General features: G+C 43.8%; 7 protein-coding genes, 1 long non-coding RNA gene and 3 other non-coding genes across 16 annotated transcripts; 3 read left to right on the top strand and 8 right to left on the bottom strand.

Annotated features, from left to right (window-relative positions):
- Nucleotides 1-2,906: 2,906 nt before the first annotated feature.
- RFC4 (replication factor C subunit 4) lies at nt 2,907-15,015 on the top strand. Its single transcript, XM_040074094.2, has 10 exons — nt 2,907-3,111; nt 3,693-3,771; nt 8,141-8,220; nt 9,364-9,483; nt 10,314-10,457; nt 10,749-10,869; nt 11,312-11,437; nt 13,013-13,093; nt 14,000-14,116; nt 14,807-15,015. The coding sequence occupies exons 1-10, from the start codon at nt 2,987-2,989 to the stop codon at nt 14,900-14,902; spliced, it is 1,089 nt and encodes a 362-aa protein (XP_039930028.1). The 5' UTR covers nt 2,907-2,986; the 3' UTR covers nt 14,903-15,015.
- An 858-nt stretch (nt 15,016-15,873) lies between these two features.
- Nucleotides 15,874-22,632, bottom strand: EIF4A2 (eukaryotic translation initiation factor 4A2). The gene is made up of 11 exons (XM_040073717.2): nt 22,517-22,632; nt 21,611-21,656; nt 21,385-21,517; nt 20,988-21,127; nt 19,931-20,099; nt 19,637-19,746; nt 19,372-19,515; nt 18,830-18,967; nt 18,453-18,542; nt 18,133-18,212; nt 15,874-16,684 (listed from the first exon to the last, which is right to left on the bottom strand). Exons 1-11 carry the CDS (start codon nt 22,543-22,545, stop codon nt 16,540-16,542), a joined length of 1,224 nt encoding a protein of 407 aa, XP_039929651.1. The 5' UTR covers nt 22,546-22,632; the 3' UTR covers nt 15,874-16,539.
- LOC120757525 (small nucleolar RNA SNORA63) lies at nt 18,621-18,748 on the bottom strand. Its single transcript, XR_005702568.1, has one exon. It is a non-coding gene; the product is annotated as a small nucleolar RNA SNORA63 (small nucleolar RNA).
- On the bottom strand, nt 19,142-19,322 carry LOC120757533 (small nucleolar RNA SNORA81). The gene has a single exon (XR_005702576.1). It is a non-coding gene; the product is annotated as a small nucleolar RNA SNORA81 (small nucleolar RNA).
- On the bottom strand, nt 21,205-21,275 carry LOC120757535 (small nucleolar RNA SNORD2). Its single transcript, XR_005702578.1, has one exon. It is a non-coding gene; the product is annotated as a small nucleolar RNA SNORD2 (small nucleolar RNA).
- An 8,847-nt stretch (nt 22,633-31,479) lies between the features above and the next one.
- Nucleotides 31,480-197,073, top strand: SENP5 (SUMO specific peptidase 5). 6 transcript variants are annotated; one of them, XM_040074419.2, is made up of 11 exons: nt 31,480-31,593; nt 150,884-151,022; nt 163,156-164,728; nt 167,793-167,898; nt 168,046-168,193; nt 168,748-168,795; nt 170,701-170,778; nt 174,074-174,211; nt 175,882-175,965; nt 177,358-177,408; nt 177,499-181,336. In XM_040074419.2, the coding sequence occupies exons 3-11, from the start codon at nt 163,777-163,779 to the stop codon at nt 177,607-177,609; spliced, it is 1,716 nt and encodes a 571-aa protein (XP_039930353.1). In that variant the 5' UTR covers nt 31,480-31,593; nt 150,884-151,022; nt 163,156-163,776; the 3' UTR covers nt 177,610-181,336. The 6 variants fall into 6 exon arrangements, with proteins under 6 accessions (XP_039930353.1, XP_039930354.1, XP_039930348.1 ...); XM_040074420.2 differs by lacking the exon at nt 31,480-31,593 and adding an exon at nt 81,600-81,653; XM_040074414.2 differs by lacking the exons at nt 31,480-31,593; nt 150,884-151,022 and adding an exon at nt 157,301-157,355.
- KNG1 (kininogen 1) lies at nt 38,359-55,120 on the bottom strand. The gene is made up of 11 exons (XM_040074422.2): nt 54,754-55,120; nt 51,759-51,869; nt 50,740-50,824; nt 48,330-48,502; nt 46,531-46,638; nt 44,356-44,437; nt 43,688-43,854; nt 42,161-42,268; nt 41,115-41,204; nt 39,492-39,648; nt 38,359-39,149 (listed from the first exon to the last, which is right to left on the bottom strand). The coding sequence occupies exons 1-11, from the start codon at nt 54,946-54,948 to the stop codon at nt 38,962-38,964; spliced, it is 1,464 nt and encodes a 487-aa protein (XP_039930356.1). The 5' UTR covers nt 54,949-55,120; the 3' UTR covers nt 38,359-38,961.
- On the bottom strand, nt 58,029-67,997 carry HRG (histidine rich glycoprotein). The gene is made up of 7 exons (XM_040074421.1): nt 67,812-67,997; nt 64,750-64,857; nt 63,683-63,770; nt 63,014-63,180; nt 61,241-61,357; nt 59,631-59,717; nt 58,029-59,000 (listed from the first exon to the last, which is right to left on the bottom strand). The coding sequence occupies exons 1-7, from the start codon at nt 67,995-67,997 to the stop codon at nt 58,029-58,031; spliced, it is 1,725 nt and encodes a 574-aa protein (XP_039930355.1).
- On the bottom strand, nt 74,205-85,372 carry FETUB (fetuin B). Its single transcript, XM_040074423.2, has 7 exons — nt 85,151-85,372; nt 80,713-80,823; nt 79,337-79,424; nt 78,631-78,797; nt 77,681-77,794; nt 76,716-76,802; nt 74,205-76,233 (listed from the first exon to the last, which is right to left on the bottom strand). Exons 1-7 carry the CDS (start codon nt 85,370-85,372, stop codon nt 75,817-75,819), a joined length of 1,206 nt encoding a protein of 401 aa, XP_039930357.1. The 3' UTR covers nt 74,205-75,816.
- Nucleotides 89,200-95,736, bottom strand: AHSG (alpha 2-HS glycoprotein). The gene is made up of 7 exons (XM_040074424.1): nt 95,533-95,736; nt 94,071-94,181; nt 92,843-92,927; nt 91,851-92,014; nt 91,453-91,566; nt 90,590-90,670; nt 89,200-89,751 (listed from the first exon to the last, which is right to left on the bottom strand). Exons 1-7 carry the CDS (start codon nt 95,734-95,736, stop codon nt 89,476-89,478), a joined length of 1,035 nt encoding a protein of 344 aa, XP_039930358.1. The 3' UTR covers nt 89,200-89,475.
- A 21,263-nt stretch (nt 197,074-218,336) lies between the features above and the next one.
- LOC120757320 (uncharacterized) lies at nt 218,337-225,207 on the top strand. The gene is made up of 3 exons (XR_005702461.2): nt 218,337-218,506; nt 219,112-219,263; nt 223,910-225,207. It is a non-coding gene; the product is annotated as an uncharacterized LOC120757320 (long non-coding RNA).
- Nucleotides 225,208-232,523: the final 7,316 nt, after the last annotated feature.

Here is a 232,523-nt window from a genome sequence, read left to right as displayed (position 1 = left end):
ATTCATTTCTTTCAACTCTTTCCTCTTTTAAAACAAAACCTGGATTTTAGACAAAGCTGTTGAACAGAAGTGATTCTGTAATTTTTAGGCCCAGCTTACTTTTATGAACTCTATGTAGTTTATTTTAAGGAAGCCTCCTGTCCACTTTCAGCATCATAAAAATCCCTGAGCTGATCTCCTAGGAAGCTTTCATGTCAACTGACTGGAGGTCAAGATTGATGGAGGCATGGGGAGGTCTCCAGGGCAGCAGGCAGAGTAAGTTATAAAGACAAATGTCCTCCCTCTAATCAATTCTCCTGCCCTGCTACTGTCACTAGCCCCTGACACATTGGTTTTCTGTCAGATGAGCTCTTGAACCCTCATTCTGTGGCTGTATGTCTGCAAATGGCTCATATAAGACTGGTGTCCTGGTTTCAGCTGGGATAGAGTCAGTTTTTCTTCTTAGAAGCTGGTACAATGCTGTGTTTTGGATTCAGTGTGAGAATAATGCTGATATAAAACTGATGTTTTGGTTGTAGTCAGGTAGTGCTTACCCTAAGTCAATGACTTTACAGTGTCCTGCTAGTGAGGAGGGGCACAAAAATCTGGGCAGGAGCATGGCTGGGACAGCTGACCTGAACTGGCCAGAGGGATATTCTATGCTATAGAATGTCTTGTCCAGTGTATAAACAGGGGAACTTGGCCAGGAGGGGCTGATCACTGCTCAGGGATGGAGGCACCAGTCAGCTTTGTGTGAATCGCTTGTCTGGGGTTTTATTTCTCACTCTTTCCTTTACATTACAATTATTGCTGCTATTTTTCTTGTTATCTTCAGTATTATTATTGTTATTGTTGTTATATTTTGTTTTGTTTCAATTATTAAAATGTTCTTATCTCAACCCACAAATTTTACTTTTCTTTCTGATTTTCCTCCCCATCTCATCAGAAGGACAGGAGAAGTATGTGAGGACTGCATGGATTTAGTTACTGGCTGGGGTTAAACCACAGCAACTGGGAAGGGTCCCCATTTAGGTCAGCTCGAGAAGCACTGACTAGGCTGGTGTAAAACACAATCTTTCCCAGGGAAAATGCTAGACAGAAGCAAATGAGAGGACATGGTAACTGAGTTTGACCTATTGAACCTTAAGATGGTGAGTGAATGCAATTCAACAGAATAGAGGAAGCATAATTTTCAGTCCTTATACATCTGAGGGAGAGAGAGAGAAAACAGGGAGCAAGAGAGAGGAGTTTGGGCTTCCATTATTCCTTTCTGGAATTTTAATTTTTTCTTAAGGTAATGAAACTAAAAGTTGTGTTATGAAGTTCAGTTAATGTCACAGAAGGAAAATTCCGCTGCTGAATTGAACCTCAGGCTCATCCAGAGTTGATAAAACGCTGAAATGCAAGGTACATTTGTGGTGGCCCCATTAAGGAAAGTGGATTGAATAGAGACCAACAAATAGAACAAAGCTTCAAAAAGACAGTAAAGCTTTGCACTATTGTAGAAAGAAACTGATTTCTGAAACCATTTGTTACCATGACTTGGAAGCAGCAAATATAATCACAGTGGGGAAAAAAAAATCATTGCATTTTCATCTAGAACAAAACAACTTCAGAAATTATATGTGTGGGCATTTCTTGCTAAGACTACAATCTGGATTTCAGTTTTCAATAGAAGAATGCCAGATGAGAGGAAATAACTTATCTAAAATTGCCCAGACAAGAATTACAGGTTTGACTCACTGAGAGTTATGTATTTTCAGCCTACATTTTTTCCTACATCTCCTTTTCCAAAGGCTGTTCTTCTGTTGCCATAGAGACCATTTCCAGTCTCTTTTCACTTCCAGAGTCTATTCTGGGGCATCTCTACTGCACCTTCCCAGGCCACTCTGTCTGCGTCTTGTGCCCAGGAGCAGCCAAGGGAAAACAGCAAAACAGAACATCTGCAGCCACACAATATCCAGCTGCTGGTAGCAAAAATACTTCCATTTCTTTTTACCCATAAAGCTGGTGTGTAATTGGAAGGATAAGCTACAGCCACCCAGCACATGGAAATGTGGGCGTTCATCACGACTGCCACATCTACCAGGATGTCTTTTCGTCATTTAAAGGAATCTGTCACATCAATCACACTCCTGAATTTACTTCCTCCCTGGCTTAACTGTGATGGATGTCATTAGAAATAATGGGAAAAACAAAGGATTCACTTTCGCTTCACTCCGGCACCAGTAACTCTTGAGCCTGCACACCTGGGGGAGCTGCTCGCACGGTAGCAGTGAGGGCCGGAGCAGGTTTGAGCACGGACGTCCATAAAGGTGCAAATGTTTGCCCCTGGACAGGCCCTGGCCAGCCTCGGGCTCTCCTGGGTTTCATTTCACTTCACTCGGGGGCGCTTCCAGAGACACCTCAGGGGAAGGGAGCAGACCCTGCCTGAGGACACTACGCAGCGAGGTCCCTCCTCCGCTTGCTCTCGTGCAGAGCCTGTTCTTCTGGGGGATATTTTTGTTCTTTATTTCACGTTCGGAGAGGCTCAGTTGTGAGGGCGCTCAGTTGCGTGGAGGGGGCAGTTGTGAGGGGGCGCACTTGTGAGGGGCTGCGCGCGGGGCTGCGCGCGGGGCTGCGCGCGGGGCTGCGCGCGGGGCTGCGCGCGGGGCTGCGCGCGGGGCTGCGCGCGGGGCTGCGCGCGGGGCTGCGCGCGGGGCTGCGCGCGGGGCTGCGCGCGGGGCTGCGCGCGCGGCCGCCCGGAGGAGCCGCCCGCTTCGCGCCCTCGGCACGCGCCGCCGAGCTCAGCCCCGCCCCTTCAGGCACCGAAGAGCGCGCTGCGTGACGTCAGCGCCCGCCCACTCCCCGGCGGCGCAGCACTCTGTGATTGGCTGTCGGCGGGCGGAAGCGGCTCCGCCCTCGAGCGCGGGCGGGTTGGCGGGAAGCGCCGGCGGGGCCTGAGGGGGCCTGGGGCTGAGGGGACCGTGAGGAGGCCTGGCACGGCTCGGCACGGCTCGGCACAGCCATGCAGGCCTTCCTCAAGGGCCCAGCCTCTATCAGCACCAAGCCCGTCGCTGCCAGGGAAAAGAGCGCGGCCGGGAGCAGCGGGGAGGGCAAGAGGACCAAACCCATCCCCTGGGTGGAGAAATAGTAAGGGGTGGTCTGGGGTTGTCGGGGCGCTGGCCATGAGTGGGGAAGTTGGCTGGGGGGGGATATAGAGAGGTAGTTGGTGCATAGCAAAAGTGGGTCGCAGGTGTGGACGTCCCCACCAGGGAGAACAGCTTAACTTTCCTTGTTATGGGGGAGCTCCAGGACTGTGAGGTACTGTAAGTGCCCTTTGTGGCCCGTACTGAGCAGAAAATCTTGGTTATGTCAAGCAGTGTTGTTTCATCGCTGTGTTTTGGTTCATGAATGCATTAATGCTTTGGTTTTAGGAGAAGCCTTTATCACAAAGTGGTAAAATATTGCAGTTCTGCCTTTAAAAACATCTCAGACAGGTGTTTACAACAGAAAAGGACACACAGCTTCCTGAGGAATTAGATCACTTCAGTAATACAGACTTGAGGCATCAGACTTCCTGTTGTGATTCTGATTTCAACCGTAATTCTTCAGTACCCGATGTACCTTCAGTACCGGTTTCCCCCAGAAGGGGAAATGTTGTTTTTCTCAATTTCAGCTTACCTATGAAACTTTGTTAGCTAATAAGTTTTATTTAATGTCTTTTTATTTAGTCGCCCCAAAAACGTGGATGAAGTCGCCTTCCAGGACGAAGTTGTAGCTGTGCTGAAGAAGTCCCTGGAAGGTGCTGATGTGAGTGTAATGGCAACATCTACCTAATCAGTATCTTTAGATAGACACTTGAGTCAGTGGTAACAAAATTTTTCTCTTTTCCAACTCAGCAATGATCATTTTTACAGTGGTACTTCATGGACAGGCTAAATGACTTTCACGTGGTGTATCCTGTGTGATATATCCTGCTGTGATATATGTGTAAAGCTTCTTATATTTCTGGTCCTCTAAACACTGTAGAATTATCAGTTCCATAATGCTGTTTGGAATTTTTCTGGAAAAGCTCAAATGATAAACTTCTTGTTAATAGTTTCAAACCTGGAAAAACTTGTGTTGTCTCCACACTAATACTCCGCCAGTACTTATGTCATTCATGTTTAAGACATGAGGAGAAAATTTTTCTTTCATAAACAAGTCTGAATTGCCAGTCACTCCTAAACATTTCTAGTGATCTCTCAGTGCTTCTGTGAAACTGCTAAACACTAAAAATTTTGGCTAATAAGAGAAATTTAGTTTATAAGTGCCAGGTTTACAGCTTGGATAGTGATTCCCAAACTTTTTGGGCTAAAGCTTCCAAGTAAGTCTCTTAAAAAGCTAAGTATGGCAGTTGCAGGGTTGGCTTGTGTGACCTACGAGTGTAGATGAGGAGAGCATTTGTAGTTGTGTTTGTTTACTCTTCCATTTGCTTTTGGATAAAAATTTAGTAAATATTTGCTATGTTTGATGGTTATTTCTTCTAAAGGAGCTGATGTGGAGGTGAAGGGGCTGAAGGGAGAAGTAAAGTACATAGCCAAGAGATAGCTCTGCTTTTTTCCAAATCTGAGCAACTCCTTTTGTACATTCTGAGACTTTTTTACCTCCTCATCTAGGACAATCCCACTTGTGCTTCAAAAGCTGTCTGTTTTCATGGGCTGCAGCTTTGGTTTGCTCTGCTGTGATATGAATCTGTTTCTGAAAACAGGAATTTAATCAAAGCTTGCCAAAGCAGACATACCTTATCTGTTTGAATGTATGAAGCCAGAATCCAGCTGGTACAACACAACTGTGAAAGATTTGCACTTCTTTAGTTCCTTTCTCCATGTTCAGTTTGCTTTGAGAATGCTCTTGTAATGTGACCTTGTCAGGTAATGTTGCACCCCAGAAATCTGTGTTTCAACAGCAATGCTGCTGGATTACAGTATTTATAGAGTTGAGGTAATTAGGAAGGAACTGTTAACAGCAAAGGAGAAATGAGCTGCTGCCACCTATTCTGTCTGGACATATCAGTTGTGTAACATTGCTTAGGTGATGGGTTGGGAAGTTCTATTTTGAGCAACAGTTATTTAAAACCCTACAGCTTGTGGATCAGCAGTTTCTTGGATTCTAAGCCTAGTGCATTTGTGTTGACTTTTGGCCTCCTGAGTTGAAAAGACAAATTATAATTCCTGCTTATGGTTAGAGGTTCTGTATTTTGCAATAGCTACCCAAAATCAGCAAGGCATTTGAGAACAAAATCATGCAAGTAATTTAAAATATTTGGGTTTTTAATAAAATTTGGACATTTTTATTAGTTTCTTGAAAAGACTCTGTCAAAAAGGCAAAAGTGTCATTGACTAGTACTTACGTCAGTAAGTACACATTACTGCAGAGGTTCTTACTGACTTTGGAGATCTGATGAGATCAAAGAAACAGCTGTGACAGTGCTGTGGGTTTGAGTAATGTGCTTTATTTAAACAATAGTGTTGGAAATGGAGAGTCAGTCCTCTGGATTGGCCTGTGTTTGTGGGCCTTGATTTGGGAGCTGCTAAATGGAGCAGGACTTGTAACAAACACCCTGTAACTAACACAGGACCTGTAACTCCCTATAGCCGATATACCTCCATCTCTAAGAGCACACCTCATCCTGTTAGAAACTGGGGACAGCAGAGTTCAAGGGGGTTTGAACTGGAGAAGTGGATTTCTGTCTGCCAGGAGTGTTGTTTTGTTATTTTTTGGCAAAGAAACTGAAAATAGTCATGGTATTCTTTAGTTTTACTTTGCTTCATGATACCTTAATAATTGAAAAGAGAGTGTAGAATTATCATTGCAATTTGCATCTTCACTTGCACTGAAACTTATGGAAAGGCATCTGAGATTTGCACTATATGAGGAAGCTTTCCCATGTGCAGAGTGATGCCTGCAGGTATCCCGCTTACTCCTGGCAAGCGTGGAAAAATGGATAACCAGATCAGGTTGCAGTTTATTTAAAAATACTGCCACAGTTACATAAAGGATTAGGTTGTGCTTGCTGAAAAGTGGTGTAAGTACTTCAATGAGAAACCAGCGTAAATGAGATTGAAACAGAAACAGTGATAAAGTTGGGCTGTAATGGAATTAGGAAACACCTTCTAATTTAAACTTTTTTACCTGCTTATGCTTTTTTTGAGGACAATAGTGTGTGAATTAGCACAGAGGCATGAAATTATGAATCCCCTCACAAGCATCTACCCTTGCAATGTGCCAGCCTAACACAGAGATTGATGAATTTTCACCTGTCATTCAGTACACTTTTCATCTCTCTGGAGCTGTCATAAAAGATAGGGGGGGATAATACTAATGTGGTATCTAAACTTGAAAAGGTGTTTGTTAATAGGGGATGCTGTTTGCTTATTAGCAATCAGGGAAACAAGCAACAATTGATTGGCAGAAAGAGCAGGCAAAACTTGAAATTCATGTATTTACTAGAAATTGATTGAAAACTGAAATTCTTCTCTCTAGTTTTAGGATACATACACAGTTGAGTCTGTGCTCTGTGTCTTGTCTTAGTTGTTAAAACGGGATATTTGTCACCAAAGTGATTGTCTGTATTTCATTTTCTGATTATGGGTTGTGTACTCCTGCATTTTTCTCTGCTCTTTGGTTTGGTTTTGCTGTTCCCATTCTGTCTGCATTACATGCTATATTCAGCATAGAATTCTCTAGTCTAATTTTAGTTGACTCTTTAAAAATAGAGTGCTTATTAAGGGCTAGAAATCAAGCCAGACTGAGAGGTTTGTCTTTTTGCTATTGGTTGGAGACAACTTTTGGATTCTTAGTTTAAGAATGTAGAAGTGGAACATCCCCTATTGTCAAAGACGGCAGTTTTAAAGGGATAATTTATAAAAGTGATTGCTTGCAATATTATATAGAAAACTATCATTCCTGCATCTGCTGGAAAGCTTCTTGATTTCAGCCAAAATTCAGTCATGACTTATACAAATATTGTTTATGCCAGCTTTGTTCTTTGTGTTACTCAGGTGTATTTATGGAGATCAGTCATATTCCCTCTCAGCTTTTGCTTTGCTGAGCTAACTAAATCAAAGTCACTTCTCATAAGATAGGCTTTTCCCTCCTTTAATCACCTTTCCCAGTTTGGATTTATCATCCTTGTCTAAGGATGACCTGAACCGTGTGCAGCTCATTACCTGTTAGTATTAATAATTTACATCTGTATTTAAAGTGCAGTTAGGATCACCATGTTACACAGGTTTGTACTGCTCCTCTGAAGACAAAACAAAACCAGCTTATGTTTTACTTCATCTAATGAATTTCAGATATCTAGCAGATACTTAGATATGTTTTCAAATTGAGATGTGTTTTTGCTTTGTGCTGCTAAATGTCATCCTGAAATCATTGCTGCAGTCTTTGCTGTGCTGCTTTGATCTTCCTGTGTCAGCCTATCTCCTTAATGCAGTTGTATTTTTCATGCTGAGGTAATTAATTAAATTATTTTAAAGAACAGTTACCCTAATTTCTTTGAGAAATGCCAGTGGTCTCCTCTGAAAACTCCTTGGATGGGTGCAGGAATTTGCCAGGGCTGTGCAGTGCAGTGAGCTGCTGGCACTGTCCCCATGGTCGCTGTTGGGCTGTGTCCGCGCTGCCCTCGCTGCAGTGCAGCGTTCCTGAGCTGCCCTGTGCTCACTGCACTGCAGCTGGTGGCAGCACAGCACCCTCAGCGTGGCTGGACAAGGCAGGCTGGGGAGCTGAGAAGGAAAAGGATGGTTTCATCTGCACTGCTGGTATTACCCAGGCTGTTTAAGGCCATTCCTGGATAAATTTGGGTGTCACTGCAATCAGAGCAGTAAGCTCTTTAGGCTTTAGTGACCTCAGACATGCCCTGGAGTGTATATATAAAAATAAATACAGATTGGAGTATCAGTTTGGATAGAACATGAGATGGTGCCACCAAATAATGCTTTTTCATGCTGTGTTATAAACAGCAGCTGTTTGTCCTCCTTTAGAGACCTAGAAGTAAAAGACTTGCCATTATCTACTGTGAGAAATAGACAGTTTCTTTTCTGTTAGGACTGAGATTGTCAGTTGGTTTTCCTGTGAGTGGATTTTTTTTTTTTTTTAATTTGCTTTTCTTACAAATGATGCCTTGCTGTTTCAGCTTCCCAATCTGTTGTTCTATGGCCCACCTGGAACTGGAAAGACTTCCACTATTTTAGCAGCTGCTAGAGAACTGTTTGGGTAAGCTGGAATCAAGTTGCTTCAGTGTAATCAACTGTCACATCTCCTAATCATGTGATGAAGTGCCTCTGGTCTGCTCTTAGGTAGTTCCCAGCACTTTTTCAGGAATATCTTCATATTTAATTCTGCTCTAACATAAGATTTCTTTCTCATTTGTCCTGTCACAAGTCACTGATTCCTGTAACCAGTACAGACTTCATATTGGCAGCCATGTAACCCCCTAACAAAGAGTATGGAAAGAGTATGGCTTGCATATGCCTTACTGAACTTTGCAAAGGAGTTGCATTTATTGTGGTTTATTTAGTAAGTTGTTAGCTACACTTAGATCTCAAAGTGCTTCATAAAATATCTGAGTTGTAATCTCTCTGTTATGCACCATTGAATTGCGTATGGAAATTAGTATTGGGACTCAGATAAAAATCAGCATGTATGCATTCATTAACTCACTTGTAACGCTTGGGAGTTTTTGAGTAGTGAACTCCGTGATCTATAAGCAAAAAGTGGATGAGAAGGTGGTTTGATGTAATGATCAAATGTAATGCTGAATTTAATACCTCTCCCCATCCCGTTTGTCACTTTTAATTTTTGACTCACTGTTTTTTGGAGAGAAACATTTATGCCTTAGTAGAAGGAAGACGGCTCCACATTGTGAGTCCATTTTAATTCCCAGGGTTTAAAATCCAGTGTATTAACTGTTGGTTTGGTTTTTTAAACAGAGTATAGTACTACAGGTAAATACTGCATGTCTTATAATTTCTGGATATTTCATTCTGATTGTACTGCTAGTGACTGTATTGTGGCTTTTTACTTATTTCACATTGCACACGGGATATAAGTAAAAAGGCATTAATACAGTGCTCTGAACATATGAAGCTGACTTCCTACATTTTTTTTTTCCTGTTTAACTGATGTAATTTTATACTTCATTGTTTTCTGTAGCCTGGGAGGAGATTCTAAAAATAGCTAATGGAAATTCATACTTAACACTTTATGATCTCAACTGAACTGTCTTTTAACCATGTTATTTAGTAATGCTGATAAAAATATTCCCTGCCATTCAAAACAGCCAGAAGGGTTGTTGTTATATTTTATAACATCATTATGAGGGTTAGCAGCTAATGTGTTCTAATGAAAATTTTGCAGGCCCGATTTATTCCGGCAAAGAGTCCTTGAGTTAAATGCTTCTGATGAGCGTGGGATACAAGTGATTCGGGAAAAAGTGAAGGCTTTTGCTCAGCTAACGGCATCTGGAAGCCGTTCAGAGTAAGTGCTGGATCAAACCCTTCCTGCTTAGGACAAAGCATGTGGTTGTTTTTGTTTCTAATATAAATGATGGGTCAGCAGTGCCCAGGAGTTGGCAACACAGGGTGCTTTGGCTGAGCTTTTCATGGAATTTCACATTGGGGGTTTGAATACCCAGGAGGATTTTTACTGTTGCTGTTAGCATTGGAGGCAGACAGTGAAAATTCCACAAGGTCAAGGCTTCTGGGTTTGGGCACATGTTGTCTGACTACCGTAGAAAAATTTAATTGGGTAAATTCTGCCAGAAGTTACTTCCCTAGTCCTTCTAATCTGCAGGAATTTCTACGACACGGGTGTTGGTTTCTAAAAGGATTCTGGTGTTAGGTGATGGGAAGCCAAGTGCAGGTCAAGCCACGTGTATGAACTGTGGAAAGTAGCAGGAAGAAACTGCATGCCAAGACAACCTGGCAAAAAATAGTACTGTGTACTAAAATGAGTCTGCTGAGTATTCTTGGGAGTTTAGGGAATCAGGAGGCCTGTAAAAAGAAGAGCTACATGAGGTGTTAAAGGAAGCTTACAGTAAGAGTATGTATTTTAGAGAATTTTGCAGTATTCTTTCTATGGGAACTCAGTCCCCACCTTTATTGCAAATATTAGTCTTTAATCTAAAAATAATTTTTAGAAATTGAACCTCTGAATCAGTTTTATTTGTCAAGGATACATGCTAAGTAAAATATTACTTGCTATTTGCAGTGATTTTTCTGATTATGTTTTGAATTGGTTGTTTTGTTTTTTTTTCCCTTGTTCTGTACATTTCATGTCTGCTGAATAACAGATTTCTAATTTTTCAGTGGTAAAATGTGTCCTCCTTTTAAAATTGTGATCCTGGATGAAGCAGACTCTATGACTTCAGCAGCCCAGGCAGCCTTAAGACGCACAATGGAAAAAGAATCTAAAACAACACGTTTCTGTCTTATCTGTAACTACATCAGCAGGTACAACTGGAATTTGTTGCTTATTTGGATTTGCTGTCTGGTCTGTAGTATCTTTTTTATTTTTTGCCTGCTTAAAAGTTGGTATCTAATTTTCATAGTTTTCAGTTAATAGAGATGTCACTATGTGCATGCAAGCCTGAAACAATACTTAGATTTCACTTTTAATTTTCACAGTGTTGCAGGTTTAGGGTTTTTTAAACCTTAAGGTATTTTAATCCATTTCTGCTTTTGTTAGCTTTGTCTGTGAGAACTTGACCCATGCATTCATTCACTTTCCTTCCTTTCTTTCAGAATAATTGAACCTTTAACATCTCGATGCTCCAAATTCCGCTTCAAGCCTTTGTCTGACAGTATCCAGCAGCAGAGGTTGTTGGATGTTTCTGAGAAGGAGCATGTGAAAATCAGTAATGAGGTAACTTGTGGTTGCCATGTAATTTTACTGTTTAATCCAGTGCATAATTGCATGGCAGTGAAAGAGGCCAAGTCAGCATACTTTGAAAGAGGCTGCTCAGTTGTATGAAATAAAATACATAAACTTGTTGATTATCCTTCCATAGATGAGAAGAATTTTAAGTCGTCCTAAAACCAGAGAAGTGTCCACCAGAGAAAACTGAAGCCAAACTGTAGGGCTTTTTGTTCTCTGCTGAGTGTACTGGCGTTAAACTGTGCTTCTTTCTCCAACTGCCAGCACACATTTGTGTTAGGAGAGAGGTTGTTCTGTAGCTTGTGTGTTGTGCTTGGCTCTGACAATCTGCTTTATGTACTACTTGGTGTTTTAAAGTAACTACTGAAAAAGTGTATTAGATTTTAATTAACGGTGAACATTTAACTTAGCATTTGCTGTTGTTTTTCAGGCAGTATCGTACCTGGTCAAAGTGTCAGAAGGGGACTTAAGAAAAGCAATTACCTTTCTTCAAAGTGCCACTCGCCTAATGGGTGGGAAAGAGATCACAGAGAAGATAATCACTGAAATTGCTGGGGTAAGCTGTGCCTTGCAGTTTCTCCTGAAATTACTCTGTAAAGCATTTTTCTTACCTCTATCTGCCATTGCTAAATGTTTGTTTAAAAATGAGTTTTATACTCACTAGTATTGCAGCATGGTAATGATATACTCTCTACCAGAATTTTAAAGACTGCCTGATTCTGTACACTTACTACATAGCAGGTTTCTAGGAATTTCTTCTGTAAATCATGGAAAACTGTTAAACCATCTTGTAATTCAAACTGAAGTTGCAATAATCTGCCCATAAATGCAGACTGTGGGGGTTTTTTTGTGGGATAGTAGATTAGAACGTTTTTTGGTGCTTTTCTATATGTGTGTGTGTGTATAAGTATAGATCATTGCAATATTGGTTTGGAAGCACCACAGGAAAATAACTTTGAGTAGCGGCTCGTTTTCAGCTTAATGTTCACAGTGACAGTGAAAAGGATCTGTGGATCCTGCTTTTTAATGAACCAGCAGTGGTTTGTTCTAGAATGACATGGGTAATACTGAGAGGCACAGGAGAAACTTGAGAGAAAATGCATTTAATAAAACTTGAGTGAAGGTGTTCCTATAGCAACAAAACTCCCCTGAAGAAGGAAACACGAGATGAATTGAGGAGCTGAAAAATAAATGGGCTTTAATGATGGACACACTTCTCATGAGGGTGCTGCCGTCGTAGCTAACTGTAGGGGTTGGGAGTTTCTCACTTTGATGAAACCAGAGGTAATTGCTGCTGTGCAGAGTTTTACAGAACAATTTTAAACAATTATCACGGTGAAGTTACTGTTCAGTTTTGTGTATCTGTAAACGAGCTGGTATCTGAATAGATACCTGAAACCTGGCAGAAATTGACTGTAATGATAGGAAAGAGAGGCATGACATTCCGTTATTGAATGAATAATGCTTGTTTAAAGCAAAAGAACCCACCTTTGCATCTTCATAAAAACTTGGAGTTCTTGGTCATTCACAACTTCTGTGACCCTGGAGTGACCTTAGTAGAAAAGCTTCATAAAGGAGCTTTGAAACCAGGCTGTCCAGGCACTCAACTGACAGGAATGACAGTGAGTGAAAGGGGAAAGGGGCAGCTCTTCCCTTCAGAGAGTGACATAATGGCATCTGTCATATTTTTTCCTTCTGATTTATTGTCTGATCTTGTTGCATTGGGCCTTTTATGGATGCTGTTGGTGTGTTGCTGGAAATAAAACCTATCTGCTGTGTTGTTTAGGTGTAGAAAGGGGCAGAAAGCTTTGGCTGATCTAACTGTTGAAGAATGTCCTCCTCTTAGTCAGTGTCCTGAATAAGCAGTTGGATTTAGGAAGGTGACTTTGACAGTCTATTGTCATGATAATAGTTTTTGTTTTAACATCACCACTATAGAACAAATACCACAGCCTAGTTCTCTTTTTTAATATTTATTTAATCTCTCTCATATACTTGATAGAAGTGGATGGGTGTGTAGAGAAATGAAATCCTGAAATGGCCTCTGCCATTAACAGTTTGTTACTGTAAGCATCAACACCAATTTTAAGTTTACAAAGTTGAAATTAAGAAATGGTGCTTCTTGTTACAGGTCATCCCTAAAGAAACAATTGATGAACTGCTATTGGGCTGCCAGAGTGGTTCCTTTGAGAAACTGGAAGCCCTAGCAAAGGTAGAGTTCTCTTAGTGCTTACTCTGGGTATTTCTCTCAGTCAAGGCCCTGTGAATCCTTTGTTCCCAGGCTACGGCTGAAGAACATTTGGTCTCAGTTTGGATGCGCGTTTGGGAAGTGTCTTTCACCAGTCAGGACTCGCAGTCTTTCCCTTCTGAGGCAGAGCTGTCAAAGTTTTAAATAAATTTCCCTACCACTGTAACTTGGGCCTTCTCCTGGGTTAAACTGATGGCACGTGGATCTGTTCAGCTGAACAGAAAAATAAGATTGCAGCAACGCTGTTTCTATTTTCATAAACTTCTCTTTCCCTAAATGACTTCCTGACCATCGTTCTTAATACTTGACGTTTTTGTAACTGAGCACTACTGATTTTTTAAAAAGCTGTCTTTAGTTTAGTTGCCGTGGGTTTTATTTTATTAAAAAAGCTTTGGTTTTACAGATCTCTCAATTCCTGAGACTAGCTATGACCAGATGAAGAAAATAAACCCTAAGTAGGTGGCCCTTTAAAATGTGAAGGCTGTGGAAGTGCCATCTGATGCTGTGAATGCCAGGCCCTCCTAATTTTAGAATAGGATTGGACAGGTTCAGTGGAGGTTGTTAAATGTTTTAAATGTCCCTTAAAACTTCCAAGATGTAAATTGTCAGAAGCTGGAAGAATGTTTGGAGAGAACTACTGCTCTGTGCTTGCCTTGCTCATGCAGCCTCCTGTCTGAGGTGCTCACGCTGGGTCTGTTGGGCAGGATGTAGGGCAGGGCTGGGCACAGGCTACTGAATCGTCCTCTAAATTGTTCCATACTATATTGCAGTGCAGTCTCTCAGTTGAGACAGAATTTTTCAAGATTGTCTTTCCAGTTTGTGTTTTTTTCTGCTGCTGAGTTACTTCCATTTTCCTCTCTCCCTGTGCAGAATCTCATCAATGAGGGGTTTGCTGTTGCTCAGCTTGTAAACCAGCTGCATGACACCATTGTGGAGAGCGAAGATTACAGCGACAAGCAGAAATCTGCCATAGCTGAGAAGCTTGCAGTAAGTCCAGCTTGAGTTAAAAAAAAAAAAAAAAAAAATCAAAGCACATTAATCTCTACATTGGTTTTTGTTTGCACAGTCTCTCCCAAGAAGTATGTGGTGATTTTTTTGTTCTGAATGTTTCTTGGTAGAAGGCAAACTTTTGTCCTGAGAAATTTCATGGGAAGGAATTGATATCTAGTTAAGTGAATTATTATCCATATTATGTTGTTCTAGTGGATTCGATCAAGAGGTTTGTGGGTTTGGTTGTTTTGGGGTTAATGTAACATGGGAGGGAAAATGCAAGGTTTTTTTTGTTCTGGTGCGTAAAATATGCCTTTCCAAAAAAGAGAAGATTCATTATCTTGCTCCATTTTTGATGAAGAAGGAAAGCCAGCTGTGGTGTTTTGCTGAAGTCACTGCAGCCAGGCAGCTGCTGTGGGTGCCCTGCAGTGATGCTCCTGGCAGGGGCTTGCAGGGCCAGTGCCCCACCCCTTTGTGCATGCAACTTTCCTGTGGTGGCCTCCTGGAGGAGATGAGATGGAGGCTGGAGAGCTCATGGTTCCAGTCCAGTTGCAGGGGGATGTAGAGAAATATGTGCTGATCAAGAAAACAGCTGGCAAACTTCTTGTTCACCACTGTACCCCAAGACACAGCTGCCTTGAGCATCACAGTTTCTAGAGGGTTTTCCCTTCTCTGTTCCCTCTGCAGGAAGTGGATAAATGCCTGGCAGATGGTGCTGATGAATTCTTGCAGCTGATGAGCCTCTGTGCCCTTGTGATGCAGCAGCTCACACAGAACATCTGACTCCGCCAGCAGCCCTTTGTTCCAGGCGTGGCTGGGCCTCTCAGAGCAGGGACCTGTGTACTTTTGTACTGGTTTTTTGGTTTTTTTTTTTTTTTTTTTTTGCAATAAAAGGACTGCACTGCAGTTGGAAAAGCTGAGGCTGGAATATTTTGTTCAATTTTTTTACCCTGGGTAAAGAGCAGTGGTACACAATGCTCCCAGTGTGCAGCTCATTGTTGCGTACTTACACATGGATAGAAATGTGTCCAAAGTGAGCAGATCCATGCTAAAGCCTTCAGCAGCTGCAGAGAAGGGATGTTATTCCTTGTGGCCTCTAGTGGCTCGGAATGGACTGACTTGGCAAAATGATCACATTGCTATAGAGCACAGCTTCAGGCTGAGCCCAGCTCCTACAGCACAGCCCACACCTCCACCATCTTGTATCTGATCCTTCAGGGTTAAACACAGCAAAAATCATTTTACTAGTAAACATACCACACCTTTTATCCCATTCATGCTCTCCAAGAAAGAAATGATCAGCAAAGGGTAGATGTTCTGAAGATGTCACTTATTAGTTCCTGTCACCTCACTCCATTCTTGCTCATGAGCCTTTTTAAAGCTGTGATGAGCATCTTTGGGACATACACCCTTTCCAGAGACACCATTTTGAGCACCTGTCCCTCCTTCCTGGATGCTTTGGGGATGCAGTGCAGAGCTATTTCCCAAAGCCAGTTATTAAGTGAGCCATTTCATACTCTGATGCTTCAGTGTTAAGGACACAGGTGCAGCACACCAGAGCTTTGTCACCCAGGGCCACACTGGCACTTGAAGCTCATCCTGTTCTGGAGCCCAGAACCACCCCTGCAATCCATGACAAGGTACAGGAGGAGCTGTGGGCACGAGGCTGCAGCACTTGCCACCTTCAGCTCCAGGCCTGAGACAGAGCAGGTTGCTGTCACCCTCCCCTCAACCCAAGAAGCAACTATTTACAATTTAAGTGAATATAGAAGTATTTTATTGAACATTCAAACTTCATTAAGACATGTGCAATATGGCAAATTTTACTGGGTTTAACCCTAACTAAGACAATAGTATGATTGCTTGCTTGCTGGGGCTTAGCAACAGGGTCCAGATCACACTTACCACTAATTAAATACTTTATTGAATAAATACATATGAAACAAAAATGCATTTTAATGCTCTTATAAAAGTTTAGATTTTGAAAGGCCTTTCCAATTTAATCTGAGGTGTAAGTACATACAATAAAGGAAGGTAGGCTAGTTTAACATAATTGGCTGACTTTATACAGCACTTATATCTTTTAGTCCATAAGTAAATTATTAAACGATAAAGAACATCTAATACAACCACTTCTATGGAACTAGGAAATAAATTTCTAATAAAGAAAAAATTTACAGACCCCATGACTTTCCACCCAACCCCAACAGTCTAACCCTAAAGTGGACAAAGCCAATGGCTTTCCCCACAAGAGCTCACGACAGAAAGTCGCTTCTCTTATCAAAAATCTGTATTTCTGATCCGTAATGAGCATTGAGACAAGATTCAATATATCCCCGAAGAAAGAAGCACAATGCGCGTTGTGAATCGCCTATTCAGCAACAGCGAGCACTGGATTCACAACCACCTCATCCCGGGGATTAAATGAGATCAGCCACATTCATCGGCATCTCCTCCACTGTAGTATTGTAGAAAGTCTCAATGTCTCGCAGGATCCTCTTGTCCTCTTCAGTGACAAAATTGATAGCCACACCTTTTCTGCCAAAGCGACCACCCCGGCCAATTCTGCACAAAAAGAAAACACATTTACACCCAAGTTAACCTCGCCCATCTGCTTTACATGTCTGCAAGATCCACTCTTGACCGCTGCTCTGATCTGCCACTGGCCAGTCTATGCTGCCTTAAGAGGCCCAGCTGCCACTCCAGTCACATCTGGTCAGGAAAAGCCAGCAGCTGGTGCCAGCAGCACAGCAGGTCCATTCCGTGGCAGGCAGCAGGGAACACACGGTTACTCTTTGGCTGCAAAGTAAGATCTTCATTTGATGCTTGGTGCTGTGTTTTGAAGTCCTGGGTCAGTCTCTCTCCCCTCTGTTCAACTATGCACCCACCCCCTCATGCATCCATTCCCAAGCACAGAGCACACGCTCTTCTTTAACAATCAGACTGTGACTAAGTTAATCCAATTTCATCCAGTAACATGGAACAGCACACTCAATTTCAGAATTTTAGTTCAACCTAACTGTTTCCAGTGGGAAAACTTAGGGTTTTGTTGGTTTTCTTTAGAGACAAAATTCAAGTCCAACATTTTTGTTTAAGCTCACATCAGTCACTTGACACATCAGTGAACGTGGTAGTTACACCCACCATGAGCTGCACCTTCCTACTGACTGCACAGTAGAGCACCTTGCCAGCAAGAGCTAAATACACAGAAAGGGCTCACAATACTTAGGGGATAATCATGACAAAATAAATAAATAAATACCAACTCGCTCTTTATTCAAACTGTGCCGCTTACGAATCCGCGTCCTAAATTACGTCAACGTCGTTTCTGAGCACCATCTTGTGTCATCAACTGCTGCTATCGACTCCTGTATTTTTTTACATCAAGTAACAAAGCACAGTTTACTTAATTTAGGGACAGTCACTAGAAGCAGTTAACTAAACCTAGGGAAACAAACTCAAATTGCTACCAGAAGACACACACCACAGAGAAGAATCCCACTAAGAAGCCACCAAGAGCAATCATGGCACACACAACACAGACACAGCTGAACCTCCACAGCCCTACAAGCTAGGAGTAAGTAAGGTCTGTCTTATCACCGAGCAGCAACAAGCCCGCTCCAGCTGACCTTGCTCTCAAGATGCTGCACCAGTAACAGTGCCACACTCTTCTGTCACAGCCTACGTGACAAAAGGCAGTTCGGTTGCTGGCATCTTCCCCACAACTCCAAGGTTCATCAGTCACCACTGAACCTGTTACGAATCTAAGTTTTCCCACTGCTTCAAGTGTTCAAAAGTTCTGCTCCTCCCTTATTTCAGAACCACTGCTGTGCAAGGCAGGGCTTTTTTAAAGCCAATCCACAAGTGGTTTTACTCCCTACTAGCTCGGAGAAGTTTATGCACGGATGCTAACACCTCTGGGTAGGTGGAGTACAGGATCAGGCGAAGAGGGTGTGTGCCAATGCCCACATCCAGCACAGCACAGGGACTGCCTGGGGGCAGAGCCAACTGACCTGTGAATGTAATTCTCACGATTGGTCGGCAGGTCATAATTGATAACCAGGGACACTTGCTGCACATCAATGCCACGAGCCTGCAAAGCAACACCAGGTCTTTAATGCAAGTCAGGGGCTATTTTCAAATTTGTCTACCTTGAGCTTTTGTCAACCACATCATTAGTTATGAACTACAACTGTGTAGTCCACAGTGGAGCGTGGTCTTTGCTGTTCCAAAAAGCTCCCAACAGTTCAGGTTACAAAAACCATCACTGAAATTATGAAGCTTTTGGGACAAGGCTGTAACAGGAACACGCCCAATGGAAGACAATGCTCACCAGCAAGTCAGTAGTGATCAGGACACGGCTGGATCCCGATCTAAACTCTCTCATGATAACATCCCGTTCCTTCTGGTCCATGTCACCATGCTGGAAGAATTAAAACAAAAAGCTGCATTAGTACAGTTCCAATGCAACAAACCAGAACATTCTTTAGAGAACAAAGGCATGTATGAAACCCAGCGTCCCTACCTGCTGTGGGAACGAAGCAGGTAGGGATAGAAAGGAAACATTTTACTTTAAGCAGGGGGAACGATAATACAGCACTGCACAGCTATATTATAACTTTCCTGCTTTTCGCTGATATCCCCTCATCACCACTGCTTTTCCGGTAAATACACGGCATTTCAGAAGTGATTGGAAATAGCAGTTCTTACCAGAGCTGAGACTGTGAAGTCCCTGGCATGCATTTTCTCCGTAAGCCAGTCTACTTTTCTCCTTGTATTCAGGAAAATAACAGCCTGTGTAATGGTCAGTGTCTCATACAGATCACAGAGAGTATCCAGTTTCCATTCCTAAGCAAAAAAAAAGATCATCAGGAAATATATACTGAGCCATCTGTCATGATGTAACACAAACTTTAAACAAGGAAAAGAACTCAAATACAACAACTCATTAAGCATGCTCGGGCACACAATTACATTCAGTATAACCTGGAATCTAAACTAAGTAAGCCAAGTTTTTGCATCAATTGTTGCACCAAATCTTCAGACACAGGACACTGGACATTAAGAAAGAGGTCCACCCTAGTCCTTTTTGATCTAGTGCATAGTTTTTCTTCTTCTTGTATTTACTCTACTAGCATTATTGCAGAAACTAAAGCTGAGCTTTCGTTTCCACAATTTTAGCACAGCGCTTTAACAAGAAGGGGTAAAACAACCTAACTCCTCCAGCCAGAGCAAGTGTAACCAATACCAACCTCTCTCTCAACATTAATGTAGAACTGCTTGATACCCTCCAGAGTCAGTTCTTCCTTCTTCACCAAAATACGGATGGGATCTCTCATGAACTTTTTGGTCACTTCCAACACATCCATGGGCATTGTAGCTGACAGCAACACAACCTAAAATATATTACTCTATGTTAGCACATACACCATAAAACAATTTTCATTTGCACAATTCAGTTCTCAGCCACACTATAACCAAATCTGCACATATTTTACCATGTAAAAGCTTTTTTACCTGGATGTTTGTGCTAAGTTTTTGAAAGATCTCATAAATTTGATCCTTAAATCCACGGCTCAACATTTCATCGGCTTCATCCAGAACAAACATTTTGATCCATTTTGGTGCTATTGGAAAAGGAGAAGCATTTTATGAAGTTTCAGAAATACAGTCCTTTAGAAATACTGTGTTTCTGCACTGTTAAGCCTTCCAGCACAACTGTCTATATTGACAAGAAATATAAAGCTCTTAGTGGGTATGAGGCTCTCATTGAACATTGATTAGCAAATGCACAGTGAGACTCATACTTACAAAGATAGCGCCTGTTTAACATATCAAACACACGCCCTGGAGTTCCCACCACGATGTGTGGAGCCTCAGCCTGCAGTTTCTGCATTTCATTGCGCACATTTGTACCACCAATACAAGCGTGGCATGTTGCTCCCATGTAGTCTCCAAGGGCCAGGATTACCTTCTGAATCTAAAATAGAACCTTCCATTAGTAGTCTGTGGGACAATAAAGCTTAAGCCTCATTATCGCTGCAGCTTTTATGGACTTTGGAAGCCAAGATACCAAAGAGGGACTATGGAGCTCTTGGAACTGAGAGCTGCTAAAAAGACTTTACTCAACTTCACATGAGTTGCTACCTAGAAACCACAATGCAGAGGAACAGTTAAGTTACATTCCCCTTTAGAGCAGAACAAAGGTGTAACGTTTTCATCAAAGGCCCTCATTTCAATGATTTTTCTGTTTTGTCTAACTTAGCATGTTTAGCTTTACCTTGAAGAACTGCCACCTAACACTGGCATTTCAGTATAGTCCAGTTGAAAATGAGTTTTCTACTTTAGAGTCAGTTTAACCCTGAACTTTAAGACCCCACATTACTTAGCGTAACAGAATACCCAGCCTTGAAAGAGACATGCAATTATGTTGTCAGGAAAACATACAAAGATACAACACCATTTAACTAACCAAACGTGCACTGCAGTTTTCACGTTGCACAACTGCATTTAAGTTTAAACAGCTTCCAAGCAAGTAAATTTTTTGTCTCCACTCAGAACACTGTGCTTTAGTAATTGTGTTTTGCTGGTGAAGATGCTCCCTCCACTTCACACACAGCACAGCAGCTGCCTCCTGTACCTCTGCCCCAGCACAGCCTCCATGTGCTTCCACTCAGCTGTTCAAGGAGGCAGAGAACTTGTGGGACAGAAGCCAGTCTGTGGCCCCCATTACTTCAAACAAAAAGGGTTCTGAATGGATTATCAATTACAGCCCCTTAAGCAGTCTGGTAATGTTGTCTCACAGTTGTGAAACCTGAAACCTATGCAACACACAGTTTTTTGGTTTTTTAAACTACACTATCAATACCTGTTGAGCCAGTTCTCTGGTAGGGGCCAATACTAGTGCCTGGGACTCCTTGAGATCAATCTCCAACTGCTGCAGGATGGAAATAGCAAATGTGGCTGTCTTGCCAGTACCTGACTGAGCTTGAGCAATCACATCATACCCTAAAAAAAGTAGGATACACATTTACTGCTCCCACACGGGTCAATCATGTTAAGTTTTACTTAATTCCCCTTCAAGTAAGTGATCAGTACGAAAGAGTTCTCTCCATTTCAGGTCAGTCCCGAAAGATGGTGTACCATCATATCACTTGTTAAACAAAGATTAAAAATAGTTATTACTACCACTAATGAAACAATATACGCATTTTACAATGCTCTCCTAATTATCAGATGTTGGTATCAATGAATCTACTGCATACCTTTGATGCATGGAATAATAGCTCTCTGCTGAATAGCTGAAGGCTTCTCAAAACCATAAGCGTAAATGCCCCTTAGAAGGGATTCTTTTAAATTCATATCATCGAAATTGTCAACAATCTCATTCCAATTGCTCTGTAATAAGGGAAGAATAAAAAAAAAAATAAATAAATCCAACACGCCTGTCCCCCAGTGACAAAATCCTCAGGTCAGTTTGTAAGTGCTCACCTCGATGACACCATCGGGCTCCATTCCCTCTGGGCCGCCATGGTCTCTGCCATGAAAGAGAACACGCTGTTAGCACAAGCGCCACCACCACGCAGAATCGAACCAAGCCCTCGGCTGAGAAAGCGGCGGGACCCGTGACGGATCATTCCAGCAGTGCCCTGAGCTTCTGCCGATGGAAAAACTCCCACTCCTCTTCCTCAGCGGCCTGGGCGCCAGTGCAGCCCGTGCCCAGCTCCCGTGCCCGACGCCGCGGGAATAGGCGCACCGAGCGCGCGCTCCCGCGGCGGCGCGCGGGAGGGGGGGCGGGCGCGCTCCCGGCGCTGCAGCGGATCCCCCCCCGCCCCGCCCCGCCGTGGAACTCTCGCGAGAGCTCCACCCCTGGGATTGCGCAAACCGGGCGCTGCGGGCGGACGGCGCCGGGCGATCTCGGGGAGCGGCGGGGGGGGGCCTCCCCCTCCCCCCACAAAAAACCAGAATGGTCTCGCCCTCAGCCCGGCCCGAAAACCCGGGCCGAACCAATGACGCGAGGGAGAACAGAGTGTAAAGGAAAAAAAAGCCACAATAGGGCACTGGAACATTAAAATTACAACACAGCTGCAAACGATTTAATTTCGAAAAAGTCCTTTTCAAGGCTGGCTGGATCGCTAAGAAAGCCAGTAACGAAATCCGAGCCCCGAGGCCCGGAGCTAAACCGTTGCTGAACCGCGAGCAAGGGGAGCGCAGGGACCGAAACGTCTAGAACGGGAGGGGCCAGAGCGCAGGGCTGATTGACTACGGCACCCTGCCTCCCCTAGGGCGCTCCGGCTCCCACCCCTCCACCTCTTTCGACACTTCCTCTCTCCCCGGCTGCCCCCGTATAACCCACGAAGCCCCTGAACGAGGAAAGACCCGAGGCCCTCGCCATACCTGCTGTAATCCGCGGAGCCCCCTGACATGTTCCGAACACCAGCTCTGTCCTCAACTGAAAAGGCAAGCCCTCCGCGGCGCCCGCCTTATATACCCGCCCTGCTGCCGGACTCGTTGCGCTTTGCTCTGCGCATGGATATATGCTTATGCCACACGCAAAAAAGCACGAATCCCTCCGGATTAAGCCCTCTGTCCCAAGAGATTCCCGTCACGCGGCTTTTTGAGTTAATCAGAAGGTTTTGTATGAACCTCTGGGGTCTACGAGGTTACGTGGAACATGGAACTACTTTTTTTTGTCGGATCGCGGAAGGATATTGCACCATTGAGTGCGTCACAGCGCCCCACTCCTTCCTCCCTCTGCCTCCCCTTCCCCCCCGCGCGCACGGGGTTTCCCGTCCGGTCCCTGCTGCAGCGCGGGGCGGGCGGGGGCAATGGCGGCGCCGGCTGGGCCGGGCTGAGGGGATAGCCACCGGCCCTGCGGCTGGGGCGGCGTAGCGACCCCTCTTCTTTGCCCCACAGCGTTGGTTGTTTTTAAAGCCCCGGAGTCGGGGGGGTGACAGGAGAGAGAAAGAGGCTTTCTCGGGCGGGGGCCGATGGCCGCGCATCCGCCCCATCCGCACACAGAAATGGCTCCCGCCTCCTCCCTGACAGGCGAAACACACCCCGAGCTCTTCCCCTGCGCCCCCGGAGCTGGGGCGGCGTTGTTCATGAGGGGGCAGCGCTGGGAGCTCACGGAGAGGCCCTGAGGCGGGGTGGGGCATATGGAGGCGCCTCTGAGGGCTCCCCGGCCCCTCGGCCCCGGGCTCACACCCAGGGCAGGCCGGCGGGCCCGTGGCTGAATCCCGCAAACTTGTCCCGAGGCGCTTAGGGTGGATCATTCCTGAAGGGGATACAGGAGTATTTGTAGGGGACAGGTTAGGTGGTCCTCGGTTGCTGCCGAAAGCACAGTGCTGAGATGTGCTGCAGTTCGCAGTACAGCGATGTCCACGAAAAAACCTGTCAAGAATGATTTAAAGGTTAGTGCAGCCCAAAATAGGCACTAAAAAAACTGTAAGTGTGCAAACCAATTTCATGATTATGCCCAACGCTTTCATACTGTGGTTAAAAAAAAATAATCATTTTAATGCTCTCTTCAGGTTTCACAATAATCTATTCATCAGTATTTCTTATGGAGGCAAGTAATATCAATTACAAGCAATAATTTTGTGCCAACTTTCTATGGTTTATGTGTATCACTTTGCCATCTGTTTCCATAGTGATGATATATGAAGAAAGGGAGGCATTGCTTGAAAAACTCAACCCTTTTCTTGTCTATAATATTGTAAATTGTCTAGAACCATCTAGAATGTCCATAAAGAGAACCTCTCAAAGACTATACACCTTAAATCTTCCTATGGTAGCATTTGCTGGGGCAATATTATCTGTAGAAATAGTACAACCTACCACTATCCCAGCAAAATTATATAAATGCAGCTCCACTGTCAGCCCATCCTAATGCTTTCAGGTTCTTTCTCCCCACCTCTACTGGGTAGAAAATATTGAGGGTATTTCTTGTGTTTACAGCTCGGATAGACACGCAACAATAGCCAGGGCCTTTTAAATGAATGATGCCAGTTTGTGTGGACTATTAACCTCTGGTTGAAAAACAAACAGGACGGACTGAAGAAAGAATGTGAACCCAGGTTTAGGCTGGCATGGTTAGATTTCCCACTGCATTAAAAGTGATTTGAGTCTAAATGGAGAAATTACACTACTGAATATTCGTTAAGGATCTTGAATATTTATTAAGAAAGCTGTTGAATTTGATTTGGTGAATATTTTTATTCAAGTACTACATTTAAGTCTTAGTACATTTGCAAATCTGAAAGGAAAAGATTTCCAGACGTGGGAATTTCGGGAAGGTAAGCCATCATTCTTCACAGACCTGAAATGGCATCTCAGAAACAAGAGAAACAATCTGTATTGTTTCTTTTCCAATAAAGAAATCAGTGTCATTTCAAATTACCCGTGTATTCAAATCAGATTCGGCAACAGTTTTCCAGTAACAAGGCTTTTCTGGCTTTCTTTAAGGAGAAATTGTTCTCATTGCTCTAGCTTGCTGCAAATCTTGTTTTACTCTGCTTGGCCAAACTTCATTCTGTTAAAAAAACACAAGAAACCATAGGAAAAAAAATTTAATGAATATCTTCAATCAAGGTGGACAAATTTTAAAATCTATATTGTTATTTACTGTCTAAAATAATGGGGAGTCTCTTGACTAGTTGTCAAGATTTTTTGGTAACTACAGAGCCAAACAGGTCCCCCCAAGCTCCTGATCACTGGCCTTTATTGAGGAGCTTAAAATTTCTCTGTCCCTGAAGATGTTGTTCATTTCTGATTCACCTGATGCTTAAATATGAAGAAAAGCCTGTGAGCAGACTGGTATCTGCTGTCATGTGGTCGTGGCAGAGTTTGGCAGAGTTTGAATTATTTGGTCACGTTATTTGCTCGGGTTTGTGGTTGTTTTATTGCAGTGACACTCCTCGGTCCAGTGGCCCCTCGGCAGATGCTCTGTTTGCCTCAAGTGTTGTACAACTGGAACAGTGAAATTATGATTTAAGAAACAAATCATCAGTTCCCATGTGAAAGGCATCTCTTCATAGGGATGTTGCACGTTAAGGTGTATGAGGAAAGGAACCAACTGCTTCCTCCTGTGGAAGCCATTGACTTCTTTCACCAAATGAAAAGATGAAAACATTTTGTTTCATAAACTTCAAGCAAATGGCTGGAAACACAGAATCAGTCTTCTCTTTTTGTGAAACAAGATATCCAGGCTTCTTGAACTAGCAGTGACCCCTGACCATACTAGAGGAAAAAAATCCTACATTTTATACCCTTTAAAACCCATGTGCAATGTTTGAGAAATCTCTCTTTGGTTTCAGTAGAACAAACAGCCTTTTCATGTGATTTCATATCTACTTTGTGTAGTTTTGGCTCAGTGCTAGCCACACTCTGCTTGGAATTATTTGTGTTCTGAACAGGAAGCATCAAATTGAGAGGTACCAAAAGGTCAGATTTTGTCACTGACAAAAATCTTGTGCTGGCACTGGGATTTCTTGTGGTCCCCTGGCTTTAAATCTGATTAAGTTTTTCTAGAGCAGCCTCAACTGAAAACTTGCTCCCCAAGGACCATTTTCATGTTATCATCAGGCAGAAGATACCAAGAAGACACTAAATTATTTGTCTGTGCTACTTAAGATAGGATCCACAGCCACATATATATGTGCACCTAATATACTTCTGTAGATGTTTCCCAAAAAGACAATCCCAGGGAATCATGAGCTCTTTAGTGAGAGTGAACATAATAATACATTTATTAACAGGAGTAACAGATGGACTAGCTCGTTTAGCAGCTGGGTTTCCAGTGATTATTCATGCAGACTGAAGTAAGGAATGACGTATCTGAAGAAAGCAGTAGGAGCTGACACCTCCTGCAACTGAGCACCAGTTGAGCAATCCCTGCTCACCAATATTCTGGTAAAGATGATGGTACAGTTTGCATTAGGAAATCTCAGAAATCTCCTTTTAATAATCTCATGGCATGATTTGAATTTGCCATGAAACTGCCAGGTACTTCACAGGAAACCTGCAAGATCCCAGAGTTCTTTCCCTGTATTTGCTAGTCTGGTGGCACAGTTCAGACTATGTATTATTTGATTGCCATGTCTGGCAGGGCGAGAAAGGTGATGGTAAATAGACATGTGCTCACTGTAGGTCATGTTAAAGGATCAAGATGATTTGTTAGGGTGTTGTTAGTAAGAAGTAATATTTTCAGTTCATCAGTCCCAAAGGATCCTGAAAGCATGCTTCCTCAGATGTAGGAGTGGATAAGAAAGGTTCTGGAAAACATCCAGGGGAGAAAGAAAGTCCAGATTCCTGGAGTCCCGTGTTTGTTTTTTAAATGCAGTCAGGGTGTCATTAATGCTAGCAAGCATTTTTGGTCACTCCATTAAAATTACAACCTAAAAACACTGAACAATAAGAATTTATAAGATACAGTGTTTTTAATGGATTGAGAATGCTCGCTTTGTATTCTGTAGTACCTCAGTGTAATCTGAAATGCACATTATGATGACTTCAGTACATTGGGTTGTTAGGCTTGCTTTGTCATCTTTTTTTTAAAGTTATTTTACAACTTTGTTATGTTTTGGCAGATATTTCTAGTCTTTGTAACTGTAATCAGATTTGTGTTGTGAAATCTCAGTGATGTCCCTGTTGAGTGAATTGAAAGTACATCCAGAATTTCCTCTCGCTGTCCAAGTTCTGTCTCACTGAATAGGTGTGCACTAGGCCTATAAAAACTGTGTTCAAAGGTGCTTAAATTACTGAGGTGCCAAGCACTATGGAAAGCCAGTGGGATTTAAACTGCTTTGGTTGATTTAATTGTCCCACATGCTCAGTCTGTTCAAGATATTCAGGCTTGTGCAGAGGATGTGGGGTGGATGGGGCCTTTTGCTGGCCAGCTGATTCACTTGTCTGAAATGTATGCGGGGTAGTTTGTGGCTTGTGCTTCCTAATTGCTTGGAGCACACGTCTCCAAGGAGTGCTCCTGCTTCAGTTCTGAAAAATTTTGTTTCTTAGCTTAACTTCTCTCATTCCCAGTTAGATTTTTGCCTTGATTATAATATTTTTTTTACTATTTAAGACTAATTTACTTGTTTCATTTTGTTTTAAGAAACAGCAAAGTTGCGTGAATTTAATCTTTCAGGTTATTCATCCATTAATTCATCTCCTCTTAGAGTTTGAAATTCAGACTCACAGTGACCCTCCTGCCTTCAGAGGTTTGGAGTTATTTGTTTCTTATTTCTTACTCTGGAATAATGAAGTTCTTGCTTAATTTTTAAGAAAGATGGTGTTTCTTTTATAGTGTGGGACAGTTCTTGTAAACTGCTGCTGAAAAGGAAGCAGCAGAAGTGCTCTGGGTCCTCAGAGGAACCTTGGTTTCTCAGCCCTCTCCCAGGGGGTCAAAAAATCTAAAGAACTAAGGGAAGTTAATTACTACTTATTTTTATAGTATAGTTTCAGTCAAAACTTTAAATTTGTGAAAAATTTCCCTTTTGTTTTGGTGAGCATTTGGTTGGTCTTCTAATAAAAAACCAGGGTTAATTCTACAAAGTCAGTATTTAATTTCTTAGGGGAAGTATGTAAATTAGTTCATCATTTAAATGAGTGTAACATAAGAAAACTGTCATATGGGATCACTTATGGTGGTCTTGTAATTTTAGTAACAATTCTGGTAATAAGAAGAATGTTGGCACAATAAATTCTTAACCCAAATACTTGAAACAGAAATATGCTTTTCTGTCTATGTTTTTTGTAGTCATCCAGTCCTCTGCATGCTATAAAACTCAATAATTACAGTTTTATGTCTGGAATGTTCTTCTTGATTGAGCACTTAGATTCTTTGTTTCCAAGTTTTCAAGGTTTGTGGTCAAGCCCAGGACATGAGATCAGCTTAGCTCTGTTCCTCCGTTGTGTTGAGGACTCTGAGTGTGACCACAGACTGGATTTTTAGGACTAAAATTGAGCAGATGATATCTATTAGACTTGCCATTGACTTTTATTGGGATGAGAGCTCTTTTTACACTTCAGTTTTCTTCTCTGTAACGTGGGGGTGATATTATTTGCCTCAGAGGTTGTGTGAACAAATCCTTGAAGAATGTGGGGATCAGTAATGGAAGGAGGCCTAGAAACCTTTGATAGAAGTTGCAGGCTACTTTCAGGGTAGAGTTTGTTCTTTATATTACAGGAGTAAATAAAGCTGAGAGATGAACCAGGTAGCAGATGAAAACATCCTGACACAGTGGTGGTTACATTTATTTTTTAAGGCATGAAATACTGTATGTCATATATTTCTGTGAGACAATCTGCAAAGAACATTTTTTCCAGTTTTGAGAGGAAGGTAAATATAAGCCTGTGCATTATTTTGAAGAAAACTATTTTCCTTCTGCTATCGGTTAACCATCTCTGCACATTATTTATTCTCATTATTATACAAATTTGCAATCCACTGACATTGCTTGAGTTTTTTAATTGCTGATTTCAGTTGGGTAAGTTTTGGAACAGCTATGACAGGCGGATAGATCTGTGTCAGTATTTAGTTTGAGTACCTTTCCTTATTGGTAAAAACCTTGAGTGTTATGTGCTTAGTAGGAGGAAGTAATGCATGGGAACCAAACCCAAGAAGAAAACACCAAAAAGGCCAAGCAGGTCTTTGACTTTTGCAGAGGTAAATTCACAGGACCCATTTGGGATTAAAAAAAAAACAAACACTAATCTCTAATGTATGCTGTAGATATGTGTACCTTGATAGATGCCCTGTGTCCTGACTGGTGACAGCAACGAGCCATGTGACTCCACATGTCCCCATCCCAATCACACTTTTGGACGTCAGAACAAACACGCTGTGCTTTCCAGAGTGTGTGTGCAGCGCTGTGACTTATGAGGGCCTGTCTCAAATCAGTGACAACAAAATGCCTGGTGTTATCAGCTGATACAGCATTGCCCGGAGAGCTTTGCTTTGAGTGGATCACAGGCTGTACTACACTCTGTATTTATTGTCAGAATATTTCAAATGTGTGCGTCCCTAAGCAGTAAGACATCACAGAAATAATTTCATTTTTCTGTAACAGAAGTTCTTTCTGTCCATATCCAGCACTGCATGTTAACTGCATTCTCGTTTCTTCTCTGTCAGAGTATTTTAACCTTCACAACAGTGTTTTGCAGTTTATAGAACTTGATATAACATGTAAAAGTTAACAATGAAGCTAAATACTTTGTCATTAATAAAATGAGTTATGTGATCAGAAGTATTGGCCTCAAGGTAAATCTTAATTTCTACAAACTGAGTTTCCTGATGAGCTTTACTTTTCATAGGAAAATTGAGACTGTTTATTTCTTTGGGGGACTCTAGCTCAGATTCTCTAAGTTTTGTTTGTGTCACTGATAACTGGCACACTGTGAAACTATAGATTAGTAGTTTCAGCTTTGTGTCTTTCTTTCATCTTTTCATCTCTTTGTAAAATGGAAATGATTATCTCCCTTTGAAGAATCTCTTCAATTGTAACCTGACTAAAGCTGTGACTGATTGCTTTGTGAGCTGTGCTTCAGCCTGCAAAGCAACCAGCACAGAGTGGGGAAAAGTTAAAAAAAAAAAATTAAAAATTAATCAAGATCAACATTAATCATGTTATTTGTTTGTTTTCTTAATCCTTCTGAGATTTTTTTTGGTTGAAAAATATAACTATTCCAAGGCTTTTCTCTTTTAACAGTGTTAGAGATGCATGTTCTTGTGGCTGAGTGCTGAATTGTGTGCCCATGAAGCTGAAGTGCCAAGTGAGCTGCTAAATGTAACTGCTCTGGGTTTTGGGGTTTCTCTTCAGCACTAGGAAGCCTCTGTGGGCCAGTCCTTAGCCCCAGCTGTTTGTGCTTCAGCCCATCTCAGAACGCTGTTCTATATTCTTTTGTATGCCAGCTAGATATTGCCAGATGAGACAAAAATGAACCTGTGAGGTGCTGGGTTAGGAAGGAATTCAATGTTTTCCTCTCAGGTTGTGCCCAGGAACAGCTGCCCCCGTTTTCCACGTTTTCCAGCAAGCGTGGACATGGAACGCTGCAAGCACAGACAGGATGCAGGCAATCCCTTTACTTTAGCCAGGAGTAACTGTGGTGTTGCTCGTGCCAGTTGAGGACATGCACTTTAACACATCGTGTCACAGCAATTGGCAGTGGCCAGAAACCTTTGTTCTTTACACAGCAGGAGAGAGAAATGCGAGTTCATGCTGAATTGCAGGAATATATTGATTCATTTATTGTGTGCATGTGATAAAAGTGATTAGATTATAAATTACTGGCAATGTTTTGCAGTATATAGAGATAATGTATGTGCCTCTCTTCAAAGTATTTTTATCTTGTGCTTTAATTTAAGAGCTTCTGATAATAATTGTTTCTGAGTCTTAAGTAGTTGAGGTTTTTGCTAGCATATTCAGCATTTATTTGTAGCTCATTGTTCTGATTAATTTAAAAGTAATAAAGTAAGAAATCAGGACAATCCTAATTTCAAAGCAGGCAGATACTTTAGTACTCAGTAACTACCCAATTACTGGTAGTTTTTCTTTCGTTTTTGTTTGTTTGGTTGGTTGGTTTTGTTTTTCCTCTAAGGCCTGTGTTACCATTTCTAAATGTATTCTGATATATACTTTTCCAGGGGTTAGAAGACTACAAGATTTTGCATGTCATTATTGCCTTTATTTCAGTGGGATTTTAACAAACAAAGCACTGATTTAATTTATGTACTAATAACAAATAAAGACTCAGTCAAACAATGACAAATTCTTAGAGGATTTTATTTGGATGTAATACGGTGTATATCTTAAGCTCAGAATTCTCTTTTTTCACCTTTCTGTCCAAGAAAGCTGAGTTATCACAAAGATGATTTTACAGTTAATTATCCAAAAGGAATTCTCTGATTTCCTTTAGTATTATTCATTTGCATTGCTAATATTCATCTCTCCTGGGAATGCAACTTTGTACCCCCAGGAACGCACTTTTTTTCTGAAACAATTGTGGACTTGTGTTTACTAATTTACATCACATCAGAATTGTCTTTGCTGATTTCCTGGGCTAACAGGCTGTGTATCTTTATGCAGAAAGAAGGAGAATGAAGTGAGAACTGTAAAGGACTGCTGCCTCAGAGCTGCTGTTGCCATAGAGCTGCTAACGAGAAAAAACTGCAGCATGGATTTCTTGTGCTGAAGGTAAGATGAGGGCACAGCAAAGACTGTAGGAGGGGGAGGGGAGGCGAGGCAGAGGGAGGGAGAGGAAGAAGAAAGTCTGCGTCCTTGCTGTCTAAAAAAGGAAATTCAGTGTCAGTGTTCATGAGCAGAACTGCTGGTGCAGAAGAACAAAGCTATCTCAGTTGTTTAGGGTAGCAGGAGTGATGAGAAAGCAAGCACACTCCCATGCTTTCAGGAGGAAATGCTGCAAAGAAAGGAGGGAGAAGAGTGACTTTTTCCTTTAGGAAACGCTGCTGCTTCAAGGTAGCTGCTTTCTGATATTACTTTGGCATTAACGTTACTACCCTGGGTAAAGACAGCCATGAAAAAACTCAGCAGGGATATAAACAAGAAGAAAAAATGGTGGTAAAAAATTCAGCATAATCTTGAGCTGATGAATGCAGCTTGTATATATTAAAATGTCTCAGTTACATTCAGCTCCATAGTGCTGTGAAACCTTTCAAAATGCAAGTGAAATTATGTTTTTTGTGGTAAGATTGTTGTGATAACTTGACGTGCTATCAACTTTTTATCAATGGTCTTTTGTTGTCTGTTATCAAAGTAGATGTCTTTTGAGTGGAAATGTATAATAAATAAATAAAAATGAATATTAGATATTCAAGCATACTGACTACAGAACCAACATCAGACATGCTTTCTGTGGGATCTCTTTAACGGGGTGAGTTTTTTAGTTTAAGACTTCAACATCATTGGAGTTTTTTAGTTTAAGACTTCAACATCATTGCAGAATTACCTGCAACGCACTCATGCAAAAGCTGCTGCTTCTGTTCCTACATCTATCATGTTACATATTTTTGCTATCCTTCACCTGCTCCTTCTCCCAGTCATTCGGATGTTTCTGAGGCAGCTGAACCCATGTGCCCCTGCACAGCAAACCCAGCACACCTGCCATGTTTGCACGGTGGGGCCTTGAGGAGAATAAAACAAACTGTGGAGGCAGCGATAACGCTGTCTTAGCTATGTTGATACTCCTGTGTTGATATTGCTTAACCATCTCTTTGCTGTGATACTGAGTGTGCTTGGATAGATCAGCCCTTTCTCACAATTCCTTGTTTTGCACTTTATCACCGTTTATCAAATAGTGTTTGACTGTTCTCCTGGAGTCTGTTTACAGTTTGGGTCAGAGTGAATTTTTTTTCTATAACAGCCTGATAGTAAGACTGAGTAATTCAGGCTGGAAATGTTAGGGATTCAGGTTTTTTATTTTTAGTATTACCATTTCTCACTGTGAAATTGTTATGCTTTGAGTGTATAGAGTTTAGCTCATACATTTTCCAGTCATGAATGAATGGCACTGGGTGAGATCTATCAATCATGAATACATAAGTTTCCATTTCCAAAGTTTGTCATGTGGAATTGGATGTTCAAATGTATTTTTACTAGCCAGACTCATTTTTCATTCAGACTAATTTTGTCGAACTTGTAAGCTACAGAAAGTTCTTCTGCATTCTTAAGAACCATTCTTTTGATTTACTTTGTTCCCCAGTGCACTCAGGGTTGGTAACATCCTGTTAAAATTTGTGGGGGTTCTCTGAGCCAGTGCACATGAAGTTAAAGTCTTAATCCATGACTGAGGCATCCCCTGGCAGTACAAGTGACGGTGATTTAATTCAGTGTCAGCGAGGGGTTTAGTCTCCTCTGAACAACTGATAGTGCCTTGCTGAGTGAATAATTGTGGTAGGACTGATTTCCACAGAGCATTAGGTGCTGCATTTCAGAAGAGATCACTGAACTTCTGAGTCAAACCAGTTTGGGTTCTTCAGAGACATGAGGTGATTATTCAAACAAGTATGACTGTATAATAAACACTGCTTTGTAGAATAAGTGCTAAGCAAGGAGTGGAGGGGCCCTATCCAGGCAAAAAATTTAGTTGCCTTATATAAATATTTAGTAGATGTTTAGTGTTGCAGTGTAAGATCAATGTGGTAGTTTTTCATTGGCAAAGAGGTGGGCAGAAGCACAATGTTGCTAAATGACAAGCTATTCTCATAAATTTCCCAATAGTATGAGTATTTATTGCTTCCAGCTGATGGATTGATGGTGGCTAGTATGTGTTTACAGTGAAAAAAAGCAGAGCTACAGTAGTGCTGATACAGAAATGTCTTGAGTGCACTCACATTATAACCTTCATATTGCTGCTGTTCTATGCCAAACTGTCAGCTACGACCCACAGATCTATCCACTTGAGTCAAAGTTGCAGAGGCGTCTTGGTTGTCTTATGATAGATAAGGAATTTAATGAAACTGAGCAAGACAGAGGAATTGTTTGTAAATCTACTAATCTCTCCACACGTTTGTACTGAACTCTGAAGAAAGAGGTGGTCTTTTAGTTTGTGCTTGGTTTGCCTGCTTCTTCCACCTGGCTTATATTGTAGGAGTGATCAAGAGAAAAAGCAAGTATGGCAAACATTGCCCAGAACACTCTAATCTCTGTATTTAGGCCAGGGGAAAAAAACTGTTAAACCACTAGTGCTGCTGTGGTCAGTGCCAGGACTTGCACCAATTCCCAAAAGACTGTAAAATGTAAAAGCTACTTTGATGGCTAATGCTGCCCATAATTACCTTTTTGAGGTGTTGCACTGCTCAATTTCCATCTCAACCACTCCGAGTAATATCAGCTTTCCACACGATGGGCTTTGGCTGAGTGGTCCAAGGCCTGATTTTTGAAATGCTGGGTACCCATAATGCTATTTAAGGTTAATGAGAGCACAGACTTCTCAGTAAAATGTAAAATCAGGCTTCTGCACTCAAACAGGAGATTTTTGTTTAGCAGTCACAAGACTGCTTAAATGATCAGTCAGAATTCTGGATTCCTTCTGGAACTGATTTTTTTTTCTTTTGTAGAGCCTGAGTTATGTGCCATTATACCCCTTTGTTTTTATTAAATTTGTGAGCATTACTACTCTTTCAGTCAGTATACAGCTAGTAGAACAACTGGCACATAAAAGGAAGAGAATTCGGTTATAGTAGATTTACTTCTTCATAATGTTTTTTGGCATTAGTCTTTTTTTTTATTGGATTAAATGGCAAGAAATTAATTTCTGCTGACATGTTTAAGGGTTAGCATAAGAAATAAAACAATGTTTCTTTACATGTGTCTGGTGGATTTTTCAAGGCCCTGACTATAGTGTTTTGGGCATGTAAGTCAAAGTCTTTCTTTAAACATGCAATAGCTCCTGTTGATATTCTGTTGATAAGCATTATGTTTCCCAGCTTGAAATCAATAATGGTCAATTCTTGTCTAGCCCTACAGTTTGAGTTTTCTTATAGTCATCTAAGTTTCAGTTAAAAATACATCCCTGTTCATTCTCTGCTTTAGTCAGATTTGTTTTGTTCACTTGTTTTTCACTCAGACTGTGGTATTTCTTTTGTTTCAAGCCCAGTGGTCTGTTGGATCCTGTGATAAGTGCATCCAGTGGAAGGTGGAGAGGCATCCACCAAATTCACACAGGGCCTCTCATAAATATATTGTATCTTTGCATTTTTAAAACGAATCTACTCCTTTGTCATTACTCTGGATTCTGCAAAGAATTCTGATTTGCCATGCCTCAGTTTGAGTAAGATAAGTATTTGAATGCCTGATGTTCAATCCACAGATCAGCACTATCAGTAGTCATGGCAGAAGAGAAGAGAATCACTATGAGGTTTCTAATCCCTGTTACTCCTTTTTGAAGGTTATGGTTGGGTTTTCAATGGGTAGCAGATTGAAACCATTGCAGGAGCTGCAGTATTAAAAGTATTCATTGTAGCAAGATGCCTTACCCAGCTAGAGAAATGTTCAGTCTTTACTCCTTAATGTACCCTTCCTCTTATTTTAGGATGCAGTAGAAACATTGTGTTATTAATTACATTTCTCAAATGAACTTCCACATAAAGCTTAATTAAACTGGGAGCTGCATTACACTAATGTGGTCTTATAAACACAGCAAAATTAGGAGTTGTGGGTGAGTAGCTGGTTACGGAATTGAAACTATCTATCCCCATTGTTATTTTTAAAGAATAATTGAGGAATTTGTACACTGGATTTAGTACAGCTCTGTCTACATGACAATGGCCATGTAGTAGTGTCATTTCTAATTCTGTAGCCTCTTATGTTCATTTATCCTCAGAGCTGTTATTCCTAAATTGCAGGCAATTATCTTGCTGGCTGTGAGATCTGAGAAAACAAGGAAAGAAATGGGTTTTTACATCCTATCAAATAGCAGTGTTCATCGTTAATGCTCCACATGTTCTGATGTCAGGTGTTTGCGCAGCTCTCTCCTGTGGCTTACACTGTTTGAACATAGCACTAGAGGATGATTGGAACTGCTGAGTGTGATGAAAAGGTCGTGTCTGAATTATGGCAAAAATCCAATAATCCATCCGTAGCAAAGCTGAGGAATTTTTCATATGGTCAGTTAAAATAGATATGTTGTCCCATTGTCACAGATGGAATGAACAAGGGAGGGAGCACCTTAAATTCAGACAGCTGCAGAATGGCCGTCATGTGGCTGTGGAGGTCAGCAGTATGAATAAACAGGGGGTTAATTCAGACATATTTTCATACCCCAGACTCCTAGTTCCGATTATCTGTATCAGTAAGAATGCATTTTTTCTGCTGCGGGAGTAGCCCTTATTTCTCATATTCATGAAATTACATCTAGCATGTTATTTATACACTTTGTTTAGAGTAACTGGCAAGCATCGCAGCTCTCTTGCTAGAGCTTAATATTTAAAACAGATTACACAGATGCGGAGTTTTTAGCTACAGCGTTACTCACCCAGAAGAAACGCTGAGTGTTAAGCCTACTAAACCATTCCTGGCAATGACAAACCTGACAGAATTTGGTGATCATAAACCCTGTGACAAAAAAATGGGCCATCTGCTGGCCAAGGGGGAAAGTTCCCATTAGGCGCTGCCGGCCCTGCGTAGAGCGCTCCAAGCGCGATTCCGGCAGGAGGAGAAGCTGGGAGTTTTGCAGGGCAGCTGAGCTGGAACAGGCCTGGCCAGGAGTTTTCTCACAGCAGATTCTTCCATCCGAAACTGCTGTTTTGTGATAATTGAAACTTTCTGTGGGAGCACGTCAATGAGAAATGGAAATGTTCCATTCTAAAAATATCCAAACAATCTGTTTCAGAATTTTTAGACGTGGGACACTGATTTTTGTTCCGGAATGATTTTTTTAAAAGTAACTACTTCTGTAAATTATATAAACAAATTGAAATTGTCATCTTATTGTTAAACAATAATGAAACCTCACATCATCACTGTAGCATGTGGTAAACGACCACTCAGTCCTGTGTCTCACTGCTCGTGGTTGTGTATGTGTGCTCTGTGGGAAGAATACATCAAAAGTGTGGCTGTCTTTTCATTCAGACAGGGAAACTGGAAATGAGAAGAAAACTTTTTTTCTTTCATATTTGCATCTTTATGTCTTTAATGTAATTTTGCATTAATTACTTAAATTGCTACTGTAATTTAAAGAAGTGTTTTGAGCTTATACTCCTGCTAGTAAATCAGTATACAGAAAGAGTTTCCAGTTACAGCCAAAATCATACCGATCAAATATTCAGAAGAAAAGAAACAGAGAACTAAAGATAACTCTCAAGGCGTTCATTTGCGTAGCTTTGTAAGTTTAGTTTTGTCAAAACAAGAAGATAGCCTTTGCATATTATGCTGCAAGGAAAGGAATTAATTGAAAAGGCTGGATTTGATTAGTGATGGATCCAGGGGTTATTATTATTGTATCTTTCTTTAAAATAGAGCTCCAGCTAATTTGTATGACTGCTGAATTATTATTTTTAGGAAGAAAGGAAGTATAATTGTTCTGATAGCATCAGTCATGACAGATATCTGTCTGTCTGTCTCTATCCATCCCTATATGGCAGCCAATAGGGATGTGTAAAAAAAGTTCAGATGCGCACAACCATACTGAATTTATACTCACAGACACTGTTTCTAATTTTAGGTTTCCTTACTTTTTCAATACATTCTAATGAATTTTCTAATGCAATTAGAAAAAAAGGTACCAGGCATTGAAAACGGGAGGTGTGCCTACACTGTCAGGAAATGCTTAGATTCAGACAGTAGGAGTTCTGTTCTGTGATGTGTTGGGGAGTCTCCTGCCACAATCAGAGATCCCTCTCTTGCTTTTTATTCTTGTTCTTGCCTCCCTTCTTGAGTTCTTGTCTTTTATAGCTCTTTGATGATTCACCTTCACCCACTTTTCCATCCCATTCACTCCATTGCAATTTTTGCCACTAATTTGCTGTTTTCTTTTGTTCTTCTCACCCCAACTGTATCACGCCACCCTGCCTCTGTTTTTTCCCCACTTCTGTCTCTCCTGACCTTTCTTGGTAGCTATCTCCTCTTTGCAGATCATCCTTTGCCTCTTATGCCAAGACCTCCTGATCCTGTTCCCGTCTCTTTTGCATTCTTAGAGTAGACTTCCCCTGTCCAGTTCCTCCTCACCAGGGAGGTGATGGCTGTAGAAGCCCAGCACACAAGAGGATGTATTCCCAGCTGTTGAGTATAAAGTCTTGATGCCACAGAAATCTTAGCAGCTGGGATGAGCAGAACTGCTGCTGTGGTAGAGAGCACTTCCACTGTGGTTTCAAGTAATGTGATCTTTTACAATGAAATCAGTAAAGTGTTACCATTTGTAGGACATCACCCTGTCAATAACCGTTTACTGGGTTGGATGGAGTTGCATTTCAAACTGATGAACTGATCTGGCATTAAAATATTTATATATTTATTGCTGTGAGGTTTTTGTTTGTTTGTTTTCAGCTGAATAAGTTATTGCATCCATACAGAAGGAAAACATATTTTATTTTGCAAGAAATATTTGGTGCTTTTTAGCTAATGCATTGCACCAAAAACTCAATCTTTGGAAGATACCCAGAATAGAAAAATCAGTCCAGTCTCAAAATTATGCACAACCTAGTAATAGAGGAAGGCATACAAATTTTAGGTGTCCCAAGGGTTTGTAATTTTGTCATCTGATCTGTAGTATTTGTGCATCTCTACTGAATGAAAATCTGCCAAACAATGTGCTTCTCTAGTTAACATAATATAAGAAATAAACCTGCTTTATTTAGGATTCTCTCAGCTGTCCCTGTTATCTCATCCAACAGAACAACTGCTAGTGATAGACTGGTAGCAATATTGATTTGTTTAAAGAAACTAACAGGTAAAAAGGCTACTTTGTTTTATTTTGTTCTTTAAATGATCCACTCCAGTAAATTAGAGAAAAATTATTTCACATATCTAAGAGAGACTCCCTTGTTCTATACTATCTTCTGTTTTACCCATATTTGGTTGAGATTCTTCATGTAATCAGCAAAATTCTTTCTGCCATTGTTTTGAATATAATACAGTAAGATTTGACAGTGATTCAGTTTGTGCTTATAGAAATTTGAGGCAGATGAGTTACACTGATTTACATATTTGCAAATATATGCAAATACACAGTATTGCCATATGGTCTTAGGTCCCCAGAAGTGCTGGTGACCTACTTGAAAATTTCAGTTAACAGAATATGAGCTTTTACCTCTTTGTGTTTTATACATTTCAAAAGGCATTTCTTATTTTCTATGTAACATTTCTGAAAAGGATCCTACAATGTTTGAATTACACTAATGCATCTGAGAGATCAAATTCTTCCTTGTTGTCTCCTGTAGCTGGATCGATGTTTTCTGCTGCAGAGGGCAAGAGATCCTCATTTGTGAATTCTCTGGGAAAACTAGGAGGGGCTATAAAGCCCACAAGTTGTTTCCATGGTTTTCCAGGACATCTGGGGTGAGGAGATTCTGGGCGATCTGGCAAACCATTAAATAAAGAAGTATCAGGAAGAATTAGTGGCTCTGCAGGTCTACTGGTATCTTCCCTTGCACCCCCTGTCCTAACCAGCTCCAGTGCAGCTTCAGCACTGGATGATGGGAGGGTTTCATTTTGGTTAAAACCCCTTTCATTTGACTCCTCAGAAGACTGGGGGTTTGGATGTTTATTCTTTTTACTGTGTTTTTTATGCCCACACCCATGGCTACCTCTGTGCCTACAGCCAATGTCATGCCTATGCCTTTTGTTATTGTCACGATCTGTTTTAACTCCATGCCTGTGCTTATGCCTGTGTTTGTGTCTGTGTTTGTGCTCAGGTTCACCTTCTCCTGGTTCCTGTCCATTGTCTTTCCTTGTTTCTGTGCTAGGGCTTGGACTTTCTCCTTCATTTGTATCAGCATGTGGAACTGCCTGTGGCTGTATTAGCGTTGAAGTGCTCCGGAAAGGTGTGAATCCAGGAGGCCTTCTTGCAAAAAACACCTAAAAAACATTGCAACAGTAGCCACATTTGTTACATGAAACAGAACAATTGCTTTAGATGTGGGAAATCCAGAAGGTGGCTCATTGCAGTACATTAATTATTTAGCAGATTTTTAAACTAAAAATCTAAACTAAATAATTCTCTCTTCTCCGATGAGCACACAAACATAAACATCCTCCTGAATAAATCTGGAGTGTCTTAGCAGCTATATAAGTAAAAGAAAAATTCTGTATCTCTGAGATTTTGGTAGCGTAAGAAAGGAATAATATTACAGACAGTAAAACACGTACTGGTTTTAATTTACAGACAATACAGTTGGATTCTAGGACTAAATGTCCTGCACTTGTTAGAGTGTTACACTCCCATGTATAGAACCAATTTGTGAGGAAGGTTAACGCAACTCTGAGTAGCCTGAATGGCAGAATACACAGAAGATCTGTGTCATTTTGTTATATAAAATATAACTATTCAATTTTTTTAATTCTAGATTTGGCATATGCATTTCAGAATACTGCCTGGAAATAACAAACAGAGATTAAAGCTGATAATATCAAACATTCTGTTGTTATTGGGTCATCTCTACTCCCTCATCAGTGTGCAACTGGAAGACAAAGGCTGAATACATGGTGTGCAGTCACTGTCCAACACGAGTTTCATTTCTCTCCACCAAAGTCTCTGATTATTATCTAGCTGCAAATCAGAACTATTTGGGTGGAAGCTAAATTTGAAAGTTGATATGGATAAAATATTGTAGTAAAAATAGAGAGGAGAGACATTAGTTGATACATAACAAATGAATATGTAGTTATGAAGGTGCTGAGCACAGTGAAGTTATTAGTTATGAGGGCAGGATAATCTGTCTTTATTCAGTGTCACACTGAAGACTCTGCAATCCTAAGAAATATCTGATAAAAAATATTTGTATTCCATTTTGGGATTTTTAAAGTGGCTTGCATTCAGGACTAGTTCATAGTAGAGCTGAATAGGAAGAACTTGCAAGATCCTGATGCAGAGACTAACAGCTGCAGCAGGTGCCACCCAAGCAATATGGAAAGGTTCACAGATGCTTTGGCAATCTGTGGGGTATAATTATTGTGTCAGCAAATGCATTTTTATTTCAACTTTTAAACCTAGTATGAGTAGCAATTTGAGGGATTTGATGGGGCTTGGTACTCCAGAACTTGACTAACAATGCAGAGGAGCAGCCAACAGGCAGAACTTCTCCCTGTCCCAGTGTGATCACCTTGTTGGCCATTGTCTCACCCTGTGGTGAAACTGCTTTGATGTAACTGTTGAGGTTGGAGAGTGAGAGAAAAGAGCGTGCCATTAATGAGGCTATTAAAAGAACCGCGTTCCTTTATTTTTGGGATAAAATATGGGATAATTTGGAATGGATAAAAAAATGTATTGACTGCCTTTGTCCTACACTCTGCTTAATAGAATGGGTAATGAAGAAAAATCTTACCGCTTGATGCTGTTCAGAGCAGTTCACCTGGGGAGAGATTTTATTCAGCCACGGGATCACGTGAATTTGTGCATCACATGACAGAGATGCCTGTTAACAAAACAAAAACCAACACGTTAAGGCAACAAAACTTCAGACACAAAGGAAGAGACTAAGTCCTGAAAAAAAAAAAAAGTTGCTTTTTTTTTTTTTTTTTAATAATACTTTTAAATCCTTGAAACTTTAATCAAATATTTATGGAATCTTAGTGATGGATTCTTCTGTACTGGGACACATCACATCTTAGCTTTTCAAGGTTAGAGTATGCCTGTGTGAACACTTTAATTCAACTTTGGATTTCAGAATGGATCTTGAAAACTGGATCTCCAGCACTTTTAAAGCATCAACTCTATAATCTTCATGATATTCCTAAGAAATATTTTTGGTTTATGGTATTTCTCCTACTAAAAATTGGGAAATTGAAATAAAGCCTTATTTTTTCTTTTTACTGCCTGCTGCACTAAGAAATTTTAAAATCTCAGAGGTAAGCACTGTTTATGTGGTGCAAAAAGAGATGGGAGATAAAAGCCCTCTCCCCAAACAACACCCTTGCCCATGGTTTCTGGTCCCATCAGCACTCCTTTCCAGTGTCCAGAACACGTTTTCCCACTTTCAACAGCATGACATGCACTCTAGAAATGTTATTCCTTTGCAAACAAGTAACAATCCAGTCTCATTTTTTCCTTTGTTGTAAGTCCACAGAGTCAGGAGTATTGCAGCTATTTCATTTGGCATCAGCTTTCTCCTCTCCTTTCTCAGATTGATTATTATCAAAAGGAAGTTCCTTTGGTTTTGCAGTGAGCACTTATCCTGCAGCTGCAGTTTAAGTTTCAGGGTTCCTTAACTTGGGTTACAAACAGTGAAAGCTGCCCTTCTTCTTGGAACAAAAGTTTACTGAGAGAAGTAACAGAACCCAGGATGTGATTTTACTTAAGGTTTTACAGTTTCTGATGCAAATGAATTTGTCCATTACAAACATTACAATTGGCAAGATTATCATTACTTACACTGTTTGATGTGGCTATACAGTCTTCATTAAGATTTTCAAACTCACTCTTAGAGCAGTTTGTCTTCCAGACTGTAAATTTTACTCGGTACTTTTTTCCTGCAACCACCTGAAAAATTAGCAAGAAGGCTTTCTGTGCTAAAGGCGTTTTATTGAAAAGGTTTCACAGGAAAGATGATGTTCTACAAGCTTATACTACTTGTATTCTACAAGTCCTAACCACTAGGCCAACATATGTGAAGAACAATATTAAAATATTTGGCAGTAAACTTATCTGCTTCTAATCAAGTAACTTATTTAGGCCAGTTTTTATCCTCAAAAATCCTAGCATTGAAGCTGAAGGAAACAGAAATGTCAGAATAATATTGGGCCCACAATTATTAAATGTCTGTAGTAATTTCATTAGTAACAGATGAAATCATTAGTGATAGCACTGTAGAGAGCCAAATATGATGTCAGAAAAGTGGAATGTGAGTAAAACAAAAGTGTGTGATGAACAGGCTCAGTTGAAAATAAACTTATTTGCCAAACGCATTAAAGAGAGACACTGCATGGGTTCAAGAATGTGCCTGCTATGAGTTCTCTTAGTATTTTTCACAGAGCTTGAAATAATATATCTTCCTTTGGGGACGTCAGGCAAGACATGAAATTCTGTTTCCCTGAATTCTATTTTAAAGGTGTATGCATGCTGGTATCAGTCAAGATAGGGAAAGTCAGAAGGAAGAAAATAGTTTGAAAAAAGGCACAGATATTATCAGTAAGATGAGTTATTTGGAAAAGTTCTGGTGTGCTTTTAGTGCCTTCTCCAGTGACACCTCATGCTCAGGAGTAATTATGACCAAGTATTTTCTGAGCTACTCCACTGTCAAATTTTTAATTCTATCCTAAACTTCTGTTTAGATGTGTTGGAAGTAAATAAGGCTTATGCAAATGCTGACCAATATTATCCTCCTGATTCCTTGTCCTTTATCAAGCTCTGCTTATCTGTATGTATTAAGTTATGCACAGATGTCCTTTTCTGAATCCAGCTAGAGTATTAATAGCAGAACAATCAGTATATAAAATAACAGATTTCTAAGGGAAATTAAGATGCCTCATTTTTTGGACCATACAACAACTGTAGGGTGGACACTGCCTAAAAGAACACTGAGAGTATTGGTGTGGTGGATCAAGGGAGTAGTCCTGTCTAATAAAACTTTTATACTTTAAAAGTCAAAGGTATGTTATGGAGGTAAAAAGTAGGGTAGATACACAAAAATGAAATGTCCTGATCCAACCTTCTTCACATTCTTTTAAAATCATTTTGTTAAAAGAAAAAAAAAAAAAAATTAAGAAATGGGAAATTTTTGAATGCAAGCCAATATGTATTAGATTTTACAGGAAAAATTGCATGGGCATTTCAGTTACCACGTGTATCAGCACTTAGACAAAGACATTATTTCAAATCTAAATACAAACTTTAGCTAACATTCAGCTCAGGCCAATAATAATGTCATGTCTGTTCCTCATTTCTGTGATATATCCCAACCTGAACTGTCGCTGATTCTATTTCTCCACCTTTATAGTAGAAATCATCATCGCTCTCCGAATTATACTTCTCCACAGAAATCTTCAGTATTTCCTTCAGTTCTGGACTGTCGCTTGGGATAGTCCTTGGACAACCTGGGCAAATGGCAGCAACTACTGTTTCTTCAACTGAAAGAGAACAACAGGCTTCAGATCTAAGAAACAAAAGATTCAATGTAGGTAAAGGCTGGGAGAAACAGTTATAAAGCCCTGCTTTCTGGAACTCTTCATATTTGGGTGTATGAAATGAAAACAAAATATATTTGAGTTTTATATGATCAGCAATATCATATCTCAAAGAACATCAGCACCTACTGTCATATGGGACACTTAACAATAATTTTCTCTTGAAACAAGAATTGTGTGTGCCAGCTGTAGGTAGACAGAAAATATGGAGAGGGAACAGCTACATGTATGGAAAGACCTGATTTGAGTGAAACAAGAAGTGCATGTAACTGGCAGTGAGTTTGTGTGTTGGAGAAAACCTAGTCTGAATGGGTGAGAATGCAGCACTTACTACTTGGAGCAGTATCTGTGTCCAGATAGGCTGGAGGAAAATGTAACAATACATACCAATAAAAGACACCAAAAACTGTGGAACTTTCAAAACTGATAGTGCCTAGGACATACCTGGAAGCTTGCAGTCGCTGACAGTATCCACGATCTCTGCCTGAAGATTTTGAAATGCTTTGGCCTCACATTTAGCTACACGCTGGAGTCAAAAATGCAAAACAGCTCCTTGTTATTTAGAAATAATTAACAGGCTCACAACCTAATACCTTCCTGCTAACAGAATAAGTCAAGCATGCTTCTAATAATTCCTTTCTTCCTTCTTTCCTTCCTCCCTCCTTCCCTTCAAAGTCTGACAGTCTGCAGAGGCAATAAATAATCAGAGTTCAAAAGGACCACTCAGAGAAGTAACACCCTAAAAGAGAAACGAAATAAACTATTTGTATGTGGTCAGTACAGAAAAAATAAGGATGTCTACAAGGCAGAATCATATTTTATGGAAACTCCATGGAATTTCTGTCTCAAATTGTAAAGACCAAGAAGAAAATTACACAATTATCAAATCAAGCATTAGTGAGTTTCTTGTATATTCTCAGGTCTTCTAAAGGAACTGTGGTAGATAACTCGCTTAAAACTGCCTTGATATCTTAAAGCTGGAAGAAAGCAGATACTGATCCTGGGGTTTTTTTAAAGATTGTAGAGTCTAAAACCAATTCCACCATTCCAGTGATTAAAAATGGTAATAAGGAAAGAACTAGGGGCAATGAATACATCCAGGAGAGAATGAGGTTTTGTGGTAGAGAGAAGTCATATTCTGCAGATTTGTCAAAGTTCTACAAAACATCAACAAAGGTGAGTAAAGAGCCCCCTTGATATACAGAGACTTTAAGAAAGGTTTTGGTGAAATCCTTTATTAAAGACTAAAGAAACCAAATTAACCATAGAAGGAAGACTTAAAATTCAGGGTCAACATCTTAGGGCTATGAAAGTTACTGGAAAATGTAATCATAAAAATCTACTTAGTAGTATCTTAGAAAAACTAATTAAGAATATTGTCAAGGCTTATTATCCACGTTAAAGGAACTGACATAATGTCCCAGTATAGCTCCGTGGTTCATACGTGTGTTGAATAGAGAGTGCAATTCTGGCCCTCCCATTTAAAAATTAACAGTACAGAGCTAAATAAAGGTATGAGAAAGCTTCCTTGGAATTTAGCCATTCCAAGGTATGGAATATTCTTGGAATATGGTATTTTGATAATATCTGTCAATGACCTACTAGTGAACGCAGGGGATAAGTGCTTACCATCTAATTCCAGAAGCCCTGTGTGACCAAAGCAGTATGTGAGTGAGGCAGTGCTGATGCAGTAGGTGAGGTGACAGAAGTCATCACCTCTAGGTGACAGCTGGGGAAACTCAGACTCAAGCAGGTTAAGTAACTGGCTTAAGGTTTAAGGGCACATGGGTAATGGAGGGATTTGCTTCAGCTAGTCTGACTGTCACGCTTCTGTTATTTACTAGTGTTGTAATTCTTTCCTTTTTTGATCAATACTTCTGAAACATTCTTGAGATGTACGAGAAGTAATTTTTGAACAGGAGAGGCTCTTGAATTTAACACTCAATGGTGCATTTCCTCAACTGCTAAAACGGATGCCAGTGTGTCCCCTCCCACCGCTCACAGTGACTCTGCATTCCTGCCCTCTGCCTTGTGTTTGCAAAATCGTTTCTCTGATCCTCTCATGAGCTGGTTCAGGGAGGTCAGTTGAGAGAGGAAGCCTCTATTTTTGGTGCAGCTGCTTCAGTTCCAGGTCAGTGAAGTCAAGGGAGTACTGGGTTTGCAGCGCTGTTTGGCTGGATTATGTAGATTTGTTAATAAATTTTTTTTTAAGCTGGACTTCAAAAGAAATTTGGACTGTGGTAAAGGTTAAGTAATAACTGATTTTTCTGAGAAAATCTGTATTAGGCTGGAAATTGTGCTGATTTTAATTACCACTTTTTGGGTTGTACATGAGTAACTCCTTGAATATCTGGATAGAAGCTCCTCAAGGGATTTGTTTTTTGGGTAAGACTGGTTAGATTCTGTAGTGTAAGCTGTAAACCTTTCAGTAGTCCTCTTAATCACTGATTCAGAAAACATGGATGTCCTAGTTGTATAAACAGATAGTTGTGTATAAGACTGGATTTAAACTTTGTTCATGAAATAAAGCAAGACTTTAAATATTTTCTTGAGTCAGATCTCAATGATTATTTGTTAATGTGATATTTTCTTGATAAAGAGATTTTGAAGATTACTTACACCTCTAGAAGTGATTTTGCATTCTGGAGTTAAATCTTGAAATTGGTCTTTGGAGCAATTAGTCTCCTCAATTGCATATCTAATTATGTAATTCCATCCAGCTACCACCTGGAAGAGATATTTAGGTTACACATTATGTAAAACAATGCAAACTTGAAAGTTAAACTATTAAATGAGATTAGCAAAGAAAGCAAAACTACTCCGTCTAGTGCCTTCTATCTATCAAATCACTTTGCACTCGTTAAGCCATAGACTGTTCATGGACAGAAAAAAAGAATCTTGTCTTTGCAGTACAAAATGTAAACTAAATCCTGCTTTTGTTAGAAGTGCACTTTGTATTTGGTGTCCACTTCTGGCAAGCCTGCAGCCTCACGTTGCTGGGTTTCTTGCACTTTCCTCCAAAGATCTGTTACTTATTATTCCCCATGACAGGAAGCTGGTGTAGATAGATGACTACAGTAACACAACCTGGCAAGTCCTGCATTCCTGAGCATGGGACACAGTAAAACAGTATCTGAATAATGTAACTTTATACTGCTGGCATCATTTTTTGTTGAGTGTTCTGCATTTATCATCTACGCATAATTGTGTCTGTCCTGGGCTTTACCTTCCTACACACACTGTTTTGTCCAGGTTCATAACCCTTTTTAAAAATCTTCTCTCCAGGAAGCTCTTCCATTTTCCTAATAGTGGCTACTTCTCCTCACTCATGAAACTTCTCCAAATCACAGTGTTGGGCCAGGTAACATTGGATTAAAAAGGAAAAACAATCAAATATAAAAACTTTGTATCCCAAATGGTTCTCTTTCCAGCTGCTGGATTGCAGTCTTTCTGCATCATTTTGTCATGTGGCTTGAGTGTGGCTTGTGCAAGTCTTTCTTTCAGCAAAGAGGATTGCTGCCATCAGTAAATATAAAGAGGACAGCATGGTTTAAATCATGAGTCAAACTGACATGAGACCAGAAGTTGCATTTTGGCTAAGTAAATACATACAGGTTCAAAGAAAAGGGTCTGTGTTCACTGTTGGTCTGTACACTAGTTAAAAAACAAGTAAGAAACTTTACTTTCTAGCAGTGTCACACCAATCCATAGGAGAGCCTTTCACAGGAAAGGAATTCTTGCATGGAGTACCAGATGACACAGAATTTCTGCAACCTGAGGAGTCATTTCTTTCAAAACAGATATTCCCATGAGCAGAAATCTTGCAGCAAGGGGCGTGTTGGGTTTTTGGATTCTCTTACCCATTTTTCCTATTTGGGGTTTACCTGTCCTATAGCACATAGCAGCTGCTGATAAATGGGCCCTATTGCCTGCAAAAACAGAGATGCCTGCTGCTGTTTGAGAGGCTGGGGAGTGTGTGAGACATCTGTGCAGCCTGGCAGCTTTGGCTCAGCCCCTAGGAGGGATCTGCTCCTGCTGGAGCCTCAGGCCAAGGCCAAAGGTATTATCCAAGAGGATCTGAGATGATGCAAGATGCATGTGCCTGCACAGAATGCAAGTAAACTGGTGCCAAACACTGCTTAGAAGCAACTGCAGATAAAGGAAAAAAATGTGTACACTATCAGTTGAGAGCTCTGAAAATCCAGTAGGTAACTATTAATGATTCCTTATAAATGAAGATAATTATTTATTCAGTCTACCCTCTATATGCATTTTGTATGCTTTATTATTAAATATAAGCCCCTTTAATATCAGAAACATACACAAGTACCTGCTTTGGGTTGGATTATTTTGGAAATAATATTTAGGGAAAATTTAAAGAAAATTTAGTAAAATTCAGAGAAAAATCATGCACAAACCTGTCTCTTCGCTTCTTTTATTTCCACAAGCTTAAAAAGGGCAAGTTCATCACTGTGCTTGTTAAACTTTTGTATGGCTTTTTTCAGAATTCTTGACACTTCTGAACCATCACTTGATATAGGATGAAAGCATCCAAGACATGGAGCTTCAGTAAGTCTTATCTTTGACACATCTGGAAAAGAAACCAAAAAACATAGGGCTTCATGCAAAACAGCCTTAGGTTTTCATTTTTCCTGTCTGGGAGTGAGCAAGAACCTTTCCTGCTTTTAACTGGCATGATAAGCAAACCCTATATTCCAGTTTCAAGGCCTACAAAGACATTTTTATATTTAGGAACATGCTCTGGTTGTGGTGGCAGGGGCCATTCAGGACCTTGGGGTACAGGCATAGGTTTGGCAGTGAACCCCTTTCCAGCGGTTACTGAACTTCAGAAAAACCTTACATGTCGTTTTGACACTGTTAAGGAAGGTACATCACTCATTCAGCCAGTGGAGGCCACAACTAAGGGGATGATTTTCAGATTCTTCAAAGCTCACCCACAGTGTGCGGCTGCTCGCTGTCCTCACCACGTTCCAGGATGGGGAATTCAGCAGAAGTGTTTGGGCTCACTGGTGTGAGTTGCTGTGAGTCTGAGTGCCCCAGGGATGTTAGCTGGACTATTCTGCTGTCCCTGCCAGTCATTGTGGCTGCCAGTTACCACTTGGTGCTACCTCCAGGCTTAACCAGCTGGATTGGCTGTGGATAGACAAGCTTGACAGGAATGCTCAAACTCCTGTTTCCTACTACTAATCCTATTAACTCTCTTTCCTTTCTAGTAATCATGGATTGGATTTTCATAAATTAATTTTATACTTCAGTACATAAATTAATTTCACGAGTCAGTGAGCTTGAGAATGGAAGTGGGACAATATGTGGTCTCTGTGGAATTGAAGTAAAATTTGTGTGCCTGATCTTCAGCTGGCATAAACTGGCTTAAATGGAGTTGTGCCAGTTTACACCAGCCAGAAAACCAGCCCAGGGTCAGTTAGATCAAGCTGTTCCACCAAAGAAGCTGAACAGTGTGGTACCAATACAGTGGGGAAATCCCTCACCTGTCAGGTATTACCAGAGTCAGACCCTTCATATTTCTAGTATGTCTTATATTGACTCCGTAATGACAAATAGACACCTTACAGAGGAGTGTGACCACATTTTCAGTAAGCGGTCACAGAGGAGATAATGAACCAACAGCACACTCACTTCCAGACTAACTGTGGTCTCAGCACTTTCATAAGGTCTATGCTGAACAAACGTGTATTCTTTTTTCAGGACTGCTATAACTTGATAAGGAGAGATGAGTTCCTTAGGCTGAATACCTGATTCATTTAATTTATATATGGGGATTTCTTGCTTTCTAAGCAAAGATTCAAATGCAAATTTCCCGTGTGTTCTCTGTGGCATTCACACAACTTTTGCTGACAACTAGGTGTCACCATTGCCCTACAAATGCAGCATTTGTTCAGTGCAGAACATGGCGTTTGTGTATTGCAGATCCTAGAAGGACGCTGGCTGTTAGGTAAAGCCATTTCAGCTTTAAACAAGAGAGCTAGGAACAAAAAACAAATACCAGCTGCCAAACATCCCAGAAATTGGGGTGAATATTTCTGTAGTTAATAGTTAGGCAGATGTATTAAAGTAAGCTTGGGTATGTCTTTCAGAGCACCTGGCGTAGAGATCTCAGTTGGAAAGCTTTAGAACAATGTGATCACTTTTTAATAAGGGAAATTCATATGTGAATGTGATAGTCATATATGAATGTCTTATAGGTGAAAAATGTAGTACTGCTTATTGTTAAGATATAAATATCAGTCTCTTATATGATTACATCACTGCCAGATTTTTATTTTGTAAATTATTTTTTTCTTGTTCAGGGTAAATATTTGTTTCAGTAAACTTTAACAGAAATAATCAATTTTTACATTGGAGAAAATTAAGGTGCAATTTTGTCATACAAAATTTTTCCTAATAATTCCTGGGACAATTTTGTACTTAAACAAGGACAGAAAGTTGAATTGTGGCAACTTGTACCTAGTCTCTTAAGTTATTGATATGCTTTTGGTCTGAAGCAAACTAAATTTTAACTTGGCATAATTCTAGTGCTTGAAGAAACTTACTACACACACATGTGCTGGTTTTTATTACCCTGGGCAGAAACTGCCTGTGTTTCACTGACTTAGTCTACATGTATATAACAATGAAGGGAAATTTTATCTTTAACATGTAGTTGCTTACAAAAAGTTAATTATAAATTTCTGACTAGAATGATAAGGAGCTTCCACGTTTAAAACTACCTGAAAATCTCAGTATTATATTCATTCCATTCTTATTTGTCAATGTATTTGTTGAATAGTGTCCTAAATAGTTACGTACCTGAGAAAATTTTGCACTCTTGTGAAACATTAGTTGTTTTATCACCATAATTCATATGAACTCGAGCTGTGCATTCTCCTGTTTTCTGCAAAAACATATGGCAACAATTGTCTGAAACTTGCTAAAGAAAATCACAGTGCTTTAGCTCTTGAACGCAGCTGAACAATTGCAGACATTCTGGGGAAGAGGTTCATGTGTATATTTGTTGTAATGTCTAACTTACTGTTTTGTTACTGAAAAAGGATCAGTTTTGTTCATGGTGAGGAAAGCAGGGGACAAACTGAGCAGATAACTTTGAAGGATTGCTTTGTATTTGTATGATGTGTATTGATTAACTAAAGACTTTGCAATCAGAACAATGAACACGTGCCCATGAATAAAGGCTGTATAAACTATGTATTTATCAGTTTTCCTCTCTGCTAGTACAAGATATGCAGCAACAACCATGGCATTTCACATAGATTCAAATTATATCATCACCATCATCCCTTCCTGTGCACTGTGTGAAGGAGCAGTGCCATCCCCTGGGAATGTGCAGTGTCCTTGCAGTGTGTGCCCTCCTTGTACCTCCCCTGAGAGCTCTCTGGTAGCACGAGGCAGACATGCTTGGCACTGCTGAAAGTCCTCTGCCAAAATTTCTGTGGCAGAGATATTTCATAGTGGCTTCCATGTCAGTATTTGGTTGCGCAAGTTTCCATTATACATAATTAACACCAAGTTTTACAGTCCTTATGCTCTCACAGTGCACAAATCTTATGTTGGGTTTATGGTGAACGTTCATATTGAAGCACTGAAATGTTCCTTTCTGCATATATTCAGGATTGTAACAGAAAACTCAGGATTATAATGGTTAACTTTTGGGTTGTAAACATTTCTGTACTGTAGTCATATAAGCTCTCAAAAGCAATGCAGCTAAAAAAAGTTAATACTTCTACTGTATTATTCCCCATGCCATTGCGGTCCTGGTCATTATGGTGATGTTTCTGCACGGAGAACTTGTGAAGAGAACAGGTACTTACAGCCTCTGGAGATACTTTGTAATGACATTGTTGCCAGTGTTTGTTTTCCTCAGCAGCACAAGTGCTTTCAAGTATTCTGTATTTCACGTAGAACTGTGGGTCTAGACCTGCCTGGATTAAAATAATACGCATGTCATCATTTACAGGGTAATAAATCAAGCGAAAAGATAAGAGTTTCAAAAAAGTAAATACTTTTCTTTGGTTACATTAAATTTTATAGTATGGTTTCCCATTAGCTGCTTGTCTCTCAGGTCTTGGTAGTTCAAATATTAACTTGCCTAATTATATTAGCCCTTACCTACAATGACAATATGTTGATATAATACATAAAATATGCTCAACTATCTTCATTTTAACTTGTAGTACCAATGGGTTTAGAACTAAAAAGAAGTGGTTAAGTTCTATACTCTCATTCAAATATACTTCAAAAAAGCCATTTTGGGTGGCTGTTTGGATAGTTAGCATAATTACCAGCTTGGACTGCACCCCTGTCTGACTCCCTCACTCTTGCTCTTGGCCTCCTCCCAGATCTGACCACCTTCCTTCTGTCCAGCTCCCTCAGCAGCCCAGAACCAGCAGCCCTCAGGCAGCCTGGCAGCGCCCCGCTGCAGCCTCTGCTCCTTGGACGGGGAACTTCAGCTGCCCAGCCTGTGCAGGAAGGGCTGAGCAGGGCTGTGCTCTGGAGACAGCCTTGGGCAGTGCCTGCGGTTTTCAACGGCACTGAAGGCTGGGCTGCAGGGCAGGACACCTTAGGGAATCCCATAAAATGAAATAAAAAGCATTAAACAAAGTTTGGCCCAGATGGTGTAGTAATTCAGAAGCTGGTAAATCAGTAGTGGGCATTTTCTCCTTGCCATAGGTCAAGTAGTGGGCCTGTCCCTACAGGTGACAGTGACAGCACTGTAAGGTTTGTGGTTCACCATTTAGAGAAGATATCATATCAGGAGATACTAACCTTTTACAGCCACTAAAAATGCTCTGCCAGTGTGACTTTTCAAAGACAAACAGGCAGCTGCTTTGGTTTAGCACTGATTATTCTAAAATAGCCAGTTTCTGTTCTCTGTCTCTGCTGGGAGGATTAAATGATAATTCTTGCCTTAGTGCTACCAAAGAAGTGATGCTGAGCTGATGTGGTTAGCATATAATGGATTTACACTGATGCAGACACAGAATTGTATTCTGCCTTCTCTCAATTCCGGTTGTGCATTGCTACAGGTATGAAGAAGTGTAGAGGTACAACCTCATAAAATGGTTGTAAAAAAGGATAAAAGGGGCTCTAAAAATATTATAGACTTAATCCTCAGCAGGTAGAAAATTACTTTTATGGAACTACATCAGATTATACTATTTGGGACTTAAAAAGAGCCAAAATCTGTTCTCTGTTACAGTGTTCTAAGTCTGCAATAAATCAGCCCAGTAAGTAAACAAAGTAAGAAAATATATTGTTTCTGTATTATTTGCTATTAGTTTATTTCATTATTATTATTATGAACATCTATGCCTTTAACTGGGACAGGTTTAGTCTTTCACTAGTCAGCTTTTATGTTTTATTACCCTATCAATAATGAATGTACATGAATATGTAATAACCAGCTATTTAATTAATGCATTCAACATTGTGAGACTAGCGAGGAGTAAAATCTATACTCTTTTTAAGCAAAAGAATCTCAAATATGAGGAAATTTCAATTGCAGGTTCCTTTTCTCTGTTTTTGCTTAACATCACAATCAGATCAATTATTCAAAGTAATAATTGATTTCCACTTCATATCTTTTAAGAAAAGGAAAGATGGATATCTAGAGAAGGAAAGATGAATAATAATTGCAATAAATATGTATTCTTAAAAATAGAACATTGTTTAAGATAAAATTCTGAAATTCCTATCTCTCCTTTGGGAACACCAGCAAAAGGAATGTAGGTGGTAGTACAGTTCTGATATAGAGATATTTGCATTTGGCTGTTGTTAAGGATGCATGCAGCTCAGTGAGAACAGTGAGACTATTAATTTACTTAATATTAATTATATAAAGAGTTTTCTAATTTTACTCTTTGTCTCCATGTGCTAAAATCTCCCCAGTGTGTAAATAGGAACACGAGAGGGCAGGTGCCAGGAGATGTGGGTAATTTGCTGTAAGAGTTTAGCAATGCATGGCTCCTTTCCGAGGTCAATTTCTATCTGGGTAAAAGTGTCTTGTGATTTTGGAGTGCAAAATAGTCTCTCTAACACTGGATTTCTTGTGGTTTACATCTGAAAATCCAATCCAGTAGGAAAAAATGCTAATGTTATTTTCTAGTAAAATAATGCTTGTCATTATTATGGTAATACCATCTTTGTATGCCTCTCCGAGGTAAATACTCTTTTGTTAGATTAAGGCTATGTAGCAGGACTCCAGGCAAAGGATCATGTTTCATTCTACTTTCTTCTGTAATTTTAGCTGTCACCCTATTTGACTAAAATACCACCTAGTGTTTCTAGATAGATCTGTGACTTAGGACTGGTATCAATCAAATAATATTCACAAACAATTCAGAATATTGCCACATTTTATCAGGTGATTCTTTTTTATGCGCAGCACCAGCTCTTTCCAAGTCAAGATTATATTTATATTTTTTAATAAGTGTGGTTTTGCCATTGGTCTGAAAACCTTACAGATGATGGAAAGAGGTAGAATTCCCAATAAAGGAAAAAGAGAACCGAGTGGAATAGTAAGACAAGTTGTGTTGGTGGTAAAAATTTTCTATACTTTAGTCCTTGCATTAGTAAGCAATTCACCAGCACACAGACTTCTGCTGATAAAAACATAATATATATCCCTGCTTGTCACAGGAACAAGTATCTTACTGTGCAAGTCACTTTAATTTTTTAAAACCATTTTTGGAAGGCGCTGGGCTGTCATGCTTGCCCCCTTATAAACAAGATGGAGATGAGCTTATTCAGAGTGCATAAACAATTCCAACTTTTTTTTTTTTTTTTTTTTTTTGCAAGTCTACTTACAGTTCTCTTGGCTTCCATCACCACATATAGAGCAAATTGGTTACCAGTTGCTCTGTCTTCATTGTATTTCTTCAGTGCTGCATCAACAGCTTTAAAGACATCAGGGTCATCACAGTCCGAAAACTCAAATGCAAGAGGAATGGCGCTGCTAGAGAGAAAACTACAGCAGAGTGCTAGTACAATGAAAGCCTTCATAATTGCATGAAGAAGGCCCCCTGAATTAGAAGGCTCTTTAAGAACCAAATGGAAAAGGAATGCCTGACAGGATTTGAGTCACCTCTTTTTTATTTCAGGAGCAATAGTTAAGTAAACACAATGAGTGGGTTGCTGGGGTTGGTTGGTTCTTATCACACCCTGTTTATACTGCAAATAAACTTCTGAGTTTATCTAAATAAACTTTGCTTGTTCACCAGAATGACACTAAGGTTATCCACCTGCCAGGAGGATAACAGGATAAATGGCTGCAGCTGGGGACCAGTTTAGGCAAAGCAAAACAAAAGAGAAAAAGTGTCTGTAGCTTTCTGACTTCTTAACACCTAAAGTGCTACTGAGAATGAATTTTACAAGGCTTAAAAAAAAACACCCAAGAAGGTCACAGTGGCAATGAAGTTTTGGACAACAGCCTTGTTAAATTTTATAGATCTGTTTAGCGTTCAGGCTGCAACACGTTCGAAAACTATGGTACTCAGATCATGTTTGAAAAGTCTTTGGACAGATGCATCTGGTAGGATGTCATATAACCCTTCAATAGCACTAGATAAACCTTGTCCTTCATGGTCCTACTGGAAAGTCCATCTCTGCTGCCACATGGTGACTGCCTGGTTTATGGATTAGTCAGTGATCACAGTGCTTTGTTATCATCACATATATGTGGCACCCAAGAGCAAAAGATTAAACACTGTTGTCTAAGTCTGGCCAAGCCAGGATTAGAGCTGGCTGAGAACAACTGCTGCTTGTCTCCCGTGTTTGGCATTAAATAGCTTTGCTTTGGATCTGTGAGCACCTTGGGATTGCCTCGGCTCCTGGGCTCCAGCTGTGTCTTGCTGCATTGGGTTTGTGTGGCAAGGTTTTGATACCAGAGGATTACAGGGATGGCTTCTGGGAGAAGCTGCTTGAAGCTTCTCCTATGTCTGACAGAGCCAATGCCAGTCACTCCGAGATGGATCCAGTTCTGGCCAAGACTGAGTCCATCAGTGCTGGTGGTAGTGCCTCTGGGATAACATAGAGGAGAATGGGGGAAAAAAGGAACTGGGAAAGAACAGGCAAGAGAAGAGTGAGAATATGTGAGAAAAATGGCTAGACAAACCCCATGGCCCATGAAGAAGGTGTGGGAGGAGCTGCGGTGGGTGCAGAGCAGCGATTTTCCTGCAGCCTTTGGAGCAGGCCATGGTGAGGCAGCTGTGCCCCTACAGCCCCTGGAGGTCAGTGATGAAGCAGGGATTTACCTGCAGCTCATGGAGGACCCATGCCAGAGTGGGTGGATGACCAGGAGAGGCTATGACTCTGTGGAAGCCTGAGCTGGAGCAGGTTTGCTGGCCAGGACTTGTGAGGGCACCCATGCTGGAGCTCCTAAAGGACTGCACATCATGGAAAGGACCTACACTGGAGCAGGGACTGGAGGACTGCCTCCAATGGGAGGGATCCCTGGCTGGAGCAAGGGAAGAGTGTAAGGAGTCCTTATCCGGAGGAAAAAAGAGGGATAGAAGTAACATGTGGTGAGCTGACTGCACCTCTTTTTCCCATTCCCCTGCACCAACTGGAGGAGAAGGTAGAGAAAATCAGGAGTAAATTTAAGTCAGGTGGGAAGAAGATGTTTGAAAATTTTGACTTTATTTTTTGTTCTCTTACTCTGGTTTGATTAGTAATAAACCAATTTCCCCAAGTCCAGTCAGTTTCGCCTGTGACGATATTTGGTGAGAGATGTCTCTGTCCTTACCTCGACCCATGAGCCTTCTGGTATATTTTCTCACCCCTGTCTGGCTGAGGAGGGCAGTGACAGAGCAGCTTTAGTGAGTGCCTGGCACCCTGCCAGAGCCAACTCACCACACTTGCGACAAGTTTTGATTAAAGAAAATGCACTTTAGAGACTGTGGATAAACTACACCAGAAGTAAATTTGTTCATACATGATAACAGACTTTTAAAAATTAGTCAATCTTCACTCAGTCACACTGAATTCTCATTTTGTTTCTTTTTATTCAACGTGGCCCTTGCACTGTGTTCCACTTTATGCCATTGAAAAGCTATTTGGATGATCAAATTACTAATGTTTTTGAGATTATTCCCATATTTATCCTTATGACATAGGTATTCTGAACCAGCCTGCTAGACCTTGATGGGGGCTGGAGTACAAAGAGACACCACTATTCTTTCTTCCTGGTCCTCCCCACTCAGTTTCCAGTAAGGAAGGTTCACCAATAAAGAAAACATTTACATGAAAGAGTTATTACATGCATCTCCTTTTCTCTTCCCCTGAGAGCAATTATGAACTATTTGAGAAGGGCTGTCCTTGACTGCAATAGATCTGTGTATCACCAGCAGCAGCTGTGGCGATGGAAGCACCTGTGCAGGCCACCCTGCAGTGAGACAGCAAGTCATTAACTGTTCTCAGACTTCTTCTAGATAACAGTGCTAACCCAAACACCATTAGTCAATTTATGCTGGAGTTTGCTTTGTGGGTGTTTAATGCTCAATAGTTTAATATAATTTCTAGTTCAATATCTAATAGCTAATTACATGTAGTGGGAAAAAAAAAAAACCAAACAAAAAAACCCCAACCTACCAACCCCCCGAAACAACAACAACAACAACAACCAGGCAACTGTGTCAAGAAGAAAAATGCTTGCTTTAAATCTGTATAAAGCATGGATGAATGTCATGGATTATTCTTTATGCAAAGCAGTCAAATTTCTTCTAGGTCAGATTCTTTGGAGAAGTATATTATAATTATGAATGATGAAAAAATGAAAGATTTTAGATGGTAATTTGCACTATTAGGGAATCTTCCTTTTTGTTAGAATTGAAGGAGCATTGTTTTCTGGGGAGATTTTACCCACTCACATTATCTGAGGGACTCAGAATTTTGAGCCTTTCAGTAACAGTGGAGCTTGAGATGGCCAGAATGAAGAAACAGGTTGAAATACTTAATGGTTATTTTCAGTGATTCTCCTTCCTTGAAACTGAATGCTTTCCCCACTTCTTCATGTGCTGTTTTCATTGACTGTAGGACTGTGATTGCCCCTGAAATTATCAAACCAGGAATATCTTTCTCTGAGGTCATATAGGAGACTTTTCTGTTACAAAGCTATGAGGAAATAAAGGCAAAATTTTTGGAAGGTCAAGTTTGGGTTTTCCAGGGCATGATTTTGATTGCGTAGTGTGATTTGGAAAGCCTGCAGCTTCTACCATCTCCTTTAGTTTTGAGCCAGTGCAGGAAAAGTGAAGGTTGCATTGGGATAGTTCAGGAAAGTTTGCAGTGGGAGGTGTGAGAGAATCCTGCTGATTTAGAACTGGGATGCGATAGACAGTTCCTGTTACATGGCATGGAAAATACTTTCCTGATATGCTTGTCTTGTTGTGATGATGTCTGTGACAGTGATGAGGAGGATGTCCTTGAGAAGGGGGACAGGGTGGTCCACGGTGGTGAGGAGGGTGGTCGTGATCTTGTCCATGGTGGTGGGGAGGAGGACAGGGTGGTCCATGGTGGTGAGGAGGGTGGTCATGATCTGGTCCATGATGGTGGGGAGGAGGACAGGGTGGTCCATGGTGGTGAGGAGGGTGGTCATGATCTGGTCCATGATGGTGGGGAGGAGGACAGGGTGGTCCATGGTGGTGAGGAGGGTGGTCATGGTCTGGTCCATGATGGTGGGGAGGAGGACAGGGTGGTCCATGGTGGTGAGGAGGGTGGTCATGGTCTGGTCCATGATGGTGGGGAGGAGGACAGGGTGGTCCATGGTGGTGAGGAGGGTGGTCATGATCTGGTCCATGAGGAGGGGGAGTAGGGTGGTCGTGACCTGGTTCATCATGGGGAGGAGGGGGAGAAGAAGTTTCTTCATTGCTGTCTTGATCTCCCTTGCTGGATTTGGGGTTATGCTCAGGGTCTTCAGGTCTGGACTGAGAGGAGGAGGGATATTTATGTCTGTGGTGATGCTTATGGCGACGTCTGTGACCAAAATGAGGATGACAGTGGGGATGTCTGTGAGGAAGTCCCAGAGCTGAGTATTTCCCTCTTTGTCCATAGCCATGGTGCTGTTTATAAAAACACCAGGGAGAAAGTATTATTCAGGGGTTTATAGGGCAGAAGAAATTGATGAGAAAGAGGGAGGTGGGAGTTAGTAGGTTTGCATTCATAGCTCTAATGATCTTTAAGGAAAAAAATCTGCATTTTTTTCACAATGGAGGAGAAAGAGTAGATAATAAAATGCCAAGTTACTGAAAATCTGCTGGAAACACTACACCATGTCAAAATTATATAACCAGCTGAGAAATATTTGTGATAGATCAAAACAAAATAAATCCACACGAGAGCAGCTGTTTTGATATAAATTGGAATACCAAATATGATAAAGATCATCTCCCTTCCTCTTGCTTTCTAAAATTTCTTTGAACTTGTTTGCTAATCTCTACTCACTTACACTTAGTCAAGTGATTTTTCTGAGAGAAGACACATTTGGGAGGAGTACTAGGGACAGCTCAATTCTGATTCATCCTTTGATTGACCTAGGACTTGCAGGTCAGTCTGTCCTGACATGCTGCATCACACCCAGGCAATAGAAAATTGGCATAAATGTTACAATCATCTGCCAGTCTGGACTAAGCAAGATTGCTGTAACCTGCATGAGGATACAGCCAGAGATGTGTCCATAACTGAGTACTTACCCAGGGATGGTAGATTTCACAGCTTATATCTGTTCCTTCAGCTTCATCTGCATCGCTGATAATTCTTGCCTTGCAGAATCCGGTGTGCTATGTAAAAGACGAGGAAAAAAACCCACAATGCACATCTGGGTTCTTGTGATAGAATTAATACAAACTACTGAATGTTCAACATTTTACAAGTTAGGCTATCCCTTTGTCACCTAAGTGTATTCACATAACTTAGCCAGATCCTGAACCTTCTGACCAATGTTTGCCAGTGATTTATAATGATTAAAAACATATGCCATTTTTGAGAGTTCTTGACTGTGATGCACTCTAGATGCACTTTGCCTATTCACCTAGAAGGCTACTACTCTGCATCTTGCTTCCCTTTTGGTGTCTAAGAGATTGGCCAGTTACTAATGCCTCCAAAAGGAGTACCCTTGGTGCCTGATTTTTCTTCCTTTTTTATTTCTTTTTTTCTGTCTTCGTTTGTCAAACATCTGTTCAGATTGGAGTATTCTGTAATTCTGCTTGAAGATCTCAAAACCTGGCGCTATGTAGCTATGCTACTTCAGGCAAAACTCAAGGCAGAGCTTTCTTCAATTTATTTTTTAAAAAGCAATTTGTTGTAAATATTTTGCATTACTTCCCTTAGCATTCTGTTAGCTGTGACTTTCTCCTGCTGTCCAGTTGTTGAGCATGGAATTGCTCATGTGAGAGAGCACAGAACCCACGTTATGGGTTCTATGTATGCTCTCTGTACTGGGTGCTTTATCTTGATATTTGTTTGAGCCATTAATAGCCCATTAGGATCAGTGAGTACAAATGGCAATGACATTTTACACAAGAACAGCAACACTGGCAGCACTGAAACCAGAATTCAGATCCTCTATAGCCATCTGCCTTGTGCTTTGTTCTGGTGAACTTGTGGCTCCCTTAACAGTTAATTTGCAACCTTTTCCAGTCTTGTGGAGTATGAAAAGCCAGAGAAGGTGATGGATGTATATAAAGCAAAAGTTTTACATATTTTATTTTTTCCATATTTTATTTTTTCCATATTTTATTTCATTATTTCAATTTAGTTTCTGGGGAATAATTTATTCTGAAATTGTGAGATCTTGCCTAACTGTTTCTTTGGTGTATACTATTATAGTAATGGAAAAATGGGGTGAAAAGAATACTTTGATAGTTTTCTGCAGACGAGTTTGAGTTATTCCACTCTCCATTCCTCTGCAGCGGAGAAAAACCTGACCCTGAGCTCTCTGGGATGACATAAGACATATATTTTTTTCAGGATCTATGACTTGTATTGGTGTAAAAGTTTTTATGGACATAGTATGAATGATTTGCTAGGGATTCGCCGCAATTTGAATGCAAAAGCCAGATACAATCTGAAAAACTCCAGGCCTCCAACATGCTAGATTCCAGTTACATTAAGATTTGAGAGTTCAGAGTGTTTCCTTATAAAAGACAAAGGAGCAGATGTAAAATTAGGATCAGGGCTTGGACATAATGGATCTTTAGTTTTGAGTTTGGGTGCATGCTTATAATAAACACTTGAAAATATACTGGTAGAATCTTCCTAGTACCACCCTTGATATCAGTTCTCATTCTAAGGCTTTACTTACAGCGTGCCAGCCATGCAGAAAATCACATTCCAATGCCTGATCTGTTTCCTGCATAGATTTGGAACAGTTGGTCTCTTTTATAGAGAATCCTAAAATGTGACCTTCACGAGAGGCAGTCTGAAACCAAGAGGTCAAAGAAGAAGTGGTAACTAGGTGTATTTAAAATCTTGTAATTTTCAGAGTAACCCTACATCATCATATTGTCAAAATCCCATCTACCTCATGCTTTCCTTACCTGTCCTGTTCAAATGTTCATGCCCATACACTTATTCAGCAAGGAAAACAGGTTAGATAATTTATATCTCACACCCTTACAGCTTCCAGGAACGCTTACTTTAATTCTTTGTTTAGTATGTGTGTGTTATAAAATCTGTTACTTTACAGCCTGTGTTTTTAGGAAGTGATGTCCTTAGAGTCTTCTCCCTTAGCTGAACTGCTGCTCCTGTGAAAGTAGAGAGATCTATTGGATGGCAACCACCCTTTTCCAGTGATGGGAATGCATAGAATAATAGTGCTGAGGTTAATTTGAGGTGAAATTCTGCCAATTACTGTGAGAATGTTGCTCTCTCTGTTGTCAAGGGCATTAGTTATGGAGAAGGCCTTACTCCATACGAATATGGGAGAAAGCCTTTGTGATCCTATTAAAATCCATAAAGAGGTGTTTCATTTTAATTTCCAACTATAGCACTACTTTTATTTCAAGTCTGTGTTGAAGGTGTCCTTAGCATGTGTGCACACACAAATTTCACTAGTTTAACTAAATTGGTTAAAAGTGCATGCACATACTTTATGGTATAGTTTTTTATTGTAATTCATAGTTTCTGAGTGTTAAAATCCAGCGATACAACGTAAAGTGTTGCTGTAGCTGAAGATGGTGAAGTGTGAAAGCAAAGTGCTTGGGGAGAAACACACGAACCTAGGCAATGTGAAAACAATCCCTTTCTAAATGGCAGTAGGGATACATCGTGCACAGGGCTACAGTGTGGGACACTGTCAGGTTTCTGAGCAATATTAAAAGCTGCAGGGAGGTGGGTTTGGCATGCTATCACTTAGGCAGTTTCCAAGATCAATATGTATTATGGTGGGAGCCATGGGACCTCATTACAGAGGTGTCCTAAGCTGACACATGTGTTGGCAGAATGATTCTGTGCTGTTTAAGTGAAAGTCTCCGGTATCTATCAACGAGAAATTTTGTTATTAATATACTTCAAATCACCCAAGGGATACATCTTCATGTTGACATCACATAGATATGGAGATATTTACCAGACCCAGAAGTTCTTCAAGAGTTATAGCACAAATTCACCTCCTGTCCTCAGAGTTCTGCTTTGCTCTGCAGCAAGAGTCAAAATGATGCCGAGCATGTTCCACTGTTTGTTCTACCCATGTGCTAAATATTCCAGGAGTAAAAAATTATCTGTCTGCAGCTGACAAAACATGTGACTGTGATAATACATGACTGCCCATCTCAAAGTCTGTTCAGTAGTAAATAAACTCATGTATGTCATGATAGGTAAACAGGCATTCAGAATTAAAATATGTACGCAGAGGGCCTTGAATTCTGAATGCCATCATACTGCCATAGTTCTTTAGCAAATGAGAAATCCTTTTGCTTTCACACACCTAAACTGAAGTTGATAACAGGTCTTTGCTAAACTAGGACCTTCAACTTAGATCTGATCCTAGAAGGGTTTGAGTTCTAGTTCCATAGTCTTGGAGTTGCTCACAAAATTGTGTCATTTCTAAGTAATTCTACGAGAAAATGCCACTTACCATCTTTAAAATTTTTTCCACTTTATCCACAGCGAAGTTGTTTGTGTGGTTATCTTCACTATTGAATTTCTTCAGGGCCTTTTTAGCAATATCTTTATGTTTCTCAGTGACTTCTAAGGCTTCAAGTTTCACAGGACAATCTTTGCACTCTACTAAGTCAGGTGGAACTGTGAAAACAAATAATTTACTAATATTACAGTGGATATTAATACTCTTGGGAGTGTGCCCATGCCTTTAATGTGAATGCATGAGAAATTTGAATGCAGCATTTCCTTGGAAGTGAAATAACCTGTCCTTTCACAAATATGGGTTTGTCCTGTGATGTGAAAAAACCCCAAACCCATGAAAATGAGTATTCTTATAAATCACCTTAGAATCTTATTAGCCCAAATGTGCAGTCTTCCCAAGTTTACATTTGTTCTGATATTCATTATCATATTTTGGCGGACTGGAATGGTGATATCATCTGACATCAATAAAGTCTGGTTTAGAGGAGTAGGGTAACCTTAATTCTATTACTCATTTTTAACATTCCATTTGAATTATCTAAAATATGAATTACAAGCAGATGAATGAATCTGTTACGGTTTCCATACTCTGGTAGTGTACAGACTTTGGTAAGAGGGCTGGTTTGAGGTATGCATTGGCTTACAGCAGTGGTTATTTTACCTGGACTTAATGTACAATTAAATCCATATAGTTGAGGTTTCTTCAGCAGATGGTTTGTATATGTGATAATCTTACATTGCCCAAAGTCCTGAGAGGAAAAAAGAATACATGATTATGATGTTATTTTCACTGGATTTAATTGGATGTAGGCGATCATAGAAATTATACCTCCTTTTAATGTGCAGTACCTCTAAGAATAACAGATGTGGTCATTAATGGAATGTTTGATCAAGTACTACTCAAAATTTGTCTTCAGATAAAATAGGATCTCTCTCTACAAGAGCCTTTATTTTAATTCTCAGTTTGCACAATTGAGTAGACAATGGAAAACTGAACCAGCTTTCTTAGTCATCCTGATACTTATTTGGAGTAGGATAAAACAAGATGGCAGGGAAAGTTAGAATTCCAGGTTACACAAATCTCTGTCAAATGTGGATGGAACTTTTCATTCATTTTTTTCCTCCATAGATAGATAGATAGATAGATAGATAAATAAATAAATAAATGCTTCGTCTTCTCTCCTCCTGGCCTTTCTGCTTTATCCTTTGTCATAGTACCACAACTCTCTTATTTAAATAGAGTTTTGGACTGGGAGTTCTCATTGTTGGAGTGCAAAAGAAAGGACAAGTATCGCTGTATCATTAATGTACTGACACTACCAATATTTCACATTGTCATACCACAAATGCTGTGACAGAAAACTGACAAAATATACCACTGGTATTTCTGGCTCGTATACCAGGAACATCCTTAAAAAATAGTTTCTAGTGCCCTTTAGTTGTCAGCAAATTACCCTTAAAACACAAGTTCTGCTATAAGCAGCCGAATGTGGATTATAGTTCCTTTGAGGTAAGAAGTTAGATAAAGCTATACTTATTTGAAGAGCCAATCCTTTCCCAAGCCTTTGGCATATGTTTAACAATTCTAAAATTAGATTTTGGTTTAGAATGAGCCATATTAAAGCCCAGTCTTCACGGAGAGATTTTGTGACACAAATTTCTGGGCAGTTCAGATGATCAGGTTAGTGCATTATTGGTGTATGGGTTGGTGCAGATGCCATTACTTGCCATTGGATAGGTGTCACTGTATTCACAGGACTCCCAGTGTCTTCTGGACAGGACAGAGCATTCAGTTTCCAGCACATCCAAAGTTAGGTAGAGGACCGTTGAATTTCCCTGGAAGAGAAGTGCAAGTAAAAAAGAGTCTGTACACAAGAAAGTTTGGTTTGAAAGAAACTTTTTTGAGGTTGATATGTTTAATCTTTAATGAAGTTTCTCCAGTTCTCTATTAAGGTTTTTCAGAGCTGCCAGGCATAGAAAGGTTTCAGGCTGGAAAGGACCTTTGGATGTCATCTTGCCCAGCCACTTGCTCAAGGCAAACATGAAAATTCAAAGTTTCAGCTGCATTCTGTGTATCACCAAGACAAACATCCCACAACCTCTCTGGGCCATTCTTTCTCCATGATTTTTTTTAGCCTTATATGTAGTCAGAAATTTCCTTCCTGTAACTTACAGCAGTTGCCTCTTTTCCTTTTGTTGATAACCTGTGAGAAATGTCTATTGTTAATCTGACATTCATCAAGTAGGGAAAATGCCACTGTTAAAAGTTGCCATCCCATGTTTCTGATTTTCCCATAGAACATACTGTTCTATCAGGACATCAGTTGTCTAGGCAGCCAATTATGTATCTATATCCACTTCAAATTACCTTCGTGACCAGATACTCTTTCAGAACTTTGCTTCCTGCTCAGTTTATTCAGGGAGTGATGCAACAAAACTCTAATAATCCCAATCAGAATCCTTAACTCTGAAACTCTTCTGGTATGTTCTGTCTCCTGAGCAAATAGGATTAGGAGAATTAAAATTTGAATTTGGATTGCAGTGTAATGGAATGTGGTGCTAAGAATTTTCTGTGGTCCACCAAAACAGTTTTGGAGTGGATTATTTAAACTTTATTTAGCTCTTGTATGAACATTCAGGATAAACCTGTGTATTTTATCTTGTCATTTAGATAAAAAAATCATGCAAAGCCCTTCACTGTGAGTAACTGTCCTTGGGTTCTATGAAGTTCCATCCATTCAGATTCCTTCTTCAGAGTGTTTCTGTATAGATGAGACCTTGTGAAAGAATTGCTGCAGTCTAGTGTAATATTTTCATTAGTGAGAGTCCACCCATGTCATGTTAAACACTCGTTCTGGAACACTTGTATATCTTAGCATTGTCTCTAATTTTAAAATAGGGGTTAACTGTCTACATCCAAATATGCAGTAGAAAATTCCTCTGTTCATCTGCTCAATAGCTCTTGAGAGAAAAATGGTGCCTTCTTGGTTGTTTTAAAAGCATTTTGGTCACTACAGTTCTGCACAATTCCAGAACGGTTTTGTTGTGGATACTTGAGTATCTTATGCTTCTAGAACTCCTGTGTAAACCCAGTAGAGATCTGGCTGGAATTGCTCTGCTTAGGTTTCTGAGGGGGCTGATGGGATAAACCCGTTGCACACTATTGCATGGAGAAACTAAAATTATGTTTTTGGTTTTGTTTTTGTTTTGGGGTTGTTTTTTGTTTGTTTGTTTGTTTGTCTTTTAAAATATATATACGTATTCTTAATGTTATCTTGGCAGTGGAGCCAAAAAAAGCCCTTGCACAATAGTGTACATGATTAGTGTGTAGGAGGTCACATCTGGTGGCTTTGGGTCTGAGAAGGTACAAAGACCTTACAGGGAGGATTCCTTAGCAGTCAGATAGATAGAAGTGTCTTTTCTGTTCTTGCAGACACTGTGTGACAGCTGAAGCTGTAGCCCTGGACTGCAAAGATGGCAAAATTCATTAAGGGTACAAAGCAAAACATAAATGTGGTGGTCTAGTGCTTATAGCATTCATCTGGAAGTGTGAATCCACAGCACTAGTCCATATTCCAAATTATGGTTTATACTTTATAGAGTCAATAGTTGCTTAAAATGTAGAAACACCGAGATTTTTCTTTTTAGACACAACTTTGCTTTTTATCGTTCTTTTTTATCATTTTGCATGTCTTACTTCCTGGTGGTGCCACTTCAGAGGAGTGGCACACACATAGCTGCATGGCAGCAGAATTCCTCAAGGACAGGACACTTCAGGGTTTAAATCTCATAATGCAGGAGAGATCCTTCCTAGATGAAGCTCTTTAACTGCCTGGCTATTGTGTAAAACCCAATGGTACAACTTGCTGCATTCTTGTTTTTGAAAAGCAAAGTAATCCATCAGGTTTTGCAGCAGGTGTACCTGAAGACCTGTGACAAATTGGACTATGGGCCACTTTCTGAGTCTGTGCTTGTCTTTACAGGCAGTACTAAGCAGCTCCATCAAAACCTAACCTGTTTTTTCTGTTACCATACTGAGGATTTTAAGATGCTGCACATGTGCCTGGATACCAATTTCATAGTCAAGCAGCTAAAAGCTACCAGGTGGATTAGTAAATCTGCCTGTCTTTGGTCTCTCTTATGTACTTGATAAAGACATTTTTATTCTATTGCTTTTTCTGCTATTGATTTGTTTTGACATTTCAGCAGTCATTGAGAAAGGTTTATGTATCTTCTCTACAAAACAGAAATAGAAATAGGAAGGAAATAGGAAATGACCTATAGGGATTCTCTATCCAGTCCCTCCCCTGTTTTGCAGAGTAGCAACTCCTTTGACTTCCTCTGCTTTTTTCCCTTTCCACCACCTTATTCAGCTATCTCTGAAATTAAGATAATAACAAAATACCAGTCTCGCAGGATACATTGATCTAATTAATGTTAGTCATTCATGGATTAAAGAAACCATCTGAATATAAATTTTGAGTATAACATCTGAAACCAGACAGCAGACAGGACAGATGAATTTCCAGAGTTGTATAAAGCTGTTCAGAGCATCACTTATGCAAACATCCTGCTGACCAAGACAAGAGAGGCCATTCAGCATTGTTTGAAATCAAGCTTATGCAATAAATCATATACAAATGAATACTGAGGTGTTGTAAATCACAGCTGATTCATTGGATTACGTCAACAATGTTTCAGTAAAAGCAATAAACATAAGCTCTTAATGACCTGGCTCATTATCTAAAAATCACAGTCTTGTGTAAATCAGCCTTTAAGTTCATACTTACTAAATGTAGTTCATGTGCATCAGCAACACGGAATAAACCAAAAACATAACCATCTCTGCGATGTCTGTTGACCAAATCCAGGGCCACTCCTGCATCTGTTTCGATGGTGTTACAGTCTGCAGGTGTAACTTGGGCTTTAGAGCACTGCAGTAGTGTTAGAAAAAAAGCCGAAGCTAGAAGCAGCATTTTGTTTGCAGTGTTAGGTCACTTGTGCCCATGCCCTGATAAAGCCAGCCTGCTTTTAAGTCAGAGCAACCCACCAAAGTTATAAATGAATGCTAAAAGGCATGGTTATATATATTTAAGTGTTGTGTCAGAAAGCCATTACCTTGACCCTGGATTAATATTTGCAAACAGCAAGTAAATGATTATATAGTGATTGAGCAGATTTTGAGGAAAGTAGGCTTTCTAACACTCTCTGGACTACCCATCAAAGGGCCTGTTTGTGATTCTTTAAGCAGGAGTTGTGCAATGGTGCTTTACTATGGAATGTACTTGTAACACTTCTAACAGTGTAAGGCTGAGCCTGGCAGTAAGAAGGTTCAGTTTATGTGTGCAGAGATTATACAACCTTAGTCTTTTGTTTACTGTTAAAACAGTTGAACTGAAAATATGCTGAAATATTTGTGGTCACATTATGGCCATATCTGTATCCATGTTTTTACAGACATTTTACCACCAGGCAACTAGTGAAAGGGAAATAAGGAATTCACTCAGATGTGGAAAAGGGATATGGCTCAAGGTACACTGCAGGCTGGTGGTCTGTAGCTGCTATGTGAGTACCTGCTATTCCTTCAGCTCAAGAAAATTTAGAGCAGATTTCTATCAACTTTATATCATTTCAGACTGGTACTCAGGAAGGGACTGACTGGCCTAATACCCATGTAATTTAGGTATGGCAAGAAGTTACATAAAGCTTCCTTCACATTCTCAGCCTGAGCAGTTTTGTGTGCTTTTTGGCTGTAGTAGCCTTTATCAGCTTCTTTAGAGAATTGCTGGTAATTTTTCTTTCTGTATTTAATAAATTAATGCAGTACCCAGTAAGATTTATACCTTCCAAGGATATGCCAATATCCTCTCCTGAGCAGAAGGGATGAGATATTGTCTCATTGTATTCAAAATCTGTTATTCAGGATGGTTTAAGACATTCTTAAAAAGGCAGTAATTGCTTGTCAGGGAGTGACTGAAGATGGAATACAAAATTCAAACACTGAGTAAGAAAGTACAGAAAATGCAAAGTGAGTCCAAAATGACAAGGTCAGACTCAGATGAGGAATTTTCCAAATGTAGGTTGATATGAAGATTGGATTAGCTTCTCACAGAAAAGGTGCTGGCTGTATAATTGACTTGGGGGCTGGAAGTGAGATATCTTTAAGGTCCTTTCAAACCCAAAGAATTCTATGATTCTATGACCTGGATTTACATGTTTGACCGTGAAGGGCTTTTTTACTTTTTTTTTTTCCTTCTTCTTCTTCTTCTTTTTTTTTTTTTTTCCTCTTTTTTCCTTTTTTTTTTTTTTTTGAGAAACCTTCAGAAATACAGTGAATTATAATCCTTAACATTTGCCTCATTTCATTAATCTTTATTTTAAAAAAATTCCACCTCTTAGCATGTCTGTTGCCTAAGAAATCATATTTTAAAGTTAACTGAGCTGAAGCTCAGTTCTTTCATAGTTCAGGACACACTTAACAGTTCTTTGGTAATAGATAAGCTAAATGGAGCATCTTACAATATTAGAACCAGGGGCACCCAAAACCATCACGAGTAAGTTTAAAATGGTTAAAAATAGTCCCCCCACTGGTAGCACTTGTTGTCACAGAAAGATCTGGATGCAGATAGTGTCATTGGGGACAGAAATTGCCTGGAAAAGTCCATGGGCAGTAGGTCCTTGCCTGGATAGTGGAAGGACTGAGTAGAAGAATACCCTTAAAGTCCCTGATACAATGATTCTGGCTGCTGGAAAAGTACAAGGGGAATGGTTTGCAGAGAGCGGCAGGTCATAAGCTTCTTCTAACCCCAATTTTCTTTTGCCACTGGGAAGGATGGATACTGGGCTGGATGTACAACTGTTCTGATGAAATAGGGCATTTCTTTTGGTTTGGTTTTATAATATTTCATTATAATTACTCAGAATCTCTTCCAGAAGATGGGGAAAAAAAAGCAGTGAAATAAATGTTGTGTAAATAATCAAAGACATTTTAGATATATCTCATCAGTTAAAAATAAAATTCCCATTATTGCCATGTTACAAATTGCACCCCAATTCATTTATTACAATACTGGTTAATTTTTTCAGATGGGCAGTGATACTAAAGAAAGGCATTGGATTAGGTGATTTATAACGTAATTCCCTCAGCCGTCTGTTGTTTGCAGATTGTTCTTTTTTTCTTCTTCTGTTCTGGTTTGTTCATTGTGACACTCATCATTTTTTTTGACCATAGCTTATGTATATTTTATGTACGAAATTGAAACAGTATGAATAAACAGTGGAAAATGTGCAATTCCTGCAAAATTGACTGTGGAAGTAAAGTAAGATTCTGGTCCCACTCCAGAGAGTTTTGTCCTTGATTTTTTTGGAAAAGAAAGATTGGACTCTGTTATTAAAGTACAACATTGACAAGAACTCCAGGCACAGTAAGAGCAGTTAATTCAATATTTGTTATACTTAAGTCAGGATAATGTATTTTTATCACATCTCCTTCAGTTTGATATCTTTTTAAGAACTTATTTTGTTTTTATATTTATTACTTTTCAGTTTTGTGTGTTGCTTTAATGAAGCCATCTCTGTAAATAGATTGCTGGAAGGAATCAAAATATTTATCCAAACATGGCATTTCTCTTGCATAGTGTATCAAAACCTCGTTTATGACTTTTAACAAGGTTTGACTTAAAACAGTAAGAGGTGATCCACATTCAGACTTTAAGGGTATGGTAATAAACATCCATCCTAAACCTCTCCAGAGCACTGGGAGAACACATCAAAAAGAGGCTTATCTTCCCCACTTGAAAAACAGCGTATGAAATGTGTAATAAATATAACTTTAAACTAGGGGGATAGGAAAGGGAGAGCTGACACATGAAGGAGATGATATGCAGTAACCAATTCCTCCTTTCCTAAAGTACAGCTGTACCTACTTACAGATATCCCTGGTTTCTTGGGAGCACAGCTGCTATGAGCAGACTGTTCTCTGCCTTCTGCAGGAGGATTTGACACCCAGGGTGGTGTCACCACGAGGCACAGCTCGGTCACCTGTGCAGGCAGCAAAGCCTCTCCCATCTCGTACTGTGCTGCTCTGCAGCTGCTCCTGTTCCTGCTCCCAAGCCAGAGCCCACCTAACACAGACACACGTGGCTCCACTTGCTTAGAGGTTAATGCTGGGCTGGCTTCTCTTTTTTTTCAGTCTGAAATTCCCCAGAGCTTCAGGCTTTGGTGGTCTTGATGCAAAAACCAAAGAAAATTTGCAGTTCTTGGGGTGGCTCTGCACTTAACAGGAATGCCCCCAAGTAGGATGGAAAAATATGTAAATGTGACATGTCTTATTTTTATCTGCTGGGTGTAAACAGGATGCCTCCAATGCAAATGCAATGTTAGACAAATTTGCTTTGGTTATGGTTTTCAGAGCAGCAGCTCCAGCTCCAGCTTCCCCTCTCTGCCTGCAGCTTGTTTTTCTTTACCAGTCACCAGTTTTTTATCAAACTTGTAGAAGTTTCATCACCTTGTCTATCAAATTTCATTCAAAGAGACCTTAAGTTCAAAAGCATTTGGAGGAGACAAACTGTCAAATGAACAGGTTGACAATGTAGTTACAGAAGTCTCGTTGCTTAGGAGGCCTCAAGGACTAATACAGGGAATAAAAAGGGTGTCAGTTTTCCTTGTCTCGTCCTCATTGTCTTTGGCTGCAAAATATTTTTCAGAAAAAACCAGTAATTGTAAATTGATGACTGTAAGGATATGTTGAAAGACTGACCTTTTTGCAGAGGGGCTTGAGAGGCTGGGGGGAAAAGGTGAGGTTAAGAATTTGGTGTTAAGAATGGAGTCAGAGGGAGTTCTACATCTCAGATGCTGAAGAAAATGCTTAACTATGAAGTGTGTGGTGTGCAATAGGTAGGTTCTGGAGTCACACAAATAGAATTTATATTTAGTTTCTTTTATAAAAACCTTGTTTTTAAACCCCATCTTAAGAACTTTGATGTCTGGGTCTTGCTTTTTAAAATCATCTTTTTTCTTTTGAATATTATTGTTCCTATTTTTGCGTTCATGGTTCCTCACTTATATTCTGAGGTGAAGGCTTGAATCAGATAAAAATGTCAACAGTCCTGAAGGTCATTGACCATCATTTATCTGTGCCTGAATCAAAAATGTTGTTCATGTGAAATTGGAATGTTTGCTCAAATGAACAGGCCACATTTTAGCTGGACATTGCCCAGATAACAATGTATTAATGGATGATCATAAGATATCCAAGATATCATAAGATCAATAAGTGTTGAAAAACCGTAAAACAAAATTGAAAATTGAATTGGGAATTGTCTGCCCAAATCCATCTCCTTCTCATCTCCAGTGCTGGTTGAAGGGCTTCTTTGTGTCACTGGCCTGTTTTCTGCTGGACAAGGACAAGCAGCATGTAACAGTTCAGAGTCCTGGCAGGAGGTGGAGGAGCACTCAGGGTGTGGCTGCAGGGACACAGGGTGTGTTACTGTCCAGCTGCTTTGCTCACATTGGCTGGAAGCTGAGACCAGGCCAGAAGATGGAGGTTCAGCACGACCTAGGCATGTTTTTAAGAGGATTTCCTGCAGTCCTGTCTTAATCACTGTGTGGAGACAGGCTGCCCATGTGGGTGTGCTGGAGGGAGAATGCTGCAGTGCTGGCCTACTCACAGATTGGCATAAAGGTGCAGAATCAGCAGCAGGATTTGAAGTTCTGATGACTAAATGCTACCAGCTGTTAATAATATCAATGCCATATGGGAATGCTGCAGTACCCAGGTATGTCCTGAGGACAAAGGAAACGCAGGAACTATGCAACTTCAGACTCCTTATTGCAATGCAGGAATTTAATCTTGGACATCAGTGCCGGGACTCTATAATGGTTCTCTACACTGGCGTTGGCCCAGGTGACTCTGAAGCTGAGTATGGACTCTGTGCTGGAGTGGCCACAGCAAATGAAGGAAATGCTCATGGCTCTGCACTGACCACTGCTGCTTTGTCAATCTGTGCTGGAGATACAGTTTCTGCTCAGATAAACACCCCTTCTGCTGTTTATTTTTGAATTGGAGAAGCCCTTGAACCCAAATCCCACATCAAAGTTAGGGAAATTATTGATTCAAATGTAGTTTCTGAGCCTCATGTGCAGAACAGGCTACACAGTGTCCAAATGGAATGCTCAAAACTGTGCATCTGGACTTTCCAGTTTCCCCTGCTTGTGTTCACACCAACTCCATCTATCTCCACTCTCTGTGGCTGTTCAATTTACTGTTGTAAGGAGCCATAGTCAAGGAAAAAACGGAGTGAAATGGGGTATTCTTGGCTGTGACTAGCAGTTAATGAAGCTGATTTCTTCCCGAGTGCTCCTTTAGGGGAAGAATCTGGGTGTGTATGTTGATAAAAGTCTCAGTAGTGTCACTAAACTGATGGAGCCACAGTGAGAATAGAATCCAGCAGTTAATAAAAAGGACTGTGCAGCAGAAGTGAGGAGTGTGGTGGTTAACTGGGAAGAGAGGCAAACCCAGCGTTTTGAAAACCCCTCAAGAGTGACAGGCTGTTGCCCCAGCACTCTGTTCCCTGACTCACTGAGGGCAGCCATGGGTGCTCTGCGTGAGGACGGGGAGCAGCGCCTGGATCCAGGTTTTGGCATAGGGCAGATCGGCGGTCCCTGTCCAGGGAAGGAGAATGCACTGTGCTGGAGAAACCTGAGCTGGCAAAGGTGAAACTTCCCCAGGGAAAAACAAGACGCTGTAATTCAATGACTTGATAAAAAAAGGAATGCTGACACAACCTAGAGCTTGTACTGCACTAAGAATTAGAGTTTGAGTTTTAGGATTTTTCAAGAACGATCTGATTTTGAATGTTTTTCTACTCTGAAATGAATTAAACTGAAACATATTGAAATTTCTCATAATGTAGGATGGAAATGGAATTATTTTTGGTTCAGTTGATATGTTTCACACATCAATTTTTGACTTATTTTAATCTTCAAAGCAATTAAATTACTTCTTTATATCAAATTTATGTTTGTAAGAGTTTTGCAGATTGAAAATGCAAACATAGTTTCTGTGAATATAATTGCACACAATATTTCAGTATTTTTTTGCCCCACTCAAAATAAAATAATACTCTATATTTTATTTATAATAATAAAATAATACATTTTTATCAACATGCATAATGCCAGGATACTTTGACAAAAACAATAATTCTTTGTTGGAAGGCTCTTTAAACGCAGAAATTATCCAGGATCTCTAGGGATGATACAGTACCATAAAAGCTTCAGAAACAATATTTTTTTGATTTTGTTTTGAACAAATGGTTTTACAGATCTGGTGGCAACTGGAAAAAGGCTTTATGGTCTCATACAAACCCCTTATTATTGCAAATATCAGTGTACTCCTGGCCGCAGATGACATTTCTTTCCTACGTTCATTCTTTTTCTTCTTGTCTTCTCATTTATTTATATTTGTTTCTGTCAGTACAATTACCATGTCTGACTTTAGTGAAATCGATTTTTCTTGGCTGCAGGCTGCCGAGTGTCCCTGTGGCTTTTATTATAAAGCAGTTAATGTGACCTATCTCAAGAAAGAATTAGGCTGATTTTTTAAATCATTGTTTTTCCTGCACAGCAGCATCACTAGAGCATAACAATCTCAACAGCCTGGATTTCACCAGCCAGAATTATGTGCAGAGGCTTCACACGTGTGTAGGCTCTTCCACATGCTTTAAGTGAGCTACGAAGCATTAAGAAAAAAAATAATCTTTCTTGAGATTTTCTGCAGGAATTATAATTAAGAAGTTTACCCACAAAATAGCAGAACCTGCCTAGCTTTTAATGCTCCCCGGTGCTGAGGCGCTGCTCCGTGTTCATGCCCTGTCACAAGCTGCGGCGCCCAGGCCCCGAGAGCGTCCCTGCTCCAGGAGGGTTTGGTGTGTGGTGCCAGGCTCAGCACACCTGAGCTGAGGGGCTGTTCCTTGGTGACCTCGGGGACCTTGGGGACCTTGGTGACATTGTGGACAGGCTCCTGGGCAGTGCTGGGGAGGCCCTGGCCAGGGCTGACCCCCCCTGCTCCCCTCAGGAGCTGCTCTAAGCCGAGGCTCCTGCTGCATCACAGCTGTGCCTGTGCTTGGCCCCAGACACTGCAGATGCAGAGCCAGGTTCTGACCCAGTTCTGACCCTGTTCACACCTGCAGCCCTGTGTCCCTCACACCTGTCTGGTCACTGCAGACTTGCTGGGAGACTGCTGGGCTGTGCCTGACTCTGGCTACCATAACCACACCAGGCCCTGACCATGTTTTGCTAACTCACGTTTATGGATTGACCTCAGATCTGCCTCCCTGTCCCTGAACTTAGGTAGTGACCTGGCTCCTTCTTATAACCTGACTTCCACCCCTGGGTGTGCCCAGCTCGCCTCCCTCAGACTCCACAGGACAGACCCCTGCCCCACCAGCCTGGTGGTCACACCTGGCTCCATCTCCCCATCCCTTGGGGAACAGCCACCCCACACTGGGGCTGGTCCCAGCCCTGCAAGTTCTTTTATCCTCCACAGTTACTCTTCCTTCATGCCCTGTCTGATGGGGCGGGATTTGAGAATTAAAAGTCAAATACTTCCGTTGGAAAATATCCCAGTTAAATTTCTTTTCCCAATCTGTTCTTACACTTTCATAAAACTGAGAACGCCAAGGATGAAGGCTGTAATAAACAATTTACTTATTTGAGGGTGTTACACAAATTGAAAACTGTGTTGCTGTTTTTGCTGTCATTTTGTTGCAGCTAGTTGAGGTGCTTGGGCGCTGGCTAGGCTGTGGTGGGCTTTCTAGTTATCAAAGGATGGAGGATGCCTTCTGTCTGCTTTGCTTCTCCTGGACATGAATCTGATAGAGAAGGTTCTTCAGGAAAAGGGAGAATAACTGGTCCAGTGACTGGTTTGGTCAAGTCTGGTTTGTGTACTTGAGGCTTTTCTCCATCACGATTGTGGGCAGATCCTACAGCCTTAGGAGGAACTGGCTTCCTGTCTTTATGTTCATTTTGACTTTCTTGTAGGCTATGGAAAGTGATGTCCTCATCTGAAGGGGGTAGAATTTTAACCCAGCCCACTGTTTTTTCCAGGTGTGGGGAGAAAGGATTGGCATCTGAAGGGGAAGCCTGTTGATCCTGCCTGGACTTTCCAGGTGTCTGATGAGCTTCCTGGTTTTCCTCTTCAGTGGCAGGATCCTAAATAACAAGGAATAAGCATTATCTGAATTGAAGCAATTTCAAATTCCTTCAGATATGAGGGTTACCCTTCACACTAAAGATGTGCTGCATCTCTAGTCCTCCAAGACCAGCTTCAGAACTGAAGCTCAAAGCATAAATGGGTGTATCTACTTCTTGTGCCAGTGGAGATGGGTGCATGAAACCTGGGTAACTACAGTAATATCCCCTTGCATTCCCTCAGTGATTTACAATTTCACTGTAGAGCATTCTGAACACATTCTGCAGGATTGTCTCTATACTCACTCTATTGCCTTTTTATCCACCCAAAACCAGTCTGTTTTATCAGAAGAGAAATTTCTTCCTGATCTGGCTTTATCACTTTCTTGAAGCACATGTCTTTGTGAATAAGAAGACTAAAAATGGCTAGGATTTCAAAAGTTCAATATTTGTTTTGTAAAGGAGTATTACTCTCTCAATATTAAGATTAGATTAAGAAATACCTGCTGACTGTAGATTTCACAGGATATTGATGTGACAGACTGTTCCACACCCCTGTTTACAACAGAGCCTTTGCAGAAACCGATTTTCTGTAAGAAGAAAACACAAGCGTTTTTTCACATGGCACCCTGATACTAAGCTCCTATCTTGTAAAATAAGTGATTATGAAAGGCTGAATAGTTACAGCTTCTAAGTGTATTTGTAGGGATAAACAGCTTGGGCAAACTTTTATTTTGGGATTGGCAACCTCACAAAGGCAGGCAGCGTTTTGATAAAGACCTTGTGTTTGCAAAGGAGGGTTAGGTAACACAATAGCAAAAATAAGCTGGCTACTTAAGGCCAAACTACAACAGCTTGCTTAAGTTCTCATGCAGCAGAATATCGCTATGCAGGCAAGCTGTGTGTGGAACAGAATATAATTTTCCACACAGAATCAATTTCACACCATACTAGTGAAAGAAACCGTGAAAAAAATGCATTTACTAGTAGTTGTGTTTATATTGGGCTGTAGGTATCATGGCTTGGATCTCAAGATAGGGCTTTAAATGTTCCAGTTTCCCTACAATTTTTTCCTTAGTTCCTATATGTTTTCCTTAGCTGACCTGATTGTAGTATGAATATACTCTTCATGTATTGTTTGTGATTTATGTCTGTTTTTTGGAAGAAATCCTTTATACTGATTCAGTTTCATACAGCGATGGCTACTCCACTTTTTTCTGGATGGCATTTTTTTGGTTTTTTCTTATGGACTTCTGGTAAGAATTCAGAACTTTGGCTGAAATGTTTCTCTATTCTAAAGCAGTCTGTAGAGCTGTAAAACACTATAGAGCTATGATCCATAAAAAGATGACTGTGGGTTTTGGTTCTTGTCTGCAAAAAGCCAAGGAGATATATACTAAATTTCACTATTTCACTGAGAAATCGTGGTGTCTGCAAAACTGGTGTTTCTACAAGGAAAAGTACTTACAGCTACTTCAGGTGGAAGTGGCTCACACATCGAGATGTCAGCAACTGTGTCATCTTTGGAGCAAGACGTCTCCTGAATTAAAAACTCCACAAAATATGCAGGACCAATGACCCACTGTAAATGAGAGGCCAGTGGCAATTAGAACTTGTGCATGTGTCAGGAAGAGTAAAGAATTCTACTGACCTTGAAATACATGAAAACTCCTGCTAAATCCAGAAGGAACAGTTGATACTTGGAGCATTACTGTTAGCTGTGTTACAGTGAACGGTTTTTTGTCAGCGCTGCTTTATTGCCTGGCCATTTTTTACTTCTTATATATGTACAGTCTTAAAAAACTCATGGATTGGCATTGTGGAAATGGGTTTAGATTTTGTCATAAATTAGCACCCACAGAGAACTACATAGCCGAAGACCCTCTTCAATGTCTTGTTGACAATTTCTGGTTGTTTTAATGAACAGGATCATTTTACTAGTTCTGAACTTGGAGTTAGGAGATCGAAGTGATTAAATAGTATATTGTAATAACATCTGACGGTTTAGACAAAGAAGAAAAACCACTTTGCTATCTACCCATACTGAATTTTAGAGAGACTAGATAATACAGTGGTAAACAAAGAGGACTTAGCCATGAGATCATGCACTCTCTGTTAGTCTAAAATTAGTCCTAACCCATGCTTAGACTCATTCAGTGAATTACAGGTATGTACTGGAAGGTATGACTGTGCTTTATTAAATATTTTCTATTAGGGAGATGCAAATTCATGGTGGTGGAAGAAGGAGTTAACAGTGAAGCTTTTCTGAGTTTTGGAAGCAAGTCTATGTCTTGACTTTTGTGTAAAGCCCTTCTTTTTGCAAGAAATGGAATCAGAGTCTTGGATCAAGAAGATCAGGAGTATTCTGAATAGAAGGATTCTTGAGGGCTAAAATAAGTCAGATGAGCCTTGGCTTACCTGCATTGAAGCTCTTGTGATATTGAGGACAGAGAAGTAATGAGTTTGTTCACTCTCTTTGTTGAACTTGGCAAGACTTTGAGCAGCAGCCTGCAAGTATTCAGGCTTATCTGGAGAATCATCAGCTGGGCAGTCGGGACATATTGACCAAATATATCTGCGTGGAACTTTTTATTCAAACACAACCGTGTCGTTAGAGAAGGCATAACCATAAAAACATGTTGACAGTGTAGGTCACTGTAAATGTATCTATGCCCCCAACCCTGACAACTCGTCCTCCACTCCCCTGGAGTAAGAATATGTGGTTTACACCCCTCAATAACTTTGAATCTTTATGTATTTACAGACCCATAAAAATGCTGCAGTGAAGGCAGACACTGAAGGAAAATTCAACCTATTGACAGTGGGCTTGCTGGTTTTCCTTGCCTTTCACAAAAGCACAAAAATGGGTTTTGGTTTAGAGGGTAAAAGCCCATAGAGAGGCTCTGCTGAGTGTCCCAGAGGTTAAAACAGTTATTACTGAGCTCATTTGAGCTGCAGCACCTCCCTGGCCTTATGGTCACTGACTTGAGAAAATCAGGGCAGCTGAAGCTAATGGAGATACTGCGGTCTCATAATTACATTTAAAATTTAAAGTAATGCTATTTGGCAAAGAGTGTTTCCAGTTTTTTTCAGTTCTCTTATAAAGAGTATGTTAAAGACATACCTGGTTGTAAAGTGCACTCATAAGTATTCAGGTGAGCAATATTTCTTGCCTGATTAATATAGATAATTGCTTTGCATTGACCATAAACCTAAAACAATATAAACATTTAGAAACAATTAATATTGCATCCTTTACTGATCATCTAATACCTAGACAGGAGTGGCTCATTTTGTTCTTGCAATCACGGAATTCTTTTCAAGACAAAAGTTTTGTTAATATTCAAATGACAATGAAGAACATTTCTAAACATCTCATTTAATAATGAAAGGCCAGCTCATCCCCTAGTGTCATTCTGAGCTATACAAATGCAATGCTTGACTGCTGGGTGGCCTGCCCAGGGCCACTCTTCTGGCAGCTGAGAAGTGCCCAAGCGTCACTGAGTGCTCCTGAGTCTCTGTTCTGGGCTGGGTCTATGTCTGGAACCAGAGAGTTTAAACTCAGAGATCATTCAGTGTCTGGATCCAGTCACCTGTCTTCCACCTTTTCCCCATAATCATAGGGAGAGTGGTAGGATGGACCATAAATCAGTTTTGTGGCATAGTAGGGTCATCCTTGCACACAAAATCTCTGACATTAAGGCCGAAAAAAATACTGGCCTGTTAATATACATTTTGCTTTTATATTTAAGAGTTGAAAGTATATTTTCTGAGAGCTTCTTAGATATTTCTACATGTTTGCGTAAGACCTTTGCACATGCATTTTTTGGCTTCACTGAAGCCATATCAACCACATAGGCTTTGTGACCTTTTTCTGCTGAAAATACTGTAATGAGAAGTGAGCAAAATTCTTTTTAAGTTTTTCTAGTTTTTCACCGAAAAGTTAAAATTGATTTGCCTTAGAAACAGTCCAGGACAATTTAATCTTTTTTTTTGGTCACTTGTAACAACAGTCTTGGACCACTTTCTGTCTTTGCAGTTTATATTGCTGAGCTTTCCTTTTTCTCCTATTTCAGTACAATTTTTGCAAAGTTGTCAGAATAAAAGTGAAACTAAACTAAACCAAAAATCACATGTTATATAAAAGTGTGCTTCTTTTATTCCCTCCTTGACAGGTTGTCTTTAAAATAAACTCTTATAGAGTTGCTATAAAAAGTAAACCATTATTCTAAGTAGTGTCCCATCATGGCCATTTAGTGTGGTCTCTTTATTAGCTCTGGTTGAAAACTTTCTTTTAATTTTCACTTTTTAAAATAAATCTTACCAGTCTGTAAACTGATTAGAAGGTACAAAGTAAAATTATGGATATTTTAAAATGGGCTTTGATTTTTTCTAAGCTTTGTTGCCCACTAAAAAGGCAAGTGTAGGGATTTTGCAGTCACCGGTAGTACCTGAGTAACTCATCATATATGAGATTAAATAGAAAAATAAAATCCTTACAGTTGAGTGAGCAGGTCTGGTGTTACAGTTCTTCCACAACTTTTTGCTGACTACGTGGCATTCAGTATCTACTACGTCCAAGATGAGATAGAAGACAGAACCAGTGATCTCCTGAAAACAAGAAACAAAAGGGTCACATCCCAGTTGTGTATCAAACAAAGTAGGGACTCATAAAAAGGAGAGATGGGGAAATAGAAAACACACAGGTGGAATGCATAGATATCCTGAAAGCTGAAAACTCTCTGTGACCAAAGTGACAAATATGGTGAATTCAGGTCCTGTTAGAACAGGCTGTGTCATGCAGCTAGCCAGCTTTATATAAAGAACAGTCCTTCGGTCAGTTTTATTCTCCTGATTCTGGTACCAACCAGAACCCAAGAATCAAGACTAAACATGTTGATGTTTTCACTGTCAACTACATTTTATTATCAGATTTGGAAGGTAGGTTATTTTGCCTGAAATAAGAATGAGATTATAAATAACACAACTAATAAAAAACTGCTAACATGTAACATTCCCAGTAGGCATTAGAAAGAGAAATATTTCGTGGGGCAGTGTCTTCTTCAAGTGTGGATGCTTTACACTTGGTGTAATAAGGCAAAGGCTGTGTTGATAGAGAAGCTTAAATACTCTCTCAGCTGTCAGGGAGTGCTGTGAGAGACCTTGTAGAGTCACAGGGATGTCTCAGACTCACTGAAAGCTTCAGTCCAGTGCTTGAGTTCTGACCTGGGCTTAAGTCCAGAAACCTTTATTCAGTTCACTGCAGCACAAGGTGCACAAAGCAATTCAGGCTCAACTTTTGGCCAAACATCTTTCCAGACAGGAAGTCCAAGGAAGGACTAAAAGTACAGCTCTGTGTATCTAGTGCTCACATCGTGTAGTGCAGGAAGATGAGATGCTGCATGGTGCAGCTCCTCATTCTGCTTCCACTGTAGATATGGGTAAGCACCTTTCCAGCATATTTATCAAGGATGCAGTTTAGCTGGATCATGTTTTATTTATATCCTTAGTGGATAGCTGGAAAGAGGGCAGCTGTCATTTATACATCCTAAAGAACTTAGATGTGAGCGTTAGCTGCGTGTTTAGACTGAGATTATGTCTTTGCTGCAGGGGGAGAAAAACCACAACTGAATGACAGCGGCATTCATTCATCCCTGCTTGATTTCTTTGGTTTGTGGAGAAAACACTAAATGGGGCAACAGTCTTGTGGAAGTCTGGGGCCAATATCTGTATCATTTTGGATTTAGTTTTGGCTTCTATTTAACAGTGACTTAATGCCAGTCCATAGGGCCTATAAAGCTGGAGTACTGCTGACTTTTTTGTCTTCATACTGCTTAAAAAAACACTAAGTGGCATGTGCTCTGGAGTTCTGAGCAGATGGAGAGATAGAAACTACTCTGATCACACCCTGTAGGGATTTGTGGGATGGTGATTTTATGTGAGCTCTGTCATATATACTGATACTAAACCCTTTAAACATGAAAGGGCAAAACTAATAGGAAATAAATATAATGAATTCTTAAATTGTTTTTTTTTTTATTATCATTGTCTCTTAGTTCTATTCTTACATATGCAACTTCTCATGCCTTCTATTATTTTTTGTATTTTCATTTTTTTTCCTAAGTGTTCTATAAAGTTATCTCATCCTGCCTTGCACTGAGGTCTCAGGGCTTGCTTATGCTAATCCTGAGGGTTAATTATGAGCTTGATTTTTAAGACTGTGAAAAGATCCAAAGTTATTTTAACAAAGAGTGACTCTGAGGTGGAGCAGTGCTGTTTGTGCAATACCCCACACCTGGCTGCAGATATCCTTCTGTGGAAGGGACTAGTCATAATTTTCTGTTTACATACAAGATATCTGAATACCATGACGATAATTCTCTGTAATACGATAGCTAATACAGCTTAAGTCAGTAAACACAAAGTAAGAGCAGTCAAAGAGTAATTGCTATTTGCTGAAAATGTGTTTTTCAGTAGTGCAGCATTTGGTACAAGTTCATAACTTTAAATACGACTTCTGTAAGAAAAAAGCCATCACTAAGACTATCCACATGAAGAAGAAATAGCCAAGAAAAATGTTCATCTTTAAGGAGTCTCATATTTGGAATTGGTGACTTGAGCTTTCAAACTGGTTGTTAAGGTATTCTGAAGGCAAAAGCACACAAATACCTCATTAAATAAATGTTCTTATAATGAAATGTGTTTGGTGTTAGATGGGTTTCCTCAGCTGAATCATGAATATTGGTTATAAAGCATGGTGATCTTAGAAACACTAAGTGCAGCCAGGGCAGACCAAACTGTATTTCTTGTCGCCCATAGGTGTCTTGTATAATACCAGCTCTAATAAGCAGGTAAGGTTATTACAAAATCTACACATCTTTTAGTCTACCTGTTTCTGTATGCATCATCCTCCACTGGGGAAAGGATACTTTGAGGCTTATTCAGAGCTCAGCAGATCACTGAAGGTTTAATCATCCTTATTTTAATTTTCATTAAAAGACCGTTATGCAAATGCCTTTTGATATCTGCTTAGTATTAAAGAAAAAGTTGTATATCTTCCCACTGCCAGAAAGATCCCTTCCTCAGCACTGCTGGTGCCAGGCTGCAGTGTGTGCTGGGCAGCCTGGCAGCCAGAGGAGATGTCACAATAGGGTGACCTGGTGCAAGGGAAAGAAATAAAATATTTTGGCATGTTTGTAATTTTGGTTAAGTGCCTATCAGTGAAGCTAATAGTGAGTATCTTGTATGAAAGCAAGCTCTGTCCTACTTGCATATAAGTTAGTAGCAGATGGCTCATTAGTTTCAATTAGAGCAAGGCTGAACCACAGGTTGCTTGAGGGCAGATTTGAATTACCTTTGAAAATGTTTTTATCCTCAGTACTGCTTAAGAAAGTGAGAGGAAAGACCACTGACTGGGGGGGGGGGGTGGGCCGAGGAGGGGCAGGGGTTGGGAAAACTTTCTTAATTTTTTTGAGAGGAATGGGAGGTGGCATAAGGCTGTTACTGTCTGTGAACCCCTTTGACATTGCTGACTGCTCGTTATGGACTAAGTCCCAGCAGCAGCAATGGGACAAAGGGCTTAGAATATCTAGTTTGTCATTGCAATGTCTTGAAACACCTTATTTACAGCATACAATAATGGATGAGAAAAGGAAAAAAGTAAATAAGTGAATTAAACCCCCAGTTGAACAAAGTATGCCTGCTCTAAAGCAGTAAGTTAAGTCTTTAGGAAACTGAGAGACAGAGAAATCACAACCAAGGATCAAAATTCTCCTGTGCTGAGATATCTTTGGCATAGGTGAAGGGAGAAGTAGGAAGATAACTAAGGTGGTTTGCAGCATCTCTGAACCCACCGTGCTGCACTCTAGGGTGGTTATAGGGGGGTCTTCCAGGGGCTATTTCCTGTTGTCAATAGGAAATAGCCCCTGGAAGGGGTCTGAGCGCCTAACTCCAGGCCTGGTGATGTGGATTCTGGGCCAGCTCAAATGCATCATGTGGAAAAAGTCTGGAGACCTGATCCAGTTGCTTAGTGGGCACATTCTGTCACCTGAGCAAGGCAATATAGAGAACACAGCACAAAACACAGCAGAGCATCTTTAGCTGTGAGATCTCGGGTTGCTGGAGTCCACAGTGTGTCTGCAGGAACCATGTCCTTGTAAGAGCAGCAGGAAGAAGTGTCATATCCTTGCCAGCATGGATCTTTAAGCATCTGGCAACTAGCCTAATTTTCTTTAGAGTTCAGAGCTCAGCCTTTCAGGTAAGCTTTTGGGAAGTGAGCAGGTATTGCAAGGAATGCCAGCAGCAGCCTTCCATAGTGCCTAATCTGCTGCAGGCCCTTGTGAATTCATTTCAGGCTGTCCCTAGTTAGTGCCAGTAGATTGTAGCACAAAATCATCATAGATTAAGCACACAGAGAAATACGATACTTGAGGAAATGTGAGTGATATTCTGTAGGTATTTCCAGTGTGTTTTTTGCCCTTGAACTGGTTTCAGGTTTCTTCTGGAGAATGAGTCATCTTTTCGAGGTCTGTAAAGGAATTCCTTGGTCCCAAGCAGGATGTGTTTACACCTGTTAGTGCTCATATCTTTTGTGCAAAAAGCACGATGACTTACTAGCCTTTGCACTCCAACTGCTCAAGGCAGTGGGAGGAAGGTGTAAAATGAAATTAAATCAGAGTAGTGGTGTTTCATATCAAATTTGAACTGATGCCTGGAGCTATTCCAAGGGCCTGCAGCAGAGAGTCATGGCTGAGATTTGCTCTCTAATTGCCCACAGTGTGATGAAATTGTTTCTAGTCTGTGCATAAAGTTGACACGGCCTCTGGAGTCCTGCGAACAGAGCTTTGCGTTTGCCTTTTGAAATATTTCTTCATTCAAATAGCTATTTCTAAGAAATAGACATGGGGAGAAACATATATTGAGCAAGAGGGTGACTTACCTGCGGCTGTTCTCGGGCGCTGACAATTCTGTAGAGGCTGAGTACGTAGCCCTCTTCCCGGTCAGCATTGATCTGGCGGAGAGCCAGGTCTGCAGCCTCCTCCACTGCGGCGTCATCGCAGCGGGGGGAGAGCAGGGCAGCCCCTGCTCCTTGGGCTGGAGGGGCAGCAGTGCAGGAGCAAAGCACTTGGATGCCAAAGAGCATCCAAACAAGCCAAACCATCCTGCTTAGAGAGCCGTGCTGCAGATCGGGGCGGTCGGTCAGGATGGAGGGGCTCAGACCTGAGTGAGACCACAAACTAGTGGAGCCGTGTCTCTTCATCAACTTGTGCCCCTTTTTTATTGCATACTGACCGTCACCTTTAAACCTACAGCTGCAATAGTAAACACTAAGTCAATGATTACAAGGATTTACAAAAGTGTTGTTTCTTCCTCTGAGACCAGAGAGCACTTTTTCCTCCTGGCTTTCCATCTCTGATTTGGACTTCACTGGGCGGATAGTGCAATTTTGACCTCTTGGCAAGGGATAAGAATACACACACAAAGCTGCTTCCTTAAGAAACCAGATTTGCTTGAATAAATCTATGTGCAGAACAGGTCTGGCTCCAGTTCTGTTCTGTCAGTGATCCAGTTCTTCTCCCAAATAAAACAATAACAAAGGTCTCAGTAATTTAAACAGAAAATGGATAAATGCCACAAGATTGACTGATTTTGCAATTTATATTTGTTAAATGCCAGTTTTAAACACATATATTGACTCTATTATATGCAGTCAGTGTGGCTGTGACAGAAAGCTCAGTTTGGATTCATTCTGTGAGCATTTCTTCTCATCTGGATACCTACAGCTGAATGCTACCCCTTAGCCCTGGGGGCATTGAGACCACTCAAGGGTCACGGAAGATTCTTCCCAGAGAAACTTTAGTTTGAAATGACAGTAGTGTGCCTTGTGAATAACCTGTCAGGAACTCCATGCTGGAGACAAGGGGGAGTAACTTTACAAGTGGCTTCTATCTTGAAGATCTGGAGAAGTGACAGTGACCATTGCTTGGGGAGGATCCCAGTCAATGTCACTGATTTTCTACTAAGGGGCAATTCTGTAGCATTTCACCTCGAAGGATACCAGAAGCTGTGTTACCACGTTCCTGACTCTTATTTTTTGTCATGGGACTCTGTAATAGCAGTTTTCTGCTAGAGGTCACCAAGTACCTTTAGGTTAGAAAGTTCTATTGAATGAGGAAGAAAAAGCGTAAGTGAAGGGCATAATTGTCTCTTCAATACTACTGTTATGCTTCGAGTAGTTATAAAATTCTATATTGTCACTTTTTTTACTGGCTGTGTAAAGAACCTTAGCCCAGAAGTGTTTAAAGTATCTGGGAGACAGCAGAATATGTCCCAGGGAATGTCCATAGAAAGCTGGGATTGTAGACACAGCCAGAAGACCTGCAACAGCTCTGTAGCTGAAACTCTTCTAAGAAGACTTTGTTTGATGGCAGAGGTGAAAACTCTGATAGCAGGACAGAAGGGGCACTTGGCTGCTGGAATGAGCCCCTCAAGTGTGGGGTGAGGGATAATGCACGGACTGTATCCCAGAGGGATGGGATACAAGGGCTGAATGTTGAGAAACGCTGCTGTAGCCATAGTACAGGAACCGCAGAAGCAGCAATGCAGACTCACTCACATTGTTCCTTGTGCCTGGGGATGCTTCCCCTGCGGCTAAAGGATAATAACTCATTTTCTTTATCCTTACAGTGCGTGGCATTTCTATGGAGATGGGTGCCAGTTAGTACTGGCTGTGTCAGTGCTTCTTATAATAGGGGATTGTTATATCCCTGACTCTGTTCTTTGTACTCTTCCTCTGCCTGGAAAGGAAAAATTTCTCTGTTGAAGTAGCTGACCTCAAAACATGGACACAGCTGGGAAATCCGAGCATGTCCAGTCAAAACAGCACATGAAGTACATGGGCTTTTGCAAAACAAGGTCTGAAAAAGCTGAAAAACATTGTCAGCAAGCGATGCAGACCTGGCAAAACTCTTCACGCTGCATTTCAAGGGAGGAGGCATTTGTATTTCATCTACCACCATTTCATATGTCTCACTGCCCAGAGAATCGATTGTTAAATACTGAATCTGTTACTAAGGCCCAGGTGCATGAAAATGAGGCTGTACTGGTAGGAGACCGAGTGATTGCTTCAAAGCAGTCCTGGAAAACACATCTGTAAGGGGGCACAATTTGTCCTTAAGAGGACAAATGTTAAGGAGAAAGAAGATGAAGTGCAGCTACTAAAATGGAATGCACAGAGAAATATTTTTTTCTTCCTGGTTTAGAAAACAAGGGAGTGGTTTCACCAGGTATAGGAGAACATCTGTGAAGTATGGAGCCTGCAGATGTTTCTGCTACATATCTTTGCCTTGTGTGGTTTGAAAAGGCAACAAGAAAATGCAGCATTTCTGGATTTCAGGATCCCCAGGGGCAGGAATCCCTTCTAAAAACATTGTTTCTGCCCTCATAAAATTTTCTAAGCCTGGAAAACACTCTCTCTTATATAAATTAGTTCCTATTTCATTATATAGAAGACAATTTCTATAATTTAGTTATGGTGATTCCTAGTTTTGAAAAGTCTCATGGATCTGGTGTCACAGTGATGCAAAACAGAATAGCTGCAATTTCATTAAATCCTGTACTGTGTCTCATGCAGTGAGATGGGAATATCACCTATCTTACTGCATTAAGAGATTTCTAGAGCTTAATAGTGGCACTTTTTGAAGGAATGGCTGCATGCCGGATATACTGGAGTCACTGCTTTACAGAGAAGCAACCCCCACCCCAAGCCACTGACTGGCTGTGGCTGGTGCAATTCCCCACAACACACTTCCTGCAAAACTCAGCATTTGCTTGAAATGTGAGAGCAGCTACCTTCACAGGCAGAGCTTGCCCTCAGTGTGCTGCCATCACATTAGACTGTGGTTTAGAGAGTCTGAGCTGATTTGCCTTTTCTTTACACACCCAGCTGAAGCACTGACTTTTCCCTTCCCCACTGACACAGCAGAGCAGAAACATTCTGTGTTGTGAGCTGTTGCACTTTCACCAAGAGCAAGTGTTAGTTGTGTTGCTTACTGAGTACTGGATGGCTGTAACTAGAACAGGACAGGTTATTTGAAACAGTTCAGAAATGACATGTGTTCTGCAATTTTTTTGTTGCCTGCATGATAATTATCTTGTAGCAAGTGCTGTTCCTGGTTAAACATTCATGACTCTCTTTGAGACTGCTCCCCAGGGCCTGCAGAATTCCAGTCTGGCTGGAGGTAAAGATCCTTCTGGCCCCAGCCCCTTATTAATTCTCTACCTAGGATAGATTCTGCCTCTAACATGTGCCAGAAATTCAGGGAAGATTTGACTGCCAGGGCAATGGTAAATTGGCCATCACTGTCTGGGTCCTGTTATATGAGATACATGCCAGTCATATGTTTTTTATTCTCTTGAATTGGCATTTCCTCATCTGCACACAGACTGTGCAGGATCCACCCCATGATTGTACTGCACCTGAGTGTCTGCTGGAAGACAGACAATACACATGTATTTGGCTGCAGGGATTGATGCTTTCAGCCTGCCAGCAACGAGTGTGTCCTGACTCCCTGTTCTTTTCATAGCCATGGATGCCCTTGTGCAGTGTCCAAAAGTTTTGAGGTTCTTCTGGTGGATATCAAAAGTAGGTACATGGTAGGAAATATTATAGGTGGAAGGGAAAAATACCTTTTTTCCTGCCACTTCTTTAGTGTTATTGGTGTGTGATCAAAAGGGAGGACTGACCTGATTTTCCGCAGTGCTCAGCACCCACACATCCCAGTGAAGCTGATGAGAAGTGCAGGAGCTTAGTGTTTTTGAAATCAAGCCCAGAATATGACTCATAATGCTGTGAAGGAGATACTTGACAACTAAATGAAAATATATCCAGATAGAAGGTAGCAAAGCATTGAACATTTTATTGTGAACTAACCTTTAAGGTGGTGTTTCTATCACAAAGCTACAATTGTTGTGTAGCTCTTACAACATTGTCACTGAAACAATATTTTCTGTATTTTAACTAGAGAATCCCTGTATATAAAGTAAACTATTGCTATATGTTGTAATCATTTATATTTTGGAGCAGGCCTTTGCAAGACTCTGACCATGACTCTGCTCTCTGGGCGGGTAAAACTCATTTGTGCTCAGAGTCAAGCATTCGCACCTATTTGTACTCGATGCTGTGGTCTCTGTGCTGCTGCTGCTGCTGCTGCTGCTGCTGCGCTGATCGCTCAGTTTGGCTGCATTGCATGTCTGAAACACAGCCTAGATATCGAAATGGCGAATCTTCCCAGGACAGGGAGGAGGAGGAGGCACAAAGCCAACTGGGCGAGGTACTTTGTCACGCTGAGCAGCCTCTGCAACTGCTCTCTTTGTTACCGATTTTGCTGAGAGCATGGAACGCAAAATTTCTGAAGAGCTCGATTCAGATGCAACAGGATTATTGTGGGCAAGCCCAAGATTATGGTTTGTGAAGCCTGCAGCACTGGGTGCCAGTCCTGCTGATGTGTCTTGACCTGGATGAATGTAGGTAACTCCAGGCTGGAAAAGAAAAACAGGTAGTGTTGGTTTTCAGTGATTTGGGACTTGTGACATACAGGTAATTGATACCTTACAAGGTACCCTGCTCCTAACTAGCTATAGGCCTGTAACCCAGGTTCAAATGTTCCTGACTATCACAGAAGTCTGATTTGCATTGGAACACAGGCACGGGAACTCAGGAAAATATTTTTTATAGCCAGTGAATCATTAAGACCAAATTCTGTGCTATATGATATTTCAGGGCCACCTGCACAGCTGGAAAGACATTGAAGACCAGCTGTCTCATTTTCTCTTTCATGTACCTCTTAGCTAATTACTGTTGAGTTACCAAGAGCTGCTGTCCATAGGAAGTATTCAGCCACCACGGAGTCCTCCTGAGACCAAATGCAGGCTAAAATACCTGGAAAGAACTCAGGTCAAGTGCATATGTTTTCCTCCCCTTGCTACAGCAGTGCAGGACAAGGTCCCTGAATTCAGTTGTGTCTAAGGACTAAAATCCTCCAGCCTCACAATGCTGATTTCTGTTCTGCATTTATCTACCCCATCCCTTTAGCTAAGAGAGTCTGGTTCCCTTTGCCCTGCTAGACATGTGAATCTCCCAGATGTTCAGGAAGGCAAATTTTGTCAAGCATGGATGGCAGACATGACTTAATTCCCAGCACAGAAATCCACAGGACAATCAGGAGCCACCTTACCTTGGCTTTTAGGCTACACAGATAAGTTTTCACAGGTGGCTAATGCAGTCTACAGTGAAAGAAGTAAACTCAAGGTGATGGCTTGTAACAGTACCAGTGGGTTAGAATACCCTGCAAAGCAAGGGAGTATCTGGAGCTGGTACCTGATGGCCGTACATCTGGCAGTCCACCTGAAGTTCTTGTGAGGGACGTTTCACCATCACTGCTGTGCAGAAACCAAAATTCTGGCAAAGCAGAACATAGTCAAAAGAAAACAGTTAGAAAATAGAGGGAGGCTGTGTTAGAATTTTAAATTTCAGCGCATTTAGAAATGGCTACTTGTTCTCATGTTTTATCTGAGCAGTAAAGTGCTTGCTTTTTAAAAGCCTGCCGGGCTCAAAAGCCAAGCTCCTTAAATACATAAGCAACAAATAAGGGAAACTCCTGCATTCTTCTGTAGTAAGATCCTTTGTATGTGCGGATATGAGGGAGGGGAAAAATATATAAGAATCTGGGTAAAGAGCTCCCAGCCCCTAAAACTGCTTAGAACTCAGTTTCATCAGAAACAGAAGAATTTTAACATGGTAAAGTATACAGTATAATTCTCAAGAGCATATATATCAGAACTGAGGGCACTGGAATTGTAGGAGGGGGAAACAGTTTTGATTTTTTTTAATGTGACTGTGTACTGTCCAGTACAAAGAGCCTGATTTTCTCAGGTGCTTCTTTTAAGAATAAGCAATAATATATATTCTGTTGATTAAAAATATTCTGTCTCTGGTCCTCAAGCCTTTTTCAAATATATTCAAATCCATTAAAATTCAGTCCAGATACCTCAGAGAAAAGAGAAAGGTGTGATATAGCTGTAGGAATGATATCTCGAAAAACATATCATGATGGTACACATCTCTTGCACTTTGATCCCCGCAGGGGTCTATTCCTGCTCCAGTGCAAGCACATCCCAGCGTGATGCTGCTTTTCTGCCTCAGAGCTGGGGAGATTGGGGCTGTTGTGCTGCCATACTCACAGACTGATCCTCGGGCAGCAGCTGACAAGCCCCCACGTTGGCTTTAGCTTCTTCTGCAGAGCAGTTCGTGGCACCCACAGCAAACTCAGTAATAACAACGTGCCCTGGGTGATACTGATAAAACAGGAAAATTGTTTAACTGACTTTGCACTTGGAAACTGCAGAGCTGCTGAGAAAAGATGAAAGGCAAATATTGTGGCTTCATCTCCCACTGGAGTGAAAGGGAATCCTGTGGCTAAAATGTCACATAATAGTTGGGAAATTAAAAGCAAATCAGGAGGGCAAATTAGAACAAGCAAATTGTGTCTGTTTGCAAATATAACTTGGTAGCAGAGCACAATCACTGCAGATGAAATATTATGTTTACATGAAAGGCTAGACACAGTTCTAGAAATTACCTGTATTTTGGCTCTTCCGATCTCGAGGAGCCTGAGGTAAGATTCCGTGGTTTTGCTGTTGTAGTCATTGAGTGCAGCTGACACCGTTTCTAACACCTCTGTGTTGTTCATGCTTGCCAGCAGTGGACAGTCAGGGCAGACTTTGCGAATGTCTTCACCGGAGTCTGCAGGAGGAATAGATCATGTTTTGATCAGATTGTAAATCGTTTAGAAAGGCATTATCGACCTATTCAGTAACACAAAACACTGTTTAAAACCTGTCCCGAATTAAAGCGGCAGGGATTTTTCCAGTGCCGGCTATAGATGGCAGTGTGTCACACCACTTGGCCATTCAAATCTCTGCAAGAAAAAGTGCTGTAGACTTCAGCAGCACATTTTATATGTTCATGCTCAGTTTTTAGTAAATTTGCTTCCTGGAAACCTCTCTATGGCACCAGTGAAAAGGTGCTTCAGCTCACACAAGGAATGGTAGAAAAACGAAGAGATTTTAACTTATTTGAATTGTGTTTGTATGTGTTATTTCAGTCATCAGTTTTGACAGTAGTACTGAAGACATTGTGTACAGAGCAAAGAGATCTCACACTGAGCAAGTAAAATAGACATTCTGCTTTCCCAAGGCAGTATTGAAAATGCTGGATTTAGTAAAGAAGCTGCATCTGCCAGTGGGACTCTGATGACCAACAAACACAAGTAAACTCAGACCTTAATTCTTGAGGTTAAACTGCTGACTGAAAAGACTCGAATCTGGGACTTGTTCTCCAGTTACTCTTACAGTATCTTAATTGTCACAGTAAAGGGGAGCAAAGAGAAACAGTGGGTTTGTAAGGGAATGAAACCAGAAAAGGGGGCTGGATTTAGAAAACCCATTAACAGTTGTCCTTTATGCCATATTTATACCCAGCAGTTCAGAATCAGAAAAGCTACTGAACTGTAACCACTGCTATAAAAATACTCCAGCCTCTAGATTCAAACCTACAGAACAAAGCCTTTACCTGCATGTGAGTGGCATTTGCTAGCAAGCACAGATAATGTCCCATCCACTTTCTGCAGTTTAACATCACAGTCACCCTCAACTGCCTAGAGAGAGACAAAAATCAAAGGGTTACATTGTTCAGATAAATTGGATTTTCTGATAAAGGGCCACTAAATTCAAAAGAACAGATCCTGGCTGACCATTCCTGGCAGCATCGGTCTGATGGCAAAGGCACTGCTAGGCATGTCCTGATGGCTGTGATTTTGTAAAAGGCAGAGCAGAGCTACAAAATCTGGATCCAAATCAGGATCTCAAAAGTATCAAAAGTACCAGGGTAGCAAGATTGTGGACATTTAGTACAGGTTCGTGTCTCATGCAGAGCAAAGAATATGAATACTTATGAATTAAGACCTTCCACAGAGCTGTTTGATAACATTGTCACTAATCTCAGCTGGTCAGTGGCCATGGTAACAGCAGAGTGTGCTGCCTTGTGTGAGCAACCTGATCCAGCAGGGAGGAGATGTCAAAGGCAAAGCTGGAGTCACTGGGAAGAGGGAACAGTTAGAGTTACCTCCCCCCCGATGGAAAATAGAATCTGAGCCCTGATGAATACAGGGGTAGATCATGATTCATATTTCGTGAGCTCTGTGAATTGGCCCCCATTCTAGAAACAGCAGGCTCAGACAACATTTCCACTGCTTTGGTCAGGGAAAGCGTCTCACAACTGGATCACGCTTGCATAAGAACAAAATACCTGAGGCCAGTAAATTCCAGCTGAGCATTACTTCAAAGGCAGAGCCCTATCTGAAGGGAATAGCTCATCTGCAGTTGTAACTAGGGAGAGATGGCTTGGTGGAATTGCACCAGGTAACAACCCAGAGGTAGCCAAGGAAGGGTATTTTTGTACACATTCACAACCTGCCCTGTCTGTGGTTTGCAATGGGGCGGTGACATCTGGGCTGAGCGAAGGGGCTGAACCTGGAGCCCCTAAAGAAGGCCTTGGGCATTCATGGACTGTATGTGGGCAGAGACCTGTCCTCAGATAACAGGACATGAAAGAAATCCAGGAGTGAAGTCCTTCATGACATGAAGGCAGTGAAGTCAGCAAGGAGGCTACAAGTGATTGAGTGGTTACAGGCTGTTACAGAGATATGGCATTTGCTTGGGAATCTGGTGATAGCCTGGCCTCTGGCATCAACATGTCTCACATGCACCTTTGGGTCCAGCTGGTAATGTTCAGTACTCACATGATCTGCAAAGCTCCTCACTGTGCAATTTGCAAGAGGTGTAGGGCTGAGAATAGGGCACTTGGTCTCCAGTAAGTCAAGTTCAAGAAATATGATGTCATTATTTGGCCCCTGAAAGAGAAAAAAACCATTGGAATTGATGTAATTTCTTCACAAAGCATCACCAGATTTCTTCCCTGGGGATGCACTGGGGTCTCTGTTGCTGACTATCACAGGTAGCTCCCAGTATACACCAGAGTAACTGAAAAGGTCCTTACTTTTAACTTCATAAAAAAAACCAGAACTCCAAATCTGGAGTAAGTCCAGATAATCACACTGATTTTGTTCCAGCTAATAAGGAAGAGGCTCATAAATTTTGGAAAGTCAAACTTGTATGTAGTGAGTCAGTTCTCTTAAGTATTTATAATTTTATTAATTTTATATTTTTTATAATAATTTTATGTTGTTGGTAGTTTTAAAAAAACAACAGCTTTCTTTTTGATGAAAAAACTTCTTGTTTCTATAACCAGATACCCAACAAACACTGGTGAGCATTGACCTGTCTTGTTTAGTCCATTGGAATTACACTGAATTGCACCAGTTCTTTTGCATCTGTAACATTTCTTTGGGTTCCCTAGCTCCAAGATTGATTCTGATGTTCAAGTCATTCCATTTAAACCAATTAAGTTGTTTTAGTGTAAAAGCATTAATATGAGCAAAGCAAACACCAGTGTTTTTGTGTGGGTAACTCTTGTAATCTTGGGGCACACCTGTAGTCTCATTTTTGTCTGTTGTAGTCTTTTCTAAATGTATCTTTTGATATCTTCTCTCTCATTACAAGTAGAAAACAGCCATGGAGTTTCACTCATGTCATTGTTTGGGACTATTTTCCATGTTTTAAGAGAATCAAAGGTTCTGAATTGGCACATACATTGTATCCATGACCATTTCTCTGGCCTTTCTAGCTGCCTACAATGATGGCCATAGATCTTAGGGAAAATAAGCCACTGTTATTTCCATTTAGACCCCTTGGCAGCTCAATGGGGCATTATGTAAAATTAATGCCTACTACAAAATCACTAATAGCATGGAGTTTTGATAGGTATGTATTTATCCAATAAGTAATTACCTGCATCGCAAAGATTATCCTCAGTTTTTCTCCAGATTAGCTACTGGGCTTGTGAATCAGCACCTGGAATGACCTGCTCTTGCAAACGTGCTGCGTCTGTACACCGAGCCCTTTCTAGCATTGTACAAAAACGCCTGAACATTCCTCTCTCCCCCTCAGTTCTGCTCTTTGAGAGATACATTCCAGTGACCTGGATTCTCCACTGCTACCAGGTGTCCTTGCCCCATTTAAATCAACAGAGCCATGCTGATTTCCCCATGTGTGGATACAGCCAGCCCTTGCAGGCGCTTGCGGCGGTGATTTCCGAGCATCCCCAGGTGAGCACGGCGTTCTGCCTGCGAGCTCCTCGCTTACCTGGGGCACCACGCGGATATCCTCGATTCTGTTTAAGGCAAACTTGTATCCATGATGACTGTGGCCATTAATATAATTCGCAGCAACTTCAGCTGCTGCTTCAGATTCTGGGTCATCGCAGCCCAAGGGAGCAGGGGGAGCTGCTGGTACAGCTTTGTGAATTGGAAGCTGAACAAGCAGTATTAAAGCTACTAGTGCCTTCATGGCACCTGAGGAAAACTGATCCCTTTCAGAAATAAAGATCTAAGAATACAGCTCAGATGGTAGCTCGGTAGAGAGAACCGGGGCCTCATTTATATAGTACATACCTCAGATTTACATGAGCACATGCCTGATACTTGTCCCAGTTCCAAGAAGCATTGCAAACAACAAAGGAGAAAAGTAAATGTTAGGACATCAAGCTGACTGATTAATTTTGGCCAAAGTAAATTTTATCAGGTAGGATATTGCGAAGTCTGCTAAAGCAGCTTAAGAAGAAAGAGTCAGCAAAAATGTAACACAATTTTTAGACACTTCTACCAACCAAATAGTGTCCGTGTAAGAGGAATGTGATCCCTTCTGTTAAATGTGTAGGGATGCTAGTGCTAATTAAGCTTTCTTGTAAACATTCTTTTGGGGCCCTAATCTCACCAGACACCAATCTAAATTGTGAGATCAGTAGCATGATAATTTAGAAAATGGAATTTTAAGTAGTCCTAAGGATAACATTCAACAGCAAACGTAATTGAATAGCAACTTTTGCTACTGAATTTATTTGGAATAGGAAATGAGGCATAATTCCTAAATCCTTTGCATCAGCTCATTCTTTCTCTAAATAATCTGAATATGTCCAATAGTTCTTGGAGTTTTATTTTGCAAAGCAAGCATCATGTAGGAATGCTTCTGGAATACGTTGTACAGATTTGAGGATTTGGCAGAAGATCCTAAAGAGCACAAAGTGTTTTAAGGAGAATATAGAGGAAAATTAGCTGCTTAAATGCTTAGGAATGCTGGATCCAATCTTATATTTACATTCACAGTGTACATATTTACAAAAGAGTAACAGGATAAAAAAAAATATTCTCTGTAGCACAATGAAGCATCTATGATGTGTCCAGCATTTACAATCTTTAATTTAAGGTGAGATGACTTGGGCTAGACAGATTCTAGCTAGACAGTCTGGCTCAGCCAATAGAAATGGTTTTCCTGCAGGGTTTCAGACCAGGTTTCTACCATCCGTGTTAGGGCAGTGATCAGGCTGCAGAACAGTAAAGGTCCCTTTTGGCTTTAACATCTCTGAATCTCTGTTGTCATTTTTAGAGCTGAGGAACTAGCTGCAGATTTGAGATGAATAGAAGGACTTTGGAATAGTTAGAAGTTGTTTGTTTTGTTTTGTTTTGTGGGTTTTGGTTGGGGTTTTTTTGTTTGTTTATTTGTTTGTTTGTTTGGGGTTTGGTTTTTTGGTTTTTGGTGGTTTTGTTGTTGTTGTTGTTGTTTTACTTTAAGTATTTCTCCTCTGCTTACATGATATTGTGAGAGAGGCTAAAAGTTTTGGAAAAAGAAGCAGTCTTGAGTTATGCCTCTCTCTTCTAGAATCTGTGAATACAGAAAACACTATAAATAGAAATGGTTCCATTTGACAGATTACATGAGAAAGAAGGAGAATGGAAAGAGACTAAAAAGATTGGACAATTTGCTTCAGTTGTGTGGCATGAGGTGTGCTTTGAACACCAGGATTTGCAAATTGAAGAGATTTGTGGGGAAAAGAAAGACTTTTTCTCTCTCTTGCATTAAAAATTTGATCTGAGCATGATTTGTTTCTTCTCCATGACTTGAAGCAGGTGTTATTTGGCATTTGGTCTGTTGTGTGGATAATTTGTTTTCCTGACTTTGGCCTGGAAGAATTAAAGAATGAAGGTTTGGTGTCCCAAAAACACATTTTAAGTGTTCCTTGTGGGCATCTTTCGAATCTCAGCAAATTTACTTAGAAAGATAGTATTTTACTCTTTACTGTTAATGCACAGTTCAGTTTCTAACCTGTAAATGTTTTCATTCCCCTTTTCCTTTTTTTGTTGTGAAACATTGGGGTGAACTTCCACCAGGTGCAGATTGAAATTGTTTTTCACTTGAGTGACAGATAATTGTCCCAGTGAAGGACTTAGAAGATTATTTATAAATTTCATGTGGTCATTACTCAGTTTCTTCAGTTACATCTTTTCTACTTCGTCATTGCAAATACTGTAGGATGTATAACATTTCTGCAGTCAAGCTCTACATATTCCTAAATATAATATATAACCCAGTTCAGTCAACTTCAGGTTCCAGTTTCAAAGAACAACCTAAAACCTCAAACAGCAAACAGGATTTATTATCTTCTTTCTTCCCTCTTCATTGTCACTCCCATTCCATATTCCATTTATCAAGCAGGACAAAAAGGAAATACTTCGAAACCCACTGTACCTCTCCTTGGTTTCTCTGTAGGCTCACTCCAGCCCTTCCCCTCTTGGTGGCTGTGTGAACTTTCTTTGTGGGCATACAGAGGATCAGAAATGTGCCCACACAATTATTAATGCTCAGTGCCATGAGGAATGTTTGCAGTTAGCAGGTTTTGGGTGATTTATGATATGTGTGAGGAAATTTGTGTTTAGCTTTTATGTTTGGGAAAGGAGTTTCAAAATACCATCAGGTAGTTTGGGCACAGGTAACATGACAAAGGAGCCTTTCACCTTTTGGGTACAGACTGACACACATCTGCCTAATTATTCCCTCTGAAAGTGTGACTGCTGGTGTCAGCTCCCTGCAGGCCTGTGGCCCATCATGACTGGCCTTTTTACATCACCCTCATGAAAGAGGCAATAATTGCAGAGATAACTTCTCACTGAACTCAGGGCACATCTGCATGAGACATAGGAACACATTGTCCTGTATTTGCAGTAGAGGCTGCAAATACTTCTAACAGCAGAAGAAAGTGAGCTGAATCCCATGGGCTTCTGCACAGAAGATGACATCTCAACCTCACTGAAGTGAACAAGTCTTTCACAGAATCAGAGTATCACAGAATAGCTGACTTTGGAAAGGATGTCTGGGGGTCACCTTGTCTGATCCCACTGTACAAGTAGAGAGGGCCACCTTGAAACAGAACATGTCCAGGTGGCTTCTGATTATCTCCAAGAAAGGAGACTCAACAACCTCTTTGGGCACCCTGTACCCATGCTTGGTCACCCTCACAGTAAGGTGTGTTTCCTGACATTGAGACAGAACCTTCTATTCCATTTTGTGCTCATTGCCCCAGTCCTGTCGCAGGATGCCACTGAAAAGAGTCTTGCTCCACTCTCCCTCCTGGTATGTATATCCATTAAGCTCTTCCAAGCCTTCTCTTTGTGCTGGGTAGTCCCAGCTCTCTCAGCCTTTCCTCACAGGAGATGCTCCAGTGCTTCAGTTACCTTTGTGGTCTTTTGCCACACTCTCTCCCCCGTATTGAGGAGCCCAGAACTGGGCACAGAAACCAGATGTGGCCTCACCAGTGCTGAAGCAGGGGAAGGATCACCTCCCTAAAGCTGCTGGCAGTGCTTTGCCCAGTGCAGTTCAGGGTACTGTTAACCCTCTGTGCAGCACAGGAACATAACTGGCTCGGCTCGGTGCCTGCCAGGACCCCCAGGTCCTTTTCTGCCAAGCTGCTTTCCAGCTAGGTGGGGCCCAGCATATTTTCCTACATGTGCTCCCCCAGGGGCAGGATTTCAGACTTCTCACTGAACTTCATGAGGTTCCTGTCAGCCCACTTCTGCAGCCTGTCATGGTCCCTCTCAAGGACAGCATGACCCTGTGGCATATCAGTCACTTCTCCCAGTTTTGCTCATCACCCAGATCACTGATGAAGAAGTAAAACAGGACTGGACCCCAGTATTGCCCTCTGTGGTGCACCACTGCTTCCTGGCCTCCATCTCGACTTTGTGCCACGATCAGCAACTCCAGGCCCAGCTGTTCAGCCAGTTTTCAATCCACCTTTCACATCAGTGGTGTGAGACTTTGGCCCTGGTGAATTAGGCTGCCTGAGAGACTTGACAAGGCTTCACTGCAATGGAAGCAGAACAAGCTGGGTTTACTGCCCTTGTTATATAAAATATAGTATTGATTCTATGTTCAAAAATTGAGGCTCCACTGAATCTCAGTTCTTAATAATTCATATAAACCACAATGGAAAGGTGAGTTGATGGTTTTCTTTTTTGCTTTCTCTCTTTTTTTTTTTTGGTTGGATGCTTGGAACAGCTAGTGATGATTGGAAAGTTGCTGCCCCTTCTCAACCTCTTTTGGAAAAAAAAGGAAAGAACCACTTCCCTTGATGTCAAATTGACACCTTCCTGAGTTTAAAATTCAAGCAAATTAACCAAGCAAACAGATAAATATCATCTTTTTAAAGCTTCACATCAAAGTTAAACACTTGTGGGGATTTCTGAGGCTCTCTTTTCAGATTACTAAAACGTCATTTTTTGGAAAAGCAGACAGAACTGGTCCAATTCTCTGCACCACATCAAAAGATGCATTTCTGAGCAGTCAGGCATTGTACAATACTGCAAAACTTAATCACCTTTTGCTTTACACTTGATTAAGTACATTACGTTTGGATCATCGAGTTCACAAGATATTGGAACATCAGGGCTGTCTTCTATATAGCCATCACCTACTCAGAAACCTGCACGCAAAGGCAAGAAAATGTCTACAGGGAAAATGTCAGAAAGTTAAAGTCACCAGTCTTGCCAAGGCAGCATATTGCTCCCTTAAATGACAGTATAATCACCATTTAAAAATAAAGTGTGTGAAAACCCATAGAGGTCTGAGAAAAACCTCAAGACAAATTAGACTAATTGATTTGCATACTCTTATTGGCCCCTTTCCACTACATGGGCAAATCTTCAGCAGATGTAAATTGGCTCAGAATCACTTCAGTCCGAGTCCCCATTGTCCCTATAACAGGAATTTCAGGCTGAAGAAAAATGGTGAAGTCTGAACAGTTTTACCAGATTGTAATAGTAGAATATTATATGTAAATTAATTTATTTTTATTAAATATGAGAGTCTTTAAGAGCAGGAAGGCTGACCATGTGCCCTGATTTGCTGTGTTATTTGCAGCTGAGAAATTTCTTACTGTGAGATATAAAGCGTGCCGACATGGCATCTAATTTGGGAGCCTCTAGTCCTGGGTGTCCTGCTAGAGATTCCTTTTCAGTCAGCTTTGCTGATCTCAATCTGTTAATCTTTATTTTCTTTTAACTGTAGGATGAAAATAACTACTTTCCCTTTTAATTCTGTGATCTGAAATAAATCACTGAATTTAGTAAAAATGTTTGATATCACTGTGTAGGATGTATTCAAAACATTAGAGGAATCCAAGGGTCAGGAAAACCAGATGCCACTCAGTAAAACCTTAGGTAACACTATTTCCTGGACTTATCAGAAATGTAGGATGATTGAGAGGGTTGAAATTTGGTCTTCCAGATTTAGTATTTATTATTTCAGACATATTTTTCACTGGTTAGAGTTTCTTTAAAAAAAAAACAAACTGTATTGCTTTTACTTTTCTTTTCCTTTGAAACAGCGTGAAAAGTTGTCAAGAATTTTGAAATTTTTACTGAAATGGAAATTTTGATTTTTGACCAGCTTTCCCAGACAAAGCCAGCCAAGTCTATTTCTGTTCTGTTCTCTCTCGTTCTATTTTGCTCTTCTATTGTCTATACTTGAAATACTTGAGTGCCTTCCAGAAGTACATCAACTGACAGAACTAGCATTTGTTACATGAAAATCTATTCTCCTTCTCTTCCCAGTGGGAAGATTATATAAGATGTTTTGTCTTAGCGAAGTTTTTGATTGATTTAAATTTTCCTCCCCATTTCCGCATTTTCCCTGCTCCATGTTTTGATGTTGCAATCAGTAACAAGAGCAGTTTTATGTGTTGAGGGTTTTCAGGCCCCTTATTGACTTACCCTGGTATGGGAGACCCACCCTTCCTAAATTTGTTATACTTTTCTACCCTTTTATCGAGGTCAAAGTTATTTATGTTGCCATGCAACTCTAAACAGTGGGATATTTTTGCTTCAGCCCTGCAGGGATGTCATGGTTCTCTCAGTATCATTCCTGTGCAATTTGATGGGTGTGGGAAAGTTGTGTTGGAGATGGATAGGTGGCAACTGTGAAATCAGAGATTAGCAGCTGCGGAAGGATTTGGGGGGTTTTGGCCATAGTTTGTTCTTCCAGCTTTTATGGGTGTTGCCCTGATCATTGCTTCACACCAGAACCTAGAGCAAACAGAGCAGGATACCTGGGAAGAGACTGCCGGGCTGAACCACAGGAGCAAACAGTGGATCAGAAGCAGAACCAAGGTATTTCACACTGAGTAAACAAACGCCCTGCAGTCACACTGACCTCTCCTCGTCTCCATGAACAGCAAGGGAATTTCAACTCCCGCTCTCCCTGGGAGAGCCGGTGACTGTCCTGGCATTACCAGGGTATCCACAGACACATGGCTCCAGTTTAAAAACGCAAATTGAAACATGCCACGTTAATTCCTTTTACTTACAGGAATCTTTAAAGATGTAAGTGCACAATTTGTCTGGGTGCTGTCATGTTCTATGACGCTGTTAGTCTCTGCGATGGAGAACTCCACATGATAACTCCACATGTTATCTTCCCTTGCTGAGTTAAATCCTGAAATTTAGTAGCAAGTGTGAGGGCAGCCTGCTGTGCTCTCTGGATTCCCACATGCTCAGCTGCAATGACATATTGTTGATGTGAGAAACAAAGTTCACTCTTGGCACTGTAGGTAAGTGCTTCTTTCCACTGAGTTTTGTAGAAAAAAACTGCACGTTCATTCTTATGCTGTGGCAGTCGGAAAACATGAAATTGTTCCCTACTTCTGCTGGGCTGCTGTTTTGAAAATACTGCATGTGTTTCCATGTGGAGGCTCGTTGGCATGAGTGACAGGAGGGCTAGGGAATGGCAGGTGGGAGGATGGCAAGCTGATATCCTTTCTCACCTTGGAGCACTCCTTCAGGGGCATGACAAACTCAATCAATATCCCAGTGAGATTTACATAATTCTGACAAGCAAGAGAGTCTTAAAAAAATTAAAGGTATTTATTTTTAGTGAGACAGATGATTAAGTCCTATGTTTTGGGTTTTTTTTACTGCTACATGTCCCTAAATCACCCATTTAATTCAACTCTCTGCTGCCTTCCAGCCACATGGCTAAAAATCTGGAAGTAAGATCGGAAACATGAGGGGGACATTTCAATTTAATAGCGTGGAGGCGATATATTAATAACACATTTGCAACAGGGGAAGTGGGTCTTTCCAAGTTAGTGCAGTTTGAAAGAATTTATATAGACATTCCTGCTTAAGGAGTTGAAATTTCGCATGTTAAGACATAAAGTACAGATGACTTTTATGACAACAAAGTAGCTACACTTAGAGCTTTCCTTGCTTAATTTACACAGCCTGGGATTCACAGCAGACAGGGACCCCAGGCTGTCAAGAGCAATAAACATGAGGCGCTCTGAACAGACACACCAGTGCCCAGGTGACCTCCTCCTTAGTGTCTCAGAGAAAGGGAGATGTCAATGTGAGCATCATGAGCTGATTAAAAACAACATCCAGTGTCACATTTCTATAAAGAGGTGCATGTCATCACCTTTTCCCGATATGTTTGAGCATTTGTTGAGGTTTGTTATGCCAGGGGAAAGAGAACTGTAGCTTTGTTTACATCCAGCCCAGAAATTCTGAACCAAACAGTGATGTTAAATCTTGCCAGTTAGAAATTGTACATGTAACTGGCCAGTGCAGAACATGGCTTTTGTACTCATGGATTTATGAATAAAACAGGCCAAGAGAACTCACAGAACTGCTTTGGTGAGGCTACAAGGTTCTGTATTGGGCATCTCAGGTTTTGCCCCTGACATGTCCCGTCTGCTGTTCTGTTGAGTGTCATTAGACTCAGTAATGTTCTAATTTTTCCAATCATTATTTCCATTCTTCTGTCTCTCGAAGGGGATCTTGGGTCTTTTTGAGTCTTCTTGTCTAACACAAGTACTCTGGGTCTACAGCGTAATTTTCTTCCAGTCAAATGTATCTGAAATCTCTGTTTTATCTGTCACTGTAGCTCAGTATGTTCATATTACGATGATCTCCATATGATGACTTTCTCTACCATTGGTCCTACTCCCTAAGCAAGGCGGTATTTCATCATTTCTCTAAGTGGTTCCCCATTCACAAGAACATCAAGCTCAATTTTCTCCTTGCATCTGCAAGGCCCTGGTCAAGACCAGACTTTCTCGCTCAACTTTCACTTGGATCTCACCTTGTCCCTTCTGCCATCACCATCTCTTTGAGCCATTCAGCCTTGTCACTGACAGATATGTCCCTTGCACTCTCTTCAGAAAGAATCCCACTTCTGAGCTTGTTCTTAAGGCCATCACCTCCCTGAGTTCTCACAGGGCCTGAAGAGCTGGCCCTTGTCACATTATCCGCAGTAAAGTGTTACATGACTTTTAAACCCATTTTTATTATACGGGTAGTTGCACTTGCACTGAAAAATTTTAGGGCTTCACAAGGCAAAATGTTTGAAAACCACCTGAAATGGTGAATTTATCTACCACATTTCTGTTTTGACAGGTATTTTCTTAATCTGCCTTTAAGAGCACACATGGCAATGCCACTCTAGGGGCAGTCTTATCTTCCTTACCAAAAGCAGTTTGGTATGAAACGTTCCTTTGAAAACAGTCTTATCTGGCCCCTTCCTAACTCTTGTCTTCATTTTGGGATATGTGAGGAGCAAAGAAGCCACCCTGCAGTTCATACACAAGTCTCGCAAATGAGACTGTCCCTGGGGTAGCTGGATGAAAGCTTTTCACTGACAAGAGGGAACATATAATATTTACTTTTTATAGAAGAGGAAGTGAGGTTTAGTTCATACATTCTGAAACCTTGGAGTTCCTAAGAAAAAGGTTGGTAATACTGGTGTCCAACATTGTTATTTATCTTGTTACGTAACTCACCTGTACCTCAACTGCAGTTTTAAGTGTGCATGAACATGGGAGCATAAGGCTTGAGTAGGACTATGGTGTTGCAACTCCTAGGTACTTTCTGAAAGGAAACAAGATATTTTGCAAACTTTGGACCAATAAAAATATAGTAGTTGTCATTTGCATTAAGTTTTTGTGGCAATTGATTTGCTTCATTTGTGTGAAGCTTCCGTCTAATGACACAAGTTAAAGTTTCGGATTTTGAAATAACTGCTGGGTGTTGGTTAGAAACCTTATAATCTAAAATCTCACTCAGAAGATATTTCCAGAAACAGACATTTTCTGAGTACAGCTGAAGATGTTAAAGATGATTGTGTAATGTTTTGTGTGTATTATAGGAACAGGTAAAGACAGGCACTAAAAGGGGATTTCTTTACTTGAAATTCCCACCTATTGTCAGTATTGTTCATCTCTTTCTTGTCTTTTGATACAGCCCTTCAAGTTTTTGAGAGTCAGATACTCGGGGCAGGCTCATGGAAATGCCAAGACAGATGGACAGATGCGCTACATGTGCTTTGGAGAGCTAAAGCACTGTTGCAAAGAATTACTGGAGACTATTTGTGCACAGAGAAACAAATAACTCATATTCCCAACTCTGTAATCAAAAGCCATTCTTGGCTGGGGGAGATCCCTGCAACAACATTCCTGGCTCCCCTTGAGAGAAGGAAGCCAATGATTATTCTGTTACCCTTCATTATCATTCAGTGTGGTATAAACTGCCCAGGACTTGAACTCTCAAGTGCCCAGGAGGGCCAGTACATGAATATACCTTGTGTCAGCAGAGGCCATTTCAAATAATACAGATGATGACAGATTGATGTTGGTAGCTCATTAGGCAAAGCACTGACCGAGACATCAAATTCCTTTCAGCGAGAATATGGCTGGAGTGTTTGCTGTTGTGCATTAAAGGAGAGACACATTTTTCTTCTTTGATTTCTCTTGCTTCCTGCTTCCCATGTTTGCATCAGACAGTGCCAGCTATCAGATCTGTCATCATGTTTGACTTTCCTAATGTGAACAGCTGTGCCAGAAGAATCAAGGTGTAAAGCTAAACCAAATCTGCAGATATAGTATATATAGTATATTTCAACAAAAGACCTGTGTTCACAAGCCTCCTGTGGCGCACAAACTTTAATATAACACTTGCCTTCTAGCTCGCCCAGATCCAACAGTACAATCTTCCCACCCATGCCTGAACAGATAGAGAACAGATTTCTGAAACACTGTAAGGTGTATTCAGATTGGTGTCTCATTGATATGCTAACTCCTGCTCTTGTGGATTATGCTTCCACACTTTTGGGGCATGCCTTAACCCGCGTGGTTAAGCTGGTAGCCTTCTGCCTCTTCCTGAAGAACACGGGGAGTTGTTTTCCAAGCAGCAAATGCTGCCACAGTTCTCTACCTACATGTCACAGTCCAACAGAGGAAGCCAGGTGACTTCTGCTGCCATCACATTCCCCCACAGTGTTCTGTCTGTGAAGGAGCAGAGTGCACAATGTGCTCTCAGAGAAGAGAGGTAGGTCCACAATTCAGTGAGGGAAGGAATCTCCACATTTCGTCCTTGTGCCCAGACAGGATAAAATACTTCTTAGTGTGGGGGCTAAGTAAGGGCAAACACAGCTGAGGCTAGTTGGTCACTGTTGTGTCCATGCCAGAAGAGAGGAGTCCACAGCTGCTGAGAGGAACCAGGGAGATGAGAGACCAGAGGAAGAAATCAAAGCAAGGGGAAGAGGAGGGGAGTATTCAGCGATTGAAGAGCCCCCAGGGTGAGGATGGGTGCTGACACACCCGAGGCTCTGTTGGCTCCTGGGGCACGTGGCAGCTCATCAGCCACTGTTGATAGCAGGCAGCTGATCCAGCGCCACTGCACAGTTCTCTGCAGCCACACAGTTCTGGGGCTTTGTATGCACTAGGTGATCTTACAGCGCACAGGGTACTTTATCCCCACAGCGCTTTTCATATCCAAAATGATTTTACAAACTGTATCCCTTGGAGGTAGGAAGAGACGGACATTGCATTTATTCAAAATACAGTATTGAAATAAACATCACTACCAGTCTAGTGGCAAATGTCACAGAGGGATCTGACTGCCATGATACAAAAATTATGTTTTAAAGTGAGTGTGTGCTTTTTCCCCTGTTTACTGTAGTCTTCACTGCTCTTAGGTCCTTGTCTTTCAGTTGTGGTCTAAGATATATCCATAGAGTAAATTGCAAGAGTCATGATGAATTGCTTTAAATAGAACTGGCTTTAAATAAAGGCAATGAGAAATGACATTATGGGGCAGAAGCCTGTCAGACATTTTCCACAATTCAGTGTTGAGCTAGACTGACATGAAAAGATTAGAGTTAACATTATGTCTAACGTTACTAGTCTGATGACTCACATACCTTTTATTGATTTTGTTTGAATTGAGTTTATAATGGTTGCTTTGGTCTTAATTTATATAACCAGTGGCCAAATGTACTGTTTTCTTAGTAATTCCTGCATTATAGAGAGCTACATGCAATGACAGTAACTGTGCCTGGCAGTCTACCATCTGGGTACATGCTAATAAAATAATCATCTGCATAATTTTGGAAGTCATTGCAGATATTGGGGGGAAAATGTATTGGGTTTGAGATGAAAATTGCAGGCAGCCCAGTAGAATAATAATGATACAAATAATTTCCCCTAAAATCCTGGAATGGTCTCTGTTGGGATTTGTTTTACATTCATCATGAAGCTGCCTATGATAACTTTGCTTTGATACGAAAGGTAAATAGAAGATGAATGATTAAATAATTTCTATTCAGTATCGTTGAAAAGAAAATGTAAGTCAGTAAGAAATGAACAATTTCTCTGCTGTATTATGACAGTAATGAAAGAGGAAAACCCTTTTTCCTTGCATTTCTAAGTAATAAACTAATAGGGATTACAGATCTCAGTCACAATTGGGTTCCGCCGCCAGGTTCAATATGTGTTTGTCAGTAAAAGACAGTTTGCTCTGTAAGGAATATATGCCCTTTGCTTCTTTGCATTCTGAAATCAACTGAAAGATGAACCCGTAATAAATCCAGAAAAAGTAATAACTCCATAAGAAGTACATCTCTGTGAGAAGAAACACATGGTTCCAACAGATTAGCTCTCTATTCAGGAGTAAATTTCCCTGTTCCAGTCCAAAGGCCTTTTCTGCAATTGGAGCTGGACACAAAACATCTTATTTGGGGGCAGGAATAATTTCTGAAATAGCTGTGTCCATCTCCAGTTCCCACTTTGTCCCCATCCAGTTTATATTTACCAGAGACACTGGAGAAGGTGCAACAGTGCCCATGGGAAAAACACAGGAGCAATGAGCCAGACTGTTCAGTATCTTGGGTAGAGCAGGGAGATGGAGTGGAGGTCTTTGGATATTTACGACCTTGGATGCCACAAATTGAAACCTCTCAGCAACTAAAGCCTGTGAAAGAAATTGTGGGAGGGAAAAATAGGAAAGCTCACTAAATTCCACTGAAACTAATCAGGTTAGAAGGGCCAGCATGTAAAGTTTTGTAGATATTTAAAAAAACATTACTAGCATGTCCCTTCAGACTAGGGACAAGGTGAGATACTTAACGCTGAAGTTTATACTCAGGCTTTTGGGTGATTGATATTCACATGGAAGCTTGAGCTGGGAACCAGCTTAGCCAACTTTGAAGGGACTACAGAATGGAAAATATACCAAGAGCTAAAGAGATAACAAGATGGTGTTAAGCAGACTTGCAGAGTGCTATGGGAAGCTTATGGAAGAAGACAGGAAGAGATGAACAGGCTTTCCTAGAGCAGAAGTTCAAGTTTGTTGTGTAACAAAGGTCAAAGAAACTGAATCTGAAATAAGAGCATGTTTTTGAAGATAAGCTATTAGGGCAGAAGAACCCGAGCCCACAAACAAAAAATGCTTCAGAGTATCTAGAAACTAGAGGAGGAGCTGTGCATGGGTTTTAGGACATTTTACCTGCTGCCAAACTCTCTTAATGCTCAAAATTTTTGGTGTTCAGAAAACTGTGGAAAACGTGCACAAGTGGCATGTCTCAGAGAGGCATATTCTGGGTGTAGGGGTTTGTGCCTTCAGCAAGATTGTGAACATGTTGGCAAAGAATTAAAGAGATGGTGCTACTAGCAGGTTTTAATCACGAGGCTCAGGGACTGCCCCTGCCAACTGTTTTCAGCCACGGGTCTGTGCCTGCAGTCCGAGTGCCAGGATCCATGCCCAATGCTTCCCAACCACAGCAAATTGGGGCAATCTGGCAGATGTCCATCAGAGGTACTCAACCACACCTGTGGCACTGTGACAAGTCGGGGGAACGGGGCAGGCGTGGGGAATGGAGCAGGCTCAATTCCCATGTCTGTCCCAAAGGCACGGATTGACGTTACGGGTCGCTGATGCAGCCGCTAACTGCCCCGGAAAGGGGAGGTCCCATTCCCTGCTCCTGGCCACTGGCTCTCACCCTCCTCTGGCATTGCTCCTTCATTCACCCAACCATGCAGTGCGGTGATGCAGGGAGTTCTGCCACCAGAAAACGAATCATTCCTTGTGGCGAGGTTGGTTCTTTGGCAGATTAACTCCGGGAGTTGGGTTAACGCAGATCCTGCGCGAGTGGCTGTGCGGCCACACGGGAAACAGCTGCCAGAGGGGAACCTGGATAATCTAACCACTCGAGTCACTGAATCATAAAAGATTTTTGGAAGGGATCTCTGGAGATCACTGGGACAAACTGCCGACACAAAGCAAGGCTATCACCGGCATTACAGTGGTGGTTGGAGACACCGGCTGTTTCAGCTTCAGTTTCTGTGCATGTGAAACAGGGGTGACACCACACTGGGGAAGATGAATACCTGCTTGGTGAAGCATCTGGAGATCAAGAGGTGACAAGCACTGCCTTAGCTTGAAGGACGTACAAGACTACTCAAAGCTGCTGGTGGTCAAGGATAAGAATTCTGGTTTTCCTGGCCTTTCTATAAGGCTTGTGATATGGATCCATGTTTTTGGCACAAGAATGCTGAATTTGTTCAAATATTAACATTTCTAAGCACAGCTTATAGAAAAAAATACAACCACATTGGTACATATGCCATTGAAGAGGGGATGATACAGCCCTAAATATTCATCTGTTTCCCAGTAGATTTAAAACCAGTGACTGCTTGGAAGGTATTCCTGATGCGACACTGGCTGTCATATTTGTTTACCTAAACTGAATGATGTCAGAATAGAGAGACCTCCTTTATAGTAGCTTCCATGTTTCAGGCTGGATCAGGTATAAACATTTCCTTCAAAGAAAATATTTACTTTTCATCAGAAGTTTACATAACATGTTCTCCAAAGGAACAAATACTGTGTTTCAGCACAGTTTGAAACATGGGAGATGGCAAATAAGTTAATGAACAACATTTAAGTCAACACCAAACCACTTTCTTTCTCTAGTAAATAACCAGACCATCACACTGTGATGCAATAAGGAGAAGTTCACGGTCAGTCTCTTTTAACTTAGTCTTTATTATATTTTTGGAATCTCATGCAAAAATTCTTCACTGGCCTTGAGAGGGTTAACAGCAGGCAGGGATAAATAATGCATATACATACTTTAAAGTGAGCCTGATCTCACTAGAGAAGTCTGAGGGAGAATTATATAAAAATATTATAAATAAATGAGAATGAGTGGAGAAAGCCTTCAAATCCTCTCTAGTGGAAGGAAGCACCTGGTGATAGGTACTGTGGGGTTCTTTTAAATAAAATTACTGCCTGGCTGGCAAGACAGGAGAAAGGGGAGGAGGAGTAAGAAATACCAAAGTTTGTGACCTCAGCCTTTGGCAGCAGTCTTGTCTGCAAGTCCTGTGCTGGGGAAGAAACAGAGCTTGATTTCCTTTCTGGGAATCGAGCTCTCCCCAAAACAAGCCCACGCTATTTGTGTTCAGTACTGGAGACTGCTGGCCTGTGTGATGATGCTTCAGCAGCAGAGCAGATCCAAGGCTGGGTATGAGTTAAAGAGAGGAGTGAGCCTTGGAAGAGCTACATCTTTGCAGACATGCATGAGGAATTTGTGGTTCATCCAAGAGACAATCCCAACCCATTTAAGCCTGATGACAATGGTACATAAACCTTTTGCATCTTTTCATTTCATGACGATCTGTAGCCTTGTTCCAAACATAACAGGAATTAGCATCAAACTGCCTGCTTACCACTTCCCTAAAAAGCCATTGGCAGAGGTGGAAGAGAGAAAATGTCACAGCAAAATCTGTATTTGCACAGCAAAATCTGTACACTTTTATGGAGGGAACTGGGCACAGAGGACAAGGCACTTTTTGTACTAGAACCCTTTCAGATCGGGTGAGAAAGAGAGCAAGCAGAAGCTCAGGCTTGTGATTGGAGAACAGCAAATAAAAAATGCCCTGTATTTCCAAGCAGTAACAACAGGGTTGCTCGACTTGTAACTGTAGCATGTAAGACTTATGAATAGACTTCGGAGGGAAGAATAATATGAGAGGAAGGATAGGAGGGACAGAGAGAGGAAAGTGGAATAATATACAGCAAGCTTGTACTAATGTTGGGTCGTGTCACACTACTATTTTTAAGATAACAAATTTTCATAGTCAGGGAAAATGTGGTTGATCTCCTGGGCTTTAGTATCTGATAGCAGCTATATTAGAAATTACTAAAGATGTTACTTATATGTTACAATTCTGCTGGCTAAAGTGGAGACACAAAAATGTTTACTATGAACAGGAAACCTTGCTTGGAGGAAGACTGATAGTGACATTTCCCAGATAGCTTAGGTTAGTCTTAAAACGTATCCTGCTTTAATATATTGCTTCATGTCCTCAGCACACAGGTAGGGACACTGTTATGCAAATTGCTGGTAGCATTTAGAGGACACCATTAGTAAAGGAGGATTGTGATATGCTACACAAAGGGCCAGGTGACCTCAGGAAGTGGATTAATAGAAGTGGAATGAAACATAACAAATGAAAGAAGAGAAAAGCAGAGCCACGTAGCTGGGAACATTGTGCTGTATACTCATCAATAGTATGAAAGAGAGCACCGGAAAACGTGGGGATTTAGCCTGGTTTCAGGATGGACTGTTAGCATGCAGCATCTGGAAAAGAATCTCAGTGTCTGATGGTGTGGAGCAGCAGGACGTGGAGGTGTGAATGCCTTTGCCCAGGGAACTGGTAGAACATCTGCAGTGCCATACCCCTGTCTGGCACCCTGCTCAGGAACAACCTTCTGTGGAGATGGGTGTAGGAAAAGGTTTCTAAGGTGAGCAGAATCCCTTACACATGGCCAGACTAGGGAAGAGTAACTCTTATTCTTGGAAACTCAAGACTAAGAGGAGCTAGGAGCAAATAAGGCCTTTTTTTTGTTTCTTTTTAACAGTACAGTCTATCAGTCATTATCAGTCACTAAACCCTGGACAGATTAAACAGTCTGTCTCTCTGAAACAGAGGGGTTCTTCCAAGCTTCCACTTGCAATTGTGCTTCCACTTGCTGCATTGTGCAGTGATCTGGAAGCCCCAGGCAGGTGCCAGTCCCTGCAGACCCAGCAATGGCCCTCCTCAGAGCACAGGCAGCCTGATCTGGTACATCTCAAAAATAAAGGAGAAATTGCAGAGGTGAGGAACAGTAATGTGGAGATAATTCCATCTCCCCTGTGTGGGAGGTCGGTGTGAACCGACTGCAGAACTATTAGACATTTGTCGGTGTAGCCTTTAAAAAGGAGAGTTGGAGGATGCTGATAAGATAGCTAAATCTTGAGATCTAGTGCAAAGGCTTGTTTGAGATCTGCCATCGCAGGTGGATAAAGCAAATGGATGTAAACTCACGTGAATGTGGATGCAGCCTCTCTGGCAAGGCAGCGTTACTTAGGGCACACAATTAAGTCAAGTGGCTTGGGGTGGGAGGGGGAAGCTGGGTTGCAGTCCCCATTATGCGGACCTGAACCTGGAGTGACTCTGCCCGAGTCACCGAGGTTTTAGGTGTTGGCTTCCAGCCCAGTTTGGTTCACTCGACCAACTGTCTTTTCACCTTTGCTCGCAAACAGCAGCAGATAAAAGTCGGCCTTGTCTGTGCTCTTTTGGGTGACTTAATCCCCAGCACAGGCTTACTTATCAGACCTCTGTACACAAGGCAGAGTTAATTGGCTCTGATCCACCCGAGTGGAGGTCCCTGGAGCTATGCTGATTTTTACCAGAATGTGTTCTGACTTAGCCATTCGATTTCCTTATGTAAAAAAGCCAGTCAGATTCTTCAGCGAGCTTAAATTAGCGATAAGAGATAAATCTTTCCCCATTTCATGATTTGAAAATATATTTATTGTGTGAGCGCTTGCTGGGGAGGTGAGAAAATTGCTCCCAAGCCGTGGGGAATGCATTTATTCCATCTCCCCTGCTCTCTAACACCAGACTGTGTTTTGGCTGCAGCACTGTGTATCCACCTGTGAGTTCCTGAGCGCTGATGTCACAACCCCTGCCTAAGTGGCTCTGGTTTTATTCATCTCTCCTTACAAGACAAATAAAGGACCGCAAGGACGAAGCGGCAGGAGCCCGAGGCGGGTGCAGTTCCCGCCCGCGGGCAGCAGGTGGTGCTGCTGCCCCTCGGTGCCGGGGGGCTCGGGGCGGGATCCGCGGGAAGCGCCGCGGCCGAGGGCTGGCAGCGGCGTCTCCGCAGCTCCAGAGGCTGCTCCGCACCCCGGGCACGGCCCTGCCTCGGTCCGCCCAGCTTTGCTGAGTTCCCCGCTGAAAAACCGCCCGAGAGTGGCAGGAGGCATAGCGGTTGTTACGAGGCTTTGTGAATTTTAAATCTCCTTTCAGGAGTTCATAAAAAATTCTCTCTGGCCTGTGCTGGGGAAGCGCTCTGAAAATTATTGCGAAGATGTGAAAGGCCGAGGTGCAAAACTTGAGATCAGCAACATAGATTTTTACTCCTTATTTCAATCTTTTTTTTTTTTTTTTTACCCTACTGGTGTCTCTGTTCCTTATCTTAATTATCTCTGAAGGAAATCCTATTCTTTCCTCCCTTTCTATATAAGATCCTGCAAATGTCATTAAGTCACATGGTTTCATTGCACTGGGGAGCCCAGGGAGCGTTTCTATCATCCTTATGCATGTGATTAACACAGATTTTTGTAATGGGAAGCAGTTCACCTGGACCGGTTTCCATGGTGCCGCTAAGCTGGAAGCATGGGATCTGGCACTCATTTGCTAAAAGCTGATGAGAAGTTGAAAGAGAATTTTCCCTTTGACCTTTCTTGGCAGAGGTCACTAGTGCTAATCAATATCCTTATTGGATTTCAAGCATTCAGGGACTCTTCTTAGACATACCCCCTGAAATTGCCATGAGGACTGATTGCAGGGAGACAATCAGATTTGCAATATGGCAATTCCTTTCAGCAACCACGGAAAGGTCAATCAAATACTTGCGAACCGTTATGAACCACTGGACTCCTCTTCTTCTTTAGTGATAAGGTGAGCTATGATTTGGTTTGAAGGCGATATTGCTGCCAGCTTGTGCAGTTCATGTACAGCATAAATAGAGAGAGAAAAGAAGATCTTAAAGAGCAGATTTAGTTTTGACCAGGGATGGTTTGACTAAGACTCTCCCTGCCTTTCAGGAATGCCTTTATGTCAGATTCATTCTTTTATCCTGTTTTATAAGTTTTAGAGTAATCTTCCACTATTCATTGAAATGTCTGGGAAATTAAAAATCCACTTCTCTCTATTGTGGCAGTGATAGCAACAGAAAGAATGTTTTGCTTACCTGTTTACCACTGTGGTCTAATACAGCTTGGCACAGTGAATAGGTGCACGATTATGTGCACAATAATTGGCAAAGACGTAGTAAAAATCCATTTGCCAATGCCTGGTAACTGACATTTTCATCATATTTTTGTATTGCCCTTGTTAAATATTAGTTCCTAATCAATACTTACATCCATCGTACTAAGAATTTTAGGAATTAAAATCAAAGCTAACAATCAGTCCAGACCCCAGCAAATCAGTGAAAGCTTCCTGTAGGTCGTAAGAGCAAACAGATCGGTACAGTCTGACCAAAAGCACTGAAATCAGTGCAAGGATGCTTATCCAGTTTAGTGGATGAACAGAGTCAGGGTCTTTCTCATACACAGCCTCACCTTTACACTCACAGCACGTCCGTGCTTACACAAAGCTACAGAAGACAGATCCCTGAAACCTGTTCAAAAACATTTTTGAGGTTAGGACTCGTCTTCAAGGAGGTTTGCTTCATCCTAGAACAGTCAAAATTAATAAACATTTTGTGTAAGTACATACACCAGATTTCACTTTAGAAGTATTGGTCAAAAACAAATGCACTTCATCAGGAATTTAGGGGATTTTTTTTTCCCAGATAGATGTGAAATAAATAATGTGAATATTCTCACTTCTAGACAGGCAAAACATATTTAAGAAATGGTTAAAAATACCCGTGAGAGAGCTAGCAATCAACACCCTTTTTACTAGTTTTGTTTTGTATCCTTTTCTGACTAGTATGTTCATGACCAGCTGTTTTTAGAGCTAGTAAAAATTCTCAAGCTCGCATTAGGAAGGTTTTCAGTTACATGATCTGTAGCTACAGTTGTTAGAATACTTGGCACGGCCTTTAAAAATGAGAAAATTGTTTTTGTTGAGTAAAGCACCAAAGCTCTGAAATAATATTTCACTGGACTTACAGAAAATGTGTTTGAACTTTGCTTTTAATGCCCTAGTGACAGGCAATTTGGTAGGCAGGGAGTTTCCAAATGTGACTTAAAGCAACGTCCATTTAATCTGTGTGAACATTAGAAATTTCTGTGCATTTATGAGGGAAGAACTTGTAGCAAATCAACCTTGACCAATATTTCTTTGTCCACGCTAGTGTGCTATCTTGTCTCACTCAGGGTTTCCTCAGCAGTGATGGCGAAGTGCTGCAGCAAGGGCATCTCTTGTCTTTGCTGCTCACCTTCAATGGGGAAACTGCCCGAGTGTAGTTAAATCCTAGCAAGTTTTCCCCTTAACTGTGCACAGCCTAATAATGTTTCTTGTTTTCTGGGCAGAAAATACCTATCTTGTCTCCCATCAGTCTCTGCCTGGCAGCTTGTACAAACCTCTATTACAGAAGCAAGCACAGTAAGAAGCATATTTGGACTACACTGATAGAGAAACTGGGGCTTATAATGGTGCAGTGGTTTGTTGCTCTCTCAGATTACTTCAGACTCCACAGGGAAAATAAATTCTGAGAGTAAAAGGAATGTGTGAAATTCAGAAGGGTTACAGGAAAAACTAGCCTGCCATTCTCAGAGCAGCAAAACTAATGAAATAAGGCCGGGTGATTGGATTTACCACTAAGATTTATTAGGCAGGGTCATTTCAAGATTCATGAAACAAGGTGAAGGGCACAAATGCCAGTATTGCCTGTAGCCCCACTTCCCCAGGTGCCCATGGGGAAAGAAGGGAGAAGGAAAGAAGGTGAGAGCACTGAGATAGGCCAGCCTGCTTCCTCATTCTCATACCAGTGTTTCTGCCAAACAGGGGAAATGCTACATCCTTCTTCCAGCTCCTGTCACATGGCAGGGAACAGAGAACAGCTACTGGCCCAACATTGGCCAGGTCAGGAAAGAAACTCTGAGCCTGCCTCTTGTCTCTAGAACCAGCAGTGTGGTGAGGGAACAGCCCTGCAGAGGGAGTTTTCATGGCAGGGAAGAAGAGCTTAGTGGCCCTCCTCAAATGTGCTGTGATTAATTCCCAGCCCTGCTATTTACTCCGTGAAAATCATTCCTGCCTATGTGCTATAGGCACTGTCTCCATATAAAAATTCAGAAAATAAAGTTACAGAGCCAAAACAGATGAGCATAAGTAGTGTCAAAGAATCTGAATGATGGATTTTATTCTTGGGGTAGAAGTGGCCATTGCTTTGGATTTGAGTGGACAGAGGATGCAAAGTCCATAAGGAAATTAAACATTCAGCTTCACATTCAGGACATCACTCTGTGCCTCCTCTCAACCAATATGACGACTAAAAGGATCAAGGAAGTTAATTATCAGTGGGGCTGGTTGAGATTTTGTTGTGGTTGTGTAATGAGAAATATGGCATATTCCTGCTTTTTTTGAACTGAGAGTCAGATGGAGTGTAACTAACATTTGTCCTGGTACCACTAGTCAAGTTAAATACACTTGAGTGGAACTAGAGGGGAATTGGGACGAATAATTTGGTCCCACAGCCACGACTTATGGAAGCAGGACAGTCTGGAGATGTGACAGTTCCCTGACAATTACCTCTGTCCTGCCACAGACAGGACATAGACAGTTGTAACAATTACACTTACACTTAATTACTGCATTTATACTGTGGTAGGCTAAAGCACTCCGTAGGATAGGAGGTGTTAAGAAGCAGAATGCGTTTTAAATTTAGAAAATCCCCTTGAGAAATATCCTTATTTCACACTTATTATTAGCAAAGCCAGCTTTGCAGTAAAAATCTTTGCTTCCATGACTGGAACCAGTGTCTTCAGCAAGAAACAGGCATATGGAAATCTCTCATATGGGGACATCGACGTTCCATCTGCTCTGAAAATCTAGGAGCTGCTGAGTCATCTCCCATCTCATGTATTTGACATAATTTTTAAAGGTTATCGATACTGGGGCACTGAGTGCTTAACAGAGAGGGGGGCTTTATCTTATTTCATTTTCCATGAGCCAGAAAGTAAATACTTGCCTGATGCTGCTACCGTTAAATTCAGTGACTAAAGTCCTTGTTTGTTCCAATGGTAGAGCATTTAATGTTGCAAACTTAAATAATTGAAATAAGTGACCCATAGTGATAGGAGGCACACATCCAACAGGCAGAAGGTCATTTTCTTCTTAAGCTGTTTAGAGGTGTGAATTGGGATGCTTATGAAAAATGCTTTACCATTTCTTCCAGATTCACCCACGTAGCAAAATATATGCAGAGCAAGCAGAGTTTATAGGGGAAGGACTGGAGGAAAAAATTACAAATAACATTGTGCAGCCCCCAGTCTTGGCTGGGACTGTCGGCACCCAGCAGTTTCTGTTGTGCTGCTTATGGGCTGGGATTTTTGGTATCCCATGCTCACTGCACACCTTGTGTGTTGGTTTCCTTTGAAAATTTAGGTACTTGTTTTCCTGCCTAATTGGAAGCAGAACTCATTTGAAAATGTATTCGCTTTCCCTCCAGGGATGGTGCTATACCAAAATACAGTGTATGCTTTGGCTTAATTTAATAAGTCATAATCTCTTCTCATATTTTATTACGTCTTAGTGCGAGGTGATTTTTTCCAGAGATGACTCAAAATAATACAAAAGAAAAAGCTTGTCCCGTGAACAAAACATGAATTATAGCTGATAAAATCAAGATAGTTTGAAGGCTTGCCAGCACAAAGAATAAACTCCCTCAGATTCCTAACTTACAGAGTAATGTTAGCAACACCAAATTTCCTGAGTAATTTAGAAGTCTAAAGGAACCTTAAGGACAGTCTAAGGAAAGTCTAAGGAAATCAATAGAAAGAAAAAAAAATCTGTTAATGCATAAAATTGCTGCAAAATGAGGAAAAGAGCAAGGTAATTTCTGCTGTTCTGATGAAGACTCACAGCTTGCAGTGCTCTTGGACACATTTAACCCGTGCTTTTTGGATATGGATGTCGTTATGCTCATTGGGAGCTGCCATCTCAAGAAAGTCTGTAATGCTGCCTGTGGAAATGTCAGCATAAGCAGAATGAGGCGTTCACTTGGTTTTCTGAGCTGCCTGCACAGGGATATTGTGCTGGGGCTCTGTACACTGCACTATCTCACAGCTCCTTGCCAGGTGCTCTTCAAGATGAGAGCTTTGGCTCTAAAGCCATTTATGGGTGGAACACAGCACTGCTGGCTCAGGCTGAGAGCCTTGACAGAGGGTGTAAACTCAGCAAGCAGCACAACTGAGCACTCAGAGATTCACACTCTGAGTCCCACAGGATCCGGGGGTCTGGTGGAGCTGTTCATTTCGATCTTGAGGAGCATCTTTCTGTCAGACCTTTCTAGCAAAGGAAGTGGAATGTCAAAGAAAGAATAGATTGGATTTTTTAATATATTGAACTCACTTTTAAGAAAACAAACAAAAAATCATAAAAATTCATTCTATGAAATGTGTAGAAGAGCCTCTCTTTGTCCTCATTATTTTCTCTGTTGCAGAATGCAAGAAATGAGCTGATTTCAGTGGTGACTATATGTCCTGAGCTGAAATCAGCCCTGGTCCAGTAAAGAATAAAAGAATCTATGTAAGCACTTTTACATTAAGGCTTTGGATGTAGGTAGAGTTGTGACTAAAGTGAAACTCATTTTTGTTAAACACTTTTAGGCGTGAAAGAGGCAATCGCACAAAGTGTGTGAAGCTCTGTCTCTTCAGGATGTCTCACACGGGAACTTTTCTCTCAGCGCACATGATGTACAGGCTTGGTATTTTTAGAATGACAAAAGGCTGTTCTTTCTTCATCAGACCATTCACTTTTCTAGATGCCTTAGACCAGAGTTTTCAGAAGGTATCCACTGGCTCCGGACCTCTGCACAGTTTGAGAGATTTATAATCACTGTGCTGCTCTGCCTCGTGCTTTAGAGAGACGTTCTTGAACATTCCCCAGTCTGATCTCTGTTGGTGTTTTTGGGCCTCTGCAAAATTATAATTCTCAGAAATTAGATCCCTTAAGCCACTGGCAATATATTTAAATGTCTGAAGATCATATTCCAGACTTCTTGTAGCCTTGGGGAAGTTGCTTAACCTCTTTGTAAGCTTCAGTTTCCTCACCTGAAGAGGAGGGAGAATATGTAATTGTGCTCTGCCACTTAATTCAGGAATGTGAGCAGGAGGAGCTCTGAACTCCTGGGGGCAGAATGCAATTACTTACCAAATACTATTAGTACTAGTATTAGTATTAAATAACGATACATATTTATTCTAAATATACCCCTGTTCTACTTCATGCAATACCATCTAAAAGAACATTCACATTACAGAGAGACGTGCCCTGTGTGGCGTGGCATGAGCTTCAAGAAAATTTTGCAATTGGCTTGTGTGGAGCCAAAATTTCATTTCATGGCCAATCTCAAACCTGTTTAAATCAGTGCAAGGACAAGACTTCTATATTGTGAAAGTGCGAGTGGTCCTTTGTTATTATAAATACTACAGAAACATTTCTTTTAGGCATAAAATACATTTAAAAGGAACAAAACCCATAACTATGCATTTCAAATCAGTTAAATATTGCTGGCATTAAATATACTTTAGTCTTATGAATAATTTGGAAAGACTATTTCAGAGAAAGATTAATCAAGTTTTAGAAATATCCCAGAGTCAATGATACTCATTGCAACTGCTGTCTGAAAATCAGTATGTGCTTTCTTCATAGGACTGGTCCCTACCCCAAAGAATTCAAAATATAAAATGGGAAAGAGAAATCCCTGAAACAAAATAATAGCCTCTCAGTGTTTTTCAGATGCTGGAATTGAAATTGGTCAAAGATGACGGCACTCTGCTAATGTCTCTCTCATTCTTTAGGATTTTGTTAAAAATGAAGACTGCAACACAAAACAGATTGAGAGGGTACAAAATCTGAGATGAGGAATCAGTTCTCCATTGACACATTTATTGCCTGAGGAGTACATAGCCTCAATTTGAGTCAGACTTTTCAATTCTCCTCGTATAAGTGTAAGAGTGGTTATTTTAAATGCATGCATCATACTGAAAGGATGGTGGAATGGGTGTTTTCTAGTTCAAGGTCTGCTGCTGAAAACATTTTCTGCTTTATTAGCTGTTTGCAGGCTGCGATGTCTCAGCGCTCAGTGAGAGTACTCTTGGGTGCCAAGATTTTCAGGGTTCAGGCCAGAACAGAATGTAAGATTAGACTCTGAACTGGTACAAGTGGACTAATTGCAGGGCTGTAGACGGTAGCAAAACTGCACTTGTTGCTGCCCACTTATCACCTCCTGATGCCACTTGGAGTTTTCTTTTTCAGTCTGTTGCTGCAGCATGTTGGTCTAATAAATCACTTGTTTTACACCCTCTGCACCATGTGTATCTCTGCTGCTTTTAGCTCACTAACAGTTAATATCTGTGAGCCATATTCTCCAACAAAGAGAGCCACTCTGTCATGGAGAAACTCTTTATCAGCCTGGCAACTTGTGAACTCCTTAGCATTTGATCTGATGCAGACAGCGCTCCTGATGAAATCAATAGCTGCATTGATTGAGTAACAACCTGAGGGACCGGGCCCTGCGCTGGGCTGGCACAGCCAAGCGATGAATTCAGTGATTGAAGTGTTTTCAGTAGAGTAAGGAGCTGTCCCCTAAGACAGGAGATTTTCTGCAGACTAGAGATTTTAGATGTCATCGTATGAACTCTGATATATGGGCAACTCACCCCTAGATCAATCTTTTCGTGGCATAAACATGGCTCTCAAAGTTCTCAGTGTGACTGAACTCCCAAGAAGGGCCTGAAGGTCCTGCCTTTTGTGCTTCCCAGGCTGTGTTCACAAGGCTAAACACTGGCTCCCTTCAGTACAGAGGATGAGAGAGTGCATCTCACTGGCTGCACAGACGGCTCCTCCTTGGAGTGACCGGGAACAGCAGCACCCCAGAGCCACCCGGGCTGTGCTGCCAGAGCCATTCCAGCCTTTGCTCTCCCGGACATGAGGAAAGGCAGCTCCAATTGCTGCGGCTCTCCGAATCTTTTCAATGCCTCTGTGACACTTTCACCTTCCAGCCTTTCAGAAGTAATCCTGAAAATGGGCACTGTCGACTGAGAAAAAAACAATGTATTAATCTCCACAGCCACCTAAGGGGTCAAACCAGACTTGGAGCCCTGCAGTAGCTGGGCTTCACGAGCTCTGTGCTTCGTGCCAGTGTGACCAACCTCTGGAGACCTCCCAGATTCATCCCTCACCTCGGTTAACCGGCTCACCCAGCAGCATGGCTGGGGTCAGTTACACTCACTGAACTCCTGACCTTGGGTAAAGCCTCACTGATCCCCCCAGCAGGACAACATCCTTTTGCAATACTGATAAAAGACCTGGTTCTGTGCACCTTTGCACGGTTGGTCATTGAGTTTTTCCTGACTAACACTAGCCCTTGGAAAACACAGCAAAGATTTCTGAAATGTTTACGTGGAATATTATTTTAGTGGGGTATTTTGCTGTTTGTTCTTTATTAATTGATACTAACTGATCAATACTTCTTCCATGGCACAGTGAGGATTAAAACCAGAAATGTGTCTGCATCTGCTTATCAGTGCTCTTTTGTATTGGAAGACATCATAATTTGCTGCAAAATATGTGATATCTATAGGATAACTAAAGCTTTGTCTATGTGAGATAAATACAGTGGATTAAACTGATGCATAAATTTATGGTTGGGTGAAAAATCTTCTGGTGTATGAGAGGTTTGTCAGAGTTTAGCTAAAAATGGAGCTCAGAGAGACAGCGTATCTGGGTATTTTTCTACCATGAAGAACAAAAACAAACAAAAAAATCACCCAAAAAACCCCCAAACCAAAGCCAAACAAAAACTAAACCTTAATTAATTGTGTTTTCTCAGTTTAGTGCGCCAAAATGTTGACCTAGCGTGTGGGCCACAGGAGGTGTTCTTAGGTGGATGCTCAAAGAAGCTTTCTTTTCCTCTGTGGGACCTTTCTTACCAAGTGATTCAGGTGATATTGTGATAAGCCAGGATCAGATATCCAGCTCTGAATCCAATTCTGCTAAAAAAAAGAGGGTTATTGTCTCCCAGTCTTTCCTCCTCTCCCAGCTGTTTGTCGGTGTCTTCCTGCCAGATGTTATCACATCCTCAGATTGTTTGCAGAAATGTTCAGAAGAGGGTCCTTAAGTTGCTTCTGACAAAATCCTCTCAGTTAGCCAAGAGCTATTACTTAAACCATTTTAAGTAAACCTGTCTTGTTCTGACTGATAGGATTGGGAGTGCTTCAAAGATCATCCCTTCAGAGGCTGCTGTGTGCTGCTTGCCTGCTGATGGGGTGGCAGGGCAGTGGCAGGTAGCTCAAGACAGTAACCACTCCCGAATTTTTGGTCAGTGCATCTGCCCAACATCCCCCAGTAACCCCTCAGCCGGTGGAGGTGGGCTGGGACCCCTGGGCTCTGTTCCTGGTTGAGTGCTGACCCAGTACAGAGTCTTAAGCACACCAACCATTTGCGCTTCAATTTCTGCACCGAGGCGTAATCATCCTCGCAGCAGGAGCACTGTGAGAGTTAATTGTAGAGTGATTTGATCCCCTTGGTGCTGAGTTACAGGTGACTGCTGCTACTTCTGCCTTTCATAACAATTAACTTTTTTCTCTCTCTCTGATGTCTTCAGTAAATTTAAAGCCAAATTTGCGTTCACAATGGGAAACTGCGCTCCACTTTGAAGAACGTTGTTTATTCTGATGATTCACTATCAGGAATGTTGCTATGTTAAGTGGCCCAGCAAGGAATCCTCCCTCTCAGCCCTCATCAGAACAAGAACACAATTCCCAAGAACAACACATCAAATTATTGAGCTGTCCACAGGGAGGGCTAAAATCTGCTCTCTGGGTGCCCCTCACATCCAGTTCGACTTTGTATTGCTGGGTAAGGTTAGTGTGAGTGCATTCTTGTGTGTATTCAATTAAAACTCACATCGGCTTCTCAGGGAGACTAACACTCAGCGGAGTGCACAGCAGCACAGCCAACACGTCAGGGAGAGCAGCAGGAGGGAAGAGTCCCCTTCCAACAGCAACACAGGCTAGGAACACCTTTTCTCCTCCCAGAGACAGGCACATAAAGCTGTGTGCTGTAATGCCATATGAATCTAAGGCTATAGCTCTGCAGTATGAAATATTTCTCAGCAGTGCCAGCTTGAGGAATTCCCGTCCCTGGCTCGGTCCAGTGACAGCACAGTCCCTCAGGCGATCGTCTCTCCTGGCAGCACACCCCAGTGCAGAGGTGATGATAAAGTCAGGAGTCATTTCACTGCTGAAGAAAACAGGACATGTCACTACACCTGAATGTGCCTGCTAAGGTGGTGCATGGCTGGTTTGGCTGTTCTTCCTCCTTACACCACTCCAGCTTTGTAGAGCAGTATGGCATGTATGTGGATATATATATAAAATCCATAATATGGTCTGGGCGTATCTTCTAGTGGAATAGGTGAGGTAGGGACTGTTGCTTACATGGCTGGAAGAATCTAAAATTGAGCCCTTAAAATGAATATTAACAACTATTCCTCGGTGGTGGCAAAGGGTCACCGTGCAAAGTGAGTGATTTTGTAAAACTGCTATTGCCCAGGAGTCAGAAAGCTCTTTTCTAGCAAGTATCCTTCCAGAAAATTCTCACTCTTCAAATTATTATAAGATGCTTTCAACTCTCCCAAGATGATACAATGGATGGTGAGAAAAGCAAATGAAACATACTGAGTTTAAGCTGGTTTACTCAGTTTAAGCTGGTTTACTGCTTAACTGTATCCTCTACTGGCTTTACTGTTTTTTTTATTTTAAGCTGCAAAAGGGTTATTACCATCTTAAAGCTGGGAGCTTCAGTCTCCAAATCCTTATAACATCATGCAAAAGTAAATGGGACAGTGAACTGACAGACACTGTCATAATTTACTGGCTGGAAGCTCACTGAAATCCTGCCTGTGAAGGCGCAGAACCAAATCCCATCATCACCTGAGGCTAAGACAGTGTGACCAAGGCAGCTTTGGGTGGAGCTTTGTCCACATCACCAGACACAGTTAAGGGCCAGCCCTTACCTTCTCTGTACTCCAAGGACATCTCTTCCTCTTGTGCTTGCCTGAGCAGTCACAGTGTGAGAGCGCCTGCCATGACCGAAATCTTTAAGAGGAAATATGGAGACAGTGCGGGAAAGTTGGAAGATTTGATTTACCAGAGGAGCTTGACCCAATTCATTCCCCCAAGGGCGGGTTGGGATTGCAGGAATATCTCTTGCCAGCCTCCTGCAAATAGGGACCATCCACCGGAGGTGTGTGTCCTTTCCTCCCTCCCTCCCTTGTCTCCACCACGCCAGGGCTCCCTCGGAGCAGAGCTGCCAGACATCTGTTAGCTGCTGCTGCCTCTGATCACTTCTCTGCTCACCACACACCGAGCCCCAGGAGCAGCTCACACTCTCTCCAGTGACATTCACTAACTGCTCCTTCCTCTCTCCGTGGCCACTGCTGGGTTTGTGATGGCACCAGGGCTCCTCCTCCCCAGCAGCTCAGAGCCAGGGGACAGGACCTGGGGCAGGGAGGGCAGTGTGAGAAGCCTTTCCCCTCCTGCTCTGCCTCCAGGGTATAGCCCAGGCTGCTCATCTGTTTTTCTGAGACATTTCTGCTCGCTCCCTACAAAGGCTCATTTTCTCTGGCTGATTTCAGAAGCAGTGGGAGATGCCGATGTGAAGCCAGTGTTGTAAAAGCACAGTGAAACCTAGCTTAGACTTGGAGCCTGGCCTAGCCAGATCAGCAGTAAAATTTTCAAAAGGAAAGACGAAAAAAGCTATTTCCCATCACAGGAGCAGTGGGGTGTTTTCCATGGGAACAATGATGTTCTGGTTAAGTTCTAAGAACTTTTCTAATTATTAGGCCAAACCAATGAGAAAGCTGATGTCAGCAGGAAGAGCTGATGGGAGGAATTATAATTGTGTCTGGGGCCATATGAAAGCATTATACCATGTCTTGCTCCAGACTTTGCATGAGTCATTTTCCTCCTGGTCAGGATTGTGTATTGAAGTGCAGACTGGCAGTTGTCTGGATCTTTCCTTGTGCCAAAACTGCTGTGAAGTTGGTTTTGTTTGTTGTTGTTTTTTTGTTTTGTTTTGTTTTTTTCCAGTGCCACTGTGAGAAGTAGCATCAATAGAATTTCTTTGCTGTGGAGGCAGCATCAAGCAAGGCATCACACTGCGTGGGGCAGTAATTGCAACACTTGCTGCTGATTTATTGTCAGCAGCTTCTCTTGTGGAGAGAGTGCTTCCTCAGTTCCATCCATAAAACTCCAGTGGTTTCAGGAGGAATTATGGCTGCTTGCCACTTCTCAGTATCTGCCTCTGAGCACTTAGCTCTTTAACTGTATGTAGATTTTCTGTAGAAGCCTATTTGCACCAGAGACCTACTTCCAGACACCACAGTGCAGGACTCTTCCTGAATTATACTGTGGTTTCCATCTATAAAGCTGAGATAAGAATTTTGCCTCTCCCTTGATTAAAAGGCATTTTTAAAAGTAGATCCACCAAGTGATCTACCTATTTCCTCCCCTTTCAGCACATCCCAGCTTCTCTTGGTGTCACTGGACAAGTACTTATGGTTTTCAGATAGAGCTGGATTGAACTTCAAGATCTCTAAGGAGACAGTCATCAATTTATTGATGCTGTCAACAGGTGAAATGGGTTACAAGACAGTGTAAATCTAAATTTTGTAGGAAGCAACAAAGGAAGCAGTTACGTCATAGACAATGGGCAAAGCCTGAAAATGAACTGATAGTTGTGCCAAGCACTTCCTGTGCTACAGTCTTCAAATCAGAGTGAAGAAGTCATCAGCCACCTCATGTTCTGTATCTTTCATGTCCATGTGATGAGTTAAGCCACCACAGAAGCTTTGGTGCCTTCACTCACAGGTCTCTGGGACCTGCTGAATCCTTGTGCAGTCTTTCCAGGGCATCTGTAAGGATTTGTTGTGTGTCAGGCCTTCTTAAATGCTCATGCACTGAAAATATGCAAAGGCTTCTGTCACAGCAGCAAAGCTCCGGCAGAGCTCCCCTTCCCCAAACCTCTCCTAGGCAGCCTGGGAGAGGCTTGATGTTTCAGCCACTGTGCTCTGAAGAGTTTGTGCTCAGCCCTGGTGCGAGGTCTCTGTTCACAGTGGAGCACAGATTTTCACAGACACAAGGATACTCAGAACTTTTCCATTTATGCATGCAAGGAAATGTCCTTGCACAGAATGCACCTGCTTTGCACAGAATTTTAAAGCACTATTGCTTTAGCAGCACAAAAATAGAGGAATATCCAAACAAACAAACAAAATTTGAAAAAAAAATGGCCACCGACAAAATATCTCTATTTACCACCATGGGCATTATTCAGATAATTGTAAGTTGATCAGTTTTTCTTTGCAGTTCACCTTACGACTTTTGAGACCTGAAATTTGTTGCCAGTTCTGCCTTTTGGCTGGTACCCCATCTAAACCAAGATGGACCTGCTGGAAAAAGCATTTCCTTCTTCTGTCTCATCTTCTACTCCAAATCTTGTGTATTTTGCTGGAATCATCTTTCTATATCCGGAAGACTGATATATCTTGATTTATGGATTTGTTTTTGATGCATTTCTCTGCTGCAAAGAGCAGCCCTCTGCACAAGGGCTGGAAGAAGTGACTTTTCCTGCTTGATCTTATCTCATTCCTCCAGATAAGCTTCCTTCCGTCAGTCTTCAATGTTTTCTGATGCAAATTTGTAAAACTGGCATTAAAATTCACCCTGCTGCAGTATGTGGTGGTTTCCCTCTCGACAGTTTTCCGAGTGAGAGCAGCAAGTGTGAAGGTGTTGAAAAGGAGCCTGCAGCGCTCCATGTCAGCTGCAGCTCGAGCAGGAAACGCTGCTGTACCAAGATCAAAACCTGCTATTAGCACGGTGTCCAGGGCAATGCTGCCTATTCTTCTTGTTCTGTTAAAGAACATGCTATTTTCTTGCTTCATTGCTCCATCTGTAGCACACTGGCAGTGTGATTGTTATTATTGTTATTAAGGGAGAGCCTATCATGCTTTTCAGTGGAAAATTGGATTCTTGACAAGATCGTTTTGCTTGAAGTTTAGTCTTTGGTGGGAAATTTTCACTTTTTTTATTAAAAATCATTCAAAGAATATACTTTTTTGCCTGGAACTTTTACGAAGTATTTCTTCAGTGAAACATTGTTAATTTTTATGGGAGATGGGGACAGATGTGTTTATATTTTCTGTCTGTTTTTATGGCTCGCTGTTATAGCACTGACTCTTGTGGCTCTTCAGAAAACCGTTCAAGTGCCAAAGAATGAACAGAGGGCCAGTATCAATTTCACAGTTTTACCAGGACAAATCCATGCTAGCGCCACTGGAAGAAAGGAAGTTTCCTTGTATATCTGTCAGTCTATCCACAGGGCTGCTTGACTGGCTGAGCACTGGGGACAGAAGCTCCCTAGTGCAGACATGGCTTATGTTGGCAGAATAATAGTAATCTTTTGCCAATCGACTTCCAACTAGTTTCCCATACTGCATGAGCTATGCCTGCAAGAAAACTTGTTTCTGCTGACACTGCTTTTGTCAGAAGAAAAATATCCAGCTTCTCATCAAGTCAGTCGTTTGACTGGAGCCATGATGTGCAGGCAAGGACTCAGAGGCATTACCTGGTCCTGACTGTCACCTGGCTCATCCTGCAAGGGGCTTTCTGCTCCTGTTGCTTCCTTGGAGTAAAACCAAATCGCACCACTCCCCGCCTCCCTGCCTCGGGTCAAAGCTGTAAAGGTGCAGGGAGATTTGGTAGTAAAGCAAGTCTCCCTCCTAGGCAGTGACTTTCACGTGAAGGGCTGGGCTCGTGGCCTGACCTGCCAGCAGAACAACGTTCTGTCTGCCTGGTGATAAAGCCACAAAGCCCTGGAGGCACTCCTGGCACCTCCTGAAGTGCAATCTAAGGTGCATGTCAGCACTGATTAAATGGAAGCTTTATAGAAGGCGGTTTGGACCTTGATTATTTTAGAAGCACCAGCAGTCAGGGACCTGGATCACTTGAGCTGTCAGCTGGGTGATTTAGTGCAACTCCTAGAGGGAATAATGAAGGTTGTGATAAACTGCAGTGTAAGAAGCCGGTAAATAACTTTTATGGAAGAACTGTATTTGGAAACACTGAATAATGGCAACTAATGTCACAGATCTTATGGAAAGGTGCTTTCCAGAGTTATATATTTAAATGGTCACAGTGGGTCTCAACTGGTCTTTGGTAAGTCAGTGGCAATCAATAGAATTACTTCGGGGTTGATTTAAGAAAAGAAAACATCATCAATAACGTTACATATTTATTGATAACGTGAAGCAATTAACTGCTTTGGAGAGGAGGAGTAAATGTGTTTATGTTAATGCTGATTTATTGCTTTATTACTTCTATAACACAAAACAAGACTTCCAAACTACAGCATCCATTTGTTTGGTTTTTTTTTTTTTTAATCTTGACCTATTTATCAATCCTTTTTTATCATGAAGCCCACACAAATGAGGAGAGGCATTTATTATGTTCGTTTTATTTCACAATGCATAATTCAAATCTGGAAAAGCCATTTCTGACATAAATACACATTTATTTTTAACACTGTAATGTTATTTAAATCACTGTAATGTGATTTAATTTTCTATAGGTTATTTTAAGAACTGGTCACATTTTGGTCTTAAATTTTATTGTTTTTAAATTCAGAAAACTCTCTAAATTAATGTCCGGTGGTAAATTAGATCTCATGTTCCGGTTGTAGACAGAATTAAATCAATAAATTCTAACTAAAAATTATACATGAGATTCCCTTTATGCCTTCATGAGCCAAATTTCTTTGCTACTCCAGCAAAATTTGCAGAGTAAATAACTGAAGTCACTCTGAAATGCTATTTGCTTTCGGAGTGCTAGCCTATGGATGCTGGACACTGGACAGGTGCTTGTTTTGACTGTAATTAGAATTTGGCTTGATCACACCTGAAGCATCCATACACATGGAGAGAACTTTCCAAAAATCCGTCTGCACAGGTCATAGGGATCTTTTTTTTCCGTGCTTCTGTGCACTTTGGGAGAGCAGGCAGCTGACATTTTACTGTCCTGACTGGGTGCACAACGGTGACACGGTGATGGATGATGGAGGACTGGGTGTGTGCTGAGCCATCAGAGCCAGTCCTGCTCCTGCTGGTGCCCAAGTCAGCTCTGGCTGCAGAGGGGGGGTCTGAGGATGGGTGGCTGTGATCCCTGCTTGGCCTCTGGCCGCTCATTTTGTCCATTGGCTCTGTAAATCCTCTGCAGCTCTTGTTATTTGAGTCCTCGTTATTTACCAGCCTGAACTTACCACCGGTGGCACATCTTGTTCTGCCTGCACCACACACTGGCATCCAGCCCCTGTGCAGCTCTCGGGGCTCTGGTGTTCCCCACGATGACCCCAGAGATTTATGTGCTGCTGGGGCCTTGCATTTCCAAGGAGCTCTTGTCCCCTTTTGCAGGGTCTGTGGCACACTGGGATGTGACCCCATGAAAGAGGCTGGAGACACCAGGGACTCCAAGAGCATCATGACACAAGTACAACTTGGAGTAGGTCAGAGAGAAGCCTTTTCAACTATGAGCAGTGAGAGAACACTTGGACAGCATCTCCCCTCTGCTCCCCCTTCCTCCAAGTGGTTGCAGAGTTCCAGCCTACATAGTGGCTCAGAAAGAAACCAAAAGAGGTGAAGAAAACAACCATTTAGGCAAATAAAGGCAGGGAGCCATCCCTGGGAGGGAGGGGCTCCTTAAAAAGCTTCTTTACTGCCAAAGTACTAAGAATGAATCAAAGTAGATAAGGAGACCTTCTGGAGAGATGGCTTTTGGAGGAGCCCATAGGAGTGGCACACTCAGTATTATCTTGCCTCACAAGTGGGGAGCTGGGAACAATCACAGGCTGTTTGTTAAGCCAAAGGGAGCACTCTTCTAGTGAGGATAAACTTCTTAGCCAGCCTTCTCAGATGTTAAAAATAATAATTTTACCACCACAGAGGTAATGTGAGGTGAGTATTGTCTTTTTTTCAGGTTGCAATGAATCTGCAATAAGTGTTGAAACGCCTTCACTGTTCTGTCTGCAAAGAAGAAATTTTAAGACCAGAATTATTAGAAGTGTCAGAAAACGTGAAGAGCAGCAGGGAGCTGCTATGGCCTGTAAAGTGGCATAAGGAGAATCTGAGGGATGCCAGGAGGGTGGAAAGAACAGTGAAAAAGCTTCTTCTCTGGCTTTTGAATTTCTGGATGACAGCTGAGGTTTGGGAGCATGATGTTCAGTTTTGTGACCCCTCACTGCAGTTCTGTGGGTTTGACTTTCAAGTCCTGGGCAGTTTCTGATTGACTAAAGTCAGTTATGATAAACTAAAGTCAGTAATGTTAAAATTGTTATTTTCTGCAAATAGGCAGTATCACTGGATAACAGCCTTGGTGAACTTTTGTTTAGGATCAGTCAGGGATCCTTTTATGATTTTTGTTTTCCCTTTCACTATTTTTCCCCTCTTAGAAATCCTAATTTTTCAAAATTGAAATGATTCATGAACCAGGATCTTCTCTAACTCAGCCAAATCGGGGAACTGCTTTTTCAGAATGTGTATGACAGTATTTTTTGACATTTTCTACCTGAAATATTATTTTTTTTATTTCAATTGAAGTCACTTTTCTACTTTGAAGTTTTAAGGTAATTGGGATCAGAAGATTTAAATGAAAAAAAATTAAAATAGAAACAAAATGTTTAAAAATTAAAACAAAACACTCTGAGTGACTAACCTGAACATTTTGTTCAGCTTTCAGTTTGCAAAATTACTAGATTTTCCTGATTTGACTGCACCACAGGAGCAAAGCATTGACAAACCAGAATTCTTTGACTGGTGCAGGGGTTCCTCCTGCCCTGCAACAACCACATAAAATTGTGACATAGCAAAGTCATCCCTGAGCAATAGACTTTTGGTGGTACCCACAGTGTATTGTGACATTTCCAGCAATTTTGTGAAGCAGCAAGTTTTCCCTTTATTCTCTATATTCCTGCCTTTCGGAAGGAGTACTTCTGAAAACAATTTATTTGGATGAAATTAGCAAAAGGCTTTTCATAGGTGCATTAATGGATTCAGGTAGCAGCATATGTAGCATATTTAATGTATAGGAGAATATGAGAGGATAAGAGCAGATCAGAAAATTAGCAATTGCAGTCAGGTTAATCGATCCTTTCTAGGAACCAGCTGTTCCCAGTCCCCTCTGCCTTGCCTTTTCATAATGCTGTGTTGAGCCAGCCCCATCCCTGGCCAGACAGGATTTTCTGAGACCCCATCTCAGCACCAAGTGAGGGCACTGCCCTTCACAGGCAGAGGCAGCAGGTTTTGCTCCAGCCCTGCAAAGTGTGAGTGTGATGCTCTAGTCCTGAACCAGCACGGGTGTACTTGCCAGCCCCAGAAAATCTGTACACAGGTAAAGTAATGCAGTTATCCACTGCTCTGGGTTATGCTGTCATTCTGTATCAAGACAAATTAGTGTACTCGGAAGCAATCAGAAGTAATTACTCTTTAAGAAACAATAGGCATCACTCTGTGGCTTCTACCTGACAGCTAAAGGACTTGGCTTCCTCTGAAAAACCCATACAGCTTAATCTTCTTGTGTCAGATCATATTTCCTTGTCTTCTCTTGGTAAATGTTTACATTGCTGCAGTAAAAGGGGCACTGCATGATCTCGGCTAACAGGGGGCTGTGTGTTTAGAGATAGTAATGGGAGCCTGCATCTCTGTTATCACAAGATGAGTGCAGAGAAGGTTTGCAGGTACAAAATAGCACCTCTGCGGGGGCTTGAGTGGTCCCATTCTCAGGAGTAAATCCTCGTTCCACGAAGTCAGTTCCTACTGTTAGATAAGCTGACTCTGTGGCACAACAATGATGGGGAATAAAATGATAGGAAGTGAGCACAGAGACCTGGCTGTTCTTTTGCTCTTCAGGGAAGATGCTCAATGACATTCCAACTGATCCATTTTAGAAGTGTAGATACACACACTGAACCCTGCTTTTGCCACCCCTACTGCTGCATTCCGATCACCACTTGTCATTTTTAAGTGTTTCTTTAAAGACTGAACCCTTCCCAAGGGTTCCGGTGGCATCTTTGAAATCTGATAGAAATCTAAAGTCAATGTGTGTGCCAGTCAATGACTTCGATTTACATTCTCCTGGAGGAGCTGCAGGATTCATCTCAGTGGAGATGAAGTGAGAGAATGGCAGACTGAGATCCAAGTGAGCTCCATACTTAGAGGGATAAGGAAGAATGACTTTTTCTTATGTAGTAAAAAAAAGCAATTCTAAATTTCAGATCCTGACAAAGGCTGTCATCCTTCCTACTGCCCTTAGACACATATTTCAACTTTTTGCAACTTACCTTCGCAGTAGCTGGTGGGAAAAGAAAGCTAAGTAACACTAAAGTGATTTTGTGGTTAACTCAGTTATGCAGTGCGTAGGAAATCTGGATTCAGCTCCCAGCTTTGTTTTGGATGTGCTGTGTAATTGAATACACAGTGTCTGTTCACCTCAGTTCTCCCCCCATCAGCTAAAACTGAGAACATTTCCATACCATCAGAAGGTGAGAGATTAAAGTAGACATAGGCCAGTAAAAACTATTCTTTAACTGGGTTTTAGTCTTTCTGTGAGAATTAACAGTGAGACAAGACTTTTAGGGTCAGTCTCTTTCTTAAGAACAAAATTTAGTTGACCTTCATTAGTCTTTTACAAAATACTACAACGTGCAGCAGACTTTCTCATGCTTGATTTCTTCATCGAGAGGGTGGTGTAGCACTGGAAGAGGTCACCAAAAGTGGTTGTGAAATCTCCATCTTTATATATTTTAAGAGGCTGTGGGGCCAAGCCCTGGTTGACCTGATCTGGTGTTGGCAGCGCTTCTGCTTTGAGTGGGAGGCTGGACTGCAGATCTCCAGAGGTCTCCTCCAACCAGCATTTCTGTGACTCTGTGAATCTAATTATCTTCATCCTACATGGAAATATCAAAGTTATTTTAGGAAATATCTGTATCTGTGTGCAGTGGAAGCAAAGAAGATAAGTGTTTATTATCCCTTATTACTAGGATTGAGTAAGTATTCTACCAAAGGCAAACTCTTGAATAGCCCTGCTTTCTGGCTCTCTCAAACCAAAACTAAAGACAGATATTAGATTAGATTGGATATGTTATCAATTTTTCAAATTAAGTTTTCTATTATATCCATTGGTTATGCTTCTTACATAATAATTTATTTGACAACACCATCCTGGAACCACTTCTGTATAATAATACTAAACCAAAAAATTGTCAAGCATTAAGTCTACAAACATATTGCAAACTGCAGCTTAAGTATGTCAGTGTCTTATGAGGATACTTGAGGCTGAAATATCTTCCCTACCTACAGACTTTTCAAACTAATACATATATGCTCTACAGAGTTAACAGCTGCTGCTATTCCACTAATGGGAAGTATTTTCTCTCTCTTATATTCCAAATAAGTCGTTATTCACATCTTTCTGTCTTATGTTCAAGGTCCAAATAGTCCCATCCCTGTAATAGAAACCAGTAGAACTTAATGAGTTCTCTCAAAACTCAGAGTGACTTGTGTGTACCCTCCTCTAGCTATTAATGCCAAAAGCTCTCACATAAAGAAGAACTGTAGTGTAGTAACAACATGAGGTTCTCATTTTACATTTTTGTGTTTACTACTTATTACTATTTCACGTATATGAACTGATATAAAAAGAGTGTGCATGCATATTTACAAAGATGCACAATGCAATGAATCTGCATCGTTCCATTAATGGGCTTTTGAGTCCTGCTTTTTTTTTTGGTGGAGAAGAATTATTTCATTTGAGTGTCACTTGGTCCATATGCATATATGAAAAAAGTATTAATGACACGTGCCAGGAATTAGGGGAATGAAAGATGCTGAAAGTCAAGGCACTGACTGGATGTTGGCCTTGATTTTCTCCTGTCATCTTACTGGTATCTCACATGAATATTGAATACTTAAATTCTCCATCCCTGCAGTTTTTGTCCTGATAAAAAGTGTAGTAAGTGTACTAAAGAATAATTATCTTTCTTTGATGTGCATTAATAATTTAACTGTTCCTTTTAAGCACAGAGGTCTGCCTTGTTACTCTGTGTGTGTGTATGCTGGGAGAAGAGGGTAGGAAGAGAAGCAATGACAGCACTATTTTGGCTGGGACTTTGGGAGCTCCAGGGATGAGCTGTGCATGTTGTCCCTGCAGGAGCTCCAGCTTCATGGCTCCCAAGGAGAACTGGAGCTGATCCATTCCATTCCATGCATACATTGAGCTGGTAATGCACTGCCCTTGGCACCTCGCCACTCCCACCAGAGAACACGTGGGGTACAGGGAAAGGTGCACGCTCTGCTGTCCTGAAGGGAAGTGGTTTTCTGAGGATGTAGATTCCCTAGGAGGGAGACTCACCCATGAGAAAGGTCGGTTCCAGGGCTCCCCTGAGGTGCAGCCAGGGGCAGGGGCACAGGTGGGCAGTGGGTGCCACAAGTCAGGAGGAGAGCACACTGTGACTGGATTGTGGGGTCTCCATCTCCTACAGCCAGCTATCATTGTGGGACTGGGGAGGACATTTGCCTAAATGGCAGAAGACAAAGAAGAAACACAAAATCAGAGTGGGTTCTGTTCTTCTGGCTTGGATTTTTATTTTCTTTTTTTACGGTGAATTTAATAGACTGATCCCAGTTTCAAAAGGTAAACAGCAGTGAAGGGCACTGTGCCTGCCGGAGCTGCCTGGACTGCTCTGGAATGATATCCATAGATACCTATTTACTCTCTCTTCCATAGGGATCCTTGCACTGTGCTTTTTGCCGTTACATCCAAAGAGTGTGGACGCAGGGATGTAGCAAACAGCTGCCTTGTGTCACTCTCTGTCTCATTCTCTGCCTGGGCAGGGAGCAGTAGTGCAGTATTTCAGCGGGGGACGTCTGTCTAAATCTGTACTCTGCTCTGTGTTTATGTTGGAAATAAAAAGATCAAAGCATGTGCTTGGAGTTAAAAATGGAGACTGTGTAATTAGGGACCTCCTCTCGTTTCGAGTCACATGTGCATGCACATGTACTCACATACATGAGATACTGCTGCCCTCATCACCGCCGCATCCCGGGGCAGGAGACGGCTCTGAATCGAGCTGTTCCTTGCCATGGCCATCAGAGGTCAGGGCTGCCTTTGGAGGGAAGTGGCTTAACCTTATCTGCGACTAATATGTTGTCTGCAGCGAGGAGAGACCCAACGCCAGATGATGATAGTGGCTCTGTTGAGTCAGAACAATGCCCTGCCCAGCCTGGTGTCCTGTCTCAGACTGCAGCGCTGGGAGTGTAAGAAAAGAGCATAGAACGGTACTGCAGAGGACTCCTTTTTCTGATGTCTTTCCAGCTTCTGGTGCTCAGTGTGGAGGCACTTCCCGAGCTCCAGGCTGTATCTGAATTCAGTATGTAGTGGCTGTTTGATTCCCATGAATTTATCTAATTTTTTGAATGCACTTATTCCTTTGGACTCTACATCAGTGAACATCCACATTCGACTACCAACTGTGTATGAAGCATTTCTATTTTTTTTTTTTTATAAGAAGAGCAATTACTCCATTTGCTTTCTGCATCCCACTCAATGCTAAATACCTCAATCACATCCAAGTTCAGCTATTGTTTGTCAAGAAAACTAGTCCTTGTGTATGAAATCTCTTCTACTACAGAAGTCATTTGGTATCTCTGATGTTCTTGCTGCTTCTCCTCACTCTAATGTACCTTTTTGAGATTGCACAAACAGATTTGCAGGCGGTGCTCAAGACATGGGCACACAAGGGAATGACAAAATTGCAGAATAATGTTTTCCATTTTGTTACCTCTTCCTTTCCCATTTGTCCTTAGCAGTATGTGAGTTATCAAGTCGCTCTGTTGTTAGAAGAGCCTACAGGGAGAGCCTTGCAGACTCCTTCTGGAGGAAGGATGTGGATAACAGGACATGATTTATCTGTTTAATTTATATTGGACTGTTTGATTTTGCAAAATTAACTTCCTCCCTGAAGAAAGATGTCAGATGAAATTTTCAGTTGAAAGGTGCAAGGGGAGAGTGAGAGATTAGTGTTCTGAGCAGTGCAGAGTTGTGTGCTTTGATCCTTCTGCACACTTACTGCTCTTCTCCACCGTGTGTCTTGCCTAAAGGACGCAGTTTGGGGGCAGGACTGGGGGACTTATCCAAAAACTGACAACCAGATTGTTTCCCTTGGATCAGACCCTATCGAAGCAGTTATGTCCTTGGCTTTTCAAATGCAAAAGAAGCACTTTATTAAAAGAAACAAGATACTTCCCAGAGTCTGACAGCTTGCATTTTAACTATCACCCCTAACAAGGGACCTTAAAACTGACCCCAAGACTTAATTTAACCATTACAATTCCATTAGTCTAATTTGTCATGAAACGTCTTTAACTAATTACCTGCATTTGTAAGTTAGTCCACATGTCATGAGATAAGAAGTCAAGCATAGTCATAGGTCACTGCTCTGGGCTGCCATCACATAACACAGACCCTAGATGAAAGGGAATTCAGGGTTGATAGGAGGAATCCAAATGACAGCTACTCAGCCAGTACAAGGCAGATGTGGCTGTAATGTAAAAATTGGACCATTGTCTTAGAAGTGGTGTTTTGGAAAAGATGGGGCATGCCCTCATTAGCAGAATAAGGTCTAAGAAGACTGAGCATTCCTCATAAGCATTTGTCTTGAAGGTGGTAATTTGATAAATACAGGTCCCCACTAAAACCATTTGCTAAATTTGGCAGACAACAGTATTAAATATTTATGACTGAATTTAGAGCTGTCCCTTTTCAAAGAGACCTGATTATATCCTGAATGGCACTTTAAAAAGCTCATTTGGGAACTTTTGTTGGTTTCCTCAAACAACAAATGTTGAAACAGAGGAAAAGACCAATTAGGAGTCTGATTAAAGGTTGCTCAAGCCTTTCACTGAATAGTTTGGATTTGGCTCCCTATTACTTGTTGGAAATCTGCCCATGAATTTATAGTGGGAGCTACAACATGCTGTGTGCCACAAACACCTCTCTCTCTTAGATTTAGGGAACTGTAAACATCCCCTCATTTCTCTTGTTCCAGTGCCTGTGACATTCCCCCTGAGACTAGATGAGGAGAAGGATATGGTACGTGATTAATGCAGGATGAGGCATTCAAAAAATTTCCTCATTCTTGTTCCTGTTTCCTTCCTCACTGAGCGGAGGTGCAGAGGGAGGTCACCGAGAGTGATTCCCCCGTCAATACAGAGTGCCACCATCACACTTTTGGCTGCTGGTGCTGGGTGTGAGGGGTAATTAAATCCCTGCCTCCACCCCAGCTCCCGGTCCCTTCGCTGTTCCTTACACACAGCAGATGCCATTGAATTCTTCCATCACTCCTCGGATCAATACAAAGGGCCGGCAACGACACAGTTGTCCTGGTCAGGCCAGCCCTACCTTTGTACTCCCTAAGTACAGGCTCTGTCCAAGCCATAAATCACAGCTACTCTAAATTATAGAGGCTGCCAACACATCAGAGGCTGGAGTGGGAGCTCCCTGTGATCACAGCAGGGAGGGGAGGATAAGGAAGGCCCTGACCAAGCTGTCTGTTCTGTACTCAGGAGCTTTATTCAGACAGCAAGGAAGAGTGCCTGGGAGCCTGTGTGCTCCTCCTGCCTGCCGCAGTGGCTCAGCAGTGTTCTGGGGTTACCTGCCGTCCTCAGGAAAAATCGAAATCCTCCTTCTAAAGGCCATAAGGCACTCACTGGGATTAGGGAGAAACTTCCTTTGCTGGCGTATTACTGCAGACTTTATACCCGCACGTACCCTTTCTCGCATCCCTGTGGGGAGAGGGCACTGACTCATTGATTTGCATCCTCCTCTTCCCATCAGTGCTGTGTGAGGAGGAGGAAGGGCAGCACCCGCTGTCCCCAGCTCCTGTCACACGGCCCTGAGCTGTCACACTGCTCGCTGGTGTGCACACCCATGGCACTTCTTTCTTTCCTGTGTGGAAGTTCACCTGCTATTTTCTACCAATAGTCCTCCAAATCTTTCAAGATAAATGAATCTTCAGATCTCCAAATCTTTAGCCTGTCTAAAACCAGCATAAAATATCTACCAGTCTGCAATGAAAAATCACAGACGATCCATCCTTTCGATCTCTTGCTTTTATCCTAAGCTGATAAGGGAGGCCCTCCTGTGCTTGTCAGCTTTGCATACTTGGTGTGTGCAGCATAGCTGAGGACTGCAGATTAAAGGTGAAGAGTTGAACAGGGAAAAAATGCAGGAGTGAAGCAGCTGTTTAATGAGATAGAGGGGCTTTCCTCTTGAAAACTGCTTATCCATATCCTGTCTCTTGGTAATTGCAGAGTATTTTCTTTATGGGGAATGCTAGCACTGTTTTCCTGGTTTAATATATTTTACCCGCTTGCATGATCATCTTTTCACTTTGGTAGGTGAAACCATTATTTATGAAACTGTGAATGTCAACAGCATTTTTTTAAGCTGCTTAGTACTGTCCTGTGCATCTTTTGTCTTATAGTTAGAACAAAGTTCAATTGTGCTCAGGAGTAAAAGCTCAATATGTAACTAAGTTTGAGGCCTTGCAGTTCCAGGTTAGGAAACTCCTTTCCACCCAAGTCTCTCTCAATCTGTAACAGAACATCTAAAGTTACTGAGCCAGATATTGTTGAATTTCAGTGGTAGGATGTGCTGTGCTCATAGTCAGAACCAAACATTTGAAAGACAAGCTCTGGCAGCTGTTTTAGCCTGCTCATGTCACCATCTGTCTTTCTGCTAGAAATATTTTAATTTTTGAAGACTCCTCCCTGTGCCTTGCTCTGTTTTTCTGGTAGACCCTTTACCTCCTGGTGTCCCTAAGGATCTCGGGTGGGACAGCTTCATCACTGGTCCTGGTGCCTTCATTGGTGCTGTAATTTGCTGGGATTTACCTCCAAAATGAGATCTAAGAATCCATCATTACAAAATCTGCATAAGCTTACAGGGGCCAGAGCATCTAATAAAGATCACTGGGAAATGAATAATGCATGTGTGCTGCCACTGTACCTACCACTGTCTTTGCTGGTCTCTGGAGAGGTGCTGGGAGAGCACAACAGCCACTGGTGGGGAAAAACAAGAGAAGAGAAAGGATTCATCTGCCAGGAAGAGATGCAGTCATGACTCTGGCTTGGTGTGATAAACAGCATGTGCTGTTCAGAGATCTGGCTGTGCACAGGCCATATTCCCTGATCTCTCTCCAACTTGGAGATCTTTCTGCTGTGGTTGATGTGAGCGAGTCTCATTCTTTCTATCACCTCCATTGCAAATGAGGTTAAAAAATGGGAACATTCCAGGGTTGGAAGGAGTGATCTGGGATTTTTCAGATACCAGAAGTTCCCGATCCTCTTTGTACAGATAATGTCAATGTTTATATATGTATAAGTGATAACAGGGAGGTTGGAGAAATGCTGGGATTTTGAGTTGGGATTGGGGGTTGCTGTGAGGTGGGGGCTTCTGAAATGGCAGCAACTTGGGATCATGGTTTGGAGAAGATGAATGCCTTGGCTTGAAGTGTATTGCCACAGTCTGGAGCAGGAAATCGTACTGGGTTTGGGATGTGAAACAGAGGAGAGAGGAAATCTGCCTCACAAGGGATTGAAGGAATTTATTTTAGGGACTTTGAGAACTGAAGTAACTCATTTCACATGACTTTTCCTCCTCTATCCCATGCTCATGACTGCATGCAATAGTCATTTTTGCTGATGGAAATATGGTCGCTGTATTTTCTGTCCCACTGTCATCTCCTTGTCTCTTTACTTGTCCATACAGTATCATATACCCTATGGCATCATATAATTAAAATAGATGATTATGCAGATGTAAGTGGATCCCTAAGGAAACTTAGCACATGGACATTACACCACAGGCAACTTTGAACTGATTATACAGCTATAAAGAAGTTTCTTCTTTTTAAAATTAAAAACAACTTAACTTTTTTTTCCTTCTTTTTTAATGCTAACAGCTTAACATTTTCATCACCAGATAAGCTCTGAAATGGAAGAGAGAGCACCATACATTAAGTGAAGGCTGTAGGTTTATGGGTTTAGAAATCTCTGAAAAGCACAGAAATATTTCCTCCCATTTGCAACACCCCTCCCCCTGCACGCAGAGTGCAGCCCCTGTATTCATTTGGTTTCCAGATCTGTGATTCCCACCCTCCTTTTTATAAGCTGTGAATTTTTTTCCTTTCAAAGCACAGATTTTACCCTGTCCTGTGAGTGCCCTAGGCTTTTAAAGAATGTGGAAATTCCTTGATTTAGTCTGTTTCTGTACTGCTACCTCCAGTTCCTGAATCCTGCTCCTCTGTGGCCTCTGCTAGCACAGAGTCTGTCCCGATTGGAGGTTTTCTCTGCTGTTCCAGTGAAATGTGGCTGTGTGCACAGGGACTGCAGCCTCCTAGCCAGCATTCTTTTCTTGTTATTTACTAGAGAAGAGGTATCACTTTTCCCCCCTCTCCATCATCGGCCTGATTTTATTACAATCACATAATGCCAACACTGTTCATGTTTCCTCATCCCAAGACTTGGTGGATCCATTCAAACACCGTGTAAATCCCTCTCTATTCTCAGTAGCACCTTTATGATGGTATTGGCTTTCCAAGCTACAGTTGATCTTGCAAGCCTTCACACCAGCTAATCCAACCTCTTTTGGCTTCTTTCCCAAAGGTGTTGAGTTCTAAGGGGAACATTCAGCAAGAATATTTTCATTCAGTATCGGTGGATCCAGAATTTTTTCTTTTCTTAGACCTACAGGGCTGCTCACTCCTCTCCAATACCAGCAGCTACAAGGGATAGATACTGCTTACAGAATGTAATCGTTTTAAAAGGAAATAAGAACAAATAAGGAATCTGAAAGCTGTCTGCATTTTCTATCTGTAGGTACAAGTCAGGAAGAGCTGCCCTAACATTTGTGCTGATTAAGGAATAGCCTGTTATGTAATAAGCAGTACATACTCTTCTCGAGGCGCAATCTTGCAGTGAAGCAGGAGAAACCACCTGGGTGGATGGAGCAAGGATTAGCTGGTGTCTGAAGCAGAGACTCTATAGACAGCATCTCCAACAGTATTCCTCAGAGCAGCTTGCAGAACTCTGGCAGACCATAGCAGAACTCTTTTACGTTATTAAGTGCTGAAAAGTAACTGGTTTTTACTCATTAGACACTAATCAAGGTCACCCTTGCACTGCTGAATGCTCTGCATTCACTGCACTCTTGGCAGGAGGGCTTGCTCTGCTCCTGTGTGTTCAGAAAAAAACCCAAAATAAAATAAAAGGAGAAGAAATCCTTTGGCCAACCATCTGTTGGAACAGAGGCCATGGACACAATGCAGATACAAATGCCTGGATGCATTTTGCAGGTGTGCCCTGTGACCCATCTTTCTGTGGAGAAATACACTGGGAAAATAGATTTCACTAGACTGTTCCTGCAACTGCAGTTAATCGTGCCTTTTCTATATTACTGCTACAGGATTAACACAAACATTGCTTCTATTTTCAGGCTTATCAAAGGCAGCAGCACATCTCTCTAATCTCCTATTTCCCTGCTCTCTTTAAAGTGTTTAAATGAATGGAGCACTGATGAGCAGGGATGTGGTGCCAGCAGGGATGGTGTCATTTAATGCCTTGCTATTTATGCTATTTAATGCCTGTGTGGCTTTATGTGCCCTGGGTGACTTGCAAACCATCTGGCACCTTCCACCCTTTCACAGGACAGACGGAGGTGTAGACAGCACCTTCACCTGTCTCTGCTTCAGAGAGTGACCAGCAGCAGTAAAACAGTGCAGTTCTGATGTGCCTGCTCCTACACACCCTGCACCTGCCGTCACTGAAGGATGAAGCTTGGAGGCCATGCATTGGTGACCCTTGATACCAGGCAATCTGGATCTCTGTGAGCTCTGGGCATTTACCTACATCCCTGTTGGACTGGTTGGCACACACACAACCTGGATTTTTCTTATGGCTGTAAAAAGCATAATGATATCCGATCTGCCCCAGCACCTGTTTGTGCACTGTTAACTTGTCAAAAGGTTTCAGATAAGCTTGGAATCAGCAGAATTGTGTGTGGCGTATCAGCTCCTTGTCCTAAGAGTCCTACAGCTGGATTTGCAGTATCATTGAATGACAGCCTGAATTTTTAGCCGTATTACTTACACAAATCACAAATACTTGGGTTGTGTCCTCCAATCTGCTAGGAAGTGGGCTGAGATCCACCCTGCAGCTTTCACACCACTGTCAGCTGGCATTAACTTCCAGTCATTTTTTCCTTTGAGGCCAGATTGAAATCAGTGACCTAGAAGTAAAATACTCTATTTTGTTAGCAAGCACTCCCTGGAGTTGTGCAGTCTAAACTGGGATGTTTTCTCAGTGAGCTCTTTTGTATATATTCTCTGGCAATTGTGCTGTAATTACCGCAATCTTCTTTCTGGTAGCAGAATTTATTAATTGCTTTCCACTTTCTCCAATGCGTTTCTGCTCAGATCACAGTGAAATAAAGACTTTCTTTAGTGTGTGGAAGGGTTATGATATCCTACTGTAACATATTAGTTTTATATGGTGACTTAATCAGGTATTTTATTATGGATTCACTGATATTCCTGCAAGGAGAGCAAACTGGAAACTGTGTTGGACACTTACTGCACTGCCTGTTAGCAGTACAGCTGTGGGATCTGACCCTGAAAATGCTCATGTCTGGGAGAATATTTGCAGAAGTAAGGACTAGTCATGTGTAGAAAAAAATTCACAATCATCCTTCATGTTTATGGGATGGATCACTTGTGGACAGTGCCAAGAGTCTGCTGGGAAGTGCCAGCTGCCCTTGGCAGTGCCATTGCTGGAGGTTCATTTTATTCAGCATTTTAAGGAAGTCCCCAGCTCATGTTGTAACTTTACTGCAGTCTGTTCATATGAATAAGTTATGTCTCCATTTTTTTCCGGAGTTCAGATTCTGTGTTCAGATTCAAGGTCAGATCCAGTTGGTCATTCTGTGGCAGTGTATAATGAATTGCCAGCATCCCAGAACATAGAAAATTGGAGATTAGAAGCAGCTCCACATTATTATCATGATAGTCAATTGCAAGTGGTAGTGCAGTGGATAAAGGGCAAGGTAATGTAACATGTGAGTGGAATAGCTCTCAATCTGTGTATTATGAAATTGTCATTCTGTGCCACTGTTCAGCACAAATGCACTAATCTTCAGTTTGAAAATGAGGAGAGCTTGACTGTTAAAGAATAGGTCACTTGGCTTCTGGCAGCAGCAGAAGATGCTGTAATATTAGCTGTAAGAACTTGTGCATTCTTGGTAAGGAGATAAAAATGATTAAATTGCACTGCTTGCTTCTCTCTCTTTTAAAGTAATTCATATTTGGACCCGGATTCAGCTAAGCATTTGCATAATTCCTCAGGCCATTCCTATTCAGCCATGCATTTCAGTTTGTGCTTAAGCAAGTGCTGAAGTTCTTTTCAGTTCCAGGGGTTTCAGCCTTGCAGAACAAAGTCTGGGCTGTTACTTTATGTTTCAGTAGCTTCTGAGGTTGCTGCTCTGTAGCAAATGGAAGTTTGCTTTGTATGTAACAGATGGAAGTTTGTTGTACTATGGGCTGAATACTCTTTAATGACTCAGAAAGGTTAAGGGTGAAGATGTTGAGGCCCTGGAGAGGATAATTTTTAATAGAGTCCTCTGTTGGAAATCCAAGAGCCAGAACAGGGGTCATGTCTTCGAAAGGTTTCACGGACTCTGCAAAACTGGCAGTCACACTGACTGCCTCCCTTCCGCGGGGCTCTTCCTGAAAAGGAATGAGCAGAGCCGAGGGGAAAGTTTTGTTGGGCTCTTTGGGACATGGGGCTCTTCAGGATGAATTCTGTTCCAAATTATGCTCTGTTTTCCAGAGAACCTTCTCAACTTTGGTAGGGTTGTGCCAGGTGGTAGCCATTTGTGATGTGAATTGTAGTTTTAACATATCTTTCAAAAATTGCAGTATTACCATATGTATTTGTGTTGTGCAAACTCAGGGGGGAGGGTTGGAGAAGAACCTTGATACGCTGACTTTTTTTTATTTTGTGGGGCTGGAAAGTTCAAAACATTTTGCCTGGCATTATCAAGCTCTTGTGTGTCAGTTCAGTTTAGCAACAGAACATGTCAGCCAACAGTTCCATTGCTTCATGAAGTTATGTGTGGGAACTGGAAAATTTTTAATTAAGATTGACCCTAATCTAAAATGAAATGTTTGGTTATGGCTTTTTATAGAAAATACAATTAAACAATTAACATTTTTTTTCCTTTGAAAAAATAATTTTCAAACATTTGGTAGGAAACTCTGTACAGAGCAGATTTATGGCCTCAAGTCTTGTTCACAGTCAAACTGGTGGGAATTTTGCTCTTGACTTTCATGTAGCCATTTTACTGAGGTTTTCTTTGCAGCAGGAGGGATTGTGTGACTCTCTATCTGGAGGTATTAATGTAACTTCAAAGCTTTTTGACCCACTTCAGAAATAAAGAATATTCTTATATATCCCATTGACTTGTTGGAGGTCTTGCTTTATTGAAGGTAACATGATTTTTGTCTCTGCCCCAGAGAACCACAAGGAACTCAACCCATATTTGTTAAAACGGAGACCAGCAATGTGTTCTTCTAATACAACAGTAGCTGAGGAAAAGAGAAATGTCCAGGTTGGTGCTCTGCTTTGCTGGGCTGTTTTCACATCATTGCTTTAAATTGTTTGTTCTCTGGAGGAGAATCACTGCAGGTTCCAGATGTAGGTGTTTACAGGGGGAATTCTGTTTCAGCGTGGTGCTGTGCATGATTCTCTCTCTGTTTGCCTGCTCCCAGTGCATGAGATGATTCACCTGCTCCTGGATTTCCCTTTCTGTACAGCAGATTTTATTAACCCCCAGAAAGCTCTATCTGGAAGCTGTTTTTCCACCCCAAACTGAGGTCTCACAATTAACAATCTTTTAGGAGCATGAAGCAGCTCATTCCATTGCTGAGTCCTTTGTTAATTCTTCTTCACGTGGGACAAAGTGTCAGCAATAGTGAGAGGAGGAAGAGAAAGGACTGGCAGAATCAGTGGAGGGGGAAAAGGAGAACACTGTGATCACTTTTCATGAGATACACACGTTTGGAAATTTGCTAAAACATGTTTGTGATGTTTTTCATAAGAAACATTAAAATGAAAGTACAGTTAGTCCTGGACTTAACCTACTCATTTTTCCTTGGATTTAGGCTAGCTCAGGACAATCTTCCGGTTTTGCACTTCAAGCCCATCTCTCCCTGCTTTCCTGGCAGGTTGCACCACACCGAGGGCAGGTTCGTCTAGCTCTGTGTGGTAGACACAAAAAGAGCAGGATCTTCATGGAAGAAGTGATTCCTAGGAGGGGCCTGAGAGCCGAGTTTCAAAAGCATCATGTTCCCAAAGAAAGGCCAAATTTTTTCAGAAGGGCTGAACAACAAGCACTCCTGCTGTGACAGATGGCTGAGTATTTCAAAAGGTCTTGCTATTAAAGCTGGCTGGAGATTCTCTATTCTCTTGTTTTGACAGGAACTTGGGTTTTCTGTTAAACACAATAATAGTGCAGAATGGACAGATTTTTCTTCCAACATTCTATTTTTATGTGAGAGTTTTAATTGTCTTGGTCAGGGAAACTCTCACTCCTGTAATACATTGATTTACACTCAGTGTGCTGGAGAGCCATGTGACAGACACTTCCCAAATCTGATCCCGGGTTCTGACCCCTCAGTGGCAACAAAGCTCTTCCAAAACTCTGGCTGGACACAAGGGTGCTGTGTGTGATGTGGTGACCAGAGTGTGCTGCTTCCAGACAGGTTTGCTTGGGTTGTCTTCAGGTTTCCTAGAGAGGGTTTAGTCCTGAGATACTTGATTTGGGATCCTGAACACAAGATCTCCAGTGGGTGAATGTCTTCACTTGTGGCTGCTCACGGGTAGGATTGGGAGTGAAAGGCAAGCTGTGTTTGTATGTAGCTGAACATGCAGAAAGTAGGATCGAGGCTGTTTCTCAAAATGTGTGCTTTAACATTTCCATGATTTAACCTTCTCATCCATAAATAGAAAGTCAATCTTCATCATCAGTGAAGGACTTAAAAAGTTCAGTGTTTATTCATGCAACATTGGAGAAGCAGAAATACAAAAAAAAAAAAAAATCCTCTTTTTTCATCTGAATGTCTCAAAGCTCTTTTAAATTGTTCGTTAATTGAGCAGTCATAATGATGTGCCAATAGGGATGAAGGAGGAGGAATAATTCACAGGTGGGAGAAATGAGGCATGAATGACTTCCTAGCCTTACCTGTGCCATGCAGTTAGTCTGTGTCAGATCCAGACAGATACCTTCTGTCCTGTCTCCTTTTGCATCTGTGATGGGTGGCTGGGAGCATCAGTTTTCCCCCCCTCCCTGCTTCCTCCTCTTCCTCTGTAGGGAACACAACTCCTTATCCCCAGGCTGCTGTTTCATGGCAGTACAAAGAATGCATGTGGCTCACCTCTCTGAGGGAGCAAGCCTGGAAGCTGGGACATTTGTTTCAACTCCCAAGTTCCACCTACTGAACAGGACACAGCCAGAGAGTAAAACTCCACCGCATGGGAGAAAGGAGCAAGGAAATGAATCCTCTGGGTGCTCTTAGAGCAATTCTGCGCTGCCTTCCTCCTCCTGACCTTATGCACAGATGGATTATGGTGTGCTGTCCTCTGCACACCTTCCACAACAATTCAGTTTATTCCTTCGTTGCACTGAGCAGAGTAGCTCAGCAATATCCGACCTGGCTCTGAAATACCAGCTCACCTCTGAGAGACAACAGAGCTCCCCTTTGTCACTGTCTCTTTCTTGTCTGAGCTCCTGTATCTGGGGTCAGTACACTTTTGTACAGAAAACATTGAATCTTCTGGCATATATAGAATAAATGAGCACAAGGTAAATTCAAATTTTTTAAAACCTATGGAAAGGGCAGGACAAAACTACTGCTTAGGAAAATACCCAGTGCAGAATTTCATCTAGAGTTTGGCTGAGAATCCTGTTTAAACTTAGTTTTTAAACACAGCTGTGAAACTCATGAAGATGTCACATCAGTAGCTCACCCACCAGCCTTGTGAGCCTCCTGGGAAGGTAATCACAGGCTGCTTTGCTTCATTCCTCTGGCTACTCCTTGTCGAGCTCCTGCAACTCCAGACATGAAGATTTTCTTCCACCCAACGTGGTTCCAACTGCTTCTCCCTCTCAGTTATTCATATCTCAGAGGGAAAGGAAAAATATTGACATAAATCTCTGGACCCTGGAATACAAATTTTTTACTTAACTGACAGGGTTATGGTTACCTTCAGACATAGCTTTTAAAGTTTTTAGCTGGATGACATAGATAAGCCCTCCAGGAAAAAGCAGTGATGAAGTGGTGGGTCATTATAAATATTTTGTTCTCTCTGTAGTCGTGTTTTCCATTCTTTTTCAGTTTATGTGTCTTGTAAAAATTTTCCAGTAAATCTGCTACCTTCTATGTGGTGAATTTAAGCCTATTGGTTTGTAGCAGTCCTAATTGCATTTTACAGAACCCCTGCTGCCTCTAGGATCAGAGCTTGGAAAGTCCTGTGTAGTGAAATGGATTGTCCTCCACAGGTCATTGGCACCCTATATTCTGCCTTATCTAAATTAGCCAGTCTCCAGTATTCTCTGATCTAATCCCAAAAGTAGGGGGTGTGTGTTATGTGCAGATATAATGCTTACACATATATTTCTCTTGAGCAGTCATTAGAAAAGGAGCTGAAAGCAGGTAGGGCTTGCCCTCCCAGCTCAGTGCAAAGGCAGGGATGCAGTGCCTGCTAACAGCTGGCTTTTCTGCAGCTCGGCAGGTGATGGAGTCCCCACCCCTTCAGGAGCTCACTGCCAAAGGTTAGCACATGCTGCTGCGAGAAATCTCATCAGTCAAAAAAGTCTCATAAATAATTTAGAGAAAGCAATTAGCGCGCACAGCTGTAGCTGTTTGCAAAGTCACAGTTATACCTGGCAGGGCAAGCTGGAAATGGAAATTTCAAAGCCGTTCCTTGAAGTGGCCAGAACGGTCTAGCTTGGAGCTAAGGCTGATGGGTAGTTGTTGATGAGTAAGGAGCAAATTGGACTTTCATGTCTTTTTATGTGTAATGAAATCCAGGAGAGAATTTTAGTATTTTGTGCGTAGTGGGAAAGTGATCAAAGGGATGCACAGTTTTAAAAACTCCAGCAGTCGAGGCCTTATCCTTTCAGAGGCTCTGCAACTCATTCAGCTTCAGAGCAGGGGGGACAGATTTTAACAGAGATTTGGACATGCATTTTGAAGGCATCAGCTAGTTAGAGTTTGTCTATATGTACAGACTGCTCGAAGAAGACAGGCAGGAGGAAAAGGAAGAAGATACTGTTTGAAGTACCTCATCTGAGGATGCTTGCCTTGACAGATCGATGAGAGCAAATTGTTTGAGGACTTCTACATAATGATAAAAGGGAAGGGAACCTGCTCTTTAAGAATCTCAAGAATTCCCTCAACTACAGGGAAGGTGTGAGAACAAAGTATTTTTGTTTGTGCAGGTGAGTCCTGAGAAAGGCAACCAAACAATAAATCTAGGGATGACATGAGGCTGTGTAAATAGGGCACATGTAAATGTATTCTAGGAGAGGGTTAGAAGTCACCTATTATGACCCAATATTGGGAGAAGGGGACAGACAACAGAACATTGCAAGATCCTCTCAGCATTTCTGATAGCTGTGCATTCAGTCACGGTATCTGTGCTAACTGAATTCCTAAAACATGTTCATCTTCACAGGATCCCCCCCCTTGGCTAGGGAATTATTATTCCTGTTACCAAGTGGAAACTAAATCACAGTATGTTACCACATGAGGTAATCCCAGCCCTAAACTCCAACATTATTTCCTCTTTCTAAGAGGGAACACTGTTTTGTGAAAAAAACATTCAAATGTGAGTTGCTCATAGCATGAATGCTACAAAGCATTTCAACTATGCTTAAAGACCACCTGAATTAGAAAAGACCAGAGTTAGAATCTGTAGCAGTGGCATTATTTTATTCCGGAACTCTCCTGTGGAAAAACATGTCCCAGTTCCCACTGTTGTCTGCATCATTTGACCCATTCTTCTAAAACCAGCTGCCATCACCTGGCCAAGGAAGCAGCAGAGAAGCCCAAGAACCTGCCTGCCACTTTGGGTGCTTTCCAGCCAAGGAAAATTCCACGGGTGAGCCTTAGAGAGTAACCAAAAGCAGCAGCTGCTCATTGACTGTCAGCTGCATGAAAATCCCTGCAGTCAGTCAACAGGCTGCCCCAGCTGGTCTGGCCTCACAGAGACAAGTAAGACCTCCTGTAAGAGATATTAATTGGAGTCTATCTAGAAATCTCTTACAATAGATTTTGTTTGACTTCAATGGGAACTTTAATGCATTATGGCAGTGCACCTTCCTGGACTGCATAATGATTAGCTGTTAATGTGTTTAGGTAAGAGGATCAAATATTTCATTTGCTTATTTCTTTCTTTTTTTTTTTTTTTTTTTTTTAATACTTACTAGCTCTTAGTAGAAGTGGGGAATGTGAAGAATGTCCTTCAGAACTGCAGATGAATAATTGCTCAACAGCCAGAGTTTCAGTAACTTTGAAAATCTTCCTTGAACAGAAATTCAGCCTGGGGTGAATCACTGGTCACTGGGGTGAATCTGGAGTATTTTGTGGGTTTTTTTCCTTGTGAGTTAATCCAGCTTTATTCCAATTTAACATGTTAAAAATATATATATGAGATTGTTATGGCTCTTCTTAAGCCAATCTAACACATTTTATAAGGTTCTAAAACCCATTATCTTCTGGGCCACAAAGAAGTGTTCAAGAAATGTAAGTTAAAATAGTTGTCTAACCTTTAAATTAACATCTTTCCCTCCTATCCAGAGAAAAGTGTGTGCAGAATTTGGATCACTATCCATAAAAGCCTGTAGGAATATTTACAGGTATCCTTCCTGAAACAAGTTGAGCCCTTGATCTTTATAACATTATTGCAGGTATATATTAACAGTGTTGCAATGCAGAAATGTGAGAAACTACTAAAAATGTCAACTAGGTCAACTAAGGATGAGGCAGGATTTTGTTCAAAACAATAGGCATAATGTTTTCATAATTCAAGAAAATATTCATTTTCCAGGAGAGATGACTTCTGTTTTTAAAAGGGATTTTCTGGCTACGGGGTTTGGCTGGGCTTTGCTAGTGACTGCAGGGTACATGAGGGTAAACGTCTGCCTTAGATGGTATTTTCTGGGTCCAGAGGTTACCACCTGAAGTGTCCTATCACATCCCTGTTCTGGGAGCTCTGGAGTCTGGATTGGGATGTCTCTCCATTGTCTGTGATAATAACTTAGAGAAGAAAGGAAGAAACTGTTTTTCAATAAAGGTAGATTCATCTCTCTCACCTTTAATTTGTAGGAGCTGCCTGGGTGTGTCCATAATGAAAGGAGAAGGAATGGTTTCTTCACCTGAAGATTCATTGTCTAATCGAGATTTGATGACTTGCCACTGGAGGAGGATGTACTTTGCTGTTCATTTCAGAAGTCCTGGCAGCAAGGTCAGATTGGATGTCTCCTTTCATGCAGTCTATTTTGGTTAATACCACTGTATTTCAGCACAGAGGAATCCCTGATATTTCCTGTACTAGAACAACTCCAACACTGTACAGGCTTTGCTTGGGGTTTGTTTTTGTGTTGTTGGGGTTTTTTGTGGGGGGCTTTTTTATTTGGGTTTTTTTTGGTTGGTTAGTTGGTTTTTTGTATACTCAAAGAGCACAAGGAATCCTTTAATGAAACCTGTTTCCCCTTTTTAGAATCAGCCACTAACAATAATCCATTCTCTTAAACCATCAACATTTATCAGTGTGAAGTTCAAGTGCTTATAGTCACTAGCCACAGGCCACCCACACTGGATCCCTTTCAAATGCAAACAACGGATGCTCCAAACTACCGAGGATCCTCATTCGCCTGGGGCTAAGCCCAGCACAGAAATCTTTCATTGGACTCTAATGGGAGAGTTTACTTTAGTTATAAAGACACACAGAGAAGAGATTAAAGAGGTTCAGCTCTTTTGGCAGTGGCATTGTGGCTTTTTCTACAGCTCTTCGAGGGACTGCATGGCAGAGGTTGTGTCTGAACATTTTCACATCCCTCTGTGTTGTCAGGGCATTATCTGCTTGGCTTTTAAAAATCCAGGGACATAGGATGAACTGATGTCTCTGAGGCAGAGGCTGACAGTAGGTGCTGATCTTCTGCTGCATCTCTTGAAATACCTCAATCAGGGCATGCCTATGTTTATAAGATGATAGTTCCTGTGTTGGAGTGGCCCCTAGCTTGGGCTGGGGCATTCTCCTTTCAATTCTAACTTCAACTCAGAAAATGGGCACAGGTCTGAATAAAAAACTTATCATCACAAACATTTCCTGTACATGCCAGGGCTCCAAACATACTGCCTAGATTTTTTTTTTTTTTCTTTTTTTTATTTTTTCTTTTTTTTTTTTTTTTTTTTTTTTTTTAGATGAATAATCTATTTAATCTGTCAATTCTAATTTGAAAAGCAAAGTTCATTCTGTGTCAAAAGCCTCAGGTATGGCAGCTCAGCTCTAGATGATATTGCATAAATGTCTTCATAGGACACTGGGAAAGGCTGAAACATCCTTGCCTGCATCATTTTGAATGCCCCATTTGACCTTACTTTCTCCTAGTGGATTCTCCCAGGCTAAGAAAAATCCATAAACACAGCTGCCTTTCAATGGTCTGAGAACTGTAGGAAGGCCCCTCCAGCACTCTCATTTCTCTCTAAAGATAATCTCAGCTTCTGCCTCTCCTGAGGACAAAGATTTTCACCACCAGAACATCCTCATTTCTGTCCTACAGTGCATGTTCTGTGTCATTCTCCATGTACAGTTCTGGTGCTGCAATAACTGTAGCTATATCCTGCTTTAGAAGGAGTTTGGTAATTACAATATTAGTATCATTTGGGGAAGCTGATAATCAAATCTCTGCTGGTTTTTACCTCTTTTTCTTTCGAGTTGCAAGAATTGCAACAACAGCTTGGTCTTTCTCCTAATTTATTCCTTATTCCATTTCACTCTTTTGTTTCTGATGGAACAACCCCTCACAATCTGATATCAGAGAAAGCCAGCACAGTGTCAAAAGCACGTCCCACGTCTGGCTGCCAAGCAAAAGACAAAATGTACCAGTAGGATGCTGTGCAGCAGCAGTACTTCCAGGAGGCAGCCTCCTTCCAGATCTTGTCCCTGGTGTGTCACTGCTAGAGAGAACACAACCAGTATGTTTTAATGAAGAATATTGGCAGCTGACTGGAAAAGAAAAAAACGTTTATTCTTTCTGTAACACTATTTGGATTAGTGCCATTTATACATGTTCTGGGGAGATTCCCACCTATGCTTCCAACCTTGACCATTTCAGCCCCTGCCTCTGGTGGTCCCTATGCAACTCTAGAGAAAAAAAATTTGGGTATTGCCTCTCCTCTTTTTTGTTTGTTTGTTTGTCGGTTGGTTGGTTTGGTTTCGTTTTCTCCATGTGGATAAATTCAATCATTCAGTTTTCAGTGAGCCTCATAGATAGTTGTAGTGGCATAACAGGAGACAGTGGAAGAGAAGAGAGATGCAGGAGCAAAAAAGAGTGACAGGAAGGCAGAAATTCCTCTGCTGGCTTCACTGCTTAAATAAACGTGTGGAATTGTAGCTAGAACTAGCTTTATATTACCTGCTGAGCAGCTGGTGAGTTACAGAGCACAGCAGTGGTTACCTGCATATTTTCTGGGTTTCAGAAGTGGACTCTGCAGCCTGTGTTGGTACCATGACAACACTGCCTGTGGTACCTGGAACAGCTCATTTAAACAACACCTGTAGATGGTCTCTGTGAGCTTTGGTCTGTGCAGTCGTACAGCAAGATATAATTATGGATTTTCCAAGTCCAAAGCTAAACGTTACGTTAGGGCTGCCTTTCTTTCACTCACTTCCACAGTCCCTTTTGCAGTTATAGCTCAGGCCTGTTGACTTCAACCTGTTTATTTTCAAAACACACCTGCAGGGCAGGCAGGCAGCCCTGTCTGCATCCTGTCGAGTGAGATCTGAGAACACACTCAAAAGCAGCAAGAATCACTCGACTTTCCTACTCCACCTGTGTGAGGGCAGCCACCAGTGCCACAGGAGAGCTGATGGGCTGGGTGGCTCCTCGTTCCTCAGCACAACGCTGGGTATCTGCACTTCACCTTGAGGGTGGCTCAGGCTATTCTGACTTGCACACAAAGTGGACAGGGAGACAGAGCATTTTGTGCCCTGCAGCCTGGGCTAGGAGGTGGGGGAAGCACTGTCCTGAAATGCCAGATATATGGGGGTTCACGCTAGGACTTTGTAGTGGAGCAGAATATTGATGTCGATGCACATCATTTTCAATGGCTAAGCATCCTCTCTCCCTCACGAAAATTAGCCTTCCCTCTGAAATTCTTGTCAATGTTGTAATTATGAAAGTACAGATATTTTAAATGCAGTTGAGTAAATGTGCAAGTCGTGGTGGTTTCATGCTTTAAAAGCTTTGCCTGTATTTATATAATAGGGTTATAATCATAGAGGAGGAACTGAAAGCCTCACCCTGCAGTGGTAAAAATGTCAGAGGTGCCTCACCCCCACCTCCGCCAGAAGTTGCTGTGGGTGAATTGTGCAGGCCATGGAGTAGCCCTAAACAACCTACCAGAAGTCTGCCTTTAAAATGTTGTGGGTTTGGGGGTTTTAACCAGGTCACTTTGCAAATCCAATTGGAGTTTGCTGCATACATTATATGGGCAGTCCTTGCTTTGAGATAACCCAAATGTACTAAGACGTGCAGAGAATTGCAACCCCTTAAATGAGGTTTGTGTGGACCTACATGGCTGTGGTGATATAAAGCTTAATCTTTATCATTGAATTTGGGGGAAGAAGAAATGCCACTTTTACTTTATTGTGATATAGAAGTCAATGTTTAAATTCTAGAAGATTCATTTCTGGGACATGCTGAAGTGATCTTTTCAGAAGCCGCTGTGCACTTGTCCTGGGAGGAATAAGTGACCAAGTAGGGGTAGAAGCAGCAGAATCCTGGGCAGGGTGTGAGCACATTGGGTGGCCAAGGGGGGGTCAGCAGGGGCAGAGCTTCTCCACCTGACCAAGATTCTCTTCATTAACCAGGCAGGGGCTGGAAGTACTGAGGCAAAATTATGTAGTGGGGCTGGTTCCTCTTGGGGAAGCTTGGGCTGCCTCTGCTGTATTATTGCTTCCTTCCCACCTCTTGCACCCCTGTGCCATAGAAGGATTAACCTCATGAAAATTCTTAGGGCCTGAAAAAACTTCTGACTTCCAAAGCATGAGCCAAAGAGTAGCCACATTCCATCATTATGTACATAGTTATGTTCAGGTTAGAGTTCTCCTGCTGTGAATGTACTTTTTCCAAGCTTTTTTACTTTGTTGTAATTTAACAACAATCCTTTCCATGGATTTAATGAAAGTATGTGTTAAGGCCTACAGTTATTTCTGCCAGTATAGTCTTTACATCACAACTTGAAGTTATGTGAAGGAATGTGCAAGTTCTCTGGAGTGGTCCTTCATTTTATTTTAATTCAGAAGTGAAAAAACAGGCAGGGACAACAAAGAACAAATTTCATTTTCCTTCTTAAACCCTGCCAGTTCGAATAATCTCTTGCTGTGTTTCCTGATGTGGCTATTCACATTCCTTCATGAATTCAGACTGGCTGTTAGCAGCCTCCAAATAAAACATGGTTATATGGAGATTTACCTTGGCCCTGTTCTTGCTTGGCGACGTGAGACGCAGGGAGCAGCCAACTGGTTCAGCTCATGCTACGTGTCCTCTTCCAGCAACTGCTTCCTGTACAAGCCCACTGCTCTCCAAATTAATGGGATTGTTGCTTTAGCTCAAGATGTAGGAGATTTAATTCTGGTGTTTGTGTCAGCGATCAATGAAGTCAGGAAACTGCTTTTACAGAGCATTCAAAAGCCCTTTTATTCCGAAAGAATCAAATCCAGGCTTCTGTTAAATGCAGTAAAGGCTGCCATCATTAAAACATTGAGGCTGCAAGTTTGGCCACAAAAATGTTACCGTAATGCAGTTGGTATTCAGTCCTTTCTGTCAGCGTTGCCAAGTCTGGCTTTTATTTATTTATTCATTTTCACAAGTCTCATGTTTTTCAAGCATTCCATAAAGCTTCGGTGTTTACAAGCATCTTACTCATCTGAGAATCTCAGCTTCCAGTTTTTAAAGATCTGCTATTAGCCCTCATGGACAGGGAGGAAGAAGGAACGTGTGATAAGGCTGATCCTCACAGGCGAAACCAGGAGGCTCATAAAACCCCACGTTTAAAAAGTCAAATATGATTTTTTAAGAGGATCTCATGAACTTGGTCTCCCATTTATGTGTCCCAAGTGCCTGGTGTAGACTCTACTAACGACTGCCTGGGTCAGGCCGTGATGCGAGTACAGAGGTGCTGTTAGACGCAGAGAGCTCTGCAGCATTCAGATGGATTGGGGGAGGAATCCTCTTTCCATTTATTATATTCCTGTTTTAACTTCATGGCCTGAGCCTTGCCCTGTGCACCCTGTTTACTGTGTGTTTCATAAAGGCCAGAGGACTTATCCTGTTGCTCTGAAACTGTTTAGCCCATCTTTGGCTGGATTTACTCTTCAGGAAGAACAAACGGTTGCTTAGGAAAGCGCAGTATTTAACGAGAGAGCCAGGCTGGATTTTTTTTTTTTTTCAAACAAACAGATAAAAGCCAACAACTCTCAGCTTGGCAGGGACTTTGCTGTTTTGTTTGTTGCATCACCCCATTGTCTTCTCTATCCCTTCTTTTTTAATATTTCTTTGTTACAGCGTTTCACAACCCACAGCCTGGATACTGTAATTCCTGAAGGAATGCACAGCATAATGAATACTGCATGATCACGAAATAGTTTGCTTCGTGCAAAGCCGTAACAGAAAACGATGCAGCGTGGCTGTTTCCCAATCGTTCCTGCTTCACTGGTTTCTTTTATTTGGAGAAATTCTTTCAGCTTCTCCTCACAGGGGCTACCGGGTGAGAGGAAGTGTAACCTTTCTCCACCCTGCAACAAAAATGCAATGGTTTTGGAGCACTTCCCATTTCCATGATGTCCCTGTACAAGGCAGCACAGAAGTTAAACTGGCCTGTACCTTCTTCCCCGGGTGCAGGCAGGGGAACTGGGGTACAGAGATGCTGGATGGCCCACTCATGGCAGCACATGGAGAAACAAACCCTGCCTCGTAGGAGAAGCAGCTTTGCCAGACTGCTGGGACCAGAGTTAACAGCAGAACTTTTTAATTTGGGCACTTTCAGCAGCACTTCCATATATCGAGATATTAATTAATGGCTTATTTTAAAAGGTCATGTTGTTGAGTTTCTTATTTTGTAGATTGGGTTTTTGAGAAGCACTTCCACAGACCGAGATATTAATTAACGGTTTATTTTAAAAAGTCAGGTTGGCACGTTTTAAGCGTCTCGTTTCCGCGGCCGTTCCCGGGCACAGCGGCGGCCCCGAGTTCCCGGCAGGACCGGAGCACCAGGGAGGGCCCGTGTCACCTTCGGCAGCGCAGCTCACACGCCCCACGGCTGCCCGGCGCGGGCTGCCCAGCGAAGGCGGGCAGGCCCGGCGGGGCCGGGTGGGGCCGAGCGCGGGCCCGGCCCCGCTGCGCCGCGCCGCGCCGGCTGCCCGGGCGGGCCCTGCCCGCGGTGCCGCCCGGCCGCTCCCCGCCCGTCGCAGGCTGACGCGGCGGCGCCGGCGCAGCTCCGGCCCGAGAGCGGGCGGGGGCGGAGCGCGGCCCGGGCGGCGGCCGGGCTGAGCCGGGCGGCGCCGCGGGCGGAGGTGAGCGGGGGGCGGCGGGCGGCGGCGGCGGCCCCGGCCCGCCCGGAAGCTCGGCCCCGCGGCCGCGGAGCGGCGGGGCACCGGGCGCTGTCGGCGCGGGGGCCGCGGGCGGGCGGGCGGAGGCCGAGGGGCGCCGCGCGTGGCTGCGCTGCCTTCCGGCCCTCCCCGCGGCCCGGCCTCCTGCCCTGCTTCCCCGCGCTGGCCGGGGGCTGCCGCGGGGCTGTGAGCCCGCCGGCGGGAGTCGGGGGGAGTCCAGGCACGATGCGCCCTGGGCAGCACGGGGAGGTTCTCCCTGACTACGTGCTGCGAGAGTTGGGGGCGTTGATGGGGTTGGGAAGCTGTGGAAGGGAATTTTCAGGTGTTGCAAGAGCTTTGTTTCTCCATCATTTGGGCTCTGACCCCGCTTCTCTGCCCCCAGGTTGTCTTCTCCCCGAGACTCGCAGTCTCTCTGCAGTGTAAGCACAGCGCTTATCTGCTCTGGTGCTATTTGCTCTCCCCTCCCTCAGCCCTTCCAAGCTGTGCTGGCCTGGCGGGACAGGGCGCTCAGCAGCAGGTGTGGGTGCTGAGCCACGGACGGGACAGGCGCGGCAGAGATGTGTTCCTCGGCCGCAGGGTACATTTAACTAACGTGCTCTACCATTTCCAAACTCCACTTGTTCTAGCCCAGACTTCTAGCTCAGAAGAGAGATGGAATGCCTTTGGTAATACCATCATCTTATCTTTTCATGTTACTAACGCAAAAAGAGAACTCAGTTTTAAAAGCTGCAGGAAAATGTGTTTAATACTTGTAGAAATACATTCTTAAGGAAGGCCTACAGGAAGCATCAAGGAGACCCTTGACCTCAGACACATTCAGGGACCTCAGATGAAATGCCAATTTCTGTTCCCTTCACAGAGCTTGGACAGCAGAGTTTAATGGACTTTGTTTCAGCTACTTCCGTGCTTCTGCCTTGCAGAGGTATTCAGGAAGGAAGGGACAAAGCTTGAGTCACATTTCATTAAAATCAGTCTGAAGCCTGAAGATTAAAAAATATTTATATCCTTATGCTTTGCTTATACAAAAGGATCTTTGGATTCTTTAATCTAGAAAAATTTCCATCTCTGATTTGTGACAGTATTTCTCTTAAAAGGTCTGTTATCTAATATATTTATCTCCATTAATCTAGTTGCTAAAGGAGGATGTTTCTTTAAGTAAACTCTATCATCTTGCCCGAAATAAATCTAGTAGTTGTGTAGCCAGCTAGGTGAGACTGTGATTTCTCAGAAGTGCTGGTTGAGAGAAGAGTCCGTGGTAACAGTAGGAGTTGAAGCCTTGCAGTGTGACCATGAGGTCACCGGCTACGTGTCCTGCTGTGTTCCTCTGAGTCAGTAACTTCGGACTTTGGCTATTTCTGTATGGTCTTGTGCTCATGAGTTATGTTTTGTCAAAGTGCCTTTCCCTGGGGCTTGCTTCACCTCTGGGACAAAATGTTTGCTTAACAGAATCCACGGAGCTCTGCTGGTCAGAAAATAAAGAGAAGAGGGAATAGTGCTGTGAGTCTGCTTTTGCATGCGCTAATTTTGTCATTTCAGACTTCCTGACCTTATCTGCTTAGCTCTGGCCACGCCATGGTTTGAAGAGAGACACCCTTCTGCAGCTTCCTCTCTCTCTTTCCAATTTTGGATCCTGCTTGGGGGAGGGAGGGCATCTTCTTGCATAGCATATCTCAGCTGCACACCATGGTCTCAGGCTGGCTTTCTCTTTCCTTCTTACCTCCTGTCCTTGGGAGCTGCCCAGACCTTCACTGGGAAGGGCTGAACTCTGGATGTTGTAAGAGCTGCCTCCCACGGGAGCAGGTGGATGCATGAGTTACTCCTGCCTGCGCAAGGCCACACTCTCAAAGCTGTTTGCTTTATTTACATTACTGATGCTCTTAAAAACAAGCTTCTTTAACAGAAGAATTTCCATGTATCTCTTGATCCACTGGGCACGCTGACAGAGCCCTAGATGGCTTGTGGTGATTTGAGCGTGAAGGAGCAGCTCTTCTGCACTGCTGTGGGTTTGTTCTGCATTTGTGTGGACGAAAGGTTTCTGTGGTCTGACAGTTCAGATGTCACCTAGAAACCTTTGGTACGGTCCTGTCAGCAGCATTTGCTGGGACTGTCTTCCCCATTTATGTGCTTTTCAGTTAAAACCTGGGGTCTCTAAAACTGTTCAAAAATAAGTAGGACTGCCAAGGACTACTGAGTGGTTAAACTAAGAGGCTTATAATGGATGAAAGATATGAATGTAAAGTACCTTTTACAGTACTCGACTTCACTGAAGGTGATGTAAGTTGCAGCCGTGTAAGTTGCAAATGGAGCGATCTGCTGATTGAGCTAAGGAAAATACAGCGTGTGTGCACTGAATTTGTTACTCATAAAGGATGGAGGGCCTCATGTTCCTCCATTCCCATGCAAGTGTGCACTGCTTGATGTCAAGTTGCTACAGTCATGTTTGCTTGTAACTTACCAGAGCTCTTGGGATAAGTATTCTGAAAACTGAGTGGTTCCCAAACATATTTTTTAAAACTTTGAGTATAAAGCAAATCTATAATGAGAATCTGCCATTAATACAGAGGTGTGGCAGTCTGGGGTTGTCTTCATCCAGTGCAAAAGAGATTGTGTCTTTTAATATTTAACCATTTGCAGATGGTATATCAAACACAACTGAAGGGGTGAGTTAAGATAAATTTCTTTCACTTTTGGTCTTTGGGACGTGTGCATCTTGGGCTTTTTGAGGTTTGCTGGTGTAGTACTGTCCTCATCCCTATGCAGTCACACAGCACAGAAACCTGGCTACCTCCACTGACTAGCCAAACAACTCTGTTAGTGGTGCAATTTCCTCAGTTCAGAGGTTTTTCATCTGTATTAATGAATGGAGCAAATATTTCACTTTCTCTTCAGGTTCTTAAACTTTGGGCAGTGCTTGCTTTATTTTTGGTTTCACATTGCTCACTTCAGTTCCTTTTCTAGCAGTGCACTTCTAAGCTGTCCTTTTGTCTTGCTGGTTTATGGTGCCAAATAAACCCAGTGATACTCCTGTAGCACTGGTGGAAAGTAAGTTCTTCAAGCAGCATCTTGAATTAAATATTTGCATATGGATTATCTTTTGTCACTCTAAGTAACACTGCTGTTAGAAAAGTGAACTGTTTCAGCTCCTAGGGTCTGGGATTAACTGCTCTTTGGAGGTCTTTATTTTAAGGGGATCCAGACTCAAAGCTGATCGCGTTTGAAAAGGGAGAGGGGAGGGTGAGAAAACTTTGCTTGGATTAAATGGCTTACTCAAACTTTATTTACACTTCAAGGAGAAGCTTTTTTGTACAGAAAAGTTGTATGATGTGGAGAAGTTGGTGAGGGCATCACAGACAAACATGAATTTTTTTAATCCTCTAAGTTATAATTAAAGCATTTTTAAATGACCTAAGTTAAAAATGAAACAGAAGATCAGGTAGGTAGATTAGCTTTCCTAACAGCTTCCATTGTTGCAGTTTTAAGAAGCTGGATTTCATGACACCAATGAACAAATGGTCTATTTCCATTGCTGTTGCAATTGTGTTGAAACTGTAGCATCACTCTTGTCTCCATTCAGGTTTGCCTTGGGTCCTTTTTGTTACCAGGACTTACCTTTGCTAGAATCTGATTCCGTGCTTTTCCTGCTATGATCATGAGTTCGGTTTCCTATGGGTAGAACAGTGGCAGCTGTAGGAATTTCAGCTCCTGCATAATCTATGGCCATTCAGAAATTCATTTTTCTATGTCTGAGGCAGTGTCTGTTGGGATTGGCTGTGGGAGAGCAAGGAGGAAGGTGATGATTCCAAATTGTTCAGGAGTTTTCTTAAAAATTAGCTGGTATGTGGCACCTGTTGCAGAGCCTTAGAAGATTAAACCCTTGCCTTCATCTGCTGTGCTCTCCTTGGAGTGCTCAGCCCTGTGTTGGCAGAAGCCCCTTGTGTATGGGGCTCTGTTGAGAATGTTGAGATTTCCCTGGGTTTGTTTGTTTTACCTGGGTGAAATGTGTCTGGAATAAACTGTCCTAGCAAGCCTGTGGCTTGGCTGCTGTTTGCTGAGGCCACTCAAGGAATGTTTTGTAGGTGCTGCACACAATAGACAGACACATAGTTTGTAGTGGAAAAGCAGGAGTAAACTGCATCTAGGACAGAGAAATATGGAAGTGCTAGATGAGCAAGTACAAGAAAATTGATGTGATGAGATGTTTTGTCCTGATTTTTCTGATAACCCAGTTGTATGTTGTGTAATAGAGGGTTACAGAGAGTCAGGCCCTGTTACAGTGCTTTTATGCTGTTAAGATGTCTATCAGTGGAGGTAGCCAGGTTTCTTTCCACCTTTTAGGTCTAGTGAATTCTGGGCAGTTTTCTGTGTGATGGGAATATCTTACCCAAATGATAAATTATATTCTTTGTCCTCTGCATTTCCACTCCCCTCTCAATCCTCAAAAAAAAAAAAAAAAAAAAAAAAAAAAAAAAAAAAAAAAAAAAAAAAAAAAAAAAAAAAAAAAAAAAAAAAAAAAAATCCTATCTCTGCTGTTTGTGTCTAAGATGAGTAGAGTGAAAAATGCAGAAGAGTTTCTTAAGTCAGTCTTTGAATACCTGGTTTTGCAGGTGTCATTCATACTTGCTTTAAAAGTCCAATTGTTAATGTTTTATTTTCATTTATAAACTCTAGACCCCTTTATTTTGAGCTACAGATGCCTGTGTGTAATGATTAGGACAGACATGGCTAAGGCAAAGCTGGCTATAATTGCCTGTAAGTCAGAATAAGTGTGATGGAAGGGCAGGACAAAATCCTTTCCTGAACTTGCGAAAAATACAAACTTTTAAAATACGGGATACATAGTGAGGCCGGGGCAATTTGCGTGTAGCATCCCATGTTGTGTGTGCTGCTTTTGCTTTCCCTTTGTGTTTCTGTATTCTTCTAACTTTTAATTAATATTTTTAGCCACGTAGTGAAGATAAGCAGATATTACTTTGCAGGCTTTACATGCTTGTGTAGTCTCAGATATATCCTTATTGAACATTTTGAGATGCAGGGTTTTTAGTGGGGAAAGGAATTTTTAAGACGATTAGCTGTTGTGCTGCATTGGCGCTGCTTTGTTAATGCAAAGATAAATGCTGATTATAGAAGCTGATAGTGGCGGTGTCATGCGAGTGAGGTGTTGCTTTAAATACAGAGCGATTACTTCAGGAGTAAACTGTGCCGTTCTTTATCTCGTCAGAGAATCAAAATTTCTGTGGGTGTTTGTGTTTTGCTGTTCCTTTAAAGGAAAACTTGGTATGAGCTATGAAGTGTTTTCAGAGGCTGCTTGCGTTTATTGCACAAGAGTAAGGGCTCCTTTGTGCAGTGCTGATGGGGTGGGGTACCTGCACACACTTGTTGATAACTTGGACTTCAAAGTTTTGTTTTTCAAAGGCCTTTTGAGGCGAGCTGCTTAACTTGCTTGCCCTAAGGCAGTGAGAGAGGTTTAACCGCAGGCTAAAGTCATGAATTCCATATGGGGAGCATGGGATGGGTGGGAATTACCTGTTTATTGCTCTACCTCTAGGGATGGTAAATGACCAAAGCCGGCTTACGCACCCGAACCATTGCAACTGTTGCTTGTTTTTCCTTTCGGTGCAAGTGAAAATGTCTTCGGGAATGTGGGGTTGTGGTTGGAGGAGGGGTGGAATTTTAGACAGGCATGTGGCCTGAGGGATGTGCCGTAGTATTTTGCTCTTATGTTACAATCCCGATAACTCTGAATTAATTTCCCTTATTCTTTCAGCTGTTTTTGAAGATCATAATGCAGCAGAAAAATGAAAAGCCATAGAAGAGATTTGCTTTGGCAAAGAAGTCAGCTGCTGGCCCAGTCTGGAAGATGGACCATTGGTTTTGGGAAGCTTGGGAAATACTGCTTCCAAGAGCAATTTTTCCTAACTTAGAAGAAAAGACAGAGTTCTCAGATGTTTGTGAGCTAAAATCACAGCAAACTGTACAGAAGACTGTGGTGCAGAAGGAAGACACTTGAGCTCCAAAGCAGGTGGGCTCGTGATGTGCCTCTAACTGCAGAAACTTCTCCAAAACTTACTGTTGAGTCATACAGCTTTCCTTAAAAAACTACTGAGAGCAAAAAGATCCCGTCCCTATCACGAAGCTAGAAGCTCCTCTGGAGAAGCAGTAAGGAAACTCAACAATGTATCCTTTCAGAGTGAAGATCCCGGAATGAAGAATTTGAAACTGTTGCTGTTCTCAGTAGCATCCCTGGCTGTATCCATGATGTCTCACGTGGCTCTCTGGAAGGTGCTGCCTTACCTGTAAAGAAAGGAGGTTTTGTATCTAGCAGGGAGCAGAGCAATAATGATGAGGGCAACACAGTCCTGGTAGTTTTAAACAACTTTAAAAGGAAATGCTGTTGCAAAGGGAGTGGAATGGAACTTGTGGCCCCTTGACAGCTCTAAAGAGGTCCAAATTTAATCATCATTCTGTAAAAAAGAGATTTTTATTTATGATGCATAAGAAACTTTCTATGGTTAGGTTTCGGTATAGAATCATAAAATTCCCGAAACTTCGAGCAAGAGGCAAGACTTGCAAATTAAGAAAAATCAAGCAAAGGTGGGTGCAGAAAGTTACAAGGGACCATCAAGAGACGCTTCAACGAGATTTTGAAAGTAGATTGTGTAATTTGTTTTCCTCCTGGAAATCTAAAAGTAAGCGTCTTTGGAAGCGGTACAGCTTGTCAGATATGAACAATAATACACCCAAATCTTTAGGAGCGGAGGATGAAATATGTGCCCCTGAGATCTGCCACACGCAGGATGTGTCTGCTGAGCCGTGTCCTGAGGGTCCAGAATTCGGAGGGCAGGATGGCAGTGTGGATGCTGTCCCACCAGAACTGCACGTTAGAGCTTCTCCAGAGGCAGAAATCTTGCACCAGGTGGAGACCAACGGGGCTCTGGTGGAGGATCATTGCTGTGACATTGTCATCTCCGTGACAGAAAAAGAAATTGCTGTTTCAGATCAAGATGGTGCAGAATCCAAGGAGGTTGTGGGTGTAGATGGAATGACACTGTTGCAATCCTCCTTGCAGGATTCTGATGTCAGCGATAATTTTGCAAATGGACCTTTATCCATGGAGCTGACACAGAATGAGGACAGCTCTAGCCAGATGGAAGTAGAAGGCTCCTTAAACTTGGACATTTTTAATTCGAAATTACTAGATCACCCTTACTGTAAAAGTCCTCTTGAGGAGCCTTCACCAGAAAGCACAGGACTGAAATCAGGAACTCGGAAGGGAGGCAAAAGGAACAGTCAGAAAACTTCCCGGGTGGCTGACGAGCAGTTGGCAACGTGGCTTTGTGGTATACCTTTTAAATATCTTAGGGCATCCAGGAGTTCCTGAAAGCTGCTGCATGTGTTGTGGAGTTTACATATTGTGTTAATTCCTTTATAAAAATGGTTTCTTACTCTGAATTGTAAAGGTCACTTAGTATAACATTTGATTAAATGAGGATAGCTGCATGAAGGAGGGACAAATGAATGTTTATCTTACAAGCTATTTTTAGATTATTTTATTTTAGAGAATACAATGTAGTTTAATTAGAATCTGCAGAAAAATATTGATAGAAATTTTAGATGTCTTATCATGTGGAATCAAAAGATTCAGGTTTTTAACCATTTGACAACTGTTATTCTTAATTTGGGTTTTGAAAATCCTGGGTATTGTAATGCTTCCTTCTACCCTTATGCTCTCTTCTCTTGCTCTTAAACTAAATCCCTTAAACTCAGGTTTTAATAGCCAAATACTGTTCACTGTTCCTTAGGTTTCTCTCCAATTGTTCATAGAGTAAGCTTAATGAATCCTATGAGACAATATTTTTCAAAAAGACTTGTCTTAGCAAAGGTTCAGCAAAAGGCTTTGGGGTTTTTTTTGTGCTATGCTGAGCATGCAGTATGCAATGGTCTCTCTAAAGAGGAGCATGATAAAAATAGTAATTGGTGTCTTATTTATGTGTAACAGCTTTCTACACACAGAGTAAGGAGCAGTAAGGTAACACTTTGTGCCATTTTGTACCATCAGAGATGTTCTGATAACTTCCTTTGGAGAAATTGGCTTTTTAGAGTCCCATAAACTTTAGGCTGATGTCAATGAGTGTTAAAAGTATTGTTTGAAGTTTTACATGCTCTGATTTTTCTGCCCACCTGTTTGTCCTTCAATTTTGCAATTGATTTCTCTAAAGCAAAATGTGAAGAAGGAGACAGTGAATCTCAAGAGAGGAGTTAGCTCTCCACATCCATATCTGCAAGTTAGTGTGGGATGTGTATCTGTTACTGGCTTTATGTGATCCAGCAAGGACCAGATTCTGTGTGAGAACTGAGAGAAACTGGTAACCCAGTGAAGAGATCACTTCTGCAATGGAGTTTTAAAGTTTATCCATCAGAAAAAAAGATGTAGGTCTTCTCTAACAGGCCAAGGTTGTATCACGGTGGCAAAGGTTAAAGTTTTGTGCTCTGACAGTATAGCTTTCTCAGCTGAAAAGCTGTAAAGAAGAATTTTAGTTGTGGTATAACTATGTACAGGAGCTCTTGCGTGCTTAGGAGTGTTGTCAATAATTAACTGCACCCTAAAAGTGCTAACCTGGCAAGAGTTGCTGGGGTAGAAACATGTAGGAGGTGCAAGTGTTAGGGCTGCTCTGGGTTTTGAATTTCTCTGCAGCAGCTGAACTGGGACGTTAATGGGCTCCAGTGCTTAGTGCATTCAGATGTGCTATTCGGTATCAAACAGCCCCATGGTAATTCCTGTTCATGATGGGTATCTGATTTTGCCCCAGGGCTGAACTTTGTATTCTCTTCCTTGAGTTACACCAGCCCGAGTGAGGTCAGTATTGCTGGAGGTCTGGAGTTCTGCTGCTCTTAGTTGTAATGACAAGAACAGTTCTTCTGTGTATTAATAAAAAGCCTTTAAAGTTTTTATATATTAAAACAGAATAAGGTACACTCGTAAGCCCCATGCATCGTCTAGCTAGACTTCTAGCCAGAGTGAGAAACACCTTCCCTGTCACAGTTTACTGAGATGTAAGGGATAAATGTTGTTAGGCAAAAGTGTGGCAGAGTTGCAAGGAAAGTTCTTTTCCCATGAAGAATGCTTCATTGTAGTTTGATCTTGCTCTTCAATCCTTCCTTCTGTCACAGTTCTTGTTATATCTTCGCTGCTATTCTCAGCTCATTGTGTTCTGGGTTTTTTCTTAGTCTCTCTCCTTTGGTTTTTATTCCTGCTGCTGTTCTTCTGGCACTTTTCCTGTCCAATGTTTCTCTCATCTTGCTTTTTCCTATTCTGATCTTGAAGACATTAAACATTAAAACGTTGCCAGGAAATGTTTTTAAAGCCTTAGTAAGCACACACTGCCCTATCCAGTGATGCTCTGCCATCATACCCCAGCCTCAGAAGAGTCCTGGACTTTGGATTAGTGCAACTTTCCTGGACTCTGATCTCAGATCCAGCTTTCTGTACACAGAACACATGTTTTCTGCTGCATCTGAAAATTCATTTTCAGAGAGCTGAATAACTTGGTCTTTTTTCTCCTGTTTACTAGCAAGTGTTGAAATCCTGTTCTCCATTCTCTTTCATTCTCAGAGTAGGTTTGGACGCTTGTGTGGAATTTATATCTCCAGTGTTCCAATCTTGTGTTTGAGAAAGAAAAAGTCTTGTTTCCTAGGTTATTCCATTCCTCCAGCGTTCATCTCTTCATTATTTCCAAGTTAATATCTTTCTCTGGTGTGGTTGCTCAGTCTTTTCCTGGACAGTGGCAGGCTGACATGGCTGTCTGTGTCCCCTTAAATGCCATCCCCAGGATACAAGGGTAAAGGAGTTAAACTTGCTGGGAGTCTGTCTGGCGTCTTTTCCGCTCGCTGTGGTGCGGCAGCGGAACTGAGCAGACTGCAAGCATTGCCAGCTCCAGCTGCCTGCATTTGAGGAGAGTCATTCTGCCTGCCATAAGGACAGGATACTGGCTTTTCAATGAAACCTGTTGCAGGAACTGATGGCTTTTCACGTTGCAGTAAAATGATTTAAAATGCTAATTGGAGTAGGGAAGGGGATGGATTCTTCTCTAGCACTGGTATAATTAGTTTGCTGTAGATATGAATGTGTGTGGCAAGAACAGGGGCTGATCTTTTCCTGTGAAGCTGAGTGATCAGATTAATGCATTTTTATTTTTGTCCTTCTTCCCCTACCCCCGCTTTCATTTAATGTTGCCAATTTGAGCTTAGCTTTCTTAAATATATACTTGGCATGTGTGGTGCTGCGTGTTGGTTGGGTGCAGAATAACTGCTGCTTGTACCTGTAAGGACTGAGAGCTTTATTGGTTTGGTGAACTCAGAAGGTTTTTATATGTTTGCACTTTCATTTTTCTGGTATATTTAAAGGATTCCTAGATGAAGTTATGAAGAAATATGGCAGTTTAGTGCCACTCTGTGAAAAAGATGTCATGGGAAGATTAAAAGAAGTCTTTAATGAAGATTTCTCCCATAGGTGTGTAGCAGTATCACATTGTACACCTGGTAAAGAGCAAATCACTTGCATTGCTACTGCATGCTCTACATCGAACAACTAGTGGAACAGAATCCATTTGACGTGACCTTGACTTGATTTTTCTCTACCCTTTCAATCCTGTTTTAGAAAACCTTTTATCACCAGGGAAATCATGAAGTATCGGGAAAAACATCCAAAAACCTCCACTTGCAATTTCCGGGTCTTCTATAATAAGCACATGCTAGATATGGATGATTTGGCTACACTGGAAGGCCAGAACTGGCTGAATGACCAGGTCAGAGATGTTTGGTGTTTATGTGCTTCCCTCACCCTTCTTAGCCCATTTATGTTGGAATATCAGCTGTACACCTGACATTGCAGGTGAACTATCCTTACTTTACACTTCACCAGTAAGAGGAGTGGTGGGCAGCTTTTACAGTGACAGGTGCAGTAAGTCTGGAAGTTGAGAGGTGTCACAATTAGACTGTTTCCTTTTGAAGAAATGATGTTGTACTATTTTGATAAAATAGTGGCTACCCATATAGGTTTTAGTAACTTTCCCCATCCCCAGCTTGAGCAGATTACAAGAATGACGGAGTGAAACAGCAAACTGTGGCCCACAGCCAAAAAAAAAGGAAGGCTGCAGAGCCCAGGGCATGCACCAGTAGCTTTAAATTGAATTAAACTGCATTTAAGATTGAGGCAGTGCTTGTCCTTCAGACAATGTGGCTCTAAAGGCTCCTCTCCATATTGCTGGTTTAGGTGGGTAGGGGCCTATGTTTCGTGGGCATTTGTGAATTTGGGTCTTAAAAAATTGTGATGTATTTAACTATTTACTAACTCTTCCAGATAATTAACATGTATGGTGAACTCGTAATGGATGCAGTCCCTGAAAAGGTGAGGGGGTTTTGTTATTACACAAATGTACCTGATGAGAGATGGAGAAGGGAGGGCAAAACTTTGCACACTTCAGATATAGAACCAGAATTCAACTCAATGATGGTTTGAATGGTTCCATTATAATTTGTTGCCATGTGCTGCTCAGATTTTCTACCTTTCCTTTTCCCTTTTCGGTGCTGTTGTTCTTGTCTCAGGGGCTGACTGTATTAGCTCTGTGGCAGCCTAATGTCACTGATGTACCTGTTTTGGCCCGTCCCACTCTCCTTACTTCCCCAGAGGTTTCTGTTTCCAGCTTATCTGCTTCTGAAGTGCTGTATTCATGCCTGTGCTCACCAGCCTGGTGTTTCAGCTGAAATTTCTGATGAAGATGGATTTCTGCTGAGATGACAAACCATGAGTGCTAGCATCTGAACCATGCACATGTGCTGCTTGCACTCACCCTCCCGCCCACCTCGTAGCTGTGGGGGCTGTAACAGCTCAAGCTGTGTCAGCTGCGTGCCTGGTGAATGTGAATTTGTGTGGAGCTGCTTGGTTCCTTGGCAGTATTGACTCTGCAGGACTCTTGTTTTGTGCATCCTCCTCAGAATGCTTACAGCTTTGCAGCTGCAGTGCCTGACTGTTGGTGGCAGTTGAGAGAAAGAAAGCAAAGAAAAAGTAATCAAGATCACCACCCCCCCCCCCCCCCCCCCCCCCCCCCCCATTTTGTGACTAAATTTGCAGCAGTGACAATTATAAAAACCCATCTGTTTACTAATAGGGCAGAACAGTTTTCAGGTGAGACCACAAAGGAAGAACCAAACAAAGCCATTCTTAGATGAGCTCTGCACAATGTAGTTCTTAAAATCTTCAAGCTCTGAGGAGAGAGCGTTGTTGCTTTGATTGGAGGTGATGGTGATTCTTCATTAGTATTCTCCGTATTTCCTGAGTGTGCTAGGCTTGGGGTATTGGAGATTGTATCTGTTTGCTTGTGTCTGCTTTTTCTTCCTAGTGCATAATTGAAATTCTCATGGGAGATTTTGTGCTGGTACCTCAGAATGTGGTTTTGAAGTCTGTTGGCATAGCTAATGGGTGTTAGACGGTGTTCTCAGATGCTGAATTTTATAACTTTTTTTTTTTTTCAAGTAACAACTCAAGCCTTATACCACCTCTACACTAGCAGAATTATTAAAAACAGATGTTGCAGAATTCTATTTGTATTAATCTGTTCCTATAATTGAAAGAAGCTAAGCACAGGGAATAATGGTGTTAACCTGGAGCTATTTCTTTTTTTTTTTTCCATAAGCCTACATCTTTTTGTCATAAATGTCAGTTTTCACTAACTAAATGGATCGTTCATACTTTAAAAATACTTCTCAATAGCAGAATATTGTTCTTGTTGGGAGCTGGTCGTAACAGTTGAATACCAAAGACAGTGTTGTTGGACTAAATCTCATAACTGTTTTGATCAATTTTAATTTACTGAGTCTCAGCTTCCAGCAACTAAAGCCAAAAGTTACTCCCTTCTCCACCACCCCTGCTTTTCCAGTCCGGTGTTGTCTTCCTTGTCCCTGTAGAGAGCAGCATAAACTAACTCCTTGTCCTGACGTTTTTCTCCCATGTCCATCCCCAACAAAACAATTCAACATGATATGCCTGGAGATGCAAAAATGTAAATATAAATGCTGCAGTGGCTCATGTGATATATTATAGGGAAGAAAGGCTTATTTTATTAGCTTGCTGAAGAACAGTAATGGTTGAGGCTTAGCAAAGCCTCTGTTTGTCCCTACTGGGGTTGTGTTTCTAAACCTGCATTAAATATTGCCTCATTACAAGTTGTTTTGTATAAATTATCCTGGGAAGGGGAATGACTGTGCATGAAAATTACTGTGTTCATTACTCTTCTCTCTCTCTCTCTCTCTTTAGGTTCATTTCTTTAACAGCTTTTTTCATAGACAGCTCGTAACCAAAGGATATAATGGGGTAAAACGATGGACTAAAAAGGTACCTTTAACATGGTGTCATCAGTGCTGGGGTTCTGCTGGGCTGGGCTCAGTCACTAACTTGAAGCTGGGTTACAGTGTTATTTGCAAAGGATGGGTTGGCAAAGGAGCTTTACAAAGCAGGAAGGGCTTGATGGAAATAGTAGTGTGACACTATTCAGGTTAGTACGGGTATGTTGTACTTGGAATGGCTAAATCTGCAGTGGGAGGTTATCTCTTTGTGTATGTTCATGCAAGTTATTAATTTAACTGCAAGAAATGTCTCTTACTGCTCCTGACAGTGCCAGGTACACTAATCTACAGGAGAGCAGACTTAATTCTCCTTTTTCCTTTTATCTCAAGCTGGCATTCTTTGACAAAATCAAATTGTTACTCCAAGTAACACATAGCAGGTACTAGAAAGCAGAAAAGAGACTCATGGTTAATAAGCCAGACTGTTGTTCTCATGGCAAGAGCAGAATTCACTTTGCTTTCCAGAACCCACACCAGATCATGGGTGTGATATTTTCAGGGGTAGCTAATGCAAAAAGAAATACTCTCCTTTTTTCCTTTTTTTCCTATGAACATTTGTCCTTTCTAATATGGGAGATGAGGCAAGACTAATCAAAGGCCATGCTTGAATGTATGATCTTTCTGCAGAAGTACTTAAATAGCACACATCTGTGAAATGCTAGAGATGAACTCATTATCCAAATATAAAATCTATTCATATAATTTATTAAAAATCTCTTTAAAGAGAGATGGAATATCGGTGCTTAATATTCCCACATATTATTTTTTAAACGTTCTTTTTCTCCAGCAACCCAAGTTTTGTAAAAACCCCCAAAATTAAGGTAGATTCTGGAAGCAGGATCTGTATTGCTGTTGCTTCTGAGAGGTACCTGATGAGACAGGACAATTTGTAGACATTTACACTTAAATTCCTGAGAAATCTCTCAAGCAAGAATGAGAACTAAGCAGTTTCTATGGGAAGGATTCTGTAGGCTCCTTCATCCTGCAATGTGCAATTAAGGGGAATTTGTTTCTGCTCTTTAGACACACCAGAGTATTGCACCGTGTTTTATAAATGCTCTCTCCTGGGATACAGGATATCCTGTGCTGGCTCTGGCTGCAGTGGTTTCAGAGCTCCTGTTTGTGTGTGTCCCTTCTGAGCCCCCTCACACTGGTGCTCCTGATCCACTGTCATGACACAGAGCTGACTTTCCTCTCCCGGTGAGGTCAATCTGGGTTGCCACCACTCTTCCTGTACATCAGTTCTTAACTAAAGAGCCCACTTTTGGCTGCCTGTTTCTACTCTTCTGCTGCAGGACTGCACACCTGCAGTAATCCCACAACCAAGGCCACGTGAGGACCCTTTAGTTCTGTGTGATTCTGCTGTTCCTGGACATCACAGAAGATGTAGTTCATTTATCTTATTCCAGTTTTCCTTTGTGGTCTCAGCTTGCTGCTGGCTGACATCCCTCTGCTTCTCTCCAAGAATGATGGATCAGTGTGTAGCGAGTGTGCTGTAATCCGGTCAGGAAGCAGTTCCTGCAGGTGGGAGCAGGGTCGATGCTTGTCACAATCAAAGGACTGTTGTGAGCCAGGCTCAGCTGATAACTGCTGTGAATGCCCAGACCTTTTTGTCTCTTCAACTTCCCATTGTTACTCAAGAAATAGACTTTTCTTTCCTACAAAAGACCTGCCCTTGCCAGTAGTGTTGCAATTATGTACAGTTCAAATTGCACAGTGCTTAAAAAAAAAAACAGGAAAAAAAGCTTAAAAATCTTCCCACAGGATGAGTTCATTTAGTTCAGTATTCTATTTTTGCTTATTTTCTGTACTGTGCCACTAAAACCCCAGTAATTAGACACTCATTTCAAGAGCAGCTAGGAGAAGGACGATCATGAAAGGCCCTGGCTTGGCTGGCTTCCAAAAGCATAAAGGCTCATCTGCCATACAGACACCGGGGGTGTTGCATCTGATCTACTTGTTCTGTACTTCAAGACCTTCCCCCTTTGTTGCTTGCCTGTGACCACTGTACATCTGCTACAAAGTTAGCTTTGAGAAAGGATGGATCTGCTCTACCTTCTTCCCCTCCTTTCCTTTGCTCAGCAAAGCATCCTGCACTCCTCTGCCTTCCTCTGGCAAGTCCCAGAGCCTGTGTTAGAGCAGAAGGAGTCAAACCGCAAACTTGCTGTTTTTGTGGGGTGTTTGTAATTACAGCTTCTTCATAGAATCATGGACTAGTTTGGGTTGGAAGGGACCTTACAGTTCTCCCCCCCCCTGCCATGCACAGGGACACTTTCCACTATCCCAGGTTGCTTCAAGCCCTGTCCAGCCTGGCCTTGAACACTTCCCACGGTGGGTCAGCCACAGCTTCTCTGGGCACCCTGTGCCTATGTCTCACCACCCTCACAGGGAAGAATTTCTTTCTTACATCTCTTCTAAAGCTGTCCTCTGTCAGTTTAAAGCCATTCCCTCTTGTCCTATCGCTTCATGCCCTTGTCCAAAGTCCATCTCCAGCTTTGTTGTAGCCCTTTAGGTACTAGAAGGTGCTATAAAGTCTCTGCAGAGCCTTCTCTTCTCCAGACTGGACAGCCCCAACTCCCTCAGTCTGTCTTCACAGGCACCCCAGGCCTCTGAACATCTTTTTCGCCTCCTCAGGACCTTCTCCAACTGGTCCACCTCCTTCTTATGCTGAAAGCCTCAGATCTGGGCACAGCACTGCAGGTGTGCTGTCCTGTGAGAGCTGCAGAAGGGCAGAATCTCCTCCCTGACTTGCTGGCCTCACTGCTTGTGATGCATTCCACCATGCAGTTGGCTTTCTGGCCTGTGAGTGCACGTTGTTGCATTGTTTTGAGCTTCTCATCACCAACCCCAGAGTCTATCACCTACTCACAAAGCAGCTCTGATAGAAATGAGTGGTGCACACACTGGACAAGTGTCATTACTGAAGAGATGTAGCTAACCTAAACTGAGGCTCGATTGTATTGCCATCGTTACCTAATGATGAATCCCACTTCAACATGGATGTTTCAGTGCAGCATGAGCAGGATTGTGTCACAAATACGGTGGTGATTAATTCTGATACTGTCCAAGGTTCCTCAGCCACTTTCTGGACTGTAACTGTATTTTTGTGCTTGCTGCTAACTTGTGTATTAGGTAAATGTGAAGAATGTGGTGAAAGAGTGGAGGGGGCAAAACAAGATTTCAGTAATGGAGTGGCAGAGAAGAAACTTGGATACAATTCATCTCTTGCTTTGCTGTATTCTGCCTGTGGAACTCTCTCTAATATATGTTGTTCTTTTTCCCAGGTGGACTTGTTTAAAAAGACTCTCTTGTTAATTCCTATTCACCTGGAAGTCCACTGGTCCCTCATTACTGTGAACATCCCCAGTCGAATTATTTCATTTTATGATTCCCAAGGCATTCATTTTAAGTTTTGTGTAGAGGTAAGAGTGACAGCTGTGTCTGCAAAGTCTGAACTGTTTTCTTAAACAAAACACTCCCCCTTTGTTTCTGTCCAACCATAAACTTTAAATGTGGTATGTCTGTCATTGTCTTGCTGTGTATGAAATGAGAATCAGCCTGTCCTGCTGAGGAGTCTGAAGCACAGCGCTCGAGGGTCACCCAGAGCCAGGACCCGAGGTCGGATTGCTTATTGCCCAATTAGCCTGACTGTGTAATCAGCACAGCTTTGGTGACTCTGACTTGGCGCTCACACAAAAAGCAGGAGCTCAAAACCCACTGCCATGGGGAATCAGAAGAACCCCAAGGAGAGTGAGGGCATTTCTTTCATCAGTTAAGGGACTTGTGTTTAGGATAAATGATGAATTATGGTCCTTTGGGGGATATGTTGCCTGGGTGAGAGCACAGGACAGAAGATGCTGTAGTGCTGCCCAGTGGGGTTTATGTGTTACTGTGCTATTTAACAGCGTGTTCCCTTTTTCCTTGCCCTGCGTTGAAACAGGGTGTTTGCCTCTGGTTATAACCCAGCAACCTTTCAGAGCTGCAGCCTGAATACTGGAGTTAAATTATCAGTCTTCCTGATAAAGAGCAGCCAGGAATTTTTTGCTGGGCTTAGCAAATTGTAATGACCCTCTTACAAAAGCTAATTTTGTCAACTTAATTGCTTGCTTGATGCAGCAGCCCTCTACTTTTAGCTGTGTGTAGTTGTTGGCTTACAGGAGAGTAGTAATTATTGTACCCAGGAGAGTTCCCAGGTAGGACTTCTGAATGGAGATAGTATGCCTGCTGGCATTTGCTGAGGATGAAGCTAATGTTTGTCCTGGGAGCAAGAGATCTCAAGCTCTCTTGCTTGTGAATGTGCAGCATGAACCAGCCATCCTTCTCGGCAGCCCTACGGTCTCTCCTGCAGCCTTGCAACGTGGTCTCTCTCATCCCATTCCAGGCAAGGCATTTGCACCTCAATGTCTCACAGACTTGAGGGACTTTTGTTTGTGCCTGTTCTAGGGGTAGGAGGGGAGCAATACCCCAAAATTCACTGAATCCACACTAAGGTGAATATCTGTGTGCTGCAGTGTTTAAATTGTGCTGTAAATGCCCAGCCTGTTTGCAGAGAAGTAGGATTTGCTTAACCCAAGACCATAGTCTCATTTATCTTGCTTCCTTCTCTTCGCTTGTGTCAGCCTATTTTTTTTCCTGTATGTCACTAAAACTCTCCCTGGAGCTTTGTTGATTAGCTGCAGAACTCGAGCATTTTGTGTTGAGACTCCAGCAGGAAAATGCGGTCGCGTTTAACGTAAGGGCCTTGGTGTCAGCCAGTAGGCCAGGAAAGGATGCATGCCAGGCTGCTCTGATTTTGTCTGGATGTCTGGGAGCACTCTGACCTTGTGCCTGGGTGCCACAGCTAGTCTGGTATGAAGTAGAGCAGTGCACAGTGTGGCTGAGGGGTGCTAGAGCTCCCCTTGATAGACTAAAATGAGCCTTGGTGGTTGAAGGCACAGTACCCACCAGAGTTCATTTCTTTACCTCTAGATCTGAGCTCAGCTCCTAATGCTTACCTGAAATTTGTCCTCATTGTCAAAAGGATACCGGCTAAGCAGTTGGTGTCTCTCTCCTGTTCTTTAGTGGGTGAATAATGTTGCTTTTCTCTTTAAAGAACATTCGAAAGTATTTGCTGACTGAAGCAAAAGAGAAGAATCGCCCCGAGTTCCTTCAGGGCTGGCAGACTGCTGTGACAAAGGTAAATGACAGCACTTGGAGCCCTGGGGTCTGACTTTGTGGCAGATTTCATGAAGCTGCTTCTAAATTCATATATTTGTGCAAGTAGTAAATGGGTTTATGCTGCCTACGTGGAGGTTGCTGGGAGAGATGCAGGTAGTTACACATGGGAATTCCAGCTCTGTTGCTCATTCAGCTCCCACCAGGGCTTTAACACTTTTCTGCAAGTGACTTGGTGATCTGAGCCTTTCTCTGGACAATTAACCGTGTGCACAGCAAAACCTGCAGCTGGTGTCCATATTGACACAAGGTCAAGGACTGAATGAGCTGGACGCTCAGCTGCCCCCCTTCTCCTGACAGGGCTGTTCTGAATGGATGGGCTTTGGTGAGGGAGGGAACAGGCTGGTGTTGCTACTGCTGATATTTTATGTTTGCTGTGGATGGAGGGATTTGGTCTCCAGGGCTGTTTGTGGCCCATTGCGTTTGATAGCAAGTAAACAAAGTCTGGCAACAATAAAAGGCAATAACTTGTGTGTAGTGTGAATGAGGGAATATGTAATTTGTGTAGCCATCCCATAATTGCTCCAAAGATATAAAACAGGTCATTGCCCACTAGACATACTTCCAACAGCTCCCTTCTTGCACAGGTTTATTTTTAGATGCTGATACAATGATGGAATTATTCCTCTCTACACTCATGCACAACCTGTGCAGACAGTTCATCCCCCTCCATTCTTGTAAGGCAGAAGATCTGGGAGTTGGGAAAAAACAATTACTTTGCCTTTTCAAGTGCCAGAGACATAATAGCACTAGTGATTGGGACTTTTTAGCTCTGCATATCAAAAATGAGCCTGTTTGAGGAAATAATGAAGGGTGAAAGTTATCATTTGAGACTGCCTTGCACAGTCCTGTTGCCTGGTGATGAACCATTTATCATGTTCTCTGAAACCCTTTGGTGTGGCTCGGGGAGGAAAGCCACTGCTGGTAGCATGGATGCTGAGAGTAATCTTCCTCTAGGCTTGTGTGACTTTGCTGATATAGTTTTGTCCTGTGTAAAGTAGATAATGCTGTACAAACATTTATTTAAACTAATTGAGAAGCTGTTCTGTGTAGGTCACTAAAAGAAAATAAACTTGAAAGAAAGACTTGTAATTTATTTTCTGTCCTACACTATATATTTTTCTAAATATTAGGTGTTATTCTAACAAGGTGTTGAGTGTCACCTTGCAAAGTTTGTGTGAGAGCAAGTAATTACAACTCCGGTTTCTGGTGCTGCAGAACAGCTAGCTCTGAGCATGAGATAACTGATCCCTATGCTGAATCTTCTTTTGGACTTTAAGCAGGAGTAGAGAATGAAAAGATAAGTAAAAGGATAAGGATCTGACACATCTCTGGTTGTTTCTTTTCCTTTCAGTGCATTCCACAACAGAAAAATGACAGTGACTGTGGGGTTTTTGTGCTCCAGGTAAGAGTATTCCTTTTTAAAAATCAGTGGTCTATATTGTTCATGTGGTAAATGTCCTTTTTTTCAACCAAGCCTTTTCCTTTTCCCCAGTACTGCAAGTGCCTCGCCTTAGACCAGCCTTTTCAGTTCTCCCAGGAAGATATGCCCCGAGTGAGAAAAAGGATTTACAAGGAGCTGTGTGAACGCCAGCTAATAGACTAATAAAATGCAGCCAACCTAATTTCTCTGGCATTTCTGACAAGTTGCAGCTGGTGTTTGTGTACTTGAATTTCTGAAAACTTCCATGAATTTTGAGCGATTCTCAGCTGAGTGGTGTGGCCACTGTTGTTACCTCAATCTTTTGCAAAGTTCTTTAATTGGCAGAACATAACAGAGCTGCCATAGACTATTCCTAATGTCAGTTTGGTTCTCTTATGTTCTTTCCTGTATTTAATATTTATTATTTCAGCATGCATATAGGCAAAGCATGCAACTAAAATCATGAAAGAGTAGATTTGGGGCACCTTTGAGGTGTAGCTAGAAATGACAAATACAGGTGAATTTGTCTGGAAAAATAAAGATGCATGATATGTCTTCTGATGCAATAATGCTTTGAATGTATCAAAAAAAATCAATGCCATAAAAAGAACAGCTAGAACCTATTTGATAGTTCCATTGTCCCTGTTGTGGCTGTGTAATACTGAATACCACATTTTAGGGTGGCTAAACTCATCTACGGTTTTAATTTGTGAAAACCCCTTTTTCAAATAGTTCAAGTGGCTAATAAAGTTTGTTCTGCTAGCATTTCTCTGGCTGTCATTATCAGCCTGTCCCTGTAGAAAAAAAGCAGCCTTTGCACAAATAAAGCTTCAGCACTTGTCTGTATAATAGAAAGTACAGAAATGTTCAGTCAGTCAGATGGATGGTAAGTTCCTAAATGCTGCAGAAGTCTCCATGATGTGTGTATTGAGGAGAATTATAAAGCTGGCCCTGAAGAGTCACAGCTTAGATAGTAAGATAAACTCCTTGGCTGTAACTGTTTACATCTCAGATGGCTTTGAGTCATTTCTCAGATCCACGATATGCAGTGAAAATGTACCCATTTCTCCCTTCAGCTGTTTTCAAAGCTTGTTGTCTTTAACCTCCCGTTGGCTTTTGCTTTTGTTCAAATGTAAATTAATTCATTTCTGCTGCATCTGCTGTTTGATTGTCTCGAACATCCCTGGTTTTGTCCGCGTTCAGCAGCGCCGGTGGCTCTGGTTGGGAGTTACGGCGCTCGTGGTGGGTGCGGTGCAAACACAGCGAGGTGAAGTCATCCCGCTCCAGAGGGGTGGGAGCCCACCAGCCCGGCCCTGAGCTTTGCAGGGTTGTGCTGGGCAAAGGATGTGTGAGAGCGGTGCCTCTGCTGGGCTTTCACCTTGGTCTGTGAACTGTGATGTGCTGAAGAGAGCTCCTTCTGTTTGAAGAGATTGTTGTCTGGCTCTGCTACACCAGCAAATGTCTTTGCTGTGTTTTTCTGCCAGATACAGGAATGAGCCCAGAGGAAAAGTATTTTCATTGCTAGACATCATCTGCTGCACAGCTTCACTTTGTGTCTGTCCATAGCCCTGGCTTCTGATGGAGGAAAACCACTTTGACTTCCCTGTCTTGCAAATTAATTCAGACTTGAGCTAAGCCAGGTGCAAATCCCTCCTAGATGAAGGGAGGGAGAAGGGAGGGAGTGCCAAGCACAGTCAGGCCAGGAAGTGGAAGCACGTGCACACTATGCTGTGCTGGAGAAGGAGTTCCTGCAGTATCCTTGCATGTTCCCACTTCCCCTTGTTGGCAGCTGGCAAGGACTGGCTTAATTTAGCAAGATAAGGAAAGCCTTAAGCACTTGGTTAGATAATTTAAACAAGGAACTTAATGAATCAGAAAGAACCTAAGACCCAGACAGCCAAGATACATCTGTCCATTGTCTGGTGCAGAGCACCCCACAGCACGTGGTTTATTTGTGTTTCCCTGAGGTGTAACTGACAGGTGAGTCAGTCTTGAGTCAAGTGTTTGTGAGCAGTGGAGGGTGACTTCCATGAAAATTGAAACTTGGAATGTAGTTTCTCCTGTGGGGTAGCACATAAAAGCCAGTGCTGCCATTCTCATCTTTGTGCACTGGTGTCGCATCAACAGTTCCAATGCTTACATGGTGGGACAACTGATCCAGGCCACAAGTAACCCCAAGACAGTTATACAGTTCAGTAGAACTTGCTACCAAATATATATCTTGGTATGAAGGAATACACAGAATTGGGTGGCTGGGAAGAGATGGGGAGGTGGTGCCACTTTGGGTGCATGCAAGTGAGGCTTTTTTTTCAAGTAAGATTCCTGGCAGAAAGGGAGGGGAACAAAAAGAGAACTGCAGGAGCAAATTGCTTTTATTTTCAAAACATGAGCAATTTGGTAAGGAAGCTTGAAAAGTGTCCTGTGAGACTACCAGCCTGGGGGGCTCAATGCCTCAAAGAAAGACCCTTTTTTTTTGTGCAAGTTGCCTCATTGAAGGATATTTTTCATTGCATGGGAATGTGCTGGAACAGTGCACTACAGACAGTTGTTTCCTAAGGCTTGGTGCATACTACAGATTGGTAGGCATCAATCTTGCTCTACATGAGAGATCTTTAATCACGATCCCCTTATCAGCAGCATCAGCCAAAGCACAGGATTTCTGTGAGCTGTATGTTCAACGGGGATGCTTTGAAGCAAGTGCATGTGTGTCCCAGATCGTTTGAGGGGAGGGGGCTTGCATTTGAATCTGCTGCCTTGTGAACTGGATAACAGGGTGGGGAAACATGCATGTTGGAAAGTACTTCTTATGTGCTTTCTTGTCATCTAGAGGTTTCCTGACAAGTGTTCCAGTTGGTTATGGGGCAGCACAGAGAAGTTGCACTTGAGTTTCCAGCTGTGAACACACCAGTGAGGGGCCTCTGAAAAAAAAGGAGGGGAAATTGAAAACAGATCTAATGTAAGCAAAGTATGTTGGTGCAGTGTTGAAATTAATCACAGGCAGTCGGAATCTCAGGCTCTGTAATAGTGTATCCTGTGAAACTGGACTAATTAACTCCTCCTTGAGAATGTCTTTGATGCCTTAAAGGAGATGGACTTCATAATCTGTAGTCATTTTACTAGTTCTTAAAACATTCAGAACTATGTAGAGTGTTTTTATTATGAGAGGCACATTTATGTGGATGTAGTTATGGCTGTTAGCAATTCCATTAATGTGATCTTCAGATTTTCATAAATCACTCTGAACTGGTTTGGCGGATGCTTAAATTTCACGACTTGTTCCAAAGAGATTGTCTCGCTGCGCTGATTTATACAAATAGTCCCAGAACTGGTGAAGCCTCTGCCTTGTGCGTGACAAATTTAAGCTACCTGAGTTGTAATAAACCTTAAACAGAATTGAAAATGAATTATCAGTTTCCATTCCGTTTGCTTTAATCTGTAGTTTTAAATGACTGTGCCCCTGATACAAATCAATAAATGCAGAGTGTGGTCTTGATTCTGCAAGGTGAGTGGAGAGATGCCTATTGCTGAGCTGCTGGTACTTGCAAATGGAGGCTGGACCTTTGCACTGTCTAATACGCAGTTGTTGTGTTCTTACCTGGCTCTCTTGAGTGTGAAGGTGATATTTTGAATGTTTCACATGCACTGAGCAGCGAGCCAGATAGGCTTGCGCAGAGCTGCTGGCTTGTGTTGAGTCTCCAGCGTAACGCTTAACTTGCCTTTATTTTTTCAGAGTTTTGATTGGCGTTATCTACTGTAGCATTTACTCAACTCAACGTGAAAATTTAAACCTTGGAAAGTGCTGCAGAGTTAACTGCACTGAGCAATGACTGTGTGCTGTGGGTATGCTCTTGCATTGAATGAAGCCCATGTTCCAGTGAAGTAATAAAATTGAGTTTTACCATAAACCCTATTTTCTTTCAGCGGTTTGGTTTCATTTTAATTTTAAAAGCAACCGATGTGATGTTTGAGGGAATATTTGTAGCAGCTTGTGTTGGGATCTGTGTTATTAGGAGAAGCCTCTCCAGTTGATTAGTTCAATAACTCTGAGCTGAACACTAATGATGCTCTCTGTCTCGCAGTGATGTAACTTACTGTGGTTTAAGTTCTGACAACATACAAGATTGGAGATGTCTCCCATTGCATAAATAAGGGTGGAAATCTTGCATTAGACATTTTCTTACAAGGTGGCATTTAAAAAGCACAAATCTGTCAACAGAACACGCAGGACTTAAATTGCTTTTCTAGATCAAACTCCACTAATGCCCTTCTTGTATTGCTTGTGGATTTAGCTGTGTAACTATAGAGTTAAATCTTGTCTTTGCTGCATGTTACAAAGCTATACAGCTTGTGAATTTGTGATAATGGTGAGAACGAAGGCTTAGCAAATGACTCTTTAAGCTATTAATCATGAGACTGGCAACATCATTGTCTTTATTACATTCATAATTTAAAAATCCTATCATGGAGGAGGAAACATGGATGCTTGTTAAATATATTCTTCAGTGGAAAGTACTAAGAAATCAGATCATTAAAGTACAGAATCATAAGAGACACTAGAGCCTTGCCAGGAACAATAATTACTATTTATATGTAATAGGCACTGGGAGGGAAAAAGATGAGTCTGGTTTGCTTATGCCTGAACTTAATGGGTTTTATGAGTAACCAGATAGAAGGATTTGGGGATTGAATTTCATTTCAGAGTATGTAGTATTACAAACTATAAAGCTAAAAACTGTTGTAAATGGAGTGAAATATCTTGAGAAATCAACTGGTTTGTTTTCTCTCAACACAAGTAAGCAGCACATGTGTGAAGCAGCTCCGGCTCCTGCCTGAAATTCTGATGAGTTCTTAATTCTTTGGTTAAATTTCAGCATTACTCATCTCCCCTAACGTGGCACTTTGAGGTTCCAGACCTTACCTAAACACTATGGTTACCTGGGGCTCTTTACTGGCAGCTTTAGAAAGTGAGAGGAGAAGGAGGGATCAAAAATCCATTGGGGAATCTGTTTGCACCACCTTGTGATAAATGTTTTGTGGGAGGAAGGGCAGGGGAGAAACTGAGCCTTAAAAAAGATGTATTTAACTGGGTAATGTGGGTCAGGTCATGTTTATGGTACGTATAGAACTTGGTGCAGACAAGGAGCCATCTTGTTTATGGAAACCTTGGAGATGAGTGGGAGAGAAATGCAGGGAAGAGATGCCTTCTGCAGGGATCATTGCTCTGCACAAAGGGACAATCTGTCTTGCTTCAAGCCCGTGCATTCGACATCAGCTTAATGCAGGCAGCAACTGCAGCAAAGGAAGAAATTCTCTCTGCAGTGTTCGGCTGAACATCACGTTTGTTTAGGGCGCTTGGGGCTTAACAATCTATCCTCAGCATCTCTTGACAGCTCCAGCCCGTTGAAGGGCTGGCAGGCATTGCTGCTCCAGGCGAGCATGGGGCTGCTCCAAGGGAAGGAGCCCACAAATCCAATAGATTCCAGCTCACCTTTCAGGTCTGGCTTCTTTGGGGTTTCAGGTTTTGGGGGTGGGAGGGGTGTTGATAATCTTTGTATTGTTTCTATTGTCTGAAGTAGAGAGAGTTTTAGGGTAATTCTTCAATTTTCATTCAGGAAACTTGGCTAAGGAGATCTGCTCTGAGTTTTGCATACTGAAATGTTTCACTATTAATGGGCAGAAAAGTCTTCAGGGCAGAATTTTTGGCAAAGTTTTGTGTTTTGTCCTCTGGTGAATGGCTCTTCAGGTGAATTTTGTTTTCCGTTAGAACATGAGTAAAGCTAAAATATTCTTAAGTAATGAAATGTAATGTCTTGAATTAATGGCCACTTAAGATCCTTGTAAGCAATTGGTTGTCCCCAGATGGGATGTCCTAGTCTTTAGAAGGGACTGGGAAGTATTTTGAGGGGATCAGTGCTATTTAGTAAACAGGAACCATAAAGCTCCAGCTCCCAAATTCACCCTTTGATCGTTTTACCTGAACGAATATCAGAAACAGAGCATTTAAGTCCTGGTGCAGGGCTGTAGCTCCTGGCCTTTCCTGGGGCTGTGGGGGTTCCCTGGGTGCAGCCTGAGTCAGATGGATCTTCCCGGGGTACTCTTTGGCCACCAGATGTCACGCAAGGACCACCAGAGCAGCGTGTGCTGCTGTGCTCCAGCTCCCAGCTCATGGGTTGACCAAGCCATGGTGTCTCCTGGTTGCGTGTCAGTGCCACGTCGGTGGTTGTCTTCTCACACGTTCCTCAGCAGCGTCTGCGCTGCACTTGCAGAAAGAATGTGTGCGTTGAACCAACCCCCCAGCACCACCTTCCACCCACCATCAAATCCACTGAAAATCCCTCTGTATCAAACGTGTAAGTGTTTGGCTCCGGTGCGATTACTCCAGAGTCCCATCAATTTTACAAATTGGCCGAAACATTTTTTGGTAGAGAAGCCTTGCATACCAGAGGTCTTTAGTCTGATCAAACTGCTGCCCTACCATAGATCATGACTGTTATTTTTATAACTCTGTATTACCGTGGCAAATGTTGGGAAGGGGGGGAAACCACATCAGTAGCAACTTCTGTCTGATTTGTGGTCATATGGTTATAACTTGACATGGTTTTGCAAATAACTAAACAAAACCAGGAATTCATTTAGGGGGAGAAAAAAACCCTACCCAAAACTGGAAAAAAAAAAACAAAAAACCAACAAACGGCTGCATCAAATATCTTGTATGAAGAGTCTGAATTTCTCACAAATTGGATCTTTTAATGGAAAGTGGTTCCGTGCAGGAACGGGAACCGGTTGCCCTCTGTTAGTGAGTTGGGTCTGTGCTGTGGCTGTCAACCACTGCCAAACACTGTGACAACCTCTGGGCCGTGCATTTTCTTGAATTTTTATTTAATTGCTGGTGTCTGCTCAGGCTTTATCCTAAATTTAGTAACATTGAATGCTCACTTTTCTCTGCAATACCTTTATAAATTCCCATATAATCTGATCTCTAATTTTAAAGCCATCTGTCATTTTTGAGCTGTGTGTTTTCCAGCTTTAAAAGGTCTCGTTGAAGGGAAATTTAAATTCATGGCCTACTGAAAATGCATTTTTCTTTAAATTATTCATCGGTGAAATGTCTTTGAACTTGTGTTTGTGTAGCTGGTGAGTCGGGGGCAGATGTTGGGATTCCTGGATGGTCCTTGCACAGATGCCGCATCCAGTGTGCTGCTCACCCCACGGCAGCAGTGGGACTTGCTGCATCGACACCTCACCCAGGGACCAACCTTCAGAGAGGTGTCCCCTGTCTGTCACACGCCATCCTGTTCACTAGGTGGCATTGCTTCCCAGTCTAAAAGCTTCTAAATACTTCATTAATTATGCTAATCCCCATTGCGGACCGAAAGTGAACTGCACTGCCATGGCTTCGCTCTTGTGTCCTTTTATTCTCCTTTGCTGATGGGATCTCTTGGGTTGAGTGACCTGCAGCATCCTCATTCCAGTTGTTGAAGTTCTGGGTCCCAGGGAAGGCTTTGGTTGGAAAACTTGAGCGAGCCTGTTGGGAACACTCTGAAGGCACTGCCCTGGTTGTTGGTAGCCAGCTCTGTGGTGCCAAGTGCACCAAAATCATCGTTCTCCTCAAATGGTTGACCTGGATTATCGCCTTTAATAAAAAATTGTCAGCGTACTTGCTGGAGCGGGGATGGTGAAGCCTTGCATGTCCTGGAGTGGGAATCCTTTCTGACATCAGACCAGCCATGGGGGCAGCAGGAGAGCGAGGTGCTCTGGAGGATAGTGAGCTGCTACTCATCACTTGGGTGTTTTGAAGGAGATTTGTTCCTCTTTTCCATGTTGCCCTGTTGTTTTATTTTACATTTTTTATACCCTTCCTTGTCTTCCTCCTTTCCTTACCCCAAGTCTCAATTAAGGACTGAAACATAGTAGATTTAAGAATCCTGTCTGTTGCCAATGGGAATTAATTACTGCCCTTTGTAGGCTTTAAAATGAGATGAATGTTGCTTTTACGCGCTCGTTTTAGTAGCAGGAGTGCTCGGTTTGTCCGTGAGACGCATCAGGAAGGCAAGGTGGCAAGGTCTCTGTGAGGTGCAGCTCTCACCTCCGTAGGTGTCAGGTCCTGGGTGTGTGAAATCACAAGAACCTGTGAGGCTGAGAATGACCAAACCCGCTGGGGGCAACTGATGCAGCTGAGAGCAGGGTGCTGCCCCTCGAGGGAGGGGGTCCTGCCGCTTCCCAGCCCTGAATTCCAGCAGTGCTTCCAGCCTGCGGTATTGATGCCTCTTTCCCTTTGCAAACCGTGGAGGTGCCACATCCGAGCTGAGACCTGCAGGAGCAGCTCCGTCCTGAGCCGGTCAGGACAGGCGAGTCCCACGCTGGGCTCAAGAAAATCCTTGCTTTGCTCTCATGAAAGGACAAGACAAAGTAGTATTTGAGCAAGACTTGTAATGAATAAGCAAGATAAAAATAAATGTAAATTGAGGATCCTGTTTCTCGTGTATTTTATTAAAGACTACAGAGTTGTTCATTCTTGCTGCGTAGTATAATTGCTAAAACATGATTTGTAACCAAATATAGCTGCTTGCATTAAAGATGGCATTACTTCTTGCTAGGGAGGATGATATGGTAAAGGAATGCTCATTTAAACAATTACATAGTTCAATTTTTGTATTCAAAACCTCAGCTTTTTCACTTTTTTAAAAGTGAACATAACCTTGAGATGGTTTTTAGCTTGAATTTTGTTGGACTGCGCTTGAATGAGGAATGGTATGCAATTAAAATAAACAATATACTTTTAAAACTGGTTATATACAGAAATTAAACTTGTCAAACCATGTTTTGCATTTTGCAGTGATTGAGTACAAGATAATGAATGTGACAGATTCTGGTCACAACAGGACGATGCCTTTCAACATCCAGGGCCTCTGCAGCCCTGGAACGCATTTCCAGAAGCTATTTAAGGGAGACCAAGGGCTTGCATTCACTGATTTAGTACCTACAGCTTTTTGAAATTGTTTGTGTGGCTTTTTTCCTCTGAAATTCTAGAATTTCTAGCTCTCACCCTTCCATTGTGGGTTCAGATTTGCCAGGTGAGCAAGGATGGGAAGATTGATCCCCTGCTTTCCCAGTTCCATCTGAGCTGGGCTGGCTGAACACCACCTTGCCCTACACTTGGTAGCTGGACTGGAAACTGGTGGCATGAGATGAGCTTTCTGTGTGAGAAAACATGCAGACATTTACGCTGTGGTGAATAAATCCGTCCTTTGTTGCAGTCTAAAGGCTGACGTGGTGTTCTGGTGTGGGACCCGGTGCACTTGGGTAACCAAAGGGTAACCAAAGGGTAACCAAAGGGTAACCAAAGGGCTGCCTGTCTTCTGGAGGCAGGGATGCTCCTTCTGTGCTTTAACCTGCTAAAAATCCCACATCCATGGCCTGGGGTTGGCCTTTCCAAAATACCTGGTTGTGGGAGATGTGAGAGCAGGCAAGGCTGTGCTATACAAGGCTGGGCTCCCAAGGCCTCCTCATTTCTCTCTTGCCCTCAAAAAGTTTAAATATTTGCTGACTCAAGCTCTGTGTTGAGTGGAAAGGGGATGTGTTGTGGCAGTCCTGGTGTGCAGGAAAATGCCTTTTCAAACCTCCTCTCTGCTCTCCTCAAGAGCCAGTTGTATATCCACACCTTTCATTCCTAAGTACCCCTCTCTTGAGAGCCAGACACAAACTGTTTCGGAGATGTCTTTAAAAATCAATAGTCCTGGAGAAAAGTAAACAACTTCCCTCTGATTTGAGATGGTGTCTCTGGGGAGGATCATCAAAACCATCCTCAGCCCCACTCCCATGCTAGTTTTCATCCGGAGGAAAAGAACAGTTGCATTTAATTTTAAATGCTCTTAGGAGATGGTAACTTTTTTTAGAATTAGAATTAAGATCAGTATTTTTTTAGACTTGATAGGAAGATTTGGATACTTTCAGTCTTATCTAAACAAAACCATTGATTTTTGGTTAGGTGTCTCCAAAGCCACACTTCTGAAACCTCATTCAAGAGAATGTGTAAAGGTTTTATTTCTATCCCAAAGGTGAAAGAAAACAACATCAAAATGTCAGAAATGCTGTTACCTGATGAGCTCTATTTTTTGTAAGGTCAAGAAAAAATGATGGATACAGTAACAAGTGTTTCTACTGTTACCTTTTAAAATATATATGTGATGCTCAAGTTCATAAGCGAAGTGTGTGCCTTTCAGAAGCTAAAAAATAGCAGAGTAAAGCCAGAGTCCTTGGTCTGTCCCTCCTTGTTTCTCCTGAAATCGATTTTCGTTTTAAGTTCTTCTGGTGTAAATAATTTTAATGAAAAGGAGAAAATTGCTAGATGGAGTTTATCATCTGGAATATATAGGCTTAGATGGTTTCTTGAAATACAGAAGACAGGTGAGCAGAGCTCTAAATGCCCTGGAGGAATAGTGTCCCACCCTTTAAAAAGAAAATAATAATAAAAAAAATTAATAGTTGCAATCCTGCAGTAGGCTGCCCTGGTGCCATTCTGTGTGAATGAAAGGGCTGTGGCTGTGGCACAGCCAGGGTGTACCTGGGTGTGTGCTGGAGCTGCCCCTGTGCCCTTTCTCACCCCTTTCTCACAGCCCTTGAAGCAGGGGCAAGAGCAGCTGAGGAGCCTCATCCTCCCCACTTCATTTCCTTGAAACTGTGGTCCCAAGAGACGGGGAAACACGTGTTTGTGGGGCAGGGGGGACAAAGGGGTTTTGAGCAAGGTCATGATCCATCCCATGATGGATCCATGTGGCCCATGATTGCACTTGCTCTGTGCTCCTCGTTTCTCCCTTTCATCCAGCTCTGATAAACACATACTGGTTTGAAGGGAAAAGAGAGAGGAGAGGAAACACTTGAGGTAGAAAGGCACCACCTGGGTCCCAGCCCATCTCCTTCCCAGGAGAGGGTTGCATGCAGGAACAGGTGTCTACAGAGTTTTGTGCTCTCAAAACCTCTTTATGCCTTTGGTCTTTACTGCTGGGAGATGCTCTGAGGCAGTGGTTGAAAATTTAGCTCGTGTCTCTTGTCCCACTCCCCCACACCTTTATCGGGGTCCCTCACCCTCCCGTGCCTCCAGCTCCCAGCCCTGGTCGTTTCCCCAGACACCTGAATTCCCCTGTCCTGCTGCTGTCCCCAGTCACCTCCGTGTGGTTTGGTCACCTCAGTGCTGCCCGGGGCTGTGTGATGAGCCCGTCCTGTCCCTGCCTGTGCCGCTGCCATCAGCGGTGACCAAACCCAGGGCATCACTGCAGGGAGCAGGAACCTCTTTGACGACACCAGCGGGCGTTCCAGGGGGTCCCTAATGCTCTGCAGACAGTTTTCTCTCTGTTATTGTTTTAAACTCCATGTTAGCCATTCCTGCTTCCCAGGTTTCCGCGTGTTTCAAATTATTTTCCCCAGAGGCATCGACAGCATTTTTCCAAATTGAATCTCATTTATTTTCTACCCAGGTTTCCAATCTCTCTGGGGCCCTTTGTATTATTTCTCAGTCCGCACTGCCGTGTACAATATATCCTAATTTAGTATCATCTGTGAATTATATTACCATGCCCTTTAGTTCTTCTTCTATTTAATGAAGATATTTCCAAGAAAAAAAAATTTCTAAACTACATTTTATTAAAATAAGAAGGTAGAGTCTTAAAAACTCCTTTGTGGGTTTCTAATATGAACTCTGAATCTTTTTCAAAGGAATCTTCTGTGTTTTAAAGAGAAATTAAAATCTTCCAAATACCAAAGTTCGTAGGTGTAAAAATTAATCAGTTTTTCAATTAGCTGAGACCTCTGTCCCTGTGTAGTGAGCTCTGCATAGTGCACTTTCCCTGACATAGACACCATCTACGTACTTGCAGCAGATTTTTTTTTTTAAACCAGCACCAAACATATGTTTCAATTCCTCAACAAATTTGTTCCTTTTCCCTTCCTGACCTTTTCAGGTTTGCTCTATGTGGCTGTTCTAGCAAGCATGTACACTGTCAGGAACGGTGCTGAAGCAGCGTATTTTAATGCAAACTGCGCAGGCTTATTCATAGGAAGTGATTTTCAAATTCAGAATCATGAATATTTGCACTGTGGGGTTGATTCTGTTGTAGCTTTTTATTTATAAGCTAAGAAGTGCTGCCTGTTGGTGCCGGGCTGGGAGAGCGCCACGTCTCTGCTGTGGGGAATGCACCGTGCTCTGGGAGCTGCACGTCCCATCAAAGCAGCTCACATTTCCAACCCTGCACAGGGAAATAGCACTGGCAGCAGGCAGCTTGCTGGAGATTCATATCCTAAAATATTTGCTGCATAATTTCTAGCGACGGGCAATTTCATGAAGACTATGATCTGCTTGTGAAGAGAAATAAGATGTAAATTGGATTAATAAATTGTTCTCTGCAAACGGTTTGCTGGCTCCAGAGGGTTTTTCTCTTTGAGAAGTGCTGGGGTCTTTGGTGCTCTGTGAATTGGGGGTTTGACCCTGCATTCAAACCAATGCTCGGGGAGGCTTCTGGAACACCTCGAGCTTTGGCATGTTCTGGCTGTACTGACCTATCCCACTCCGCCTCTGGTGCCTGCTCTCCGGGCACTTTCCCTCCTCAGCTGGAGATCACCGCGTTGAGCAGGGCTGCAGATGCTGCCGGAAAGATCCGTGCTGTTTTATCCTCGAGAAGGCGTGGGCTGATTGGGGTGGGTAGTGCTGTGTCCGCCCTGCCCTCGGGAGCGAGCAGGGCTGCTGTGGAGCTTGGAAACGCCCGCAGTGTCAGCGCACACGCTGAGCTGCCCGCGTGTCCCTGTCCCCTTCGGGTTGCTGTAGTTTGTTTGGTGTTAAAAAATGAGCTTTTTTTCTCCGCAGGTGTTGGGACTTCCCCAGGGGTGAGGAATCCCGGAGCTCCGGGGGCTGCGCCACCGACATTCCTGCCACCACCGAGGGGGATGCTCCGGGTGGAGCCGCCGGCTCGCTGCCACGCAGCAGCTGTAGGAAATTAGAGGAGCCTTGGGGCTATTCTGGGAAACACTGAGGGAGATTCCCGAGGTTTCCAGAGCAGAAAACTGGCTCAGAACAGCCTGCCTCCATGCCAGGCAGGGCTGACGTAGAGCTGGGCGCGGAGCCCCGCGGAGAAGGATGTTTGATTGACAAATCAATGGGATCCTGCAGGAGCGCCGCAGAGTCAGGGACCACCAAGAGCGGTGCTGGAGGGCCTGGCCCTGTGCTTGTGAACTGCTCGGCAGGATCCAGCTGAGAGCCACATCCCGTGTGTGGCACAGCAGGCTCCCTCAGGATAGCTGGCATGGCACTGAGTGTAGGGCCCAGGGCTGATACGGGACAGGGGGTGTAGGGTGTCACATGCCCGTCCCCTGGCTCAGGGAGAAGATGCTGCTTGTGTTGCCTTGAGGGGTCTAAAGGTAGTAAAAGTAAAATCTCGCCCTGTTCACCATCACTTCTTGGGAACTTCAGCCCTCAGGCCTTTTCCATCTCTGATTCTGACTCTTGCCTGTGGAGAAGTGCCCAGCTTTAGAAAATAGCGCTCACCTTGTGGACAGGGACATGGTGCCCTCTGATTTCACCTGAGCAGACAAGAGCGCAATTGCTCATCCCTCATGCCAACCCCGTGGAGTAAAATCCTTGCCAAAAGAGGGACTAAAAACCACCGTGCTCACGTTTGCACTGTCTTCCACATGAACACACATGGGTGTGGAAAACACTGGGTCCAGACAGTAACTTCAGGTCTGGTGAAGCTGTGTTTCCTTAATTCTACATGAAAGCCACCTTTTGTTTCCAAAGCCACCTTTTGTTTCCAAAGCCACCTTTCCTTTAACTCCTGGTCACGATAGGAAGTTCCAGCTCGGTGGGCAGTGTTGTGTTACTCGAGCGAGTGTTTAGTGAGTGCCATGTCCCTGGGGACAGTGGTGCCTTTATCCCAGGGGACACACCCAGACCTGTGCCCCGCTCTGTGCCACAGGCCAAATCCCAAGTTCTCTGACCGAGCACCCCTCCTCCCCTTTATCAATAATTTTAATCGTTTTAATAATGTCCCCTCGCACGGATAGGATTACGATTAGAAAATGTCAGAGCCTTGTTATCATCTAATTAGAGTCACATTTCAGCAGAATAGAAAGGAAAATCTTCAAGCACTGCCTTGTGCAGTGAAATGGGAAGAAAGTGATGATTTAAACCAGCTGCGGGCCGGGCCCGGCTGCAGTCCCGGCTGGGACGCGGGGCACGGCGCAGGACATGGCAACGGGCCCTGGTCAGAGCCCTCGGTGCAATCAGTGCAAACTGCTCCCAGATCACTTCCGCAAAGCGAAAAACTCCGGCGCAGTCCAGTAAAAACAATCAGGCTGTCAAGTTTGCCGGCTAACAGCTGAGGGGGTCAGAGCAGCAACACAACACAAACCAAAATAAACACCACCTCGCTCTGCCAAAAAGCCTTTATCACTCTTCTGGGAGAGAGGGAGGCACTTTCAGATGGCTTTAACTTTTCCCTTTTTTTGGTTGTTTGTTTTTGTATGCTTAAATGTGAGCTGAGAGTTAGGATCTCTTTCCGCCCTTCCCCTAATGCCATTATGGCAGGCCGAGGTACTCATAGGAGAGCCTCTTTGTTTGCCTTTTGCAGGAGGAGGCTGGAAAGGCGGAGGGGAGAGTGGGTGTGCTTAACCCCCTGGAAGGTGCCTGGGGGTTTGCTTTGGCTTAGCTCATCCTTGGGCCTTTGCAGCGCAGCATCCCGTTTGGGGAGGAGGTTGCATGGCTACAGTGAGGGACAGGGCTCTGCCATGATGCTGGAGTGTCCATGTCTGTGTGGGAATTGCAGCGGCACCGTGCCTGGTGGAGGGGAGTCTCGGCTCCTCCAGGCCTAATGACCCTGCAGCAAGGCACAAGCGATACTGTGCAGTGTTAGGGCACAAATAAGCAAGTGCCACAAGTGCCATGGCTGCAGGGAGAGTGATGCATGCCCTGGCTCCTCACTCCCTCCACGCAGAGCCCCTTTGGCTGCCCTCCTGCTGGGATGTGTCCATCAGTCTGTCCAGGGAGCTCATGTCTGGTCGCTGAGCAGGGGAGCCGGCAGGGAGCTGTAAAACCCAAAGCTTCTGCAGCTGCTGTGAGCCTGAGCTGGGGATTGAGGTCCTGCTGTCATCCCAGTGGGACAAACAGAACTGGCTGCGCTTGGCCAGATCACAGGGTGGGGGGAAAAGAAAATGGAGTATTTCTCTCAGAAGAAATGCCTGCTTGTGCTTCACCCCACTCTGTAGGGACAGAACCGTGGATTCATAGAATTCAGGCTGGAAAAGACCTCCAAGTTCATCAAGCCCAACAAAACCCAAGAGATGCACTCATTGCAGCCACATTACAGTGCTTGGCTCCGGGGAAGCAGCCATGGTTCCCCCATGGGTTTAGCAGCATGAATGCCTCCAAGGGTCTGGGATTAACCACCCTCCTTAGGGTCAAAAGTGTCTTTCCCCTGTGACTCCTGTCTTCAGGAGCCTGCCATAGGAGCAGGAGGACCGTGGCCACCTGCTGTGGTGGTGCTTGCCTGAGGCTGGCCCACCTTACACCATCATTTCATCACTTTGTGCTGGGAACACCTGCTGTGCAGAGGGGGCCGGACCCCAGCACTGACCAGCCCCACATAATAAATAACCACAGTAAAAATAGCTATCACTTAAATAGCACTTTACATCCTCAGGATGCTGTAAAACCCCAACTGCTTAATCACAAGCCGCTCTCTTGGTGTTTAGAGCGAAGTGATATTTTTGGTCTTGGAGGAGAATGTATTTTCTGGTGCCAAGAGCTACAGTGGGCTGTGTCAGCAGCTCCGCCGGGAGCAGGACAGGGCCACAGCAGAGGCAATTAAAGCTCAGGTGTTCCACCAGCACATGGGAGGGACCCAGCCCATGGCAGGGACACGTTCTGAGCCAGCACCCAGCACCGAGCCCTGCCTCATCCCTGCCACTGCTCCGCGGCCGCCTACAAAACTCCTGACATTTTGGGATTTGCTATATTTAACCGGGAGGACAGTTTAGCCCCGGCCAGGAACCCACCTCTGACAGTGATGGCTATTGAGAGTGGCACTGGGCTGCCCCCGCTGTGCCGGGAGCCAGCAGTGCCATTTCTGCCAGGCAGAGCTCCCCCTTCCCAATTAGGGGTGCTGCTAATTTTAAACGAGCTGCTGCCACCAAGCAGGAGCACTTAAAATATCATCCAGCCAAAGTGCCTGTGGTGAGAGCCGAGGGTTGAGTGTGAAGTGGAATCTCTGGGCGCTGATATTTCAGGGCAGGAAGAGCTGTACCCCTCTGCCTGCTGGAACGGGCAGGACTGGGAGAGGAGGATTTTCTTTGGATCGATGATTTCCAGAACTTGGGGAGGGAAAGGGAGGTTTCTTTAATCAAAGTGAAAACCAGCTCTGATTTCATTTTGTAGCTTGCGAAAATGTTTAATTTGACCTAATGCAAAATGTTGCATTTAATTTTGCATTTTAATTAATTTCGTGATCTTCTAATTAGACTAATTTCAAAGAAAAAAGTGTTTCTCTCAAAACTGGAAGTCAGAAGATTTTGAAGATCATTTCTGCCTCTGAAAAGCTGCTTTAAAGCATCAGAGACTCTTTCTAGAAACCCAGGTTAATTCCTGCCTTTAAAGAGTTTATGGATGTCATGGGAGTTAAACCTAAGGAGTGCTTTTAAAAAGGACCCTTGCTCCTCAGAAAGTGAGCGCTGCTGCCTGTGATCCTGGGATGAAAGGGGAGGGGGTCTCATCTCAGACCTTTCCTGCTCCTGAAAAAATTCAGGGCACTTGTGGGTATAGAGGGAGCTGGAGCCCATCACTGGCCAAGGGCCTCATGACTTTAGGAAATGCCAGCAGTGGAAAAATCTCACATTGCCTGAGACACTGCTCATGAAGGAACACAGCAAAGGACCCAGAATGGAGCCTCTTGGGATATTTCCCACTGAAGAGGATTTTGTTCCCCCATGTTGTTCAGCTGCTGCAGTGGGCAGCTTGAGGATGAGTCCACCTGGAGAGCCTTCAGCTCAGTAGCCAGCGGGCTGAGCCTCCACCAGCTCCAACTTCAAGTCCTGCTGGCACTGTAAGTATCTAAGGTCACCTGACATTGCTCAGATCTTAGTTTTGCTTTACTGCATCACTTTTTTTCAGTCAATTAACAAAACAGAATAACAGGTTTTAAAATACATACACATTTAGAAAGTATTATGGCAACTAAATCCCCATCTGAGGTCCCATGGGTTTCCTCAGACCATGTGGGCGCACCTAAGCTCAATGTATTCCTATGTAAAGAGGCAAAAAAAATTCTTTGGAGAAAAGTGTTAAAAATGTCAATGGATGGCTGTAACTGCAGCGTGGGGGACAGATGCTCAGCTGCTGCTCTGCCACTGCCCCTCAGCACACCAGAGTTACCAGCTCCTGCATGAAGGAGACCTTCAGAGGACACTGAGCCTTAAATGAGGAACTTGCTTGTCTGCTGACCATCATCAGGGCTTGGGCACAGTAGAGCTTCTCCAAAAGAATCCTCTGGCCTGTAGAGCTAGGTATGTGTCACCCTGGAATATTGTTCCCTGCTCAGTGCTCTGCCAAGGCAGCTCCAGCCCCCTCCAGGTGCTCCTGAGCTTGTGGTGGGTCTCATCTCCTCAGGCTCCAGGAGCCAGTGGCATCCACCTGCCTGGTGCTGATGGAGGAGAACAGGCTCACATAGGTGCAGCCAGATACAGCCTCCAACTCCACCACAGCCACAGCTCCCGTGTAAAAACCTGCAGGGGATGGGACAAAGGGCAGAAGGACCCCTGGCTCATGCTGATCCCATAAGCTTTGGGGAGCTATAAATTGTTTGGGGATTTAGCAACACCCTCACCCCCGATAGAGACTATCACAGAGCTGTTCCTTTTTCTAGAGCCCTGTTGGTGTTTCACATCTATTAACTTCAGTTTGTAATTGGATTGTGGGTATCCATCCAACTTTGTCCATTTCAGGCACCTGGGAAGTGGATGATGGAGGAGCTGCCAGCTGTTGTACATCGCTTTTTGTACATGATATTGAAAGGACAACATGTACCAGACACCTTAACTGCTTTGGGGAGGTTTAGACTGCATTTTGGAAAATGTTAGGGCTGCATTAGCAGGAGGCAACTTTATGCAGCATGACAGGGGCACTCGAATAAACTCTGACCGTTGTTGGGCAGAGAGCAGAGCTTTACTGAACGTGTGTGCCCTTGGATTGACTCAGCTGGTGGGAATGTGTTTCCCTGCGCCACTGACCTGCTCTGAGCCACCCCCAGACCCTTTTTTCTCCATGCTGGTATTCCTGGGTGTATTTTCTCTGCTCGGTGATTAGAAGCCGGCACTCTGAGGCTGCAGAACAAAACACTTTTCCTTGAGATGGCATTTGCATTTGAAAGGCACGATGGTTGTTCCAGGGACTTCACTACTTCACTAACTTCTTCTGTGCAGTCTCCTGTTCAGTCTCCTGGCTCCGTTCTCACAGTGCTTAATTTGGGGCTCCATGCTCTGATCCCAGCGACCTGCATCTGGCTCGCAGCCAGCCTTAATTGCCCTGTCTCGGGGTGGCTGGGAGAGCCATCCAGCTCCAGCACAAATTACAGTGCTCTGAGGACAGCTGCAATTTCTGTCCTGCTGCCCCCAGTTCCTGGGAACTCTCCTGGCAATCAGCAAATGATGTGACTCACGTTCAAAGAAGCCAGATCCACTCCAGCCTAGCATGATATTTTGATTAGTAGGAGGCTGGCATAAGGGCTGAGAGGTTCCTGTGTGTGTGACAGGCTGTGAGCGTTATTCCCCCACTGCACCAGGCTCCTGCTCGCTGCTGTAGCTTTGGGGAGTGAGTAAGGACCAAGTTGGGGTGCACACTTGCACCTCACCTTCCCTGCGATGGGGTGAGGAGCTCCGGCTGGCCAGCCACTCTGGCAGGACACTCACAGCCCTGCTCTCCCTGCAGAACTGGGCTTTGTCCCCTTGGGGCAGGTTTGGTGATGCAAGCAGAGCTTTGGTGGCAAAGCTGCGTAACCCAGCCCTGCCTGGCCCTTCCTTTCTTTGCACGAAAATCCTTCAGCTGGAAGTCAGGCTTTGTTTGCCCAGAAACCCAGGCAGTTTCCAGGAGAGTGACTTAGGTCCCCTGATGTGTAGGTGAGATGGGAAATTGCAAATGCTCGCACCTATAAATGTGTGTGCGAGCTGGGACGTGCTCAGAAATGCTCACTTTTATCAGCTCTAGCTAGTTCTGGAGATTCCTGGTTAATTTATCAACCAAGAAGCTCCATCTCGCTAAAACTCTCATTTCCATATTCTTTCCAGATGGTCAAGATGCCACAGAGACAGTTTCTAAGTAAATAACTTGCTCCTTCATGCAGCCCACTGCCAGCCTCCCAAGCAGCTGCCCCAGATGGCCGGAGCATCCGAGACGGTACCTGGCTTGTGAAGTGCCGAATCGCATGAATGATAGACACGGGGTGCCTGCGGCTTGGTGCAGCAAATTCTCTGTTTGCAGCCCCGGATCTGGGATGGAGAGCTGCTGGGAAGTCACAGTGCCCTTCCTGTGTGGCACTCAGGACTGGGGTGCCCCTGGCCGTGCTGGGGTGCTGCAGTGACGGCACAACGCCGAGCAGCTGCTCCTCACGGCTTCTCTTTGCGCCGCTGTCTGATCGCACGTTAAAACCGAAAGGTTAAAAGCGTTTAATTATGCTGATGCTTTCCCAGCGGATTAAACAAGAGGATAAATAGACTACAGCGTGTTATTTTGGGTTTGATTTTGTTTTTTAAACAAGGGGAGGGAGGCGGGAGGCTGCGGCTCCTTGGCAGCTGTCACACGTTCCGCTTTTGATGGTGTCGGTTGTGTCTGTGAGGAGGTGTTTCTCTTGCCGCTGTCAGCATTTTCCGGGGGAGGCTGAATTCATTGATACAGTCTGTTTGCTGTCCACATATTCACAGTTCATGTGTTACATTTTACATAAAGTAAACTTAGCGAGGGGAAAACCTATTCTGCAATTCTTCAAAGCTAATGCACGCTAAATATATTCTGACACTGACAGGTATTTCTTATTAAATAGCTCTGAACTGCAGTACCAGGTTTTGCTTAAGTGGCATTATTCTCCCTGAGCAAAGACAGTTCATTTATTAGTCATTCTAAAAACCAAATAACAAATATTATTCTCTAAGCAAACTAAACAAACCATTTAAAAGGGGCCTGTCTGAAATGATTAAAGTACAGTGTCTGAAAAGCAGCTGACATTTTAGTGCCAAAATACCATATGGAGGCTCAAGTGCTTTATTAACATCCTTTGACCTAAGCTGCAAAATCTCCCAACACCTTTGAGCGTGGCGGAGCTGCCTTCCTGCATGCAAGGGAGAGAGCAGAGGCAAATCTTCCTGCCAGTTCTTCAGATGTCATTTTGGCACACGGAAAAGCGAGGTGCAGTAATTGAGGGGCTGGATGTGAGCAGGTCTTTTTTCGATTTCTACCAGAGATACGGCATATAATAATTCAACAAAGCCGAAAGCGCAGGCTTTTCACTTACGCCATAAAAAATAAATATATAGTGTTTTTCTTTTTTTCTTACAGCTCTCTTTTTTTCTCCTAACTAAATATTTCCTTTCTTCTAAGCATCAGACATTATTTCTAGCTTTCAGGCGTGCAAAGTAAAAGAGCACGTGCACTGATATATATTTATTTATGGTCTACACGGAGCTGCCTTTGTGTATCCCCGGCTCCGCTCTGAAGATTTCCTTCACAAGCAGGAAAACAATTTTGTGCTGCAGGTCAGACAGAATAACTGATACCACTGTTTACAGATCTGCGCTCACTGGAGAAGCTTATTAAGCCGCAGTTGGGTAAGGAAAAGCCTGTTCATCCACACTGGGATGATAAAGCCGTGGGTAAGGGCTTACGTGGCGCCAGGCGCCGGTGGGAAGGGCCCCGTGAGCACCACGGAGTCGCTGGATGCCAGGAGGGACGCTCGCCAGCAGAGCCGCTCGGACAACCTGTTGTAACATCCTTCAGTCCATCGTTCTCAGCCTGTTCTGCCCGTAAAATGCTTGGGATCTGACCTACTTTTTTGATTTTTTTTTTAAACAAATGTTTTCATTATTAATAAGAGTTCATCAGATAGTGAGAGGAAATAAGTTTTAGCCTGAGGTCTGCTCAGGAAACATCTCCTGTGAGCACATCCTTGCTGGCTCTGAAGCTGGGCAGCTTGACTTGGCAAGGATCAAAATAATATAAAACTTTGGCGAAGAGTTTAATAAAAAACCTGCAGATACTGAGCTGATGTATGTTATTAACTTGCTTCTCTGGGATTAGGTAGGTCTGGGTAAATGAGGAGACATTGGTCCAGGTTTGCTTTCTGCCGGTGTTGTCCTAGTGACAGGGGATTACACGCCGCTGGGGATCAGCCTGATGCCATGACATCGCCGGGGTAACGATGTTCGTGCTGGTGTCACTGAAGGCGTTCGGTCAGGTCCACACTTTCTGGCATGAGCTGATGGTTCTTCCCCGCATTAGCATCCCGGGAATGCCCAGCCGAGCGGCACATCCCCAGCGCTCTGCTGTGTCCCTCGGTCCTCTCCTCTCCCTGGCAGGGGCCGTGTGATCCCAGCAGTCGCTCCCTCCTTGCTGACAAGAGTGCACAAACAGCATTTTCATAGCTGGCACCAGCAGGAGCTGTACAATAGTGGGAGCATTCGAAGTTCCTCTGCGGACACATGAAACGGTTCAATAGGATGCTTTAAATAGCTCCTCTTTGGAGAGAGAGAGCGGGTCAGAAAGGCACAATGGCCGCGGCTCTGCGGAGCCAAAGCCGAGTACGATACCAGCAGCAGATGCGGTTTGTGCTTTCAAAGGCGCTTCTGCCGGCAGCCTGCGTTAGGGAAAATGAAAGCCAGGCTGTTCCTGCTGCTCGTGGGGGGGTGCAAGGCATCCACATGACACGGGGAATAATTGGGATCTAGGGAAAAGTGGCAGAATGAACGCTGGTGAGCAGCTTGTGCCCCGGTCATGCTCCTGCCTTCCCACACTGGTGCCAGTATCCCAGGCTGGGCTCTATCCCCACACTGGTGCCAGTATCCCAAGCTGGGTTCTATCCCCACACTGGTGCCAGTATCCCAGGCTGGGCTCTATTCCCACACTGGTGCCAGGCTCCCAGGCTGGGCTCTATTCCCACACTGGTGCCAGGCTCCCAGGCTGGGTTCTATTCCCGCAGTGGTGCCAGGCTCCCAGGCTGGGTTCTATTCCCGCAGTGGTGCCAGGCTCCCAGGCTGGGTTCTATTCCCACAGTGATGCCAGTATCCCAGGCTGGGTTCTATTCCCATGCTGGTGCCAGGCTCCCAGGCTGGGCTCTATTCCCGCACTGGTGCCAGTATCCCAGGCTGGGTTCTATCCCCACACTGGTGCCAGTATCCCAGGCTGGGTTCTATTCCCGCAGTGGTGCCAGGCTCCCAGGCTGGGTTCTATTCCCACAGTGGTGCCAGGCTCCCAGGCTGGGCTCTATTCCCACACTGGTGCGAGGCTCCCAGGCTGGGTTCTATTCCCACACTGGTGCCAGTATCCCACGCTGGGTTCTATTCCTGCCCTGGTGCCAGTATCCCAGGCTGGGTTCTATCCCCACACTGGTGCCAGGCTCCCAGGCTGGGCTCTATCCCCACACTGGTGCCAGGCTCCCAGGCTGGTTCCTCGCCCCGCAGCCGCGCGGTGGCCGCAGGTGAAGCCATGGCCTGAGCTGGAGAACGGCGCCGGAACAGCCGCAGCTCCCGCCAGTGCTGTGAGGGAACAACTTCGTTAATCTGACATCGAGAGCAAATGCTGCTAATGAGGAGCCCAGGCTTTGGTAACCATGGCAATTCATGTTCCTGAAAATGTGAAACAAAGTCAGAGAAGGGGCCAATCCTGCTCCCCTCCCCGCTCCAGCGCACTTTGCTTGCCGGGGATGGCCAGAGGAATACCGGGCCCAGCAGCAGCGAGGAGAAGGGAAAGCTGGAGAGCGTGAGCAGCCCGGGGGCCTCCTCCACCCCTCACAGGAGGAGCTTACCTTGCTTTCAAAACATTGCCCTCCCACTGCCCACTGGAGGCCAGGCTGAGCCCCGTCAGCCTGGCACGGGGCAGAGGCTTTGGCTGGTGCCAGGATTGCTGGGAAAGGCAGCGGCGCTGCCAGCACGTGCTGCACCGTCACCTCTGCCAAGTGGCAATTCGCTGTCTGCTCCTCACACTGTGTCTCTAGGGCCAGCTGGGTTCCCTATAAATTTTTATAGAAAATATAAAATGACATCTGGAAGCCTATGGCAGTTCGGCTCTCATTCTTCCTCTAAGCAGGGAAGAGCATTGCCCTTTCTTAATTTTTCATAAATCTTGTTGTCGTGCTCAGTGGAGAAAAAAACCTGGTAATTGGGTAATCCTGTCTGCTGTTCCAGCTGCAGAGCCACTACCGGCTCCACACATTTTTGGAGAATAAACACAAATTCCAGCCTGTGCAATGGCCACAAAGCCATTTGCGGATACAGGAGCTAAATTGCAATGCACTGAGCCTAAAGCAAAGCCAGGGTTAGGAATTTTCCAGGACGAGGGCAGGCTCAGTTCAATGAGCAGATGAACCCAGGTGCATCCCTGGGTGTCAGGACACCCCACAGGTAGCCTCAGAGGAGCCCTAAATCCAGGCTTTGCCCATTCCCCCTGGGCAGCCAGGGATTGCTGCGCTGCTGGTAGAGGAGGAGCAGGCAGAGAGGAGCGTTCCGGTTGATGAGGCCTTAGGGAAATCCACTGGTAAGCGAAAATCTCTAAAGCAAGGAGGGGTTTTGCCTTAATTAAACTGCAGTGGGGCCGCTGGTGCAGAAACCTGACAAAGCCTGGGGGATTATTTCAGCTCAGGAATGCGGGAGATGCCACAGAACCGTCGGGTTTTTGGGAGACGTCCGTCCAAGGCAGCAGCGAGGGCTGGTGCCAGTGGTGGGGAGCACATGTGCTGCTGGGGAGTGGGGACACCCCAGCGAGGGAACAGGACTGGCAGACAAGGCAAGGAAATAAAAAACCCAGGCAAATAGCAAAAAAATTGTAAAGCAGCAAAAGCAACAACCCATGCAGGTTTGTAACCGGAGTAAAGCTTGGAAAGAAGATCGATTAGGAGCCAAAAACCCCAAAACCCCAAGGCTTTGGGGCCGCCAAGGTTTCCAGTGCTGCACGGGATGAGGCACAGCTGCTGGCTCTCCTGCTGTGGCCCTGGTGCCTTCCTCAGGAGCTGTCTCAAAGGCCAGTGGGGCCAAGGTCTCCCTCCCCAAGGGATGGTCCCTCTTTTCTCAGCTTTTTCCCTGCTTGCCCCATCTCCCTGCCAGCAGCACTCCTTGCTTTCTCTGCCCACCACCCTTTGCAGGATCAGGCACACGTTTCCCCATCTCTTCTGTCCCTCTAATCTCACTCATGTTTATAAGATTCAGGAGGCCAATTCTGGTGGAACAGCTTAGTTTTTGTTTTGTTTTGGTTTGGTTTTTTTAAATATTCTCCTTTTTGATGAAGTTAGGGTTTGGGAAGTCCTGGGGGACTGCCTCAAAGGAAGTGCTAAGTTTATGTGCAAAACAAGACAAAAAACAATAATAATAATCTCATTTTCCTCTTTTTGGAGCAAGAGTTATCCCCTATCTCCCCTTGACTCCCCTCCCTCCCCATGGCTGGGAAGAGAGAAAAAGCTCCTCTTGCTGCCAGTATGCATTTCCAGAGCCTGGGGTGTTATTCCCTGTCAGCATGGCACATCCTTGGACATGCAGATGCTGCAGGATCTTTTAGGAACTGGTCCTAGTAAGTCACTGCAAGAGCTGCAGGGCCCAGGAGTGGTTCTCAGCCCGTGGTGGGGCTGCTCTGGCCCTTGCTCAGCTCCTCCCCTCAGCAGTTGTGCCTGAGGACTCCCACACCGCCCCTGGTAACCCCTGCTCAGCCTCTTTGGCTGCTGAGGTGGCTTGGTCAGGATGTTCCTCCCGCGAGCTGCTGTCTGTGCTGCTGTGTCGTACCATAATTTCCTTTCTGGGTTTGGGTTTTCTGTTTGGGGGTGTTTTTTTTGGAAAGGGGTGATTACTTTTCTCTATTTTGACCTGTTACTAATTCCCACCCATCAGACTGTCCTGCCAAGGTGGGATCTACCATTTTGTTCTGCTAAAGAAGGAATGGAGGAGAATGAGGGGTCCAAAGTGAAGAATTGAAGTGAAGCATCAAAGCAGAGAAGGCATCAGGAAAAATCCTCTTAGGAGGAAGAAGGCAGGGAGGGAAGGAAAGGAGACCTGAGCTTCAGCTGCAGCCCAGTAGGGCTGTTGGAGATGAAAGCCCCTTCCTGGGCTGGACACGTCCTGTCCCACTGCTTGGCCAGAAAAGCAGCAAGGCTCCCCAAAAAGCATCAGCTGAGCAGCCACCCAGCCCGTTCAATCCCGATGCTTCACCGAGCATCCCCCACCACTCACAGGGATGCTGTGCAGGAGCATTGCTGGCATTACCTGCAAGGGCCTGGTAGCCACAGCAATCCATGCTGCCTGGGGGCTCCTGGCCATCGGGGCTGGGGTCCCCCCTTGCTGTGAGCTTGAGCCACCTGTGCCAGGGACAATGCCCCAGCCCAGGGCAGGGCTCCTGGGGCTGCTCTCAGTGTTCACCCTGCACTTGCTACCTGAGCACACATTTTGGCAAGACGTTCAGCCTCCCCGTGACTCAGGGAGCTGACGGCTCTCAAGTACATCCCAAGGATGAATAAAAAGTGACAGAACAGGTAGTGATTTCTGCAGTCAGCCAGAGTCTCTGTGAAGACGGTCTCAAAACTGTCTCACTGTCTTAGTGGCCAGAGGATGCCTGTCACAGCCACTTGACCTGCAGGCAGATGGTTACTGTCTGTCTAGCACTGTCTTTTGGGGCTTGATAGGCACTTCTAAAATGCAGATAGACAGCGAGCCCTCACTGGGGGAAGGGGGGCACTGCTTGGCAGCTGAATGCCAGCGCTGGGACGTGCAGGGCAGGTTCTCGGGGAGCATGGCACGTGTCTGTTATCAGGGGCCAACCTGATAGCCCCCATCCATATTCACCCTGAGGCTGGCAGGGCAAGGCCAGAAGGGTTTGCAGAGCCGCACGGAAGAGCAGAAGTGTCATGGGGCTGATGTCACCTGCCTGTGATGTCACCACTGTCTTCTTCAGAGGAGCACTTCCAGCGATAGCAGAGCTTCTGCAGTCTGTCTGCCAGCCTGGCACTCGCTCTGTACAGCGTAATCAAGGAAATGTATGAATAGATCGGGAGCTGGGGCCTGGGCAATGTTCTTCTGTGACAGACAAAGGCAGAGACAAAGCAGAGACTCCCTTCAGAAGTCCTGCAGGACGCTATTAGCAGGCACAAACTCACATCCCATTAATGCCATTGCAGTTAGGCAGCACTGAGTCATTTACATTTTAAACGAAGCTCCCAGACCAGCTCCAGTCCAATATTAACTCCAGGAAACCTGCATGACCATGTCTGCACCCAGAGAGCCTTGGGGTGTCCAGGAATGCCCTGCTAGTGAAAACAAACATTGCAGGGGCTCAGCTTTTGTGCTGATTGCAAAGCCACGCCACAGAGGTGACACAGGACAGGAGCAAGAGCATGGGGGATGCTGGCAGGGCTCATCTTTGCCAGGGTTTTTTCAAGGATGGCAGTGTTGGTCTAAGTTGTTACTCCCTCCTGGCCCATTAGTGACTTAAATGTAGCCCATGGGGTGGCCAGCAGGGAAGGACTCTGCCAGCTGCATTTACAGGGACAACTCCTGCAGGTCTGCTTCACTTACAAGGAAAACGTGTTGCTCATCTCTGCTGAAACAGCTCTGCAAGCCCCGAAACTGCCAGTTTCCAATGTTTGGCCTTACATGATGGTCTTAACAAACTATGGCATAAATATGCCAGGCAAGGGAAGGCAGCTTTCACAGAGGATTGGGAATGTCATAAAACTGGGGATTTTTTTTTTTTTTCATCAAAAGGGAGATCTACTCATTCGAACTGACAGTGCTGCAGAAACAAACTGTTCAGAGGTGTTGGAAGGGGAGGAGAGGGGCACTGCAGCCAAAAACCAAGGGGCTAATTGTGTAAAGCTGGTGAGGAGATGCCTTGGTCTGAGCCACCGGTGTGCTAATGGGGAGGTTGCTTAGCTACAGTGTCAATGGTGCCTCAGCAGCCCCAGGTAGGGGAGGGAGAGCCCAGCGTAAACAGCCAGGAGGAAGAAGGGTCATTAAACTGTTCCCTAAAGACCCCTAACTAGCGCTGGTTGGAGGAAATAAATAAGGAGGAAAAGTTGGTCTGAGTGCCAGGGAGGAAGCCAAGCTGTTCAGGAGATGGCTTGTCTGCTGCCTGAAACCGCCTCCTGTCACTAATTTCAGCTGGAGACTTTTCCGTAGCATGGTCTCAGCCCTCAAGCATTCCTGGCTTTTTTGTTTCTGTTCCACTCTCCCGTTTAATTCCTCCCCCTTGGAGGTGCAGGCTGAGAGCCCTGGTGCGAGTGGGGCCGGGGCGCAGCCGGGGCAGTGGAAGGGTGCCCGGGGGTGGGAGCACACGCGTGTTGCCCCTTCATGTGTGCCTCGGGCCCCGCAGGAAGAGCAGCCAGGGGGCTTTATGTGACCTTTCCTCTGTCAGCAAACATCGCCCAAGCTGACCCGAGCCTGCAGCCTGTGGCACACATCAACAGAAGATCACCGGCGGAGCTCTGCCCGTGTCCTGGTCCTGTCCGGACGGTGGGCAGGGAGAAAATCACGGTGAGCGGCGCTGACAGCACCAGCCCTAAACAACAGTTAGGAGGAGAATTATTTTAATGAATACATTTCCTTTCAATTGTATGCGAATAGCGAGATCCCATTAGAACGGGGAAGCAATTAAAGCTAATAAAGATGAACACGCGGCGCTGGGCGCATGTGGAATAACAAACAGCGAACAAAGGATTCAGGAGAGAGCTGACTCTAATCCAAATAAATGAGCGGCGATGAAAGGGAAAGCAGCTCGGGTCTCCTGCCGTGAGACACGCTTCCTCCCCGCCGGCTCCCTGCCCGGCTTCACCTCAGCGTGGCAGGGAAAGTCCTGCTCGGGATCGGGACCGGGACCGGGATCGGGATCAGGATCAGGATGTCATGCGTGGAGGCAGCCGGTCAATGGCACGGCCCCTGCCCTGCCACGCTTGCCCAGGGGCTGCAGGGGTGGCCGTGCTCCCCGGGGAGCATCCCGCTGGATTTTGCACGAAGGTGGCAAATGGCCCCAGCTGGGGCGAGAGGGTTCGGCAGCATTTGGTGAGGCTGCAGGGGAGAGAAGGGGCTGGACTTGGGGGGCGGCAGGAGCGCAGAAACTCGTGCCGTTCTCTGTCCGATTATTGGTGGTGACCGTCCACCAAAATTAACAGCCCTGAACACAACAGGCTCGTGACGAGCCCAAAACTATCAGTGCTATGGTGAGGTGGAGCATGGAGGAAATAATAGCCTCTTACAATGGTGTATTTACACAGTAGGCTCACAGGAAAATTGGGTAAACTGATAATTACCCAAGGATATTATTGGCTTTGGCAGAGTTAATAATAATTAGTACTTCTCCTATTCCAGGCTACTTACAGGAGAAACCTTTTATAATCCACGGAATACAAAGAACCCAAACCACTAAGAACTGCTTCCACGTGTGGCTTAGGAAAAAAAAAAAAAAAACCAAAAACACACTAACTATTTCAGCTGGCAGACTCCAAGGGTGAAAATCACGCAAAGACACTGGGGAGCCAGACTGAGGAATAATAATAACACTAGTAATAATAACAACAGCAACAATAATAATAATAATAAACTATTTTCTGTATTTAAAAAAAAAAAAAAAAAAACACGAAAAACCTTATGTCAGGACTGCATTTTCCCCAGTCTATCTCATGCAGCCAAGCCAGAGATAAACCCAGCGCTGACACTTGACAGATTTGTGGGATGCTGGAAGCTTGTCCTGCTGTTCCTCTCCCAGCGCTGGCAGCTCCTGGTTTGCTTTCTAGCTGTTGCTTTCCGTGGCAGCACAGCACTTGCTCTTCCCAGGAAGCAGATATTATCCGTCTCCCCTCGCTGCATCTCCTCCTTGCAGAGTCTCCCCGGTGCCCGTGGCACAGCAGCTCTGCACCGCGGAGCGCCTGGGGCCGCAGTGCCATGGCCAAGGATGCTGTCCCCGCTCCCCTCCTGCGCCCAGCCCGCTCAGCAGCACTGAGCGGGACACCGCTCTCCCTCCTGCCCCAGCCTGCTCCGCTGCTGCCCCCCAGGAACAGCCTTTTCTGGGTCGGTGCCGCTTGACAGCCTGGGTTAAACGGGGTGAATGTGTTTTGAGGCTCGCTGGAAGAGGACTCTGTGTGTGTGTGTGTCCCCACCAGCCCGTGGCCTCCTGGCCCGCTGCTGCCTGGGGGTGAAGAGGTGTGGGCTGAGAGGGATCAGCCGGCTGATACGTGCTCAAAATTGATGTGTGCGCTCAGCCATGTGAGCACACCTCCAAAGCCGAGTGCTGGGAGGGACGGGGAAGGAGGGCTCCCGATTTCGGCGCGGCAGCCTCCATCCTGCTCGGCTACGAGAGCAATCGCCTCCCACAGGGTCCCCCACCTCCGGGCTGAGCCCAAACCCCAGCAGCTCATCCTTAAGGCACAGCTTTTCCTATCGCTCCTGCAGCTCCACCTCCCATTCCCACTTTTGTGTGCCCCCGTCCCATCCAGCCCCGTCCCTGTGCGGCTGCAGCGCCCTCGCAGAGACCCTCTGTGCCCTTCCTGCTGCTGCCCTCTGCCCCTGCCTGTGACAGCCACACCCCGGGCACGGAGGATGTTGGCTGTCTCTCCTGCCATGGGCAGCCTTCAAATGCGCAGAAATCACCAGTGAAACCCCCCCACCCCGCCCCAAGCTGGCCCATAAATCACGGCATTATAAAAATAAAACTGTTTTGTGCGTGCATGCACATTTCAGGTTGCCTTTTAAACCTGAACTTGTTTCTCACACGTTGGCAGAAGAACAGAGGGGAGCTGGAGTCAAAAGGCAGGCTTGAAAAATAAACGCATACTTCTCTCTTGCTGCTCGTGAAGGGCTCCCAGAGGAAAACAGAGAAAAACAGGGCAGGAAGAGGCCCCAGAGGGGTCAGTGTGCCCATTCCCCAAAGCAAGGGCGAGTTCGTCCCCGCAGGCATCAGGCTGGCTTGTGCCCAACGACCGGGGTGATAGGAGTGCCAACTTGGTGCCCACAGTCCGTCATTTCTATTGCCCTCCCTTTTTTTTTTTTTCATTTCTCCCTTTTCCACCCGTTTTTCCCTGCTTTCTTGTGGCCCCATGTTCATCCCCCAGGTCTGTCCCGTGTCCCTGCAGCATTGCCATGGTGCCACACCCTGCCCCGGCCATGCCACGTGTGCTCTGCTCCTGCGTGAGCCACCCAAGGAAGAGACTGAAAGCTGTGCTGTCTTAAGCCACAGTTTAACATAATTAGACATCCTGGCTTGAGGGCAGTAATTACTTTTATAATCCTTAAACATATCTTAAAAAAAAAAAAAGTAATTGCCTCCCAATTCAATACCTTTCAAAAAATCCTTTTAAACAGCGCTGCCTCCTTCAAACACAACTCAGTCAACAGTAATTACAATAAATTATTCTAAGTTCTAAAAAACATATAGGAATTAATCTATATGAGCAAACTGCTAACCAGTTCTTGTTTACCCTTCCCTCCTGCCAGCCGGGTGCTTCTGATGCCTTAAGTTTTAGCTTTCATATTTTCCAGATTCTGTGCTGCATTAGTGTATAACTCTGAACTTCATATAAAGTGTTAGCAAGTTCTCTTCACAGTGTAGTTAGACAAAACAATCCTTTTCCAGCCTGAGAACCAAGGACACCATTGCAGCTTCAGGCCCAAAAAGCATAAACAGCAGCAAATTGAGGAGAGCAAACTGGGAGGATGGGACTTCATAACCTGAAGCTGTCATTGGACAATTAACCCCCTTTTGTAAATGGAAACTTATAAAACTTATAAAAGGGTGAAAACTCGTGACCGGGTGTCCCTCTTGGGTGGAGCCACAGCAGGGCTCTTGTACTACCCAAGTTGCATCCTTTGAAGACCTTTTTAATAAATTCCTGCTTTATTCCTTTAACACTGTCTAGCCTCTGTTCCAGGCAGCCTCACAAGGCATCACTTGCCAGCTCCCTGGTTGGGCTCCCATCCTTGGGATCCAGCCAAGCCTCTGCCGGCCCTCACCAGTACCAGATCTGCACAAAGCTCACCCCATCAGGTTTGGGCTGGACACAACTGCAGCTAGGTGTAGCCAGCTCTTTGCAGCCTTGGCTGCGTTTCAGAGCCAAGCCATGGGCAGGCATCCCCAAATTTACCAGCTTTTTAGGCATAACTTCGCTCCAACCTGCGAGGCAAAGGTGGCACGAGTGCTGGCCAATGGATTTGATCCTCAGCTGGGAAAAATAAGACATAATTCTTCTCAAGTCAAAGGCAAGATCATGATTCACAGCAGCTGAGAATCTGGCCAACAGTGTCAGCAGCACGACAATAACGTAATGTTTTCATTATGCATTGTTTTTTTCCAAATTCTTAAAAAATTATCTAGGAATTACTCACACATCCAGTAATAGTTACCAGTCTTGGGTGTTTAGGCAAAGGTTTCTTGAGACAGGGATGGGATTGAAACAGCTTTAGCTATCGCCTCTCATGCTCTGTGCACTTCTCCTATCACTTCTGCTCTCCTCCTCCTCTGTGTACACAGTCCAGTAACCTCTTCCTGACAATCTCCAGATCCACAAAATTGCTCAGTTGGAATTTTGCAGTAAATAGAAAATTGCTTTGCTCCTTTCTCTCAGGACAGCGCAGAAAATGAATCCAAATGAAAAAGCAAGTAGTGTGTATCTGGTAGACATAAACAGCACAAGAAAGGCAATTCTGTTTTCCAGCCCCGCTGCAGAGCAAATGACCTTGGAAATAATAAAAAGCCTGGGGCCTGAGCCTGCTGCAGAGCAGCATGAGCCTTTATTTGGGGAAAGGCTGGAAAGGAGAACCTGGAGGAATGGATATGTTGATGTGCAAGTGTCTACCTGCTGAAATGTCACTGCTTGGGTCCACAGCTCACAGCAGGAGGAGGACAGAGCTCATCCGTCCTTTCAGCCTCACCTGGTGCTCCTGGGGTGCTTTGCCCAAACCATCTCCCTCCCCTCAGCCAGCTGCCCACAGTGTGCCTTTCCCAGTTTGGAATGCCTTTCCTGGCTGGGATGGTGGGATGATGGCAGGTGGCCAGGGGTGAGCAGCCCTCCCAACACCGTATTCAGTCACCCCTGCAAACATTTGTGAATGTTGAAAGCCCGGTGAGGAGATCAGGATAATTCATGGCTGTGGGAGGAAAGGGTGGGATGAATTTATAATTCTAATTACACATCAAACCAGTGCACCAAAACATGACCAAGTAGGAAGCATCTGTTGGGCGTCGGGCTCAGCCGGTGGCATCACCCACATCCCCCTGTGGCACTCAGCAGCAAGAGCTCCGTGTGTGCTCATGGAGAGGTCAGGGGAGAATCGAGGAGTGAGAATGAGAGATTGGACCTGGGTGTAATTTGTGTCAGAGGGAAAAGCTGCTTTTGCCTCTGGGGCTGCCAAGGGGATGGTGCTGTTCAGAGCACGCCCACAGCCTGGCCCTGGCTGTGCTGGACCCGGGTCATTGTGTGCTGTGAGCCGTGCGCTCTTTGATTCCCACATTTCTTCAGAAAGAAGGAAATAAATAAATAAATGTTTAAAAAAATAAATGTCCATGGAGGCAGCCAGCAGAAAATATGTATTTAAAAAAAGAGGTTCCTGGAATAGGGCAAAGGGCAGCGTGTGCAACTCTGCTTGGCACGGTTCGCTTGGTGCTGGGGACGCCGTGTCTGCCCGCACTGGAGCAGATCAGCAGCTCTGCCGAGAGGGCATGGGGGTCCCAGGACAGCTTCATTCCCTTCCAGCTCCCCAAGCTCTGCTTTGCTCACCCATTTATCCAGTACAGAGCACTGAAAGCAATTTGTAATTTCAAGGAAGGCTGTTGAACTGTAATAATCCCAATATTTGCTCTGTTACTGCTGCTTTTTTAGCCCCAGCTGCTCTCAGGCAGAGCAGGGTGTCGGATCTGCAGTGGTGGAGCCAAATGGAGGCTGGGCTGCTGGGACAGTTGAGCGAGTGCAGCTTGCCTGGCTGTGAGCAAACGACGGGCTTAGGTTTCACTGAGGATGCAAGGGGCAAAGCAGTTACCCACGGGGTCTGGAGAGCTGGGAAATGCCCCGGTGACCTACGAGTGTATCTCCCGGAGTGGTGTCTCCCTAAACCTCAAAGCTTGTTAACTCAGATGCATTTTTATTTTGTAGCAAACTATTTAATCTGAGCTTCAGAGGTGCAGCTTGCCCCCGCAGAAAGCAGTGAAACGATGAGGGGGGGAAAGGGAGAAGTAAATCCCACCTGTTTCCTGTTTTTATTTCCCCCGCCCCCAACTTTCTGTGTTTTCTTAGTGTTCCCTGGTTGTTTGGGAGCTCCTGCAACTTGTCCAGAAATACCTCTGCTAGTTCAGTGGCATTTTGGAGCCCAGGAATTTAAGGAGGGCTTAGAAATTCCTAACGCAACTTTCAACTGACTAAATGTGGATGAAGGCAGCTCCATGCTTTTTCAATCAGCACTTCTCTTTTGTGTCTCACTTCCCCTCTCCTGACCTCTCCCTTGTCCCCCTCATGTTCAGGAGTTGTGGTACCCAGCTTGTCTTCTCCTGCCCCGTGTCCATGGACATTTGGTGCACATGTGTGGTGGTGGTGGCAGGGAGATCCAAACATTCCCTCAGGCAATTCCCATGAGCAGCTCTGCAGACTTCTGTATCTCTGATAAGTTTTGGGGACAAAATTTCACTATACTGCACTGTAGAGGACAAATCCCTGAGTGTGAGACTGGTCTGAAGATATCAGCTGGGAGATACAAGTTTCATCCGATATTTCCAGGGTTACTGGGATGGTGCTTTCCTATCCATCATGTCATGAGAGCATCACTCAGCTTGGGACAGGAATTTCCTAAGCTCTGCACGTCTCAGTCAGAAGCAGCCAAATTTCCCCGTTAGAAAGATTCCCTAAGAAAACAGCCAGGGTGGAAAACCACCCCACGAAATCATGGATCACCTTCCCTGCACCAACCAGCTCTACCTCCGCTGCCAGGGTTAGCAAGGCGGCCGGAGAAATGTTTGCGAGATGCTGCCCCGCTGCCTAGAAACCTCTACACATCTCCGATATGATCTGTACCACTCGCCTCACAATGCACCAATATATTTTAACTACAACCCAAAATGTTGCTAAAGAACCTTTTGAGCGAGTCTCTTTGGTGCAATACAGATACGTCAGGGCTGATTGTTATTGTACATGTCAGGGCCGTTGAAGTGCAGGATAAAGAAGGCCATTGTGCTCCCACGGAGGGGACAGCTCGGATGATTAATGACTGCTCCCTCAATTCTCCGAAGAAGAGATGGAAGTCGGATAAGGCCTCTGCTGGCGGTAGGGGCAGAGCACCAGAAGACATACCCAGAGTGAAAAAAAGAGGCCGGGGCTCCGCATGGAGGGGCAGGATCAATAGGCAGCAGCCTGCCGGAGCGCCGGCAGCTCGCAGGCTTGCAGCGGGAGCGGGGAGGTGTTGCCTAACACTGGGGCTTGTGTTCGCTGCTCTCACCTCCTTTCCTAACCCAGGCTTTTTTCTCGCCGCTTTTCTGCCTCCGAAAGCGGCTCTTGGGAAGGCAGATGGTTGCCCATTGAGCAAGGCAAATGGCAAAAATCAGGGAAATTGCAAATTGATCTTTGCCGAACACACACGGCGACTTTGTTACCCGCTTTTTGAGCCTCGGCGCAAATACCTCCCGGGCTAATTCTAAGGCGTGCCAAAGTAAATTACATTTCGTTTGCCTTAAATAAACAATGACTCTTCCAGGAAAGGTTTGTCTCTTCTGGGCACTTGCATCATTTATCATTGCTCCACTGTTTTGAGTTGGCTGCCCTTTTAGGGTGAGATGTCTCTTGGTTTTAGTGTGTGCACAACCATAGAGAGGACAAGGTCTTACCCCAAGAAAAATGTACTGAGAAGATGTCATTAAAGCTAATGAGAGTCCAGGCAGCTGCAGCTCATTAGAGAGTGCCTGGGGCCAATTGTAACTGAGACCTTTAAATATACATCATAGTCAAATAAACAACATCATATTCGATCTGCAACGTCTCTATCAGTTCCTGCCCAGTCCTTATCGCCCAGCCATACATTTTGCTGAGAAAATGTTCCCTGTTCAATAACAAACCCAGGAGCAAGAGAGACCATTGCACTTAGGGGTGATGTGCTGAGAAATGGGCATAGAGGAGGGGGGGTCCTTTCTCCTGAACGATTAATTTGAAATTAATTGATTACAAGGGTAGAAGACACTCAGGGCTCAAGCTCTCCACCCTGCCCGTAGGACAGCATGGAAAACAGGTCGAAGAAACTGCAAAGATGCCGAAGACCAGCACACTTTAAACAGTGAGTGAACAATTAGTTTTTCTCTAGTGCCTTTCTTTGGCTTCAGGACATGACTTTACCGTAAAAGAAAATGAGAGGTTTCTGACACTACTTTACATTTGTTGTCGTTACGAAGCATTTAGTGAGGAATTACAGATTTACAAGCGTGGGGATTTCCTTCTCAATCAGCAGAGTTCCCAGAGGGGCTTCCCATCACCCCCCTTCCCCCACGGGCAGGAGCCCCCGGGCTGCGCCATGGGCAGGCTGCGGCTTCCTCCTGTCCTCGCCCCACGTGTGATTATTAAGTTCTTATCGCAATAAGGAGTCACTGACACTGGGCGGCTTTCCAGGGAATGCTGCTCCCTTAATAGGCCATTATATCTCGGTAATAAGGGCTAAACTCTTCTGGGGGCATTTAATCATAAATTAAGTAAAATAACACCGCCGATCCTGCCTTTCTCCCGGCCCTCGCTGAGGGGGGTGATGCTGTCCATGGATCCTGTCCAGTGCTGGCTTCTGGGGCTGATGCAGGGTGTGCACAGCTCTGCCAGAGGGGTGCAATGCCCCTCACGCTGTCAGGGCCGTGTCTGGGTGCCCATAAACAATGCAGATAGCAAAACAAATTGGGGACAGGCTGCGGCTGGGTTGATTGACTCCAAGCCCAAAGCCCAGCTCCCACATGAGGTTTCTGCACCCTCACTTGACCAAGGGCGTCTCCAGTTCCCGCTGATCCGGGGCCTGGGAACAGGGTGGCTCTCACTGTCGTGTCTGCCTGCTTTAGGGCACAGTGTCACAGGCAGGATCACCCCTGTGACAGAGCCATGAAGGCAGCACAGACACCCACCTCGGTGGGAACTTTTATATTTGGGTAGCTGAGTGCCATCCTCTGTGTCTGCACCGTGGAGTAGATGCTGTCCTGGGTGGATCAGACCCAGAGGCCAAGGCGCTGCCTGGCTGCTGGCCACAGCTTGTCCAAAGAGGCTGAAGCCATGAACCTCATCAATTCCAGGGCATCCAAATCTCACAGCATCCCAGACACATGGCTGCTTTGAAATGGAAGACAGAGCGCCTCAGCTTCACTTGGCTTTAAAGCCAGTCTGGTAACAGCGACGCAAACCTTCCACAAAGACATCCCCAGCACTTCCCCACACCAGGTATATTGATTTAATTTGCACCTGTGCATTTCTTGGCACAGCCCAACCTGCAGCAAGCCAGAAGTAAATTCAGTTAGGAGGTTTCTGGCACAAAGCTGCCCCGGCTGAGCTAAGCCAACATGAAACTACAGGAGTTCAGTGGGTTCAGCCTCATGTGCAGCCCAGACTTGGGCTGTAGCTACAACCCTGCCCTGAGATGGCAGGAGAGAACAGGAGGTGTTTGGGGTGAAGGGTTTTGCTGTGGGTAAATTATGTCACCTTAGAGCAGCTCTTTGGTGATACTGACTGCCCAAGGGGGAGGCTCTGCATTAATCTGGGCTGCTCCCGATCCTCCCTGCTCTATCAGCACCCTGATGTCCCTTAGGGGTTCCCCCTTCTCCCCTCTGCCCTAAAGCATTCTGGAGCGCCCGTGTCCTGGGAGCCATCCCACTGCCGACCTCTGCTCAGGCAATGGGGACCTCTGAGCAGGATGCTGATGCTCATACTTGAGGTTTTTTTGCTCAGTTCCTTCCTAATCCAAATTTTCAATTGCTCATAACTTATGTCATTTGGGCTGGAATTTTCCAGACGTGATCTCCCCTACAAAGGTGGCTCTTTCCTTTTATTTTTTATTTTATTTTATTTTATTTTATTTTATTTTTAGTAAACACAGACTTTTCTCATTATATATTAAAATTGTAGTTTTGGAGTCACCTTTCCTGCTGCGGTGTCAGTGGGGAGCAGGCCTCTGGCCGACCGCCGGGGAGCTGGCGTGCGGAGGGGGATCCTGCCGTCCAACCCAGCTCGGTTTTCCTCAGCTCACCCAAACACTTACCCTCCCCAGAGCCCTTCAGGTGCTCTGGGAAACCTGAATTACAACCCTGGAAGAGGACATTTTGCCCAAGAGCAGAGCGATACGTGCTCCTACTTTAGTGTTTGCCTTCCTCCAGCGAGCTGGAGGCAGGTCGGGTGGGGGCCGGGCTGCTCTCAGCAGGAGCCTTGTGTGGGTTCAAGTTCAAAACTCCTCTTCCTTCCAGATTTTCCAAAAGCTCTGATTTCCGAGTAGGGCTGGGAAATGCACGTTTGTGGGTATTTCTGACATATTTATGCTGTTGCTCTCTGTCAACTCTCTGTTGTGAGGAGCTGGGGGATGGTCCCCGCCACTGAAGGTGGTGGACATCCCCACCTGGCTCAGGGTGGCCGGCAGTGGGGACAGGCAGCACACACATTTTGCGAGTTCCTCCCTTCCTCGTGGTAGCAAAGGGGTTAAAGCTGACAGGGTGAGTCCCAGGGGGCTGTTGGGGGGCCATGGCTGTGCAGAGCGGGGCGGAAGCCGCTCCCCCCTCTCTGCTGCTGCTGGCCGTGATGTCACCTCCCTGCTCTCCCCAAGGAAGCGTTAAACGAGCCCGTGTGCTAACGGGGCGGTGGGGCCAGGCCGTGCAGGTGGGCAGCACCTGGCAGGGGGTGCCCATGGCTGCAGCTGACAGAGGACCCCAGCCCACAGCACAGCCCCCTCCAGGGCTGCGTGCCATCTCCTGGCGGCTGAAACGCCTTGGAGAAGCGGGGGGTGAGACGAGTCGCTCTGGTCCCCATGTCCCTTCTGTCACCTGATGGGAATCTGGAGCAGGTGAAGGCTGGAGAAAAATCCCCATCACATTTTCCAGGGATTAATAGGTCATCTGACAGTGAAGGGGTCATCCAGGCTCTTTTTTGGGCGAGGCTGACCACAGAGCATCCCTGCTGTGCCTCCTCCTTCCCCATCCCATCCTGACGGCAGATGTGAGTCCAGCTTGCACCCTCATGAGAGAGAAATCCCTTTCTGCAGCCCTTCTCCTCTGCAGAGAAGAAAGGCGTGCAAAGGAGGCTGCTGCATTTCTCCAATTAATGTAATTAAGAGAATTAAACTTTTGGAGAGAGTGAGTTTTTCATTTTCTTTTTATTTGGTTAGGGAAATTCCCACTGCACACTCTGTGCAAATGAAACCCAGGCTCCTTTCCGTTGTTCGGCAGCCCCGGGAGGACACGTTACCTTTCAATCTCGCACACTAATGTGTTTAGAATTAAAATCCCCCCGCCCCAGGCAAGCAAAGGAAGGATCCCAGAGCCTTGATTAAAGCACGGCTTCCTGAGCAAGGATGTGCACGTGGAGCTGCTGGGATCGCAGTGTGCCCTGCACAGCCAGCTGAGCTCCACCGTGAACACCAGGACACGCCACCACATCCTGGGGCTCCCAGTTTTCTGGTGGCAAGTCCAGGGCCGTGCAGTAAAGGACAGGGAAAAGCAGGGCGGCCCTGGGATGGGGTGGCTGGTCCCCACATTTCACCAGAGGTCTGTCCTGGCCAGCCTGCCCACGTGAATTCCAGCGCCGTGGCCCTATCAGGTGGTTTAGCACATAATACTGAAAAGCAATTATTTTTGGCAGCCTGAATATTAAAAACTCTTCTCCACAAGACCGTATTTAGCTATCAAAGTTACTGAAAAATAAAACATGAGTGAAAGTCTTTGTACAATCCTGCCATGAGGCCTCGGATACTTATATTATCCCACAAGCGCTCCAAAATTACAAGCCAGCTCCCCAAAATGAAATAGGCTTAAAAATCAATAAGAATAAAAAATACATTATGACTTTTAATTTTTCTTCAGCTTTCTGAGCATTTTGGGCACACAGGGGACATGTTAGACATTAATGAAAGCTGCTTTTCTCATCTGAACACAATTTCAGGTGGTCGTAAGTTCGAAAACCATGGAGACATCACTGGGTCTGTGGCAGGTACAGACCTGCACAGGGAAGAGAAATCAAAAAAAACTGGGGCAAAACGGCTCCTTTAGCACCACTGGGGTTTCCCACAGTTTCTTGTAGCGGGAAGCGTGTCTACCAAGAGCCAAACCCGGTCTTTTTTAGATTTTTTTCCCCCCAGCAAAAATCTGCTGACCCAAAGTCTGGCTTTCTGGTTCCTCTCATTTAGCATAAAGAATTGGAGATAGAGCTCCAGCAGCGCCGGCTGGGGCGGGAGGAAACCACAGGACGGCTCGGGAGGCGGCACAGGGCTGTCGTAGCTGTGCCGACACGAGCACAGGTGGCCCAAGAGCGGGCTGGAGGTGAGGCTTGGATTTCCCAGAGTTTGGCTCCTCTCCAGTAAAAACATTAAAGATCCGCGGCAGAAGATGAACAGGGTTATCTGGATTTAGCAGGAGGCGTTACCTTCCTTTTCGCCTCCAACGGAGGAGTGGGAACAGCTCCCTGCGGTCAGGAGGAAAACGTGAAGCTTTAAAGCCCATCAGGTTTCTGGGCTCACAACGAGATCTTCTGATTATATCTTTTTTTTTCTCTTTTTTTTTTGATTAGGCGAAATATTTTTCTCTGCTAATCTCTAATTCCTCCAGATTTCCCAAGGGTCATCCGCAGGAGAGAAGCTGGAGGAGGGAGGAGGGAAAGGTTGGGCAATGTCATGTTGGGAAAATGGCACAGGATAAGGCTTACGGATGCTTTTCCAGACCCTCAACTCTGCAAATAACCATAAGGGCAGTGATTTGCTTGTGACAATCCACAGGTGTCCTCAACACGTGATTTTGGAGAAGAAAAGCACCCAGAGACCAGCTGCCCATCGGCTCAGCACTGGCAAACCTCCGCTTTGGGAGGGTAACGAGCATTTCTGGCCGCAGCAGCAGCGACGCCGTAAAACACCACGAACTGCTGGTTGCAGGCTTCCCCCACCGCTGCTCGGAGCATCTGTGGAAGGGAAAACTTCCCAGCGTAACATCCACAACCTCTTAAGTAAATAGTCTTTAATGTTGCACTAAAGGCTTGTAGCCTTAATATGTAAAATCTGTTTAGCTTTTTTAATTCTTGGATCGTGCTGTGGAAAGTCCTCCAGAAGTTGCCTGTTGGCTCTTTTCCCCTCGCCTTTGGTCTCGGAGGAGCTGTGGCCAGGAACGCCGTCCCACCAGCGGGAGCTGGTGGGAGATGCCCTGAAGATGGCAGCAGGGCCATGGGCACCACGCAGCCGGGGCTGCGACCGCCGCCGGGTACCGCTCTGCTGAGCGCTGTTCGAGGCAAATATTTTTGCTTTTGAGAAGAAAGGAAAAAAAGAAAAAAAGAAAGAAAAAAAAAAAAAAAAAAGGGTGGGGAGCTGTTTTGTAACAAATGCTGGAGCGCTCCTCGCAGCTGCAACTTTCTGCTGCATCAGGATGGAGCCAATCACACCCGCTCGCTGCAATCTGCCGGGATGCTGAAAGGCTCGTCGGCCCCTCGCAGCTGGGTCCTGCTCGCTGAGAGGCACCTGAGCCTTTTCAACGAGGCGTGAAGGGTGGGATGGTTTTCCCCGACAGCTCTGGGCGCTGCCAGCTTCAGGCTGAGGGAGTTATTTTGGGGTTTCATCCTTTCCTTGTGCTCGTAGCCCTTGGAATGTGGGCTCATCGCTGCTCCGTGGCTGTTCCGCTGATGGCATGAAGACAAGTGTGAGATGGAGCCAGTACCCCTTTGGCTCCTGACGGGGCTGTGTGTGTTCTGGGGTGTTGACTGGGTCTGCTGGGTGCTGTGGAAATATGAAAATAAAAGCAAAAGCAATCTTTCCCCAGAGTTCTCCCAGTCTCAAATTAGGGAGGCTGAAGCGCTGTCAGTAAATGACAGACTTGGCTGGGAGAGGCACAAACGAGCAATGGGGAGAGCACCAGGAGGAAGAGGAGGAGGAGGTCGGGGTGCCGTACCCGTGTTTTTGTTTAGACTAGGAGTGCTGCAGCTGAACTTGTCTCCTGCCAGAAGTGGGGAAGCTCAGGAGACACCAGCCCTGCCAGGGATGGGGATGTGTGAGGGGAGCAGCAGCCCTGGAGGGTGGGGTGAGGGAGGGAACTGTGGCAGGGCTGATAGAGCTGGGCAGGAGGAGAGTGGCAGCACCTATGGGGAAAATACCCAACCTCAGCCAGGGGGTTGCAGGGCAATAGGAGGTTTAACCCACCACAGGGGAAAAGTGGGTGTGGGAAGCTGGCAAGGAACACGGTGAGTCTGAGCAGTAGGGCTGAAATCATCATCCTCCAGTGCTCTGACCTTCATCTCCATCCTGCAGCTGAGGGACCTTCTCCACAGCCAGAAACACTCTGATGCTGTGCAGAGCTGGGCCAGGCAGAGGGTGTCAGGCTGGCCGCAGAGATGGGCTCCACCTCTATGTGGAAGCAGTGGTCAGGAGACAAAGGAGCATTGAGGCCCACAAGTCTCCAGGTAAGGACCCTGGGTGGGGTTAATGGCCCTAGAGCTGGCTGATGGAGTGGGGGTTGGTTGTAGGGGAAGGGGATGGGTCCTGGGACCTAAACATCCATGTCTCGGAGGACAGTCGCTGTACAAAGAGAGCTCTGTGAGCCGACAGGCAGGACAGAGCCTGCAGACGGGCTGGGGGAGGAGGAGGCTGAGATCATGTAAACACTGCGAAGGTAAGAGATGTTGGACCAAGGCACGAAGCACGCGCCGGCAGGCGGCCAGTGACAGCTCCGGATGTCAAAGCACAGGCACAAGGGGTTTCAAAGGAGAAGGCAGCCAGGCAGCACGTCTGGCAGAGGTGGGAGGTGGGCTTGTGGCAGTGTTGCTGCAGTGGAAGAACTAGGAGATGCGATGTGGGAATACGTGGCTGCAAGTGAGCGCAAAGCCCCGGTGCCACCGCACCCAGCATCAGTACGTTGGAGCAGTTGTGCCTCTGGTTCAGCTCCAGCCCAGGATATGTGATACCTTTCCTAACCCTACTGCAGAGGAGAGGCTTGTGAGTCGCCACTGTGCCTCCTGAACTGTGGCACATTGGCCTCTTGCTTTGCAGCAAGTGCCACAGTGAGATGCACAGGGGTCTGTGGTCCCCTCTGTGCAGAAGGGGCCCAGCCAGCAATGCACCCTTCTGTCCTGCCAGCATCACCCACATCCCTCCAGGCAGCACCGTGCCCTTGCTCAGACAGGATCTTTCTGTGCAGGTACAGCGAAGATGACATCCTTGGCGCGTGCCCTGGGGGTCAGCATCCCCGGGGCCCCTGTGAATCAGCACTCGGTCCCCTCTGCCTGGAGCGCTGCCAACCCCTGAGCAATGATTTCCAGTGCATGCGGCCAGGTTGTGTGTCAGGAGGATTAATGACAGAGGCTTCTCGGGGCTTTGAGATCTGGGTCTAATTTAAAACCAAAACAAAGCTTAGAATTTTGGGAGCAGGGGAGTTGCTGTCCTGGGGCAAGCCTGGGATGCAGCTCGTCGCATATCCGATCTTGCAGAAACATGTGCCAGGACCTTCAGAGAAGGTACAAGCAAACACCTGGTACACAGGAAAAACCCAGCCTCCCAGGGGTGCTTTCTTCTTTGTCTTTTGCTATTAGTCATTAGCTTATGCTCCGAAGCACATGGCCTTATCTTCCCTCCAGGCATCTTCCTTTTATCTGCCTTGACTCATGAAGCTACAGAATCTTCTATTAGCTGCATAAATGTCAGATCTTCTTCAAAATCTTACAAAACTCTCTGCCTCGTTGTATCGTACGGCGGTGAGTTCCACATATAAATCATGTGCTGGTGGAAAAATGAGTTTCTTACCATTTTTTAGCTTTCGCTCTTTGGATTTCGCCGTCTGTCCCAGTAGAGCTTTCACTGTTGCATGAGGGATGGACACTTGATGCGGAGGGAGCTGGATGCCAAGATGAACTCTGGTTTTCCCTGACTTTTTCTGGAAAAGGGCTTTTAAAGCTGGTGAACTGGAAGAGTTTGACAGTAAAACTCCTCTTCCAAAAGTCTTCAGCAACTTTCTTGCTGGAAAGAGGGGCTGGCAGTGGAGCAGCTCTGCATGCCAGAGGGATGGGAAGTTCAGGCTGAAGATGTCTCCCAAGGCAAAGGCTTGGGGTTGTGCCAGGTTGTGGGAGGTGGAGGTTTGGGAAAGGGCTGCAGGGCTTAGCCAAGGACCAAAGGAAATGTGGAACAGGGGAACGTTTGTCTTGATTTAATTTGACACTTAAACTGAAAGAGTGTGATTTGTAGCTGTGCACATTTAAAAAGCTCCTCGAGATAGGGAAGTGGAGGCAATAGCAGGTTTGGATGCCAGATCAGATAAGACCCTGTGGGTAATGCCTCTACCTTACTCATTTTTATTCAGATTTATCTCCACGCTCCTAAAAAACCCCAATGGCTCGAAATTCTCCACTGTTGACTCTATTTCCAATATCTCCTTAACTATGAGGCACCTGAACCCGATGTGACATTCCCTGTTGTATCACCTTATCCTGGGGCAGCTCTCCCTGTCCCTGCCTTCACATGCCCAAAGGCAGTTTGGTGTTGTGATGTATTTAAGCATCTTGGACCAGGAGACTTGATGGGACTGGGACAGAGTCCCAGAAATGATGGAAGGGGGTCCTGGAGGCCCCTACTGTGTGTGAAATCCCAGTTACTGTGTGTTAGATGGTCCAAATGTATCCTGGTATAGGGGCTGATCCTTGGGGAAGGTGGAGGGGACAGTGTTGGAAGGATCATTGAAGGTTTTGCTCACCAGGCCCCATTGCTTGTGCAGCAGAGACCAGAGCAGATGCCCCAGGGCTCTCCAATCTGCATGGGAGCTTTTCTGGGAAGAAGGGAAGCAGGCACAGCCTGGGCATGTGGAGGCATCACCAAGGAATGTGCCCACACCCTCCACAGGGCACATCATGGGGTGCTGGCATGAGAGCCCCACGGGGAGTGGTTCCAGCAGCCAGCTCCTGAGATGGGCCCTCTGCAGGTATGGGAGTAGCTGGTGGAGCACACAGAGACTCGTGTAAGTGCTGGCCAGGATGAATGTGTTTGGCACTGACCCTAATCCTTTCCTGCCAATACACTGATTGGAATTGAATTTCCAATATGAACGGTCATGGGACTCTATCTGCAAGCTGGCGAGGAGAGCTATAGATTTTTATCATGTGTTTCACAGCTATTTCTTTAATTTAAAAAAAATAATAGGAGTGACTGCTGAAAACACTTCAGCAGCCAAGCAGTCGTGGTGGTGTGGGCAGGGCAAGACGTGGCTGGATGTGAGCTGGGAAGGCAAGGGGGGAGCAGCAGCTGCCAGAGCTACGGAGCTCCCACACCCAGGCAGGACCAGCTCAACCCCTGCTGGGGTTTTGGGAGGTTTCTCAGCCCCTCTGGGATGGAGGTGATACTCCTGATGGATATTGCAGCCAAAGGGAGCTTGTCCTCCCTGAAGCTTCAGCCCCTCGTTTCTCACCCGCCACAGATGAACCCCTTCCTCCCTGCAGCATCCCTCCACCTGAGGGACATCCCCTCTCCTTCCCCAGGGGGTGGCAACCACTCCAAGGCTTTGCAAACTTCTGGCAGACCTCACTGACCTTGGCCAGCTTCCACTGTTCCTTTCCCACTCCATTACAGGGTGGCACCCAAAATAGGACATATTCACAGGGGCGACTCTGGCAGGGCTGGGGAGGGTGCTGGAGGCAAGATGTTCCTCTTGTATCTCCCAACAATACTCCTTTTTAAATCTTTTAATCTTTTTTTTGTCACAGTACAAGGCTCCTGCCTCGTGTTCAGCCTGCGATCCATTACATGCCCCAGCTCTTCTCTGCAGAGCAGCTGCCTTGCCAGCTTCTCCCTGTATTTACTTAGGCTTCCTCCCCTCTGCCCTGCATTTGTTCAGTTGAACCTTGCACTTGTCTTGGTGAACACCCTCCTGTTTTTCCTGGCTCTGTCTCTGATTTATGAAGATTGTTCCGAGCTCTAATCCTGCCTAGATGAGTTGCCTGAGCATTCCTGGCTCTCGAAGGAGGCATGAGTTCTCCAGCAGGTGACAAGAGGTGATTTTTGGCCACGCACAGGTTGAGGACAATCAGTTCCTCTTCCTTTGACCCTTTCCACCCTCATATCTCTAACAGGACTGGTCCGTGTGTGGCAAATACCCAGGGAATGCTCTTGCTTGAGGATTATTAAAAAAAAAAAAAAATACAGGCAGCCTGCCCAGGGGAAGGCAAACATCCTAGAGATGCTGGGAAAGGGGCACAGTGTGACACTAACCTGGAAGAGCCTCCCCCCTGCTCCCGTTGTTATTGCTGCTCCCTTTTTTGTCCCGAGCAGTTTGCAAATATTTTCAGTCCTGCAGGTTGTTTCCATTAAGAGGGAAAAATCAATGAGGCAGCCAAGAGTCTGTGGCTGAGCCTGCTCTCTGCTAAAAATGGACCAAATGCCTCTATGCTGAGTGCAGCGGGGTGGGTTTGCCTCTTCCCAGCTCTGACCCCTTCACTTCCCGAAAGCTGCCCCGCGTTCTGGGCCTCCCTGCCTTGGAGCAGCTCTGGCTTCTCCTCCCTCAGCCTGAGCCCAGCCCCGGAGCTCATCCTGGGCTGGGGCTCGGCAGCTCTGCTAATGGGAAAAGCATTCCTGTCATTTCATCAAGTCGCTTAATAATTTGCCAGAAATTCCTATTGATTTCTTGCACGCTTCTGTGCAGACAGAGGTAAATAAGAGCCATTCGTCACTGCATTATGTATCGGTAATTAAAAATTACTAGGTAACTTGAACCAAAAATTGAATAATTTGAAGTAAAATTAAATAATTCTAGGTAATCAGTACTAAATGAGACCATTATTTTACTTATCAGTGACTAAAAATTAGCAGGCATTTTTCCTCATTTGGATGCTCTCCTTCGCCCTCCGTGTCAGTAGAGCCTTTCTAATTTGTTTTAATTGTTAATTTTAATGAGTAGTGTTTTTCTGATAACATTTTAGCGTGTTTTGTTGTTTTTAGAGAGGGTTTTTATTGCATTGCACAAAGCCTGAAGCACCTCAATGTGGGAGCAATTTGGAAGCTAAATTATTATTATTTATTTAAATCAAACCCTCCAGCCTCTCTAACTGTTTGGCTGATTCTGTAATTACAGTACCATTGTGATGGAAATGCTCATGGGGCTGGCAAAGAAGTGTCTGGATACTCTTCTCAGCTCTGTGACCGTGGCATATCCCCAGCCACCGGTTCTGCTTCCTCGGAAGAGTTTTTGGACCCAGAGCTGTGCTGTTACTCCAGGTTTTGCCCAGCACCTCCATCAGTGTCCCCCAGCAGTGGTTTGGAGGCACCTGGAGTAAGACACAAGTAGAAACCTTCTATTTCAGGGTCTCATCCCATCCATGGAATAAGCAAAATCTGGGTGAAGGCAGCGAAGCACCGATCTCAGCTCAGTTTTTATCTGCTTGTGGCAGCAGGGCAGGATGTGGCTGGTGCTGAGTTGCTTTTGGAAAGGGTGGTGCTTCTTTGATGTGAAGTCACTACAATGCTTAGGTCAAGGGCATCTTCGATGCTTTCTGAAGCCCTCTCCTGTCCCATTCCTGCCGTGGCCCGTGGGGCTGTGTGGGTGCACCACGCCCCTGGGGCACCTGAGACACTCCAAGGCTCCAAGAGGTCACCAAGCCTCACCAGACTCTTCGTGTCCGGTCAAAAACCTCCGAACAGCACAAAGCGCATTGTTATTCCCAGAGCCATTATCTGCACCCATCCTCCTCCCGGTGCTTTCTAAGGGACTCCCGGTCCCTGTGCTCCTGATCCGGCAGGGGAGAGCAGGGTGGGACTGGGACAGCTCTGCCCTGGCAACCTTGAGGAGATCCTGAGGCTGATGAGCCGGATCCCCCCGGAGCCTCCCTTCCCTGCAGGAAGCCTGGAACCTCCTCCACGGTGTCTCCATTGTGCCTGGCAAGGGTTCGTCACCTCCCAGCTCCCTGGCACAGCGCGTTTGTGCGCTCAGACGGAAGGATGCTGGCTCGCTTTGCCGCTGCTGGGCCGCGTTACAGTCCGCTGTCCCTGGCAATTCGCGACGCGCCATCGCCCCGGGGCACGGCAGGAGCCGCGGCTCGCACAGATGCCTTTCACACACGGGTCAAAGCCCAGGGAAAACCCGCAGGTATTCGCTCAGCCGGTGCCCGTGCTGCGGGCAGAGGGGCTGGGCTGTGACTGGCACAAGGCCAGGCTGGCACGCCTTGCCGGGCCTTGGGAGAGCCCGTTCATGGGGCCGGGGGGCTGTGAGCATCCTGCCCTGGGCTGTTAAAGGGACAAAAATGCCGTCTCTTCTGTGGAGATGGAGGATGTGAAATATCCTTACGATGTTGCCTCGGTGGGTGCCAGCCCTCGGCCTACGACAGCCCCTGCTTTGTGTTGACCAAACAAGACAGCAGATGGACTAAGCAAATAATCTGGGGAATTTTTTTTTTTTTCTTTTTCTCTTCTTTAATAAAATCCTCTTCTCTTACCTTCTCCAAAATCCTTGAAAATAACTGGTTGAAAATCTTCACCTGTTGCTGTTGTCAGGCCTGCCCCTGTTCTTGGGGTCATGGTGATTCCTTGGGGTGAGCCCGGGAGTCAGGGCAGGGAATGGGCTGGAAACGCCGAGGATGGACTGAGGATGGGAGCCTGGGCATGGCTGCTGCAGCTGAGCAGCAGGGGAACCAGGGGAGGGGAAGGGTGGGTTTATTCCTGCAAGCTCTGCCTCTCCCCCATGTGCATGAGATACCCTCTCATCTTCCCAAATCCAAACAATCCATTGCAATCTCCACAATGGGCTGGGACTGGTGGGGAGGTACCTGGACAAATCTGCTGCTGGGCTGTTGCAGGGAGCCCCCAAAGTCTCATGCCCACTTGCTCAACCACGAGGCCCCAGTCTCTGACCCAGTGGCCAGCCTCTGCCCTCTAATGAGACGTAGAAGTGCCAGATTCAGACCAAGCAGCCCCAGATCTCTGGGGTGCCTGGTGGAGGGATGTACCAGGGGTCTGGACAGGGCTTTTTGTCGAGGCTGCTCCCTGCCTTGTACCTCTCACACCCAGGAACAGTTTTGTGGTACTTGGCATTCATCTCCCTACGCCTAATTTCATCCCATTTAGACCTAGTAAAAACTATTCCCTGCAAGCAATTTATTCAAGAAATGTAGCTGGCACTTTCTGTTGCTGAGTTGTCCAGGAAGAGACCACAATTTTTAATGATTTTTTTTCCATTCAGTGAATGCTCTTTATGGCAGTATTTGAGCTCAGGGTTGTTCATGAATGGCAGCATAATAAAAAAAAAATATATATATATATATATTTCCGGTGGTCTATCTGAGCTGCAGTTTGCTATTCATGCTGAGAGGCCGGGCACCTTATCGCACCAAGTATTGTTTCTCTCCCCTGAATAGGAGCTCTCGTCTCCCTCAACTACCTCCACTCCTACCCAGAACAAAATTAATTTCATCCTGCAACAAATCTGGCTGCTTGATTAAACGAATCTGTTGCCAGCCCCGAAAGATATCTCAGTGAGCAAAATTTCATTTCTGGTTGAACACCCACCGGGGAAGACACAGATACAAGTGGGTGGCTCCCAGAGGAGCTCAGGGCTGTATTTACAGTGCTAAGCTGCCTCTGATCCCCCCCACTCCTGTTTGTAATGCCCTGGAAGGCAGCTCCTGGTGGTGTGGAAATAACCCTGGGCACCAGCGGCTCCTCATCAGGCTCTCCCAACCCCAGTGCCTGCTCCTGGCTGATGCCTAGTCAAGCTTGGCAAATTGAGCTCTTTTAATTTTTCCTCAGAAACCAATCCCTCGAGCCCTCTTTTTCTGTGGTAGGAGAACATCACCCCTCACATTAATTTCTCTGCAATTTCTTGGTGTACTCTGAAGCCCTGAGTGTGTTGCTGAGCCTGGGGTTGGAAGTGTGATGCTCCTGGCATTGTGTCCTCATCCTCACCCAGCTCTAAGCCTCTGTTACCCACAGACACTGACTACTCCTGTCGCCATCCCACTCATTCTCTCTGCCTTGTTTCCAGGCACTGAAATCCTTTTCGTTCTGTCTGATCCAGACAAACATAGGGGAGTACTCACGGCCGCTTGCCCGGGGAGGGGTTTGCCAAAACTGTCCTATTCTGGAGCATTTTTATAGTAACTCTGTGATGAGGAAAAGATGGTGAGGGCTCACCGTTCTAATTAGGATGGTTTCTGTCTTGCAAGAGGGATTGGCGGGTAGTATTTATGGATACGAGTAGGTTCAGAAAAATTCCTAGCACCATCTGTTTGAGAGGGAACAGGAAGAATTTCAATATGCTTTAGACCTTGAAGTGTAATGTTTGTATAACAGGCTCATAAAATCAATTTCTAATAGTTACAGGTACCCCCTCAGGAATTTAAATAGTCTGTTAACAAAGTTATTCCATCTGCCAAGCAAATATATTAAATATGCACGTTCCATGCTACATACATGGTCGCATGTTCCTTTCTCCTGCGTGGCGTGCCCTTGGGTCCTGTGTCGGTTTTGCTCCTGGGTTACGCTCGGTTTTTCCTGATGGCAGCTCACTGTTCAGTCCCAACTCAGTGGGAGCTCACTCACCTGCCTTTGGCCTGATGATTCGCTGTTATGGTCCCCTTGTTCCTTGGCAGCTGAGTGTGGGGAGTGCTCTGCTCTGGTCCCCTTCCCACGTCCTGCTCGGCTACCCATGGATTGTCTGGGTGGACAGAACTGGCCACAGGGCTTGGAGGGGTTGTAGGGGACACAGGGATGTGAATTTGCAAACTGGGGACATGCATGGGGCAGGATAATCCCTTCACACCCATTTTGCAGGCTTTTTAAACTGGTGATGCAGCCTGGACAATGGGCCAGTTTTTGCTCTGCTCCTTGCTCCTCCGTGGTACCTCACTTTTCCATTACCCTTATGGATCCATCAGTGCCCTGCCTGGTGCCAGAACTCCGACTGCCTTGTACATTTGGGAACTGACAACTCGGGGCATATGCAGGCAAACTGCAAATATGTCACGCCGTTAACTAAACAGTTTGCGTTTAACGCTGCCCGCGGAGCCGAACGACGCCTCGCCAATTCTGCAAAGGTTGTGTTCTCCGTGCGATCGGGAGTGATTTATGGTGAGAGTTAGGCTGTGTGTCCGGAATATCGATGGAGGCGTTTGCTGCCTCTTGTGTTTAATAGCTGTCGGGGTCCCTCTTTCTACCGTCGTGTCATTTGCTGCCCGCCAGCCTGTGCGGGTCTGGGAGCGCGTCTCTGTCTGGGCAGAGTTATCGATTGCGGCGCGTTTGGAGTGGCCGCTGGCTGGGTGCTGGCACTGGGTGCCTCCTCCAAACAGCCGCAGCAGGCGCGGCACTCGCTGGCCGCTGCCCCCAAGTCCCCTTGTCCACCTGCTGCGGCATCGCCTCGGGGAAGGTGCCCTGGGGGGAGGTGATCTGCCCGCCCCTCCCCACCCTCTATCAGCAGGAACCAACGTGAAACTGCTCTTTGCTGGGGAGCGCAGCTGGAAGGCAAAATCTGCACGGTTTTAATGGGTTTACCCTCTCCACCCAGAAAGAAGATGAGGCACAGAAATCCCGTGGGATTCACCAGCAGTCAGGCAGGAGGTGTCCAGGAGGGAAGAAGCAAACCCCCGCACGTCTGAGGCGTGCCGGGAGACTGGGATTTCCTTCTGATGATTTCTTTGTGCTAGGCCGCTTATGCTTCTTTTTTAATTTAAAAATCCACATTCCCACTTCCACATAGCTCGTTATCTCAGGGCGTGTGATGAGGTGTCCAGGGGTCTGTCCCGGCAGAGATGATGCAGAACACATTCGCGCGGGCTGTTGGATCTGACCCCCCTCTCCCTCGGGGAGCGGGTGGTTTTCATTTCAGCCTCTTCCATTAGGAGCTCTAAGGGGAGCTCCATCTATTAACTTAGAACTGCAGGCCTGTAAATTTTGGCAAGAAAAAGTCCTTGGAAGCAAATCATCTGTATTTTCTCAGGGCTGTTTGTCCTCCCTCTTTGCATGTACAGCCTTTGCTGGTCGGGAGGCAGGTACTGCCACTGACTCCTTCTCCACATGTGTAGATTGATGGTGTCTGCTCCAGAGCCTGCTCCCTCTTCCCTTTCTTTCCTTCTCGGTTTTGTTCCTCCCTTTCTGAGCTGTTCCTGCTTTGCTTGGGAGACTCCTTTATCTGCCAAGTCCTGATGTGTATCTGTTCATTTCCTAGGGCAAACACATTGATCTGTGATTTCTGTTATGATACTGCAGATTTCTGTTCCCTTTATTCTTTTTTTTTTTTTTTTTAATACTTTATCCTGCCATCCAGGAGGTGGTTTCTGTGCTATGGAGAAACTCAGTGTTTCTAGAAAAATGTGTGTTTCCCTGCCTCAGAGCTGTGCCTAATTGCATACAGAGCGAGCGTCCATCCCTCTTAGTTCCAGTGTAATTCTTTGCGGTGTGTTCCTTTGTGATTGTGTTATTCCAGCAATAACAGCCGCTCTCCTTCCAGATATTTATTCTTTTCATGAACATCACCATACTGGCAAAGGGTTGAGCTTTTTTTTTCCGTCTTAATGCTCTACTTCATAGCTCAAATTGGGGATTTATGCTTCAGGGATCTCAGAGAAGAATTTCCTCTTTTCTACTACCTTTTTCCAGAAGCGCCATCTTTCTATGCTGGGATTTGGAGTTCTTGGACATGTGTTACTGCTGCCGGGGATGCTGCTCTCTGCTTTCAGATTTGTATTTACTGCCGTGCTTTGCTCTTTAATTTTGTCGTTCTCTTTCTGGCACGGAGATGAAGTGATGCAAATGAAGGCTGGAGTATTTGGTTTGCACAAAAACCAACCCTGGCTGTTCCAAGGGGAGGCTGGCAGGGAGTGGGAGGACAATGGGCAGCATCTTTCCCCACAGCCACTGCAGCTCTGGGCATCCTGTGAGGGCTGTAATGGAGGGGCAACAGCCTGGGCAGAAGTTGGGTGTCCCCAACAAGGTTGGGAGAGCAAAGTGCAGATAAGGCAGGGATGCCTCCCAAAAAAGCCCACTTGCCTCTATCACACCTCTCCCTGTACTAAGGATAACGCATTAGTTTTTCATCCTGGAAGACCTTATTTCTTATTACGAGTTAGTTTTACAGCACCCTGATGTGTGCTCAGCACTTTATGGTGCAGGGAAAAAGATGAGGTCCATGTGACAGATTTACCCGGCGTTAAATCCTGACTGAGTTACAAAGGAAAGAAGCAGCACGTCTGTGCCCTGGCCTTCATCCTGTCCTGCTGCCACAGGGGCTTTGAGCCCCTTCTACATTTTTTAGTGACACGAGGGAGGTTTTTCTGCCCCATGGCAGCCCTGCTGCCCACTGTGCTCTGCTTCTCACCCAAGCCATCACTTTTGGCAGGTGAGAGTCCTGTGAAAGCTGCAGCAAGAGGGGCATATGGCACGCAGCTCCCAAACAGGGACCAGGGAATGGTGCCGTGCCAGGACCATTTGACAGCCTGGCACAGTCCCCCTGAGCCACCTGTGAGTGGGGGAAATGTTGGCATTCAGCAAGGGCTCATTCGCTCAGGCTGGCGCCTCAGCCGCGGGCTGTGCTGGAGCCAGTGGGACCTAGAGGCTGTGTCGGGGGGGTTGTGGCTGCGAGCCGTGCTGGAGGAGGGCAGGCTGCCCCAGGGCCGTGCCCCATCTCGGGCAAACTCCCTCTGCCCTTCCAGAGGGCGCCTGAGAACAGGATCACCTCAACCCTGTCATCTGGAGAGGCGCGGACTGCCTCCCACAGCTCTGGGGATGCTCATGCTCCACCAGGGACAAAATGGGAGGAAACGAACCCTCTGCTCCATCCCCATGCCCTGGTGCTGCCATTGCCCTCCCTGGCTACGTGGGAACTGCTCCTGGGGCCTGGAGCATGCCGAATTTCACTTTTCAGATGGGGTTTCTGGCACCCGGCCAAGCAGCATTTCGTGTTGTCAAATATTTTGGCAAATCACATCTCAGCTTTAGTCTGAAGCGTCTTTCGCTGGGGAAACGGCGTCGAGCCGAGCCGCTGGCACCATCCTGGCACCATCCCGGCACCATCCCGGCACCATCCCGGCACGGAGGGGAGCACGGCACTGCCAGACACCTCCTGAGCGGGAGCTGCTGGTGCTGGGGTGCCCCTGGTGCCCTGGCTGGGGGGCACTGGGGCCACAGCTGGGCAGGGTGAGCAGTGAGCACTGAAAGGGCCAGAAGAAAGGTGCTTCAAGGTGACTGTAAATGGTTTGTGAAATCAGGCTGAACGGGGAAAATTGTATTGACAAGAATAAGAAAACCCTGAAAAGTGATTTTTCAAGTCTCCATTTTGGCTTTTTGTTCTGAAATTGCCCTGCATTAAGAAGAGAATAAAAAAAAAAAAGAAAAGAGAGAAAAAAAACCCAGCTCTAAGTAAACTAGAAAGAAGGGGACTGTATTTTTTTTACCAGCTCATTGGAAAAATGAAACATATTTGTTCTGGGTCAGACCAAAATGAGCAAAGCAATCAGTTATCCACAGAGCCACGCTGCAGGCTGGCTTTCCTTCTGCTCTCTCTCCTGGGCATCCTTGAAAGAATATCCAATACCTTTTTATGATGTTTGAAAGAAAATATCTCTGAGGAGAGGAAAAAAAAGTGAGGTGTGATCCCAAAAAGTCTGCTTTCACAGCTTGGACAGACCCATCTTTCCCTCCCGTGGCTGCTGCTCCTTCCTCCTGCCTGTCACGTTGTGTGGTTAGAGCACACGTACTCACGGCCCCAGCACCATGATGGGTTTTGAAAGCCTGAGAAATCCTCCCAAAAGCCTGGTTTCCGGCCAAAAAAACCCGAGGTTATGCAAACATACACAGAGCTTGCAAACAGGCTGTGTGTGTTGGATGGAGAGCAGCTTTGCGAAGCAGGTGTGAGCTGATGCGGGAGGAGCTGCGCTGCCTGATGTCTGCGCTGAAATCCACTGTCAGTCCACAGACCGAAACCAGGGCTCTGGAATTAAAGGAAAAACAACAAAGAAATAAAAATCCACCCTGGCAGCAACATCCCAAGCACAAGCCCACTGGAGCCCAGGCCAGCAGGCAGTGCCATCCGTGCGGGTTAGTGCTGCAAGACCCCTTTTTGAAACACCACCAGCCCACTTGGCGTGATCCAACTAACCCAACTCACCCAGCTGCATCCCCCACCATGCTGCCACTCCCCTAGTTGTGCCCCTAGAGCCCTGCACGATTTGCTTGTGCCTGTGTAGAGCTTTAAAGGTGAATGGCTCCTCAGCAAAGGCACACCAGAAGTCTTGTGCGCCAGTGAAACCTCCTAAAAACCCAGTTTCTGTCAGCTGCCGGGAAAAAGCTTGTTTGGGTTTAAAATGTGTTCAGAAGAGTCATTCTCTTATGAAAAACTGTGGCTGTCAAAGCACCACGGTGGAGTTGCATTTATTACATATTAATGACTCCACATCACCTGTGCTTGCTTTACGGTGCCCAAATATTGGAAATATTGATGTACGAGCATTCCCCAGTGTGAATTGCCAGACATGCAAAACTTGGGGCCTGGAAGCCCAGCAGAGCCACTGCATCACCCACAGGGAACGCTCCCTGTGCTGGTGAATGCCATCGTGGCAGGGGGAGCCTCGCTCGTCCTGGAGCTGTGCACTCACAACCATGTGAAAAGTGGGGAAGGTGTGAGCCTGTCTTGCTCCATCCCAGTGCTGTGAGCTGCACCAGCCTCCCACTTGGATGCTTTTAACAAACATGGGATGAAGAGGCTG

This window comes from Hirundo rustica, chromosome 10 (genome assembly GCF_015227805.2).
Source record: "Hirundo rustica isolate bHirRus1 chromosome 10, bHirRus1.pri.v3, whole genome shotgun sequence".
Classification (NCBI taxonomy): domain Eukaryota; kingdom Metazoa; phylum Chordata; class Aves; order Passeriformes; family Hirundinidae; genus Hirundo; species Hirundo rustica.
This window is presented reverse-complemented; position numbering and strand designations above follow the sequence as displayed.

Bases quoted from the DNA above. Each gene is read 5' to 3' on its own strand.
- RFC4 (XM_040074094.2), top strand. From the start codon at position 2,987: ATGCAGGCCTTCCTCAAGGGCCCAGCCTCTATCAGCACCAAGCCCGTC. The intron at 8,221-9,363 runs GTAAGCTGGAAT...AAAATTTTGCAG, and splicing joins GCTGCTAGAGAACTGTTTGG to GCCCGATTTATTCCGGCAAA. The intron at 14,117-14,806 runs GTAAGTCCAGCT...TTCCCTCTGCAG, and splicing joins CCATAGCTGAGAAGCTTGCA to GAAGTGGATAAATGCCTGGC.
- EIF4A2 (XM_040073717.2), bottom strand. From the start codon at position 22,545: ATGTCAGGGGGCTCCGCGGATTACAGCAG. The intron at 21,128-21,384 runs GTATGCAGTAGA...TACTTTTTTTAG, and splicing joins TATTATTCCATGCATCAAAG to GGTATGATGTGATTGCTCAA. The intron at 18,213-18,452 runs GTGAGCATTGTC...GTTGCTTTGCAG, and splicing joins TGATCACTACTGACTTGCTG to GCTCGTGGCATTGATGTGCA.
- KNG1 (XM_040074422.2), bottom strand. From the start codon at position 54,948: ATGAAGGCTTTCATTGTACTAGCACTCTGCTGTAGTTTTCTCTCTAGC. The intron at 51,870-54,753 runs GTAAGTAGACTT...ATTTTAATCCAG, and splicing joins TGATGGAAGCCAAGAGAACT to GCAGGTCTAGACCCACAGTT. The intron at 39,150-39,491 runs GTGAACCTGAGC...ATGGTTTGCCAG, and splicing joins TGGACAGGAACCAGGAGAAG to ATCGCCCAGAATCTCCTCAC.
- HRG (XM_040074421.1), bottom strand. From the start codon at position 67,997: ATGCTGCTTCTAGCTTCGGCTTTTTTTCTAACACTACTGCAGTGCTCT. The intron at 64,858-67,811 runs GTAAGTATGAAC...CTTCTCTTCCAG, and splicing joins ATGCACATGAACTACATTTA to GGAAATTCAACGGTCCTCTA. The intron at 61,358-63,013 runs GTAAGTGGCATT...TCTTGGTTTCAG, and splicing joins TGGAAAAAATTTTAAAGATG to ACTGCCTCTCGTGAAGGTCA.
- FETUB (XM_040074423.2), bottom strand. From the start codon at position 85,372: ATGGTTTGGCTTGTTTGGATGCTCTTTGGCATCCAAGTGCTTTGCTCC. The intron at 76,803-77,680 runs GTAAGTACTTTT...TTCTTCTTACAG, and splicing joins CACTTCCACCTGAAGTAGCT to AAAATCGGTTTCTGCAAAGG. The intron at 76,234-76,715 runs GTATTTCTTAAT...CTTGTTATTTAG, and splicing joins GTGAAATCTACAGTCAGCAG to GATCCTGCCACTGAAGAGGA.
- AHSG (XM_040074424.1), bottom strand. From the start codon at position 95,736: ATGAAGGCACTAGTAGCTTTAATACTGCTTGTTCAGCTTCCAATTCAC. The intron at 92,015-92,842 runs GTAAAGGCTTTG...TTCCTCCTGCAG, and splicing joins CAAATGCCACTCACATGCAG to ACTCCGGTGAAGACATTCGC. The intron at 90,671-91,452 runs GTGAGTATGGCA...CTGCTTTGCCAG, and splicing joins TGCTGCCCGAGGATCAGTCT to AATTTTGGTTTCTGCACAGC.
- SENP5 (XM_040074419.2), top strand. From the start codon at position 163,777: ATGCTGTTGCAAAGGGAGTGGAATGGAACTTGTGGCCCCTTGACAGCT. The intron at 164,729-167,792 runs GTATACCTTTTA...GTATATTTAAAG, and splicing joins GTTGGCAACGTGGCTTTGTG to GATTCCTAGATGAAGTTATG. The intron at 177,409-177,498 runs GTAAGAGTATTC...CCTTTTCCCCAG, and splicing joins GTGGGGTTTTTGTGCTCCAG to TACTGCAAGTGCCTCGCCTT.